Below are 287,711 nucleotides of genomic sequence, written 5' to 3'. Positions count from 1 at the left end.
TGGATATTGAAAGTAACCAATACTTACTTAGTGCTGGCATTTGAGCTCAGTGAATACTCAGAACAACCCGAAGGTGGGTATTCCTATCCCCATTTTTGCAGGTGAGGAATATGAGGCAGACAGACCCAGATCCCACTGCTGGGAAGTGATAGAGCCCAGATTTGGCCTTGGCAGGCTGGCTCCAAAGGCCATGACCTTAACACCTGCACCCGACGTCCTCCCCGGCTCTCAGCCAGCTCTTGTGCTCATTTGGTCTCAGTCCTCTGTGTAGCCACCAGCAGCTTAAGGCTTCCACCAACCCCAACTTTTGAAACAACAACCCTGAAAACTTGTCTAAATGGGCCACCTGGGGTCATATGCTCATCTCTGAGCCACCCTCTGTGGCCCAGGGCATCTTATGCTCTAAAAGTCTAGGGTTGGGTCTCAGGCCCAACCTGGGAGCAGGCCTGGAATCTGAACCCTGGAATCCCGTGGTCTAAGAGTGGGGAGAAGGCTCTTATTTACCCAGATGACAGGGGAACACGTACTGAGCAGGCAAACACAGCAAATAGGTCTGAAACAACACTATTTTCTTCCAATATATTTTAATGGGAGTTGAGGGGATATAATAACTCTATTAAAAATGTTCCAGAAACTCACACACACACACACACACCCTCTATGTCATTCCAAACATGACACTTTTTATTCTTGCTTATCACCTCCAGTTCTTGACCCCATGCAGACATCATTTGAGGCGGTGATCACCCACAGCACAATTCTCCTGTCTGCAAGGAAGACCTTGAGAGACCAGGGTTAGCCTGGGGACAGAGTGGCTGGTTCTTTTCAAATGAGACAGAAAGGAATCTTGTCACTCTGGGCCTTTAACCGCAAGCCTATTGTTTCCAAGGTATTTTTTTCACTTGTTTGTTTTCTGATGTTGGGATTTTGCGCCTGTGGCTCGGTGAGATTTAGGGTGGGTTGTTTCTGGGGTGTTGGAACAGTTAAGAGTAGGAGGTGCTAGGTGGCAGTGCAGGCCCTGACCCCCTCCCTTCTCCCCCGCCCTCCCCACGCTGCACAGTCAGGCCTCACCAGGGTCCTGGGCAGGGGTGGCCCTTACGCTTGCACCTGTCCACATGAATCCTTCACCAGGCACTTCCCTAGGACTGACTTTCAATACCTGGGCCTGCAGCAGATGACCAGGACCATTCTGTAAGTCCAGTGGTCCCAGCAGGAATAGTAAGCACAGCATAGTTTTTGGAGCACATTCTTTCATGGAACCCTGGAAACAGCACTGAGATATCGGTCCTCTTTTTGCCCCTATTTCACGTATGTGGTTTCATAAGCGACCTCGTCAAGGTCACACAGGAGGGAAGGTGGAGCCCTGATTCAAACCCACCAGTCAGGTGCCATGCTCACAACCACTTTGAGAGTGGGAGCGGGAGGTTAAAGGGCACAGATTTTGTTTTGGTCTTGGCTGTGCTGGGTCTTCGTTGCTGCATACAGGCTTTCTCTAGTTGAGGTGCAAGGGCTTCTCAGTGTGGCGGCTTCTCTTGTGGTGGCTTCTCACCAGCTCTAGTGCATGCGGGTTTCAGTAGTCATGCCTGGGCTTAGTGCTCTCGCTCTGCCCCGACATGTGGAATCTTCCTGGACCAGAGGTTGAAGCCATGCCCCCATCATTGGCAGGAGGATTCTTAACCACTGGGCACCAGGGAGGTCTGAGGGCACAGACTCTGGACACAGATTGTCCAGAATTAAATCTGGGCTTTGCCACTTACTGGATGTGTGGCTCTGAGCAGGTTACTCAGCATCTCAGTGCCTTAACGTTCTCACCTGCAAAATGGGGGACTTTTAATGTTTCCTTCATAGGATTGTTAGAGGGTGCAAGCATTAATGCCCATAAAACACTTCAACTTTGGCCAGACACATAGTAAGTGCTCGGTAAATGCTAGCTCTTAGGGTTATACTGATGCAAAATCTTGAAAGAGAGTGAATCTTCACCAAAGGGGCTGAGGGCCAGTTCAAATGGGACATGGCGCCTGGCACTGGGTGGGAGTGCAGAAAGGAAGAACAGACCCAGAGAAAAGTGGATGGAATAACAGACATGTGAACTCTAAAGTACAGCAGACTGTGATTCGTTCTCACATACCTCTCAAAGCAGAGAGGAAAGTGTTTAATACTGGGAGGAAATCTGGAAGAGGTTCAAGGAGGAGGCAGATTTTGACTTGGACCTTGTTAGAAGCCCAGGAGAAGGCCACGGCAACCCACTCCAGTACTCTTGCCTGGAAAATCCCATGGACGGAGGAGCCTGGTAGGCTGCAGTCCGTGGGGTCGCGAAAAGTAGGACATGACTGAACGACTTCCGTTTCACTTTCATGCATTGGAGAAGGCAGTGGCAACCCACTCCAGTGTTCTTGCCTAGAGAATCCCAGGGACGGCGGAGCCTGGTGGGCTGCCGTCTTTGGGGTCGCACAGAGTCGAACACGAATGAAGCGACTTAGCAGCAGCAGCAGCAGAAGCCCAGGACCATGTAGATGGATGAGGAGGAGACATTTTAAACAGAAGTAAGGAGGTAAGGAGTCCTGGCATGTGAGTGGAGAGTCAGTTCTGGAACAAAAGGAGGGAGGGAGGTATGGAAGTGGGGGAGGAACCCAGAGTGCCCGGCAGGGTCACGCGGGAACTTGGAAGTGTTTGCCTGGAGAGGTGGTCTGCCTGGGAGCAGAACAGGGTGTTTATGACAAAATCCTCCAGCCTGGGCCATGCTCCCCACCACCTTGGCTTTGTGTTCAAGACCCATTGGGGGTCACAGCCCCGTCTGCCGCCACCTGGGTGGGCCTCCCTGCTTGGCACAAGATCACTAGCATCCCCCACCCACACAGACCCCAGGAGAAAAAGCAATCACTCTGCTCAGACTTGATGCCTCTCCAGGCCCTTTCCCTGAACAAAGCCAGTCTTTATAGCTCGGGCGCTCTAGGGTAGGGTTACCCAGGCTGTTTATGACTTGAGGTGGAGGATTTTCCTGGAGAGCAGAAGCCCTTGTCTGTCCTGTTTGAAAGCCATCTGGGTTTTTGGAAAGGGGCTGGGTGATGGCATCTGGCCCTTAAAAATACAGTGAAGACCCAAAGCTGGAAAGAATTCTGATGAAGTCGTTCCTCCTTTCAGAGAGCTGCTTAGGCCCTGAGACTCTCAGCTTTCAGTAAAATGGGAAGCCCACAGAGAAAGGCGGTTTTGGTCAGAAACAGCTGTCTTCCAGGACAGGGGAGACCATGGTGCCCCAGCTCCAGGCCAGCCTGCTAGAAGCTTCTTATCTCCCTCTCTACCCACCAGTTTATGAGCTGAAAAAAAAAAAAAAAAAACCACCAAAAACCCTCTCTTTCCATTTTAGGGGAAACAAAATATAAGTATTCCCAGAAAAGTAGAGCTCATTAACTGTGGGAAACAGTTGATTACCTGTCCAGTGGCTAGACAGACAGACGTACACACATGCACATACATGTACTTACATAGCCCTGGTGCCACAGTGGTAAAGAATCCACGTGTGTGCAGGAGACACAAGAAACACAGGTTTGATCCCTGGGTTGGGAAGATCCTGTGGAGAAGGAAACGGCAACCCACTGCAGTATTCTTGCCTGGAAAATCCCATGGCCAGAGGAGCCTGGTGGGCTGCAGTCCATGGGGTCACAAAGAGTCAGACACAACTGAGCACGCACACATATTAGATCTCCCACACCCAATATGGTAGGCACACTGCTCTGTACTGTACAGAGCTGCTGCTGCTGCTGCTGCTAAGTCGCTTCAGTCGTGTCCGACTCTGTGCGACCCCATAGACAACAGCCCACCAGGCTCCACCATCCCTGGGATTCTCCAGGCAAGAACACTGGAGTGGGTCGCCATTTCCTTCTCCAGTGCATGAAAGTGAAAAGTGAAAGTGAAGTCGCTCAGTCGTGTCAGACTCTTAGCGACCCCATGGATTGAAGCCTACCAGGCTCCTCCACCCATGGGATTTTCCAGGCAAGAGTACTGGAGTGGGGTGCCATCGCCTTCTGTACAGAGCAGATACAGAATATTTCCATCTCTGTAGAAAGTTCTACTGGACTGGACTTCTCTACGTTCTTGCCAGAGCCCTGACTGTGCTTAGGTGCTCGCCTTCCCACCTATTCTGGAAGGTGATGTGAGCTCCAGGCCCACCCAGGAGTGGGTACTCATTAGCTTAGGCCAATCTTGGTAACCCCCTGCCCAGTGATGGGTTTAGTCTGGGCCTGAAATACACCCCTTGCCGATGAGGGGGATTCTGCTGGGAGAGAGGGGGTGGCTCCTAAGAAGTCTTCCTCACTAATAAGCAGAGATACTGGCAGAAAGTACCCCTCCTTCCTAGAGCTCCATCCCACCTGCATGAATCCCCTGAAGCGCCACCCATCCACCTTGTCACTTGCTGGCAGTGACACTGAGCCCTGAGTCCGCCAGTACTTGGGTCGCTGGACTATTGGTTGTGTGATATCATACATTTTCCTCATGTTTTAGTTATAAATTGTTACTTGCAATCAAAATAATCCTAAAACATATAACAGTTCTTATTGAAAGAATTCACTAGCTACTGTCTGAATGCCAAGAGGTGTGGATGACTCAGCCACAAGATGGACATTCATATGGGGAGGCAACTACTGGGCTTCTGTCAAGGGAAAGAACACTGAACCTGGAATGAGCAGAGCTAAGATCTAGACCTGACTCTGCTACTAACTCACTGTGTGACCTTGGACAAGTCAGGAAGTGTCTCTGAGTGTTAGTATTCCCATTTGTGAAATGGGGAGAATGAAACACCCTTCAGAGAAAAGGTGTGAGGTCTCAGGCAGTTATTACTATTGCTGATATTAATCATTCCTTTCCTCTATACAGATGATAAATCATTTTTATTGTCTAATCATTAAAACCCTATTGATATAAGAATTACTGCCTTCATTTCAGAGAAGAAAATACTAAGGCCCAGTGTGTCTTAAGCTTTGCCCAAGGCAGTATAGTTACAGAGCTGGGACTTGTCCCTCATATCAAACCCTGGGCTCTGTCCACTCTCACCTGGGAGGGACTGAGAAGCATGCATTCACCCTTTAGAGTGAGTTAGCTTCAGACCATGCAACTGGTGGTCACAGTTGAAACTGAGGCTCTAGGAAACAGGCCATGGTTGGGGAGGGAGGGGACAGAAACATGAGAGGCCTGGAGACCTGGCTGCATGTAAAGAAGGCAGGTGGTGAACCAGCCCAGGTGCTATGGCAGGGTCAGGGTACACGGGCTGAGGGCTGGCACCTTCAGAGGTGACTGGTGCTGGGCAGGGCTCTGACCAAGGCCTCAGGACTTGGGTTCAACTCCCAGCTCTGTTCTTTCTAGCTGTGTGGTCACAGGCAAGTCCCTTAACCTCTCTGAGCGTTAGTCGCTTCAGTCGTGTCTGACTCTTTGTGGCCCTATGGACTGCAGTCTGCCAGGCTCCTCTGTCCATGGGATTCTCCAGACAAGAATCGTGGATTGAGTTGCCTGGTGCCCTCCTCCAGGGGATTTTCCTGACCTGGGATGGAACCCACATCTCCTGAGTCTCCTGCATTGCAGGCAGATTCTTTACCACTGAGCCACCGGGGAAGCCCCTGAGCCTCAGTGAACCCACTTGTTCACAGTGATCCTGGCCCATTTGTGTTGATATTACAGTGAACCTGGCCCATTTGTGTTGAAAACAGTGATCCTGGCCCATTTGTGTTGATATTACATAGATAAACTGAAGTGCTTCATGACCTGTAAAGCACTGGAGACATGAAAACAATTGCTTTAAGGGGAGGAAAGAACTCTAAGAAAGAAGTCCTATATATAATCAGCCCACCATATCCCCATCAGCCTATACCAAATTTTACATGAGGTACTTGAATAGCTGCAGATTTTGTACCCATGGGCATCCTGGAAACAATCCCCAATGCCCCTGGCTGCTGAAGGGCAATGGTATGTCAGCAAAGCACAAGACCCCTTGTATGCTGCAGTCTGGGCCCTGGGGACTGGTCCCAGCACCAGGCGAAACAGTTTGCCTGGAAAACATTGACAAGAAACCAGAGCACAGCTGAAGGGCAGCTTGTTAAAAACCAACCTGGTGAGGCTGGGGGGCGGGGGCGTTAATGAGGTGTGATCCCAAAAGTGCAAGACCTGAGTGGATTCTGCAAAAAGCCTGCTGGCTTTGATCCCCCTTCTCCCATAAAATGTTATTTCTGTTCTTGGCCCCTCAAATTCCTAGACGGACGAATCAGTCTGGGCTGCCCATGGAATTTGAAAAGAATAAGTTTTCAAAAAACCACATTTGGGAACAATGGTTACCAGAAGTGTCTGAGTCGCAGAGAAAAAACAAATACCTTACTCCTGGCTGGCCCCAAATATCCTTCCACCTAATGCCTTCCACTGTGCTCCCTCCTAACAGGGGACATTCCATTTAATGAGGAGCTACTTCACCCTGTGCTCCTGAGCCATGAAAATAAAACACGACCGGGTGCAACAGCTGTGTCCCAGCAGATTCCCCAAAACCCTTCCCTAGGGGTCAGAATGGCGCCAGTGGGTGGGGGCTGCTCTCTCCAACCCTGTTCCACCAGTGTCTGCTCAAGAGGAGCCTGCTGCACAGCAGGAACGGCAGTCGAGCGGTCTCTTACCTACCTTGAGTATTTTGAAATGGTTAGACAAAGCTGTATACGTTCTTAGCTTTGTTTGTTTTTTAATTATTTATTTATTCATTTTTGGTTGCGCTTTGGGTCTTCATTGCTGCGGAGGCTTTCTTTAGCTGCCATGTGTGGGCTTCTCATTGCTGTGGCTTCTCTTGTTGCGGAGCACAAGCTATGGATGTGTGGGCTTCAGCGGTGTGGCACATGGGCTTAGTTGCTCTGTGGCTTGTGGAATCTTCCCGGATCAGAGATCAAACCTGTGTCCCCTGCATTGGCCATGTGGATTCTCAACCATCGGACCACCAAAGAAGTCCATAAACATTATTTTTTTTTCTTTTTCTTTTTTTTGACAGGCCTTTAAGCTTTATTTAGTTCAGAGGGAGTATACATTCCTTTTTATTAAACCATTTATCATTTATTAATTATTATTATTAATTTTTTTTATTTTACAATATTGTATTGGTTTTGCCATACATCAACATGAATCCGCCACGGGTGTACATGTGTTCCCCATCCTGAATTCCCCTCCCACCTCCCTTCCCGTACCATCCCTCTGGGTCATCCCAGTGCACCAGCCCCAAGCATCCTGTATCCTGCATTGAACCTGGACTGGTGATTCGTTTCTTATATGATATTATACATACTTCAATGCCATTCTCCCAAATCATCCCACCCTCTCCCTTTCCCTGTCCCACAGAGTCCAAAAGACTGTTCTATACATCTGTGTCTCTTTTGCTATCTTGCATACAGGGTTATTGTTACTGTCTTTCTAAATTCCATATATATGCGTTAGTATACTGTATTGGTGTTTTTCTTTCTGGCTTACTTCACTCTGTATAATAGGCTCCAGTTTCATCCACCTCATTAAAACTGATTCAAATGTATTCTTTTTAATGGCTGAGTAATACTCCATTGTGTATATGTACCACAGCTTTCTCATCCATTCATCTGCTGATGGACATCTAGGTTGATTCCATGTCCTGGCTATTATAAACAGTGCTGTGATGAACATTGGGGTACACGTGTCTCTTTCAATTCTGGTTTCCTTGGTGTGTATGCCCAGCAGTGGGATTGCTGTGTCGTAAGGCAGTTCTATTTCCAGTTTTTTAAGGAATCTCCACACTGTTCTCCATAGCGGCTGTACTAGTTTGCATTCCCACCAACTGTGTAACAGGGTTCCCTTTTCTCCACACCCTCTCCAGCATTTATTGCTTGTAGACTTTTGGATAACAGCCTTTCTGACTGGCATGAAATGGTACCTCATTGTGGTTTTGATTTGCATTTCTCTGATAATGAGTGATGTTGAGCATCTTTTCATGTGTTTGTTAGCCATCTGTATGTCTTCTTTGAGGAAATATCTATTTAGTTCTTTGGCCCATTTTTTGATTGGGTCGTTTATTTTTCTGGAATTGAGCTGTAGGAGTTGCTTGTATATTTTTGAGATTAGTTGTTTGTCAGTTGCTTCATTTGCTATTATTTTCTCCCATTCTGAAGGCTGTCTTTTCACCTTGCTTATAGTTTCCTTTGTTGTGCAGAAGCTTTTAAGTTTAATTAGGTCCCATTTGTTTATTTTTGCTTTTATTTCTAATATTCTGGGAGGTGGGTCATAGAGGATCCTGCTGTGATGTATGTCGGAGAGTGTTTTGCCTATGTTCTCCTCTAGGAGTTGTATAGTTTCTGGTCTTACATTTAGATCTTTAATCCATTTTGAGTTTATTTTTGTGTATGGTGTTAGAAAGTGTTCTAGTTTCATTCTTTTACAAGTGGTTGACCAGTTTTCCCAGCACCACTTGTTAAAGAGATTGTCTTTTCTCCATTGTATATTCTTGCCTCCTTTGTCAAAGATAAGGTGTCCATAGGTGCGTGGGTTTATCTCTGGGCTTTCTATTTTGTTCCATTGATCTATATTTCTATCTTTGTGCCAGTACCATACTGTCTTGATGACTGTGACTTTGTAGTAGAGCCTGAAGTCAGGCAGGTTGTTTCCTCCAGTTCCCTTCTTCTTTCTCAAGATAGCTTTGGCTATTCGAGGTTTTTTGTATTTCCATACAAATTGTGAAATTATTTGTTCTAGCTCTGTGAAAAACACCATTGGTAGCTTAATAGGGATTGCATTGAATCTATATATTTCTTTGGGGAGTATACTCATTTTCACTATATTGATTCTTCCAATCCATGAACATGGTATATTTCTCCATTTATTAGTGTCCTCTTTGATTTCTTTCACCAGTGTTTTATAATTTTCTATATATAGGTCTTTAGTTTCTTTAGGTGGATATATTCCTAAGTATTTTATTCTTTTCGTTGCAATGGTGAATGGAATTGTTTCCTTAATTTCTCTTTCTATTTTCTCATTATTAGTGTATAGGTATGCAAAGGATTTCTGTGTGTTGATTTTATATCCTGCAACTTTACTATATTCATTGATTAGTCTAGTAATTTTCTGGTGGAGTCTTTAGGGTTTTGTATGTAGAGGATCATGTCATCTGCAAACAATGAGAGTTTTACTTCTTCTTTTCCAATTTGGATTCCTTTTATTTCTTTTTCTGCTCTGATTGCTGTGGCCAAAACTTCCAAAACTATGTTGAATAGCAGTGGTGAGAGTGGGCACCCTTGTCTTGTTCCTGACTTTAGGGGAAACGCTTTCAATTTTTCACCATTGAGGATAATGTTTGCTGTGGGTTTGTCATATATAGCTTTTATTATGTTGAGGTATGTTCCTTCTATTCCTGCTTTCTGGAGAGTTTTTACCATAAATGGATGTTGAATTTTGTCAAAGGCTTTCTCTGCATCTATTGAGATAATCATATGGCTTTTATTTTTCAATTTGTTAATGTGGTGTATTACATTGATTGATTTGCAGATATTGAAGAATCCTTGCATCCCTGGGATAAAGCCTACTTGGTCACGGTGTATGATCTTTTTAATGTGTTGCTAGATGCTGATTGCTAGAATTTTGTTAAGGATTTTTGCATCTATGTTCATCAGTGATATTGGCCTGTAGTTTTCTTTTATTGTGGCATCTTTGTCAGGTTTTGGTATTAGGGTGATGGTGGCCTCATAGAACGAGTTTGGAAGTTTACCTTCCTCTGCAATTTTCTGGAGGAGTTTGAGTAGGATAGGTGTTAGCTTTCTCTAAATTTTTGGTAGAATTCAGCTGTGAAGCCGTCTGGTCCTGGGCTTTTGTTTGCTGGAAGATTTCTGATTACAGTTTCAATTTCTGTGCTTGTGATGGGTCTGTTAAGATATTCTATTTCTTCCTGGTTCAGTTTCAGAAAGTTGTACTTTTCTAAGAATTTGTCCATTTCTTCCACGTTGTCCATTTTATTGGCATATAATTGCTGATAGTAGTCTCTTATGATCCTTTGTATTTGTGTGTTGTCTGTGGTGATCTCTCCATTTTCATTTCTAATTTTATTGATTTGATTTTTCTCCCTTTGTTTCTTGATGAGTCTGGCTAATGGTTTGTCAATTTTATTTATCCTTTCAAAGGGCCAGCTTTTGGCTTTGTTGATTTTTTGCTATGGTCTCTTTTGTTTCTTTTGCATTAATTTCTGCCCCAATTTTTTAAGATTTCTTTCCTTCTACTAACCCTGGAGTTCTTCATTTCTTCCTTTTCTAGTTGCTTTAGGTGTTCAGTTCAGTTCAGTCGCTCAGTCGTGTCCGACTCTTTGCGACCCCATGAATCGCAGCACGCCAGGCCTCCCTGTCCATCACCAACTCCCAGAGTTCGCCCAGACTCACGTCCATCGAGTCAGTGATGCCATCCAGCCATCTCATCCTCTGTCGTCCCCTTCTCCTCCTGCCCCCAATCCCTCCCAGCATCAGAGTCTTTTCCAATGAGTCAACTCTTCGCATGAGGTGGCCAAAGTACTGGAGTTTCAGCTTTAGCATCATTCTTTCCAAAGAAATCCCAGGGCTGATCTCCTTCAGAATGGACTGGTTGGATCTCCTTGCAGTCCAAGGGACTCTCAAGAGTCTTCTCCAACACCACAGTTCAAAAGCATCAATTCTTCGGTGCTCAGCCTTCTTCACAGTCCAATTCTCACATCCATACATGACCACAGAAAAAACCATAGCCTTGACTAGACGGACCTTTGTTGGCAAAGTAATGTCTCTGCTTTTGAATATGCTATCTAGGTTGGTCATAACTTTCCTTCCAAGGAGTAAGTGTCTTTTAATTTCATGGCTGCAATCACCATCTGCAGTGACTTTGGAGCCCCCAAAATAAAGTCTGACACTGTTTCCACTGTTTCCCCATCTATTTCCCATGAAGTGTTGGGACCAGATGTCATGATCTTCCTTTTCTGAATGTTGAGCTTTAAGCCAACTTTTTCACTCTCCACTTTCACCTTCATCAAGAGGCTTTTTAATTCCTCTTCACTTTCTGCCATAAGGGTGGTATCATCTGCATATCTGAGGTTATTGGTATTTCTCCTGGCAATCTTGATTCCAGCTTGTGTTTCTTCCAGTCCAGCGTTTCTCATGATGTACTCTGCATATAAGTTAAATAAACAGGGTGACAATATACAGCCTTGACGTACTCCTTTTCCTATTTGGAACCAGTCTGTTGTTCCATGTCCAGTTCTAACTGTTGCTTCCTGACCTGCATACAGATTTCTCAAGAGGCAGGTCAGGTGGTCTGGTATTCCCATCTCTTTCAGAATTTTCCACAGTTGATTGTGATCCACACAGTCAAAGGCTTTGGCATAGTCAATAAAGCAGAAATAGATGTTTTTCTGGAACTCTCTTGCTTTGTCCATGATCCAGCGGATGTTGGCAATTTGATCTCTGGTTCCTCTGCCTTTTCTAAAACCAGCTTGAACATCAGGAAGTTCATGGTTCACATATTGCTGAAGCCTGGCTTGGAGAATTTTGAGCATTACTTTACTAGCGTGTGAGCTTTAGGTTATTTATTTGACTTTTTTCTTGTTTCTTGAGGTATGCCTGTATTGCTTTGAACTTTCCCCTTAGCACTGCTTTTACAGTGTCCCACAGGTTTTGGGTTGTTGTGTTTTCATTTTCATTCATTTCTATGCATATTTTGATTTCTTTTTTGATTTCTTCTGTGATTTGTTGGTTATTCAGCAGCGTGTTGTTCATCCTCCATATGTTGGAGTTTTTAATAGTTTTCCTCCTGTAATTGAGATCTAATCTTACTGCATTGTGGTCAGAAAAGATGCTTGGAATGATTTCAATTTTTTTTAATTTACCAAGGCTAGCTTTATGGCCCAGGATGTGATCTATCCTGGAGAAGGTTCCAAGTGCACTTGATAAAAAGGTGAAATGCATTGTTTGGGGGTGAAATGCCCTATAGATATCAATTAGGTCTAACTGGTCTATTGTGTCATTTAAAGTTTGTGTTTTCTTGTTAATTTTCTGTTTAGTTGATCTATCCATAGGTGTGAATGGGGTATTAAAGTCTCCCACTATTATTTTATTATTGTTAATTTCCCTTTCATACTTGTTAGCATGTGTCTTAAATATTGCGGTGCTCCTATGTTGGGTGCATATATATTTATAATTGTTATATCTTCTTCATATACATTCTTAGTTTTAAAAAGGCCAATAGTACTGTAAAATTTCTAGGAAAAACAGCTGTGTCCTGATTTTGAAAACAAGACAGCCACTTTCAGCAGTTTTTGGAGTGTGTATATCTGTATGAAAGTGTCAGTGAAGCCGCTCAGTCGTGTCCGACTCTTTGTGACCTGATAGACTGTAGCCTACCAGGCTCTTCTGTCCATGGGATTTTCCAGGCAATAGTACTGAAGTGGATTGCCATTTCCTTCTCCAGGGAATCTTCCCAACCAAGGGCTTGAACCCAGGTCTCCAGCGTTGTAGACAGATGCTTGTATCTGTATACTTTTATATAATAAGCTTATAATTCTGATTCTTGATTTTTCAGCTATAGACATTAGCCATTAATTGCCAAATGACAACTTAACTCTGTAACACTGTCTTAAACCTAATACACGCATGCACATAAACACACACAAGCATACATACTCTATTTTTACTTAATCTCTGTTCAGTATTGACACGATTTTAAGTGTATAAATAATATACAAAACACATATCTTTCTTTCTTTTGAAGAGTTTTTGAGGTTTTTTTTTGGACTCAATAATTACTTTTCCTGGGCTTCCCTGGTGGGCTCATTGGTAAAGAATCCTCCTGCCAATGCAAGAAACATAAGTTTGATCCCTGATCCGGGAAGATCCCACATGCTGCAAAGTGACTAAGCCCATGTGCCACAACTATTGAGCCTGTGCTCTAGAGCCCGGGAGCCACAACTCCTGAAGCCCGCACATTCTAGAGCCCAGGCTCTGCAACAAGAGAAGCACTGCAATGAGAAGCCTGCACAGCCCAGCTTGAGAGTAGCTCCTGCTCATCACAGCTAGCGAAGGCTGATGCACAGCAACAAAGACCCAGAACAGCCAAAAATAAACAAAGTTATTAATTGCTTTTCCTTTTTCAGTTGTTTTCTTTCCATGAATCTACGATCAATTCGGTCCCTAACTTTCCATCAGAACCGTACACATTTCTCCATCACATTCAATACATCCTGTAAGCTTAGTTCTCCCTTGCTGGAGCCAGCCCTGTCCACACCCCTACCCTCTGCTGCAGTCTGGTTACAGCTGAGCCTGGGTGGATCTGCCATCTGAACAATAACCAGAACTAGCCGGGTAAGCAGGTTTGAGAACAATGCCTTGGTGAGAGCATGCTACATGGAGGTGGGCGGGGCGGGGGTGGGGGGTGGCAGCGGGAGTCGGCGGGCAGAGGGTGAGGGCCAGCAGAGAGTAGCCCAAGCAGTGTGCTCTGCAGAAGAAACGGAAGGGGCTGGATGAAAGTAGGGAGATTGTGATGAATATCTGTGAGTCAGGCCGCTGGGAACAGAGAGCAGCAGGCATTCATTCTGACCGTGGAAATCAGAGAAGGCTTCCCAGCCGAGGCGGCCTGTGAGCCCGGCCTCTGGCAGTTAATAAGATTTCAATATGCTGAGGAATGGGAAATCCCCAAGAAGTTTGGGGCAGAGGGAAGAGTATAAGTAAAGGAGAGCAGAGACCTGAAAGTGAATTGTAAGGAGTGGTCGTGTGTTGCCAGGGCATGAAACGTGTGAAAGGATGCACTGGAAATGCGACTGGCGGGGTGAGAACTGGCCAGGATGCAGAGGGTCAGGGCAGCGGTGCACACGCGGGTGCCGAGGAGTGTGTGCCAGCGATGGTCACATGTGATCTCGGCTGTTCCATTCTAACAGCCTTGTAGCTCTGACAAGGAACATGCAGTTTATCCTTTGCTAAAATGCAGCCACTGAATATCAAGGTTTTGAGTAAGAGTGTCCCTCTGCTGTGGGACAGGACGAGTGAGCAGAGACCTGAGGGAAGGATTCAGAGACAGGAGAATGACCAGAGCCAGGAGCTGGAGGAGAGGTGTGTGCAAGAAATGCATTCTTTCCTTTTTAAATATTTATTTATCTATTCGTTTGGCTGTGTCAGGTCTTAGTTGTGGCACGAGGGATCTTCATTTCGCCGAGGGCTTCTCTCTAGTTGGGGCCCACAGACTCCAGAACTCCCGGGCTCGGTAGTTGTGGCACATGGGCTCAGTTGCTCTGTGGCATGTGGGATCTTAGTTCCCCTGACCAAGGATAGAACCCACATCCCCTGCATTGGAAGGTGGATTCTTAACCCCTGGACCACCAGGAAAGCCCCCAGAAATGTGTTATTATTTTCTAAAAGTCTGTCCTTTTAACACGGTATCCTCAGAACCTAGATGGGTGTATGCATGCAGTGGATGTTGGTGAATATTTGATGAGTCTCCCTGGGCCCATAGTTCAGCCACTGCCCTGGGAAGTGGACCTTCCTTGGTCCCTCATAACCACAGATCCCCTGACTTCTGACCATTCCCAAGGGCTGGGACTCTCTGTCATCTGTCGCTCCCTTAACTACCCCACAGGCACAGCTTGTCTTCTTTTCTGGCACCATCTCCTCTGAAAGTTTAGGCTTTCTCAAACCCTGAAAAGGAGCTTGTTTCAAATCCACTCCTCTTTCATCCCTGCAAACATCTCTGAAGAAGGGGAGCCCCAGAGCCCAGCTTTGGTCTCAAACTGGGAGAAACTTGATGTGAAAAATAGAAACCCAGGGAGATGGCATCTTACAAGAGGCTCTTCATACTTTGCCCTCTGCCTGGCATATGGCAGGTCCTCAGACCATTCTGTTGATATCAGTAGTCATTGCTAAATGCTCCCTGGGGTCACCCAAGGGGCTGGCCATGGGCAGGATGCTGTGGGACCCTCCCTCCTCTCCCAGCTGGTGGGCAGCAGAACCCGAGGAACGATGTTGGGTCAAGGTCAGTGCTCCCACCTCATTGGCGAGGTCCCTACTCTGAGTACTCTGTATGTTCACCGCCCCGCCAGGCCCTGGGGAGACAGGCTGTGAGGTCACTTCTGGCACAGGCATTCTCCTCCACATTCTCCTTTTCTTGAGTCAAAGCAACCCGTGATTTGACCTCAAGGGAAAAGGAGTAAAGAGTAACATTGAAAACAGCCTAAAGGGCAGGAGGAAAGAGGTCTGCCTGAGTAACTGATGGGGATGTACGATGGAAGCTTTAGAGACTTCAAATCTCTGCTTTCTGCAACTTACTAGTTTTGTATGACCTTGGGTAGGTTACAAACCTCTTTGAGTCTCAGTTTTCTCATCTGTACATTGAGAATCATGGTCCCTAACTTGGGTAGTTGTGAGGTTGAAAGTGAGCAGTCCTCGTCCATCAACTGTGTTTTTACTGGCCTGCAGCAAGGTGAAAAGAGCAATGGAGACTAAGCCTTCAGAAATGTTTATAGACTTTGAAATTGCCTGACACCCAAGCTCATGATTAGGGGACTTGCCTCACTGAACAGGGTGTGGACCATAATATTGATCTTTATCAGACTGGAAATACATTATAAGACTAAAAACAAAACCCTGGTCCTATCACCACCGATAGTTTGGTAAGCACTGTTGTAAAGAGCGTGGCCTCCCAGTACATGAACTGGGGAAGACCCCAGCAGCACTGGGATGGTATGCTGCCCATGGCCCCAGTTGCCCAGGTTGGACTGTGGCAGCCTCCCCCTTCCTTTCCTGCGGTGTCCTCCATGCCTGGCACTGGGCTTGGGGCTTGATCATCACCTTGACTTGTGCCTCCAGCTCAACCCTCACACTCCAGCAGTCGTGAAGTCCTGTCTCACCTACTGCCTGCGTGTCCCTCGTTTCTGTCCCCTTCCCTTCAGCCACTCTGCCACTAGCAGAGCACAGGTCTTCACTATCACAGATGCTGTGGTCCTCCCCACTCAACTCTGCTGCCTGAAGAGGGAGTTTCTAATTTATTTAAATAAACATATGAAATTTGAGAATAGTTTTAGGTTTACGGGAAAGTTGCAAAGGTAGTAAAAAGAGCTCCATATACCTTTCACTGCCATACGGAAGCTGGCACATAAAAGGCAAACACGAATTGAATTTTATTTAAAAGCTCCCATCACTCTGCCAAGGTTTTTCGCATTTGTAAAGAGGACCCATGGGTCTTCCCAGATGGCTCATGGGTAAAGAATTTGCTTGCCAATGCAGGAGACATGGGTTCAATCCCTGGGTCAGGAAGATCCCCTGGAGAAGGAAATGGTAACCCACTCCAGTATTCTTGCCTGAAGAGCCTGGTGGGCTAGAGCCCATGGGGTGGCAAAGAGTTGGGCACGACTTAATGACAATAACAGCAACAGAGAGGACAAGCCACACGCCACCCTTCCCCGCCAAACGCAGAAGAAACAATGCTGGACTCATGGACTCAATCACAAACGGCGGAATTTCCAGCAGCATCAGGAGAGGTATTTGGGAACAGACATTTCTTGTCTGCGCTTCTAGGGTCACACCTGTCTGACTATTAACACTGGCTGCAGAGTCCTTGAGTCCAGCTCCCTGGAGAATTCCTCACCTGCTCCACATCACACTACTAGATTTGATCCCCATATTCCCATATTGTCTCTGGGGCAAAATTACCCAGCCTAGAAGTCAGCTTTGGAGACACACACAGGCCCCATCTGGGCAGACCCAGCAGGCAGGGTTTCCAACCACAACGGCACACTTCTGTCACATTGGTCATCACATACGAGCCAGGGAGGAGCCCGTAGACAGTATCCCAGTGGACAGATGGGGAAACTGAGCCCCAGAGAACAGACGGGGCTCGCCCACCGTCAGTCATCATTCACCTGTCTATTTATTCACTCAGTCATTAAACACCTGAGGAATAGCTTCTACAAACCAGATCCCACGCTGTTGGAAAGAAAATGATGGCTGTGATTCCACAGTTTAAAAAAAAACAAAAGCAGCCCAGGCCCAGGGGTGCAGGGACATCCCCAGAATCCTTCCAGGCAGTTGTACCGCCATGCTAGAGGCAGAGCGACTTGGCACTGTGGAAGACTCGAGAACAGCTCTGGCCAATCCGTTTGGAGGCTGAATCCCCACAGACACCATGCCTTCCAGTTGAAGCTCTGTCTCCTTATCAGTCAGCGGTCTAATTGTCCTCTCTCCGTTGCCCAGTCCATCTCTGCCTTTGTCGATTCTCTCCCCCAGGTCAATTTCACTCACCCCTGGATCTCTGGCACCTAGAACAGTGCCCAGCACATGAGAGGGGGCTCAGTGAATATTCACCAAACAAATGTAAATACCCCAGAAAGCTGAAAGCACAATACAGACACCAGGACTAGCAGTGTTGTGGTTGGGAAGGGTTCAGTCACTGAAGTTACCGGGGCGGGCTTGGGTTCAAGCCCAGCTTCTGGCTAGACAACAAGCAAGGTGGATTAGAACCAGCCACTTCCCCTCTGTGAGCCTGTTTCCTCCTCTGCCTCACAAGATCCCATAAGCCAGCCCTTCACAGAACGCTGTGTTCTTCCTGTGCCTGCCACACAAAGGCTCATCGAGTCAAGCAACGTGGTTGTGTTTGTCTTCTGTTTAGTTCGTACAAAAATGGGCGACTGGATGTTAGGGAACGAGAACAGGCTCAGGGAGTAGACTCCAACCCGGAGCTCTCTGAAAATTCACTGTTGCCATCAGCCACTGAGATCAGGGGCTCAGTGGTTACCACTGCATCACCTAGTCTATCCTGACGCATACAGAGCCCCTTTGGGAATCTGATGTCCCTGCTATGACTTTAAACCTTGTTTTTGCCGGTTTTGTTATTATAATCACACATAATGGCCTGCCTCAGAGAACCCTGCCCCCTCTGCCTAACCTTCAAACTAAAGTGCCTTTGTTTAGCTCACAGGGGGACAATCTGACCCTGCCCACCTGTGAATGACTGTAAAGAAAAGAGAGTAACACATCCCCCTGAGGCTTGCCACTTTAGGACATATTTGCAAGAATTAAATGGTCTTTATATTTTGTTCCCTCACCTCCCCCCACCTCTGATCCATAAAAGAACCTGACATCCAGGGCCCGACAAGATGATTATTTTCAAACATTAGTTTGCCATCTTCTCCATCCACCAGCTTTCCAAATAAACTCGACACCTCGTCTCTTGGATTCATCGGCCTGTCGTGCAGCAAGCAGAGCGAGCTTGGACCCAGTAACAGTGAAAGCTCGGGCCACAAGAAAACTGCATATTCTTGCAAAATTTAGTATCTTTCAACTTCAATGTCATAAGATTTCATCTAAAAATAAGGGAGATATATCTATATATACAGTGGAGAAGGAAATGGCAACCCACTCCAGTACTCTTGCCTGGAGAATTCCATAGGCAGAGGAGCCTGGTGGCTCGCAAAGCATGGGGTTGCAAAGAGTTGGACATGACTGAAGCAACTGAGCACTCACATATGTACACATGTAGCTGATTCATTTTACTCTACTGTACAAACTAACACAACATTGCAAAGCAGCTGTGTGCTGTGTTAGTATCCCAGTCATGTCCAACTCTTTGCAACCCCAAGGACTCTTGTCCACCAGGCTCCTCAGTCCCTGAAATTCTCCAGGCAATAATACTGGAGTGGGTTGCCATTCCCTTCTCCATTTATCAGTTCAGTTCAGTTCAGTCACACAGTCGTTTCTGACTCTGTGGACTGAAGCACACCAGGCTTCCCTGTCCATCACCAACTCTACTCCAATAAAATTTATTTTTTAAAAAATTTCATCTGTTTCTAAGATCTTTGAAGCCATGTAGCTTTCTCTTCCCAGCCTTGGAATCTGGGGCATCTGGGTGTGAGTGATGCTGGGTCAGGGGTCATGAAGTTTCGAGAGGTTAAGATATGGCAGAAACAGACAGTCCCTGTCACCATGGAGCAAGTCTTGGGTTGCACAAATGAGTCAGGAGCTGGGCAGAGAGCTTGAATCCAAACTTAGTCTTTTTGGATGCTTTCTTGAGTGTGAGCTTGTTTTGCAGATGCTTTCATGAGCCTGAGCTTGTGTTTTGAATGCTTTCTGCTGCCAGCTACATTATAGCCCCTCCTAGTGTGACGAAGTGTTTCTATCAAAGGGCTGCAGAAGAAGGGGTGCTTGTTGCTATTGTGAGCAAACACGGCATAAACAGTCAGCTCACATGTGTGTGTGTCCCAGAGCATGTGACCAATGGCCTGGAGGTGGCTCAGGCTATGAGGTGGAGGGAAAGGCATTTTGAGGTCAATGGAAACTTCACTTGAAGGGCACCTCCATAGGTGGGAATAGGGGAGAGAATGCTTGTCAAGGCCACATACCCAAGCTGAGGGTCACTAGTGCTGGAGGGAGCAGGCAACAGGAGGGGCTTCACACCCCCAAAGAGTCCCCGTCTCAGCTTGACTCACATCTGGAGCCTCTCCTGGATCATACATTCCCCTCTAGCTGAAAGGCCAAACTGTTCCAAGGCCAACTGGTGAGTTCAGACAGCTGCCCAGGGATGTCTTTGGCCACTCAAGGGTGTGACTTGAAAGTGGTCAGTTAGGGGTGAAGGAAGGACCTCAGCCTGGGGTCAGGACTCTTGGTTCAAATCCCTGCCTCACCATCAGCCACCTGGGTGACCCAAGGCTCGGTCACCCCTCTCTGGGCACCTTGTCTGCTGGACACTGAAGGTGCTCTCTGAGCTCTGAAGGGCCTCACACAGAGGCCTCTCCAGCTCAGCGTCAGGGCTGGCTGCTCAGGCACTGGCAAGGAGCTCGATCGCCTCCTTCTGTCAGGCACTCAGTCCCTGGGCAGGGCCACAGGAAGCCTCCGTGCTCCCCAGTATCCCCCACTGGTCATTTTAGTACTCAGTGTAGGAAGAGAAGACCATTCACCTGGAATCACAGCAGCAAAAAAAGACCTGCAGTTCTTCCGTTAGTGCTAAATGCCCCCAGGCAAACCAGTTAAGTACCCTCTCACTGGAACTGATGATAGACCCTTCCCAAGTGCCAGCTGGCAGGGGACAGATTTGGGTAAAAAGGAGGAAAAGAGTTGAGTATATAGAGGATGGGAACAAATTTGTGTGGGAGCCTGATAAGATGAATAATAGCAAACATTTACACATCATGCGTTATGTGCCAGGCACTGTTCTAAGCAGCTGATATGGATGTGAATTTACTCATTTAATTCTGACAATAGTCCTATAGTGAAGGTGTTATCACCACAGTTCTGCAGATGAAGGGGCAGAGGCACAGAAAGGTCATGCATGCTGGCCTTTGTCCCTTCAGGTCCACCCTTCACCTTGCTCCAACTGCTCTGTGCTGTGAGGGGCTGATTTACAGTCAGCTTCACCTGCTCCCTTGTTCCCTGAGACAGGGAAGTTATTTGCCTGGCTCCCTCCCTACCAGCCTGTTCAGTCCTAGAGGCAGAACGATCCTCTCTGGGGGAGGCCCTGGCATTGCCCCATCTTTGTGAGTTCCCCTTCCCCTGTGAACACATCCGTAAACATCCTCTTCTTCAAGCTCTGTGAGTGGCTATTTCCTGTGGGACCTCGCTCAAGATCTCTCATCTAGTAAAAGGCAGAGCCAGGTTCAGACCCTGGCCATCCAGCTGCAGGCTACAAGCAACTTCTTATCAAAAAGGCCAGCGGCCCATGGCCCTGCTGCACACTGGGATCTGTAGAATGGAATCTCCCAGGGTCTCACCAGGTGAGGTTCATAGCCGTGAGACTGACCAAGGGTCCAGAAGAGTCCTGCCACTCGACTTGAGTGAAATGGCAGCCGCAGTCTCCCTGCACTACTTAAATTCTCTCCCACCCCCAGTCATCCAAGCATGTGTACTGTAATCCTTGAAAGTACAAAACCTGTGCTTTATGGAGAAAGGGAGTAGGCAGGTGTAGCAAGATGGTGCAGACCCAGATGCGAGAGGAGGTTACTACTAAACTTGCCTTGAAGTCGTGGATAGATCAGGGAGTTCTATAGAACTCCATTCCCATCTGGTCCATCCCCCTGCAATGTGGGTGCCCTTTCCCAAACCAGCCTGAGCAGCTGGACATCCATCTGATTCTCCAAGCTTGAAACCACCTCAAGAAGCCTCCCTTGTCTGCCCAGCCAAGCCCATAGACAGCCTTCTCTCCCTCCTCCCAAACTCAAAGGTTGGATAGATTTTCCCAACACTTCCACCCAGTCTTCTGAATGGGAGCCTCTGCCAAGGTTCTATTGTCTGTTGACAGTAATAGTCTAAATAATAATCTAAGTGCCAGGGTCATCGCCATGGCCACTCTACTGCTCCTCCCATACCAAAGCACAGCAGTCAGGGTAGAAGCCAACGGGTAGGGCCTTGATGTCATTCAGTCTGGCTGCTCACTTTGAGGGAAAACTGAGACCCAGAGAGGGACGTGACACCCCAGTTCTGGCTTCCAGAGCACTGGTCTTGCCCTGGCACCCAGCTGCCTGCAGGGCCATTGGCTCTGGGTAGGACGGGTGAGGACCCCCATTGGAAAGAGGCAAACGTAAGGTTGCCTGGAGGGCCAGAGCCCTGCAGCCTCACCATCACGACATTCCAAGGCTCCTCCAAAGATGCTTTCTTTGGAGCCTGAAAGCTGGTAATTGGGAGAAGTTGGTGTGACTCATATACCAAACACTGTTTTTGTTTTTCCTTTTTCTTAAAAATCTCAACTATTGGCTGTTTTTATTTCAGGGCCAGATTCGATTTCATCATTTTCTTTCTCCTTTCCGGGGATTCTTTGTCCCGTTGCCATTGGCACCCCGGGCGCCCTCTCTAGCTGTCATGAAGGTGCCTGCGTGTCGGTCAGGGAGCTCACAGAGGGACTCACAGGCCACTGCAGCAGCCAGGACTGAGCTTCCACACTCCAGCCTCATCTGAGGCCAGCCCAGGACGCTTGCCTTGCCTGCCCCATGGCATTCCTGTCCTCAGCTGACCCCTAGGGTCCCTCAACACTTGAATCATCCAGGGGCCCAGACCAGGAGCTCCTCACTCAGGCCCTATCTTCCCCAGAAAGCTTCCTCCATGGGGCCTGTCCTATGACCCTCCCCCCACCTCCCTCCCTCCAGCCTTATCACCTGTATCCATCCTCTGCAAAGCTACCGGAGTCATCTTTCATGTTTTAATTTTATTTTATCAAAGTACTGTACACAAGTTTCTTTAAACTGTTGTAAAAATTGATGAGAAACTGTGGCCCTCTGCCCCCTACCCTAATTTCCTCTCCCTAGTGGCACCAACTTTCAATTCTTTCAGCTCTTTCTTGGTTGTGACTTTAGATTTTTAAAAAGAAACACACACACACACACACACACATATAATTATATATTAACATGATAGTGAAAGCGTTAGTCTCTCAGTCGTGTCTGACTCTGCGACCCCATGGACTGTAGCCTGCTCCTCTGTCCATGGAATTCTCTGGGCAAGAATACTAAAGTGGGTTGCCATTCCCTTCTCCAGGGAATCTTCTGGATACAGGTATTGAACCTGGGTCTCCTGCATTGCTGGTGGATTCTTTACCATCTGAGCCACCGGAGACACAATGCTGGGGGTCATTCAATTCAGGGTGAGTGGGCCCCGTGCCCCTCGAATCATGTCCTGGAGACAACCACCTACTGCAGAAAGCACCAGGTGCCCCTGGCTGGCTGGCGCCCATCTCTCTATCCATTCCTCCACTGGCTCACTCATCACACAGTTGGGAAGCACCAGAGTGTGCAGGTTCTTGTCGGGTGTTTGGAGCAACACCCATCTTGAGGGTCAATAAAGAGACGAGGCACATGCCACAGAAGAGGTGCAGGTCAAGTGTTATGGGAGCTCAAAGGTGGGAGAAATCTCCAGCTGAAAGGTTCAGGAAAAGCTCATTGAAGGCTGGTGGCACTTGGGGAATCAGAAGGAGCCCAGTTGGGGTCCCCAGTCAGTTGGGGCCAAAGCTCTGGCTGGAAAGACATGAGGAATAGCTCACTTTGGCCAGAGCTTGGTGGGGTGGAGGTGGGCAGAGCAATGGCGAAATACACACACACCCCTATAGCTGTCCTGGACTCAGGCCCATCTGGACCACACCAGCTCATATGGGCATCTGTGTCACCTTGGGCCCGTTTCCAGCATTTTCCACCACGTGTGCATTGTGTCCTATCAACTCTAGGGTGAGCACCCCAAGGGCATCACTGTTTCTTTTTTTGTGGTACAATTGCATAAAGGGAACAGTAAAGGCTTGCCATTGAAATTAAAAGATGCTTACTCCTTGAAAGAAAAGCTATGACCAACTTAGACAGCATATTAAAAAGCAGAGACATTACTTTGCCGACAAAAGTCCATCTAGTCAAAGCTATGGTTTTTCCAGTAGTCATGTATGGATGTGAGAGTTGGACTATAAAGAGAGCTGAGTGCCAAAGAACTGATGCTTTGAACTGTGGTGTTGGAGAAGACTCTTGAGAGTCCCTTGGACTGCAAGGAGATCCAACCAGTTCATCCTAAAGGAAATCAGTCCTGAATATTCATTGGAAGGACTGATGCTGAAGCTGAAACTCCAATCCTTTGGCCACCTGAGGCAAAGAACTGACTCATTGGAAAAGACCCTGATGCGGGGAAAGATTGAAGGTTGGAGGAGAAGGGGACGACAGAGGATGAGATGGTTGGATGGCATCACCGACTCAATGGACATGAGTTTGAGTGGACTCCGGGAGTTGGTGATGGACAGGGAAGTCTGGCGTGCTGCAGTCCATGGAGTCACAAAGAACTGGACACAACTGAGTGACTGAACTGAACTGAACTGAAAGGCTTGCTTACTTCAACTAATTCATTCAGTGGATACTTATTGAGTCCCTCCAGGTCCTGTTCCAGGCTCTGGGATTTAGAAATAAATGAAGAGATGATGTCCTGCCCTCATGGCCTGACACTTGAGTGAAAAGCAGCAAGTACAGGCTCTTGCATGGCTGGCTAGAAAGTTGGTCCCCCAATTTCCTGAAGATTGGGAAACACAAAGGCAGGACACCAGGGGGGCCTGGGTTCTCATCTCAGCTTCCTGCTTAGCTGTGAGACTTAGGGAGAGCTAGTCACCTACCCAAGACTGTATCCTCATTGGTAAAGAAGATGCTCACAATTATACCAAAGATGCCACGGTGGAGCCGAAATGAAATGGTCTAAAAGAGTGACCCTGGCCCAGCACTGGCTGCTGCACCGGTATTCATTCCTTTCTCTTCCCCAGTTTGAAGTTTCAGTTTTCTCATCCTTGTAATGGCCAGTTCAGGCCAAGTGATTGACTTGCCCTCCTCACAGAGGTAATGGTTTCTGATCTTAAAAAATTAAAAAAGATAGGGGCAGTGGGAGGGCTTGTGTGTTGTTCTTTGTGGTAAATCAGCCCCTGTATGAAGTCACTCGGCCTCCCTGGCGTCGGTCAGGTTTTCTCTTTGTCTGCCGAGAGGGCTGGGACCTGCCAATCCCCTCTAAGCCACACTGGCTGCTTCTCCATGTGTAAATGGCTTTACCATCCCTGTGCAGCTTAGCCATCCCTCTGCAGTCCCGTAGGGAGGAAAACAGCCCTTCTTATGCAACCCTGTCTGGAGAGACAGACAGCAAATTTGTACAGCTAAAAATATTTCATTTTCGTGTGTGTGGCGGGAGGCAGAGAAGGAGGGGGCTGTGGGAAGGTGGGTCACATTCCCAAATGCTCTGGATTTTTATCTGTGCTCTGCTGGGAATACAAGAAATAACAGGAGAGTCGCAACTCCGGCCGCATGGAATCCATCCCATGGTGCTTTCAGTCCAGGATTATGACTCTTCCCCCTCCTTCCTAGATCATGCACCCAGCCTCCAGGTGCTACCCCAGACCTCAGTCATGGACACTGATACTGTCCCGTCCAGATTCTCAAAGTTCTCATCCGCCAGCTTCTTGGAGCTTTTGCTAACAGCTAGCACCTGTGGCCTTCAGCAGGTTACTCTTGGCGCTGAAACACAAGTGTCCAGGGAAAGCTGCATGGGGTAGGAGTTGATCCTTATCCATCTACCCTATAGCCAATGACTGACTAGAGAGGGAGTACCACAGTGTCATCCATACTTCAGAGCTCCCCTGGGATCAGGCTGAGTGTGGAACTTCACCTGCAAGCCCCCCTGCCTGGCTTCTTCCCCTGCAAGCCCCCCTGCCTGGCTTCTTCCCCTGCACATCCTGCTCCACCCATCTCTTACCAATTTCCACCAGAAGCATACATTTAACCAGTCCGTTGCTCCTGACACCTCAGCTCTGAGTCTGCTTTGGGGACAACCCCTTCCTCTGGGATCCCATCCTGACTCCAGACCAGCTGCCTTTTCTGCATCTTCCTAATGAATGCTTCTCTGACTGTCAGCAGCAAGCATGTAAGAGCTGTTCCTTCCCACAAGCTCTCTTCTTTTTCTTTAGTCACTAATTCAGATTTGAGGGTGACTCCTGGATGACCTTGGTGTCTATAAGAAGGAGGAGATCTGCATTTTGGTCAGTCTGCCCTATTCCTCATGTGTGTGTGTGTGTGTGTGTGTGTTGCTGCACTGGGTCTGCATTCCTGCATACAGGCTTTCTCTAGTTCCTGGGAGCAGGGGTTACTCTCTAGTTGCAGTATGAGGGCTTCTCTGGTTGTGGAGCACAGGCTCTACATACGCAGGTTTCAGCAGTTGTGACTCTCAGGCCCTAGAGCACAGGCTCAGTAGTTATGGTACACAGGGTTAGTTGCCCCCCAACATGTGGAATCTTCCCCAACTAGGGATCAAACCCGTGTCCCCTGCACTGGTAGGCAGATTCTTAGCCATGGAGCACCAGGGAAGTCCTCACATTGTTCTTATACACACTGTATTTTAAGAACCTCTATCTAGAGGATTCTTGGAAAATTTCTTATCTCTATTGCTAGACCACAAGCTCCTTGTAAGATAATAACTATTTTCTTATATTTTGTGCAAAATGCACTGAGATGCATCAAGCCATTTGATCCTCCCAACCACACAACGTGCTTAAAAAAAGTGGTCATTATCCTCACTGTAAACAAGCAAGATTTAAGAATATTAAGATATCTTTATCAATTAAAGATTTGTCTTCAATCTTGTAAAAAAAAAAAAAAGAATATTAAGTGGGAAGGTAAAAAGATTCAAGTGTTGGATTGCTAGTCTGCTGCTGCTGCTGCTAAGTCGCTTCAGTCGTGTCCGACTCTGCGCAACCCCATAGACAGCAGCCCACCAGGCTCCCCGGCCCCTAGGATTCTCCAGGCAAGAACACTGGAGTGGGTTGCCATTTCCTTCTCCAGGATTGCTAGTCTAGATGACTGTTAAGGCCCTTCCAGCTATGACCTTTAGGAACAAAGATGTATGTGCATGATCTATTTAAGTATGACAATCCAGTGAGACTGTTACTATTTTTATATTTACGTGTAATAGCTAAATAGCATGCTTATATAAATAGATAATAAAACAGGCTCAAAATAGCTAAATGAAATAATAATCATGGTACTTTTTAAAGGGCCAGTGATAGAAATCGCACTCAAATTAGCAAAAATAGAAAAGAATATTTATTAAAGTAGCTGGCTTAAGTCCTGGCTGGATCTCAGAATGCTAACAATATTATTATTGCTTCTTCCATGTGTTTGAGAAGAAGATTCCAAGCAGTTCCCATATCATTCTTGAGTCACAGTTCCAAAGGAAAAGAGAGGGTCCTTTCTGATAGCTCTTGGGGAAAAAAAAAGGTGTAAGGAAAATTCTAATTAACCTGGCCTTGATCACAGCCTGACACCAGAACAAATCATTTTGGCTAGGTCGATGAGTCCTTGATGCTCAGACCTCAGCATTGTGCCCACTCCTGGCCAGGAAGACCAGGTCAGCCTCATATGAATCAAGGAGAATGGAAGAGAGAATCAGGGCAGACCAAGGGACTGAGCCACAAATGACTTGCCAAAGGTCAAGGGCTTAGTAAGCAGTAAAGTTAGGATTTGAACCCAGGTCTTTTGTCTCGACATAGAGAGTTGGTTGCTTTATTCCACAGCTGTGATCCACAGTACCTCGGGTCAGCATTAGCATCCATGGCAGCTGTTACATTAGAAGAGGGTGCTGTGCTGGGTCTTTGTTGTGGTGTGGGGGAGGGGGGCATCTCTAGTTACAACACCCATGCTTCTCTAGTGGTGGAGCAGTGCTCTAGATCGTACAGGCTCAGTAGTTGTGATGCGTGGGCTTGTTGCTCCATGGCATATGGGATCTTGGTTCCCTGACTAGGGATTGAACCCACATCCCCTGCATTGGAAGGCAATTCTCAACTACTGCACCACCAGGGAAGACCCAGCTCTTTTTATCTTCAAATTTAAGATAAAGGACACCTTTAGCTTTTCAAATTACTTTGGCCAACACTCTTTTTCCTCATCCTCAGAAAACTGAGATGTAGATTAACCAATGTAGTGAAATCCATGACTCTCGCCCCCAGTTTCCTCCATGGTAACATCTGGTAAAACTATAGCCCCATATCACAGCGCGGATGTTGATTGACACTGACACAGTCGAGAAGACACAGATCATTTCCCGCCACAGGATCCCACATGATGCCCTTTTGCAGCCTCATACACTTCTTTCCTGTTCCCATCTCCTTAATTCCTGGCAACCACTGGAGAGCCACATGTTCTCTATTTCTATAATTTTGTCCTTTAAAGACTGCAGTTTAAATGAAATCATACAGGGTGTAACCTTTTGAGATTGGCTTTCTTCACTCAGCATGACTTTCTGGAGATGAGGCACAGACAATGCATCTATCAATAGCTTATTCCTTTTTATTGCCGAATAGCATTCCACGGTGTGGATGTCCCACCAGCTTGTTTAACCATTCACTGTTCAAGGACACCCGAGTTGGTTCCAGCTTGGGACTATTGCAAATAAGACCGTTCTTAACATTTATGTACATGTTTTTATGTGAACATATGACTTCATTTCTTTGGAATAAGTGCCCAGGGGTGCAATTGCTGGATCATATGGTAGTTACATGTTTAGGTTTTTAAGAAACTGTCAAACTGTTTTTCACGGTAGCTGTACCACCTTACCTTCTCACCAGCAATGTATAAGCGATCTCGCTAGTCTCTGTCATTATTTTTATTTAGCCTATCCCCACAGTAGTGCTGTCTCACTGTAGTTTTAATTTGCATGACCTTAGTGGCTAACAATGACGAACATCTCTTGATGTGCTCATTTGCCATCTGAATGTCCTCTCTGGTGAAATGCCTGTGCCCGTCTTCTGCCCTTTTCCTAATTGGATTGTTTGGGGATTTTACTGTTGAGTTTTGAGAATATTTTAGATATTCTGAATAGTAGTTCTTATTAGTTACATGGCTTGCAAGTATTTTTTCCTTAATCTGTAGCTTGTTTTTCACCCACAGGCTGAAACAAAATATTTTTTAGAGAAAAAGTTTTTAATTTTGACGAGGTCCAGTTTATAATTTTTTCCTTTTATGGAGCATGCTTTCAGTGTCAAGTCTAGGACTCTTTGTTTAGCCCTTGGTCATGAAGATTTTTCCCTATGCTTTTTTTCTCTAAAAGTTTTATAGTTTTATGCTTTATATTAAAGTCTGAATTCATTTTAGATTAATTTTTGTGCAAGGTGTGAGGTTTGGATCAAGTTTTATTTTTCTGCCTGTGGATGTTCAATCACTCCGGCACCACTTGTGGAAAAGGCTATCATTTCCCTATTGAATTGCTTTTGCAGCTTTGTCAAACAACCAGTTGGGTATATTTGTGTGGGTTGATTTTGGAGCTCTCTATTCTGTTCTGTTGATCCATGTGTCTGTTCTGCCACCAATACCATGCAATCTTGATTGCTGTAGCTATTCAGTACGTCTTGAAATTGGGTTGACTGATTTCTCCCAATTTGTTTCTCTTTCTCAAAATTATACTAGCTATTCTAGTTCATCTTTCTATATAAATTCTAGAATAAGCTTACCTATATCTACACAGTATCTTTCTGGGATTTTGATAGAAATTGCTTTAAACCTATGTATTGACATCTTTGCTATTTTAAGTCTTCAATCCATGAGCACAAACATAAATACACAAACAGCACAATACCACTTTTTAAAAGATTTAAAACAATAACACACTAAAACTAAACACACATATTTGGTTAACACACTTTAAAAGTAAGGGAATGATGCATACAAGATTCAGGATAGTGGCTGTCTTAGCAGGTGCGACAAGAAGATGGGGTGGGAGAAATATATATGCTGCCAGTGTTTCATGTCTTGGTATTGGGTGGCAGGTTCATGGGTGCGCAGTCGCTTCAGTTGTGGTCAAGTCTTTGCGATGCTATGGACTGTAGCCTGCCAGGTTCCCCTGTCCATAGGATTTTCCAGGCAAGAATACTAGAGCAAGTTGTATTTCCTACTCCAGGGGATCTTCCCGACCTAGGGATCAAATTCGCATCTCTATGTCTCCTGTGTTGGCAGGTGGATTCTTTACCACAAGTGCCACCTGGTTCTAGGGTGTTTATTAAAATGCCTACACAGGGGAATTTGCTGGTGGTCCAGTGACTAAGACTTTGTGCTCCCAATGCAGGGGGCCTGGGTTTGATCTTTGGTCAGAAAACTAGATCCCACATGCTACAACTAAGAGTTTGCATGCTGAAACCTGGCACAGCTAAATAAATAAATTTTTTAAAATGTTTACATAGAAAAATTGATAATGACTACAGCAATGATGAGGATGTGTTGTGAACCATAGTGATATATCCATATTGTGTAGATCCTGAAATTTATACAATTTGGAGGAGAGATGCTGCAAGAAAAATGTATACAAAATATAAAATCAGATATAAAAGTACTTAGAACTAGAAATCACAAATTGCATATTTTAATACATGTGACAACACAAACATCACAGAATCTGAAAGAATACCATGATATTTTCATTAATAATAATTACACTCTAACATGGCTCAAGGATACTGATACTTTCCCCTATATTTTAACATTTCTGACTGCACCCTGTTTGATCACTTCTTTATATAATAAGGATTTTATAAAATCTTTTATTAAAGAGAGAAAAGAAAGAGAATTCCATTTTCCCTTTGGTTGGTATGTGTTACCAAAATATATTTTGTGTTGATAATCTGGAAATTTTGCCTTCAGGGCTTGTTACCAGTAATATCACACATGAAACTTCCCCTGAAATCTCCTGCTCAGCTGGTGCTTTGTGCCCAGAAATCATTCCCCAGGCATCTGGCCCAGCTCAGTCCAGTCATCACATCATCCCCACCTGCCAGACAGGTACCCACAGAGCAGGGTCACAGTAAAACCTGGATCTTGGTGCCATCTCCTTTAGCACCTTCCCCATGGTCTTTAAAAGCAGGGCCCAATTGCTTAATAATGTCTCCCAGAGGCAGGTATTGGGGAGCTTTATATAATACACAGGGTCATGCTGACACCACCAGGGCATAGTGATCAGACTTCCTGCACTCCCAGCAGGGAACTCCCAGCCTTGGAAGAGCCTGGGCAAGAGAGAGGTCCTGAAGCCTTAGCTTCGTTAGCTCCACTGCCCATCATCTCTAGAACCAAGGCTCTTCAGAGGTCACTAGTAGTGAGATCCTCCACACTGAACCAGCGTGGTTACTGCACCTCTCTGGAGTTCCCTCTGGAGAGGAAACTATAACTTGGTCACATAACCTAGGGCACAAGAGAGCTGCAAGACCGAAGGCTGTATTGACTGACTGTGTTTAGTCACTTAACAAATAAATAATAAGCATCCACTATATACATCACTTTGCCAACAAAGGTCCATATAATCAAAACTATGGCTTTCCCAGTAATCATGTATGGATGTGAGAGCTGGACCACATCCATAAAGGAGGCTGAGTGCCAAATAATTGATTCTTTCGAACTGTGGTGTTGGAGAAGACTCTTGAGAGTCCCTTGGACTGCAAGGAGATCAAACCAGTCAATCCTAAAGGAAATCAACTCTGAATATTCATTGGGAGGACTGATGCTGAAACTCCAACACTTTGGCCACCTGATGTGAATAGTCAACTCATTGGAAAAGACCCTGATGCTGGGAAAGATTGAAGGTGGGAGGAGAAGGGGACACAGGATGAGGTGGTTGGACGGCATCATTGACTCGATGGACGTGAGTTTGAGTGAACTCCAGGAATAGTGAAGAACAGGGAAGCCTGGAGTGCTGCAGTCCATGGGGTTGCAAAGAGTTGGACACAACTGAGCTACTGAACAGCAACAACACTATGCTCCAGGCTCTGTGCTAGGCCCTGGGGTACCATGATGGACCTGCCCTAGCAGACCTTACTTAGAGAGAAGATGGCATCACTCTAAGTCTGGGCACATCTCCCACTCAGAGTTAAGTGTTCCTGACCCTAGGCCTGCTCAGGGCCCCTCTCTTATGCCACCAAAACTTCAGGTGCCCATCCCCAAAACACTGGGCACATGCTTCGTGTTTCTGTGTTCCCTGTGCCCAGCACGCTTGCTCAGCATGCCACAGGAGTTGCTATTGTATAGAGCAGGGTGGCCAGAAAAGCCCCGCGCAGTGGACCTGGAGGTCACGTTCTGAAGGAGCTTGGGGAAGGTAGTAAAGCTGGACTTTAGCACTGACCTTGGATGCACACCCAGACCCATGTGACTTTGGCCTCTGAGGCTCCACAAGAACCTGGCCTCAACCAAAGCAGATCTCTCTCCTCTCCACTCCATCCCCAGCACGATGTGGAATCACAGTGGGCAAGCAGAGAGAACTGTCCTGAGGAATGATGGGGGGTGAGGAAGCAGCATTCTCTGGTCTTTGGGCACAGATAACCCTGAACTCAGGCTACTCCCCTCACCACTCAGCAGCCCCAGGGCCTCCCTGCACTCCGGGAGACGGTATAAGGACAGCAAAGCCTTAAGACCTTCTTCTCTGCAAGTAGTGATGGGTGGCAGCCCAGCCGTGTCCCCTGGTAGGGTGGAGGGAAGCTCCACATCCAGAAAGACCCCAGTGGTCTTGGTATGGACTCCCAGCCCTCTGGTTCCCACCCAGCTGCTCTGCTCCCCAGGCCTGATCTCACACTAGAGCAAAAGCTCCAGAAAGGTCGAGGCTGGTCCTTCTCCCCACCGAACATCTAGGACAGGGCCTCAAACATTATGGAGTGAGACAAATATTTATTGAAGGATGGAAGGAAAGGTTATACGGCAGAACTTAATGAACGTGAAACTGTGCTGTCAAAATGACACATCGCTAGGCTAGCTGCTTTGGTTAAAATGACTTCCCAGCTATAAAACATTTGACCTCAAAAATGTGTTTTCCACTCTTGAGGAGGACAAACGCCAATTTGGGGCTATCTGAAGCACTTTCTCCTTTGTTGATGCTGTTATTACTCACTCATGGTGAAAAAGCTCGGTTGCAGATGGGAAGCTGAGTGGTGCCCTGAATGAGATGGCCCTAGATCTTCAGCACAGATGTCACAAAGCGGCAAATACTCTTCCCTCCTGTCTCCTCCACACTTCACATGTCCCAGCCAACCCCACCAGCAGCTCTGTAGCCCTAATTCCTGCTCCAAACCTAACAAGCTCAGTGTAACAAAAGGAGGGAGACTGTGCGTGCTTGTGTGTGTGAGATGTCTCTTTTCCCTGTCACGTGTCCTGAACACATGTTTCACTTGTGCCTCTGGTGAGCCTTGGAGTCAGGCCCTCCACTCTGTCCCAACCCATTTTTCAGGGGAGGAACCGGTGCACCATATTTAATAGATATGAAGCCACAGAAGGATGAGCCAAACCTATAGATTATCTGCTTGGAGGTTCCCCAGCCTGTCCAAGTTGCCTGGATCCACACTGAAACCTTATCTTCCTGTATACCCAGCTTTATAGCTCATGTTCCTACGTATCAGGCTTATACCTCCTCACCCTGACATTCACTTCTTTCTCTGTCTTCCTACTGCTGCTGCTGCTAAGTCGCTTCAGTCGTGTCTGACTCTGTGCAACCCCATGGACAGCAGCCCACCAGGCTCCTCTGTCCACAGGATTCTCCAAGCAAGAATACTGGAGTGGGTTGCTACAACCCCAGCTATGTCTGCGGCCTATCAGCTGCCAGTCTACTGCATGCGTGTTGGTCCCTGTAGTATGACATAGTCTCCTTGGCACAGTCCCAGTCTCCTCCAAAGTCCCCCACTTCTGCCATCCCTCGTATCCTTGGAAAACTCCTTTATTTCCAAAGACAGCTGATATCACTCACCAGCTACTGTTGTCTCCTTTCTTCTCTGTTCTTTGGTCTTATTTATTTTCCACTAGAAAGTGAGCTCTATGAGGGCAGGATGTGTCTACATTTTCACCAAAGAATCCCCGGTGCCAAGCACAAGGTAGGCACTCAATAAATATTATCAAACACAAAAATGGATAGCTTGGTTGAGCAACTGGCCAGTGGGTTTGGAACTAGCTCAATACATCAGCTTCTGGGGCATTTTTAGAAACCCTAGTAATTCCAGAAATGATGTTACTAAAGCCCAAGAAAGGAACATTCTCTTACATGATAAACAACCTCTGCTCATAAAAGAAAAAGAAAAAAAAAAAAAAAAAAGCACTTCTCTTCTCCCCACCACCAACCCCATCACGAATTCCATCCTTTCAAAGATAAATCCACTTGGGGAATAAGTGCAATAGAATGTGAGAGGGGTCTCAGTTTTATTAGCTGCATCTCCGGTGGCCTTAGAACTGTGGTTTACACTTTTAACTGTGCATCGTCAGTCCTAGGGAATTTGTTTAAAACACTATCCCTGGGCCCTATCCCCAGAGGCTTCGTTTTAGTAGTTCTGGGATAAAGCCCAGAATCTGTGTTTTTAATTATCCCTGTAGACAATTTAGAAGCCAGTTGCTCTCATATCTGATTCTGACAGACTGCATCTTAGAGTTATGAAAATTCAGCCAGTATGGTCAGATGTGACCTGACACAGAGGAGGTTAAGGGGAGCTAATTTATGCCAATATAGTGGCATCAGACACTCTATGAACCACGACTGGAAAAGGACGTATATGAAAACTAAACGGACAAACGGACAAACGCACAGCCAAGGACAAATACAAAAGTGTCATGTGAAAATTTTGACAAGGCTGAAAGGGAATTGATATATTTGGAGACTTGTCCTGCAAGGGAGAGTATGAACATTGGGGGAGCTGGGCCAGGGAGCTGTAGTTACAAGGAGACAGATCTCAGCTCAGCATAAGAACGCTTTATCACAGACTCACCCTGCAGTGGAGTGGGCTTCATGGTTTGCTTAAAAATTAGAGACGTTTTATTTACCACAATTACCTTTCAGAGAAAGCATGCCATAAGACTAAAAAGAAGAGTAATGAGCAGTAGCTGGGCTTAAGCGTAGGGTAAACCTCAAGGGAAAACCTTCATAACCAAACGTGATCACTGGTGTTAAAGCACTGCCGGGGAAGTCAGACCTGGGAAGCTGAGCTTTTATTTCCCTTCACGGTGAATGCAAGCTTGGGCTGGAGCTGAACTGCTAGGCACAGCAGTGAAGAGCTGTATGGAGGAACGGTGGAGGAAAAGTAACTCTGTAGCATGGTGGGTGGAGAACAGACCTGACGAGAAGGACGTCTGGGAACTTTTATTGTTCTGATGTGAAGTAGAACATCGGAGAAGGCAATGGCACCCCACTCTAGTACTCTTGCCTGGAAAATCCCATGGACAGAGGAGCCTGGTAGGCTGCAGTCCATGGGGTCGCTGAGTCAGACACGACTGAGCGACTTCCCTTTCACTTTTCACTTTCATGCGCTGGAGAAGGAAATGGCAACCCACTCCAGTGTTCTTGCCTGGAGAATCCCAGGCACGGGGGAGCCTGGTGGGCTGCTGTCTACGGGGTCGCACAGAGTCGGACACGACTGAAGCGACTTAGCAGCAGCAGCAGAACATACAACCCTGCTTTGAGCTCTCCTCAAAATCTTCCCTGAGCTTAATGGTCTTAACTTATACTTTGGGCAGTGAATTCACTTTTGAGGAACATGGTAACTCTTGATTCCTGAACACAATTGACGTGTTCAGGAATCAAAGTTTGCTCACCAATACGGGTTTTAGTGATGCTGATAGCATAAATGATTAGGCTCCTCCTGTGTGCCCAGCATGCATTAACTACATCAAACGCAGTATCGCATTTAATTTTTACCATAATCCCATAAGGTAGAAGTCATCATTCTGCTTTTCAAGGAAGGAAACTGATACTCCCAAACTCTAAATGGCTTAATCAGTGATGGAAACTGGGATTCCAACCCAGACCTGTCTGACCTCAAGGCCTATGTTTTTAATTCTGCTTTTCCCTGTAACTGGAATGTTCAGTCTAAGGCTGGTGACCCTCTGTCAGGTACCTGACAGATAAAGGAACTTCTGCACCAATAGTAGTTTGGGCCATGAGCTTATGCCTACATAACTGCATACTCTGAGGATGCACATATGTGTCTTTTCATGTTTTTCATATTTACAAAAGGAATAAATTATCCACAGCCCTCGACTCTGCCATGTCATTTTTCTGAGCCCCTGTGGCCTCCATCAGAAACTCCTGGAACGTGGGTGCTTGGCACCAGGGAGATAGAGCATTTGCTTCCCTCCCTCTATATACATTGACTGGATACTTTCCCTGTGCTGAGCCAGGCACTAGGCACTGGGGACACTGGAGTGAGCCAAAGCAGATACGCTCCCTGCACTCATCAAAGAGATAGACATTAACCCAATAATCACAAAGACACACACACACAATTATATCATGATTCTACTGTCGTGGGGGGTGGTTCTGTGATGCTATGAGGGGATCCCATGAAGGAGGTGGGCTTCCCTCATAGTTTAGCCAGTAAAGAATCTGCCTGCAATGCAGGAGACCTGGGTTCGATTCCTAGGTTGGGAAGATCCCCTGGAGAAGAAAATGGCAACCCACTCCACTATTCTTGGCTGGAGAATCCCATGGACAGAGAAGCCTTGCAGGCTACACTCTATGGGGTCGCAAGGGTAGGACACGACTTAGTGACTAAACCACCATGAAGGAGCAGGGCTTGGGGACACAGGGACTGAGGTCTGAGGATAAACGGGTGTTGTCAGGTACCATATGAAGAAGAGCACTCTAGGCAGAAGCAAGAGCATGTGCAAGGGTCCTGTGGCGAGAGGGAGTGTAGACTTGGGGAACCACAGACAGGCTGATGTGAGCTGGGCAGTAATGCAGGTGGAATGAGGCCTGAGAGATGCTGGAGTGTAAGAGGGCTGACCAGGTAGGGCCTTGGAGGTGTGATAGTGACAAACCTCCCCAATGCAATAAGGAGCCATGGATGCGCTTTAAAGAAGGAGCACAGAGAAGTGTGAGATATTCACATTTCAGAAAGGGGCCCTGCCTTCCTCATAGGAAAGACATGGAGAAGAACTAGATGCGATGCTGTTAGCCCTGCTGGGAGGTGACTGTACGATCCAGAGCTTTGTCCACCAGAGATGAAGGTGACAGATGCCAAGATATTTAAGGAATGATTACCAGGCCTTCACTGGCCCAAGTCCCCAGCCTCTTCTGCAGTGATTTGGGGTCCAGGATGTGATGCTCAGCTTGTTGGCCCACCTGATAACAAAATAGACTCCTGGAGGTATTAGGAAGTCTCTGCTTTGTCCTCCTAAGAATCATCTCCTCTTTGGCTGAGCTTAGGCATTTTGCTAAATGGTAGGGAAGTTGGGGGTGGTGAAGAAGGAAGGCAAATTCTCTAATTTCTGGGCCATTTTCCCACTTTTTTGTGGGAAAATGCCCTACAGTTATCTGCACAGATTGTCAGATTGTCTGGCAGGAACCCCAACTGAGGCCCTTTGGGGAGAAGAAATGCATGATTCAGCCAGTGAGATGGAGCCAGGAAGGTTTGTAACTGATGGAGGAGGCTGGAGGGATGCTGGGGGTGAGGGGCAAAGAGTGAGGGGCATGGATTCCTCCAGGCAAGAAAGCACTGGAGAGCAGGGCAGAGACAGTGAGGAGGCCAGGATGCAGCTGGCCAGTGCCCCACACATGCCAAGCAGAAGGCAGACTCCTGTGTGCTACTTCCCGGAGGCAAAGCTGCTTGGCCAAGAAACCAAGAAATAATAAGATAGGACCGATCGAGTGACTGATTCAGCAGTGGGGTTGCTTTTGGACCGGGCCCAGTCTGGAAATTACAGGCCTGGGTTGCAGCTTCCGGGACAGCTACTGGAATCAGGGGCCTGCTAGTGGTTGTGGTTGACAGCCGCATGGGCCTGCCTCGCCTTCCCAGGCCATGGTCGTCGATTGGAGGAGGAGGGTCTCGTTCCTGGTCCAAGCTGGAGAGCTGCTCCCAGGAAGGCCCTGCCAGGGTTGCCCCAGCAGCGCAGACGTCAGAGAACACTGCATCCATGGCCCACTGCTAAGGTTATCTGGCCTCACCTGGGTCCACAGGACAAGGATGGTGAATTCCAAGTCTCCTTCACAGTAATCATGAAAATGCAGGCTGTGGAGGTGCCGTCATGGTCCAAAGGAGACAGGAAGTGGCTCTCTAATCCTAGCTCGGCCCTTGCTGTGTGGCTTTGGAAAATTCACTCCCCCTTTCTGAACCTGTTTTCCAACCTGAAAACAGAAGCAATAGCATCTGTTTAGGCTCACAAAACCGTTGTGATGCCTACAGTTCAACACACGGAAGAAAAACAAGAATGTAATGGCCATGATGACATCCCAACCGCCCTTCACCTTGTGAGAAAAGGACCCTTAACCGTATGTTACAGAAAGCCGAGGCTCACTGAGATTAAGTATCTGACTAAGATAAAGTAGATGGTGAGCGGCTGAGCCAGCGTTCCAACCACATCCACCGACCCCAAGACCAAGATCTCCTCCATCTCCCACCCCCGCAGCTGCCTGTGGGTTAGTCTGGAGCCAATTTGCATTTAAAGAGGCTTTTAAAAAAATATTAGTCCTGAAATTCAGAACCAGAGACAACAGTTGCCTTGTTAATTTTCAGACTTAAAAGTAAGGGAGACTGCTAGCGTCGGCTCATAGCAACCTCTCGTTGAACTCTAACTAAATAAAATATCTGAAGATCTGTACCCCCAAATCTGTGAAACAAGAGTAGCATGGGTAGCAGTGAGTTTTCTGTTGTTGTTGTTGTTGTTTTAGAGATCATCAAGTAGCAGGAACTTTTGAGAGCAGGTATTTCCCCAACCCCATCTTACAGATAAGGAAACTGAAGTCCTGAAAAGGGACAGACCAGCACACTCCAGTTAGAGGCACAGCTGGGATGAGAAGCTGAGTCTTCTTTATTCTCCAGGGATGCTCTTTCCAGAATGGCAGCTACCTCACAAATTCATTGCATGTGACTGGGTGATCTCAGGAAGGGACAGGGGACACTTTCAAGAGCGCTTCAGCAGACCACAGGGGCCCTTGCCTCTGCTAAGGTGTGGAGGGCTCTGTAGATGGAGGTTCAGGGCCCAGGCTCAACTCCTCCAGGTCCCATCAACTATCCTTCAACCCTCAAGACTCCCCAGCTCTGTCTTTGTGCCCTATCCTGTCCACCAGCTACCAGCTTCATTTGCTGCTCCCTGTCCCCTGCCTCAGTTTCCCCCACTGATGCCATCCTTCCCATGTATCCAGTTCTTACTGCTTATCTCAGGTTCTCTAGCCTTCTCACTCTTCTCTGAACCAGGATAGTATTAACAATAGTTATAATTATACTAACAATAATACTAATAATATATATTTAACAATTATATAGTAACTAACTATAAGTAACTAACATTGATTGAGGTTTTGTACATGTCAAATGCCCTGCTCTGAGATCATTTCATGTAAACCCTAGGTGCATGATCACTGCCCAGCGGGTACCATTTTTTATCCCCATTTTGAAGGGGAATACAGGGGAACTAGAGAGTTTAAGTAACTAGCCCGAGGTTACACGGCTTGTCAGGGGCAGGGCTGGTGTGCAAGCCCAGGGCTGGCTGTGTGAGCCAGCGGCCTTGTTCTAGCCATTTGGCTACACTGTCTATGGGGGTGGGACCTGAAGCTCCTTCAGTCTCTACCACCCATCCTGGCAGCTTTTCACACCCTTTCCCATTGGTGTCCATGTCCTTGTCTGACTCTCTAGACTGTGACCTCTCAACTGAAGAATAGGCAAATACCTGCTCTTCTCAGTCTCCCTGGTTCCTAGAGATTTAGGCAGAATTAACTCTCAGTAAAAAACCATCTTCACCTTGCCTTCCAGAGAAGGACTCTGCTTCTGGAAAACAGGCAGACTAAGTCAGCCCTGCCCTTCTACTAGTTGGCTTCGCATTCCCAGAAGACCAAGGTCTCTTTTTTGCAGTAACAGAGCAAGCGGGCTCCTTCCATTCTGTGTTGTAAGTCTCTCTAGTTGGGTTCCTATAGAATTCCCTCCTTTCTTCTTCTCCTTACTTGACTCTCAGGAGTGCCCTTCTACTCTCCCATCACCACTTCCAAGGACCTCGCTCCATCTATCTATGTAGACTGACAGCTCCTTGCTGCCCTGAGGTCCCAGTCCCCTCTTGGCCTGGCAAGTCTGGACAACATCAGGAATAGGCTCATGCCTGCTATGTAGAAGAAGTGACATCTCCCAGTTCTCTGAGCATTTCCCCTGCATGAGAAGTAATCAGCATCTCACCTTCATACTGCTTTAACGACCACCCAAGGCTGCTCTCTGATAGCCAAGTAAGCGCTGTCTGAGCTGGCATTGGTGACCCGCTCCCCAAGAACTTAGACCAGGGCAATAGTAAGTAAAGTCCCCTTCAGAGACAGACTGCTCTCATGTCAGCAAGTCTGAGCTTCATCCTGATGGAAAGGTCTAAAGAGAGCATGTGCAGGTCACAAAGGGAGGGGCTGGCCAATCACAGAAGAGAGAGACTAGTGATGAGCCTGGATCAACTCTGGTGGTGCCGGGAAGTACAGGCAGAGAGAGCCCTGGGCCATGGACTGGAAACATTTCCAGTCACATAACAAATTCATTTCTTTCAATCTCTAGTCATTCATTTATTCTTCAAGTACATATGTGCCAGACACTCCTCCAGGATCTGAGATTCGCTGGTGAGCAGAACAGATGTGTTTCCATTGTATTTATCTCAATTTTTAACTTTATTCTTGGCTGTGTGGTTATTAGAAAATATGTCCCACCTCCACTATTAGGCTGTAAGGTCTCTTCTGCTCCATGCTGTATCCCCAGTACCTACCATGGGACCTGCGTCAGAGTACCACTTGATGAATATTCATTGATAGTATAGGACAGGTCATTCCTGTTGAGATTAGAGAAGTAGGAGATTGCATCAATAGATTGTGAGGATTCCAGCCGCACTGGTAAGACCATCTAGGTGTGAGAGAGATGGTCCCTCTGTCCTCGCTGTGAGTATCCTGAGCCACTTACTGGTGAAATAAGGGCGGTCATTTAGCCCCCTTTCAGGAAGGGAATGTGGACACACCAACATGAGTACTAAATTCTACTTGCAAATTAACAATGCGGTATTTAGGTTTATCCATGAGATTCCTGTGCTTTGTTCGTGAGGACCTGCCCCTCCCCCACCCCTCTGGGTGGAGGATGGGGCTGCCAGCTGCCTGTGTGTCTGATGAGCCTGGCTGAGAGTCAGTGTAATGAGCGCCCCCTTGAGGCCTTCTGGGAGACCACACTGAGGGCCCGCCGGGGAGACCTCATCTCCACTTGAGTGTGCACTCCAAGGACAGCTCATGACAACTCCCCAGTTCTGGAGCACCATCACGTCTGTGTCTAAGAGATCCTCTGTCACATCCTCAGAGCTGGAGGCCATCTGGGCAAAGAGGACCCTCAGAGATCATCTGATCCAACTCCCTCACTTTGTTTTTTTATTTATTGTAGCATGTATCACATATACAGAACTGCACAAGAGATGTGTGTATAGTTTACAGAATCATAAAAGGGAACAGCATGTACACATCATCCGCATTAAGAAATGAAACATTACATTAGAACTGCCCTCCCCATTCCATGTAGCAATAACTCCCTTTCCCCTAAAACACAGACTAGAGACAATCATGTCTTGATTTGGGGTTAATCAGCCTTTAATTTTGAAAACAATTTAACTACCTAATATGTATTATTATTATTGAGATATAATTCACACATCATAAATTTTGCCCTTTCAACATTAACAATTCAGTGGGTTTTAGTATATTTACACAGTTGTACAACCATTATCTAATTGCAGAACATTTTTGTCAGCCATAAAGGAAACCCTGTACCCATTAATGATCACTCCCTACACCTCTCTCCCCATAATCCCTGGAACCATTAATCTACTTTCCATCTGTATAGATTTGACTCTTCTGGACATTTTATATAAACAGATGATACAATATGTGATATTTTATGATTGGTTGACTTCACTAAGCGTAATGTATTATTCAAGGCTCAGCCACACTGTAGCACATATCATTTCTTCATTTCTTTTCAGGGCCCAATAATATTCATTGTGTAGATGTCCCACATTTGGTTTATCTGCCCATCAGGAAGTAACAGGTATCTGTGTTGTTTCCACTCTATAGCTGTTATAATAATGTTGCCATGAATATTCATGTGTAAGGTTTTTAATTTACTTTCGAGGTGACATTGGTTTATAGCACTGTATAAGTTTCACAAGGTCAAAATTATATTTCTACTTCTGCATACACTCTAGCATGCTCACAAAAATTAATTTCCATCATCACCATACAGTTTTAAAATGTACAAACTTTTGTGTGAACATGTTTTCAATTCTCTTGGGTATATACCTAGGAGTGGAATTTGGGGTCATAGGTGACTTTATGTTTAATCATTTGAAAACTGCCAGACACTTTCTCACAATGTCTTCACCATTTTACCACAGTGTGTATGCTCTGATTTCTCTACATCCTCTCTGACAGTTGTTACAGTCTGTCCTTCTGATCATAGCCATGCTAGTGGGTATGAAGGAGTATCTCATTGTGCTTTTGATTTACATCTCCCTAATGACTAATGACGCTGAGCATTTTTTCATGTACTTAATGGCCATTTGCATATTTTCTTTGGAAAAATGTCTATTCAAGTCCTGCACTTATTTTTTAAGTTGAGCAATACATATTTTTAAAGAATAAATTTCCACATTCAAAAGAATGAATTTGGTCTCCTGCATCACACCATATGCAAAAATTAACTCGAAATGCATCAAAGACCTAAATGTAAGAGCTAAAGCTATAAAACTCTCAGAAGAAAATATGTGTATAGATCTCCATAACCTTGGATTAAAAATGGTTTCTTATATATGACACCAAAAGTACAAATGATGAAAGAAAAACAGATAAACTGAACGTAATCAAAATTAAACTTTGTGCTTCATAAGATGCCATCAAGAATGCGGGAAAAAATTGTTGCTAATTGTATAGTTGACAAAGAATTCGTACCTAGAATATATAAATAACTATCACAATTCAGTAATTAAAAAACAACCTAATTTTAAATAGGCAAATAAACTAAACCTTCTATTATTGATAGACACTTGTGCTGTTTCAAATTTGGGGCTATTACAAAGAGTTCTGTTATGAACTTGGAGAAGGAAATGGCAACCCACTCCAGTATTCTTGCCTGGAGAATCCCATGGACGGAGGAGCCTGGTGGGCTACCGTGTGTGCGGTTGCAAAGACTTGGACACAACTGAGCCACTTCACTTTCTTTCTTCCTTTCGTTCTTTCTTTCTTTCTGTTATGAACCATCTTTAAAGTGTTCCCTTGTGCGCATATGAAGTGTCTTTATTGGACTTCCCTGCTGGTACAGTGGATAAGAATCCACCTGCCAGTGCAGGGGACCTGGGTTCAGTCCCTGGTCCTGGAGGATTCCACGTGCTGTGGCGCAACGAAGCCCTTGAGCCGCAGCTACGGAGCACGCGTGCTGCACCTCCTGAAGCTGGCGTGCCTACAGCCTGTGCCCCATAACAAGAGAAGCTACCGCAAAGAGAAGCCCATGCACGACCAAGACGAGTAGCTCCCAACAAAGGCAACTAGAGAAAGCCTGGACAGCGAGGAAGAACCAGCACAGCCATAAATAAATACACTTTACCAAAAGTGTCTTTATCTAAGAGTGAAATTGGAGTTACGGGCTTTGTGTGTGTTCGACTCAACAAGGTAATGCTAAACTGTTTTCCAAATCATTTTGTCAATTCATAGCCACCCTACAGCAGGGAAAGAGAGTTTCATGGCTCCATAACCTTACCAATACTTGATGTTGTCCCACTTTGACTTTTTGTCCATCTCATGAATATGCAATTGTATCTCATTCTAACTTCCATTTCCCTGATGACTTATGAGATTGACCCTCTTTTCCTACACTTTACAAGCCATTTATTTTCCTTTGTCTATGAAATCTTTTTTTTCACAATTTTTTGTTTCCTGGTTACGTTTTTGCCATTTCACCATTTTCTTATTGATTCTAATTACATATTCTGGATGCTATTCAATCCTGTGTTAGTTTTATGTGTTGTAGTTATTCTCCCAGTTTGTGGTTTATGTTTTCATTCTCTTTTGGTGTCTTTTAATGACACCAAGATTGTTAATTTTAATGTAGCTAAGTTTATCAGTCTTTGTCTTTATGATCTGTACTTATTTTATCTTATTTAAGAAACTTTTTCCTTACTTTGAGGTCAAAAAGATATTTTCCGATATTGTCTTTCTAATCTTTTTATAGTTTATGCTTTTATATTTCAGCCTTTATTCCATCTGGAATTGATTTTTTTTGTACTGTGTAAGGTAGGAAACTAATTTCATTTTTTTCCATATGGATAACCAATTGTCCTAGTGCTGCGGCTCTGCACGCCTGGTCTGCCATAAATCAAGCTTGTGCATATGTGAGAGCTGGTTTCTGTGCTCTCTGTTCTATTTCATCTCTATGCTAATATCACACTGTCTTTATCATATTGTTATGATAAATCCTGATATCTGGCATGATGAGTCCACCATCTGGTTTGTTGGGGTTTCTAAAATCAGAGTGTCTTGGTTATTCTTGATTTTTTTTTTTTGCATTTCCATATTAATTTGACAATCAGCTTATTAAAATTTTAAAAAATTCTTTCCAAAAATACTCTGGTGGTTTTCATTGGAATTATATTGAATTTACATACCTACTTCAGGAGAACTGACATCATGATGATATTTGTCTTCCTATCCAAGAACATGGTTTATCTTTCCATTGTTTAAGTCTTCATTAATATTTTTCAGTTAGGTTTTATGATCTATCCATAAAAGGCTAACCCATCTCTCTTAAATTTATTACTAAATTCTTTACATTTTTTGTTGTTTTTGTATTTGGTATTTTTATAACTTTTTTATTGATGTATTGGGCTTCCCTAGTAGCTCAGACAGTAAAGCATCCACTTGCAATGCAGGAGACCCGGGTGTGATCCCTGGGTCAGGAAGATCCCCTGGAGATGGAAATGGCAACCCACTCCAGTGTTCTTGCCTGGAGAAACCCGTGGACAGAGGAGCCTGGTGGGCTACCGTCCATGGGGTGGCAAAGAGTTGGACACGATTGAGCGGCTGACACACACACATACATTAGAAAAATACATATTAATATATCACAAGTTAATAGCCTACTGGATTGTCACATACTGAACACACTCATCTAATCAACACCCAGATCAAGAAACAGAACATTAATAACATCCTCAAATCCCCTTGTGCCCTCTGCCAGTCACTGTCCTTAGGGATAAGCAGTGTCCCAACTCTTTCATCTAGACACCAATGTGTGTGACCTGTTTTTGAACTTCTTTTAAATGAAACCACATAGGGTTTACTCTTTGAGGCCTAGCTTCTTCACTCAGCATTATACTTGTGAGATGTATTCACACTGGTAGGTGTGAACTCACTCTCATTGCACTATTGTGAGACCATACCACAATTCATTTATCCATTCCCCCGTTCATGAGCATACCGTAGTTTCTAGCTTGAGCCTACTGTGAATGGTGTGGTTAAAAACATTCTGGTACACGTCTTTTGGAAATGTATTCTGGAGTGGAATTGCCAAATCACAGAGTAACTGTGTGTTAAACTTTAGGAGATTCTGCCTAACAATTTTCCAATGTGATTATACCAACCTACATTCCCACCAGCAATGTGAGAGGGTTCTGGGTGGTCCCCGCCCTTGCCACTAATTGATATTTTGTCTTTTCTCATTCTAAAATTCTGGTAAGAGTGAATTTGTATCTCATGGTGTGTTTGTTTTGAATGACTTTATTGAGACATAATTTGCATACAATAAAGTTCATCTAGAGGCCGCTCTCCCCTTCTGCCTACGGAATGTGTGTCTCTCTAAATAAACTTGCATTCACTCAAAAAACTAAAGGTCCTCTATTTCAAGCGTACAATTCAATGGTTTTAGCTTATTTTTTAGAATTTTGCAACTATCACCATAATCTCATTTCAGAACATTTTCATCATCCCCCAAAGAAATTTTGTGCCCTTTAATAATCACTCTCTAATCTCCCTCCACTTCCTGTCCCTCCCACCTCAATCCTAGGCGGTAACAGTCTACTTTTTTCCCTAAAAAAATCTGCTTATTCTGAACATTCCATGTAAGTGGAATCATAAAATATGTAGTCGTTTATGATTATCTTATTTTATTTTATTTTGACTGCACCACAGTTTGCAGGCTCTTATTTCCCTAACCAGGGATTGAACCTGGGCCCAGGCAGTCAAAGCACTGAGCCCTAACCATTGAACTGCCAGGGAATTTCCCCTGTGACTAGCTTCTTTCACCTACATAATGTGTTCAGTGTTCATCCATGTCATAGCATATTCCTTTTTGTTGCCGAATAATAGCTCATTGTATGGACACTAAGCTTAACTTATCCATTTATCAACTGAGTAACGTGAGATTTTCCCCTGCTTTTTGGCTGCTATAAATAACTCTGCTATAAACATCCATGTACAAGTTCTGTGTGGATATACATTTTCATTTCTCTTGGATAAATATCTAGGAGTAAAATAGCTGAATCAATATGGTAACTGCGTGGAGAACTGCCAAGTTTTTGCATGGTTGGTATGTCATTTTCATTTACACTCCCACCATCACTGCTGGGGAATCCCAATACTTTTTATTGTCTGCTTTTATTTTTATTCTTTGATTTTTAAAATTATTTTCTCTATTATTATTATTGTGATTTCAATGTTCATTTCTCTAATGACTAATGATGTCGAGCATCTTTTCCTGTGCTTTTTGGCCATTTATATATTTTCTTTGGAAAAATGTCTGTTTAAATCCTTTGCTCACTTTTAACTGGTCTGCCTTAATTATTATGGAGTTGTCAGTTCTTTATATATTCTAGATACGAGTCCTTTATCAGATTTGTGATTTGCAGAAATTTCCCCCCATTCTGAGAATTACCCTTTACCTTCTTGATGGTGTCCTTTGAAACACAGTTTTTCATTTTGGTAAAGGACAACTTAGTCTCTTTTTATCAATCTAAGGAATCATTTTTTGTCATGAAGATTTACACCCATATTTTCTTGTAAGAGTTGTATAGTTTTAACTTACACTTAGACCTATGATCTATCTTGAGTTCATTTTTGTGTACGTGTGAAGTAGGGGTCCAAATTTATTCTCACTGTGGTTTTAATTTGCATTTCTACAATGACGAATAAAGTTGAGCAGCTTTTCATGTATTTATTAGTGATTTGGATATCCTCTTTTGAAATGTCTGCTCATCAAGTATTTTGCCCATTTATTAACTGGATGTTTATCTTTCTCTAATGATTTTTAGAAGTTTTTTCCACATTCTGGGTATGAGTACTTTGTTGGGTAACTCATTTTGTGCATTTCATTTTCACTCTTCTGATGGTATCTTTGGATGAACAGAAATTCTACTCTTAACAGGATTTGACTTAACATTTTTTCTTTTATAGTTAACACTGTCTGTGACCTATGTAACAGACCACTGCTTACTCCAAGAACATGAAAATGTTTTCTAATGTTTTCCTCTTCTTCTCTACTTTTTTGCTCTCACATTTAGATTTATAATCCCTTTGGGTTTTATATTTTTGTGTGTTAGTGGAGCAACTAAAGCCGGCGTGCCACAACCACTGAGCCCGCACACTCCGGAGACTGTGTACTACAACTGGAGAGTTTGCACACCACAACAAAAGACCCCACATGACACAGGAAGACCACACGTGCCACAGCTAAGACCCAACATGGTCAGATAATAAATAAATTAAAAAACAGTGTTAAAGAAAACTAAGCTGGAAGATGGTCACTACTGGATAGCAAGACCTATCAAAAGGCCACAGTGGTATAAAAACAGTGTGGTGATGCTGTCTAACCATCTCATCCTCTGTCATCCCCTTCTCCCCCTGCCTGCAATCTTTCTCACCACCAGGGTCTTTTCCAGTGACTCAGCTCTTCACATAAGGCAGCCAAAGTCTTGGAGCTTCGGCTTCAGCATCAGTCCTTCCAATGAATATTCAGGGTTGATTTCCTTTAGGATGGACTGGTTTGATCTCCTTGCAATCCCAGGGATTAAAAAAAATTTTTATTAGAAATGTTTACTAGAAGAAATAGTTTTAAAATCTTTCACTACAAGGTCTATTTGTCTATTTTTTACTGTAGCTATGAATTTTTCCTTTACATGTTTTGAGGATATGTTGTGAATGAGTGAAAGTCGCTCAGTCATGTCTGACTCTTTTCAACTCCATGGAGTCCATGAGGATGTTATATGCATACAAATGAAGAATTTCCTGTTTACTTTGTAGACTTCTCTATGTATTATTATATACTTTACCTCTTTAACTCTAAAATACTTTTGATCTTAAAGTTCATTTTTGTCTTTTATTAACATAAATTCAGATTTAAGTTGTTAGTATTTGCCAGCATACCTTTTTCCATGCTGAGACTTTTGATCTTTGCTTTTTGTTGTAAATGCACCTGTGGTAAACAGCATGCGATTGCCATTTTCTTTTTTAACCTAGTCTGACCGTGTTTTTAACTTAAGTTTTTTCTACTTACATTTATTGTGCTTACTGAAATATTTAATTTACTCCTAATATCTTATTGTGTACTGTTTATTTTTCCTGCTTTTTTGTCTCTTTTCCCCACTGCTTTCTTGCCTGCTTTCACATTTATGGAGAGGTACTTTATTAGAAGCTGTATGTTCTTTGTCTATTTGCTTAGTGATTGTGGAAGTTATCTTTATATACATGTTGAACTTTAGCATTTGCTAAAGGTATTTAGCAGAGACATTACTTTGCCAACAAAGGTCCGTCTAGTCAGGGCTATGGTTTTTCCAGTAGTCATGTATGTATGTGAGAGTTGGACTGTGAAGAAAGCTGAGCGCTGAAGAATTGATGCTTCTGAACTGTGGTGTTGGAGAAGACTCTTGAGAGTCCCTTGGACTGCAAGGAGATCCAACCAGTCCATTCTGAAGATCAGCCCTGGGATTTCTTTGGAAGGAATGATGCTAAAGCTGAAACTCCAGTACTTTGGCCACCTCATGCGAAGAGTTGACTCATTGGAAAAGACTCTGATGCTGGGAGGGATTGTGGGCAGGAGGAGAAGGGGACGACAGAGGATGAGATGGCTGGATGGCATCACCGACTCCATGGATGTGAGTTCAAGTGAACTCTAGGAGTTGGTGATGGACAGGGAGGCCTGGCGTGCTGCAATTCATGGGGTCACAAAGTGTCAGACACGACTGAGTGACTGAACTGAACTGAAAGGTATTTTCTGCCTTCCTACCAGGTAATACAAATATCTTAGAATTCTTTAACTCCAATGACCTCTTTCCAGTTCCTTTGCTATTATTGTTCAGTGTTCTATTTTTATCTTGATCCTTCTCCATATTATTGATATTTTGGGCAGATAGTTCTTTTCTATTTGCCTACATATTTACTCATTTCTTCTTGAATCTTAAACCTTACATCTAAAACTATTTTTTCCCACCTGAAGTACACACTTTATAGTTTCCTTTAGCAAAGATTTTCATTGGTAAAGTTAGTTTTTGTTTGTTAGCAAATGTCTTACTTTACCCCAATTCTTGAAGGATAGTTTCACTGTGCATAAAATTCTACTACTGTATAGTACAAGGAGCTCTACTCAGTGCTCGGTGGTGACCTAAATGGGAAGGAAATCCAAAAAAGAAGGGATATATATGTATACGTAGAGCTGATTCACTTTGCTGTACAGCAGACATTGTAAAGCAACTTTTATTTTCTTCTAAATAAAAATCAGAAGAAAAAAGAATTCTATATTGGTAGTTATTGTCTCTCAATTTTTTTTTTTCTGTTAAGACATCAGCTGCCAAACTACCTGTCTTTTCTCTCTGGCTGCTTTTGCAATATTCACTATATGTCCAGGAGCAGGGGAGATATCAAGGGAACATTTCATACAAAGATGGGCATGATAATGGACAGAAATGGTAAGGACCTAACAGAAGCAGAAGAGATTAAGAAAAGGTGGCAAGAATACACAGAAAAACTATACAACAAAGTCTTAAGGACCCAGATAATCATAATAGTGTGGTAACTCACCTAGAATCAGACATCCTAGTGTCAAAGTCAAGTGGGCTTTACAAAGCATTTCTATGAACAAAGCTAGTGGAGGTGATGAAATTCCAGCTGAGCTATTTCAAATCCTTAAAGATGATGCCAGTGAAGTGCTACATTCAATATGTCAGCAAGTTTGCAAAACTCAGCAGTGGCCACAGGACTGGAAAATTCAGTTTTCATTCCAATCCCAAAGAAGGGCAATGCCAAAGAATATTCAAACTACCATACAATTGTGCTCATCTCACATGCTAGCAAGGTTATGCTAAAAATTCTTCAAGTTAGGCTTCAGCAGTTTGTGAACTGAGAACTTATCCAGATGTACAAGGTAGATTTAGAAAAAGCAGAGAAACCAGAGATCAAATTGCCAACATCTGCTGGATCATAGAAAAAGCAAGGGAATTAAAAAATAAACCATCTACTTCTGTTTTATTGACCATGCTAAAGCCTTTGACTGTGTGGATCACAACAAACTGTGGAAAATTCTGAAAGAGATGGGAATACCAGACCACTTTACCTGTCTCCTGAGAAACCTACATGCAAGACAAGAAGCAACAGTTAGAACGAGAAGAACTGACTGGGAAAGGAGTTCAAAACTGGGAAAGGAGTATAACAAGGCTGTATACTGTCACCCTGCTTACTTAACTTATATGCAGAGTACATCATACAAAATACTTGGCTGGATGAAACACAAGCTGGAATCAATATTGCCAGGAGGAAATTTTAACAACCTCATGCAGATGATAGCACTCTAAAGGCAGAAATGAAAAGGCACTAAAGAGCCTCTTGATGAAGTTGAAAGAAGAGAGTGAAAAAGCTGACTTGAAACAACATTAAAAAAACTAAAAGTATGGGATCCAGTCCCATCACTTCATGGCAAATAGAATGGGAAAAAGTGGAAGCAGTGACAGAGTTTATTTTCTTGGGCTCCAAAATCACTGCAGACAGTGACTGCAGCCGCGAAATCAAAAGACACTTGCTTCTTGTAAGAAAAGCTATGATAAACTTAGCATATTAAAAAGCAGAGACATCACTTTGCTGATGAAGTCCATATAGTCAAAGCTATTGTTTTTCTAGTAGTCATGTACGGATGTGAGAGTTGGACCATAAAAAAGGCTGAGCGTTAAAGAATTCATGCTTTTAAATTGTGCTGCTGAAGACTCTTGAGAGTCCCTTGAACAGCAAGAAGATCAAGCCAGTCAATCAATCCTAAAGGAAATCAACTCTGAATATTCATTGGAAGGACTGATGCTGAGGTTCCAATACTTTGACCACCTGATGTGAAGAGTCAACCCATTGGAAAAGACTCTGATGCTGGGAAAAACGGAAGGCAAAAGGAGATGGGGAAACAGAAGGTGAGACAGTTAGATAACATCACCGACTCAATGGACGTGAATTTGAGCAAATTTAGAGAGAGAGAGTGCAGGACAGAGGAGCCTGGTGTATTGCGGTCCGCAGGGCTGCAAAGAGCCGGACACGGACTAGTGACTGAACAGCAACGACAACTAGGCATAGCGATGTGTGTATATGTGTGTGTTTATTTTGGAATTCATTAGGTTTTCTGGATATAAAGATTAGAATCTTTCAACAATTCTGTAAAATTAGTATTTATCTCTTCAAACATTATCTCTTCCCCATTTTCTCTTTTACCTTCATCTGTAAGTCAATTCAAAATACGTTAAAACTTCTCACTCTTTTCCATGTCTCTTGACCCTCTCTCTCTCTCATATCTTTTAGCTCTTTGTGTTGCTCAACTACATTTTTGCTGCTCTCTGAAACTATTTTCCAGTTTACAAATTCTCTCTTCAGGGTCTGATCTGCTCATTAATCAATTCACTTGGGCTTTTAGTTTTGGTTCTTAAAATTTTTTTCAGTTCTCAGTCTCCTTGATTCTGTTTCAGACCTGCTTGTTTCTTGTTCATATGTATAACATTTTTATACTATTTATTTAATAAAACCTAATATTTATGTTTTTATTTAATAATATTAAATTTGTTTATTTAATACTATTTAATAAAACATAATATTTTAAAATTTCTTTAAATGCGTTAAACCTAGTTTTTCTGTCTGCTAACTCCAGAATACAAAGTCTTTATAGGTCTGTCCCTATTGTGGGTTTTTCTCATTGATCGGCCTTTTGGTATCTTATTTCTTGTGCATTTTATTTTATTTTGTCTTTATTGAGACAGAAGTTGCTCATTTTCCTTGGAAGTTTATTTGTAGGAATTCTTTGAGGTCTGAGTTTAAGTCTAGTTCCTCCAGAGATTATTTATATTTGCTCCTTCCAGTGTAGGACCACTTAAAATTAAATTCTCCATTTGGGGTTTTTGGACCAAGCTGAGAATGAACTTGGGTGGCAAAGTCATGTAAGTGTGAGCTTATAGTTTTGAATTTCAGAGTTCTTTCCTGTCCATCCACTATCAAGATTCTCTTCAAGGCTAGTTTCCATGCTCAACCCTCTGCAGAGTTCATTTCTTATTTGTTTACACTGATGATAAAGTTTTTTAGGGATGTCCTTGCTTTATGCAAGGAGATCTTTCACTGTATTTTCCATCTTGGCTGACCCCTAGGCTTTCTGTTCTATTCCCTGCTTCTGTAGAACGATGAAACAGAAGATCAACATCCCCGTATTTTGACAGAAACCCACAAAAGAGAACTTTGGCACCAACTTACATCCAAGGATTTTTTATTTTATCTCATTTGGGATTCCTTACTTTTATGACAACATAGTGGTGCGATTAAAAGTATTTTTCTCGTCTTTATACAGCATTATCCATTATTTCACTTGGTAGTGTCATTCATGTTCTCTAGTCTGCCATCATGCAGGAAAAAAATCTTATCACTTCACAAGAGAGGGCTCTATGGACTAGAGAGAGGAAGTCAGCTTCCAGCCACACAGAGGCCAACATGGTCATGGCTTTAAATGAGCGCCCTGAGAGCACTGCTCATGGAAGGCTCTCTGGGGCCGGGCCTGACCTGGCAGGTTGTTTACCGTGGCCACTGGGGAGAGGTCTCTGATCTACGGTCAAGGAGGGGCAAGTGTCCCCAACACCCTTCTATCCTTTGAAGCCTGCTCTTCCCCTCCCAAACTTGTATCCCACTGTGCACACCATCACCATCTAGGTCTCAGGAGGACGGGTTGGGACACACCAGGTGGACAAGGCAAGGCCAGTCTAATTAGAGGCAGAACCTGAGCTTCTTTCCAATTATGAACCCCTCCAGAAAATGCTCTTTGCCCCTTCTCCTCACGTCCATCAGTACTGCTGCCTTTCAGCTGGCCTCTCCTGGCCCCTGGCCTCCCACTTAGCAGCAACTGCCTAATGTCTAGCCTCTGGCCCTCTGGTGGTCAGCCAAATATCAGCCTGGGTGCCTGGGAAGGAAATCCCAGCCTGGGGTAGTGAAGAGCCAGCCGCTGCTGGCTCCTGCCCACTTCATTGCACTCACTTCTGGACCTCTGCCCAAGGAAGAACAATAGAAAGAAGTTGATCTGAATGCTCAGACTCATTACCTTCATTGTCTTGAGAGCTCATAACTTATTTACTGAGTGTTTACTTTATAGTCGGCCTTGTGCCACACTCTTAACATGAAGTAGCTCATCGAATCCTCAAGCCAACCCTGAAGTTAAGGGAGGTTAACTCATTTACCCAAGGTCATCTATTGGTAAGTGGTACAAGGATTCAACCTGGATCTGATTGCAGAGACCATGATCATAACCCACTTATGGTACTTTATAACATGAAGTGATTATTCAAATAAATCCAATATATTAATTAATTGAGTAATTAATATGTTGTTAAGATAAAATATCAATATAACAATAATAATATAATATAATATAATCAATACTGATATAATACTATTATATTGAATAATTTAACACTTTCCTTTGGCAAAGAAGGAAACAGACTCAGAGAGGTAAAGCAATTGGCCCAAGGTCACACAGCTTATCAGTGGCAGTGCCAGGCTTGCCTGGTTTTCCCCTTGATGTCCCAGGAGCAACAGGCAGGTGTGGAAGCCCTCCCGGTACCTTGCAAGGGTCTGGCTCGTGATGAAAATTGTTTGGTCTGGACTGTTTGAAATCTTTTTCAGTTACTCCCTTCTAGGAACTTGAGTCCTTTCATTGATATAAAGAATCTATTTCTCCTTCAGAGAAAGGAGACAGCACAGACGGGAGGAGAATCCCACAACCTTGCCCCTATGAAGTCCTGATGCTGGCCAGGCTCTAGACACACAGGATTAAGGGAGCCCAGCACCTGATCCCTCAACTCATTCCACCCTCCCCTTCCCCCACTGTGTCCACATGTCAGTCCTTTACATCTGTGTCTCTATTTCTGCCCTGCAAGTAAGTTCATCTGTACCATTTTTCTAGATTCCACATATACATGTTAATGTAGGATATTTGTCTTTCTCTTTCTGACTTTCCTCCGTATGTCAGACCCTGGGTCCATCTACATCTCTACAAATGACCTCAGCTCAGTGCTCTGTGAGGACCTAGATGGGTGGGATGGGGGATAGTGGTGGGAAGGAGGTCCAAGAGGGAGGGGATATATGTAAATATATAGCTGATTCACTTTGTTGTACAGTAGAAACTAACATGACATTGTAAAACAATTATACTGCAATTAAAAATATATATATATAAGAGAGCCCAGCATTGGGTGCTCTCTGTCACATCTCCTACACAGCCAGTGAGAAGAGGAGCCGAATTTTCTGCCTCCTTCTCTAGATCCTCCCCCAGCTGCCAGCCCAGCTGCCTGCCTGCCGCCTGCCCACATGGCTGTGGCTGGGCCAGCCTAGGAAGTGTCAGATGCTGCTAGGTTTCCATCTTCCCGTCCAGCCTGGAAAGGCCCCCTCCCAGATTTTTGGGCAACAGCGAATTTGGAGAAAATTGCAAAATTGGCTCTCCTTTCTGAAATCTGTGGAGGACTAAGGACAGAGTAAAAAATAGAGCTGAGCTGCTGGGCCATGGCACAGTCTAATTTAAAGATGAGAGGCCCGTTGTGGGAAAAGTCAAGCTGTCCAAATGAATGAAGCCCGCCAACCTCCAGAGACAAAGGGGCAAGCAACGGCCTCTTGTTTCCACTGGGTTTTGTTGGTGGTGTTGCTGTTGGGTCCTATTACTTTCCTCCTGGAAGCAATTGTCTGAAGAGCTTGGTCCCTGCCCAGAGGAGTGTGCAGTATAGACCAGAAGGATGAGTGTCATGTTTATAAGGGGTGAGGAAGGGCAAAGGGACCAGTTCAGGAAATAGCAGTGGTTTCATGGAGGAGGGACCTCATGAGACATGGTGTTTAAAAATATGTCCTCAGGTCGAGCTGGAGAGATCCTCCCAGACCACCTAGCCCAGTGCCCTTATTCTGCAAGTAGAGAAACTGAGGCCAGCGAGGAGAGGGACCTGCCTGAAACCACATCACCAAAGAGTGACGGCAACAGTGTAGGAGCCAGAAAGAGTCTCCTCCCGCTCAGGGAAAGTCTTGGCTTATTCACAGGCTGACACTTGTCAGCCGGGAACTCCAGTGGGAAACTCCTCTCCAGTGTGACCATAGGGATCATCAGCCACAGCTGTCGATGGGGAAGGAGCTGGAGATATTTCAGAGGTTGCTTTGAGCTTATTCCTAGGGTCTTACCTTTAGGGGTCCTTCCCTTTGTTCATCCCGGGCATTGAGCTCTCTTGGTACAGCTTCCATCGTATTGTATTGCACGCCATTCAGGTCTGTCTCCTCCGTCAGACTGTCTGCTTCCAAAGGCCATCTTCCTGGTGCTGGCACCATGCGACATGGTGACAGGCAATAAATGTTTATTGAATGAGTGAACAATAAGTGAATATATACGTGTGTGTTTAAGATGAATAGGTAAGCAAACCAGTACTTTCTTAATGAACAAAATCTCAGGTCAGTCTTGTAGAAAGTCCCCAGAATCTGGAAACTAAAGGTAGATGTTGAAATCTGAGATCACTGCTTACCAGTCATAGGGCCTTATGCAGGTGTCTCAGCCCATGCCAGCACTTGGTGCTGCCCTCACGACGTGCCAATCCCTGTAATGAAATGTTTCACTCACACTGCCTCATTCAAAACTCACAGATAACCAAACCGATGAGTTAAGTGTCATTGTCCCTATTTTACATGTGAAAAAACAAAGGTGCAATGAGGTTAAGAAACAGTGACCTAAGCCCTACAATTAAGATGCAATATTATGTGCTACCTTGATATCTAGCAGAACTAAGAGCACTCCAGATGTCCAAACAGCAAGCTCTCCTCTCCACTCTGCTCTGGCGGATAATGTTCTATAGCCAAGCAATTCTTCTTATTAGATGTGCAGTTCTGGCTGATCTTCAAAGAGCAGGTTTCAGTTGCCTGCCAGCCTGCAGAATTATTCGCATAAACCAATCACATCTCCTATAGGAACCAAGGGAACCGCACTACAAAGCCTGCCTCCCATAGCCCCCATCTATTCACCCTGCTTCTAAATAAAACCCCCATGTGGCTCGGGGTGGTGTGTTGTCCTCCCCAGGCTGTCAGTAAAGGTGACTAGTAAGTGACTGTTGATCTCATCTGTCTTGTGTTGGGTATTGTGGGTTTAGTTAACCCTGTAACTCTAGTATGATAATCTCTCACCGATGAAAAGGAGGTGATTACAATAGAAACGTGCCCACAATCACACAGCTAGGGAGCCACAAAGCTGGCACTTGAACCCTAGCATCTGATGCCAGAGGCTACAGCTTTTACTTTTGTGCCAAATTGTTCACAGTGGGCATTCGGTCATTACGATGCCACTAGTCTATAAGCGTCACAGGGTCAAGGGACATGTCTCATTCAGAACAGTATCCTTAGAGTCCAGCATAGCACCAGGAGTATTAAAGGACTCAACAAAGTTTTGTTAAGCAACTGAATAAATGAATTTCACATTTCTGAACTTCATTTTCTTCACCTAAAACATCAGAATAATCACCTCCATTTACCTTGCAGGCTTCCCTGAGTGGCTCAGTGGTAAAGAACCTGTGTGCCAATGCAGGAGACACGGATTCCATCCCTGGGTCAGGAAGATTCCCTGGAGAAGGAAATGGCAACCCACTCCAATATATTTGCCTGAGAAATCCCATGGACAGAGGAGCCTGGTGGGCTACAGTCCATGGGGATGGGTCTCAAAAGAATCAGTCATGGCTTAGTGACTAAACAATAACATTTACCTTGCTAGAGACAGGTTTATCAAAGAGGGTAAAATCATTAGTTTGGGAACCAGACATCCTGGGTTTCAATCCAGGTTCCACCAGTCATATAACCTTGGGTAAGGTTCTAAACACTCTGTGACTCCATTGTGTCATTATAAGATAGGATCTACCTTCTGGGGCTGTCGTAAAGTCCAGATGAACTCTTATGTAATATATGAACAGTGAGTAATGTTAGCCATTGATGTTGGTCTATGGGTTAGAATGCATTTATAAAAGACTCCAGTGGAACTGTGGAGTGAGTGGTTGGCCTTTGGTCATCTCCCCCCGCTACTACCAACCCCTCTGGTGGACGCTGGCCATCTCTCCAGTGCCCATTCTGTTCCTTCTTTCTTCCTAACAGACCCCAGTTTTGTTGAACATCTCCCATGCATGCCGAAAGGAAGGTGGCCTCATTCCTAGTCAGGAACAAAGTGTGACTAGTATGGTCCATTGTGGTAATTTCATCCCCTTTGCCAGTAATTAGGTATATGAGAGGGCATGTGACCCAGTTCTGCCCAATGAAAGATGAGGAAAGGTGCTCAAGGAGTTCCTGTTTTTCTTCTGGATGGTTTCATGGCTGGATGAAACAAATGGAGCTCCAGCTGCCACCCTGTACCAGCCTGAGGACAACAAGGGAAGAGGTGGCAGAGCAGCTGAGTTGTCAAGACCTCTGTCTGATGTCCCTCCACTGCTAGGCTTAGTATTCTGTGATGGATGGTTCATTCAGTTATTATTTAAGCCCATTTGGGTCTGGTTTTCCGGTACTTGCAGACAAAAGCATCGCTACTGATATCATTCTTCTTGTACTTGGCACTCTCCTGTTCTTCCTATTTCGATCAATTGTTCTCAATTTTCTTCTCAATCTTTCATCACTTCTGAGAACAGCTGTTTTTTCTCTCTCGCTCTCTCTCCCTCCTCCTGCTCTCTCTTCCTCCCTCTCTTTTTCTAGACCTTTGGCTTTGGGAGAAGAGGGAAGGTGTCTGCTTTACTTACCATTATATCTCCAGGACCTAGATCAGTGTCCAGGAGAGACCACTCAATAGACACTTGTTGAATATATGAATGAACTAATCTCTTGGTCTTCAAGTTGCTATTAGATAACACTGGATAAAATCACTGTTCCACGGGAACTTGCTTTTGAATAGGAAATCATAGGAGGTTCACCAGAAAGTTCTTGTTTTATGAGATATTATCAAAGGGCATCTTGGGGAAATGACATTGTCATATTTTGGATTGCATTTCCAATTTTGGCAGGTTGAATAACATAGACAAATTTTCTCTCTGATGAAAATTCAAAAAACGGACAAAATATTTTCTAAAAATCAGATTAAAAGTATGGGAAAGCTATTAGAGTAGTTAAAAAAAAAAAAAGACTGGACTGAGGTGTGAAACGGGAAGGAATCCCAGAAAGGAGAGCTTGGCATTTGGGGCATTTTCAAATCCAGAAGATGCAGCTGAGAGACTGGGAAACATTTTGACAATGTTTGCGGGTGGTGGAAAACGTTGTAGTTTAGGGTCTGCAAAAGTGGGGACCATAGTAAACGTCTTAACACATTTAGACTCTGAAGGAATATATGGGGGAACTGTCAGTAAACCAGCCCTCATATAGGCTGCAACCCAGCTCCTAGACATCAGGGTACTCTAGAAAGGCTCAATCCTAAAACACCTCCATTACTAACAGTGTTTATGAGATCTGAATGGCCTTGCTGTTGCTAAGTCGCTTCAGTCGTGTCCGACTCTGTGCGACCCCATAGACGGCAGCCCACCAGGCTCTGCCATCCCTGGGATTCTCCAGGCAAGAACACTGGAGCGGGTTGCCATTGCCTTCTCCATTGTGTGAAAGTGAAGAGTGAAAGTGAAGTTGCTCAGTCGCATCCGACTCGTAGCAACCCCATGGACTGCAGCCTACCAGGCTCCTCCATCCATGGGATTTTCCAGGCAAGAGTACTGGAGTGGCTTGCCATTGCCTTCTCCATGAATGGCCTTGGGAGCCTAGCAGAAGCATTTAATCCCTTTGGGAAGACAAAATTTAAGTTCTTGACTTATTTTTACAATTTTCAAGTATAATGACCCATGCCCAATCAAAGACAACCAGTCCCACAAGCAGACAAGACATGTGAGGATCCAGAGAAACAATGTACAGTAGAAACAAACCGTGATAACTCTAGTTGAACAAACTAAGCCTTAATGTTTCTGGTGTTCGAGGAAATAAAAGACAAAGGGATGAACTGAGAAAGTAGCACTGACATATATACACTGCTGCTGCTGCTGCTGCTGCTAAGTCACTTCAGTCGTGTCCGACTCTGTGCGACCCCATAGACGGCAGCCCACCAGGCTCCGCCGTCCCTGGGATTCTCCAGGCAAGAATACTGGAGTGGGTTGCCATTTCCTTCTCCGATGCATGAAAGTGAAAAGTGAAAGTGAAGTCGCTCAGTTGTGTCCGACTCTTGGCGACCCCATGGACTGCAGCCTAGCAGGCTCCTCCGTCCATGGGATTTTCCAGGCAAGAGTACCGCAGTGGGGATATATACACTACCATGTATAAAATAGATAGCTAGTGGGAAGCTACTATATAACACGAAAAGTCCAGTCCCGTGCTCTGTGATGACCTAGAGGAGTGGGTTGAGGGGGTGGGAGCGAAGCTCAAGAGGGAAAGGATATATATATATATATATACTTATGGCTAATTCGTGTCTTTGTACAGAAGAAACCAACACAACATTGTAAAGTGATTATCCTCTAATTAAAAAAAAAATAGATTTAAAATTTTAGCAGATAATTTTAAAGAACCAAATAGAAATTCTCAAAATAAAAAATGAAATAAGCAAAAGTAAGAACTTAAAGAATAGATGTTGAGTCAGCTAGGGAAGGACAATAAATTGGAAGATAAGGCAAAAAAAAAAAAAGTCCAGAATGAACCACAGCAAGAAAAAATAACTGAAAAATGCAAGGAGAGGGTAAGAGATATGAATAGTACTTTCTTAGTCCAATGAGGCTGCTTTAACAAAAATACCATAGATAGAGTGACTTAACATTTATTTCTTGTAGTTCTGGAAGCTGGGAAGTTTGAGATCAAGGTACCAGCAGATCTGGTGTCTGCTGAGGGCTGCTTCCTGCTTCATAGATGGTACATTCTTACTGTGCCCTTAAATGGCAGGGGTGAGAGAACTCTCTGAAGTCTGTTTTATAAAGGCACTATTCCCATTTCTGAGGACTCCACAGTTGACCTTATCACCCCCAAAGGCCGCTCCTCCTAATACCATCACACTGGTGGTTAGGATCGCAAAAAAATTTGAGGGGACACAGCATTCAGTCTGTAAGAGATACAGTGATAAATTGCAATGCATGTTTATTGGAGTTCCCGTTGCAAAGGAGAGAGAAAATGGGATGCACACAATATTTGAAGAGGTAATGTCTTATGTCCCCTCACACTGATAAATGGCTTCAATTCATAGATGAAAGAAGCCAAATTAATCTCAGGGGGATAAATAAAAATAAATCTATGCTGTGCTTAGTCACTCAGTTGCATCTGACTCTTTGTCACCCCATGAACTGTAACCCACCAGGCTCCTCTGTCCATGGAATTCTCCAGGCAAGAATGCTGGAGTGGGTTGCCACACCCTCCTGCAGGGGATCTTCCCAACCCAAGGATTGAACCCAGATTTCCCGAATTGTAGGCAGATTCTTTACTGTCTGAGCCACCAGGGAAGCCCAAGAACACTGGAATGGGAAGTTTATTCCTTCTCCAGGGGAACTTGCCAACCCAGGAGTCTAACCAGGGCCTTCTGCATTACAGATGGGTTCTTTAACAGCTGAGCTACCAGGGAAGCCAATAAATCTGCATTAGAGCAAAACTTCTCAAAGCCAAACTAAAAAGAAAAAATCTTAAAGGCAGGCCACAGGAAAGTTAGACATTTTAACCTTCAAAAAAGCAATGATTAAACTGACAATTGACCTCTCATCAGAAACAACAAGAATCAGGGACTTCTCTGGCAATCTAGTGGTTAAGACTCCACCCTTCGACTGAAGGGGCACAGGTTCAATTCCTGGTTGAGGAAATAAGATCCCACAGACAGCGAGGTGGGGCCAAAAAATAAATAAAATAGATTTTTAAAAAGAAACAAGAATCAGAAGAAAATAGCATCATAATTTCAATGTGATGGGATAAAAAATAATGCCCAGAGAAAACATCTTTTAGGAATAAAAATGGAATAATGTTATTTTTGTACAAACAAGAACGGAGAGAATTTGACACCAGAAAGTCCATTCCTAAAGGAAACACTGAATAGTATTTTTCTAGCAGAGGAAAATGATTCCATATGGAAAGACAAAGATGCAGGAAACGCAACAAAAATGGTAAATATGTGGATAAATCTAAATATTGAATGGCTGTAAGAAAATAATAGTCTCATGATGTTTAAAATATAAAGAGAATTAAAATAAACAAAATCAACTGTATATAAATCAGGAGAAGAACAGCTGTCATGCAAATGCTCTGAGGACTTTGCATTATCTGAGAGGGGATAAAAGCACTTCTTAATGTTTTCATAAATGAAAGATTCATGACTCAGCACAGCCAAATAAGTAAATAAAAATAAATATTTTTTAAAAACTCACAAAAAACTGACTGTTGCAAAGAGGCATATGTAACTACAATATTTGTGGGAGACTATTTTTGCTTTTATTTTTATAAAAGCAAATAACACTTACTATGTGCCACGGATTTTTCCAAACACTTTGCATGTGTTAACCCATTTAATCCTCACAGTAGCTACCTGAAGTAGGTGAGAATTCTGAAACATCACGAGTGTAGCTTACCCAAAGTCACCGAATTATTAAATGTCAGGGCAATCTGAAGCCCAGCATTCTAGCTCTCCTGGAGTCTTACTGAAATGTAGTGGGAGAGACAATATTGCTCATTAGTAACTGATAAAACATGCAGGTGAAACCCAACAAGAGTAGGAGATTTGAATGGAGTCACATGATTCTCCATAACTGTAGCTCTTCTTAGCCCAAGTTTTATGACACAGTTCTGAAGCTGGTGCTGTCTGCTGACGGCTTGTTGGGAGGTTGAAGTGAGATCACACATGTTTATAAACTGGAAAATGCTATGCAAATATTAGTTGCATTATTTGACTCTTGGTCTACTATGTTTACTTTTTGGCAATTTTATGAGTTTGTCATATCTACCTTCACTGTAATCTCTTCAAATTCCTATTACCAAAAAAGTAAAGTATATACAATTAATAATTTTTTTAAATTGGAAGATAATTGCTTTACAATAGTGTGTTGGTTTCTGCCATACATCAACATCAGGTGGGATCTCAGCCAGGGTGGAATATACTTAAAACAATCCACTTTGAGACAGAAGCCATTCCCAGTAGGTGATATCAGTTCATTAAAGTGAAATGTCCGGATTAAGCAAATCTATCGAGACCAAAAGAAAGTAGATTAGTGGTCGCCTAAGGCTGGGGACTTGAGGGAAAAGGGGAAGTGAATGCTAACAGGTTGAGGGTTTCTTTTGGGGATGATGGAAATATTCTAGAATTGACTGTGGTGATGGCTGCCCAGCGCTGCAGATACTAAAACCATTGGACTTTGTACTTTAAATGGTGATTTGTATGGTAGGCGTATCACATCTCAATAAAGCTGTTGTACTTTTAACAAATAAATGAAGTATATTACACTTTTGCAAAAACAAATTGTTATTGCTGTATCACTGTTTATACAGTTTGGTATAAAAATGTTTGAGTAAATAGAATTTGAATTAAACTTACTAAAAGGTCATGTGCTGATGCTTCTTTGGCATTTTTGGCTTTTTTTTTTTTTTTTTTTTTCAGTGCATACATATGTAATTCAGGCTCCAGGATACTACTTCAGGCTTGCTGAAGGATAGTACGACCAGAGAGCTAGTGTGGGACCTTAACAAGTCACTGGCCTTCTTTGGACCTCCATGTTCTCTTTCATCCAATAATCAAGCCATTCTGAATTGCCATACTGCCTTCACAGTGCATCGGGGACAAAGTTGGGAAAGCTCTTTGAGTTATATACAGGGCTAAACAAATGTCAGGCATTGTTAAGAATCTCAAATGGTGCGGATAGCTCAACTAGTCTGTTTTATGCTATCTCATATGTTGTTAATAATAAAAGCTAACATTTATTGAGAGCTGGTCATGTGGCAGGCACAGTGCCAAGCCCTTTATAGGCTGCATTCCATCTGCTCTTCATAACAACCCAAGAGACAGAGTGGTCCAGGGCACTGCAGCCAAATTGCCTGAGGCCATCTCCAAGCTCCACCACTTATCAGCTGAGTATCCTTGAGCACATTTATGACCCTCCTTTGTGCCTCAGTCTCCTCATCCGTAAAATAAGACTAATGAGAGCAAAAACTTCATCGAGCTGTTGTGATGATTCAGTGAGTTAATAAATGTCAAGTACTTAGAAGCACGTTTGGCACTTCATAAGTGGTCTGCAGGAGCTTGTTTTATCATCTGCATTTTATAGGCGGTGAGATGTTTGATGTAGCAAGTCACCCAGCTGATGAAGGACCAGGCTGGAATTCTAACCCAGGTCTCTCTGAGCCCTGAGTTCATGTGTTTAACCATAACACTCCCTGCTCCCTGCAGTCCCATGAACAACTGCAGGGTCAGCAGCCATTTGCAAAGCCTGTTTTGACGCTCTGCAAAGACCAAGAAATCTGCAGTCTCCATTTCCCTGGCAATCAGTTCAGTTCAGTTCAGTCGCTCAGTTGTATCCAACTCTTTGTGACCCCATAAACCGCAGCACGCCAGGCCTCCCTGTCCATCACCAACTCCTGGAGTCCACCTAAACCCATGTGCATTGAGTTGGTGATGCAATCCAACCATCTCATCTTCTGTCGTCCCCTTCTCCTCCTGCCTTCAATCTTTCCCAGCATCGGTCTTTTCCAATGAGTCAGCTGTTTGCATCAGGTGGCCAAAGTATTGGAGTTTCAGCTTGAACATCAGTCCTTCCAATGAACACCCAGGACTGATCTCCTTTAGGATGGACTGGTTGGATCTCTTTGCAGTCCAAGGGACTCTCAAGAGTATTCTCCAACACCACAGTTCAAAAGCATCAATTCTTCTGCGGTCAGGTTTCTTTATAATCCAACTCTCACATCCATACATGAGCACTGGAAAAACCATAGCCTTGACTAGATGGACCTTTGTTGGCAAAGTAATGTCTCTACTTTTTAATATACTGTCTAGGTTGATCATAACTTTCCTTCCAAGGAGTAAGCGTCTTTTAATTTCATGGCTGCAGTCACCATCTGCAGTGATTTTGGAACCCAGAAAAATTAAGTCAGCCACTGTTTCCCCATCTGTTTGTCATGAAGTGATGGGACCAGATGCCATGATCTTCGTTTTCTGAATGTTGAACTTTAAGCCAAAGTTTTCACTCTCCTCTTTCACTTTCATCAAGAGGCTCTTTAGTTCCTCTTCACCTTCTGCCATAATGGTGGTGTCATCTGCATATCTGAGGTTATTGATATTTCTCCCAGCAATCTTGATTCCAGCTTGTGCTTCTTCCAGCCCAGCGTTTCTCATGATGTACTCTGCATATGAGTTAAAAAAGCAGGGTGACAATGTACAGCCTTGACATACTCCTTTTCCTATTTGGAACCAGTCTGTTGTTCCATGTCCAGTTCTAACTGTTGCTTCCTGACCTGCATACAGGTTTCTCAAGAGGCAGGTCAGGTGGTCTGGTATTCCCATCTCTTGAAGAATTTTCCACAGTTTATTGTGATCCACACAGTCAAAGGGTTTGGCATAGTCAATAAAGCAGAAATAGATGTTTTTCTGGAACTCTCTTGCTTTTTTGATGATCCAGTGGATGTTGGCAATTTGATCTCTGGTTCCTCTGCCTTTTCTAAAACCAGCTTGAACATCTGGAAGTTCACAGTTCATGTATTGCTGAAGCCTGGCTTGGAGAATTTTAAGCATCACTTTACTAGCATGTGAGATGAGTGCAGTTGTGCGGTAGTTTGAGCATTCTTTGGCATTGTCTTTCTTTGGGACTTCCCTGGTGGCTCAGACGGTAAAGCGTCTGTCTACAATGTGAGAGACCTGGGTTCGATCCCTGGGTTGGGAAGATTCCCTGGAGAAGGAAATGGCAACCCACTCCAGTACTCTTGCCTTGAAAATCCCATGGACAGAGGAGCTTGGTGCAGGCTACTATCCATGGGGTCGCAAAGAGTCGGGCATGACTGAGCGACTTCACTTTCACTTTCACTTCTTTGGGATTGGAATGAAAACTGACCTTTTCCAGTTTTCCAAGTGACCACTGTGGCCACTGCTGAGTTTTCCAAATTTGCTGGCATATTGAATGCAGCACTTTCATAGCATCATCTTTCAGGATTTGAAATAGCTTAACTGGAATTCCATCACCTCCACTAGCTTTGTTCTTGAGGCTTCCTAAGGCCCACTTGACTTCACATTCCAGGATGTCTGGCTGTAGGTGAGTGACCACACCATCATGATTATCTGGGTCGTGAAGATATTTTTTGTATAGTTCTGTGTATTCTTGCCACCTCTTCTTAATATCTTCTGTTTCTGTTAGGTCCCTACGATTTCTGTCCTTTATTGAACCCATCTTTGCATAAAATCTTCCCTTGGTATCTCTAATTTTCTTGAAGAGATCTCTAGTCTTTCCCATTCTATTGTTTTCCTCTATTTCTTTGCATTAATTGCTGAGGAAGGCTTTCTTATCTCTCCTTGCTATTCTTTGGAACTCTGCATTCAAATGGGTATATCTTTCCTTTTCTCCTTTGCTTTTGCTTCCCTTCTTTCCACAGCATTTGTAAGGCCTCCTCAGACAGCCATTTTGCTTTTTTGCATTTCTTTTTCTTGGGCATGGTCTTGATTCCTGTCTCCTATACAATGTCACGAACCTCCGTCCATAGTTCATCAGTGCACTCTGTCTATCAGATCTAATCCCTTAAATCTATTTCTCACTTCCACTGTATAGTCATAAGGGATTTGATTTAGGTCATACCTGAGTGGTCTAGCAGTTTTCTCCACTTTCTTCAATTTCAGTCTGAATTTGGCAATAAGGAGTTCATGATCTGAGCCACAGTCAGCTCCCAGTCTTGTTTTTGCTGACTGTATAGAACTTCTCCATCTTTGGCTGCAAAGAATATAATCAATATGATTTCGGTATTGACCATCTGATGACGTCCATGTGTAGAGTCTTCTCTTCTGCTGTTGGAAGAGGGTGTTTGCTATGACCAGTGTGTTCTCTTGGCAGAACTCTATTAGCCTTTGCCCTGCTTCATTCCATACTCCAAGGCCAAATTTGCCTGTTACTCCAGGTGTTTCTTGACTTCCTACTTTTGCATTCCAGTCCCCTATAATGAAAAGGACATCTTTTTTGGGTATTAATTCTAGAAGGTCTTGTAGGTCTTCGTAGAACTGTTCAACTTCAGCTTCTTCAGCATTACTGGTTGGGGCATAGGCTTGGATCACCATGATACTGAATGGTTTGCCTTGGAAATGAACAGAAATCATTCTGTCGTTTTTGAGATTGCATCCAAGTACTGCATTTCAGACTCTTTTGTTGACTATGATGGCTACTCCATTTCTTCTAAGGGATTCCTGCCCACAGTAGTAGATATAATGGTCATCTGAGTTACATTCACCCATTTCAGTCCATCTTAGTTCACTGATTACTATAATGTCGATGTTCACTCTTGTCATCTCTTGTTTGACCACTTCCAATTTGCCTTGATTCATGGACCTGACATTCCAGGTTCCTATGCAATATTGCTCTTTACAGCATCGGACCTTGTTTCTATCACCAGTCCCACCCACAAATGGGTTTTGTTTTTGCTTTGGCTCCATCCCTTCCTTCTTTCTGAAGTTATTTCTCCACTGATATCCAGTAGCATATTGGGCACCTACCGACCTGGGGAGTTCATCTTTCAGTGTCCTATCTTTTTGCCTTTTCATACTGTTCATGGGGTTTTCAAGCTATCTAGGTTTCCTTCCAAGGAGTAAGCATCTTTTAATTTCATGGCTGCAATCACCATCTGCAGTCATTTGGGAGCCCCCCAAAATAAAATCAGCCACTCTTTCCACTGTTTCCCAATCTATTTGCCATAATCTTCTGTAAAAAGCTTAATTTTTGACCTTCCCTGAGCGGGAAGTTCTCAAGAGGTCTTAAGCCCAGTACTTGAATCCACATTTTTCTCACTAATGCTCAGCAGAGAAAGAAAATGCTCACAGAAGCATTTGTTACCCAAATATCAGTTAAAATATCCACACTCGTCATCCCCAGCCACCACTACTTGGCCTTTGCTCCCAGCTGCTGAATGCTTGGGAGACGTTTACTTGTGGTACATGCCTGAGGATAAGCAGCAGCAGCAGCTGGAGCAGTCTGGGGAAAACTTCCCGTAGCAAAGCAAGAGGTCAGTCGTCTTTGCAGAAATAAGCAGAGACGAGCACCTGCCGGTGGCTGCCGCAGCCTGGCTGGCATTGGATCACAGGGACAAGAGCAGCTCCTCAGTCTGTGGCAGATGAGGAGGTAGAGAGAGGTAGCATCCTTTTAAAATTCTAGTCACTGGCTTGAGTGCGACTGGTTGGAGACAGAGACTAGGTAGTGGGTTTTGTCAGTGGTCACACTGTCACGAATGTTTTTTATGGTTTGTCTTGGGTTATGTTCTCCTATCTCTCCTCATCGACTTCCAAGATCTGTTATGCAACTTGTGAGGTTCAGAAATCCCTGCATGCTTCCCAGGCTATGGACGTCAGCCCAGAGGGCTAGAACTGGCTGTCCACTGAACGGGGAAACAGGATGTGCTCATTTTTACGACCATCTCAGCCGCCTTTCTGAGGGTCTGCTTTCTCCTCCTGAGCCCTCCAGCACCATGAAAGTTGGTGCTCCTTACCCACATTCCCTACAAAATAGTCCTTTCTCTTTCCTGTCAAAGTTCCTACCCTATTCAGGGACCTTGAGGAAGATAATGATATGGGAAGTTCATATTTTAGGTGAATGGCTATTAGCTAATAGGTTTATTTACTTCCCAAGGGGAATTTTCAACGAGTACACCCTGGAGCCAGAAACTCCAAGGACATAATTTTCAGCACTCCCACAAGTTCCAGATACTTGTACAGATGTGAAAAGTCTGGAGGCAGTATAACTAGGGTGGTTTGGAGGCATTATCTGTATTCCAGCCATGTTCCCTGTGTTCAAATCCTAAGGCTGCCACATTCTAGCTGTGAAACCAGGAGCAAATTGCTCCACCTTTCTAACCATCTGCTTTATGTTGGGAGCTGCTGGAAGTAGACTCTGATACAAGGATTAAAGAGCAGATGTTCAGGGGGTGGGAGAAGGTTGGTGATCCCAGGAAGCGCTGTAAGGGAATGAGGAAGTAAGAGACAAGGGACGGGAAGGATGTCTATACCGGGTGCAATAGTGAGCAAGTGGCCATTGTGGGTAACAGGGGCTCAGTTCCACTGGGCTCCCCTGGGAGGTTGTAGAACATATCTCAGTGTTGTCTTTCAGGCTGAATATCTTAGTTCATGCCAGTTGCTGTAACAGAAAATGTAATAGATTGGGTGGCTTTTTTTTCCCCAAAAATTTTAAAAATTCATTTTATTGAAGTATAGTTGGTTTACAATATTGTGTTAATTTCTGCTGTATGATAGAATGATTCAGATGTGTGTGTGTATGTGCACACACTAAGTCGCTTCAGTCGTGTCCAACTCTTTGTGACACTATGGATTCTAGCCCACCAGGCTCCTTTGTCCATGGGATTCTGCGGGCAAGAATACTGGAGTGGGTTGCCATGCCTTCCTCCATGGGATCTTCCTGACCCAGGGATCGAACCTATGTCTCTTATGTCTCCTGCATTGGCAGGCGGGTTATCACTGGTGCCACCTGGGAAGACTATATACATATATTCTTTTTTAACTTCATTTCCATTACGGTTTATCACAAGATACTGAATATAGTTCCCTGTACTGAGTGGCTTTTAAACAACAGAAATGTATTTCTCACAGTTCTGAAGGTTGGGGAGTCCAAGAACAAGGTTCAGGCTGATTCAGGGTGACAGCCTGCTTTCTGGTCCACCGATGCCAGCTTCTAGTTGTAACCTCCCACGGTGACTAAGGTAAAGGGAGCTCTCTGGGATCACTTCCATAAGGACACCAATCCCATTCATGAGGGCTCTGCCCTCTTGACCTAATCACTTCCAAAAGGCTCTGTCTCCTAATCCTATTAGCTTGGGGGTTAGGATTCAGCATACAAATTTGAGGGGGGTGCAGACTTCAGTGCATAGCAAGAGGCATGGGAACCCAGGTATTCTCCCTCCAGCAAGCATGAGTCATAGGTTGGGCACACCTCATGCTAATTCTCCAGCACGCCTAGCCTGCTGCAAGAGCTGTATGGGCCGGAGGACGCCTTTGGGCCCACAGGTGGAAGCAGTCACAGGGATGGTGTGTGCTAAGCAAACGCGTTAAAGTATTGACAGCGACGGTAACAGCACCCATTCAGTGGGACTAGAAAACCCCACACGCTGAGGTATTGGATGAGATGATGTTGGCACTCTGCAGGGCCTGGTGCATGGTAGCGATGGCTTCTGGTCCTGTTGTGTGTGTGCTGGGCGTGCTGATCACCAGCCACCAGATGGGAGAGCCCCGTTTGTCTGGGAGAGAGGTAGGCAATAAAGTAAGGAGAGCAGGAGGAAGGCTTTGAAGGGCAGGCAGGGCACAGATTTGACACAGTGGGCAGCAGGGCCAGGGTGGTGAGGGGCTCCTTGGTGAGCAGAAGGCCTGTTAACATCAAGGTGGGAAAAAAACAGCATCATCATGGAAGCTCAAGGAACGCAAATGATGACACACGACATCTTGGGGGAAAGTAAGGGAGTGTCTGAAGGATGATCCGTGAGGCAGTGGCACCTCCTCCACAGAACCTTCCTGAACTGGTCAAAGGACCACAGGCTTCTGTCCTCCTGACTAGTTTGGACATAGACCTGCCCTTCCCTTCACCCATCTCACTCAAAAATCTCTGAAGGCTCCTCATGACCTATCAAATGAAAACCAATTAAAAATTCCCCACAATGTGAACCCAAATTAATTTTCCACCCTTGTCTCTTAACTACCCACCCACCCCCACTCCCCAGCAAAAAAAAAACAAAAAAACAAAAACCTAGGACTTACCCCTTGGAATTCGACCAAAGAAAAGAAAGGATGAAAAGGATGAAAATGTAGAAGCTTTATCTGGGTCTTTTTCTAACCCAAGAGTGTCCTTCAGGGGCTCTGTAGCTGGCATTTAAGACATGGATGCAATGACTTATAACCCTGAAGCTTCACTTGAAAGTGGGAGAAAGAGCCGTAAGAACCAACACTGCCCTGAAAATTTAATGGAAAATGTTGTCTCTCAAATGCACTGGGCAATCTGTACATCCGAGGTTTGCTTAGAGATGCTTCTCTTCCTTAATGTGGATTTGGATTGTGCTGGCTGGGAAGAGTGTTATTCACTGTTGGTGTGGATATGCATGCATCTACACAGCTATGTGGGTGTCTGTGTACACATATGTTTGACACAGTCACATCTGCTGGAAGCCTGAAGAGAGGGTGCATATCTGTACATCATTCCCCCTGCTGAAGGACAGACTTGAAGTTGACCAGACTCAGACCAAAGAAGTGGCTTCCACAGGCTAACTCAGGAGCAGAAGTGAGGCAAACTCCCTCTCCCTAAGTTCACCAGAGGGACCTGACCCTTGAAAGGACAGAAATTCCAAACTGGGGCTTCTTTTGCTCTTACACTTGTGTCAACTGCTCACCATTCCCTGGACACCTTGAATTCCCACTCTCTTGCACAGACCTGGGTACCACTTCCTATACTTAGAATGAACTTCCTCACTTCCCTTATGAAAAATTCCTACTTCCAAGGCCAGCTCAGACATTACCCCCCTCTCTGACCCGCCTCTGTGCTCCCCTGTCCCTTGGCCACACTTCTGTAATAACACTGATCACACACAGAGCCGTCTACCATCTAGTGCTAAAAACCAATGAAGCCAAGCATTAGAAGCTCAGAACCTGGGATCTGGTAAGATCGGGTTCCGATCCTAGGTCTGCTTTTTGTTCTGCCTTTTACAAATTCTGGGACTTCACCTCCCTGAGTCTCAAGTTCTATCTCTGTAAAAGGCAGGTAGTATAATTATACCTCTTCGTAGGACTGTCATGAAGATCAAAGAAAGTGACGTACCCCGTGCAGTGAGTGGTCACATATTATTGTTGTACATATTTGCCTCTGCTCCTGGATTAGGAGCTTCGTGGAGAGGCAAGAACCACATCTGGTTTCTTATTTCATCTCCAGAGTGGTGCTCAGTAAAATACTTCTTGAAGAGCTCAGTGTCTGATCTCTTGTCCCTGGACCATGTGCTGTGGTGATTCCTCTCTCTGATGTCTGTCTTGGTTTAATGTCATGACTCTGCTTCCCAAGACCATCTTAATCCTTATGACACTCCATCTAGATCCTGATTTTCATGGCTTCTCCCTGACATCTCAGTTCAGCCAGGGCCAAGGTGAAAGTTCTGACTCAGGCTGTGCTGATGACTAAAGTAAATGATTGAGAAGTTGCATTTAGCCCACATTAAGTGCTTAGTTGAAGGCAGTTATTCATACGGTTGTTTCTGGGATGGTTGTTTCTGATGTGGCCCTTCCTGTCTGGTCCAATGTCAAGGGTTTAGCTCATCAGAAATAGTCTCTCAACTAGCATGCTGTCTGCTACCTCTAGACGTTTAAGATGATTTGTATTTTCGCATGTTGTTGTTGTTCAATCACTAAGTCATGTCCAACTCTTTGAGATCTCATGAACGGCAGCACACCAGGCCTCCCTGTCCTTCACTATCCCTGAGTTTGCTCAGACTCATGTCCATTGAGTCAGTGATGCCATCCAACCATCCCCTTCTCCTCCTGCCCTCAATCTTTACCAGCATTAGGGACTTTCCCAAAGAGTCAGCTCTTTGCATCAGGTGGCCAAAGTAATGTAGATTTGGCATCAGTCCTTCCAATGAATATTCAGGGTTGAATTTCTTTAGGATTGAGTGGTTTGATCTCTTTGCAGTCCAAGGGATTCTCATGAGTCCACTCCAGCACCACAATCCTCCCACACACTTTGACATACTTTTTCTTTTCCTTATCCATTCTGCACGTCTGTTTGTGCTGGCGCCATACTTATTCCCTTTGATATCTTTACTGCAAATGCTGAACATACTTGTGGCTTGAGAAGTGGAGCTCAGAAAATAACGTTCAGGATTTGGTATAGGGCAGATACAGGGCTTGATCCTAGTAGAAATCCCAGTCACGGTACTGCAGTTGGTGCTCAGGAGCAGCATTTGGGAGAAGGCGGCATCCTCCCACTCCAACATTTTGGATCAGACTGCTACTTCAAGTGGAAAGGGCCTGCAGCAAACGTAAGCTATGGTGTAAACACATTTGTTCAAAGCTAACGTCCTTTGCTCTGTTGGCAGGGATGAGACCTGGCGTGACAAACAGAAACCAGGGGAAGACCTCTAAGCCTCTATGTATGTGACAAATGCCGTCACCTCCCCATCATCCACACTATTGGCCCAAAACATTGACATGTGTCATTCAAACAGCAGATACCAAAAGCAATCTTGCAGCTTTCTTTTCTATATCTTTTTATTCTTTCTTTTTGGCTTTGGAATTTATTATATCATTTTTTGGCAGAAGATGTGTCTTCCCAGTACAGTAAGCTCACTTAAGTTTATCTTTAAAAAAAAAAAAGAGTTTGCATTTTCTAAGCACAAGCTGACAGACAAAGCATAGGGAGGAGACCAGATCTGTGTGGGGGACTACTGAGGGCAGAGAGGGGCTGGGGAGCCAGAGCGTGCCTCAGAGTAGACCCCCACACCTCCATGCTGACATGGAAACTGGCTGCCCTGGAGGCACCAGGCAGCAGAGATGCTGGGAAGAAATAACCGGAGAATGGGAGAGAGAGACACCCGAGGGGAGTGTGGTGGAGATAGAAGGGCTGGAGGAAAAAAAAAAAGGTAGAAAATGAGGCAGAGGTACAAGATAGACAGAAATAGGGGGCCAATCTGTCTCAGTTGGCCAGGGATTGCCCTAGTTTTGACTCTGAAAGTCCAGCAACCCCATAAACTCCTCAGTCCCAGACAAACCAGGACAGATGATTACCTTAGATCACAAAGGTGAAAACACGGAGAAAGGGCAAAAAGAGAGAGGCGCCGTCCAAAATGAAAGCAGATCGTGCGGCCTCAAGTCCTTCCCTGGAAGAAGTGTGTGAGTCCGAGCTGAACCAGGCCTTTCATCAGTGCTCAGGAGCTGCTGGGTTTCTTGGGAGGGAAAGGCATCTCCCCACCTTTCCTTTCTGGAGAAGCCAGGGCACCCCCAGAGGAGGGTGCTCAGACTGAGAGTGTGAGGGTCAGAAGACCCGCCCACAGGACTCTCTGGGCTCACACTGCACATGCGCTCCTGGCCTGAAATATCTGCTTGCCCCATCCAGCATGATGCTATGATGAGTTCTGAAGAGGCTACCAGAATGTATTCCAATCCCAGTTCTGCCGTGTGGGTGCCGTGGGATCCTGGGTGACTCCCTTGCTGCTTGGAGCTTAGATTTCTAAAGCAGAGTTAGTAACTACAAATTTTGCCTGTCCAGTACACTTTGTCCTCCCCCCTTTTCTGTTTCCTTTGGGGAACTCCTCTCCTATAATATGTAGTCTTGGTGGGGCTGTCAGTCATAATACCCTTCTTTTTCCAGCTCCTCACGGTTGGGTGTGTGCCCCAGATGGGGCAAATGATAGTACCATAGTCTCCAGACACGGACTGGTTCAAGGATGGGCATGAACTAAAACCCTGAGCTTTTCTGTTGGCTCTAGTAAGGAAGGCTGTCTCCCTTTAGAAACTGCAAAGTGTAAGCTTGGCTGCTGGCTACATCTTTCCTGTAGGCAGAGAAATCCTGGCAGAGTAAAGCAAAACTAAGAGAAGACAGAGAGGGAAAGACAAGAGTCTCATTTGAGACTTGATCCAGCCATACCTGCAGCAGTCACCTTTCTACTTCCTATTTACGTGAGCCTGTACATTCCTTTTTTGCTTCGGTCAGTTTGTGTAGAGTTTCTGTTACTTGCACCCGAATCCTCACCAATACAATTTCTTTATCTGTAAAAGTGAATATAATTCTTTGCAGGACCCTTGTGACATACTTTGTTATTCTTATTGTTACTGTTATTATTAACTGAGATCACAAGTGTGAAAGAGATTTCAAAATTAGTAAAATATCATATACGCCCTAGTGCATTGCTGGTGGGAATGTAAAATAGCACAGCCACTGTGGAAACAGTCTGGCAGTTCCTCAAATGATTAAAAATAGAGTTTCCATATGACCCAGAAATTCTACTCCTAGGGATATATCCAAAAAAAATGAAAACATATGATCACAGAGAACTACACTCGATATCTTATAATAATCTATAAGGGGAAATAATCTGAAAAAGAATAGGTTATATCAATACAGATGTAGCTGAATCACTTTGTTTTAAACCTGAAACTAACACAACATTGTAAACCAACTATACTTCAATTTTTAAAAAAGAAAATATATGTCACACAAAAACTTGTACACAAATGTTCATAGCAGCATAGTTCATAATAGTCAAAAAGTGGAAACAATCAAATATCCCTCCACCTGATAAATGGATAAACAGAATGTGATATAGCCATATAATGGAATGTTATTTGGCAATAAAAAGGAACAAAATGCCGATAATGCTACAGTACGGCTGAACCTTGGGAACATTATGCTAAGTCATAGAAGTCAGACACAGTAGGCCACATATTGTATAATTCCGGCCACATATTGTATAATTCCATTTACACAGTGTCCAGAATAGACAAATCCGCACAGACAGAAAGTAGACAAGGGGCTGACAGGGACTGGGGTGAAGAAATTGAGTGGCCATTAATGCTTAGTTTCTTTTTAGGGTGATGAAAATGTCCTGAAATTAGTAGTAATAGCTGCACAACCTTAGGAATATGTTGGGTTGGCCAGAAAGTTTGGTCAGATTTTTCCATAATAAGGAAAAATCCAAACTCAATGCTGAACTGAATAGCAAGTATTATAGTTGTTAATTACATCTTAATAAAAAAATAAATAAACATGCCAAGGACATATAAAGGATGATTGGTATTATTTTATTTAATTCAAATCCCAGCTTCCATAAAGCCCTTCATCTGATTCTCTGATCTTCTCCAGACTGAATGTGGATCTTGCATTTGTGTGATTTAAATAACGTTCAATAATCATTACAAAATAAATGATTTAAACAAATGATTAAATAAATAATGATTATGTCAATAAATACAAGGTTATGTCTTTTTTGATTTATTATTATAGAAAAATATCCATAGAAAATTAATTTCTTAAACATTTTTATTTTCTATTTTATGTATAGTTGATAAACAATGTTATTTTAATTTCAGGTATACAGCAAAGTGATTCAGTTACACATGTATCTCTTCTTTTTCAAGTTCTTTTCCCATTTAGGTTATTACAAAATATTGAGCAGAGTTTCCTGTGCTGCACAGTAGGTCCTTGTTGGTTACCTATTTTAAATAAAGCAGTGTGTATATGTCAATCCCAAACTCCCAATCTAGCCCTCCTCCCACCCTTCCGCCCACCAGCCCACCCTCAGTAACCACAAATTCATTCTCCAAATCTGTGAATCTGTTTCTGTTTCGTAAATAAGTTCATTTGTATCATTTTTTTTTAAAGATTCCTCATATAAGTGGTATCATATATTTGTCGACTAGGTTATGTTTTGTCTTCTCAACTTCTCTTGTGTGACTTGCAGAGCATGAGGGCAGAGTAGACACTTAAGTCTGTGTTAAATGAGGACACATCCCCCTCCCCCGCCCCCTGCATCATCCCAGATTAACACAAAGGCACTCAACGTGTATTCAGGACCTCCATGCCCCTGATGAAGACAGTGTGAGTTAATGAATGGCAGAATCATTATCCGAAGACCAGCAGCATCACACCCACTGCAGAGAGTCCCTTCAGCAAATCTGGGAGCAAGGTCCTCAGCCCACTTCCACAGCAGAGTGACTTATGCACTCTGATAAGCACCATGGTGCTTATCAGGACTCCCTGATCACAAGAAAAATTCTTTGCAAATGTTCCAGGCAATCCCCATGCTCTTGGAATTTGAGAACACTAAGGAAAGTGTGAATCTGCGGGAGATGGGGAAGTGGTTTACAGCCTGCCGGATAGCTGTTATCAGAATACTCTAGGTTCAAAGCATCCGGACTTAAACCTGCACTAAACAATAAAGAGGACTCATTGGTCAAACAACTGGAAAGTGCTCAGGGCTGTGAACTGAGAGGGTCCCCTGTTGATTCAGGGGACCAACAAGACCCTCCTGGACTTTGATTTCTCCATCTTATCATCCAGCCTCATCCCAAGGCCAGATCTCCTTCCCCACCCAGACCCACCTGCATCCCCATCAACTTCCAGACCCTCCAGCTGGGAGGGGGAGGCAGTGGTAGGAGAAAAAATACTTACTTACTTACCTAGTTAATTCTAGAGGCTCTTTTAGAAGAGCAAGTATGCTTATTTCCCAGAAAAGCTTCTTCCTTTTATCATATTGCCCTTTCTTAAACTATGGCCGGAGATGGCAATACACTGATTCATTTCAGCCTAAACCACATGCCTCCCCCAACACATGTGCAAACACACACACACACACACACACACACACACACACACACGAGAGACAGAGAGAGAGAGAGAGAGAGAGACAGAGAATGAGCTTCTTCCAAAGACTGGCTGAATGGGAGAAGTGAGGATGCCAGAATAAAAACCAGGGTAGCTAGCAAGAGGAGAGGGACATTATGGTGGTGGGCACAATGCCCACTACTATTCTTGTGTGAACCTGGACCTTCTCAAAACCCACTTCGTTCTCCGGAACCTAGCCTAAATGTCACCTCCTCTGGGAAACCTTCCTATCGCTCTCAGTCAGAATCCCCACTCTGTGTACCCACATACCATCTGCCCTCATCCACCCATCCATTCCTCCATCCATCCACCCACTTACTATGTTCCTGGGGTGCTGGGGGCTAAGTGCTCAGTGTGACCTAGAGATTTCCACCCCAAAGGTGTTTTCAGTCTGGGCAAGGAGAGAAGAGTTAATCAAATGATTGCACTAATTAATGTCAAGTTTTTCTACTAAGTACAATGAAAAAAATATTGAGGGGAGAATGAACATGTATCTGGGGACCTGACCTGCTGAGGATGGGGGCTGGGGAGGGGGTTGAGGGAAGGTTTTCCTGAGAAAGTGAGGAGGGACTTCTACTCTAGTTTTCACCACACTGGCCATCCTACCCTCTGCCTCAGCGTCTCCCTTTCTAGAAAGGCCAGCTTCCACACCTACGGATTGTGGTCCAGGGCCTGATTTAAAGCTTGTGCAAAATGTGCATTGAATTTATCTGTCATTGAGTGGTTAGAAGCACTGGGAAGGAAGGTAGCTGGGTTCCAAAGAAGATCCTCGCTGTTATGCTAACAGTAGTCAGAAGTTCCTCCTGGATGCTTTGGAATGTCTCAGGCTTGCAGGGAGGACACTGTGGAGGTAGAGGGGGGATCTGCATTTCTTCCAGGGTCAGGAGGAGAACCTTGGCTTTGCATTCCAAGCCCCAGGGTGCAGGAGAGCAGGGGGCTGTCTCAGAATGGACGTTGTAGGGACATCCACTTCTCTGAGCCAAGAGAGAGCCAGTCGTGGCCCTAGGTCACCTGAGGTACCCTCTGAGCTTTCTGAAGCTCCTTCCTCTGGGACGTGGGACTGTAAGTCACTTTTCCTGAACAGACTCTGAATTCGGTGGCGGTGTTGTGGGAGGCAGGGCACTGACGAGGTGGTTCCCAGGAGCGGTGGTTCTCTGGAATTGTCTCCAACGGCAGGAGTTCGGTGGGGGCAGGAGAAATCTGGAGACGCGTTGAGGCCGCAGCCGGCCGCCTGCCCAGGTGGCAGAGGGGCCGAGACTGGACCGCGGCCAGAGCCCCGCGGTGTCCCGGCGCCCCTCCCCGCCGCTCCAGCCCTCCCACTTCCTCTGAAGGAGCCGCGGCTGTCAGGGAACCGGGCGCCGCGCGCAGTGCAGGCTCGGGGCGCCGCGCAGAGGAGGCTGCCGCTCTGGCTCGCCGCCCCCCGCCGCCGCTCCGCACCGGGCCCCGCCGCCGCGCCGCGCGGGCCATGGACCTGCCCAGGGGCCTCCTGGTGGCCTGGACCCTCAGCCTGTGGCCAGGTACGTCCCCCTCTTAATCCCCAGCTCTGGCCTCCGGCAGCCCCTCCCTGACCCACCGAGGCCTGGGGTCCGGTGGCCAGGAGCCCCTCGCGGTGCGCACCCAGGGTCCGACCTCCGCGGCTTTTGGGGACGTGGGTCCCCCGGGAAGTGGCTGCAGTCAAGCGGCTCGCCAAGTTCTACACAGGAGGGAGGCGCGCCGAGGCGGCCTGGACCCGGGACTTTGGTGTGTTTGGGATGAGTTGAAGAGGCTCGAGTTGAAAAGCGCCGAGGGCCGGTGGCCCCTCGGGGCACCCTGCTTTTCTCCAAGGGCCCCGCCGAGCTTCGCGCACCGCCACGGGGGGCACTCAGGGTCCCGCGAGCGCCGGGGCTCGCGGAGGCAGCATCGCTAAGAGCCGGTAGCTGGGTGCGGCGGTCCGGGGGAAGGAGGGTACTGGGGGAGACCTGGAGCTGAAAGCCGCCCAGAGTCCCTCGGGCCCGGATGGAGCGAAGCCTTGGGGCGGTCGGCGCCCAGGCAGTGGCGAGCCGTCGAGGGCCAAGCCAAAGGCGGCCGGGCGCCGCTCGGCAGGCCAGGGCCCCCCGAAAACGTTACCTGACCCTCGAAGTAGGGACGGGCCATCGTCCGCCAAACCCGCGCTCAGAATTGTGCGCTCATTCAATAAAGCTGGGGACGCCGCGATCGCCGAGACGTGCGCCGCAGCCTAATGCACTCCCGATGTCCGGGCGCGGCAGGGACCCCGGGCCGGTGGGGCGAGCAGCCCGGAGCAAGAGGCCACCCTGGGCTCTCCGCACCGGGGCACCCGGCCGGGGAGTCCCCACACCTGACGTCCTGGTGCGACCCGCCACTCCAGGGCGGCAGACAGAGGCGCTGTTCTACGAATCCGGAAAACTTGCAGGACTTCTCCTTGGCGTGGCCCAGTGCTCTGGCAGGGACCAGCGCCTCGGGGACTGGCCGCTGGGCCTAGCCTCCTCTTCTGCGTTGGCTCCAGATCCGGGATGGGCCAGCAGTGGGAGTCAGATGCGATGGCAGGGGGAGAGGCGCCCTCAAAGAGCACAGGTGGAGAGCCCCCAGCCCAAGGAACTTCACCCCAGTCCTGGGATACCACTGGAAACCCGAACACCCTGTTGCTGTCTGCAGTGGGGCTTCTGTAGTTGAAAGGGCCTCTGCTGGTGGGGTGCAGTTCAGATCCTACAGTCACAGCTGAAAATATAGATGCTTTAAGCTGGGGAGGGGGGAGAGTTGGGGACAGCAGGGGAAGAGCTGGAACCAGGCGAGCATATATCTAGAAACCAGCTGATGGCAGCAGAGGTGAAGCCCTCTCTAGGTCATTTAGGCAAGAGGGGGAACTCTAGAACTGTCTTCAAGTCACTAGCAGATCCCACCACAGGAAAAGGGAATGCACTCCTGTGTGATCCCAGATATGTGGGCCCGTCAGAACTTGAGTTGAAGTAGATGCTTTATGGGGCTGTTCAGGTGCTGCAGTGGCGAAGAATCCACCTGCAATGCAGGAGATGGAGGAAAGGCGGTTTCAATCCCTGGGTTAGGAAAGATCCCCTGGAGTATGAAGTGGTAACCCACTCCTGCATTTTTGCCTGGAGTATCCCATGGACAGAGGAGCCTGGCGGGCTACAGTCCATGGGGTTCCAAAGAGTTGGACATGACTGAGCAGTTGAGCCCACACACAGCTGCTTTATAGGCTAGAATCTTAAGGAAACTAGAGGCAAAGGCTTTGAAATCAATCTTGGCTTCCCATCTGGCTCTGCTGCCCACCTTAGGCAGGTTATACAGTCTCTCCAACAGGTTTCCTCCTCTGTGAATGGAGATAGAAAGTCTGAGTGGTTGGCATGATTAAGTGAAAAGTTGTTAATACAGGACTTGGTCAACAGTAGGGTTGAATCAATGGTTAATAATAGTAAAGTAAGGATGAAGGAGGGGGGGCGGGTAGGGGGGTAGGGGGAAGGACAGGGACAGGATTTGTGACTCAGAACTCCCTTTATATGGAGAAAATCACTCCTGAGTTATATCTGGTCAGTCTGGGTTCTTGAAATATGGGATTCATTAAACGCATCAATCAATGTTGGAACGACATCTGCTTGCAAGGAGCTGGGGGTAGGGCCCAAGCATGTATGCCGTCTGGGCCCTGCCTGTAGCTGAAAACAAGGTGAGGCCAGGGAAAGCTAAATAGATGCACTGGGCAGTGAATGGCACAGAGGAGCTGAGGGCTGCAGTTCAAACAGGGAAGTTCAGTTCTGCTTGAATAAGCAAGGGAGGCTTCCTGGAGGAGGAGATAGCATTTGGACTGGGCCTTGAAGGAATGTGTAGAGTGTGGATAGACCTTCAAGTGGGACTGTTTGTACATTACAGTGTCGTTTCCTGGACCTACGGTAGTTAAAGAAACAAAAGGTGAGTATTTGAAAACCACCAAGATGATTCTAATCCGTGGGGACTCTGAAGATTAGAAGGGTCACAGAGATCACTGGGCCCATCCTCCCAGCTCCAGAACAGGATTGATGTTGATCTCCCATCTGGGCATCACATGGATTCAATGTGAGGGTTACTAGGCAGCTTGCCTACTGGTGATGGCGTAGTGTAGCTGGACAGGAGACTTGTCAAAGGCCAAGTTGGGGTGGGGGATAGGGGGATGGAAGTCCTCACTGAAGCCATTATGAGTTCAGAGCCTTGATCTTTCCAGAGCTTCTGCTGCAGGCTGGGCAGGGTGATGACGTGGGCAAAACTATCAAGAAAGCCAGACAAAAAGTGGACAAGTCCAAAGATGGCTACAGCTGACATTCTGAGAGAGCAGATCCACTGAGCAGAACTTCCCTATCATGACCCATCTGATGATTATGAAAGAGCATATACAAATGAATCATTTCGCTGTACAAGAAATTAGACACAACATTGTAGATCCACTGTACTTTGACAAAATTTTTTAAAATAAAATAAAAATTAATTCCTCCCAGTTTGGAAGCAGAAAAAAAATTAAGACCCTTAGCCATTACTGAGCACTTGTTACCTGACAGATGATACACAGGGAGACCAGACGCAGTGTGGGGCTGAAGGTCCTGGCTTTTCACTGCCTGGGACGGGTCTGACCTCTGATAATTGGGATTCTGTTTCCTTGGCAAGTTACTAACCAGCCCTGTGCCTCAGTTTTCTCATCTGCAAAATGGGGATGATATTATTAATAATAGAACTTAAAGAGTATCCGAAGATGTATAATGTATATTAAGTAATTGAAAAGTTCCAGGCACATATTGAGCATCTAGGAGTTTGTTTTTCTTCTTCAGCATCATCCTCATCATTGCTCAAGGTACCAGCCATTGAATAAGGGATCTGAGGATGCAGAGATGCAACTTTCAAACTCAAATCCATAAGGGAAGTCTAGAGGAAGTGCTAGGATACTGGAAGCTCAGCGGAAACATACATGCCAGGGCCCTAAGTAAACCTGAACTTCCCTAACCCCTTTCCCCAAAGGCCTGGCCTAAAGTCTTGATCATAATGGAAACTTGGGGGAGAGGGGTTGCCATTGAGGCTGTTTTGAAGTCAATGTGATCCTGCCAGGAAGGTTTTGTGTTGTTGGAGAGAAGAACCATCCCACACAGATGGCCCTTGTGGGTGGGGTTCTTATTCAGCAGAAAAATCTTGTATGGAAAATGCACAGTGCTGGGCACCACGGGTGTGCAGAGATTAAAAAGATCCAAGCCCTTGGGAAGAGGAAAAGGAGATAAGGTTTGTCCCTTTGCCTCTCCAATGCCCACCCTACTGGGAGCTTGCCAGCCAAGCCTCTCAGCTACCATCAGCCGAGGAGCTTCAGCACCCTTCCACAGGCAGACCCTGGGGTCCCTAAGGAGATGAAAGTGGAATACGACCCTCTTTCTTCTTATTCACCCTTTAGTGCTCCCCCCACAGATGGGAAGCCTGTCTCCTCACCATCCTCATTGTTCCTAGCCCACCCACACAGGGCAATGGGCCCCTGAGGAACTCAGACAGCAACTCACTTTCGTTTTGCCCTCTGTGACCCTCTTCCTCTCCCTCCTGTAGTTATCACTTCCTCCAGCAACAGGGAACTTCCCTTCCATCCTCTCCATTCACTGCTTAGGACAGAACTATGCTCTGGGCTGGGCTGTCCTGGCTCTTGATATAAAGAAGGGACTTTTGAAAATTCCAAAAGCCCTCTTTGCTCTTCTTAATGCCTGACTTTGGAGATCACTGTCTCACTCTAGCTTCCAGACCCTCCATACAGTGTTCTATCACAGCTACAAAGAGAAAGGATCCATCAGAGTCCTCCCCAGGCAGTGACAGCCTTTGGCTGACTCAGGGAGGGTCAGCTATGAAGCAAGCTTGAAACGTGCACCAACCCATCTCCAAAACGGTGTCTCTGCTGCCCTCATAGCTTAATGACGCTGCCTGACCACCACCAAACTGTGGGCTACCATCAGGAATCCACACCCATTTGAAACTACTTTCCCTGAAATAATTGTGAGCTCCAAAGTCACCCACATGCCCTCAGTGTGAAGTGCTTGCTCTGCAGACCTGTGGTCTAGGCAGGACTGTCTCCACCCCACCAGGTGAAAGTCCAAAATGTTACCTGCAAGGGGAGAAGGGAAGAAGACTGCAGCTGGTCACCTTGTAAACCAAAAATAAATAAGCTCCCCGCAAAATTTCATGAAGCGTCTTCATAGTATGTACTTAAAGCCTTCACAAGATGAATAAAATCCCACCTGGAGGAAAAAGCCCGTGTGGTCAAACATGCCCCCCTCCCACCCCACCCCCACCTCTGCCCCTCATTTCCTTTGTCACCTGCGCTGAGCAGGAGTGATGATTAGCATATGTGTGACCTGGGAACCCAACTGAGTTCAAATCCTTTCTGCTTGGGTGACCCTGGATAAGCCCCTCTGAGACTCAATCCTCATGTGTAAAATGCGTAGAATAACAACTTCACAGGCTGATGTGTCCTTTAGATGATCTACAGTTCATTCGTATCAAGTGTTTGGTACAGCATCTGGCACCCGGTACTGCCTCAGCAAACAGTAGCAGTTCGTGGATCGCCCTTCCCATCGTTCATTTGATCGATACCAGGGACTGTGTCAAACACTTTCTCACATCTCAGCTAGACCTCGCTGTGGGCACAACCACCAGGTTACACACGAGACATTAAATAGCTCATCTGGAGTCAGGCTGATTGAGTGAGAGGTGGTGTTTGGTGTTTGCCTTTAATCCATGCATAATGTCTCTTCCCTGGTGGCTTAGATGGTAAAGAATCCACCTGCAAGGCAGGAGACCTGGGTTCAGTCCCTGGGTTAGGAAAATCCCCTGGAGAAGGAAATGGCAACCTACTGCCAGTATTCTTGCCTGAAAAATTCCATGGGCTGAGGAACCTGGTGAGCTACAGTCCATGGGGTTGCAAAGAGTCAGACACAACTGAGCTACTAACACTAACTAATGTCTCTTCAGGAAGTGGGCCTGGAGAGCACAGAAAGATGAATAAGATGCTCTTCCTGGAAGATGCTGTCCTCAGGGAAAATGAGGTCTGTATACAGTGGCCACCCTCACAGGGCCACTGGCCCAGGGAGGCCGCTCCTTCCTTCAGACTCAGCTAGACAGTGATTTCTCAGTCAGGACGTTGGTTTGGTGAGAAGTGGTCCTCATGCCGTGTCTTGTAATATGAGAGCTTCTCTCCCTCACTTGCCTTCCTACTCAGGCCCAAGGTGGGCTCTCCCATCTGCCCCCAAGACCCAATACTCTGGGCCACTCTGACTCCCTCTCCAGCCCATCCTCAGGGTCCAGGCTGGGCATTCCTCTCCTCCCTTCCCTGCTTCTGCTTCCCCTAATCAAAACCTGCTCTGAGCTCCCGGCCCAGTGAGTTAATTCATGCTGAACAGCACTAATGAATGGTGACAACTTCATGGATCCTACCCAAAGGGATTTGCATTTTAACTGGTTTGTGTTTGAGCCAAAGGAACAAGGGGCTAATGATGGAATTTCAGGTACCAGGATCTGAAATAGGTGAGACCAAATGGTTGAGGCAAGGGACCTTCCTGGCACAGTCCAACCCCTTAGCTCACTTCTCAATCACTGGTCAGATGCCTCCTACCTAGACCCTTGTGTATGATGGGAGCCCTCATCCTGTAACACAGGAGAAGCCAGTCTGTGGTTTGGTAATGCTGCTCTAAAGCAGGCAGAGGTTTTTCCACGTGGCATGTGGGGCGAGTTAGGCAAGTTGCTATAGCAATGTGCTCTAGGATTCCAAACAGGATGACACAGAGAGAAGGGGCTCCTGCCTCCGCAGCTGGGGTTGACAGCTTTCTTCCCCAAGCCGCATCACCCAGCTGGGTCAGGCTACCAGGAATCCTGACCCTGCAGATTTCCAGAACTCGATTCTTTGTAGACTGGGCCTCAGGAAGGCCATGGAAAAATCATGAAATGAGCAAGTAGATGTAACTCCCAACAGTCTGCAAAGAGCATGCCCGTATATTTTTTTCTATCAGTCAGAATAGACTAGCTGAGGCCAGAGGTATGTCCATTAGATAGAGAGGGGAGAGAGAGGCTTTTCAAAGTTAAGTGATTTTCTGGGACTTCCCTGGTGGTCCAGTGGCTAAGACTCCGTGCTCCCAAATGCAACCCGGCCTGGGTTTGATCCCTGGTCCAGAAACTAGATCCCGCATGTCTCAGCTAAGAGTTCACACAGCACACCTGAGTTCACACACTGCAACTAAAGATTCTGCATGCCACAACTAAGACCCAGTGCTGATAAATAAATTATTTTCTTTAAATTAAGTGATTTCCCCAAGATCACATAGAAACTCCAGGGCAGATCTTCTGGTCAAAGATGAGATTAGGAACCTAATTTGCTACACTCATCAGAGAAACTTAAGGAGAAAGCATTGCTTCAGCCAAAGAAATGAAGTTCTAATAGTAGATTTTCTACATCTGTGGCAGGCAGGTAGGACAAGATCCTTGAAATCATTCTCCATAGACTGCTGAGGGTGTCTCCAGTCTCCATCATTCGCCCTGTCTTGCCCATCCCCAAGCCCTCAGACTGCTGCTTTCTCCTGCTGCCAGGAAGAAGACCACAAAGCTATGTCTATCTCCTCTCCATCCACTGGAACTGCTCTTTTCCTGGATCCCTTAGCCCCTTATATTCAGTGGTTGCTGGCAATCATTAAGTCCCATAAATAGTATGTAGACAGAGCTCTTCTCTGAGTTTATTCCCACCACTCACCACATACACAGGACCAGCTACATAATCTGTGGGGCCTAGTGCAAAATGAAAATACAGGGCTCCTTGTTTAAAGACTATTAAGAATTTCAAGATGGCCACAGCAGAGCATCAGACCAAGAGGGCTCCTTCTGAGTGTGGGGCCTGAGCCACTTCTCACAGAGTTCTCTCCTCTCAGGCTTGTGATTTGGCAAGGAAGGCACAGGAAACCTCTTGACACATGAAGAAACTGATTGGTTTGTCCATTTGGCCAGTATGCACTGAGCACCCACGAAACCCCAGGCATCTCCAGGTTCTGGAAATTCCAAATCGGATAAGGCCCAGCCTTTGCCTCAGGGAACACAGTGAGGGCAGAAAGGTACAGATCACACATAGGCTGCTGGTGCAAAGTGCTGGTATCCGTAGATGCAGAGGATCCCTGGAGCAGCTCTGTAGGCACATAGCCAGGACCGTGGGATGATTTTTAAGTCATGGAATTCAGAAGATGCTTCTGTTTCCAGTTACCAAGCCAAGACCACTTTGAGAGCCTTTCTGGGGGACCTTCAAGCATCTGATGCTGGACTCTGGAGTAGCCCCCTTGGTGAACACGAGAAACCAAAACTCGAAATACTGACCTTTCCACATGCATGCATGCTAAGTCGCTTCAGTCATGTCCGACCCTATGGACTGTAGCCTGCCAGGCTCCTCTGTCCATGGAATTCTCCAGGCAAGAATACTGGAGTGGGTTGCCATGCCCTCCTCTGGGGGATCGTCCCAGCCCAGGGCTCAAACCCTTGTCTCTTATGTCTCCTGCACTGGGCGGTGGATCCTTTACCACTGGTGCCACCTAGCCTTCCCACCAGCCGAGGGTATTGGTACTGCTGCGGTCCTGCTGGGCTAACACTTGTAAATGAGGAATTACTTCTTGGGTTTTTTTACCTGCCCACTTCAGACCCCACTCTTGGTCTGCAGACAATCAGCAAATCCAGTGGTCCTCGTTCCTGGGTGAAGAAGGGAATGATGGTGTAAAACAAAACCTTTGCCTGGGCCCCACCAGAACACACGACCACTCTCTATAGTAGAGCCCAGCATTGGCATTTTTTAAAGCTCCACAGGAGTTCTAACAGGCAGCTGGGCCTGAGAACCACCCGTGTCATCTAAACCCAATCCCCAGTCAAGCAGAAGAGAAAACACTGTCCAGGGAAGGGCAATGACTTGCTCAGGGTCACACGACAATCAGTGGTGCAGCCTAGATGTAACCAGATCTCCTGTCCCCCAGTTTTCCAGCCCACCTCCCCCGCCTGCAGTTTCACAGGATTCATGGCCAAGCTGGGCTGGAGACACAATGTGGAAGCAGAGTGTGGGGGGCTGAGGCACGAAGTGGAATTTGGGCTGGGGGTTGGTAGTTGGAGGGTTATTCATTAGCGACCCTGTCTGTGTCCCGCACAGGGCCATACGCTACTGATCACTGTGTGGTCCCACCTGGGCCAAAGAAAAGCCCAAGAGGGGCCATAGGGTCACCAATTTGGCCAAGGATCCTGGTCAGAACTGTCCCATGCAGATGGACTGGCATGGCAGGAGGTGTCCAGCAGAGGGTTAGACAAAGTCCATTAGGGTCACTCCGACCCTGTGATTCTGGGCCCCACTGAAGCTGTTCTGAGCGTTCAGGTAAAGGAAGCACCTGACTCAGGATTGGAACTGGCGAAGAGAAGCCCAAGTGGGGTGGGGAAGGGATGCTCTATCAGGAAAAAGTGAGGAGGCTTGCCAAGAGGGCAGAGGAGGAAGCCCCTGGGACCAGCCTGAGGCCCCAGCACAAACTCAGGTGTCATCTTCCCTCCTGCCCCCATCCACCCAGACCTTCCTCAATAGCAGATGAAGTGAAGCGAAAGCACAAACCGAGTGTGTAGTCACTTCCTCTGCTTAAGGCCCTCCACGGCTCCCTGCTGCTTTTATGTCGAGTCCAGCCTCTGTGATAGAACTCACCAGACCCCGAGTTGCCTGCACTCAGAACCCCTCGCTCACAGCGCCATGCGGCACCTCCACGAAACTGAGCTTCTTAGTTTCTCAAACACACCAGCTGTCTCTGTCCTTCACTCAGGTTGTTCCCTGCATCTCATCTGATCCCCTCTTTCTCTTGTCTCCCACTTAGTCTTCAGGTCTTCCTCACTCACACCTTGGATCAGTCACTGGTGTGAATCTTGAGATGCTTGTTCTTCCCGTGATGTTATACCCCCAGACACCACACAGTATTACAATAGCCTGGACAGTGTCCCCCGCTGGACTAGAGCAGGGACCACACCTCTTATCAGTCTCTGTGTCCTCAGCTCGCCCATAATGCCAGACATAGAGTGTGCGTGCTCAGCAGCTTCAGTTGTGTCTGACTCTTTGTGACCCCATGGACTGAAGCCCACCAGTTCCTCTGTCCATGGAATTTCCCAGGCAAGAATACTGAGTGGGTTGCCATTTCCTTCTCTGGGATCTTCCTGACCCGGGTATCGAACCTGAGTCTTCTGCATCTCCTTCTTTGGCGGGCGAGTTCTTTACCACTGAGCCACCTGAGAAGACCGCCAGACATTGTACTGCTCACAGAATGTGTGCTGAATGAAAGAACTGTCTATCCAAGTCAACGGAAAGATATTTAAGGGCAAGATAGACGTCTTAACATTTCTTTGTAGCTGCACCCACAAGAGGTCCTAACACAGTGGCTTGTATTAGGTTCTCTGCCAGGCTCTTTGGAGGATAAAAGATAAGAGATAAGTCCTGTCCTTCAAGCAGTTTATGGCCTAATAGGAGAGAGATCTTTGGAAAAATAACTAAGACAAAGGAGGAAGTACTAAAAGCTGGAGGAGAGCTACAAAGACTCTGGGATTTGAGAATTGAAAAAGAAATGATTTGTAAATGTAGGAAGAGCAGAGAATGTATCTGAAAAATGGCCTGATGTTGGTCAGCAGGATGCTGGAGTGTGTGCTGTAGGGAACTGCAAGAATGGAACATGGGCTGAGGCCACTGAGAGAGGACTCAATGCCAACTAAGGCATTTGGATGTAGCATGGGAGCCATTGGAGGTTTTGGGGGGAGGTTAAAGGCACGTTCTGGGCTTCCCTAGGGGCTCAGATGGTAAAGAATCTGCCTGCAAAGCAGGAGACCCAGGTTCGACTTCTGAATTGGGAGGATGCCCAGGGGAAGAAGGGAATGTCTACCCACTTTCAGTATTTTTGCCTAGAGAATTCCATGAACAGAGGAGTCTGGCGGGCTACAGTCCATGGGGTCGTAGAGAATCAGACACAGCTGAGTGACTACCACACACACAGAGGCATGTTCTAATCTGTTTTGAGAGGCTCCTTTGTGGGGCAGATATGGGGTGGGGGCGGGGAATTTGATGAGACAGGACAACAACCAGGAGCAAGGAGGTTGCTAAGATGGCTCCAACCCAGGCAGGAGGACGCCAGAGCCTGATGTACAGGTGGTGAGAGGAGAAGGGAGAGGAGCCTGTTGGGGGTGGACTGAGTGTCCTTGGTCCCCAGGGAAGGAAGAGGAGAGAATACGGGGCCGGGGCATTTAAGGAACAGGAAGTCGAATGGATTCTGGATGTGTTGAACCTATGGGGCTTTGGGGCAGGTGGACATGTTGGCTGGGTGCTTGGAAGGGAGTCTGACTCGGCGTGTCTTGACTGGAAGCCTGTCACATATGTGTATGTGTGCCTTGGTGTCACTCGGGCCTGAGAGAGACAGAGAGCACTCCTGGCGTGGGGCCTCCTGTCCCTCCATCTCCTTTCCAGACCCAGAAGCAGTGATTCATGCCCCAAACTTAAAGAGAACCCAGACTCTGATTTTAAAAGCCTTTCAGAGCAGAAGAAACCAACCAGAAGGCCAGGCCAGACCACAAGCCAAACATCAGCTGTGGAATGTGCTTGCTGTTGATGGTGAGGCCAGCCAGGGGCAGACATGCTGGCAGGCTCGGCAAGAGGCCCCTCTGGTCGTCCCGAATGGGTCAGAGTGGTCACCAAGATGGTCCCTGCTCTTTCCTCTCTTTTCCCTGTGGATCTGCCTGCCTTTGAGCTCATCTTCAAACTCGCCCCCTCCCCCACCCCCAGCCTGTAAGCTGGGATGATTCCATCATCCTTGGTGTGAAAGCTCTGGTCTGCCATCTGTCTTTCCACCTCTACTCAGCCCGGAGGACTAGGACCAGGGGACAGACAGAGGTCTGGGGGCTGCCGAGGAGGCACTCAGAAAGGCTCCCATGGCTTGTGGCCGCAGCCAACCCACTGGTCTCCCTGCCTCTGCCCTGTCCCTTCAGCGCTTGCTCCCAGTGGCCAGAGGGATGCTGCTGGGATATAGATCAGATCACATCCTATCTCTTTGCCCCAAACCCGCTGGGGCTCTCCTTCTCTGGATGAGACACCTGTGGGATCCAGCTCCCCTGCCTTTCTGACCTCATCCTCTACTCCTCCCCAACTTGCTCCTTCTGCTCCACTCACGCAGTTTCTGGAATGTTCTTGAAACATATCTGGTGCCTTGGGCTTCACCGTCTGCCTGGGATGCTCACCACCAAAGAGCCTCTCTCACTTCCTTCAGGTCTTTTCTCTAACACCTCCTCTCATAGAGGCCTTTCCTGCTCCCCTAACTAAAATGTCAGCCTCCCCTGTGTGCACCCCCTTACATAAACCCCTGCCCCTGCTTTAGTCCCCCTGGGGTATTCCTCACTCTCGAGCATTAATACCAATTTTTTAAATTCACTAATCAGGAGAGCAAGAATTCTTTTCGTTGTTGTTGTTGGAATATAATTGCTTTGTGTGTGTGCTCAGTCTCTCAATCATGTTCGACTCTTTGTGACTCTATGGACTGTAGCCTGCCAGACTCCTCTGTCCATGGGGTTTCCCAGACAAGGATACTGGAGTGAGTTGCCATTTCCTCCTCCAGGGGATCTTCCCGACCCAGGGATCGAACCCTTGATTCTTGCATCTTGTGCATTGGCAGGCGGGTTCTTTACCACTGAGCTACTGAGGAAGCTCATGATTGCTTTACACTCTTGCATTAGTTTATGCTGTACAACAAAGTGAATCGACCATAAGTATAAATATGTCCCCTCCCTCTGGAAACTCCGTCCCACCGAACCAAATCCCACCCCTCTAGGTCATCGCAGAGCTCCAGGCTGGGCTCCCTGTGCTGTGCGGCAGCTCTCCGCAGCTGCCTCTTTTACACGTCACGGTGTATATACGGCAGTGCTGCTCTCCCAGTTTGCACCACCCTCCTTTCCCCCTTCTGTCAGGACAGCAATAGAAATGCAGATGTATAGAGCGTGCACTCTTGAGTGTTGTTTTACATGTGTACCCCAAGGTTCAGAGAAGTGCCCAGCCAAAGTAGTCAAGTGATAAGTGGTTGTGGAATGAATGAATTAATCAATGAAAACCTCCCCCCACCCTGCAACAGCCTGAAATCCTAGTAGTTACCCCTTCTTGAGATAAGTATCGCCCAAGCTCTAGGCACCTTTCTTAGGACACCAGTCCCCTAGGTATTCCCTCCTGACACTTCCAAGGCCATTTGTTATTAAAGACTTTCTTTCCAGACAAGAAGAGGGTGGTGGTGGTTATAAGTGGGCAGGTCTTGCAGGAGGGATTCTTGATGGGAGAAGGGCCTTGAAAGGGGAAAATCATTCACAGCGTGCAGCCCAAGCCAGTCCAGCTGGCCCCATGCTGTTCAATGTTATTTACTGTGACTCAGAGAGGACACAGGGAGACATGGGATGGGACATGTTTTTACGCAATGAAAACCTAGGTATGTGACAGGATTTCCCAGAGAACATGGGGGTGGAACAGAAGTTTAAAATGCCTCTTTTCCCACAAAAGTGTAGTGATTCAGACATCATCCATGGACCACAGAATGTGGACATGTCCTCTGGTACCCCAGAAGGAGCTGGGAGTGCCCAGAGAAGATGGCAGGGGCTGAACCATAGACCCCAGTAGTAGACCAAGCTGTGGTCCAATTCCTGGGAACCAGCAGACCAGAATCTGCCTTGGTGACTGGGGAGATGATGTGAAACCCATTGAACAGGTGGGGAGGCTGAGCCTGTGCCCAGGGTTCATATTAGGGGCATGTACCATTGACTTGGGGTTTGAATAATGGCCCTGGTATTTAAGAAGTGTGTGACTTTGGGTAGGTCACAACCTCTCTTTAGAATGTATGTGAAAGTGTTAGTCACTCAGTCATGTCTGACTCTCTGCGACCCCTAGACTGTAGGCCACCAGGCTCCTCTGTCCATGGAATTCTCCAGGCAAGAATACTGGATCGGGTTGCCATTTCCTTCTCCAGGGGATCTCCCGAGCCAGGGCTTGAACATGGGTCTCCCACATGGCAGACAGATTCTTTACCATCTGAGCCACCTGGGAAGCCCCTTGGAATGTATAATGGAAATGGTAATGCCTACCTTGTAGAATTAGTATAAACCATTGGAAATAATACGGATTACCAAATGACATGTCTAGCGAGGATGAGGTGCTCTACTAAATATGTGCTACTTGCTGGCAGTCACTGAGAGCTCCCATGAATCAGGCTTTGTCTGAGCACTCATGTTCTCGATAATCCTATAAGAGGGGTGCTGTTATTCCCCCCACTTCAGAGCTGAGGGAACTGAGACATGTCATTAAGTAATTTACCCAAGATCACCAGGGTCATAAAGTCACAGCCTGGGATTTGAATCCAGGGAGGTCTGAGTCCAGAAACTGCAGTTCCTAGAGGTCATGTGACTTGCCTGAGGTCTTGCAGCTGCTGATAAAGATGAGTTCCAGACTCCAAATCCAGGTTTGATCATCTCCAAAGACCACCTTCTTTCCTGCTTTTCCTGTACCGCTCACATAACTCTGGCCGTATTTGTGTAACATCTGGAGTATTTTCACTTAATAATTTTCATTCAATTGACTTTAAATCAACTCAGTCTTTTCACATACCCTCATCCTAAGCAATAATTGCTATGAAATCTAAGTTTTGATTTGCTTGTAGTTTTTTAATATCCATTAAATGTGAGTTGTCAAGTCTTCCCAGATGGCTCAGTGGGTGAAGAATCTGCCTGTAATGCAGGAGACACAGGAGACAGACGGGGGTTTGATTCCTGGATTGGGAAGGTCCCCTGGAGAAGGAAATGGCAACCCACTGTAGTATTTCTTGCCTGAACGATCCATGGACAGAGGAACCTAGTGGGCTACAGTCCATTGGGTCAGAAAGAGTGGGACACGACTAAGTGACCAAGTGCACCAGTGCGTTGTTTTAATGTTCACCTTTGTCCCACCTAAAGTCTTTGCACCCGCTGTGCCACAGGGGACACTAGGTCCCCCTATGCAGCCCTCGGGAAGGACAGCTGTCCCCTCGTCCTTATTCATCCAGAACTGAAGTGGCTGGGTCTTGGTTGCAGCATGCAGGATCTAGTTCCCTGACCAGGGATTGAACCCGGGCCCCCAGCCTTGGCCGTGCAAAGTTTTAACCACTGGACCACCAGGCAAGTCTTTCCTTGGAGGTTTTGTCAATGACCCTGCCAGGGCTAGCAACTCCTTGGCACATGCCAGGAAGAGTCCCGAGAAGTTAGCAGGCTTGGCCATGTTCTCTCATGCTCAGCCCTCCCCAGGGTGAGGCCCAGGAGGGCACTTTCCCACCACCTAGGAGCCAGGTCCCTCACTGTTTCTGCGGTGCTGTTAGGCTTGGCAGTGGCTCCCCTGGACTGGTGCCCCCTGCTGATGGAGACAGGCTGGGGAAGAAGGGTCTGCCCAGGGTGCCCCTCTCTCAAGGGCAGAGGGAGCTTTTATGCAGAACCAGAGGCCAAGAGCCCCAGATCAAAGCTTTGCTGAGCATGGGGCTGGCCTGGAGTTGGGAAAGGGGTGGGGAAGCAGTAGGGGTGGTGTAGGAACCACTGGGGAGGGCAGTCTGAATAAGTCTATTGTCTCCATGAAAGAAGAGGAAACCCCAATCCTCTCCATGACAAATGTCCTTAGAGGATGTAGGTTAAAGTGGAAAGGATATTGCTGCTTTCTCTAGGTCCTAACAGATCCAGAAAGGCCTCCTCTTCCAAGAAGCCTTCCCAGACTTCTGCCAAAGAGATTATCATAGTTCTGTGAACTTCCGAGTCACGCAGCTGCATCTCCTCACCTGTCGTCTTATCAGCTGTACTCCACTGTCCACGAGGCTGCCTGTCCCTTGGGCAGTGGGCACTGTTTACCTCCTCCCCTCTTACTCTCTCCTCCTCTGTGTAGCGTCACACCATCTGCCCTTCCTGTAACTATTAGGGTCTTGACATTTCCCCAGGCAGGTCCCACCAGGCAACACTTCTCTCCTTTAAACCGTGACCCCTCACAGCCTGCTGGACAGTAAGACAACTGGAAACTAAGTCACACAGAGGCGTTCACAGCTAACAGAATGTTAGCTCCGCCCTGCCTCGTCCTGATTTTATAGGAAAGGCTGTTTGAAACCAGCCAGGACTTACTCCAAATGGGTCAGTCTGGGCCAACCCTGAGTGTTACAGAAGTGGAAACCAAACCCTGGGACTGGATTGTATCTCTCACTAACTGGACCTTCCAAGCCCAGGGTCATGAAAAAGCCCTGGACTGTGGATAACGACTTCTGGGTCAAGTTCAGGCTCCCATTCTAAACTTAAATTAGCCACATGTCCTCTTAAGACTTCCATTCAATCACTTCTAAAATAAATGTTTGGCCTTCATGTTTATGAAAGCTCTTTGGGGGCTGTGCTTCCACGCTTCTGTGAACATTTCCTGAGCCAGAGTTTTCCCTCTGGTTGTAAAGCTACATGTTGCATGAGAAAGAAGTTGACAACAGAAGTTCTTTTTAATTTTATTTTATTTTAAACGTATTTTTATTGAAGTTGACTTACAATGTTGTGTTAATTTCTGCTGTATAGCAGAGTGATTCAGTTATACATATACATTCTCTTTCATATTCTTTCCCATTATGGTTTGTAACAGGATATTGAAAATAGTTCCCTGTGCCACACAGTAGGACTTTGCTTATCCATGCTATATATTAGTCTGCATCTGCTAATCCCAAAGTCCCAGTCCACCACTCTCCCGCCCCTTCTTCCCCCGACAACCACAAGTCTGCTCTCCGTCTGTGAGTCTGTTTCTTTCTCATAGATAAGTTCATTTGTGTCATATTTTAGATTCCACATATGAGAGGTATCGTATGATCTTTGTCTCTCTGTGTTTTACTGACTTAGAATGGTAAGTTCTAGGTCCATCCGTGTTGCTGCAAATGGCATCGTTGCATTCTTTTTCATGGCTGAGCAGTATTCCACTGTGTATATGTGGCACGTGTTCTTTACCCATTCATCTGCTGATGGACATTTAGGTTGCGTCCGCATCTTGGCTATTGTGAAGAGTGCTGATGTGACCTAGGCTGCATGCATCTTCTTGAATTCGAGTTTTGTCTAGATATACACCCAGGAGTGGGATTGCTGGGTCATGTGGAAGCTCTGTTTTTGGTTTTTTGAGAAAACTCCATACTGCTTTCCATAGTGCCTGGACCAGTTTACACTGGAATTCTATTTTAAAACAACTCCATCTAGAACATAGATGGACCCACTGTATGACTGGCCCTTCCTCATCCACAAGTTCATAAGGAGTCCTGTGCTTCAGAGGAGTCCTGGGTTTCAGAGTCCTGGGTTTCCAAGAGGGAACTTGGAACCTGAACATCCCATATAAGTGGCTATCCTTGGCTTGTATTCCTCCAGTGACAGGGGACTCACCACCTCACAAGACAGGGCTTTGTTTTCTAGCAAAGGCAGATGGAGTCATGAGCCCTTAATTCTTCTAAGGTCGTAAAAGTGGCATTAGATATTGGGATAGTTTTGGAATCATAAGTAACTGACGTGTACCAAAAACCAAAGGGCTTCTGCATATCGCTCGGAACCAAAGCCTCAGCGTCCTCTATCCCCACCAAGCCTAGCCAATAGCATCCAGCTTAGTTTGGGTTCTGGTGCGTTTATGTTGAGCTCTATGCAGACAGAGAACTTTTCAAATGGGTTGGGTGTATCCGTTGTAGGGCGGGCCCGGCAGGCTTGAAAGGGACGGGCCCCCACAATTCCTTTTTTTAGTTCGCATTCAAAGACCAGGGGCAGACAGGCCCACAGTTCGCTGGGTCCTCACTGCCCTACTTCCTCTCTTCCAAGGGAAAGCCTTGCCACAAATTGCATATCCTGAGCCTTGTCTTGTTCTTACTTTGTCCAAACACCCCCTGGACTGGCACTGACCTCAGATGCCCAGAGCTCTTGATCTGCACACTCCATAACAAGCAGGAGACGATCTTAGGAGTTGGAAAACCAAAACCAAACTGTCTGAGCTCTTTGAGCTGGTTAGTATGTTAGGAAAGGGAGGAACTCGCTGTCCAATTCGTCTCCCCTTGAAATGACCGGTGGCCAGGATCAAAAGTGGGCGGAGCCGCCACGTACAGCTCTGCAGGTCGCGTACTGCATAACTCAGTCTGCTATTAGGTTGGCCAAAAAGTTCGTTCAGATTCTTCTTTAGCCTACAGAAAGTCCCCAAAACCAAAAAGCCAACTCCATACAATGTAAACAGCCCCCTTTGCAGTTGTGAAGTGTAGTGCCGTGACCCAGGGAGTGACAGATAAATTGGTAACAGTACATGAACGGGCTTCATTAAAGCCGACACAGGGACTTAGAGATACAATATCTAGTCCAGCGTGTAGTTACAGATAAAGAAATTGAGGGCCGGGAAGAGGAAGAAATTGGTCCAGAGTCATAAAAACAAGTTAGAAGCTAGAACTAGGGCTTCTGAAGCCAAATTCAATGCTCTGATTTCCCTCCCTTCCCGAGGCTCTGACTGTCAAGTTCGCCTTCTATTACTTGTTGGCAGGTTAGTGTGTGGGGTTAGTGAGGTTCTCAGAGGCCTGAATATTTCTAGGCTCTCTCTCTCTTTTTGGTCTCATATTGTCTGATAAGTCCACAGGTGCATATTGAGCCTCTGCTGTGTGCTAGACGTTGTTCTAGATCCTGAGGAATAAGTGGGGAGAGAGACAGATACAGTCCCTTCAGTGGACTGCTGGGAAATGTGTAATAACTGACTCTGGCTCTTGGGATGGCATGGAGAGTCCTTCTTTGTAGCATTTGCCAATGACTGTGGTGTAATCACATCTTTAAATCGACTTTAAGCTACCAACAGTCATCACTGAGAGGGAAGATTGTACACAATTGTCTCTTGTGACAAGAGTCCAGCACAGCACTCGCCCCTTCCCTTGTGGAACTTAAACTCCAGTGGGAGAATAAACAAATAGCTCTCGTAGCCAGCTGTAATTACCTTTAACTATAAAAGAAATAAAGAATATGCTTTGAGGGAGAGTAATGGATTCTCCATAGCATGGTCAGGGAAGATTTGTCCCAGGCTATGACATTAAAACTGAAGGTTGAGGGACTTCCTTGGTAGCTCAGTGGTTAAGACTACACACTTCCAATGTAGGGGACACAGGTTCAATCTTCGGTCAGGGAACCAAGATCCCATATAATGCGTGGAGCAGCCAGAAAAAAAAAAAAAAAAAAGAAAAGAAAATTGGAGATTGAGAAGGAGCTGCCTGAGCAAAGATTTGGGAAAGACCTTGAGATGGAAAGAGCTTGGTTTGAGGAGCAGGAAGGAAGGCAGTGTGTCTAGAAGCTGCAAGTGATGAAGTTTGTGGCACAGGAGCAGACAGATCCTGCAGGGCCTGGTGGGTCCTGGGAAAGGGTCTGGAATCCACCCTACATGCAATGGGAGGACCCTGGAGGGTTTGAAGCAAGAAAGTGCCAGGATCTGGTTGGCATTTTTAAAAGATCACCCTGGAATCAAGTCACCAGTTAGAAGACTGGTGTTTATTAAGTCCAGGCAGAAAAGGATGAGAATAACTCGGACCGGGTGATGTCAGAGAAAATCGAGAAGAATGGGCTTGTGAGGGCTGGAGCAGGTAGAATCTGCAGGGTTTGCTGATGGGAAGTGGAGGAAAATCCCGAGGAAGGACCTCCAAGTTTCTGACTGGAGCAGCGGGGTGGGTGGTAACGCCAAGTGCATTGATGGGGACATTCAGGGAAAAGCCAGTTTGGAAGAGAAAACCTCAGGTACGTCTTCGGTCTTGTGAAGTGAGGGATGCTATAAGACAACCAAGTGAAAATGTTCTAGGGGCAGCTGGATGTTGGTCGTGGGACTCAGAAGGCAGGGCTGGGCTGGGGTGTGGTCTGGGGTTCTCAGGAGCCCAGGCCACTTTGGGGTGACTGGAAGAAGGCAGCAGCCCAAGGCACACCACACTCAGCCAGATACTACGGTGGATATTTGGGGTCACATCTGATTCCAGTTTTCCACACAGCTTGGGGTATGTGTGTGTGTTTTAGTTAATCAAGACTTCATTGTACTTTTTTTTTTTGCTTTTTATTTCTGACTTTTTATTCAGTTTGCCATATACACACAAGATCTGTGTCTATGCAATACTTTTTCATTTGTTTTTTTAAATTTTTTGTTTTTTAGTTTTTACAATGTGGTGTTGGTCTCTGCTGTACAACAATGCAAATCGGCCATAATTATACATATATCCCCTCCATCTCGAACCTTCCTCCCATCCCACATCCCACCCCTCTAGGTCATCACAACAGGAATTCATCATGTCACTGCTGGTGTGTTTTAAAATCCTTCAGGGCAGCTCTTGAAAGCTTAAAGAAAGAGCTCCATTTTGATCAATGTCTCTACCTAGAGAGAAAGATAAATGATGTAAGGCAGAAAACTCCACTGGCTTTCATAAAACTGTGAGTCTTATTCCTGACAAAGGTGATCTGTGTGTTCTCTGAAGGCATGGGATGGCTGTCCAAAGCTGGGAGTGAAAACAATGTTAATTACAGCAAATTTAAGTGTGGTGTTTCTGTTTCCAATTTTTAGGCCTGTTTTCCATGAGCTTGACATCTGCTTAACCAACACATTGGCAGACTCCTGGTTTTAAAAAAAAAAATCAAAAGGGCAGATTATTGCTCTCACCAGCACTTGCTCCGATTTTCCATCTCCACCCTCTGGATGCTGATGCGAGGGTTTCTATTCAACCGCATCCACCTGCCCCCAGCAAGCATTTGGTCTCCTCTGCAGACCCTTAGTAACAGAGCTCCCACTGAAAAAGACTGCCCAGCCAATGTCTGTTGGTTTCTGATTTAGAGAATTCTTCCTTCTATAAGGCTGTGAATGCTTTGGAGAGTTGAGGGGATGTTTTGATAAGTCACACATTAGCGAGCATGTGTTTGTATAGCACAAAATATGACACTTTAAACCATTTAAAAAAGAACCATTTAAAAAATTTTATTTATTTATTTCATTTTATTTTCTTGGCTATGCTGGGTTTTTGTTGCTGTACACAGGCTTTCTCGAATCTTCCCTGGTGGCTCAGAGGGTAATGCATCTGCACACAATGCAGGAGACCCAGGTTCAATCCCTGGGTCAGGAAGATCCCCTGCAGAAGGAATGGCAACCCACTCCCGTACTCTTGCCTGGAAAATCCCATGGACGGAGGAGCCTGGTAGGCTGCAGTCCATGCGGTTGCAAAGAGTCGGACACGGCTGAGCGGCTTCACTTCACTCACAGGCTTTCTCCAGCTGTGGCTAGCAGGGGCTACTTTTCATTGTGGTGTGCGGGCTTCTCAGTGCAGTGGTTTCTCTTGTTGCAGAGCACGGGCTCTGGGTGCTCGGGCTTCCTAGCTGTGGCACACAGCCTTAGTTGCCCTGTGGTATGTGGGATCTTCCTGGACCAGGGCTCCATCCCGTGTCCCCTGCATTGGCTGGTGAATTCCTAACCAGCGGGCTACCAGGGAAGGCCCAGAACCATTTTCTGATGAAAGAAGGGTACTGAGTAGGGGAGAGAGGTCGGCGGGTCAGGCGCCCAGCATATATCATGGGGACCCTCAGAGCCTGGCTGGAGAGCAGAGGCTGAGTGGACAGAGGGGCTGTGGGCAAAGGGAAGGCTGTCTTGTGTCCCATCTGCTCACGTCCTTCTTAGATATGCAGTGCATTCTCAGTTGCTCAGTTGTGTCTGACCCTGTGCGACCCCATGGACTATAGCCCACCAGGCTCCTCTGTCCATGGAATTCTCCAGGCAAGAATACAGGAGTGGGTACCCATTTCTGATGAGCTCATCCATAGCCATTCATTCACTTGTTCATTCTTTTTTTTTTTCTGTTTTTTTAATTAATTTATTTTTTATTGAAGGATAACTGCTTTACAGGATAATTGTTTTCTGTCAACCCTCAACATGAATCAGCCATAGATATACATATATCCACTCCCTTTTAAACCTTCCTCCCGTCTCCCTCCCCATCCCACCCCTCTAGGTTGATACAGAGCCCCTGTTTGAGTTTCCTGAGCCATACAGCAAATTTCCGTTGGCTATGTATTTTACATATGGTAATATAAGTTTCCATGTTACTCTTTCCATATATCTCACCCTCTCCTCCCCTCTCCCCATGTCCATAGGTCTATTCTCTATGTCTGTTTCTCCACTGCTGCCCTGTAAATAAATTCTTTGGTACCATTTTTCTAGATTCCATATATATGTGTTAGAATACAATATTTATTTTTCTCTTTCTGACTTACTCTACTCTGTATAATAGGTTCTAGGTTCATCCAGCTCATTAGAACCTTGACTCAAATGCATTCCTTATTATGGCTGAGTAATATTCCTTTGTGTATATGTACCACAGCTTCTTTATCCATTCATCTGTTGATGGACATCTAGGTTGCTTCAATGTTCTGGCTATTGTAAATAGTGCTGCAATGAACAATGGGATACATGTGTCTTTTTCAGTTTTGGTTTCCTTAGGGTATATGCCTAGTAGTGGGATTGCTTGGTCATATGGTGGTTTTATTCCTAGTTTTTTGAGGAATCTCCATACCTTCTTCCACAGTGGCTGTATCAATTTACATTCCCACCAACAGTGCAAGCGCATTTCCTTTTCTCCACACCCTCTCCTGCATTTATTGTTTGTAGACTTTTTGATGATGACCATTCTGACTGGTGTGAGGTGATATCTCATTGTAGTTTTGATTTGCATTTCTTTAATAATGAGCTATGTTGAGCATCTTTTCATGTGTTTGTTAGCCATCTGTATGTCTTCTTTGGAGAAATGTCTGTTTAGGTCTTTTCCCCACTTTGATTGGGTTGTTTGTTTTTCTGGTATTGAGTTGTATGAGCTGCTTGTATATTTTGGAAATTAATCCTTTGTCAGTTGTTTCATTTGCTATTATTTTCTCCCGTTCTGAGGGTTGTCTTTTCACCTTGCTTATAGTTTCCTTTGCTGTGCAAAAGCTTTTAAGTTTAACCAGGTCCCACTTGTTTACTTTTGTTTTTATTCCTGTTACTGTAGGAGGTGGGTCATAGAGGATCTTGCTTTATGTCATCGAGTGTTCTGCCTACATTTTCCTCTAAAAGTTCTATAGTTTCTGGTCTTACATGTAGGTCTTTAATCCATTTTGAGTTTATCTTTGTGTATGGTGTTAAGAAGTGTTCTAATTTCATTCTTTTACATGTAGCTGTCCAGTTTTCCAAGCACCATTTATTGAAGAGACTGCCTTTGCCCCATTGTATATTCTTGCCTCCTTTGTCAAAAATAAGGTACCCATAGGCCCATGGGTTTATTTCTGGGCTTTCTATCTTGTTCCATTGGTCTATATTTCTGTTTTTGTGCCAATACCATACTGTCTTGGTGACTGTAGCTTTGTAGTATAATCCAAAGTCAGGAAGGTTGATTCCTCCAGCTCGATTCTTCTTTCTCAAGACTGCTTTGGCTATTTGGGGTCTTTTGTATTTCCATATGAACTATGAAATTTTTTGTTGTAGTTCTGTGAAAAATGCCATTGGTAATTTGATAGGGATCACACTGAATCTGTAGATTGCATTTGGTAGTATAGTCATTTTCACAATACTGATTCTTTCTGCCCAGGAACATGGAATATCTCTCCATCTGTTTATGTCATCTTTGATTTCTTTCATTAGTGTCTTAAAATTTTCTGTGTACAGTTCTTTTGTCTCCTTAGGTAAATTTACTCCTAGATATTTAATTCTTTTTGTTGCAGTGGTGAAGGGGATTGATTCCTTAATTTCTCTTTCTGATTTTTCATTGTTAGTGTTTAGAAATACAAGTGATTTCTGTGTATGGATTTTGTGTCCTCCAACCTTGATAAATTCACTGGTTAGCTTTATTAACTTTTTCTGATACCACCTTTAGGGCTTTCTATGTACACTATCATGTCATCTGCAAACAGTGAGAGCTTTACTTCTTCTTTTCCAATCTGGATTCCTTGTATTTCTTTTTCTTTTCTCATTGCTGTAGCTAGGACTTCCAGAACTATGTTGAATAATGGTGGTGAAAGTGGACACCCTTGTCTAGTTCCTGATCTTAGAGGGAATGCTTTCAGTGTTTCACCACTGAAAATAATGTTTGCTGTAGGCTTCTCATGTCACTTGTTCATTCTTCAGTCTGTTCTGTCCACTTTGTTGTGAGCCTGTTGTGTCCCAGACACTGTGCAGGGCTCAGGGGTGAGGAGGGACAGAACCCTCTCAGTTCATTTAAAGTCACCTCCCTTATGGCACCAAAAGCAAGGTTACCATAGGGTCCTCAAAGCTTCAACTCAAATGAAAGCTTCCCAAAGAAAGCTATTGCTGGTCCAGCTGGAAGGGTGTCATTTTAGGGTGTGAGCAAAGGGTCTCACCCAATCCCACTAACAAGAGCTCTCCACTGCCCTGCCTGCCCTCTCAGAGACACAGCCAGCCTTGATGAAGATGCTCAAAAGCAGTAAAGGATGTAGAGCCTTGGAAGCAGACAGGAAGCAGACCTCAGCACCAGTACATGGGCCCGGGGCAAGTCGGTCTCGGACCTTTAGCTTCCTCACCTGTTTAATGAGGATAAAAACCTCTAATCACTTGTTAGAATTAAATGAAATACTGTTCTAAGGCACCTGGCCCATCCTGGCACTTGGTGAGTGCTCTGAGTGTGGCAGGAGATCTTCACCAGGAGATTCAGAGAAGGAATGGCACATGAGCCCTGCCCAGGTACTGGGGAGGGCTAGATCCCCCTCCACATGTGTCCCTCCAGCAGAAGACCTGGGTCCCAGCAGGTGACCTTCCTGAGCCTCCATTTCCCATTGGTGGAAGGAGCCCCTGATCTACCCTGTGTGTGTGTTGACTTAATATTTGTCGAGCAGCTCCTGTTTGTAACTCTAGGCCCCAGGGGGATGCAGGGACAGCCTATGGCATGGTTCCATCCCTTGGACTCTCTACCGCAGTGGGGAGGGCTGGGTTGAGAGGACAGGGAGGGGAGGCGCAGGCTGGGCAGGTGGGAGGTGGGTAGGTGGGCAGGGTGAGTGGGACTCGCACTGGGTCCCTTGATGGACGCAGGATGGGGCTGACAGCATGAGCAGGTGTGCAGGGGCAGGAAACTGAGGGCAGAGCCTTGGAGGGGGAGGGGCAGCCAGAGTGCCTGCTGTGTAGACAGTGTTAGGGGCCGCCCGCAGGGGTCTGATGAGGTGTGAATATGTGAGTTCTCTCCCTGTGGCCATCTCTGCACACACGTGAGGGCTTCCTCCAGACTCTGCCCTAATGGGACCTTGAACTCTCCAGCCACAGTGGTCCACCCCCTCATCGCACACAGGAGGAAGCTTTCTGACTCTGACATGTACTTTTTCACATGTTTAACATTCAGGAGACATCAAAGTACATATTGATTTGGGCTCTTCCTCCTGGGAAGGTGGACATGTGGCCACAGCCACCCACAGCAAAGCTGCTGGCAAGCTCAGAGCTGCTCACAGCCAGAAACAGCAGTGGGTGTGGACTGGGGATGCACTGGTTCCTGGATGAGATCACTTCCCTGAGATTCCTCTAAGAAACAAGTGCTTTGCTTATTCCACAGGGAGGGATGACGCCTTTCCACAGAAGTCTCTCTCATATCCTCTTCCTGCCGTCCCTGTCCGCTCTGGGGATAGAGCTGATCCTTCAGACAGAAGGCACCTCCCTCCTGTAAGCTCATCCCTCTCTCTGGACTCCAATGGGGAGAAACCATTGCCTCCTGTCATTACCACCCCCCAGTCAGCCCTCTCTGACTGATCCTTTGGCTACACGTGTGTGTGTACACAAACACTCACACTAGGCATTCCTGGTGAGCTGTGTTCTGACCAGCACGGGGCCAGGGTAGCCAAGGATAGGAGACGCCATTCAGAGATAAGGGTCTCGCCTGCTTCTTCAACAGAGGGAAGAAGGAAGGATTGGCTGGTGATGTTAGCGATTGGAAAAGTATGAAGCAGAATGGACTCCACAGTGTTTCCTTCTGAGAAAAAGGCGGTGTGATAATGACCAATTAGCAGAGAGCCATGAAGCCACATCCAGAAGGCAGTCATTTGTAAAGAAGTCAGATGCTGAAGAGCTGATTAGAGACCCTAGGAACCCGGAGGACGGGTCTTTGCCAAGAGCAGAGAGGAGGTTATTTGTCACTTGGGGAGACCCAAGTGTGAGCAAGTTTGCTCTAAAGCAGGGGCCTCCAAATGTTTTGGCACCAGGGACTGTTTCGTGGAAGACAATTTTTTCACAGGGGTTGAGGGGGTAGGGAGGATGGTTTTAGGATGATTCAAACATATTATGTTTATTGAGCACTGTATTTCTATTGTTATTACATCAGCCCCACCTCAAATCATCAGGCATTAGATCCCGGAGGTTGGAGAGCCCTTCTTTAAAGCACCAGGGGGTGCTCTAAAGCAACAGGGCCTGGTGTTAAAACTGGCTTGGTGTCACCAGACCCGCCCCACCTGATCCCGACCTCCAGCCCTAGCAGCAGAGCAGTGCCAATTCAGGGCTGAGCCACTAGGGGGCACAAGAGGGTGTCACAGCTCACTTTCATAAGTGGTTTGAAGCTGAGGGGCACTTGTATTGGACCCAAGTACTAGCGAGGAGGGAAGGCATGCCTTCCTGTTGACCCCAGTCCTGGCAGGCAACCTGATACAGACCCACAGGCGTGATGGCCATCTGCTTGCTCCTTGAAGTGCCCCTGTATCATCCGCCTACTCCTCCCCGCCAGAAGGGAGATGACTTTGGAAATGAATCCAGAGGAAAAGGTCACACAGACTCAGAATATCCTGTCTGTATAGGTTTTTAGACCACCTGGTCCAGCTTCCTCGTTTTCTATAATGGAGATCGGGGCCTGGGGAGAAGTAGCTTGTTCAACGTTCAGCCAGTCAGTGGCAGAACCCAGGAGGGGACCCAGGTCTTCTGGTGCCCAGCCTACTTCCGCTCATCACAGCAGCCCTAATTCTCAGGAGTTGGGTATTATATTCCCATGCCCCCTTCTCTGAGTTCTAGAACCAGCTGTCCTAAACTCAGGAATCCATCCTCTGGCCTTTGACCCTGACAGTGATGCTCCAGCCATGTCTCCCTTCTAAAGGATCATGGCTTCCATGACTAGAAGATCCAAGGGAGAGAAAAGTTTTGGTCCAAGGTCAAGTAACCAGGTAATCAAGGATTTAATACATACCACTGGCATCCTCAAGTTTTGAAATAAGAGGAGTCTGAAGGGAACTATGTTCCCTACCCGTTTGCTCTAAATTTCCTCACTGATGGACTTCCCTGGTGGTCCAATGGCTAAGACTCCGTGCTCACAATGTAGGGGGACTGGGTTCAAACCCTGGTCAGGTAACTGGATCCCACATGCTGCAACTAAGACTCAGCATAACCAAAAATAAATATTTTAATAAATAAATAAATTTTCTCACTGAGGTTTTAGCACCACAGTCCAACTCCAGGGCACAGCTGGGCTTTCTTGAAAAGATGACCACATTGTCTGGACCCATACTAAGGCCTCCGTGCCTTTGATATCCGGGTGTGCCCAGAAGCCACAGCCAGGAAAGTAGGGCCCTGGGGCCAGGTCTCCATGGTTCAAGCAAGGAGAATGAGACGTGGGCCTGGATAATGTAGAGCGTTAGATGACAGTTTTCTTCAGTTCTCCCCCTTTGGCTTGGGAATGCAAAATATAATCAGTTTTGCCTGGAGAGTTCCCTTCCTAAGTGTGTTTGGCTTCAGCCAACATTAAGATGAGCTTGCATTCCTCCACACAGCCTGGCCTCCAGTTCTGCTTGCAGAGACTCAAGACAGATGCTTGCGTGTCGACAACTGGAAGCTGGTTGTGTGTTTGCTCTAGAGAATCTCTCTGACGTGTGCTGGGGTTAGGCCTTAGGTAGAAGGGAGCAGGACCCTCTTATTTGACAGAGGGGGACACGGAAGCCCAGAAAGGCATAGTGACTCTCTGTGGCTACTAGGCAAATGTAGCAACCAAGCTGAGATTTGAATGTAGATCATCCTGTGCCCTGGTCCAACCTTTGCAGGGCTTCACTTTAGGCTCTGGTGACATGCAGGCATGGCTGTTGGCTCCCCCACGTGGCTGCAGACTCTGAAGACCACAGGTCATGTCTTACTTGACTTGGTGTCCCCGATTCCCAGCATGAAACCTGGAGCTTCGTAGCCCCAAATAGACATTTGTGGAATTGAAAGATTGTAGAGGAGGGTTATATGGAGGGAATGGTGGTGAATAAAGACGGGCATGAAAAAAGAAAAGCTCATGACCTTAGGTAGATCCCCACCCCTTTTCTAGCCTGAGTTCTCTCACTGGTATCAGCAAGGGTCTTAAATACAATTAGGTGGTTCTCAAACTATGTTCCAGGATACCCTAGGGTTCAAAGAACTGTCTTAGGACTGTTCCTGCAGGTGGGAGCTACTCCTTGTCCACTGTCCCTAGGTCCAGCCTTAGCTTCCTGGGTCTGCTTCTTATGTATAGATTTTGTTCTCAAAAGGTGGGATTCACTGCCCCCCCAAAAAAAACACACAAAGTTTTGAGACCTCTAGGCTATTTGATCTTTAAGATCCCTGCTTGTTCTTAAGAATAAAATCCTAATAAGTGACCCTTCCCTGATAACACATTTGTTGCACACCATTTTTGGCCCTGTGGTAAATTGTCTGAGTTGGGGGGTGGGTTTCATGTCCCATGGCCATGAGACAGAGAAAAAACGAGGTACAGAAGGGCCCTGAGCCCTAGAATTGATGCTAGGGATCTATGTGTCTGCTGTTCCTGTGTCGGCCATTCCTGTGTCCCGATGAAGCAGGACAGCCCAGCTGCAAGGCTTGGTGCGTGACTCAGGAAGGAGAGATCATGACACGCTTGCTAGGCCACCCTGCTTCCTGACCGGCTCGGTCCAGGCCTCCCCATGAGCTCTTGAGAAGGGAATGACTGAGTTACTACCCCAAACACCATGAGTCCTCATGTTCCACCTCCTCCCTGACTGTCCACCATTTAAGAGCCAGACTGAGTCAGTTACCAGTTGCTACAATAATGCTATGTAACAAATAACCCCCCCACCCCACCCCCACCAAATCTGAGTGACACACATCATTATTTAGTTCACTTGTCTGGGTCAGCTGGACATCCAGCTGACCTAAGCTAAGCTCAACTGGGAGGCCAGCTGGCCTCACAGGGCTTGCTCGTACGTGTGAGTGGATAGCTGACCCCAGCCAGGTGTGGTTATGGAGTTCAGCTCCAAGTGTTTCTCCTCCTTTTGCTGGGATATGTGGGCCAGCCTGAGCGAATACTTCTCACATTGATGGCTGAAGTGCAAGTGAGCAAGCAGAAACAGACAAGATGTTGGCGTCCTAAGATTTCGGGTGGAAACTGGCAAGCTTTCATTTCTGCCTCATATGGCTCAGCCCAGAGTTAAGTGGGGAGGTGTCACAGGCTTTGTTTATTGTTGTTAGGTGGAGCTGAACCTTCTACTTTAGTTCAACACATTTTACTGAGGATCTCTGTGTCCCAACCCCTGCAGTGGGAATAAAGAGATGAACAAAACCCCATCCTTGTCTTCACATGGCTTGGAGTCTTGGAATGGGGAGAAGTATGGAACTCATGACACTCAGGTTTACTTTTATTTTTTTATGTACTTATTTATTGGCTTCCCTGGGTCTTCATCGCTGTGCGAGAACTCTCTCTAGTGGTACACGGACTTCCCATTGTGGTGGCTTCTGTTGTTGCGGAGCACAGGCGTGTAGGCTCAGTAGTCGTGGCACCCAGGCTTTAGTTGCTCTGGAGCAGGTGGGATGCTCCCAAAGCAGGGATTAAACTATGTCCCTTGCTTTGGCAGGTGGACTCTTAACCACTGAATCACCAGGGAAGTCCCATTGCTCAGCACTGAGTTTGTTTGTTTGTTTTAATATAAATTTATTTATTTTAATTGGAGGCTAATTACTTTACAATATTGTATTGGTTTTGCCATACATCAACATGAATCCACCATGGGTGTACACATGTTCCTCATCCTGAACCCCCCTCCCACCTCCCTCCCCATACCATCCCTCTAGGGCATCCCAGTGCACCAGCCCCAAGCATCCTGTATCATGCATCGAACCTGGACTGGCGATTTGTTTCACATATGATATTATACATGTTTCAATGCCATTCTCCCAAATCATCCCACCCTCGCCCTCTCCCAAAGAGTCCATAAGACTGTTCTATATATCTGTGTCTCTTTTGCTGTCTCTCATACAGGGTTATCGTTACCATCTTTCTAAATTCCATATATACGCATTTAGTTCAGTTCAGTTCAGTCGCTCAGTTGTGTCTGACTCTTTGCGACCCCATGAATTGCAGCACGCCAGGCCTCCCTGTCCGTCACCAACTCCCGGAGTTCACTCAAATTCATATCCATCGAGTCAGTGATGCCATCCAGCCATCTCATCCTCTGTCGTCCCCTTCTCCTCCTGCCCCCAATCCCTCCCAGCATCAGAGTCTTTTCCAATGAGTCAACTCTTTGCATGAGGTGACCAAAGTACTGGAGTTTCAGCTTTAGCATCATTCCTTCCAAAGAACACAGGACTGATCTCCTTTAGAATGGACTGGTTGGATCTCCTTGCAGTCCAAGGGACTCTCAAGAGTCTTCTCCAACACCACAGTTCAAAAGCATCAATTCTTCGGTTCTCAGCTTTCTTCACAGTCCAACTCTCACATCCATACATGACTACTGGAAAAACCACAGCCTTGACTAGACGGACCTTTGTTGGCAAAGTAATGTCTCTGCTTTTGAATATACTATCTAGGTTGGTCATAACTTTCCTTCCAAGGAGTAAGTGTCTTTTAATTTCATGGCTGCAGTCACCATCTGTAGTGATTTTGCGTTAGTATACTGTATTGGTGTTTTTCTTTCTGTCTTACTTCACTCTGTATAACAGGCTCCAGTTTCATCCACCTCATTAGAACTGATTCAAATGTATTCTTTTTAATGACTGAATAATACTCCATTGTGTATATGTACCACTGCTTTCTTATCCATTCATCTGCTGATGGACATCTAGGTTGCTTCCATGTCCTGGCTATTATAAACAGTGCTATGATGAACATTGGGGTACACGTGTCTCTTTCAATTCTGGTTTCCTTGGTGTGTATGCCCAGCAGTGGGATTTCTGGGTTATATGGCAGTTCTATTTCCAGTTTTTTAAGGAATCTCCACACTGTTCTCCATAGTGGCTGTACTAGTTTGCATTCCCACCAATGGTGTAAGAGGGTTCCCTTTTCTCCACACCCTCTCTAGCATTTATTGCTTGTAGACTTTTGGATAGCAGCCATTCTGACTGATGTGAAATGGTACCTCATTGAGGTTTTGATTTGCATTTCTCTGATAATGAGTGATGTTGAGCATCTTTTCATGTGTTTGTTAGCCATCTGTATGTCTTCTTTGGAGAAATGTCTATTCTTTGGCCCATTTTTTGATTGGGTCATTTATTTTTCTGGAATTGAGCTGCAGGAGTTACTTGTATATTTTTTTAGATTAATTCTTTGTCATTTGCTTCATTTGTTATTATTTTCTCCCATTCTGAAGGCTGTCTTTTCACCTTGCTTATAGTTTCCTTTGTTGTGCAGAAGTTTTTAAGTTTAATTAGGTCCCATTTGTTTATTTTTGCTTTTATTTCCAATATTCTGGGAGGTGGGTCATAGAGGATCCTGCTGTGATTTATGTTGGAGAGTGTTTTGCCTATGTTCTCCTCTAGGAGTTTTATAGTTTCTGGTCTTACATTTAGATCTTTAATCCATTTTGAGTTTATTTTTGTGTATGGTGTTAGAAAGTGTTCTAGTTTCATTCTTTTACAAGTGGTTGACCAGTTTTCCCAGGATCACTTGTTAAAGAGATTGTCTTTTCTCCATTGTATATTCTTGCCTCCTTTGTCAAAGATAAGGTGTCCATATGTGTGTGGCTTTATATTTTGTTCCATTGATCTATATTTCTGTCTTTGTGCCAGTACCATACTGTCTTGATGACTGGAGCTTTGTAGTAGAGCCTGAAGTCAGGCAAGTTGATTCCTCCAGTTCCATTCTTCTTTCTCAAGATTTCAGCATTGAGTTTTAACTTCAACATTTAACTATTCTCTAAACCCCTCCATGAATGGAGGTGTAGGCAGAAGGAGACTCACAGTCCAGTGTCATTCCTCTGATGCCCCAGCAGTTCTTAAGGGCAGGGTCCAGATTTCCATCCACTGGAAGCTTCCAGAGGGAAGGCATAGTTACTAGGTCTCCTGTGAGGGCTGCAGGCCCCCAAGGGCAGGATCCCCGGAGTCAGAGGGCTCCCTTACCTGCAGCCGCCTCCTCTCCAGTGGAGGCCTTTCTCCTCCTGGTCAGAAGCCTCTCTGATGAGGGGATCACATTCTCCCCACCCCCCATCTCTTCTCTCATATCTCGCCTGTGCCTTCTACAGAGGCCTAGAGATGGGGAGGTGACTCAGGCCTTGCCAGCAATGCTCCCAAACCTAGCACTGCCTTCTTAGATTCCTGTCTTTGAAACAATGGCCCCAAAGAAGAAGGAAAAGACAGCTGGGATGATGACGGAGCCAGAACCATCACATTTTTGGCATTTGCTGCAGCAATGCAGAGGATGAAAATCAGTCAGGCATCTAGAGCTCATTCGACTCAGGCTGGAATGTGTGATTGTGTTTTCCATAGCAGAAGGAGGTCCACGTTACCATTTCTTCTTACTTGGCCAGAGTCAGGGTCTTTTCTCCTGCCATGCTACGCCCCCTCCATTCCCTATCTGTGATTTGCTTTTAGACCTGAAGATTCCTGGGCCCCACGTAGAACTGGGAAGGGCGTCCTGATAACATTTCATCCTCCGTCACCCCCATCCCAGCTCCCACCATCCAAGGCAAACAAAAACTCTTGCTTACACAGGTGTGTCTGCAACCCAGAGCAGGACCCAGAGAATGAGCAGAGGCTTGGCAGATAGATGGTGCCTGAAAGATGGTCACTCTTGGGTTCCCCAGGGTAGCTTCCTCCTGTGGTCAGTTCTGGTGCTTCATCCAGACTTTCAAGGCCCTTGGGACTCTGGCTGCATCCATCTAGTGCACCTGGTCCTGTGTGTTCCACCTACTGTGATCAGGGATGCACTGTCAGCTCTCTAGTGGGCAGAATCAGGATGTGGGACCCAGGATGAGTGAGTTTTTAAGAAGGGGCAGGTGGGAGGAGGACCAACCTGGATGAGACCACCACAGTGAGGAGCTCAAGTGACCACAGTGGGGAGGAAGGCTTGATGGTGGCAGGTAGGCTGGGGAGGACTCATGAGGCCTCCAAGTGCATCCTTCCACTTGTAGCTACCTACCTTCTTTGTGCATCAGCTTCCTCACCTGTAGAGTGAAAATAATGATATACTTACTTCAAAAGGTTGATTTGGGGCTTCCCTGGTGGTCCAGTGGGTAAGAATCTGCCTGCCAACGTAGGGGACATCGTTTCGATCCCTGGTCCGGGAAGATCCCACATACTGAGAGGCAACTAAGTACGTGTGCCACGGCAACTGAAGCCTACGTACCCTAGATCTTGTGCTCCACAACAAAGAGAAGCCACCGCAATGAGAAGCCCTCACCACAACCAGAGAAAGCCCACATGCAGCCACGAAGACCCGGCACAGCCAAAAAGAAATACATAAATTTAAAAGTTGTTGTGAGGATTAAATACATTTAGCATTTAGCATAGTATCTGGTGCCTAGTGAATTCTTTGTGCATGTACACTGGAATTTTTCTTATTATTATCTAAATGGTAAGGAACTGTCTGTACCAGTCAGAGAGCTAGGAAGTAAACTAAGGAGAAAAAGGCCAACAGGCCCTGATTCTGGGAACAGGTTCTCAGAAGGTGAGAAATCCATCAGACAAGTCTCTCTGCATATTCCTAGTATAGGGCCAGGGTAAAAAGATAAAAAGTCATTCCTGGATGTTGCCCTGAATAGTGTATAGCTGGAGAAGAGAGCAGGGAAGCTGTGGAAACTCCTGTCATTCACGATAGAAGGCGATAGGCTGTGAGCCACCCAGAGGGATGTTGCTCTGAATGTTGTAGAGAGGGGACATCAGAGCTGAGCCTCGATGCTTGAGAAGAAGGGAAGAAAGGCCTTCAGGCAGGGTGGACAGCGTGGGCAAAGGCACTGGGGCAGCTCAGACAGCAGGGAAACGATTCAGTTCCAAGATCTGCTGAGTACTTTCCATGGACCAAGCACTGCCACGGGTTAGTTACTGCATTCAGTCTTGTCACCCACACAGTGAGGTTGGCATAATTATTCCCATTTTATAGATGACTAAATGGAGGACCAGAAAGGAGTAGCTCCTGGCCCAGGATTAGCCACTAATGAATGAATGTTGGAGCCAGGCTTCTAACAAGCCCCCCACCCCGAACTCAAGACCATGCTTTTCTAGGCCTGTCTTCGCCCTCAGAGAGTCTGGCAGGAGGGCAGGAGGAACCAGGCCATTCCCGACACTTTGGGCCAGAAAGGCTGTTCTCTTCTCCTTTGATGGCCCCTCATTCACACCAGGAACTCCTGCTTCTGGGCCACCTTGCTGATTCCTGCACATCACCTTTCAAGGCCAGGTCATATCTCCAGAGGCTTCCTGACCCCCTGGCCCACAGCTGTCTCTCCCAACCTGGCACTCAGGCGGCCACCTTGTACTTTATCTCTTTGAAGTTTCCTCAGGTGGCTCAGCACTGTTTGAGGCCAGCCCCCACTCGGTGCTGGGTCCAGCAATCACTACACAGACCCCATCTTGCCTTCATGGCGCCACTGTCCTGGTGGGGAGATTGGACTAATCAAATGATCATACCTGCTCTATATAATTACTAACCAGGTAATTCTAAAGGAGGGGTCATGGGTCACCTGTTAGTGAATTCAAGGGGTGTTGAGATCATTAGACAAGATCTGATGTAATGGTGGAGTGAGGGTGGTCAGAGGAGCTCCCTGGGGAGGTGGAAGAATGGGACATGTGTGCTGAGATCTGAAGAAGAGCAGATCAGATCAGAAGATCAGAACTTCTCTGAGGAGAGTTCATCAGAGAGGCTCCGGCAGAAGAAATAGCATGTGCGAAGGCCCCAAGACAGGAGGAAGCCAAACGGGAGCAGAAAGACAGCCCTGGGGCCTGGGCCACAGGCACCCGGAAGAAGACTTGACAAGAGGCCAGGGAGGCTCAGAGGGCGCTGGGGCCAGGTGGCGACTGTGGATTTTCTCCCAAGACCCTTGGGAAGCTAGTGGCAGCAGTGGGGGATGGTCCTGGGAGAGGGTGGAGTGGCCCAGCATTGCTGCTCAGCCGAGCCTCCCTAAGCTCTAGCGTGCACTCCCCGGGGAGCACAGGAGGTCTGGACATGTGTCCGCCGGCATGCCTCAGCAGCTGGGACGGGGCCGCCCCGCCTGGGGACGGGTCAGTGGCCTCCGCCCCGGCCTAGATAGTGGGTTTGAGACCCAGTGGTGCTCGCACGCCATGCTGTGGATTCAGTGCCCTCTTGAGACTGGCTGATGCTTCTTCAAAAGAAAGATAAGCTTCTGAGAAAGGGAGCAGCAGCTGATGTAATTCTGGCCACAGTCCACAGGAGAGCAAGCCCAGGAATTGTGGCATTTTTCCCCCTCTGTCATCAATATCAAGGGCAGTGAAGTGGCCAGCTGCCCAGCCAGGCTCCTGGAGTCTCTGCAATCGGCCTGCTGATTCCCATCAGAAACAATTTTGTTTTGTTTTGCTGGTGCTTGGGGTTCATAAGTCTCTGAGAAGAGTACATTCCCTGAGAATGAAAGCCATCCGCCATCAGGGGAGCAGTCCAGAGATCTTGTCAGGAGACAAGGTCAGGGTGTCAGACTTGACATCACTTTTAGGAAATCCATACTCTGGTTGGTTCGTTTGGTCAGAAGCAAATGCCAACTTGAGGAAGAAATTGGCACTTTGTAACTTAATGCCCCAGCCTTGAGAGTGTTTGTCCTCTCCCTGTGGCCAGATTTCGCTAATCTTGTCCCAGGGGGTTGGGGGTGTGGGTATTGGGGGAGATAGGACCTGTCCTCAACAGAGCCTCCTCAGAGTGAATGGAGGAGCACAGGGCCGCTGGCTCCTCTCCCATCTGCTGACCCCAACCAAACCCAAAGACATAGGAGGTGGGACCTGAGGGCAAGAAAGGAGACCCCTTTCCCTGAAAAGAATGTTCCTGCGCCCTCTCCCAGGGGTAACACAGAGCCTAGTGCCCCAAGCAATCTGATCATGGAAGTGCTCTAACCTCCTCCCAGCCGAGCGATTCGGGGCAAATTAACCTCCCAGAGATATGATAATATCTATTTCACGGGGTTGGTGTGTGATTTAAATAAGTAATATAAAATTACTGGTTAGATACCTAGAATAGTGCCAGGAATATATTAGTGCTCAGTAAATATTTTTCCTCCTGTTCCTCATTGAGGGGAGACAGCATCCCAGACAAATGCAGGTCCTGGTCTCTAAGCATTCCATCAATATCTATTGACCACTGACCATGACCTAGATCTTGATTCAAGGCACTAAGTATATGACACTGGGCAGTGTCTCTCGGCACTTAGAGGACATACGAATATTATGAAATATCAGCTGTGTGACAATCAGATAACTCTGTAACATGTTAGGGATAAGTGCTATGAAGACAAATGAAGACGGGAAATGAGAGTGACAGGGCGTCCTAGTGATGGACAAGATGACATTGAAACAGGGACCCTAATGATGTGGGGGAGTGAGCCCTGCTAGTAACTCAGGGAGGAGCATCCAGGCAGAAGGAAAGGCAGCCAGGGCAAAGACGCTGAGCAGGGACAGGTCTGACACATTCTAATAACAGGAAAGGGGACAGTGTGGCTACAGCAGAAGGAAGGGGGGCAAGAGTAAATGAGGGGCTGAGGGAACCAGCTGGGGTTCCTTTGGGGAATCACAGGGCCTGGCAGGTAAGGAGTTTGGCTTTGACTGCGGGTTAGTGGGAACCCAATGGAGGGTATGGAGCTGGAGTCACGGGATCCAGCAGGTCTTGGAAGGATCCTTCCGGCCATGTTCACCCAAGATGCACTGATAGTAGAGAAGACCTTGAAGACACAATGTACACTTTTGACTTCACTGGTCCTCACCTCCCTGCCGGCCTGAGAGTGGTGGGGTGGGTCTGGATTTCCTGACTGCCAGGCACAGCTGCGTCTTGCTCAGGGTCCCCTCACTCTGCTGGGCTTGGGTACAGGAATGGGAGGACCACGGACCACCAAGGGACATTTCCAGGGGGCCCCGGGGAGCCAGATAAAGTATTTCCCCTGCAGTCAGGGAATGTGTATAGCCTGTGCATATATGTGTGTGTGCACGTCCATGTGTGGGCATGTGTGCGTGCACATATGTGCCTCTCTGAATGTGCATACATGCGTGTGCATGCACCATTTCTGGGGCAGAGTTGGAGAGTTCCACAGGTGACACCAGGGTCTCTCTCTGCTCTGTGACGTGCCCACATTGGCCAAGGACCAGTGATCCTTCATCCCCCCTGTGCTCACCTGATCGGGCCCCTCTTCCCCAGGGCTGCCTGCTGCTGACCAGGCTGATAAGTTCATTCGTGGCTGGGTTTTGTAAATAAGGCAATAATGGTCAACACATGAGAGGAATGGCAATGATATTCTGTCTGCTGTGCTCTATTTATTGTTATTGTTGTTCAGTTACTAATTCGTGTCCAATTACCCCAAGGCTTTCCACTAAACAGAATCAGTTAATTGACCAACTAGGGGCCAAGGTGAAAGGGTTTTACGGGACTTTGCCTGCTGTGCCTTGGCTGCTGCAGCTGAGCAGTGGCCCCGGCTGAAGCCAGGTGGAGCTTTGCAGGTGGATTCAGAAGGAGAGGGTCAGCCAGCAGCACTGGAGCCATGGCCACTAGGACCCCAGGCCTGGCTGGGGCAAAGGGGATGGCAAGAGAGGTGGGAAGTCAGCTCCCTGACTATTTAGCAGTTGGAGGTGAAAGAAGGGAGAAGGAGTAGAGAGAGGAGGAGGAGAGGGGAGGGAAAAGACAGGAAAAAAAAAAAAAAAAACACGCAAGAGGAGACCAGCAGAAGTTAGAAGCAGAGTTAAAGGAAGGAAAGATGGAGGCACTGTCCCTTCCTTGTGAGACCAGGGGATTCTTTCGGGGAAGGACAAGGTCTTACCCTTCAGACCTGCCTGGTCTCTGCTGCTGCTGCTGCTGCTAAGTCGCTTCAGTCGTGTCCGACTCTGTGCAACCCCATGAACTGCAGCCCACCAGGTCTCTAAGAGGAGGCTTTAGACCTGTACCTCCTCTATCAGATTGGCTCCCCCCAGGGCAGGGGCTGGGCCTTTCCCAGCAGATTGTTGGCTTCCCAAACAGAGACTGTGTTAACCAACACTGGGGGCTCCCCAAGGATAGGGGTACTTACTCCATCCACAGCCAAGACCTTCCAAGGTAGGTGATCTGCCGGGGGTTGCCAGTCACAGCCCTGGGACCAGGATATCCGCCTGCCTGACCTCTCTCCTCCCCTCTCAGGGTTCACGGCCACCTTCAACATGGACACCAAGAAGCCCCGAGTCATCCCTGGCTCCAGGGCCGCCTTCTTTGGCTACACGGTGCAGCAGCATGACATCAGCGGCCGGAAGTGGTGAGTGAGAGCTGCCACCCCTCCCCCGCCCCCCTTCACAGCCCTGCACCTCCCCCACCCAGGCCCCCCATGGGCTGAAAGCACAGGCCCTCGCATGCAAACGCCTCCCTTCCCAGGGCCTTGACTTCTTGTCCTGGCAGGTCAGGAGCTGCCTAGGATCTGCCCTGTCTTTGAAACCATGAGCATCCCCTTCATAGGCCTCCATCTTCTCATCTGAGAAATGGGAATGAACGCCCTCTTTCTTCTGGTTATGGGACAGCACAGGCAGCAGGCCCCAAGAACCAGTAATCACCCCCTCTCATCCCCTCTCAGGGCCCCAGGCTCTCATCAGCGGGGGCAGCGCTTCTGGTTGTGGCTATTGGGAGAGCTGTGGAAGGTGGGGTGTCTCTGCAAGGACGGATGTGTGTGCTCAAAGCTGAAACAGAGGCCGCAGTGGGGCAAAGGGAAGCGAGAGAAGGCTAAGTGTGGGGAGAGGACCTCCCTGGGGCAGGGGCAGTCAGGAGGCAGGAAGAGTCAGCTGCCTATGTCTAATATAGCTGTTGGATTATATTGTACATGTTATATAATTTACTCATTTCAAGTGTCAGTTCAGTGATTGCTTCTGAAATTTACGAAGTTGTGTAGCATCACTTTAAATCAGCTGTAGGACATTTTCACACACACCCCATTCATTTATTTCAATATCAAACAGCAAGGTTCAACAATGTAAAAACCACAGTTACTTTTGTACCAACCCAGTAGTATCTCATGGTGGGTTTAACTGGCATTTCTCTAATGACTAACAATGTCGAGTAACTTTTTGTGAATGTATTGGCCATTTGGGTATCCTATTTTATGATGTGTCTGATTCAGTCTTTTGCCCATTTTTAAAATTGTGTTGTGTGTGTTTTTCTTAATAATTTATAAAACTTTAAAAATATGTATATTCTATATACAAATTCTTTGTCAGAGAAAAGCATTGCGAAGAACTCCCCCTGTCTGTAGCTTGCTTTTTCATTTCCTTAGTGGTGTCTTTTTATGAACAGAAGTTCTTTAATAAAGTCTAATTTATCACTCTTTTTATAGTGAGTCTTGTGTATCCCATTTAAGAAATGTTTGCTTCTCTCAAGATCATGAAGATACTTTCCTCTTTTTCCTTCCAGAAGTTTGATGTTTTTGTTTTCTCATTTAAGTCAGTGGTTCATCTCAAATAAATTTTTGTGTGAGATGTGAGATAAAGGTCAAAGGTGTTTTTTTTTAATTTAAAATATGGATATCCAGTTGATCTAGCACCATTTCTTAAAAGACTCTTTTCCCACTGAATTGTAGTGTCGTCTTTGTTGAAAATCAGGTGACCCCTATACGTATGGGTCTATTTCTAGCCTCTATTTTAATCTATAAAATAGAAAGCTGCCTTGGTTACTGTAGCTTCAGAGAAAGTCTTGAAGGTAGGTAATGTGAATTCTTCACATTTGTTCCTCTTTGACAAGATTGTTTTGGTTATATTAGGTCTTCTGTGTTTTCCTATGAATTTTAGAATCAGCTTGTCAATTTCCCCTCATCAAACTTGCTGACAATTTGATTGGGATTATGTTGAATTTATAGATCAATTTGTGGAGAAATGAAGTCTTACCAATACTGAATCTTCCAATCTATGAACATGTATATACCTTCACTTACTTAGTTTTTAAAATTTCTCCTCTTAATAGGGCTTTGAAATTTTCAGTGTAAAATTCTTGTGTATCTTTTATTACTTTGGTTCCTAGGTACTTGGTATTTTATGCTAATTAAAAGGGACTGTTCTTTTTTAAAATTGGAATGCTTTTTATTTCATTTTCCAATCTTTTGCTAGTATAGTAAAATACAACTGATTTTTGTGTATTTACATTATATCCAGCAATTTTACTAAACTCATTTATTTCTATCGTGTGTAGATTCTTACGTAGTTTTATGTATACAAGCAGATCATCTGAATTAATTGTAGTTTTATTTCTTCTTTTCTAATCTTCATAGCTTTTATTTCTGTTTCTTGCCTAATTGCAGTAGCTAGGATGTGCAGTTATAGGTTGAATAGAAGTTGTGATTCAGAACATGTTTTTCTTATTTCCCTTGTTAAAGGGAAGACTATATTTCATAATTAAATAAGATGTTAACTATAGTTTATTCATTTGTTTGTTGTAGATATCATCAGATTAAGGAGGTTTTCTTCTATTCCTAGTTTTCTGAGGTTTATTTGTGTATGTGTGTATAAATAGTTATGGAATTTTATCAGATTTTTTTCTGCAAAGATTGAGATGTTATGTGGTTCTTCTTTATTCTGTTAATAATGTTAATTGTATCTATAGATTGATTTTTTAAATATTAAGCCCATTTTTATTCCTGGGATAAACTTTACTTGGACACCATGTATTCATGTGTGTGTGTGTGTTTGTGTGTGTGTGTAATTCTATTCATTGACATATTCTCAGGAACTTTGTTTCTATGTATATTGTATACCTCATATATTCATGAGGTACATTGTGCAGCTAAATGCACCCAATGTATTCTTTAAAAAAAATTTTTTTTACATCCAATGTATTCTTAATTACATGTTTTATTTTGTAATTCCTGAATCTCTGTTTGATTTTTTATAGACTCTAATTCTATTAAAATAATCTTTCTCCCATTTGTCCATCTTTTACTCTATTTTTTAAAGCATATTAATAACAGTTATTTTGAAAACCCTGGCTAACGCCAATATCTGGATCATCTCTGGCTCTGTTTCTAGTGACTGTTCTACCTTATGGTTACCAGTCACTTTTTCCTGATTCTTTGCCTGTTTAGTGTATATTTTTTAATTCTGTGCAGAATATTGTGACTAGTACACAGTAGAAGCTATAGATTGTGCTACCCTCCTTTAGATAATGCTACATTTTGCTCTGATAGGCAATTCAAACACTGGTGAAACCACCTAAAATTCACCGCAGCTGGGTTTGGGCCTTGGTTAGGGCAGGTATCATCTAGTTTTGCCCTTACTCCTAGGGTGCTTCCCTGATGGTTCAGACGGTAAACAGTCTGACAGCAAAGCAGGAAACCCAGGTTCAGCTTCTGGGTCAGGAAGATCCCCTGGGGAAGGGAATGGCTACCTACTCCAGAAATTTTGCCTGGAGAAATCTATGAACAGAGGGGACTGGCAGGCTACAGTCCTTGGGGTCACAAAGAGCTGGACATGACTGAGCGATTAACACTTTCTTTCACTTACTCCTAAGCGCAGTCTTTACTCCTAAGGCACAAATTTGGGGGGATCTCAACTGAAAGCCCACAGCATTCATTAAAATTTATTTTTGACTAGGCATGAAGCCCAACATCTCCCAAGTTCTGGGAAGCCTCTAAAATCTCTGCCCCACTTCTCTGATAAAATTTCCAGAGTCTCACACCATACATGCACAGCTTAGGGATCATCCAAGGACCCTGAGGGAAAATGTTAGCTGAGTTTGGGGGCCTTTTTCTCTGTGACTGTCTCCTTTCTACCTGCTCGCACCAAATCCTGGTCATTTTTTCAGTCCCCATTCCAATCCCTGTTTCCTCCACCCAGCGAGTCTGCTGTTCTCTGTCTGGACTCCTGTTCCCCATGCTGCAGCAGGAAACGTCCCCTCATCGAGAAAGCTGAGTGGATGTGGGTTTAGAGCCTGTGCTTCCCTTTATTCAAGTACTGAGCTCTGTATTGACTGCTGGCTGGTACCTGAATATAATTGTTTCATATATTTTATCTAGCTTTCGTAGTTGTTAATGGCTGGAATTCAAAGTCCTCTTTCACATTCTTTAATCAACTTAAATATCACTTTCCCTGAGATACCTTCTCTGACCATCCCTTCCCATCACTAGATTAGTTGTACCCATAGAAATATATATTTTCTTTTTATAACATTTATCAGATGGATAGTAACTGTCTACTTTATTGTCTTACAGAAATCAGGGGTATGAAGTTCAAAAGAACATACTTGGAAAGATTGAATGAATGGTTTGAACCTCAAGCCATTCAAGCCAGCCCAGACATAAAAGGCACATCATCTATATTCTTTTTTTAACATTTATTTTTTTGAAGTATGGTTGATTTACAACATACTGTTAATTTCTACTGTACAGGAAAGTACAGCATCCATATCCTTTACATGGTATGAAGAGTTAAAGATTAATTGGAACTGGCTTTTCTAAGACAGAATTTGTTTTGACCAATATTTGTTTATTAAGCTTCTGTTAATATGTTTTACTAGACTCTGCAAAATATTGGTATGAGTAAGACTTGGTTTTACTCTCAAATAACTCACAGGCTAGTTGAAGAATTCACACTAAAATCCTTGAAACAATTAAAAAACAATGCAAGACAAAATACAGCCTGGTGTTAATTATGTTCATCTTTGTAAGACCACTTTCTCCATGAAGGCTTTCTGGATCCTTCTCCTAGCCTAAAATGCCCTTACCCTGCCCAAGTCCTCTCTCTCTGATGGCCCGAGTCCCTTTCTACCTTGTGTTGGAGTCACTTAGGCCCATGGCTCCCCTCACTTATCGAATGCTAGTCTCATCTTCCTGTGCCTGTGAGCAGCCAGCCAGATATCTTGCTCACAGCAGAAATTCAGCCAGAGATTGCAAAGAGAAATCTCTGTGGCTGAAATCTTTGGGAGGGCTTCATAGAAGAGGAACACTGAATGAGGTCTTGGAAGTGGGGCTCAGATGAGCAGAATGGCACGACAGATTTGACACGCGGTCGCTCTTGCTGGTTTGAGTGCAGCCGGAAGCACCCTGGGAGAGAGCTGCACTGCAGCCACTGGCCCCGAGCGTGCTTTCTGCCACAACTGAACTGAGAGATACAGAGAGGCCTTGGAGACCCAGGGAGCTGCACCTCCTGCAGAACAGACAGGAGCACACAGACCCTTTCAGGAGTCCCTGTTCTCACTTGCATGGACCCCACTTCATATCCTACTTGGGTGCTTCCCCTCTCTTTCTCCCCTGACCCCCATTTTTCTCACCCTGTAGGCAGCATTCCAAGAGTTTTATCCAGATGTAAGGCCCTGTTAATAATGGGAAAAGAGAGGTCAATGTTGGTGTCATTTGTGGGACACTGGCTGGCAGATATGCACAGGGACGACTTCAGTGGTGCCTGTTGTTTGACGTTCATGCCAGGAGGCACCTCAAAGGAAGGACAGAAGCAGGGGTCTGAAGGCCAAAGATTGCCACTTGGACGGAGACCTTGGGAGAAGCTCTCTTAGCCTCCTCCTCTCAGCAAACACCTCTGTTTACTCTCACACAAAGTACATATGAAAGAACCTATCTCAGGGTGCTGCTGCTGCTGCTGCTAAGTCACTTCAGTTGTGTCCGACTCTGTGCGACCCCATAGATGGCAGCCTATCAGGCTCCCCCGTCCCTGGGATTCCCCAGGCAAGAACACTGGAGTGGGTTGCCATTGCCTTCTCCCTCAGGGTGCTAGGAAAGATCAAAAAATACCAACCAAAGAATGCATTTTGTGATCAGCAAAGCAGGAAGTGGAGGATGGGGTTGCTTGCACCCAGAAAACAGCCAGATCTAAAATCAGGCCCCTGGTAACTTGGTCAAGAGACTCTCTCTGACCCAGGCTCTTCTGTCTCCCGGGTGTGGACCCAGCTTCTGGCCCTTAAAGTGGAGCTGGCAGACCTCAGTCTGCATCTCCTGAGCCTGCAGTGGGGCCAGAGAATCTGTGTTTTAAAGAACTCCCTGGGAGACTGAAGATCACCATCTCCACTGAGCACAGGGAGATGCCGCTGGGAAATGACATCACCCTCCAGCCCCTGCCCAGAAATCCAGGTCCCACACTACCAGCCCCAGAGATGGACTCACTAGTTGCCTCTGACCACAGGTACCAATGAGGTCTGGCTGCATGTATCAGGCTGTGAGCCTCCTTGAATGTCAAGGGCACCAGACCCTGATGTAAATGTTAAGAAGACAAAGGGACAGATCTAGTGGGGCTGCCACTTTACCCTCTTAACCTTTCATTTCCTGCCCCTACATTCCCATCGCAAACCCAAACTCGGCAGAACTAACTGTAAACCAGTGCCTCACACATCTTGAACAGTTTTCCACATGCCTCGGTTTTAGCAACAATAACAACACTCACAGGCACACAAAAAGAAAAAGAGAAAACAAATTCCTCTCGGGCTGAGTATTCTCTGCCCCTGCTCTTTAAGCCCTTGTGTATTTTCAGAGAAATTTAATCCACATGACTCTAATATATGTACATTGAAATCATTAAGCCGGTTGGTTTTCAAGACCATTTGATGTCCCAGAAACTCCGGTGTGGGGTTTGCAGAGGGCCTCTCCGAGCCTTTGGTCCACTGGAGCAGGAAGCCTCCTGGTGCTGAGAATAAACAGAGCTGGGCCCCATGGATTTCCAGTTTGTCACTGAAGCTTTTAACCCGAAGAGCAAAGTCTCAGCTCTCAGTGAGGGAGCGTATTTCACCTCCTCCCCTTGAGGGCATTAGGAAGCAGGAACCTGATAGCCTAGTAGGTTCTAAAAGGGGACCCCTTTTGAACTCAGTGGGCTTTAAAAACACGAGGGCATGTGAGTTCCCTGGGCTACAGGTTCAGGGACATGAGCAGCTTGTAAGAGAAATGGGCTTGTTCCCATTTTACAGATGAGGCAACTGAGACTGCGAGAGAGATAGCACAATAAATGTCTGAGTTATATCTGAAACCTAGATCTCGTCAGGCCCAAAGCAGCACAGAGCAGCAGCAGCCCCAGCCCAGATACTGACAGGGAAGCTACAATCATCCATAGCGGTGTCCTTTCCAACCAGCTACACTGCTGGCCCCTTAAGAGCCAAGACTGTGATGTCCCAAGACCCAGAACTGGCAGATTCACATAAAAATGCTGAGCCCAGTCAGAAAGAGAGGCTGTATGGTTGCAGAATGCCAATCCTGGATGATAAATCCCAAGAGAGGACACACACAGAAAGGATCGCAGGAGTCCATGGGAGGGAGAGTGAATGTCTAATTCAGCAGGACCAGGTGGGGGAGGGGATCGGGAGAGGGTTGTGGAGGAGGGTCCTTCCAGATGGGTAGGATTTCTGTGTATAGAATAGACAGGGATGAGCAGAGTATAACAGATGGAGGGAACCATGGGGGTAAGAGGACAGGGGTGAAAAAGAAGAGGTCATGTTTAGAGAAAGGACACTGCTCCTCGTGGCTGGAGGAGGAAGTGTGGACAGCAGAGCAGTAGAGCAGAGGCTGGGAGAGCGAGGAGAGTACCACAGGGGTGCTTCGTTTTCTTCCATTTTTTTAAATTGCTTTACAATGTTGGGTTAGCCTCTGCTTTACGGCAACGTGAATCAGATATACACCTGTGTATATCCCCTCTTTCTTGAGCCTCCCTCCTACCTCCCCCTATGTCTCCCCTCTAGGTCGTCACAGAGCACAGAGTTGAGCTCCCTGTGCTGTATAGCAGCTTCCCACTAGCTATTTCACACATGGCAGTCAGTATATGTCAGGGCTGCTTTCCCAATTTGCCCCACCCTCCTCTTCCTCCCCGTTCTCTTCCTGTGTCTACATGTCCGTTCTCTACGTCTGCATCTCTATTCCTGCCCAGCAGATAGGTTCATCAGTACCATTTTTCTAGGTTCCCCATACATGCATTTTGTTGTTCTTCAGTCATGTTCAACTCTTTGCGACCCCATGAAATGCAGCACGCCAGGCTTCCTTATCCTTCACTATCTCCTGGAGTTTGCTCAGACTCAAGTGCATTGAGCGGGTGATGCCATCCAACCATCTCATCCCCTGTCACCCCTCTCCTCCTCAATCCATCAGTCTTTCCCAGTATCAGGGTCCTTTCCAATGAGTCAGCTCTTCGAGTCAGGTGGCCAAAGTACTGGAGCTTTAGCTTCAGCATCAGTCCTTCCGATAAATATTCAGGATTGATTTCCTTTAGGATTGACTGGTAGAGGGGAAAGAGAGAAGGAAGCCAGACACACTGAGTCCTGTAGAATGACACTGCAGCCTTGGATATCTCACCGTCACTCAGGTCTCCAGCAGACCCTAGTTCTCAGAGGCAGAGGTGGGTTGGGAAGGACAGGGTGACTGGGAGCAGGCCCAGGAGGTGCAGGTGGCCACTCAGTGAACATGGGGGTGGGGCTTGACCTTCAGGACTGCTCCCCTGGCTAGAAAAGTCTTAGAAAATATTTAGCCGCAATCCCTCATTGGGCTTCCCTGGTGGCTCAGAAAGTAAAGAATCCGCCTGCAATGCAGAAGTCCTGGGTTCAATCCCTGGGTTGGGAAGATCCCCTGGAGAAGGAAATAGCAACCCACTCCAGTATTCTTGCCTGGAAATTCCCATGGACAGAGGAGCCTGGCAGGCTACAGTCCATGGAGTTGCAAAGAGTCGGACACGACTGAGCGACTGAGCACAGCACAATCCCTTATTTTATAAGCAAGGAAATAGGCCCAGAGATAGAAAGGCCTCCACCAAGGTCACCCTTGGAACTCAGCTCTCCCAACACCCAGTCCACATTGCTTCTACTCCCTGTTGTAGTTCCACCTGGTGTGCAGGTGAAAAGTGCCAAAGTGGCAGTGGACCCACCATCTTTATCCCCTGTCTCAAGCTCATGGGCGTGCATGTTAAGTCACTTCAGTCGTGTCCAACTCTGTGAGACCCCATGGACTGCAGCCCGCCAGGCTCCTCTGTCCATGAGATTCTCCAGGCAAGAATACTTGAGTGGGTTGCCATGCCCTCCTCCCAGGGATCTTCCCAACCCTGGGATCGAAACTTCATCTCTTATGTCTCCTGCGTTGGCAGGCAGATTCTTTACCACTAGCGCCTGGAAAGCCCCAGGTAACAGCTACATAAACCAAATTCTAATACGGGTAGGGCATTAATTCTTCTACCAAGCTGTATGGACTGACCTTCCCAGATAACACGTTTGCGTTTTCACTAAGATCTTTCATGTCTCAAACCCATGGAATTCGGGCTTGACTGTAAAGGAAATCCATGAGGAATAAATCCACAAATGTTGGGCAACAAGGTTTGGGGCAGAATGGATACATGTATATGTATAACTGAATCCCTTTGCTGGTCACTTGCAACTACCACTGCATTGTTAATCGGCTATACCCCAATACAGAATAAAAAGTTTAAAGTTAAAAAAAAAATTGACCGGCAAGCCTAGGCCTGACGGGGATGCCCTTGTATCATTCCCTCCTCTTCAACCCCCAGATTTCCCAGCCTCTCATCTGTGGCCCTTTTCCGCAGGGTTCATAGCAACATCCCAAAAGGGGCTGAGATCTTCTGCCTCCGCGGGTATGTGAATGCACATTAGGGTGTCCCCTGCTGTTTAGCACTAAGTTGTGTCCAACTCTTTTGAGACTCCATAGACTGTAGCCGGCCAGGCTCCTCCGTCCATGCGATTTCCCAAGTAAGAATACTGGAGTGAGCTGCCATTTCCTTCTCCAAGGGATCTTCCTGACCTAGGGATTGAGCCCGAGTCTCCTGAACTGGCAGGCGGATCCTTTACCACTGAGCCACCTGGGAAGCCCAAGGCGGCGCCTAACTGCAAGAAAAGTCTAGGCTTCAGAACGACCCAAACCTGGGCTCATCCACTTTTCAATCTGTGGGAACTTGAGGATGTTACATCCACCTACTGGACACAGTTTCTTCATCTGTAAAATGGACACGATGCTGCACACCCCTAAGATTTCTTTGAGGATAACATAGGAGATGGTGTGTGACGTGTCTGCCATGGGCAGATGCTGGATAAGTTAGTTCCCTTTGCTAGCCTATTTCCCAAGAAAGAATATGGTGTCCAGAAGAGATTTCCAGGAAAAGGGCCCCCGAGGCTGCTTTTGGTGCAGAATGATAGATTTTATCCAAGTCGTCCCTCCTCCCTGACAAGGCCAATTGTCAGCCTGGGGCAGCCTCAGCTGTTGTTGCTGTGGAAATCGCACTAAGGAACATCCTAAGCTCTTTTCCTGGCTCAGGCCCCCAGAGCGGGTTCCCAACACCGCAGCGCATACATGGCCTCTGCTATTTTCTCTTGGAACAAATAAAACCAGGCACCGTGACTCATGCTGGTTAACAATAAATCACTACAGAAGCAAAGCCCACGATACGATGAAACTACCTAACACACGAGAGAGAGGAGAAAGAGAGAGAGAGAAACTGTAGTCATTGGGGACATGTTGGCCAGGGGCCCAGGGCCAAGCCACCCAGCAGACCCTGGCAGTTGGGCGGCACATGGGCAAGCAGCGAGTGAGCCACAGAGGGCTGGACAGTCATACAGACGTTTATCCTCACGGAGCTGTGGGCTCCTTCAAGTGCTCAGAAATACAAAGCAGCATTGAGAGCGGCCAAGGGAAGCCTGTCAGCCCCGGAACGCAGCGAGCCTGTAAGATGCAGCCTGCAAGTGGTCCTGCATCTCCAGATTTTTCTCTTCTATGTTAGCTTCCTCTCTAACTCTCTCTTAAAAAAAAAAATTACCAAAACAACACAGGAAAGTTACATACTTGAAGAGTATGTCAGCAAGAGCCTAGGTCACCTCTGACACACTCACAACCTGGTCAGCCAGAGACAGAGCCAAGGCCGGTCCTCAGGGCCATGGAATGACCACAGTGCTGATCCTGGTGAGGCAGGGAGCCAACTTCTATGTGCTCTGGGGGTAAGAGGCACAATCTCAATAGTGGAAACATTGAAAGGAAAGTCTCCTGGTTTCTAACCTCTAAGAAAGAAAATAAATCTAATTTGGGCAGTTCAAGGAAGCCAGAGGGATTTGCCAGCTCAGCATCTTTTCCAGCCTCCACCCCCACCCCGGCCCCCACCAGCAGCCTGTGGGCTCCGGCACCTCCCTCCCTTCTCTGACGCCAGTGCTGTCCGTTTTGTGATTCTAAAGTCCTTCCTAATACCAGCACAGGAAAGGAAAAGCGTGCCCCTCACTTGAGCTGAAGAGACACTAATGTTGAGATTCACTCCATCTTGAGAATGGCTCTCTATAATTTCATAAGCTTGAATTTTCGTGACTGGTATTCCATCACTCCATGGCGCTGTGTCTGCACTCACCATAGCCGACGCCAGGGGGAGCAAGGCCTCCTCGCCAATCGTTTGTTTCCCTTGGATGTCACCAAGGCCTGCATCTGCTTCCATTTGGCTAAGCTATAAAATGGGAGACACTAAATTCCTTACTGAAAACCACAAAGTGGAATAAACATGACTTAAAGTTATGTGCAATTAGAAAAACAAATCAACATGCTCTGTGTGCTTTTCCCTCACTAATCTTACCTGTGATCCGTCACTAACCTAACCCTTGTTTTCTCCAGGCGTGGATAGAATACCTTCTTCTAACTTCCCCTGACTGTTTCACGAAGAATCAAGGGCTCTTCAGGATTTCAGCCTCTTGCAGGTGTTTATTCTTTTCTTTCAACAGCTTCCTGTCTACATAGCAGCAACACTCAGACTCACAGCCAATGGCAAAAGCTTCTTATTGATATAAGACCATCTTGACAAGGTTCCTGTCATTCTCTGCGGCATTCATAAATCCACCCCACTTTCTCTCTCGAAGTATTTCTTCCTAGTTTAGCTGTGAGGAATCATCCTGAGCCAATAATGCAGAGAGACAAAGAGAAAGAGAATGTATTGGGTTGGCCAGAAAGTTTTGTTTGGGTTTTTCCCCACTTGGACAAATCCACATCAACTTCTTGACCAACCCAATATAAAAAGCCAGTTAAGAGAAATGGAAAATGAAATGGAGTATAGGGAAGAAGAGAGAAGATGGGATGGAGAGTGAGGAGCTAAGAGAGTAAGGAGAGAAAAGGGGGCTACAAGCCCCCAAGGGTAGGGCTTGCCTTTTATCTGTCTTTGCATCTCTGGTGCTTGGCACAGGCCAACAGGAGGAGAAGAGAGTGGTTCTAGAACTGGTTCCTAAATCTCAGGGAAGCCCAAAGCTGAATGTTCTTGTTATAAAGAATCTGGGGAAAATGGCCACCCCCATGGGAGAGGTTGGCATTTTCTGTCTTTTTCTTTCCCCTGCAAACCTTGGAGGGGCCCAGCAGAAGTGAAGTCAGGCAGAGGGCAGTGGGTAGTGGGTAGCAGAGGGCATCTTGCCCTTGCCCCCAGCCGCCTTCCCACTCCCCAGAATGGCTTTCCTGCAACAGCAGCCCCCCTCTAAGCTGTCCCCTGCCTGTCCCCAACAGCTGAGCCAAGGATTTTGTAACCCAAGGAGAATGACGTTTCCAAAAATGTCAAGACAGGCTTTTGCCTTCCAGTGGCTTAAGTGAGTCCACGGCCTTTGTTCCTTCACGGCTTCTCAAAATAAGAGGAATACTGTTGGAGCAGCCATTACTCACAGCCCGGAAGGAGGAGGAGGGAACACAATCTGAGCTTTAACCAGATGGAAGAAAGCACTTCGAAGGATTTTGCAGAGCCAGTGATTCCTCCAGGCAGCCGGGAGCTCCCTAACGGAGCACAGGCTGGCTTCTGTGTCCTCTGCTTTCCGACACCCCATCCATCCCCCAGAGATGGGGAGAGGACCAGGTGGGAGAGAGGCCGAGGAGCTGCCCCTTAGCCAGCTGGGTGACCTGGGTGAGCGACCTAGCTTCTCTGGGCTGCAGTTTCCATGGCTTCAACATGGGGCTGCTTCTCTCTTTCACAGGGCTATGGCGAAGATTAACCAAATTAATGTCAGAGGAAGTGCCTAGCACAATTTCCGAGACAACCCTCCCCACAAACATTCGTTCTTGGGTGAATTCATTTATTTACTTGTTCATATAAAGTGTTTTGAAAGTAGATGAATACATGACCCAGTTTTGCCAAGTGTTTCCCACTGGGGCACGCCGTCCCCAATTCCATTATTTCAAAGCCTGATAATCACCTGACAATATAATCTAGGGATTCCCAAGGCTGGCAGAACAGAACTGCCTGTGAAAGTTTAAAAAAGAATACAGATTCCTCAACCCAGCCTAAGACTTAACAAAAGTCAGACTATCTAGAGGTAGGAATCCCCAGGCGAGGCTAATGCCCAAACAGGTTCTAAACCACTGAATCCTTTTTTAAGAGTCTGTGAGTTCTCATGGATTCTGAGGCTAGGTCCTTCCCAGGCTTATGCGGAGAGTGACCCTCATTGCCTGAACCCAGTAGCGGGAATACAGAGACCAGAAAGCAGGTGGGGGTTACCTGATGCAAGGGATGAGGCAGTGCTCCCAAACATGTGGGCATCGATCTGTCTACACTTCATGCCGCTTTAGATAGAGTTCTCTGGGCGTGTGAAGGGAGACGAGAGCAGACTCGGAATGTCAGGGAGGTGTGGGTGGGTGGTGAGACAGATGAGGGATGAAAGATGCGAGCCCGGGTTGAGGATGACTTCACCACCAGCTCTGTGAAGACGGGAACTTGTCTGACCCTCTGGGCCCTTCCCAGGCCCAGCCTTCACCACGGAAAGCACGTTAGATAACGCACCTAAGTGCTTTGATCATCAGGACCCAGCTGTCAGTTCTCTCTGAAGGGAGCCCTGGCCCCTTCTTCACCTGAGTGACTTCTCTCTGCCTGCAAGCCTCCATCCAAGAGTTGCCTGCTCCAGGAAGCCTTTCCAGATAGCCGAGCAAAGGCGCCTGCACTGGGCCTCACTCACCAGCCCCCCCACACAGTGCTGTCCTCCACCCCGAGGTCATCAGCTTTGGTCTCTCAGCCCCACCAGGCGAAGGGTATGAACTCTGCCTCAATCCGCAGTGTCTGGCACACAGCCAGTTCTCAACTATTTCTTCGGACTGAACTTGTCCAAGCCTCTCCTTTTACAGATGAGGAAACTGAGGCCCTAAAGGAGCAGGTGGATCACCCTGGGTCACGTAGCCCATCTGGGAATAGATCAGAGCTCTCCCTAGACAGGTCAACAGGCCTGTGACCAAAAAATAGCATCTGTCCTTTTGCCTCCGGGCCCTCTTCTCTTTTCTACCTCAGCTGAGCCCATGTGACTAGTGGAAAGAGCTGTGGACACAATCAGAATATTGTGTCCCAGTTATGTCTGGACATTCTCTGGGCCTTGCCTCCTTCTCCAGTCTGACGGGACCACCTCTGCTTGTCCAGCCGTCTCCCCTAGCCATGGGCAGGATGAGATGAGGTGTTCGATGTGTACACTGGTCACATAGAAAGTATCACCGTCCTAATTATGAGCTAAAGGACGCATGCCAGCCCCCAATTCCAAGGCCTCTTTCCTTGCTACCGTCAAGTACAACCGAGGAACCATCAGACCAGCACATACCAAGAACTTAAATGTGTACATTCCACTGAGAAACATCTGCCCTCGCTATCACTGTGTTTATATTTCCTTTTCAGAGGAAAGAGTTGTGATAAACCTGGGTGATGGGGGAGATGGAAAAGACTCAGCATGCCTTGGAAAATCAAGCAAGGGTTTATCAGACATTTTGAAAAGAGAAAGGGGGATTTTTACACTGTGGCTGCAGCCTTTCTTGCGGGGGATGGGGGGCAACATCAGACCACAGCCACTTTCCTGGGGAGCTGGGCCAAGGGCATCCCAACACTGGTGGTCCATCTGCAGATGGTACCCAGAAGAGCTCAACACAGCTCTGCTCCCAGCTACATCCCAAGAAACAGAATGAAGATTAAGCTTGTCTTTGCAAAATGAGCAGCTGCCTGCATCTGTCCATCTGTTATTCACTCAACAAACAGTTACTGAGACTTGACTGTGTTCAAAGTACTTTGAGTAGCACTAAGGGGGACATTTAAAGTTGCCTCTGCTAACTAGGGGCAAATTATCTAAAGGAGGGAAAAAATAGCCAAGAAGGGTACAAAGCATCATGAGAACTGAGAGAGATCTTTCAGCTAAAAGATCAAGGAGGGCTTCCTGGAGGAAGAGGCACTGAAGAGTGGATAAAAGGGAGGCAGTTCAATGGTTTGTGATGAGGGGACTCCATGCACAGAGGCAGGAATGAGAATGCCAAGTGTGGTGATAAAAGGACCAGCAGCCCTGTGAGACTTGGCATCGGGACATGAGGAGGCAAGGGGCATCCAGCTAGATAGCACAAGCTGGCCACTCTCTTCTTCACAGTCAGTGGGTCAGGCCCTCATTTTCCCTTCAAATGGGTTGAAAGTGTGCTTTGCAGTCACCTTCTCCCCTCTCCTTTGGTCTTCTGTTCTAAGTTCTTCTGCACATTAGGAAAAAATGCTGTTTGGCTGTAAGCTGAGGAGGACCCAGAAATTCCCAGGAACAAAGCAGAGCATCCAGCTTGCGAGATCAACAGCTGTGAGGATGCCTGTCAGCGGGCTCTGTGCCCAGGATGACAGGGCAGCTCCAGGGCCAGCCTGCACAATGACAGGCAAGCGCTCTGTGCCCACTCCTGGCATTGCTGTACATCACCACTGGGCACTGAGGGCTTTTTTGGCATCAGTATTGATAAAGACCTTATGTGCTGTGAAAAGTTTTATTTTCATTTATTTATTTTTTACTGCGCTGGGTCTTCGTTGCTGTGCGAGGGCTTTTGCTAATTGCAGTGAGCTGAGGCTACTCTTCATTGCGGTGCGTGGACTTCTCATTGGGGTGGCTTTTCTTGTTGCAGAGCATGGGCTCTGGGGCTCACAGGCTCAGTATTGCTGCACACAGGCTCTAGAGCACAGGTTCAGTATTTGTAGCACACAGGCTTAGTTGCCCCAAGGCATCTGTGGATCCAACCTATGTCCCCTGCATTGGCAGGCAGATTCTTAACCACTGGTTCACCAGGGACGTCCCAGGGAAAAATGTTTAAGCACCTTAACAGTTTCCAATAGGAAAAGGGATGAAACAATTTAAATATTCATCAATAGGAGCATGGTTAAAAAGAAAAAAACACCAGGCAACCCTCTGGTGATTCCAATGGTAAAGACTCTGCCTGTGATGCAGGAGACCCCGGTTTGATCCTGCATCAGGTAGATCACCTGGAGAAGGGGATGGCAACCCACTCCAGTATTTTTGCCTGGAGAATTCCATGGACTTAGGAGCCTGGTGGACTACAGTCCTTGGAATCAAAAAGAGTCAGACATGACTGAACGACTAACACAACTGCTGTTACATTACTAACCAGTATAAAGGATGAGACAGAGTTATTCTATCATCTCTACCAGGGCCGCCCGTTACAGTGAGGCTCCTGGGTTGAGAAAGCAAATGGGGGCTCCGGCCCATGGCCCATCATCATTTCGTCCCACCTATAGTTCCCTCTTGGTGTTAAAGGGACCTCACACATGTGGGCACCCCACCCTATATATATCTCCAAGCTCTGTCCACACCCCTAGCAAGCAGTGGTGTGGTCCACCTTCAGAAAGGCAGATCCAGGGAAGAAACCTGTCCTGAGCTGTTGGAGCTGGCAATTCTGGTGTCCCAGTGACCCAAAGTGGGGGGATGTGGACTCTGGATTCCTCTCCCCTTGACCCCTAGGACTCCTCACCCCATAGAAAGGGGCACAGCCAGAGAAGGGTCAGTGCAGGACTCAGGCAGGGGCCCTAGTGACCAGGTCTAAGTGTGGCATTGATATATACTGACATGAAAAGTATAAAATAATTAAGTGAAAACAGCCCACTGCAGAACCACGTGTGTAGAGTGATCTCATTTTTTTAATTTCCTACATAAATGCCTGGAAGTTTTTCTGCATCCCTGCTGCGAATAGTAGTTTTATCTCTAGAGAGCTGGGTTGAGAAGGGAAGTGAAAGGTTTTGCACGTTATACTTTCCACAGTTCTGTGCTGTGAATGTTATATAGGCATGTATTATTTTTATAATCTAAATTCTTAATAGTTTTTGTGTCATACTTTTTTTGCATCAATTAAAGCAGATATTTCTGTGTTTCCTTATGACCAAAAGAAACAAAATTTTTTAAGAATCCAATCCTGGATCATTCCTGGATGGTCAAGGAGGTTGTTATGGTCGTGATCCCCATATTGTAGTAAAAATTCCTCAGACATATGTTTTTTCACTTGTCCAGAGGGCCTCCTCTCTGCTTCTTCAGCAGGTCTTTCATACAAAGGCTTCCCATTCTGCCTGCACATCTGGGAGCTTCTAAAATTAGATTTTCAGGCCCCAGGCCCCAGCTGACTGAATTAGAGTCTTCTGGACATTGTGCCCAGGAATCTGCATTTGTAACTCCCCAGGTGATTCTGATGACCAAAAAGGCCTGGGTCCCCCCACCCTTGAAACCCTGGGTGATCAGTAGCCCAGACAGTGGTTCAGTCCCATTCGGCAGATGAGAACACTGAGGCCCAAGGCAGCTAACAGCCTTGTCTTAGACCAGGATGTGCAGTCTGTGGTTCCTCTTCTAGAGCTGGTTCTCCTCTCCCAGCTGAGTTAACAGGTGTTGGAATACAAAAGAAAGCCTGCTGTCAGTGGTCCCAGTTGCAGGCGATCAGATTACAATGCTCCCACTAAACCAGGCATTTAGCTAATTTGTTCAACAACTATATTTGAAGGACCTAATCTGTGTCAGGCACTGTGTGGCAGGTGGAGTGTTTAGAGCTGCCAACCTGATTGACAAGGTCCTAGTTCCCTAGCAGTTCAAAGCCTACTGAGAGATAAAGATGATTAAAAGACAGCATCTGAGAGTGCAAAGTGCTATGAGAAATATAAGGCCAGGTGGGGAGGTGGGGAGTGACAGGTAATCAGGAAAAGCATCTTTGGGAAAGTGACATTGGAGCTGAATCCTAAATGATGACCCATCTGTGCACAGCATTCATAGCAGCCTTGGTAAAAGTGGGGACAGACTGGTGAGCAGCAATGAGAAAATATAGCGCCTCGGAAGACCTGGTGAAGAGGGTGGATTTTACTAGAATGGATGTGAGACTTGAGCCAACAAGGGTTGTGGTTGCCATGCCTCTGTTTCCCCTACATGGTGCTTCTCAAACATGAAGTACCGCATCCCCTGGAGGGCTTGTTAACACACAGATGCCGGAACCCACCTATGGTTTCTATTCTCCTCCTTGTTGGTCTCAGGTAGGGCCCAAGATGATGCATTTCTAATAAGCTCCTGGGGAGGCAGACGCTGCTGGGATGGGAACCATCTTGAGAACCACTGCTGCGTTGTAACGGCCTGTTGGCTGCCGTCTCCTCCACTAGGCTGGAGGCCTCCTGAAGGCAGAGACCGCATCGTGTTCACCGTCCTGCCCTCAGTGCCTGGTGCATTCATAGGAGTTCAATAAGTGTGTAAGATTCAGTGAATGAATGAGGGTGTGGGTCATCAGCCACATGAAATAGTATCTGTAAAGGCCTTAGAACATACACACACTATGTAACTGTATTAGTCAGGGCTCCTCAGAGAAACAGAACAGATAGGTGGAGAAAGGGAGAAAGAGATTATAAGGAGGTGGCTCATAAGGTTATGGAGGCTGGCAGTTCCCCAGATCTGCAGTGTGAGTCAGCACTTTGAACACCCAGGAGAGCTGACAGTGTAGTTCCAGTCTGAAAGCCAACAGGCTGGAGACCTAGGAAGAGCCGACATTTGAGTCCAAGGCAAGAAAAAGTCAATGTCTCAGCTCAGAGGCAGTCAGTCAGGACAGAGTCTCTCTTATTCAGGGGAGGGTCAGCCTTTTTGTTCTATTCGGGCCTTCAACTGATTGGACAAGGCCCGCCCATATTGGGGAGGACAATCTGCTTTACTCAGTCTACAGATTTAAATAGTAACCTCACCAAAAACACCCTCACAGACACACCCAGAATACTGTTTGACCAAATATCTGGGTACCACCTGGGCCCAGACAGGTTGACACATGAACTGAACCATCACAGTGTACATGGTTGTTTAAAATACACCCAGTGGATCCTCATGTCTGAGGAGGGCTTTATGGAGGAAGGAAGAGTGAGAAATGTGCTGGCAGACAGAGGGGTTCTCATTCTCCTGGCCTCCAGGAGTCCAGGCCTACCAGGCATCTCGGCCACAGTGAGCCGCAAGCCCCTCCCACCAGCCCAGGGAGCCCTGGAGGTGCCAATTGCCCTCGGCAGTTCCTGGGGGTGGGGAGAGCTCTCCCTTCACACCCCACCCCCAGCCAGGCCGGGGTTTGCTGTGCTTAGCACTTCCCCGGCCCCATCTTGAACACATTAGCCCCCATACTCAGCTGGCTGGAGGAGGTTGCATTTTCCATGGAGAGAGAGGGAGAGAAACAGCCTTGCTAGAGAAATAGTCTCTCTTTGTTCCCTTAAGCTCTCTGCTCCTCAAGTGGAAGCCCCTCCCTGATGCCTCGATCTGATTTCAGTGAAGGAAATGAAGCCAGAGAGAAATGGAACAGAGGGCCTGGAGTGAGTGTGAGTGGAGGAGGGTGCTGGAGAGAGGAACAGGCAAGGAAGAGAAGAGTCTCCCGGGGGCAGGCCCAGCTGGCTGGGTGGGGGAGGGCAGCCCTCTCCACATGCTAGCTGCTGCCCTGCGCTCGGAGCCGGGCTTTCTGAACTTGCCTGTCCTTCACAATGGTGGACAGAGCCCCAGACTTGCAGTCCCAGCTCTGAAACTGACCAGTGTCTCCCCACAGGCCTGTCACATCCACCTTCTGAGCCTCAGATACAGTCTGTCCTTTCAGCTCCAAAACTGTTCTGGTGATCAAAATCAAATACAATTCAACTCCATCAATTATCCTTCGATTAAAAATATATTTAAAAATTTAAAAATGATTCATTAAAGTAAATGGTTGATGATAATTGGATTTCCTGGGATGTGAGGTCCAGGTCTCACAGTGAGGGGCAAAGAAGCTGACCAGGGAGGGGATGAAGCCCACATCTTACCCACTCTACAAGCCAGTCCAGGCTGGTCTCTGACTCAGGACCTCCTCCAGGAGCAAGCCCATCCTTTGAAGATGTCCTCTTTCCTTCCCCAACAGCTGGTGGCCTTTTTGTTCCTGTGGCTTCTGCTGGTTCCATCTACTGGGGAGCTAAACTGCTCACAACTCCCTCCCCAGACACAGCCAGTAAAGGCCAAGCTGAGCCTAGACACTCAGCCTCTTCCACCCTCCAAGGCTTGGAAAGGGGGGCACTGCCCTGGGAGTCAGGATACCCTGCACCCATACTGCTCTGCCACCATCTCCTCTGAGTTGTCAGACACAATACTTCCGATGCCTCATTGGGGTATGACAAACCTAGCCCAAGGAACCTCCACATTTCCTCCCAACTCTGATGGTCTGCAAGGCCAGTTACCAGGTAACCAGAAACATCTGGGGTACAGGGCTTCCTCTCCAAGGGGCTGTTGTAACTGGGATGCACACAGAACAAAAGGATTTCTGTTTTCACAAGGCTGAACCTGAGGGCAGTTATGCATTCAGTTAAACAACCAGAGAGAAATAATATACATGGTGTCAGCAAGTCTGCCCACCACTCACACATTAAGTATATGCCCCAGATGGATCATGAGCTGGAGGATATGAGTCTGCTCCTCTCTCATTGATCCTGGATGCTGTGTTCCTCTTTTAGCATGGTATTATATGGAATTTCTAAGGGTAATTTTAACTATGTGCTTTTGAGTTTTGGGGTTTAAGTTTGTTGTTTTGTGTGTGTGTGTGGTTTTTTTCTTTCTTTTTCTTTTTTTTTTTTTTTTTTTGCCTTACACACTCTATTTAGGATATTTTCAGTTATAAATACCTAAAAACTTAATTTAGACTTATATAGTAAAAAGTAGTTATTGCTTACATATCTGAAAAGTCCAGCAGCAGCATGTTTCAGGTACAGTTTGATCCAGGGGTTCACAGTATCATTGGAATTTCAGCCCTTTCTCTTGATGCTTCTCTCAGTCCTTCCTGTCTCAGTACATCAGCTCATGCCCCTCATCAGTAAGGTGGCTGCTAGCACTTCCAGTTCTGCGTCTGTACACTGTGTCATCCGGAGAATAGGGACGACTTTGGTCCCTAAGGCCCAAGAGGAGGTACTGAGTGAGATTGGGTTGACTTACATCACTGACCCGCCCTGACTCAACCACTGCAGTCCAAGGATAACACTGGCCTGGCTGGCAGTATCTGCTCAGTCCCTACAACTAGAAATGGAGCCAGCTTTCCTGGATCCACAAACAGAAATGAGGGCTGTTGGGAAAATGGAAATGGAAAACTAGGGAAGCAAGCAATCTTGACTTTAAATGGGACCTGGGTCACATGATTGAACCTCTGTGCACAGAAAACATTTAATTTCTCAGCAGCCTTTTTCCCAGGCACTGAATCCTGAGGCTCCTCTTAGGCATGTTGTTGTTTAGTCTGACACTGTTACGGCTCCATGGACTGTGACCCTCCCCCCAGGCTCCTCTGTCCTTGGGATTTCCCAGGCAAGAATACTGGGCAGGGGTGGCAGGAGGGAGGGGGGTTGCCATTTCCTTCTCCAGGGGATCTTCCCAACCCAAGGATCAAACCCACATCTCCTGTATTGGCAGGCAAATTGTTTATCTATGAGCCACCAGGGAAGTCCCCTCTTAGGCCTGAGGCAAAACCAAAAACTCCGGAAGTTGCTGCTGCTGTAGACTGTCAGACAGAAGGTCAGATCAGTCCCTAGGGACCTTTTACCCTGGGCTTCAAGACCACCCTAGCAGGATGGTCTGCTAGGGTAGATGAGGGCATCTCAGCCCTCAAGGAACTGTGATGCTAAAACACTGGCCACAGCCGGCAGCAGGGATTGCATGCTGGTTTTTATGGGAAAGCCTGGGCTAACCAGCGAAGGTCTCCTGGAGCAGATGGGACTTTGTGCTAGGTCTTAAGGGGAGGTCTCCAGGGTGGGGTCTGCACCCCACAGGGGCTGCACAGGACAGCATACTGGAGTCTACAAATAAAATGAATATTTTTATTTAGGTTTATCTTTGATCTGAAAAAAATAGGATTACTGATGTTCAGTACACAGATTCACAGCTGTGCACTGGTGTAATCAGCATGTAAATTTACACACCCTGGGGATACGTGTTACCTTTTTCCCCTATCAGTTCAGTCAGTTCGGTTGCTCAGTTGTGTCCGACTCTTTGTGACCCCATGGACTGTAGCACACCAGGCCTCCCTGTCCATCACCAACTCCAGGAGTTTACTCAAACTCGTGTCCATTTAAAAGGTCCAGAGATTAAATTGCCTTGAAGGATGGAGGGCTGAGGTCCCCGTCAGGCTTTGTTGGAGGGTGTAAGGTAGGGATCCAGGGGCCCCTTCTCCTAGGCTGTGTCCTGCTGGGATCCCAGGGGCCTGGCATGCAGCGAGGCCGAGGCCGCATTCTGCCTTCCTCAGGTGGCCATCTCCATAGTAAGCCCCTCCCTTTACAAGGCCCTGCTTAGAGAGCAACCACCAGGGACTTTCCTGGTGGCCCTGTAGTTAAGAATCTGCCTGCCAATGTAGGGGACACAGGTTCGATCCCTAGTCCAAGAACTAAGATCCTACATGCCATGGGGCAACTAAGGCCAGGCACCACAATGACTGAACCTGCATGTTGCAACTCCTGAAGCCCTCGCACTCATGCTCTGCAACAAAAGAAGTCACCGTGATGGGAAGCGGCGGTGGAGGCGGGGCGGCAGGCAGGACACAGCACCTAGAAGAAAGACCACATGCAGCACCTCAAGGAAGACCAGGGCAACCAGATAAGAATAATGAATAAAAAGAAAGCGACCACCAGGGAGGGGCCCTTCAGGTCTGCTCCCATCAGAGCAGCCCAGCTCCCCGCCTCCATGGGAGGAAGGCTGGGAGCCCACAGCCCGTGAGTCACGCTATGTGGCCCATGGCAAGGGCCTGATGCTTGCCACGACCTTTGGAGTTTGCCGTCTGGTGCCCACGCCAGAGGGTATAGGGTGTCCAGCCCCTGGGAAGCACAACAGGCCTTGAGGCTACAGATGGCTATATAAGGCTGAAGCTGCCCGAGTGGCGGGGGTGCCAGACCCCAGGAGCAATTTGGCTGGTCTTGGGGGTGACGCAAACATTTCCTCTGCGCTTCGGCAGTTATCCCGCCAGTGAGACTGAATCATATTCTCAAAACCTCAAGCCTGACGGGCACACGTAATGTCGAGACTCAAGAATGGCAAAGAGGGCTGACCCAGCACCGCCCCCTCCTTCATGACAAAGAAATATTTGGGGCAACACAGAGAAAACTGCCCCGGAACTAGTCCCAGCTCTGCCATTAACAGACCATGGGACCCACGTCAGCTCAGCTCTCTGGGCCTCAGTTTCTGCATCTGTACTATGGGGACAGTAAGCCCTGTCCTGCTGCTTCACGCAGTGCCAAGGACCCGAGAGGAATCATGTTTGGGAGAATGGGGCTGGGAGGTAGGGGTGGCCCTTGTTCTTTGAAAAGAACACAGTCCATCTTCAGGCAAATTTGGGGTCACGACAACTTGGTTCATTTACCAAGATAGTTGCGTGTTGGCCATTTCCAGGACAGATGACTTCTAGGAAGGCTCCAGTCTTCGTGTGGAAGTAACTAGTTATACCCACTCTTGGTCATTAATGCCATGTGGCATCTGTGAGTCCCCACGGTGATCCTGGGAGGTAAGCAGTGCTGGAGTTGTTAACACATTTCACAGCCAAGAAAACCAAGGTCAGTGAACTTCTTCCAGGCCACACAGCAACCCCTAGACTCTCGGCCCAAAGATCTTCCCTGTAGTGGGGGCCCACCAAGCTGTCCATGGGGCTTCAGCATTTCACTCTGTAAAATGGGGAGAGTTGTGAGGAGTCCGCCTTCTCAGGCAGGAGAGGGATCGCTTTTCTAGAAGATGGCCAGGTTTTGTTTTTTCTAATCTAGAACCTGCTCTGCTTGATTGTGTTCCTCAAAGGCATGCTTTCCAGAAAAGCATGTTCCCAGAGGGAACATCCCTCTGGGACACTTGGTTACAGACCAGGTTGACCTTGAATATGGGAGCAGCCAGAAAAGCAAGCTTGGAGCCCAAACTTTCAAACTTTGTTTACTGACCTCTCTCTCTTTGGCTGGAAAAACATTCAGCAGCCTTGACCACACAGTCACGTGCAGAATTAAGTGGCCAAGTATCACGTCGTCTAGACAAGTAGATTTTACGAGTCCAATTAAGTCCTGCCAATCAAAAATAGTCATGCTTAATAAGTGGATATATTTAGAATCTGTTATTATCTGGTCCTCAGGGGGAAACCTCAGCTCTTATTTCATAGACTTAATTTCAAACAGAGCTCTGTTAACTCCTACTTCAGACCTTAGTTCTCTCCTGATGGCTCAGAGCGGAGGGTGGGAAGCGGGCAGGAGAATAACTGACAATAAGAAGCCATGTAAGCCTTGTGTCGCCTGAACCTCCAGGTCCATCCCTCTCAACAATCTTAAGCCAGAAAATAAGCAATGATCTTCTTTGGCTCACGTTGCCAAGGGTGGGAAGCTGCTGGGAGAGCAGGGCTCCAGAAAGGTCTCTTCACTCCCAATGTGTCATGTGTCCCTGTGCCCCTCGGGGTCTGGAAGACACCAGGGATGTGTGAGCCATGGCACCTCCTGCCAGGACAGCACAGCTGTGCCTGGGAGCTTCTGGGTCACTGTCAGCACCAGGACCTGAGCAGAGCAGGCAGGTGGTGGCTGAGTGAGGGGCTGGCACCTAAAGCCTAAGGGGTCCAGACATGCCAGAGGCAGGTGGTGCTGAAGGGAAACAATGCCCACTTTAAGGATTTTGCTTCCTGTCTGCACTAAGGCTCTGGCTGTCTACTGGTGGGCCAGGGATAAGGGATAGAGGGGATTTGGGGGCACTCTAAGGGGAGGGCTGGGGCCATCCAGACTGCAGTGGGATTCTCCCTGGACTCGAGGGATGATGGCACTCCTGGGGCTTGGCCAGGCCAGGAGGAAGTAGTTGCTCTTTCTCTAGAAATCCGTGTGCATGTAAGCAACATGCATTAATTCCCAATGGGTGCATCACAAGTCAGCACAAAGTAGATGGCTTCCCAAAACAGAAGTTTACCCTCTCACAGTTCTGGAGGCCAGACCTCCAGAATCGGGGTGTCGGTGGGCTCTGGTCCATCTAAAGGATCTAGGAGAAATCGTCCTTACTTATTCCAGCTTCTGGTGGCCCCAGGCATTCTTTGGCTGGTGGCAGCTTCACTCCTAGCACTGTCTCCATTTCACATGGCTTCTTCTCCCAGGGTCTCTCCTCTGTGTGTCTCCTGTAAGGACACATCACTGAATTGAGGGCCCACCTGGGTAATTCAAGATGACCTCCTCTTGAGATCTTTACCTACAATTGCAAAAACCCTTTTCCCAAATAAGGTCACAAAGACAGAGGCTCAAGGGCCAGTTGGGTGGCCGCCCTTGGCTACTCTTTAGCCCATCTGGCTGCCTCTCCCCACCAACCCCCAAGCAAAGACTTGGAACCTCAGGGGACAGCCATGAACACTGTACAATGTGCCCCAGCCCCTGGGTCCCCAGCTGAAAGACTGTCACATGAGGTGAAGAATGAGGCCCCCCAGAGGTAATGGCAGTCGGCCAAGACCCCAAATCATCCTTCCTCTGCCCAAATGATCCTTATTATCACCCTCCGACCATCTGGCAAGCTCATATTCATCCATTAAGATCCAGCTGAAGCACACCTCCTCCAGGACGTCTGCCCTGCCCTCTCCTTGCAGGGACAGCTTCCATCCCATTTGCTGCTGGACCCATATGGTCTTCATCTCTGTGTCTCCTGGCCAGGCCTGGCCAGGCCACAGCGTCCCTCTCCCTCTCCCAGGGGAACGAAGGTCTGAGCCTGAGGAAGATCTGCAGGGGCTACCCCTCCAGGATTCCCTCCACCCTCCCTACCCCAACCTCCCCTCAACACAGCCCTGCAGATTCCATCCTTTGCCAGGAAGGAGAACCTCCTCTAGCATCTTCACTTGTCTTCTTCTCCTTCCCAGGTTGGTTGTTGGCGCCCCACTGGAAACCAACGGCCACCAGAAGACAGGAGACGTGTACAAGTGTCCAGCAACTCAAGGGAACTGCACCAAGCTCAACCTGGGTAATGTGGGCTGTCCACAAGGAGGCCAACCGTCGTCCAGAGCGAGGCAGGCCCTGAAGCACGTCCCTGCCCCCAGTCATACTGGTTTCTCGCAGCTGCCCTAGGAGCTGACCCAGCTGGTATTGCTGCCCCCATTTTACAGATGAGGAAGCTGAGGCCAGAGAGAGAAAGCAACTTTCTCACAGTCACACAGCTTGTCAGGAGCTCACCAGCATTCACACCCAGGTCTTCAGTGTCCCAGGCCATGGCTCTTTCTACCTCATCCATGGCCCTTCAACTCAGGGGAGCAGGAACACCTCCTTTTTTTTTTCCTGACTTTGAAATAACAATGGCCAACATTCATATGTCTTCCAAAAAGTTTGTTTGAATTTTTCTGTAACATCTTATGGAAAACCCCAAGCGAACTTTTTGGCCACCCCAATATGTGTTCACCTAATGCCAGGCACTGGTTTAAGCACTTTTGGGTATTTTTGACTCATTAAATCCCCACAACAACAATATGAGATTTAATCATCAACAACAGCCGGTGGAAGTGAGGGGACCTGCCTGGGGTCAGCTAATAAGCAGCAAGTCCAGGACTATGACCCAGGCAGTCTGCAGCCACCCTTTAACCTTTAATTGCGCAGCACTGCTCTTCTGAAATGATGACTCTGTTCCTCCCTGCAGAGCCCGGGGGCTCAGGGCAGAGGCTGTGCACAGCCTCAAGGGCTCCCAGTCTATGCGTCCACACCCCATGTGTGCATGCAGGTCACTAAGGCACACACACCACTTCTCTAAAGCATTTCTGCTTTGTCCTAAAGATCTGACAGTGGCCAGGCCTTGGGCTGAGGTCCCACGTGGGATAAGCCATGATTCTAGGACTGACCTCCCCCGGGGTAGGGCTCTTGGCCTCCAGCTCTTCCAGGAGGGGAGCCTCCATCCTAGAGGACGGGACTGGGGCCCTCTGGGGAGGCTGTGGGGGGAGCCGGGCCTGGTGGGGAAATGGCAGAGCTTCAGGAGATAAGCAGATGGATGAAAAGGCTACATCAAAGAGAAAGCCCCAGAATCCAGATCCCTCGGGCAGCCAGCTGTCCCAGCACACAGCACTCAATGTCATGCTGGCCTCATCTATGACAGCATGGTAGGTGGGAAGTTCAGACCCCAGCACAGCCGTGACCCAGGCTTCATGAGGAAACGGTCCAGGGCGGGCAAGAGTCAGGCTGGCAGCTCATGGATCCCGGTCATCATCACCCTGAGAGCCCAGGCTCCTTAAGAGGCCAAGCTGGAGTCTCCTAGCTGTACAGTTTCCTCACTGTGTCTAGGGGGGGCCCATATGCTCTTTCTGAGCCAACGTTCACTCATGTGTGATCCTAGGATCCACTTCTGGTCTAATATGTCCCCCAGCCTCTCATGAGCACCTAGTGTATGCCAACCATGATGCCAGTTAATGGGGATACAGCAGGAATAAGGGGCCAAGGGCTCTGCTGGAAAGGCATGGTAAGTGAGGAGACAAACTAGAAAGCAGGGCCATCCCAGGTGAGGAGAGATATTGTGTGATGAGCCAGGGCTTGTGATAAGAGAGGCTGGGTGGGGAGGAGGTAGGAAGCGGGTTCTCCTTGGCAAGAGCACTGGGGTGGGGTGGTCGAAGAAGCCTTCCCTGAGAAGGTAAATTTTGAGCAGACATCCGATGATGAGTCAGTCCAGCAGGACCAGAGCATTCCAGGCAGAGGAGAAGCAAGTGCAAAGGTCCTAGAACAAATGAACTTGCTCTGTTGGAGAATGGAAAGAAGTACTGTGTGGCTCATGCAGAGGGAGCGTTGGGAGGCCTGTGCACAAGCCTGGAGTCTGGGCCACCGAGAAAACCCCCCTGGTCCAGGTGGGAACCAGACACGTGAATCCATCATTTAATAGTTTTCTCTACTGCTGTGGTTTCCAGCGTGGACCTGATTTTCCTCCAAAGAAGGAGGAGCCTGAACTGGCAAAGGCAGACATGAAGCCATCAGACCCTGGAACTGGGGCTTAACGTGGGAGGCAGAGGGCAGCGAACAGTGTGGAGGCCAAGGGAAAATACTAGTCCGGGAGTACCTCACTTGAGTTTTTTTTCCTCCCAATGAGGAGGCAGGAGGACCATCTGCTGGTTTGTCCTTATCCACACAGTGGAAAACGCAAAGCAAGAAACCTGAGTTCTGGGTTTTCCTTTGGCAGCTCCAAGCTGCGATCCCCACTGAGCCAGGAATGTTCTCTCCTTTTTCTCCAGGGAAGCGAATGTCAGTCACTCACACCTCAGTGTTGCAGAGTCTACTTACCTCCGGCACTTTCTTCCCAAAGCCTGGATGAAGTCAGGGTTTTCATGAGGGGCAGTTGCTCAGGGAGGGAATGTGATTCTGGAAGGCAGGCCCTATCTGAGGAGGAACTTGTGCCCCAGCCCCTCACACAGACCCCCTGAGAAAGAGGTTAGTCTCCCTTGATCACAGAGAGGGAGTTAGCGACTGCGTCAAATCCACGATTAGCAGAAGCTGGGCTCCAATCCGAGGCTCTTACTCCAACACGAGGGTCTTCCCCACCATGGCATCTGCATCTGGGCCCACAGTTTCATGAAGGACTTTAGTCATTGAGGCAAGGAAGGGAGAGAGGCGGCGGGGTCAGGACGGGGCACCCCTTAAATAAATGAAGAGCAGAATTCTCTAAGTCCCTGAGGGGAGAAAGTGGCCCAGCTGGGGCCTGGAGCTTCCTCTCCAGATTCCTCACTCCCTACCTCTGCCACCACGGCCCTGCAGGCAGATGGGGAGACTCAGGATGTGTAACATTGGCTATCCTGGATTCAAGTCCCTGTGCTATCGTTTACCAGTGATTGACATTATATTAATGGAAGTCACCACCCCTTGCGTGGGCTTCTCAGGTGGCTCAGTGGTAAAGAATCCACCTGCCAATCCAGGATACACTCAGGGTTCAGTTCCTGAGTCAAGAAGATGCCCTGGAGAAGGGAATGGCTACCCACTCCAGTATTCTTGCCTGAAGAATTCCATGGACAGTGGGGCCTGGTGGACTACAATCCAAGGGGTCGCAAAGAGTCAGATGCAACTCAGCAACTAAACAACAACAAAACCCCTCTGCACACCTTGACTTTCCCTCTATGAAATGGAAATGGTGGCCCCTGGAACACCCAGGATCAAGAGGGGGTCCTGGGAGGGTGGGGGCGGGCGGCACTTTGTAAGTGATAAAGCATCAGAGAAGCACCAGGGTTATTAGTATGATTTTTCTCTCTAGTTTGTTTGGACAGAAAAAACAGAAAACAATCCCAGGCACTGGTAGCACAGCCAAGAGGGGCTGGATTTCAAAAGGAACCTTACTACAAACTGCAGGAAACCAAGGGTAAAAACAACAAGCACAGCTGCCCTGTCCCCAGCCCCCAGAGCCGTCGGCCGTCTGAAGTTCTGGCCTCTGCCCGTGCCTGGGCCCAGGTCCTGCTGGCCTGGGCCCCAGAGGTTTGGCCAACTCTTCACACTTCCAATCGCCAGCAGAGCTAAATGTTCTTAGAGATCACACCCCTCCCCTCAAGCACAGAAAACATCTAGGCTCTGTTCACAGCACATAAGGACTGCTTGCTAGGGCTTAGCAAAATGCCCAACTCACTTTCCCCTAAACTCTACCCAACTCCCAGGTGCCTGCACACACACACACACACAGAGGGGAATTCAAACACATCTTTCCCTTCAGTGGCCTGAGATAATGATCTGGTAAAACCTTCCCCAATGTAATTGACTCAGTAATATTAATCTGCCACGACCCTCTCCCTCCACCCAGTCAGCTGATAATCCTTCGCCTGAATATTCCTCTGGGGACCAGCCACAGAAGGACATTCTTGGGCAAGACCTTGGACCTCTAGAAGGCTCTTGTTAAGTTGGCTATTTGTTCCCTGTGAGAAAGAATTGGTTATCTTGTGTCAGTTTATCAGCTGAGCAGAGGGCTGGACCCTGAGGTAGCTGGACAGGGACTGGTCAGTGTTGATGGCAGGTTGGCGTGAAGAAAAATGTGGAAGAGATGCTGCATAGAGGAGCCAGAGGAGCCAGCCTCGGTGGGGTGCCCGGGTATGTTTGGGGTGGGACACAGAGAAATGGCTGGAGGAGGGAACGCTCTGGATTAGGAGATGGAAAGCCCTGTCATGTTCTTCCTGTGTGACTCTGGGCAGCTTGCTTGGCCTCTCTGTGCTTCATATTCCTCATTTCACACCGAGTTGAGAGGAAGTAATCAGACGACCTTCAGGCAAGGCCTTGGTAAACCGTGAAGGGCTCACTGATCTGCAGACAAGTGAGGGGTCCAGAGGGGCAGGCGGAATGGGAGAGGATCCTGCTTGCCTCTGCCTTGGGCCCCTCTGGCGGCCAGCGGCAGCAGCAGATGCTGGGCGGACGGCGGGCGGGAGGGACTGCAGGCTGAGCCTCTCCATTCCACCCCAGGAAGGGTCACCCTGTCCAACGTGTCCGAGAGGAAAGACAACATGCGTCTCGGCCTGAGCCTGGCCACCAACCCCAAGGACAACAGCTTCCTGGTAAGAGCCGCCCCCCGGCCCTCTTTCTAATCCCCAGCCCTTCCGGCCCACACAGGCCCTCTGCTCGGGGCCGCAAGGGACACGGGGTGGCTGAACATGCCTGCCCCCCAGACCACCTGTCCCTGCACACCCCAGGAGCAGCCCCTCCTCCAGCTTCCTGCCTGTGCCATTCTGCCGACTGCACCCTAAACTTTTTCAGGGGACAATTCAGACAAGAAAAAGGATTGAGACCTTTTGTGTACATTCCCTTTGGAGGTCGGGGGGACCATGGAGCAGACAGCCTAAAAAGGAACAGGGATATTAACAGATTATTAACAGTCCAATAGGGTGTGGGGGGCTATCTTGTTCTTTGGGGAGCCCAATGTCCAAGGCAGAGGCCAAATCACCGCTCCAGAATTGATGAGTTAGGACACACCACACACCCTGAGAAGACTTGGAGTGGAAGTCATAAATGAGTGAATGCAGAGTTTCTACAACAGAGGGGCAGGCCACCTGAACTGCACGGGGGATCAGACGGGAAGGTTTCCTGGAGAATGTTTCTGTTTTGTTTTTAAAGAAGAAACTAGTCTTAGCAAGGCAGAAAAAGGAAGGAGTACTTGGGCTGAGGAGGTAGAGATATTCATTCATTTAAACTATTTTTTGAGTTCTTACAATGAACTGAGCCTGATGCTGGGTACTGGGGATTCAGCAGTCTGCAGAACTCCCTGCCCTCCTGAAGCTTCCATTCTGTTTGGGGGCATGATGATAACAAATGAGTAATATGAGCATGCTGTTGGGACAGAAAGTCGGCAGCGCTAGGTGCTGGGAGCTCTCTGCACCCACCCAGGCACGCATATGCCAGCTTTGCACACGGTGGGCGGGTGTGGGTGGCCTGATTGATTGACACTGCCCGCCCCTTGCCCCCACATTCGAGTAAACCACCATGAATGTGGGTGATGCTGGGACTGATGGCTCCTAGAAACAGCTGCAAGAGAAGATTTCAGAGAAAAATTACCCCGAAAAGCCCAATAAAATGCACCACTCATTTTAAGATAGGAAAGCTAGTATCACTCTCTGCTCTCACCCATCAGTCCGTTTCTGTTGACAAATGAGACACCAGGGCAGTCAGATGACTGAGATGCTCAGAGATTTGACAGGAGCATAGTGGCTCTACCAGGGAAAGTCCCGAGGTGCCTCGGTATATGGTCAGCCCACAGCCCTCATCATCGCCAACCAAAGGCAACAGGACCCCTGGTCCTGTCCACACATACTTGTCAGGGGCTTTGGTCTGACACCCTTCTCCATCTGAGACTCCTTGTCATACCCTATCAGCTTGATTTCACTGACTTCACAAGATGGAATGAAGGTCCAAGAGGGAAGGTGTGACACAACCCCTGGGGCCTCTCTGGGGAGGTTAAGACCCTAGTTTGTAAATACCAACCTTTGTTAACTCATTCACTCATCCATTCATCCATTTACTCATCAGCCCATCCCCCAACCAAATGTCCGTCCCTCTATTCATTTATCCATCCATCCATTCATTCAGCTACCCATCTGTCTGCACATCAGTCTACCCCCTCATCCTCCCATCTAACCATACATCCCTTCCCACATCCATCCACCATCCATCCATGCACCCATCCATCCATCCTCCACTCATTTATCCATCATCTATCCATCCATCCATCATGCTTCTAATCCCTCCAGCCATTATCCATTACCTACTCTCCCATTATTCATTCTCCCCCACTTCCAGAAATAACTTGCAGAAGCTTCAACAAAAGACACAGATAAAACAAAACCTTTAAAATCTGAGTTAAAAAAGAAAGCTAATTAAATAAAGGCATTGGAAGTGGAACAATTATTCTTCCACATCAAAAGAAATAACAGCATGAAATTTAGTCTTGAGTTCCCCAGCAGCAGGACAAAAATGAAGACAGAAGCTGGGCTTTGGTTTTCAATATCTCGCAGAGGGACTCATCATTCAGTCTTTAAACGAGAGGCTGACATCGATGTTTTGGTAACAAATTTCAGAGAAAGAGCAGAAACACACTTTTTCTTTTCCCTAGTAAGAGCCAGGGGCATGTTGTCGGACTCTGTCCTGGAAGTTTGCCCAGTAATGACCTTCAGGTGACCTCTTCAGGAAGACCTTTGAAAGGTTCCCTCCCATGGATGACAAGGTTTTCCTGCCTCCTGTGTGGTGGGAGGGGTGGACAAGCAGGGGAAAGAGAGTCACACCCTGGATGATGGGGTGGAGAAGGGGACCCTTGAAAATACAACAACAGCAGACTCCAAGGTTAGTTAGTCTCCTTTCCACCTGAAACCAAGGGAACTGGTACATGTTACCGCAAGAGAGATTAGGATACCAGCACTCGGAGGATTCTGTCTTGTGTCTTGGAGGGTGGGGCTGGACCAAAGGCTGTTGGGCCCAGACCCTCCCTGCGGCCCCCACTGACTGGGGGTCCATACTGTGCTCCACAGGCCTGCAGCCCACTCTGGTCGCACGAGTGTGGGAGTTCCTACTACACCACAGGGATGTGTTCACGGGTCAACTCCAACTTCAGGTTCTCCAAGACCGTGGCCCCCGCTCTCCAAAGTAAGTGGCTTCCAATCTGTAGACTCAGGCTGAGCAACCGGCAGTCCCTGGGAGGCCCCGGGCTCTGACCTCCATCCCATGGCTACAAAGCAGAACTTGGGCTCTAGCCCCGCCCAGCTCCGGCTCTCTGGGTAACGTCTGGGGTCACAATCCTGGCCCAGCCTCCCCTACATAGTGATGGTGGGGGAGTTAAGGTTATGAAGACCATCCTGACAGCCAGAGAGGCTCTTTGCAAACCCGAGTGAGGAAGAGATGGCCCGGTTGCCATGCACAGCAGGCAGGCTGTGCAGTGCACAAATCTGGGGACGTGTACTAACTGCAGTGTGAACGGTGCCCTCTGATGTTACGCAGTGAAGCTGCCCTGTAGGTGCAGGGCCAAGGAGAACAGAAGTGTTCCTGGTAATAGTCCCATCTAATCCGTGTTCCTGGACGTGAGGAAGCGCTGCCCAGCTTTCCCGGGGCCTCATGGAACACAAACCTCCCACTCTCTCCACACCTGCCAGGAAAGTCTGGGACGTCAAGTGCAGACCTTGCCTCTGGCTTGGCTCCGAGCCTCACTATTTCCTGTGGGCTAAATACCATTGCCCAACAGCTGCGGCCTGCTTTATTGAGGGTGAGGGGATCAGCTCCTCTGGCTAAAGGCAGCCTCCCTCCGAACAACAGCGCCCAGTCAGAGACAGAAGGTGGTGCGTGGAGGAGGGGGGAGGAAGGGTCAGTCCCACTGGGGCTGCAAAGTGATCCTCTTGCGGTTGATGAGGTGGCTTCAATTCTGTTCTCACACAACATCAGTGGGAGAGCAGAGGCAGCGGCTGGGCTGGGAGGAGGGCTGCAGCAGATCACGTGAGGTGTGCCTCCCACCCTGGAGCTACTTTTCCCTCTGGGTTCAGCCTCCCAGAACCTCCTCCTCCTCACCCCGCTGACCATCAGATCAGATCCCAGAACATTACCCCTTGCCCCCGCCACCTCTGCCGACACCACGGAGGATCTAACTCAGCAGGTCTAGGATGAGGACCCAGGTACGTGTACACACATGCGTGCACTTCTGTTCAGAAGCGTGTTCAGCATGTTTAAAAACCACACATCTAAAGCAAGGCTCTTCCCAAGGTGTCTTGAAAAAAATTTTGTAATCTTAAGAAAAAAATCATTACTAATAAATGCATTCTAATAAAAAAAACTGGCTTTAAAAGAAACCTGGTCCCTACCAGTAGATTAGAAACCCCCCCCAATCAAGGCGTTTCTGTCTCGCATCCTTGCGGCTGCCGGCACCACGCAGCACCCCAGCACATGCTGGATCCACAGGTGTGGGGCCGCGGAGCACTGGAGAAGACAAAGTTATCGGCACCATCAGCCTGGAGGCGTTGGGCCGTCACAGGCTACATGTAGCATGCAGACGAGACGAGAGCCATCCGCACAGCTTCTCCTAAAGCAGAGGCAACCCTGAGCATCCGAGCCACCCAGAGCCTCTAAAGTGCTCTCCCAATCACAGAGCCTGAGACAGGCTCCTGGGCCCAAACCCACCACCTTGCCCTCCTGGAGCACTGCGGTCAACGTGCTGCACCTCCACGATGCAGGAGTTACTGGAGTGGCTGACTCACAAAGCCCCCCCTCCCCCCGCTGTATTGCTATAAAGTAGATTTATTTGAAAATAGTGTGAAAATCCTCCAGTGAAAATAAGCAGGTGCCCAGTATTTCAATGTGGTATAGTTTAGTATATATCATACCAGATTCATGATATCTTATTTCAGAGTAACTCCAGCTGTTTCACAAACAGAAATCAATTCCTTAGATGTTAAAAGACGCTTTTTCCATTTGTTATGGTACCAAGGTTTCATTATTCATTCTGTTGCTATTATTCATTTTAATTTGGTATTCATATTACAAGAATATAGAGAAACTTTCAGACTCAAAGCAGGGACCAAGGCACAAGAGCTTGACCTGATGATGTCATTACCACATTAACAAACTGGTTTGGTTAAAAAAATAACACAAGGATCAGCTAAGATTCTTGAGTTCAGCTGGGGAAGCATCACCTTGTTAATTCCTCGTAGCAATCCTCTGCTATCATTATGCCTCTTTTACAGAAGTGAAACCGATGCCAAGTTGTTAAGTAACTTGCCCAAGGTCAAAGCCAGAGGTCAAACAGTCTGATGCCAGATTCCACATTACTAGCCATTACACCATGCCTCCCTCCTAAGAAGTGAAGCCCATTCATTCGAGCTGAAAGTGGTAAATGCCAGCCTGCCCATTACTGTAAAATACACAATAATGAATTACTGATTTGGGCAGTGTTGGCTGCCTCCCAAACAAGGACTAGCAGATGGTGGTCAGTTCCTGATGAGGAGCAGAGGCATTCTGGCTTAACTGATGCTGTTTAGACAGCCAGCTCAGAGCCGTGGAGCAGCGTCAGGAATTCCTGGGCTCCTCTCTCACGTGGCCCAAATAAGTGTTCAGCCTGAAGACGGCTCCCAGACCAGGCTTCCTTGGACAATCATTCAGGGAACCCAAGATTTTCAGACACTGGCTCCTGGGGTAGCTGTGACCATGTCCTCACTTCCCAGGGTGCCAGACCTACATGGACATCGTCATTGTCCTGGACGGCTCCAACAGCATCTACCCCTGGGTGGAGGTTCAGCACTTCCTCATCAACATCCTGAAGAAGTTTTACATTGGCCCCGGGCAGATCCAGGTGAGCAGGGCTGGGACTCTTTCCTCCTCCAAACAGGGCCCCCCATACCCATGGCAGATGCTGCCCTGAGGTGTGGGGGAGTGTCTTTGCATGCACTAGAAAGATGTAGGCGAAAGGGCCAGCCACAGGGCCCTGCAGCCCAAGACACCCATCTCCACTGGGCACATCAAGGGACAGTCTGGGACATCATTGGGTGGGTCAACCACTGTCCTCTGGGATGGACACCATCTATTAACAAAAACTTTGATCAGCCAGAGAGTGAGAAGGCAGCAGAATCCTGCTGGGTGAGGCAGGGGGAGAATTAGACACTTTGATCTTGGAGAAGAGACTGGGGAAGTAGTCCAAGCTGCCAGCACATATTTGAAATGCTGCCTAGCCAGTGAGGGGAGAGGTTTATTCAGTATTGTCTTGGCAGGCCAAATGAGGACCAGTGACTAGAATGACAAGGTGGCAGATTTCAAGTCATCTAAGAAATTATTTCTCTAATAGTTTTATTTATTTATTTTTGGCTGTGCTGGGTCTTCGTTGCCATGCAGGCTTCTCTCTAGCTGCAGCAAGTGGGGGGCTACTCTAGTAAGAGTACGCAGGCTCCGTGGCCTGTGGATCTTCCCAGAGCAGGGATCAAACCCATGTCTTCTGCATTGACAGGCAGACTCTCTACAACTGAGCCATTAGGAAGGCCCTAAGAAATTGTTTTGTAGCAAGCAAAGCTGTTAAAAAGGGAGTGGGCTTTCTCATGAAGTGATGAGTTCCCTACCCCGGGAGATCATCTTTTAGAGTGTGCCAGGTGAAAATTCAGCATTCGGAAATGCACCTTTACCAAATAAACTCTATGGGCTCATCCAACGATAATATTTGTTCATTCTAGTCCTGCTGCAGGTAGGTTTATGTTTATTCTTTTAAGATTTTGTTTCTTTTAAGGATATTAATATTTGAGGCTAATTAATATTTCAGACTTCTCTTCCAAAATATAATGAATCTTAGCTCCAGATTTTGGTGAACAATGCCATAGCCCATCCTCCCACACTGTTTCTAAGATTTTAGATTTCAATTCTATGCTCAACTTTTGTCTTTTTAAGTAAGAAACTTAATCTGCTGGATCTTTTAGATCAGTCTCCTCTTGCCATAGGCACCTCCCACTTGTCTCACCAAGCCAGCCATTTGTTCCCAGGACTTTGCAGAACCTGCTTCCCTTTGGCTTAATCCCTCTCCCTTTGGAAGGTCCCCAGGCCTCCTCACTCCTGAGCAGTCCCAGAGAGATGACTCCAGGAGGCCTCATCACCAAAGGGCCAGCCTTCGGGGTCAAGACATTCTGCTGCCCCTCCTTTTCCTCGCAGGTTGGAGTTGTGCAGTACGGAGAAGACGTGGTACACGAATTTCACCTCAATGACTACAGGTCCGTGAAGGACGTGGTGGAAGCTGCCAGCCACATTGAGCAGAGAGGGGGAACGGAAACCCGGACAGCGTTCGGAATTGAATTTGCTCGGTAAAAAAAAAAAAAAAATTATTTTTCTAGATCTTATATACTGTTTTAGTTATCTATTACTGCCCCTCAAAATTTAGTATCTGAAGAGACAATAATTAATCCCTCAAAGTACTGGGCATCGGCTGGGCTCAGCCGTCAGTTCTCCTTGGGTTCTCTCATGTGGTTGAAGTCTGGTGTTAGCTGGGGCTGTTGTCATCTGAAGGTTCAACTGGACTGGTCATCCAGAATGGCACACTCACGAGGCTGGCAGTGGAGACTGGCCGTGGGCTGGGAGTTCAGCTGAGGCTGGCAATCTGAGCCCCTGTGCGTGGGCATGCGGCTTGACACTCTCACTTTATGGCAGTCAGCCTTTGAGAGGAAGCTTTCCAAGGGACCCAGGCAGGAACTCCAAGACTGCCTGTGACCTAGCTGCAGAAGCCCCAGAATATAACGTCTGCCATAGTTTTCTTTTGGCTATACCACACAGAATGTGAGATCTTAGTTCCTTGGCTGGGGATTGAACCCCTGCCTCCTGCAGTGGAAGCATGGAGTCTTAACCACTGGACTACCAGGGAATTCCCTGCCATAGTCTACAATTGAGCAAGTCCCTAAGGCCAGCTCAGGTTCAAGGAGCAGAGAATTTAATTTCCCTCCTTGATGGAGGAATGGCAAGGTCACATCACAGAAGAGCCTTTGGGGGACAGGGGATATTTTTGCAGCCAACTTAGGGAAATATCTTCTACCGCTGAGACCCTTTCAAAAGTGTGTGGGTCACATGAGGACAGAATCTTCTTGTGGGGTATTTTTCATCAGTGGAATGTGAGTAACAGAGTCAAATCTAACATCTGAGATACAGAGCCATGAGGCTGGTTCTTTAAACGTGACACAAGAACTCACGGTGATAATGAATGTTATTTATAGCCATCCAGATAGCTACGTGCTTATTCCAGTGACCCTGCCATTGCTCAGAACACTGTACTCACCCGCACTGGAACCAGTGAATGATTTTAAAGTCAGTTTCCCCAGATCTTTCCAGCTGTAGCCTAAACTCCCAAGATGACTGTGTCCAAGGCATTGAGATTTAAATGTATAAATTTTACATGAGCTCGGCTGTGTTCATTGAGACCACAGTCCTATTACCTTATAATCCCCCCTCAACCACGGTTAGTCAATGTGTTTAGCAGAATTCCACAATGTGGGAGCTATTTAGTAGTGACATGATTTCGTGTGGTCAAAGAGTAAGTTTTTTCCAACCTCACGACTCTTTATGATTATACGCTCTACCAGCGTATTTCTGTTTGCTGATAAAACTTGCTCACGCTTTTTCCCTAAATGAGCATCTCTGTTTGTAAAGATGGCTCTTACTCACCCTCCTGAGAAACTGGTCCTTGTTGCTGTTTTGTCTTCATGGGGGTGAGCCCCTGAGACCCCTGAGTAGGCCCTTGTGAAGTGGCCAGGGGAGAACTGAGGAAGCCCACACCCACTGAGCTATCAGTGAGAAGCTGACTGCCTGCCCGTGGGGTGGAGCCCACTGTTTCCATCTCATTTCGCAGCCCATCTCCCCCAGGTTAAGTGTAAGTGTGCGACTCACCTAGTGACTTGAAGCATCGTGACTCACAAGCACCGCTGGGGTGTGCAACCTGCATCTCAAGTGAACTTTCAAATCTGCTCTGCCTGGCCAAGTCTGCGGCCCAAATTACAGCTGGCCCCTTTTAAAGTCAAAGGTTTTCTTTCCTCACTCAGCTATTCATAGTGCATTTTTTTCTGTGCACCTACTAAACTAAAAGATCCAGGCCATGGACTTGAGGGTTTATAAAAATGGTAACTCGTGAGCCCAGGCTTGATAGGGAAGCTCTGATAAGTGTCAGCCTAACTCAGTGAGGGTGAGAAAGGGAAGGCTCCAGGGGAGGGTCTTGGGAGGACTGCCAGGATTGGGGGACATCTGACCTGTACCAGGAAGATGCCAGGATGCCAGCAGGGAGAGGTAGAGAAGACATTCTGCCCCAGTAAGAACAGAGGAGAAGGAAAGTGAAGGAACATTTATGTTCAGAGCTTTGCTCTGAGCAGTTTGTGTTGGGGGGATAGTAAGCCCTGAAGGTGCAAAGAAGGTTTGGAACTAGATTATGAGAGTGGTACTGTTGTAGCCAAAGCAAGTGTGAGTGGCCAGTGAAGGTTCTTAAGGACAAGAATGTCCTCATCAGGCGTCCACATGAAGGTGGCTCTGGCCACGTGTGGCTTTAGGGGAGGGGGCGGGACAGCACTGTGATGCCACCTCTGTTCATGCAACACTTTTGTTGAGCATCTACTATATGCCTCATGCAGTTTTAGGTACTCAGGATGAATCAGTGAACAAAACAGATAAATGTCCTGCTTTCGTGAAGCTGAGGGTGAGGCGAACAATAAGCAAAAAAAAAAAAAAAAAAAATAGTACGCTAGAAAACACAAGATATGGCGGAAGAATGTTCTTGTTTAGTCGCTAAGTTATGTTCGACCCTTTGCAACCCCATCAACTGTAGATCATCAGGCTCCTCTGTCCATGGGATTATCCCAGCAAGAATACTAGAATGGGTTGCCATTTTCTTCTCCAGGGTATCTTCCTGACCCAGGGATTGAATCTGTGTCTCCTGCATCATCAGCATGTGAATTCTTTATCACTGAGCCACTGGCAAGCTGGGGTGGGGATGAGGGGTGGGAAATACAGCCTGGTGAAGGCAGCCAAGCAAGTTGGAGATGGCAGGTATTCAATCAGCATTAACAGGGAAGTCAGGGAAGGCTTCACTGAGAACTAACATTTGAGTGGAGACTTGAAGGAGGTGAGCAAGTTGGCCAGCGGGGTGCCGAGTGGAGGAAGTTCCAAGAGGGAGAAGCTCCAATAAAGGCCCTAAGACAAGAATGTGCCTGGTGGTCCTGGGATCAGGGAAGATTCCAGCAGGAGGAGGGGTCAGAAGGGTCACTGAGGGTTTGGCGAGCCACTGTCAGGACCTGGGAGAAATGGGAGCCAGGACAGGATTTGAGCAGAAAGGAGACATGCTACGACCTGCTTTCTCCACCTGGTCACCCTGGCTTCCAGGTTCACGGAACCTATCATGAGCATAAAGCTCTCACTGCTGTCCAGGAAGTTACAGTCTCATTTACAAAGCAACGAACCCACTTTTACACAGTACAAATTCACAATGTTAAATCCGATGACTCATGCCAATATTTACGCAATTACAGATTCATACAGATATTCACACCATTCCACTCTATGGAAATATAATCCTGAAATGTCCTTGGCTCTATATGTAATAGAATCTGTGTTTCCCTGCATATTTTTTTCTCCTGAAGTGTTGTTCCTGGACCTGGCCCTCCAAGAAGGTCTGGGAGCATATTGAGTCTCCTCTGAGGGGCTCGCAGACTCCGTCCACTGAGTTGGGCTTAAGCCCAAAATATTCTCTATATTTTGTCCTGTCAAGTGTGCTTCAGTCCACGCCTCATACTAAAATTAGAGGGTTTTTTTTTTTTAAGCCGGCATATCCAGAATATCATAGAATTTCTCAGAGAGTGGCAGATGCTCCATTTCTCTTAACTGGTAGCTTGAAAATTGCTCTGAACTAATTTATTCTAACTTTTGTGAATTTCTCAGCATCTAAATCATGCATGTCAGCTCATCAGCTTGCCATGTAACAAAAGATACCTCTGGTAACTAACACCCTGAAGCCTGGAGGTGGAATTTAACCTGGCATCATGGTGCTTAAATCTGTGGGTCAGACCCGTGAGGATTTACTGCAGTGCCTAAGGATAACATTTGTTTTTAGTTCCTTATTGGAAAATTCAGAACCTCACGGTCTGAAGGAGAGTTGGCCATACAGGCACCAAAAGCTAGTGATGGTTCAGGAGCCAATTTTTTCTGCTTCATAGATGGGTCGCCAGCTTCGAGAGTCTGTCCACAGCATGCCAGCCCCCAGGGCCCTGGCTGCACTGCCCAGCAGGCAGGCCAAGCACCTGCTCTGGCCACTGAAAACAAAATTAAAAGCAAGAAAGAAGAATATTTGTCATAGAATTTGATATTTAATAGTCCCCAAAATAGAATCAAAGTGGTTCTCCTGGGGAAAATCTTTGTCACGCTTCATCACACACTTTTGCTTGGATGTTGAATTGCTCTGGCTCATCACCTTTTCAGATCTTAGGGAAGTGGTTCTCAAACCCCCGTGTTCATTAGAACTGTTGGAAAATTCCGGTACCCTGGCTACACTCCGGAGATTCTGATTCCATGAGTCTAGGTGGGGCCTGGCATCGTTTTTATTTTAATTCCCCAGGTGATTCTAATGTGCGCTGGGGTTTTTGAACCATGAAATTAGGGCCTCTAAAGGTCTCCACCTGACCCTGAACTCCCCTCCCAGAACCACCCCCTCCCTTCTGCTTGCCCAAAGCAGCATGATCAGGACTTGAGAGGGGTTTTTTAAAGTCACTTTTTAAAGACAAGCAGATTTGAATGTTGCTCAATTTCATAAAAAGAAATGAAATCGTGCCATTATTTGCAGAGACGTGGATGGACCTAGAGTCTGTCATACAGAATGAAGTAAGTCAGAAAGAGAAAAACAAATACATATTAATGCATATATGTATGTGGAATCTAGGAAAAATGGCATAGATTAACTTATTTGCAAAGCAGAAATAGACACACAGACGTAGAGAACAAATGTATGGATAACGGGGGAAGAGGAGGCGGGATGGATTAGGAGATGAGGATTAATAGATACACACTATTGATACTATGTCTAAAATAGATAACTAATGAGAACCTACTGTATGGCACAAGGGATGTTCTGTGGTGACCTAAACAGAAAGGAAACCCAAAAGAGAGGGGATATATGTATACCTATGTGTATATGTATACATACATGTATATGTGTATATATATGTATACCAAAGGACCAAACCCTGATCTCTCACATTGCAGGCGGATTTTTTTTACCAGCTGAGCCACAAGGGAAGCCCACAGAATGTATACATATAGCTGATTCAATTTGCTGTATAGCAGCAACTAAACAACATTGTAAAGAAACTATACTCCAATAAAATTAAAAAAAAATTTTTAATAAATATAAAGACAAGCAGATTTAAGACCCATCTGAGCAGCCAGCAGACAAGTAGTCTGGGTGTCTCAATCCAGCTTCTTCTTTGATTTGAGGTTCCAACAGCTGTAGAGTTGCCCAGGGAGCTTAGCCCTGGCTCCTGTGGCCACGCCTCTGCAGGAGTTTGGGGGGTTGCCCCATCCCCACTTCCCTCTGTGACCCTCCTCTGTGCTCGGGTTCCAGCTCAGAGGCTTTCCAGAAGGGCGGAAGGAAAGGGGCCAAGAAGGTGATGATTGTCATCACAGATGGAGAGTCCCACGACAGCCCAGACCTAGAGAAGGTGATCCAACAAAGCGAAAGGGACAATGTGACCAGATACGCCGTGGCTGTGAGTCCTGTCCCACCCATCCTGCCCCTGCCTACTTTCTAGAGGCTTTGCCATCAACCCCCCTGGGGACTCTGTTGGGTGGGGGAGTGTCTTCTGGCCAGTGAACTACACATCCGGGCCCTCAAATGGGCCTGTCCTTGTTACGTCTTCACAACAGCTGTGGGTTTTTTCTTCCCTCCATTGCTGGGCAGGCTCTGAAGCCTCAGAAACTGGAAAACACCTCCAAGCCTCCCAACCCCCAGCACCCTACCTTAGAGCAGTTGCTCCAGCCTGCCCTGGGTGTTGGGGGGAAGTCTGTGCCATGTCCTGTCTGTTGCCCCTGCCCCCCGTTCCCTGGCAGGTCCTGGGCTACTACAACCGCAGGGGGATCAACCCAGAAGCTTTTCTGAACGAAATCAAATACATCGCCAGTGACCCCGATGACAAACACTTCTTCAACGTCACGGATGAGGCAGCCCTGAAGGACATTGTTGACGCCCTGGGGGACAGGATCTTCAGCTTGGAAGGTGAGCACTGCTTCCTGAGAGGCGCTCATGTTCCTGGGCTCCTGGCAGGCGAAGCCCACGTGAGCAAAATCCAGCCCCACAGGGACTTCCCTGATGGTCCAGTGGTAAAGACTTCACCTTCCAATGCAGGGTTCCATCCCTGATCCGGGAGCTAAGTCCTGGCCAAAAAACCAGAATGTAAACAACAGAAGTAACAAATTCAATAAAGACTTTTTTAAATGGTCCACATTAAAAAAAAAAAAAAAATCCAGCCCCACAGGATGAGAGGGTTTAGAAGTCCTCCCTTCCTGATAAACCCCAGCGCTCCCATGCTGGATGTGAGGCTCCACACTTTCCAAACAGCCTTGAAGTCTGGTTTTGCTGATAAGCTCCTCCTTTTACCATGGAGGTAACTGCAGTTCGGAGGAACTAAATGACTTGCCAGAGCTCCCACCACTTGGGAAGGAATTGGGGTTTGAATGAGGTTTGCCAGATATAGCAAATATAAAATACAACATTTGTGGCAGACATACTAAAAAACCATTCACTGTTTGTCTGAAATTCAAACTTAACTGAGCATCCCGTATTTTATCTGGCAGCCCGAGTTGAGCCCAGCTGAGCCCGACTCCACAGCCTGAAACACTTACTCCCCGAGTCCTGCCACCTCCCACCGCACCGTTTTGCAAGGTTTCCTCAGACTGTCTCGCTCCTTTTGATTCAAACTCCAGTTTTGATTTGTGCAGGGCTCCTTTGCACCATATATTGCTGTAGGGGGGACCTTGCCATACTGGGTTTTCTTTACCATACGGGAGGAGCGTCAAAAGAAAGAGAAGGCAGCATAGCATCCCAGAGCCCGAGCAGCCTGCTCTGCATGGGAAATGATGAGCTACAGACATGGGAAAAGAGAAAAACTAGCCCTCAAAAACGATGATAAAGGAACAGAGAGTAGGGACCTGAGTTTGACCCTTACCCTAGAATTAAACATAGATCAGTGAATTTATTCTCAAAATGGTTGCTTTGTGTGATGAGAACATTGTCTACATCGACACGTTGGAGCCCCTCTGCGGGGAGGAGCTTTTGACACACATGGGATTCCTTGTGCAAATCTGCAGGGGTGACAATTCTTCCTCCTAAGGGTCGATTTACAATTTGGGAACCATCCAGAGGCATCTGGAACCGAATCTGGCGAATAGTAGGAATGAACAAAGTGGGAAATTCCATTTCTTGCCAACAATGTAGATGATTTCTTTCCATGCACTTTTCTGGATCTTTCCCCTATGTTGACACTCTCATAGTAGGCGTGCGCTGTAATATAAGGTGTTCCAATCCCTTTTCAGCAGGGTTGCTAATAATAAACCCACATGGCCACCTGGAAGGGGCCTGCTGTTGGGGTGGATGAGCTGGACTCAGACCTGGGGCCCTGTCTCACCTCACTAAAAGTGCTTCCAGGTCACAGATGCTGGGGACTGAGCTGCAGACATGTCTGGCGCTAAGAAGTCATGCATGCAGCTGACATCTTTCGGTCCCTCTGTTTTAGGCACGAACAAGAACGAAACCTCCTTCGGGCTGGAGATGTCACAGACGGGCTTTTCCTCTCATGTGGTGGAGGTAAGGATGGGTTTAGAGCTGCCCTCCCACCCTCTTACTCCTCTTAGCTCCCTAGGCCATTATCCTGCCATTCCTGGGCTGTCTCTCATCCCCCTTGCTCTCTTTCTTGGGGTCTCTCTGCCTCTCGTCTCTGTGGCTAGAAGAGGGACATCAAGACCATCAATTTACAATTAGCTGTCTCAAGCCCTCTCTGTGCAGGGTGCTGGTGGGGACATGTCCCCCAGGACCAAAGGTCCAGTTCGGTCCACAGAGCCTTGTGCAAAAACTAGGCCAGAGTGGCAAAACCCATTGCCTGGGCTCTAACTGTGCCCTGCATGCCTGAGGCAGCCTGTGTGTGAGGGCCCAGCCCTGTGTCCCTGTGGGCAGAAGTCCCAGATGTGCTCCAGCAGGTGGCCCACAGGGGCCTCTCCGCGTGCGGGCTCGGCGTCACGTTGCAGGGGTCCCAAGCAGACCCGTGGTGTCACCAGCGTCGGGCTAGGTCTGGGGCACATGCTTCACCTGGTTCTGATTCTCAGGATGGGGCTGAAACCTCACAGGATTGCCAGAGGGACATATGCATGCATGCTCAGTCGCCCAGTCGTGTCCTGCCAGGCTCCTCTGTCCGTGGAATTTTCCAGGCAAGGATACTGGAGTGGGTTGCAATTTCCTATGCTAGTGGATCTTCCCAACCCAGGGACTGAACCCACGTCTCCTGAGTCTCCCACATTGGCAGGCGAATTCTTTGCCACTCAGCCACCTGGGAAGCCTGCTAGCAGGGCAGAGGAGTCCATAGCTGTGAGCACGCTTTACTTCTAAAGCCGTTTGGAGGCAGAGCCCTGCCTGAGAGTACCTGTGGGGAAAGCCCGTGTTGCTGGTATCAGCACACGCCCCTGTGAGCACACTCCGGGCTGACAGGTGCCCTGGGTTTGTGCGTGTGCTCTGCCCAGCTGGGCCCATGGGAAGGGGCCACACCTCCCAATCTGCCAGAAAAGGCCCATCCGTCCATTCCACTTCCACATCACTTTCATTAACCCCCTGAATTCTCCCCACTCCTCTGTGAGGTGAACGTGCCAGGGTTCCTTATTCCCAGTTTCCAGGTAAAGAAGCCACGTCCCGGGAAGGCCGAGTGATCTGCTGCAGTGACACAAGTGAGAGAAATATTAGCCTCATGCTTTCCCCCAACACGGAGCAGCTGTTCCATGAGAGTGGGTGGAATCTGAGGGGGCGCTGAGTCAGAGATCCCAGATCGGAGGGGAGAGGGATGGATGCCCAGCACACAGCGGGCAGATGGACGGAAATGCAGCTCACGCTCAGCGTTTCCTGAGCTGCATCTGGACTATCTCGTGCCCATTGAATACAGCAAGATATAAATATTACTGCTCTATATTGACAGTAGTCGTGCAAAATATGTACCGAGCACTTTAATTTTTTTTCAGAAAATTTCTGTGCCTCATTCATGCTCAAAAACAGCCCTGCAGAGTCGGCAAATGGTAATAGTTGTCCCATTTTAGGTGGTCACATTAGCAAATCTTTTCAATGCCTTTTCTGTGCTGGGCCCTGTGCTCTATCCCAGGAGGAACAGAGGCAAGAGCCCTGACCTCAGGAAGCTCCCAGTCTGAGGGTAAGGGGCTGCATATCAGGAGGGTCAAGGGCATCATTCATTCACACAGGTCAGGCATCAAGTTCTGTGTTCCAGCTGGACTAGCCCTGGACTCCTGACTCTGGGGTCAGGGCTAGTTAGAAAATGCAACAAAGAAAATCAATTTCATTAAATCCAACAAGCATTTGTCAAATGCAACTAAGATATCAAAGTGAAAGTGAAAGTGAAGTCACTCAGTCGTATCTGATTCTTTGCAACCCCATGGACTGTAGCCTTGTAGCCTATCAGGCTCCTCCATCCATGGGATTTTCCAGGCAAGAGTGCTAGAGTGGATTGCCATTGCCTTCTCCAGGGGATCTTCCCGACCCAGGGATCGAACCCAGGTCTCCCAGATTGCAGGCAGACGCTTTACTGTCTGAGCCACCAGGGAAGCCCCAAGATATCAAAAGGAAGCAGAATTTATTCTTGCCAAATAGGAGTCAGCCTGAAAACAGCGCAGAACAGCAGTCCTGAACTTAGAGAATAAGACAACAAACTACAGACTTCTGAGTACAGGTGTATAACTTCAGGAGGCCCGCCCATCCATGGAGCCCCTGTAGAGACTCCCTGCTCAATGGGGAACCACGTGGACCCATCTAACACTTATCAAGGCAGCATGAGGGACCTCCCTGGTGGTCCAGTGGTTAAGACTCTACACTTCCTCTACAGGGGGCACAAGTTTGATCCCTGATCAGGGAATTAAGATCTGCATGGTTTAGCAAAAACAAAAACAGTCCTTGCCAAGGCTGTGTGTGATCAGGGTTTTACAGAAGGAAAGGCCCAGGCTAAGGGAAAGGAGATTCAGGGGAGGATCAGGGGAGTCTGGGGCTTGGACAGGCCCCTGAGGACAAGGATTTCAGCAGCCATGGGTGGCAGCAAGCAAGAAAAGAGAGGAAGTTATACCCACAGGACTGGAGAAAGGCTGAGCACACACGGGGGCCCAGCCCTGATGGCGGGGACACAAGAGAGAGAGAATGTCCCATGTCTCCATCTTCCATTCCAAGGTCAGTTTTTGAGCATCTCCCCTTGGGCCTGGCTGTGAGGCACTGGGATATATAGAGATGAAGATACCATTTCAACTGACAGCAGTTCACAGTCTAGTTGGGGAGAAAGACTCCTAAATGATAAGTTCAGTCTCCTGCTTCTCATACTGTGATCTGTGTGTGCCCAGGAATCAGGGAATCTAGAGAGAAGGACAGTTAAGACAAGCTTCAGGGATTCGGGGAAGTTTAGCTGAACCTTGACAATGGCCCAAGCAGCAGAGTATGTCAAACAAAATGAGTTCTTGCAGGATCAATAGAGTTCCCTTGCTGCAAAGGGGAGACCAGCAGCTCAGGACCTCAACTTGTTGTTGAGATCAAGGCCATCAGCTGCCTCCTGTAGCTTCCTCCACATGCTCAACTCTTGTTCTCGTCCCCTAACTGGAGAAACCCAGGGGGCATCTCCCCGCTCTGTAGGTGGAAACCCCAGTTCTTCTGTCACCTGTGTCTTGTTTTCAAATGACAGATATCTGGAAGCTTTCATCTGATGAGACACAGAAAAAGACAATGATTACATTTGAACTTGAGACTCTTTAAGACTTTCTAAATAATTGTTTAAATAAATAAAGTCCTTCCAAATCCAAAGGATTGGTGAGAGTGATGGTGGCCTGTCTGGCACTGTGACTGGCCATTGGGTTGCTATTTTAGGGTACAGAGGCTTTCCAGTGCTAGGCTGGTCATGCCATGATAATTGGCCACAGCCGTCCTGTCCTTGGGAGTCCAACCCCACAGCTCTCAGGATCAGTCAGACCTCTCTGGGGATTGGGGACAAGAAGGTCCAGCCTCTCAACTTTGCCCAGAACAGGTCCTGAGCCCAAGTGAGTACATCTCTTGGGTGAACTTTGGGGCTCCATCTCCTCTGGAAACGCCCCCTAGACAGCCTCAGGCAGCTGCTTCCTGCAAATGTGCTGAGTCCTCAGTTGCCCTGGGCCTGTTGAGCTCTGTCAGAAGGAAGGCTCCCTAGTCCCAAGGGAAGGACCCATAGAATGTTCACAAAGGGCAGAGGAAAGGTCATGTCTGATCACCTGGTCTGCTGCCGTCTTACCTAGCAAGGAAAGCAGGCTTCAGGTTAGGAAGGGAAAAGTAACAAGAGATAGAAAGGACCAGAGTCCAGATTAGGAGAGGAGACCCCCATATATCCCCGAGCCCCTGGATGAACCAAAGCTCCAGGCCACAGCCATTATTATATTCCGGCATGAGGGCCAGAAGTCAGAGCTGCTGGGAAAACCAGGGACCCAGAGCCCCAGGAAGCTCGAGTCCTGATTAGCCAAAAGGAGAAAGAATATTCTGGAAATTACCATCAGCAAAATGAGCTATGGATTCCTGGCCAAATTTTAGAATGGATTTGTAAGCCAATGGTTCCATTAGCATTTGGAAATGAACGTGAAGGTCGCTGAGAGCTGGAGTGGCTTCTATTGGTGCTGGCTGCTTGCTGAGGTGATGAACTCTCTGTCAAGCCGGGTAACCAAGGAAAAGCTGCCTGAATCTGCCAGAAAGCTTGCAGAAGAGATCCACAGCTCTCAGCCTATAATCCCCATGGGCCACAAGGGGAAGGCGTGGTAGAAGGAAGAGGACCATAAATAATTGATGCCCGTGGTGATGGCTCTCCTGCATTGCACTCCGTAAATCTCCCCAACACCAAAAGTTTACAGAAGGAAGCAGTTTTATTAGGGTGGACCTTATCTACACCAAAGACTTGGCCACTCACCCAAGATAAGAACAGAGTGTTTTTTTTTTTAAATTACACATGATGGTCTAGGAGAACCAGCCTTAGTCACGTTACAAACAGGCTGAGGCAGTGCGGGGTGGGGGGTGGGGTGGGGGTTACCCCCCAGACCAACAGCCCCAGCCACCCCCTGCCTCTTCAGCCTGTGCCCTTTTCACCACCCTCCTGGGCTCATGGACAGGATAGCTAAGGTTAGAGGTGATTATGTAAGGTTCTCAGCTGCTAAAGCCTTAAAGTTGTCTTCTTTCTTAAGGGTTTTGCATTTGAACTCATTTTGCATGTATTGTTTAATCAAAAGTAGAAGAAACTCATCCATAATGATGAAATGAGAGGTTGACAGCTAAAGGCTGTCAACTCCTTTTGAGTCCCCTTAGCTCTAGATTGGGGATTCTTCCCCCGCCAGCTCTGGGGCAGGCCGCCAGGGCTGCCCCCTGAGGCCAAGGCCTGCTGCCATGCTGTTCTGGATTTTTTGCAAGTTGACCCCTGGTGGCAGGAAACATTTCTGGTTCTTTGCGGTCCTCAGAAGCCCAGCCCCAAGTCCTAAGGCTGTGCCCTGGTGCCCGACGCCCCACTCCTGGCCATTGTTCCAGGACTTCTGAGTAGAAATAACCGTCTCTCTGATCTGGGATGAATAGTCAAGTAAGAGCATGCCCTTTGACCCCCGGCCCCTCCTCACTGCCCCAGCCTACGGCTTTCAGCCCCACGAATGGTGCAGGGCCCCTCTCCACAGAAAGACTGCAGGCCCATTTCTGGGTCTTTCCTGCCCAACTCCATCTCAACCTCCAGGCACTGATCCCTTCCTCAGCCTCCACTAGGCTTGTTGAAAACATCTTCTACCGAGACAATCTGAGCAACTAGGTAAAGCATCATTCACCCTCTTAACAAGGTACTTGCCTTAGAAGGTGCTCTTGGGGACAGAGTCCTGACCTCCCTGCGGCCACTCTGGTAATGGACACGTGGGTGAGGAAGCCACAGGGGAGCCTGAGGGGGAGACCAGCACTCGTGCCTTCTAGGTGGTCTCCCTGTGAACAGAACCACCATGGGTCACCTCCATCGGCCCCCACAGCCCTGCCTCTCCAACACCAAGAACTGGTATCATCTGGTGTCCTCATTCCATTGCTACCAGGCCAGAGGAGAACTCTGTCTGGCGGTGTAGCCTCAGATAAATCGTTTTGCCTCTCTGAACTTCAACCTTTGAGCAGATGTCTGAAAAACATGTGTGGAATTGAATCTTGAGGCTTGGAACTAGAAGTGTGCATTTTGAGACTTCCTAATAAGTCAAGGAGGGCTTCTCAGGTGGCTCAGTGGTAAAGAATTTGCCTGCCAAAGCAGGAGACTTAGGTTCCATCCCTGGATCTGGAAGATCCCCTGGAGAAGGAAATGGCAACCCACTCCAGTATTCTTGCCTGGGAAATTCTATGGACAGAAGATCCTGGTGGGCGATAGTCTATCGGGTCACAAGAGTCAGGCACGACTTAATGACTAACCAACCAAGAAGTCAAGGAAGGTTTTCTTAAAATCCTTCCCTAACTCTGCCATGTACCCACAAACCCCCTCAGCAGGCCACCCCCTCCTGTGGGCCCTCAAAATAGGCTGTCCTGGCCTCTATCAGATCACTCCTCACAGACTCATCTGTAGGTCCAACTTGACTGTGAGATCTGAGGACCCCTGTCTCCCTGGAAGTACTTTATAGCTGAATTAATGAATGAGAGGAACTAATATGTATGCAGTCCTTATTGGCTGCCAAGCACCCTGCTAAGGATTCAAAATGCTAGTTCTCACAACTATTTACAGAACTGCAGAATAGTCTCAGAACTATTTACAACTGAGGACCCTTAGGCTTGGTGAGAGAGAGGAACTTTCCCAAGGTCACACAGCTGGAGGCTTTGGAGATAGAAGTAGAACTTGAATGTCTAACACCAGAGATCATGGTCTAATCCCAGGCCTGGGATTACTCAGCCTACTGACCATCTGGGCTGGGTACTTCTTTGCTGCGAGGCTGTCCTGTGCGTCGTAGGTAGTCAGCAGCATCCCCGGTCTTCTACTCACCATAGCAACCCCAACACCACCCTGGGCTGTAACCACCAAAGCTGACTTCAGGCATTACTAAATATTGCCTGGGGGCTAAGCCACCCCGAGTTGGGAACCACTGTTCTAGACTATGCGGCTTCCCGTGCTGGGCATGTGGCCTGACCCTGGCTGGGGACAGGGACGAGCAGGAACACGGAGTTTGGGGAGATCTGGTCACACACCAGGGAGCACTCAGCTGAGGTGGGAAGGTAATTCTGCTGCAGGACCGGCCAGAGGACAGCTGAGAGCTGAGCTGGCGGGATCCGATGGTGAGGGCTCAGGCAAGTACAGGTACAGGTCCTCCTCAAGGAGGGCACACACTTGGCCTTAGATCTTCTGGGGGCCACCAAGCCCGTGTCCTCATTTCTGCACTGAGAGCCAGGAAGGTCAGCTGCCACCCAGGCCCACCCTGGTCATATCTGGTGGAAGCCCCGGAAACCTCGCAGGGAAGGAGGCCATAAGTGAAGGAGCCAGTGCCAGGCCTGGAGCGGGGAACACGGAGCTTCCCCACGAAGCCCTTCTGTTTGTTTTCCAGCTGGGCTTGAATGCCTGGCTTCTTTTATCAAATCGTTGGCCCTTTCTTCAGCCCCATGCTTCCAGATTTTTTCCAAACTCAAAAGGTCTGGGTTTTCCTAACTGGGAAAAGATGGTGACCACCTGAGGTTTGCCTTGGTAGCCTGGGCTTGCCCTCTCAGCCAGCCCACTCCTCACAGGGCACCCTGTCCGCAGCAGGGCCCCAGGAGACCCTGCTCGGGAAAGGGCTTCCCACTGGGAGCACAAGCCTGCCTGCAGCCACTGCCGGGGTGGACTGGCAGAAGGTGAGGGCGCAGAAGCCCTCGGCCCCCCAATGCTGCCAAATGCAGAAATTCCGATGGAACTGCCAAGCCCCACTGTGGTGAGTCAGCCTCAGGTCTCCCCCAGCTGAATCCCAGGCACCCAGTGAAGCCAGGCCTTCTCAATACATCAGAGGTTTCCAGTCATCTGCAAAGCCAAACAGTCATCTTCAAAGGCCTCCCCAGGAAGCAGACTGGCCTGCTGTCGTATTGAAAGCAGAATCTAGGGGCTTCTGGGGAAGCCAATGAGCATTTTTTTTCCTCTGACCAGCTCCATCCCAGCCCTGCCACTGACTTGCTGTGTGACCTCAGGCAACCCCCTTTCCCTCTCTGAATCTTGGGTGCTCCTTAGTCTAGTGCAGATAATGACTGTCCTGCTGGCCTCCCACAAATGGGTGACTGGATGAGAAAGGATCTTGCCAAGAATGGAGCACACCCCAAGAACAAGGAATGTTGGCAGGAGTCTCTGAGGCCCTGGCCCAGATCCTGGCCCCAACAGATTGTCAGACTCTCTCCCAGGCTGAAGCACCCAGAGTAGGAGAGAGAAAGCTGATGAGAAAATGCGACATCAAACACAACCAGGCACATCAGACTCGCCCAAGAGCGGCTTATTTATAGCTGTAAAAACATCCTGTCTGAACAGTCAGCTCAGCCTTTAGGATATTAGGACTTTAATCCTTATATATGATCAACTTTAGTCTTGAAAATGGAACCTTGGGAATGAGAAAAGGATGCATAGCTTATTATAGTTCCCAATCTTGCCTCCTCCACCACCAGTAATGAAATTAGTGCTGAGGCCTCTGCCTGTATGTTTAGTTATGACTCTGTTGTCCCCAGGCCAGAGTCACATTTTTCTATTGATGCCCTGTCTTTGGTGGTGGTGGTTTAGTCATTTGGTCGTGTCTTTCTCTTTGCGACCCCATGGACTATAGCCCACCAGGCTCCTCTGTCCATGGGATTTTCCAGGCAAAAATACTGGAGTTGGTAGCCATCTCCTTCTCCAGGGGATATTCCCCACCGAGGGACTGAACCTGGGTCTCCAGCCTTGCAGGCAGATTCTTTACCAACTGAGCCACCAGGAAAGGAGAAATTCAGTACTCTGGGCACCAATGGTGGGGAAACCTCAAATTCCACCCACCAGCTGGGTTGAAGGAGGGCTTAGTGGGAGAGAGAGGACTTCACCAGCTTGTGCTTTAACATTCCAAAGCTGGGAGGCAAAACTAGGTGCCCCTGACTCGTGATCACCAAGGTGACCCAGGAAGGTGGCCCCTCCTGCTTCCACCCCCCCCCCACCAGCCCCTCATTGTCCCTAGTCACTGCTCTCCCTCTTCTGAGTGCTTGTTGTTCATCTTCCTGTGTCCGCTAGTTATGTGGATGGTTGAGGGTGGAGATAGAGTTCAGGGGCAGCCCAGAGAGTGAATAGACCCAGTCCAGTCCCCCTCAATGACCCTGGAAGCTTCCCCTCAGGGAACTAGAGCTCCCCATCTTCCTGCCCAGGCATCGGAGCATCTGCTTACCCTGTAATTAAAGACAACCTCCTGTCCTTGAGGTTCGGGCTGCCACAAATGTGGCCCTGGCTTACCTGGCTAGCCTCATGTTGAACCACCCTGCTCCTCTCACTCGGGGCTCCAGCCCAGTCGAACAGCTTTCAGTTCCTTGAAGCCAAAGGCTCTGAACTGTCTCCAGCCTCAGGGCCTTTGCACAAATTATTTCATCTCTCCAGGTGTCTGGGTAAGTAAGCATCACTTGCTCAAAACGCTTTTCCTGAGCCCCATCTTGATCTAAATTCAGTCTCACGCCAGGATTTATCACAACCCTCATTGTGTGGCAGTTATCATGGTTTGCAAGTATTATGTTTATCCGTGTATGTATTTTAGTGCCTGTGAGCTCTGTGGGGGCAGGGATAGTATCCCCAGCGCTAAGCAAGTGTCTGACATAAGACAGACACACAGTGAATTTGTACTGAAGAAATGAAGAAGTAGCGTTTACACAGGAAAGCAACTCAGACGCTGCGAAGGAAGGAGGAAAAGTACAGGTTGTGCGCATGCTAAGTCGCTTCAGTCGTGTCAGACTCTGTGCGCCGCTGTGGACTGTAGCATGCCAGGCTCCTCTAGCCATGGGATTCTCCAGGCAAGAATACTGGAGTGGACTTTCCATTTCTTCCTCCAGTGGATCTTCTCAACCCAGGGATCAAACCCACGTCTCTTACCATTTCCTGCATTGGCAGGTGTATCCTTTACCACCAGCGCCACCTGGGAAGCCCCAGAAAGTATACGTGCAGCACTTGAAGGGGGCTTCCCTGGCGGCTCAGCTGGTAAAGACCTGCCTGCAATGTGGGAGATCTAGGTTTGATCCCTGGGTTGGGATGATCCCCTGGAGAAGGGAAAGGCTACCCACACCAGTGTTCTGGCCTGGAGAATTCCATGGACTATATAGTCCATGGGGTCACAAAGAGTTGGACACGACTGAGCGACTTTCATCACTTAAAGGAGTGTCAGAAAGAAGGGATGGCAACAAGGGATTTGCTAGAGAGGTTCTGAAGCCTAAAATGGAATGCAACTTTGGTCCTGGATTTGGAGCCTGTTTCTAGAACATTCCTTGTTTCCTAAGATCCTATCCTTGGGATCAGCTTGACCCACTTTATCCTAAGAATGGAGTGGGGCAAGAAAGCCCTCAGCTCCTGTTAAAGTCAAGAATCCTGGTTGGAAGTTGGGCTATTAATGAACTGGGCAGGAGGTGCCAGATGGGGGCAGGAGGATGCTTCACGATGTGGATGTAGGGCAGATTCCTGGCCAGGGGCACCCCGGGGGACATGAGCTGATGTGCACCACCTCCCCGATGTCAGGACGGGATTCTGCTGGGAGCCGTGGGCGCTTATGACTGGAATGGAGCTGTGCTAAAGGAGACCAGCAGCGGGAAGGTCATTCCTCTCCGTGAGTCTTACCTGAAGGAATTCCCCGAGGAGCTCAAGAACCATGGCGCCTACCTGGGTAAGAGGCAGGGCTGAGGGGTGGCTAGTGGGCGGTGGGCCAGGAGAGGACTTGGGGGTCCAGAACATGCTCAAACACGAGACGAGGGGCTTGCCCGTGCGTCGTCTGTGCTGATTCAAGCACAGTCAGGAGTCACTGCCTCTCCAGGCTGGCATCCAGCATGCCCAGCACCATGCCTGGCTCATCACGGGCTCTCCATTAGTAGCTAGAATAAATCAGGGTCCCCAAGCCAGGCCGTGGACCGGGCCATGCAGCAGGAGGTGAGAAAGCGAGCGAAGCTTCATCTGCCATTCCCCGTCTCCCCCACCGCCCCCATCTGTGGAAAAATTGTCTTTCACAAAACTGGTGCCTGGTGCCAAAAAGATTGCAGACTGCCAGAATAAATGACAAGCAGTCTGACCTGAAATTGTTTCCACTGATGCCTCTAGACTCTCCGGCAGCTGTTGGTATGCTTTCAGAATGGAGTGCCGGAAGTCTGCCTCCCCAAGGAAAAAATGAAAGCTGAGGATATGTTCAGTTCAGTTCAGTCGCTCAGTCATGTCCGAATCTTTGTGTTACGATCAAGGTAGGAGTCATCTCCCATTAAGCACCTTAGTGTGAGTGAAAGTGGCTCAGTCGTGTCCAACTCTTTGCGAGGCCAGAATACTGGAATGGGTAGCCTTTCCCTTCTCCAGGGGATCTTCCCAACCCAGGGATCAAACCCAGGTCTCCTGCATTGCAGGCAGATTCGTTACCAGCTGAGCCACAAGGGAAGCTCACCTTAAGCGCCTTAAGGTGGTCGTAAAAAGAAAAGTGTGAGTCATTGACCTGGTGGTGACAGGTCCCAGCTGTGAGACCTTAACCATAGCCCAGTCACCTCCAGCTTTGTAGGAGCAAGCCTCTGCCATTCATGCAGAAAGGGCTGAACCAGAGGAAAGGAGAAGCGCTCCCATTGTCTGTAAGTCTTCCTGAGTTTCTGAACCGAGTCTACCAGCTGTGACGTTATCATCAATGCAGCCTCAGACCCCACTTCTCTGTGAACTAAGTTGGCAGTGGGCCTCTCTGTGGTGGGAAGGTTGTTCCTCCTCCCAGAAGACCCTTCATGAGGCCCAACCATGGTCCCTCCTTGGGTGGGAGTCTGGAGGGAGCGCCTTTCTGCTCCTCCTCTCTCTGGGGGTTCATCCAGCGAGGGCACTGTGGGGGATCTCTGGAAGATTCCTCCCTCTGTGCCCCAAGGGAGACGGGGGGTTTGGGGAAGGAGACCGGGAGGCCAGGCTCTCCGCCTCCACACTGGGGAAGCTGATGGACTTCCGGCCCCGGGCCTTCAGGGAGGCTCTCTAGCTTTCAGGGTGGCCTTGCCTGCTGGTCAGAGCCACATGGGAACTGCAACCGCAGCCAGCAGACAGCAGGGAAGCAGGAAGCTCTCAGCACTGCTTAGAGCTTTGAGAGTCGGCCTTTGCCTGCCCCCAGGACATTCAGCCCCCAGGACCCTCCCATTACCACTGTCCCTCCTTCCGGGAACCCCAAACGCCTGGGGTCAATGAGAATACTCTCAGTAATGCTGCTGAGGGCTCAGCTTAGAAGAAACCCTTGCTCTACCGCACACGGCTAAGCCTGCTCTACCCTCGTCTTTTTGTGATTGCTCTGAATTCACAGCCGTTAGCCACCCTCCATGCGATATCCTGCTCTCACCTACCCCACGTCCCAGAATACCTTTCCAAGAGTCAAAGATGTTGTATCTAGAACCAGTTTCCCACCCTACTGCACCCACACTCCCGGCCACTGTGAGTTGGCTTCTGTGCATCCCTCAGCCACTCTGAAAGCAACTGGTGGGACCCGAGAGACAGTTACCCACATATACACAGGCGTGCACACAGGCATGCACACACAGCAGAAGGAGCCGCTCATTCCCCAGAAAGCACCCAAGAATTGCCAGCAAGGCCCGGCACCCATCTAAAAATGGGGATCCACTCTCCAAATCAACTGGCAGGAAGTAGAACTCTCGGCTTTGCACACCAGCAAGGGTCCCACTTTCAGGAGGGTTGTCTGAGGACGCTGCACCCAGAGTTGGGTGCTAGACTGGAAATTCACAGGGACCAGGCACTGATCCCGAGAACATGGATTGGAGGCCTTTCCCAAAGAGCCCCTGGGTTTCCGTCTTGTTCTCTTCTGAGTGGCATACAAGTGTGGATGCAGAGAAGCCTGGGCACTCCCCACTTTGGGGCTGCAGGAATCTCTGAGACCCCCCAACCTGCATGCCCTGAGCAGAGCAGTTCCTTGCCTCTGCACAGCCAACCCTTCAGTTTTTGGTGGACCACTTAGCAGGGCATTCTGGTAAAGAAGAGCACATTGCCTGGTCCCCAGAGAGACTACTGGTGGGGATCAGAAACAAAGCCGGCCCAATATAAAAAGAGTATGGCTAGGGTTTGTTCTCTCGCCTCCCTGCTCCCTCACGTGCTCACCTGTGGGGCGAGTGAAGCAGGCGATGTGCATGTTCCAGGTCAGCAATGCCTTTTAGTGACCCCACCTGGCTCCTTTTGATGCCCTCCAGCAGAGGGTGGGCACAGTGAGTTCCCTGCACTGTCCACCAGCCCCTTCCGAGCCCTGCCTCTTCCAGGCCTCCTCCTCAGCTGAGCCTGGGAACTATCGTCTAGAACTACCATCTGCTCAGCCTGCTCTGAATGGCCTCCTTTCAGCGGCCCACCCATGCCGCCAGGCCCTGGCGAGGTCTGCCAGGCCACGGGGCCAGAGACCAGCCTGTTTCCTCCCACTGCAGGGTACACAGTCACGTCGGTCGTGTCCTCTGGGCAGGGGCGGGTGTACGTGGCTGGAGCCCCCCGGTTCAACCACACAGGCAAAGTCATCCTGTTCACCATGCACAGCAACCGGAGTCTCACCATCCACCAGGCCCTGCGGGGCGAGCAGGTAACGCAGAGGGGGCTGGGGGCGGGGCCGACAGGCGGGACAGCCGGGGTGGCGAGGCTGGGAGGGACTGCAACTCAGCTCGTCCCTCACAGGACTGCCCCCAGACCCAGAAACATCCTTCCTGGCTAGGAGGGTATGCCTTCTTTATACCCACCTTGGAGCTCCCTCCCCAGACAGCCAGATCTCAGACCCTGCTGCAGCAACGAGAACCTGGGAGAACCCACAGAGCCCTTGTCTCTGGTGCACTAGCCAGACCTTTGCCCCCGACCACCAGCATCTCTCTGGTCGTGTCTAGAGTTCAGGGCTCTGGCAGAGGCAACATCCGGGCTATGACTTCCCAGCTTGGGCTGACAAGGCCCCTAGGCATCTGAAGGGGCACTCATGTTCCTCATGCCACCTCAGTGCTACCAGAAGTGGGAGGAGTCATGCCTCTGCCCACAACAAGGCCCCAGGGGTGCACCAAGATGCCAACTTCTTTCCTTCCCTGGAACGGGCATGATGCAGAACGGTACAACTGCCAATATCACAACACCCCCCAAGACGTGGTGGGCAGTCTCATGTTAGAAGGTCTGAATGCACGGGGGAAAGCTATGATTAAAGTCAGGGATAGTGAAAAGATCAGGAAACAGGGTTCTGATACAGGTTTTCAATAGCCCAGGAAAACTGTGGTCCTGAGAAGCAACACAGCTTTTCCAAGGTTATTGGGTAGATTCACTGGGTAAAGCTCAGAATCCTGGACTCTTGGTGGGGCTGCCTACATCGTGCTACCTCCTGACCCCAACGACCCCCACACAAGGCCTTGGCCCCTCCTGCCTGGCAGCATCCAGTGTCCATAGCACCCTGCGCTGAGCTGAGCCCTGTCCAGCTCCTTCCTGTTATTCTTGGCTTGCCCCTGGTGCTCCAGAGCCTGGGAACAGCCCTGCTTCCTGCCTCTTCTACTGCCCTTGGCCATGAGGACACGCTCTCGGCCAGGTCTAACCTCAATCCCTCTAGCTGCAGGGAGCCATCCTTTCACCATCCCTCTTCCCATCCCAAGGGCAAGGGAGACCCGGGCGCTGCTCTGGTCCCAGCCTCCACACTGCCTGCCCATACCCCACCCAAGGCCGGCCCTCAGGAATCCAAGGTTAGACCTTGAGAGCCAGAGGGAATTTGCCGAAGAATATATGACATTTTTACTGCCTGGATCTGCCTCCAACATCCAAACGAGAAACCGCAGCACTGAAAGCAGCTAAGTTAAGTGGATTCCAAATCACCGTGACCCATATAGCTGAGGCCACATGTTTAGACAGTCTCTCTCCGCCTCCCTCTTTGCTCTCTGTCTGCCTCTTAATCACTCTGTGTAGGCACATCTCTCCCCTCCCCACACCGTGCTTATAATTTCCTTTTTCCCCTTTTCTATATATATATTTTTTTATCATTCTCCTCAGTTAAAAGCTTTTAATGCTTGAGGATAAATTTCTTCTGAAAACACCCCAAGCCAGGAAGGGAGAATCATGGGCTTGGGTGTCAGATGGATCAGAGTTCCAACCCAATTTGGCTGTAACCGGCCTTCTGACCTTGGGCTAGTGACTCAAATTCTCTGAGCTTCAGTTCCTTCCCTGTGAAATAAGGACAATGATTTCTCCCAAGACAGCGTGAGGCTGTAAAGTGCCTCACGCAGGGCCTGTCCTTGGGAAGGGCTCCTTTTCTTTCCTGAGCAACCCCTTGCTCCTATAAACATTTATAGAGCACCTCCTGTGTGCCAGACACAGTGCCCAGGCCTGGACGGAATGAGACAGGAGCAGCGCCCACTGTTGGGGGGCGTCTGTGGAGGGAACCAGTGCTTCGGGGAGAAGGACGGGGCTGGGGGAGAGCATGGAGAAGGGGGCCCCACGGCAGGGGATGGAGTGGGAAAGGCCAGGGGTGTCTTTGAACAGGAAGTGACCTGTAGGACGATAGACATGACCTGGAGAGAGGGGAGGAGAAAAGGGTAGAAGCTAAAGAGAAGTATGTGCAAGGGAAGCTGGGAAGCCCGCCAGAGCAGGGGGCTTTTGAAGAAGAGAAATCACTTCAGTGATTTCTGAAAAAACTCTGACAGTGAGAGAAAAAATTTCTGACAGTGAGAGAAATCACTGTCAGGGGGAATGTGGGAGCCAGAGGGTGGGAGCCAGAGGCTGGGGAGGCGGGGAGGCCAGTCCAGGAGGGTCACACTGCAGTTTGGACATTCCCCCCCAAAGCAAGGAAGGGGCATGGTCAGCTTCTGGAAGCCACTCTAGCTCCCCACAGGGGTGGGCTGGAGGGCCAGTCTGGAGATGGGCGGGGAGGGGGTCCTTCCTTTGGAAGGTGCCTCTCCTGAGGAAGAAGCATCAGAAGAGGAGGGAAGTAGATGGATTTGGGACATGTTTGGCATCCACCAAGTGGACTTGTGGGGAGACTGCAGGTGGGAGAGATGGGAGTGGAGCCAGGAGGACCCTTAGGTTTCTAGCTGAGTTGGAGGCATGGCACCCAAGGCGAGAGAGGAACACAGTAAGTGCTCAAATACTGAGAAGAAATCACAAGTCACCACCCAAGGTGCTAAGCCCAGAGTTATTTGGAAAATAAAATATTGAAAATGAGTTAAATGTCCAACAGAGGACTGATTAAACACGTTTGGCACATGCATAATTTGGAATGTTATACCATATAGTCAAACCTATGGCTTTTCCAGTAGTCATGTATGGATGGGACAGTTGGAGCATAAAGAAGCCTGAGTGCCAAAGAATTGATGCTTTCGAACTATGGTGCCAGAGAAGACTCTTGAGAGTCCCTTGGACAGCAAGGAGATCAAACCTGAATATTCATTGGAAGGACTGATGCTTTGGCTACCTGATGCAAAGAGCCGACTCATTGAAAAAGATTCTGATGCTGGGAAAGATTGAGGGCAAGAGGAGAAAGGTGTGACAGAGGAAGATATGGTTGGATGGCATCCCTTACTCAATGGACATGAGTTTGAGCAAACTCCAGGAGACAGTGAAGGACGGGGAAGCCTGATGTACTGCAGTCCATGGGGGTCACAAAGAGTCAGACAGGACTTAGCAACTGAACAACAAAAGTTAAATAATGGAAAGTCAAGTGGTGGCAGAATGGTTAAGGAGAAAAGGGTTGGCGGGGGTGGGGGCCCTCATTCTTTCAGCAGAGAGTCTGAGTCAAAGGCTGCCCACTGGTAAGGGGAGGCCTCTCAGCAGCCCAGCCCCATGCCCCTCCCCCATCCCTGTGCCGCAGATAGGCTCTTACTACGGGAGCGAGATCACCTCAGTGGACGTGGACGAAGATGGTGTGACTGACGTCCTGCTGGTGGGCGCGCCCATGTACTTCAGCGAGGGCGGAGAGCGGGGCAGGGTGTACGTCTATAACCTGAGACAGGTACGGAGCGCGGATGCTGGCCAGCTTTCCAGGGGCACCTGACGCATGCCTTGATCAGGTGTCCATGAGGGAAGCTGGGAAGCGGAGACCAGCGCATGCCTGCAGACTGGAGAGGAGAGGAACCTCCTCTGCCCTTGGGTTTATGTAGCGGGAAAGAAACCGGGAAACAGAGGGGGATGGTGCAGGCCAGAGTGGGTCATGACCCTGAGAGCCCTTGCCAAGCCCCCCTGAGCCTTTTCCTGCCCCTGATTTTGCAGGACCGGTTTGTTTACAATGGAACGTTGAAGGATTCCCACGGTTACCAGAACGCCCGATTCGGCTCCTCCATCGCCTCCGTTAGGGACCTCAATCAAGATTCCTACAACGATGTGGTGGTGGGAGCCCCTCTGGAAGACAACCACGGGGGCGTCATCTACGTCTACCACGGCTTCCAAGGCAGCATCCTGAAGACGCCGAAGCAGGTGCCGCCCCCCACCCGAACCCCCAGAATGAATGGAGCTAGAACTTGGAGTCCTAGTATCTCATTCCCTGTCCTCACCCAGGAAAGGATTGCCCTCTGTCCTAGCTCTACCTGCCTCAAGCTGAAATTAGTCTCAAGACCTTCCTGTCACCCCTGTGGATACCCTCTCCCTGCTTAACTTCATCTCCCAACAACAGCAATAACAAAATTCCCCAAGGACCTGAATCCCGCTGGCCCTCACACGCTTTCATGCAACTGACTACATGTTGAGAAGACCTGGGGCTTCCCTAATGACTCAGGGGTAGAGAATCTGCCTCCCAACACAGGAGACGCTGGCTGGTTCCCTGGTCCAGGAAGATCCCCTGGAGAAGGAAATGGCAACCCACTCCAGTATTCTTGCCTGGGAAGTCCCATGGACAGAGGAGTCTGGAGGGCTACAGTCCGTGGGGTTGCAGAGTCGAACACAGCTGAACAAATGAATGGAGAAGGCCTATTTGGGCTCCTCTTCTCTGGAAATGCCTCAGGCTAGAAACAGTGCTGTATCCAAAAGTGAGCCATCCCAAGCGCCTTCCCCTCAGGGTCAACACTTTTGCCTATTTTATTAGTAAGCTAGCCTAATATACCACACTTAGAGATAGTGATGGGTTACCTGCCATGTAATGTGTGTTTACATCCTGTGGGGAATTCTTTTCTTAAATAGTTGATGTACAATATTATATGTTGCAGATGTACATCAGAGTGGTTCACAATTTTTAAAGGTTATATTCCATGTATAGTTATTATAAAATATTGGCTATATCCCCTGTGTTGTATAATATATCTTCATAGCTTATTTACTTTACACATAATAGTTTGTATCTTTTATCTCCTACCCCATCTTTCCTCCTTCTCCCTCTTCAGTTGAGAACCCTTTTATGACACATTATTTTATTAATCCAAAAGAATGACTTAATGGTAGAAATTTCAGGTTCCAAAACAGACCAGGAGAGGAGATAGCTTTGGGCTGAGGAAGTTTCCTGATAGTTTCAGACAGGCTGTCTCCAGGGCTCCCAGTTGTGTTTTCTCCTTAGGGTGCCCACACCCAGCTCTTTCCTTCTGCTTCCTGCAGAGAATCCCCGCCTCAGAGCTGGCTCCTGGCCTCCAGTATTTTGGCTGCAGCATTCACGGGCAGCTGGACCTCGATGAAGACGGGCTCGTGGACTTGGCAGTGGGCGCGCTTGGCAATGCCGTGATTTTGTGGTTGGTTCCCCCATTTTTCACAATTCTTGGGCTCTCTTGAGGGTCCTGATGGATACAGGCTTTAAAAGACACACTTTAGACTCTTTGTCTCTTGTCTTTAATCACTGTCAGCCAAATTCACCCTGTTCTTATCCCGTTATGACTATGAATTTCCTTTTTATGGATTCACTGTAAGTTATTTTGAAGTCCAAATCCCTCTTCTCAGTGGGGTTCAGAGATTTTAGAGCTATTTAGTGGCTAAAGGGAGAAGGCGATGGCACCCCACTCCAGTACTCTTGCCTGGAAAATCCCATGGACAGAGGAGCCTGGTAGGCTGTAGTCCATGGGGTCGCTAAGAGTCAGACACAACTGAGCAACTTCACTTTCACTTTTCACTTTCATGCATTGGAGAAGGAAATGGCAACCCACTCCAGTGTTCTTGCCTGGAGAATCCCAGGGACAGAGGAGCCTAGTGGGCTGCCGTCTATGGGGTCGCACAGAGTCGGACACAACTGAAGCGACTTAGCAGCAGCAGCAGCAGTGGCCAAAAACCCCCTTAGACTTTTTCCTAAAAGTTCTGATTACTGGGGCATTTCTCCCACTTGGCTTCTCTTAAAGGGACAGGCTGAGGATATTCTCCTCAGCTGGGAGGATTTCCTTCTCCCCTAGTGTGAAAGATTTCTTTCCTCCAAACCCCTTCTGACCCCTGGTTTCCTTTCTCAGGATCTCATTTCTATACCAGTCCATAGATATTTGCCATGCATTTGTACTTGGGGTCTGTGTTAAGCAATGGTCTGCAACTTTAAAAAAAAAAAGGTTTTCTAAAAGTCCATCTATTCTACTGAGTGATGTGTCAGCTACTTTTTGAGCCAAAAAAACACTTTAATTTGAGCTAATTTTCTATATGTTGATACTTTTATTATAAATACAATAACTTAAAGAAAATTTGTGAAATAAATCACTCATAGTTTCATCACCTTAACATTACCACTATTAATATTTTGGCATTTCCCTACCATTCTTTTACCATCTGCATATAATTTTATATAAATGCAATCACATTTTTCATACAACTTAAGAAAGATGTTAAACAGAGATAACTGATGACTTCACGGGGAGAATCTTTAGGTTCTTGGTCCTCAAGAATATTACATTCCACTCAGGAAATGTCTTAGTCCAGGTTCCCTGGAAAACAGAGCCTGAGGCGAAAGCTTGTGCATCTGCGCTGCTGTGGGAGGGACTTCAGTCTCCGAAGCAGAAGTGAGGGTCCAGGGGAACTGAAGCAGGAGAGGAGGAGAGGGATTCGAGAGGAAAGTACCTAATGAGCTGCAGACTCACACTCTGGGCAGCTCCCTGCTCCAGCATCTCCAGACAGGCAGAAAGAATACAGCCTCTGCTTTCTGCAACAGCCCCTTAGGGGAGCAACGGGGAGCAGTGTATCTGCGAGTTCCTAGTGTCCCCCCGGTGCCAGGGCCCAAGTGTCAGCTGCCCTACACCTCTGGGCAGCACTGAGGAAGCGGGGTCTCTGCAGGTCCCGCCCGGAAGTTGCACTGGCGCCACAGCCTGTCAGGTGGGGATCTTAGGTCTTTGGCAGCGACAGCAGCTTGGGCTAAATGTATTCACTGCTTTGGTTCTAGCCAGGAAGCAAGACAGGTGAACAAGGCCCAGGTTAGGGGGTAGATGTTGTCTCCCAAGTCTGTGGGGCAATACATAAACTACCTTCTTTACAGGAAACAAGATAAACATACAACCAGAAGAATCGGTCCCACACACTGGATTCAATCAAGCCCTAGCTTGTGATGTCTAAACCTGAGTGCTACCTGAGTGCTGCTGAAACTGTGGGCTGGAGCCCTCTAGGGAAAATTTAGAGTCAAACTCCCTGGATCTCAAACATGACTGCCATTAGCATCACCTGGGAGCTTTTAAACCTCTCATTACCCAGGCTTTACCCTGACCACTTAAAGTAGAATTTCTAGGTCAAGAACTCAGGCATTTAAAGAATCTCCAGGTGTTCGCTTCCAGTAGGCGCCTAAGTCTGAGAACCACTGATAAAACCATTATATTTACACAGCATTTTGCAATGTCAAAGGGCATTCTCACTTATGTACTTTGATTTGCACAGTTCCCCGTCAGAGAGATCATGTGGTCTGTCCAGTAGGAGCCAAGACTCAAACCTACCCTTCTCACTCCACAGCACAGAGGCGGCGCCATCCCCCTTTCACTAAGAAGAGCAGGGTATTAGCACAGATAATCATGCTACAACTCTGAAGCATGCAAAACTCACTATACTTGTTTCTTTTTATATAAATGCATGGTTTGGAGAGGCAATAGTTTCCTTCCCTAACTCTATTTGACTTAGTCAATACGAGAGTAAATTCGTATTTCCTTGACTGCCTGGATGGGGCAGTGTTGGGATGGGTGGATGAGTAGGGAGTCTTAGAACTGTGAGTTGTTTTCTCCTTTGGCTGCACATTGGAGTCACCCAGGGTGCTTTAACACGCACGTTCTCCAAAGTGTGGTCCAGGTACCAAAGGCACTAACATCACCTGAGAGCTTGCTAGAAATACCAGGCCTGCTTTTTAACAAGATCCCCAGGAAGTGTGCAAATATACTAAAGTCTGAGAAGCATTGCTTTATGACATGTTGATGCTGATTCTGGTTTGATTTGACAAGGAGAGCAATTTGGGGATCAGGATTTTTTAATTTTTGTTTTATAGTAGAGTGTAGTTGATTTACAATGTTGTGTTTCAGGTGTACAGCAAAGTGATTCAGTTATGCCTATACATATGTCCATTTTTTTCAGAGATTTTTCCCATAGAGGTTATTACAGAATATTGAGTAGAGTTTCCTGTGCTATACAGTAGGGCCTTGTTGATTATTTTATATATAGTACTGCTGCTGCTGCTAAATCACTTCAGTCGTGTCCGACTCTCTGCGACCCCATAGACAGCAGCCCACTAGGCTCCTCTGTCCCTGGGATTCACCAGGCAAGAGCACTGGAGTGGGTTGCCATTTCCTTCTCCAATGCATGAAAGTGAATAGTGAAAGTGAAGTCACTCAGTCGTGCCCGACTCTTAGCGACCCCATGGACTGCAGCCTACCAGGCTCCTGCATCTAATGGGATTTTCCAGGCAAAAGTACTGGAGTGGGGTGCCATTGCCTTCTCCGATATATATAGTACTATATATATGTTAATCCCAAATATTTCCAGTTTATCTCTCCCCTCCATCTTTAACGTTTGGTAACTGTAAGTTTGTTTTTAAAGTCTGTGAATCTGTTTCTGTTGTGTAAATAAGTTCGTTTGTATCTTTTTTTAGATTCCACATATGAGTGATATCTTATGATATTTGTTTTTCTCTGACTTCACTTAATATGGTAATCTCTAGGTCCATCCATATTGCTGTAAATATCATTATTTCGTTATTTTTTATGGATGAGTAATATTCCGTGTTATATTCCATATGTATATGTATGTATGTACACCACATATTCCTTATCCTTTCCTCTGTTGATGGACACTTCACTTGTCTCCTTGTCTTGGCTGTTGTAAACAGTGCTGCAGGGAACACTGGGGTGCGTGTATCTTTTTGAATTATGGTTTTCTTTGGATATATGCCCAGGAGTGGGACTGCTGGATCATGTAGTAGTTCTATTTTTAGTTTTTTAAGGAACCTTCATACTGGTGTACCAATTTATATTACCACCAACAGTGAAGGAGGGTTCCATTTTCTCCCCACCTTCACTGGCATTTACTGTCTGCAGATTTTTTTGATGATGCCATCCTGACCAGTGTGAGGTGAGCCCTCCTGGTAGTTTTGGTTTGCATTTCTCTAGTAATTAGGAATGTTAGACATCTCTTATTGTACTTTTTGGGCATCTGTATGTCTTCTTTGAAGAAATGTCTATTTAGATCTTCTGTTCATGTCTTGATTGTGTTGTTTTCTTTTTTGATATTGAACTGCATGAGCTATTTGTATATTTTGGAGATTAATCCTTTGTCAGTCACTTCATTTGCAAATATTTTCTCCCATTCTGTGGGTTGTCTTTTTGTTTTGTTTATGATTTCCTTTGCTAGGCAAAAGCTTTTAAGTTTAGTCTCATTTGTTTGTTTTTGTGTTTATTTTCATTACTCTAGGAAGTGGATCCAAAAAGATATTACCGCAATTCATGTCAACAAGTGTCTTGGCTATGCTGTCCTCTAACATAGGAAAACATCTTGAAATGTTTTCACAGGAAAACACAAATCTTAAATTTGCATCTTTAATCCATTTTGAGTTTATTTTTCTATATGGTGTTAGAGAATATTCTAGTTTCATTTTGTTTGCATGTAGCTGTCCAGTTTTCCTGGCACCATTTATTGAAGAGACTGTCTTTTCTCCAACTGTATATTCCTGCCTCTTTTGTAATAGATTAATTGACCATAGGGATTCCCTGGTAGCTCAGCTGGTAAAGAACTGACCATAGGTGTGTGGATTTATTTCTGGGCTTTTTTTCATGTTCCATTGATCTATATTTCTGTTTTTGTGCTAGTACCAAGCTGTTTTGATTACTGTAGCTTTGTATTGTAGTCTGAAGTGAGGGAGCCCGATTCCTCCAGCTGTTTTTCTTTCTCAGAATTGCTTTGGCTATTTGGAGTCTTTTGTATTTCCATACAAATTTTAAAATGTTTTGTTCTAGTTCAAACATCAGAAGTTTTTAAAGCTCTCCAGGTTACTGTAATGGACATGCAGGGTTGATGTGATGAGGCAAAAGGATGTCAGTATGGTCTGTAGCAAGCATACCACTAGGAAAATGACAAAGGGTTGCCTTGAGGGGCTATGAGATTACTTAGCCTGCCCTTCACTACTTGTGCACATTTTTGCCCAATCCTGTGACACCAGAGCCCCTCTCTGCAGGCCCCACCACCTCCTCACCCTCCAGTGGTGGTTTTAGAGACCCCATTCCATCTGGCTCTCCACCTTCCCCCAGGTCCCAGCAGGGCAGCCTTGCACCCTGCCCACCCCTGCTTCTCTCCCTCCTCCTGCAGGTCCCGCCCTGTGGTTCAGATCAATGCCAGCCTCCACTTTGAGCCATCCAAGATCAACATCTTTCACAGGGATTGCAAACGCAGCGGCAGAGATGCCACCTGCCTGGCTGCCTTCCTCTGCTTCACACCCGTCTTCCTGGCACCCCATTACCAAACTGCAACAGTCGGTAAATCCGGCCCCTCCCCACTCCCCCAGCTCCAGTCTCTCCCCGGAGGACTTTGTGTTTCCTGTTTCTAAATCTGGGCTTTTGCTGAAATGGGTTTTGAGTGCCAGGGTCACACCTAGAGCCACGTTTGATGACTTCTAGATGCCCATTCAGTGCTCTCATTCCAAAGGGCAGAGAGGGGGTCTCATGCCAGGGAGAGGATGGCAGTGAGCAGCAGTGACCAATGTGGGAGAGGCTGGGGAAGGTGGAAACAGTCAGAGATAGGGTTTGAATCCTAACAGGGGACGAGAAGCAGTCTAATAGCTTAGGGTGTAGAAGCTGTGAAGTCAGATTCCGAGAAAGAGTCAGACCCATGAGGAATCTGAAACAGGGCATCAGGTGGATAAAGACCCAAGTAGCAGTGATTTCTGCTCAAAGTGAGCTTGAGTCCACAGCAGGACAGTTTCCTTCTGAGGGTCCTTCACTCTCAGCCAAGGCTGGGATCAGACAATGGCTTGTGACAGCCCTGGGCCCAGTCATCCCCAGCAAGTGGCAGCTGCAGGTTCCAGCACCAGACTGGGCCAGTGCAAGAAACTGGGACCACAGAGAGCTGCTCAGCCAAGGAGCAGGACCAATCAGATGACTTAAAAACGGGTGTTCCAGAAGGAAGATGAGAACAAAGGCAAGCCTGGGTGGTGGTGTCCTTTCAGCTTCTATGAAAGGAGAATAATACCAAGGACCTGGCACACCCAGAGTGCTGCTGGGGTACCAGAGAAGGGGCTGGGCTTTTCTTACATTTAGCAAAAGATCAACCCAGTTGAAAGGGAGGGGAATGCAGTCTTTAACCTCAGAACAGTCTTAGGTTTGAGGAGCTGGTGGGCAGGGCCTGGCCAGTCCTCCCTAGTGTGATGGCAGCTGCCACCTGCAGACACTCAGATCCAGGCCCGACAGGATCCCAGAGCGGAGGGCGAGACCTGGGAAGGTGACAGGAGAGGGCAGAGCTGTGTTGACTCCAGAAGGGGCTCAAGTGGGGACATCACCATGACGCCCATACTGTCTCCTCGCCTCTTCCACTGCGTTCACTCTCCCCTCCATCTCCTCCTCTTTCTTTATCCCTTCACTGCCAATTCTATCTCCCTTTCTCCTTCTTCTGCCTCCCTCTTCTCTTTAGTTCCTTCCTTTGGCTTTTCTCACTGTACTGCTTCTATCTATGTGGGAGTTTCCTGCCTACATTGAGCCTTATGAGGGGAGAGGAGTAGCTCTTCCTTGGCCAGCCTGGAGGGCTTCCTGGAGGAGGCTGACTTTCCGAAGGCTATTTGTAAAGGGAAGTAAACAGTCTTTGGTGGAGATGTGGCTCCACCTCCATGGTCTTCCCCTCTCCTTCCTCCAGGCATCAGGTATAATGCCACCATGGATGAGAGGCGGTACACACCGCGGGCCCACCTGGACGAGGGCGGTGACCGGTACACCAACAGGGCCGCCCTGCTCTCCTCCGGCCAGGAGCACTGTGAGCGGATCAGCTTCCACGTGCTGGTGAGCCGGATGCCCTGCAGCCCCAGAAGCAGAGCCCAGGCTCCGCCAGGAAGAGAACAGAGCTGGAGGAGGTGCTGCCATGGAGAGGCAGAGAGCTCAGCTGCTGCCAGGCTCATGCTGAGCCCCCAGCAGACCTCAGGAGGCCAGCAGGGAGCAGTGTCCTAGACCTTGGGCACCCACACTCATACCCCAGAGCAGAGGCCACTGGGTCACACTGCTTCCCCACCTCACTGGACCCTCCTCTGATATCCCCTTTGCCATCTCCCAGATGCCCACCATTGCTTAAGCAGGGCGTGAAATCTAAGGAGGGAGGTGGGCTCAGTGATATCTTGCAGAGAAAATGGGGGTCAGGGGCCATGGCTCAGAAGGAAGGGATAAGCAAAGCATCAGCTAAAAAGGAAGACCAAGGAAGGTGGACCAGTGGCATGTAGAGGCTGGGGGGAGGAACAGAGGCCAGCCTGGCAGAGAGGGGAGCCAGTGGGGGTCAATTCCTCCACCCAGAAACTCCAGACACCCAGGCACAACTCCAGCCTTGGAGACACGGACAGGGAACACTGAGAGCCCACCTGGCCTCAGTATCCAAAGGGCAAAGATCAGAAAAATAAGGAGTCCTAGTGTATGTAAATGTGTCGCCCCTATGACGTGTCTGTGTTCTCAAAGTGGGGCCCCCAGACCAGCAGCATCGTCATCTGGGAACTTATTAGATATGCCTTAATACAAGGAAGCCACTCATGTCAAGATTTGCACTCCATGAGAGAGATTCAGGGATTTTTCATTCAGCTCTAAGCATCCCCTGAATGCCCCTATTCATCTGTCTTCTTTCGTTGATTTGACACATTTATTAAGCCTTGTCACAGTGCTAGGACAGTGCTAAGAGGCTTCTGAGGGGCTAGGACTAACACAGAATCACATAGTTAGGATGCAGTGCAAGAGTGTCAGTAACAGTCTGAACAGAGTGTGGGCACGTGTTGCTGGCTGGCTTCCTAGAGGCTGGGGGTTGAAGATACAGGTTCCCAGCCTTGAAGGATGAGCCAGAGTTGGTGGAACATGCAGGCAGTGGGGCTGGCGTACACGGACCCAAGGGCCCTTTCCAGGAGCACACACGCCAGCTGCAGACCCATCTAGGAACCTCTGTCTACCCACAGGTGCTAAGGCTCCATGGACTCATGCTCAGAGCTGACAGGTTGCTGCCCTCCCAGCTTAGGGAGATGACAGTTCTCTCTCAGCGGTCCTGGCCCAGACATGAATGTTCCCTCTGCCTTCACCCCATCCTCATCTCCTCCCACACAGGACACCGCTGACTACGTGAAGCCAGTGACCTTCTCAATCGAGTATTCCCTGGAGGACCCCGACTACGGCCCCATGCTGGATGACGGCTGGCCCACGACCCTCAGGGTCTCGGTATGTCCTGGCACCCGGGGGAAGCAGTTCTGGCACATACCCCACCCCAGCCCTCGCCACTTCCCAGAAGCCCAGGCTTTGTGAGGGCACAAATGAGTTCTTCCCCTACTGCATCTTCCCATCTCCTGCCCCACAGACCCCCAGCATGTCCTTCCCTCCTTCCTCGTGACCTGTGCTGAGCAGTTTCTTAAGGGTAAGAACCAGCCTTTGAGGTTTCCTGTATCCCCAGCAGAGAGTGAGCCTGGCATGGATCCTGAGAGTCAGAGGACCAGAGGGACTTTAGTTCTTAATCACCACCTCCCTCATTTACAGATAAGGACACTGGAGGCCAGACAGAGTGATTCAACCACAGAGCCTGGTCTGCACTGGTTGAATGATCGACTTATTGACAGTCCTCCCAGCTCCAAGTATTCCAAAAATAAGTTGTTTTAGCCTCATCAATGGCTCTGCACACCCCTCAATCCACACTTTTCAATCCCTGGCTCTAGGAGTTATTGGAATTGTCTGGTACCTAATATTCAGATGCTCCCTATGTCTGCAACTCCATATAAATCCCACACAAAGAAAACGTCAGACAGTTATCAGTTCTATCTAATCTGTTCTAGGAGAGCAGGCAAAATAAACCCTGAGGATCTAGGAAACAACTTTCAAATATCCCACAGTGGTCTTAAGACCAGGACCCGTGAGTTCCAGCCTCTACGCTGTCTCTGAGAATTATATAGAACCCAGCCAGCAAACAACAGTCTCAGAATTACTCACATGCTTGCTTGTGTTTCTCCGACGTACAAGCACAAGGTTTCTGAAGATCTCTGTCCTCATTCCCCCCAGCAGCCTCCCCCAGCTCCTTCCTCTTCCCAGAGCTGCCACATCTCACCACCTACCACCCACCTGCACACCTCCCCTCTTCTTCTGATTCTGAGTCACAAATGTGTAAGTGAGAGTGTCTGAAAATGCAGTTCAGGAGAGGGGGGTGATACTGGCCTGGCAAGGCTGGAATCCTCCTTAGTGAGCAGGGGAAAGCTGGATACACTGAATCTTAGTATTTTCCCCATCACAGTCATTACAAAGCCACTACAGCTCATGAGTGGACACGAGTCACTCATTCTGTAAGCTTGCTGAAGCCCATGGCAGATGAATGGGAAAGGTATTCTCTGATGCTGATGATACGGATGCAAGGTGGTGATCAAGGTCATAGGCCAAGTCAGAGTAGGAATCAGCTCATAGGTAGTGTCAGCATGCAATGAGATGGGGGGGGGGGGGGGGCGGATCCCGGAGGAGGTGGCCTTCCCGTGGTCCTTTAACAGACATGAGATGGGGACAACAGGCTTTTATTCCAGGAAAGCTGACAGCATAGCCAAGGTGTGGATGTGGAAACAAGCAGGATGAAGGGATGTGTAAAGAAAAGATGAGAAATACAGCTGAAACAGTCAGTCTGGGCATATTACCAAGGGCTTTGGATAGCAGCTAGATGTTTCAAAATCTTGTCAATATAGATTTCTAGCCTCCAGCAAATTAGAAGCATTCTTCCCATCTCTCTGCTATAAGTTCTTATTTAGCTTCTCCTCAATGCCCAGCACTGTTCCAGTACCATAAAATCTTGCCTCTGGGGAGAATGAGCCATTCCATACAATTGAGTATAACAGATGCTTATCGTGTTAAATTATCCCTTTTAATCAAGTGGATAGAAATTTTTCTGAGGGTTATTCTATAGTTTTCACACTTAAACAGAATGCTGAGCAGGGGTGGGGCGTGTTTCATTGGAGACTTGAAATCACCAAGGTGAACTCGGAAGCTAGAATACAGTGAAGCCCCCGAGGGCTTCCGAAGTGTCTGGAGTTATGTCCTGTCATTGAAAGCCTTGCTTTGCCCTCCTTTGTATAGCTCTGCTTTGTATTCCTTGCTGGCTGCTTCAAGCTACAAATCCACCACGGATGGGGAAGCTAAGGAGCAGGCTTGATAGAAACGTGTCTAAAGCAAGAACACTTGGATCTGAGAAAGGGCTTCCCTGGTGGCTCAGACAGTAAAGAGTCTCCCTGCAATGCAGGAAACCTGGGTTCGATCCCTGGATGGGGAAGATCCCCTGGAGAAGGGAATGGCAACTCACTCCGTTATTCTTGCCTTGAGAATCCCATGGACAGAGGAGCCTGGTGGGCTACAGTCCATGGGATCACAAACAGTCAGACATGACTGAGCGATTAACACTTTCAGGGAGCTCCCCTCTTCTCACTTACAGAGAAGTCAGTGACTGTAAGATACACCTGGCCTCTGTGACACCAGCTTCCCCTCCCTTGATCTAGGCCGTGCTCCTATTTCACCACTCAGCTCCAGACTTGAACACCCACCCACCCACTGAGCACTTCTCCCTGGGTGGGTCACAGGCACTTCAAACTCAGTGTGCCCCGAACTGATCCCCTCCAGATAACCCCTCCATTTATAAATAAATGGTGTAGCCATCCTTTCAGACACTCTAAACTTAGCCAACATCCAGGACCCTTTTCTCCTTTAGTCTGATGAACTCCAGGTCCTGCTGCTCTGCCTCTGAGGTCCCTAATCTGTTTCCCTCTCTGCACACCCACAACCACACCAACACCATCATCATCTCTTATGTGAACAGTGCAGCAGCCTCCTCAGTAGGGTCTTCAACATGCATGTCTAGGAGGACAGTCCCAGCCGAAAGCGGTCAGTGACTCCTATCATCTGCAAGATACCACCCCCACAACGCTGTAGAACATGACTCTAGCCATCTCTCCATCTCCTGCACCCCTTACTACAGCAACACGAAATAACCATTATTCCCCAAACTTACCATGCTGCCTCATGCCTCAGGCCCTTTGCACAGACTCGTCCTTCTTCCCAGACTACCCTCTCCCTGGTCCACCCAGTTAACTCAGTCCTCCTTTGGAACTCTGACCGACTGTCACTTCTGTGAAGCCTTCTCAACCATCATGGGCTAAGATTACCCTTTCCTCCCTCTGCCTCTTCTATTTCTCACACAAATTTTGCATATTTCACACTGTAATTATTTGTTCACACACCCATCTTTCCCATGAGTTGAGAGCAGAGGCTGTATATTCTTCATCCTTTACCCCCAGTACCAGAGAGCTTCCTCCCCACAGTAAACACTCAATCAGTGTTGACTGGTGCCAGGTAAGTGGGTATTGTGTGCTGGTACCTTGATTAGAGGATTGAAAGGGACCCAGGATGAGTTGAGTTTTGAGCCATGTTCTAAAGAAAGGACTATCTATGCAAAGCCATGATCAAAAGCAGCATGGTATCTGTGAAAAGGGCAGAAAAAAACAAAGCCCATGTCTAGTGCCACAGAGAGAGGAGCTGGTGTGCTATGAGGGTAAGGGATGAGCCACAGGGAAGACCGGGACTGGAGGCTGTGGGTGCCCTTTCCAGCCACCATACCTGCCTCTCCCTGGCCCAGGTGCCCTTCTGGAACGGCTGCAATGAGGATGAGCACTGCGTCCCTGACCTCCTGCTAGATGCCCGCAGTGACCTGCCCACAGCCATGTGAGTTGGTTCCTCCCCTCTCCACCCTGACTCCTTTCGCTCCCCTGCCGGTGGATCTGGGCTTCCAGGGCTCTGGATGACAATCTTGTACGCGCTTCTCCCAGGCAGCAAGGACCAAATACCGAACTTGGAGCATGGGCCTAGCTTAGGCTCTGCCTCTAACTCCTGTGTGACCTCAAGGAAATGCCTAGCCCTCTCTGGGCCTAAGTGACCGCCTCTCTAAAATGGATAGTTAGTCTAATCCAACCTTCTCAAATTTTGTTTAGAAAAAGAATCCTTTCTATACTATAAAGCTGAGAAAAGGTGGAGACTGAGGATCTAGCATTCTCAGTACTCATTGTGCAACTCCCAGACTAGATGACTTGTGAGGTCCTTGGACTGACCACTTGGGCTCAATGCTAAGGAGTTAGCGAGAGATGAGCAGGGTGATCACAATCCCCTGGAAGAAATAAACTAGCAGACAAGGAAAAATAATGATCCTATTTTAAATTTATGTAATGTGTTTTCAAAAAATTTATGCTTAACTTTTATTCAACTAGAGATGATTAGATAATAAACGTATACTGTAAATGGAAATAGTATAACATGATTGCTGCTGCTGCTAAGTCGCTTCAGTCGTGTCCGACTCTGTGTGACCCCATAGACAGCAGCGCACCAGGCTCCCCGGTCCCTGGGATTCTCCAGGCAAAAACACTGGAGTGGGTTGCCATTTCCTTCTCCAATGCGTGAAAGTGAAAAGTGAAAGTGAAGTCGCTCAGTCGTGTCCGACTCTTAGCGACCCCATGGACTGCAGCCTACCAGGCTCCTCTGTCCATGGGATTTTCCAGGCAAGAGTACTGAAGTGGGGTGCCATTGCCTTCTCTGATAACATGATTTTATATATATATATATATATATATATAAATAAACAAGTATCTACTGTATACCACAGGAAACTGTATTCAGCATCTTGTAATAAGGACTTGCCTGGCAGTCCAGTGGTTAAGACTCTGAGCTCCCAATGCAGGGGGTACCGGTATGATCCCTGGTCAGGGAACTAACATCCCACATGCTGCTTGGCACAGCCAAAAAAAAAAGTGTGTGTGTGTGTGTGTATAAAACTTATAAAGGAAAAGAATCTGAAAGAGAATAAATATATATAGATATATTAATATATATAACTGAATCGTTTGACCATACACCTAAAACTAATACAACATTGTACATCAGCCATACTTCAATTAAAAATACAAATAATAAACAAAAAATAACATAAATAGTACAGCCAAACCTTGTGAAAAGGAGTAGAAGCAAAGATTCTAACCAGCTGGGCTAATAATCAGGATTGTCTCTGTATTGAGCTCTGAGCTGCCTGGCAGCCAAAGCCAAAAGGGAAACGTGCTGACGGAGGGGTGATGCACGCACAGTGAGGCCTACCCGTGCCTTCCCCACCGCATGTGCCTGATCCCCGCCCGTCCCTTTCCCTCAGGGAGTACTGCCAGCGGGTGCTGAGGAAGCCTGTCCAGGACTGCTCTGCCTACACGCTGTCCTTTGACGCCGCGGTTTTCGTCATAGAGAGCATGCGGCGGCGGGTGGCAGTGGAGGCCGTGCTGGAGAACAAGGGTGAGAACGCCTACAGCACCGTCCTGAACATCTCCCAGTCCGCAAACCTGCAGTTTGCCAGCTTGATCCAGAAGGTAAGATCTTGGGGGCCTGCCTGAGGGGAAGCGCAGAGGCAGGAGAGGAGGGCTCCAAGTAGGGGCCTAACTGCCCTTCAGAATCACCTGGCAGCTTAGAGATCCCTGTGTCCGGACTTGTGCCGGACGTTCTCACTGATGTGGTCTGGGCGGGGCCTGGGTCAGCCTGCTATTAAAGCTTCCGGGTGATGTCAGCGTGCAGCCAGGGTTGAGAACCACGGGGAAGGGCAGTCTGAGCCTTTCAGAACCAAGGAGAGGAATATCCTTCAGCCTGCACCCTTGGCCCTTGTTAGGGACACACACACATTCACACACATATGTGTGCACAACAGCACGTACACACCCTCGGCCTACAGCTCCCCCTCCAGACTTTCTCAGAAAAGACCTTCTAACAAGAATCAGAACTGACTTCTCCCCCACTTTAAAGCTTCCCATGGTTCCCAGCTGCTTTCACAACAAATCTCAAACTCCTTTTTCTGGCATTCAAGCCCCTTCCTCCTTCCCCATCCACCCCTGCCACTTCTGCCCTCGCCTGCAGCCCCACTGGCCCCCAGTGTTGCCCAGTACACCTGCCCTTTCACACCAAGGCCCCCTCCCTCCTTTCCCGACAAGCTCCTGCTCCCTCTTGGTAACCCCTTACAACGCCTGCTTACATGTCACCCTCTCAACAGCCCCAGGAGGTGATGGTGGTGGTCGTGTCCCCCTTTACACAGGAGGAGACAGAGGCTCAGAGAGGGTTTAAGTGGACTGAACAGGGTCAGGCAGCCAGCAAGTGGAGGAGCAGGATTCCCACCCAGCAGCTGGCCCCTGCTCGCAATTCACGAGAGAGCATGGTCCCTGTGCCGCACTCCCTGGGGTGGCTTCCTGAAGCCCCAGAAGGTCACACAGGGCCCCCCAGCCTGCGCAGCTCCCTGGCACAGCCTTGTGCGTGCTCCATGGGCATCATCAGTGTCTGAGCACTGCCCTGCTATAACCCTGAGCTCCCAGAGGGCACGTGCCCTTTCTCAGTCACGTCTGTCCCCAGGGCTGGGCATGCAGAAGGCCCTCAAGACAAGTCTGTTGAACAAGCCTAGGACATAATTGTCATGTGTGGGTGCTCGGGGGTCCCAGGCTCCATCAGACACAGTCTCTGTCCTCACAGATCTCACAGCGTCCACATGGGGCCTGGGGGCTGCAGAATAGAACAGCCAGCCCTGTGTTCTCACCTCGACCACCCCTTCCATTGGCCTGGAGAGAGACAGGACGACCCCTCCCCAGCCATACACACACACACACACACACACACACACACGAGCATGCACTCTTCCTATAGAGCAGGAAGAGAAGCCCAGTGGAGTGAGGCCCACTAGAAAAGCGGGGGGCTGCCTGCCCTTGATGGGTCCCCAGTGTCCTCAAATAGACCCCAGGTCAGTGCACAGAATGCAAGGAGAGGTTGTTAGTGCAAAATCACTTCCTCTGCCAGGCCCAGGTCCTGCCCCGCAGCCCAGAGTAAAAGCACCCGGCTCACCTGATAGTCTTTAGGCCTCTTCTTCCAGAGATTGTTTATCTCAATCTGGACTTAGGTTATTTAGGGGAAATAGAGCCCCAAACCTGCATCCATCTTTTCCTGCTGCCGTAGCCCATACTGTCCAAGGCCAATCCCATGCCTGTTCATAACCCTCATGGGAAGGAATCATGGTGCTTTGTTTCTTCGACACAAAGGGAGTTTGGAAATGTGTCCTGTGAAGGGCCATGTCCACAGGCACACGTACACGCACACACACATGTACACATACACATGGCATATAGTATGTGAGTAGGGCTGGCCTGCAGCCTCGCTCCTTCACCAGCACCACCGTCCATCCCCAGCCCAGGAGGTGCTCACAGCAGAAACACCCCCTCCTTCCTCTCCCCAACCCCTACTACCCAACAAGGGGACCTCAAGTGGAAGAAGCCACTTTCTGGTGGACTGAGCAGGTTACCTCCCATCTCTGGGCCTCACGGACCCCACCTGTAAGCTGGATGATAAGTCCTGCCTCCAGGCTTGATCCAAAGGGAGTGACACAGCACGTCCATGAGTGCCTGCCCATTTTCTTCACAACCGGGCACCGCTGGAGCCAGGCCCTACTGTCCTGCACCGGCTCCTGCCATGCTCTCTGCACCCAGAACCATGCCACACCCGCGCCTCCAGGGGCTCTGTGCCTGCAGCCTCTGCTGCCTGTGTTGCAGCCTCAGCCTGGGCAGGTGGGGGCTGGGGGCAGGGGTGGCCCCCAGACCTGGGTCTGAGACCCCACCTAACTACTGCCCATGACGCCCCCACCTTCCCCCAGGATGACTCAGATGGCAGCATCGAGTGTGTGAACGAGGAGAGGAGGCTCCACAAGAAAGTCTGCAACATCAGCTATCCTTTCTTCCGGGCCAAGGCCAAGGTGGCAGCTGGGGCGTGGTGTGCGGGGGGCCTGGGGCGGGTCAGGCTGGGGCGGTGTGCCCAGGGCGGGTCAGGGAGGCACGGGGGGGGGAGCAAGAGAAGTAGAAGCCAACAGAGGGGCAGACTGGGGAGGGACGGAGAGGCCTGGGGGTGGCTTTAAATTAAGGTTGTTTTATTCTCCCAAGAACCAACATTTGAATGACCTAATCAGCCAGCCACCCCCAGGGCTGACAGCACACGCCCTGAGAGCATGGGCCCTCACCTCGGGGAATCCTGCCGCTTCCGCCCCCCACCCCCCACCTCCTCTTGGCCAGTTAGCCCTCTGTACCATACCCTAGCATGTTTTTACTTTTTAAAAAAAATTTTTGGCCTCACCATGAGGTATGTGGGATCTTAGTTCCCTGATCGGGGATTGAACCCACGGCCCCTGCATTGGAAGTGTGGAGCCTCAACTGCTGAACCACCAGGGACGTCCCCCTAACATGTTTTTAAAATGTCCAGCCTCTGTCTCCCCAGCTCTGTCTGGGGAGAGGTGGGGAGGAAAATGAATGTTTTTTGAGCAGGTACCATGTGCTTAAAAGTACATGTGAAAAGAGTGTAGAGTTGGGAGAAGCAACTTCCTGGGAAAGGGAGGTAGACTCCAGATTGTGGGAGCATTTTCCCATCCCCTGGGCAGCAGGCAGCCACTGAAGATTCCAGAGTAAGGGAACACCTAACTGAGGCCAAGCTGCTTGTAAAGTGAGCATCAGACTGAGGGGAGCCTGAGGCAAGGTTAGCTGGAGAGCCGAGTGTGTTCCCACAGCAGAGTCTGCAAGGCTGGGGGATGGAGCGAGGGATTAGGGCTCCTTAGAAAAGAACTTGTCAAGATTGCAGTGTTTGAGATGAGGCACTGACACACTCAGGAGCTCTTGGGTGAAGACCCAGGGGGTGCAGCACCCAGCCCAAGCTTCCCCACCCCACCCGTGGCCACTTGGGGAGAAAGGTCCCCGCCACCAAGGTCTCCTTGAGAAAACCAATGAGGGTCAGACCTAGGAAGAGCACCAGGGTTCCATGCAAAGCCCCAGTATAACCACCAGGCGGGACAGAAGGTAACAAAAGGCTCACAGGGCACCATCAGGGGACCCAGGCCCTACTCCTGGGGGAAGGCCAAAGGCAGAACGGGGACCGGGGCCATCGGAGCGGCGGGAGGGCCTCTGGACAAGGAGACAGATGTGTGACTAGCCTGCTGAGTAGCCTGGGACAGCCTCCACGCTTCCCCACCTGTTCACACGCAAGAACAGGGAGTGCACGTGGGCGGTCTTACCACTCACTTCTGGCCGCACCTCCCATGGTACATGGTGATGGCCGGCTCCCCTTCCTGCCATCAACTCACCCCCCCAGAAATTCCTGCAGGAAGAGTCTGAAATTGGACTTGCTGCCTTCTGGTGGCCTTCTAGTTAAAAAGGGAGGTGGCGAAGGGCTGGCTCCACAGCCAAGAAGCCCCATCTCAGGAGCTGTTGACCTTGGCTGCGTCCCCTCCACAGCCCCCAAGCGCAGCTCACATTACTCCAGCACTTGGTCCTCCCTCCCCCAGTCCATTCCCTGCCAGCAGGGTCCACTGAGAGGGCAGGGGCTGGGAGGGGGGGCCAGGGCTGCTGCGGGCAAGCAGTTCCCAGCCATTCCAGCTCCAGCGACTCTTTCTTTGCAGGTGGCTTTCCGTCTGGATTTCGAGTTCAGCAAATCCATCTTCCTGCACCACCTGGAGATCCAGCTCGCAGCGGGCAGGTCAGGGCTGGCCCACTCCTTTTCCCTCCCCACTTGCAACTCCCAGGCCCTGTTCTGCCACTAGGAACTGCCCCTCCCCACATCCCTCGCTGCCCCAGCCTGGGAGGGCCCCAGGTTAGTCCCCAAGTGCTGGCGAGCTGCACTGCCACTGTTATTCAGCTTGGATAGAAATAATAATACCCTTACCTTTATATAGCAGTTGCTTAAAAGCTTACAGTTGTGAAGCACTGGGCACATATTATCTCAGTCAGTCTTTACAGCAGCCTCTTAAGCAAAGCAGGACTTATTCCCATCCCACCTCCCAGGTAAGAAAAAGCTCAGAGAGTTTGAGTGAATTTCCCATCAACACACAGCATGTAAATAGCACAACTCGAAGGTAAACACTAGATTTCCTACTCCTCCCATCCAAGCACTAACCAGGCTCAACCCCGCTTAGCTTCTGAGAAGGGATGAGATAGGGTGCATGCAGGGTGGTATGGCCATAGACAGATTTCCTCCTCTTTATCCAGCGCTAGATGAGATGGGGTGCATGCAGGGTGGTGTGGTTACCCTGCACAGATTTCCTCCTCCTTATCCAGTGCTCTTTCTGCGCTGGCCCCTTCTCTCCCCTTGCAAAGTTCCAGTTTTTAAAGACTTTCTCTTAACTCTCTGTGGATCTGTCTATCTGTCTGTCTCGCAGGTTTCCCCGAGGCAGTTCACTTTAGGTTAACACCATGAATCACCCATGTCAGTAATAAACACACAAAGGCAGGAAGGGATTCTAGCTTTAGAAGGCTTTATAAACCCTCCTGAGAACTTCTCCACACTGGAAATAAATCTGGCAGCACCAACGTTCGAGCACACACACAAGTCAGCAGTCACGAAGTGCTGGTGATCCACACGCCAGTGTGTGCTTAGTGCAGTTAGCCAGTCTGTGCACTTGGGTGGAATGCTCACCTGCCATAAGGCGAAGATGTGTTGATATCTTGAGGCCTCCCTCTAAGAAAAGAGCCCCTTCTCACAGGTAATGAACACCCTTGCCTGCAGAGTTCTTGGCAGCGTGGCTGCTGGCGGGCACTTGTGAGTTGGGCGTGTGTGTGTGTCAGACTCCCTTTTCTAACTAAGCACCTCTCTGGGTTAAAGCTTCCAAAGGAAATCCAGCTTCATGTACATAATGAGCAGAAATTGTATCTCTTTGTGTCTAAAATGATCTGCCCTGGTGGTGTGGTTCGTGGTGCTCAGAAGTAAAGGGAAGCATATTTGACAAAACTCTAATGCCTCCCTGGTCTTTTAAAGGCAGCACACAGCCCCTCAGCCACTGCATGGGAGCTGCCCGACCTGTACCTCAGAAAGGTCAATTCAAGAGTCAGTAAACGCTCTCAGTTCAGTTCAGTTACTCTGTCATGTCCGACTTTTTGCAACCCCATGAACCACAGCACGCCAGGCCTCCCTGTCCATCACCAACTCCCCGAGTCCACCCAAACCCATGTCCATTGAGTTGGTGATGCCATCCAACCATCTCATCCTCTGTCGTCCCCTTCTCTTCCTGCCCTCAATATTTCCCAGCATCAGGGTCTTTTCCAATGAGTCAGCTCTTCGCATCAGGTGGCCAAAGGATTGGAGTTTCAGTTTCAGCATCAGTCCTTCCAATGAACACCCAAGACTGATCTCCTTTAGGATGGACTGGTTGGATCTCCTTGCAGTCCAAGGGACTCTCAAGAGTCTTGAATCAATTCTTCATGCTCCTCTCCTCCCCTGGGCAGAGCCTTGCCCTGCAAGCATAATCCCCACCCCTGGGGCCCCCAGCACAGGACTTGCCGGGCTGACAGATGAGAGGGGGCACAGGCTGCTGTGAGCAAGCTGGCATGGTCCTCCCAGCCTCCAGCCCAGATGTGCTGTACCCAGAGAGAGGGCAGGGAAAGCTGAAGTCCAGGTCCCCTGCCTCCCCGGCCTTTCCCCTCCTGGGAGACACCTCCAATGGCTGCCCGGCACCGCGCCCCCAGCTGGCCTCTCTGGAGCCGCAGCCCTAGACCAGCCGGGAGGCTCCTTCTCAGCCCGGCTTGGATCCCTCCAGCCACCCTGAGCCAGTCGGGGTGTGGGGCTGAGTGGAGGGAGGGCTGCCCCTTCGTGACCGCAGGCGCGGCCGGCTCTCCTTACAGTGACAGCGATGAGGAGGAGAGCACCAAGGAAGACAACACGGCCCTTCTGCACTTCCACCTCAAGTACGAGGCCGACGTCCTCTTCACCAGGTGGGCCGGGGCCCCGGGGCCCCTGTGCTCAGAGATGCAGCCAAGTGTTATCCCTAAGAGTGCAGCGCCCCGTCCATGAAAGGGAGGCGGTGTCCACTAGAGGAGGAGGAGGCACAGACCTGGTCCCCAGGGAGCTCCCTGCAGGGGGCACCCCGAGGGCTGGGGGCACAGGCAGCGTCCACCCAGGAGAGGCTGCAAGTGGGGCCCTGCTCTTCAGAGAAGTCAAAACAGTATCCGAAGTTGCTAAAAAGTCCATCTGCATTTCATTACCACCTCACACTGGCAATTCTAAACAGTATCAGTGAGCAAATGCTCCTGCCCCCAGGGCAGACTGCTCCCACCACCCCCCTCCCTCAGTCTGCTCCTGGCCCCCAGTCTGCAACCCCCCCACCTCCCAGAGCGCCCAGGTAGGTGGAGAAGTCAGGAAGTAACAGCAAACAGAAAGCTCTGGCCCTCCTTCAGCCAACACTAGAGGCTGGAACGGTGCACAGTGGGCAAGTTGGTGATCGAAAGAGGCCATGCGCCTGGGCACGAGGCAAGGACTGGGATGGCAGAGAACTGGCCTCTGATTCATGCCCATCCCACACCCCAGCAGACATTGCTAATTGATCTCAGTGCTCATTCCTGCTGGGAAGAAGCCTTCCCAACACAGCCCTCCCAGTGGACACAAGAGGAAACCTGTTTGCTGTGATCCAGGGAGATGGGAACATGCCCACACCTTCTTTCGTTCGTTTATCCATCCAGCCAACGCCGACTGAGCTCACGGCGTCCCTGTCCTCTGTCCCTGTAGGAGCAGCAGCCTGAGCCACTACGAGGTCAAGTCCAACAGCTCCCTGGAGAGATACCATGGCATTGGGCCTCCCTTCCACTGCGTTTTCAAGGTTAGGCTGGAGGGCAGCCAGGCAGACAGCGAAAGATGGGAGCTGAGAACCCCCGTTTGGGAGGGAAGGAATCTGAAAGTGTTGCCAGTGCCCAGATTCCAGCCTCAACCCTGCCACCCCTTCACTATGAGACTTTAGGCAAGTCCCTCCCGTCTCTGAGCCTCTCAATCCTCATCTGGACAAGTATGGGGCTGGACTGGGAGGATGTGTCAGTGAAGATTAGGTGTATCTGCTTATGATTTTTAAATATGAAAAAACAGTGATATATATAATGCTCTGGGGTTTATTCTCTCCCATAAAAAAGAAGTCCAGAGTTGACAACTTTACAAAGTCCTCTGGGACTGGGTCTCCTTGTGTCCACTCCACCATCCTCAACATGTGATCATCAACCTCTCAAGTTCACCTCATAGTCCAAGGTGGCTGCAGCTCCAGTCATCACATCCTCATTCCAGGAAGAAGGAAGGGGAGAAGAGTGTGCAAGACCCCTCCCTGAGGAACCTCTTTGGCACTGCCTCACACCTCCAGTTACTTCTCATTGTCCAGAACAGTGTGGTTCAGCTATATGGGAGGCTAGGAAATGTGCCTTTTTGCCTTGGTTTCTGTCACTAAGGAAGAAGGGAGAAGGAAAATTAGGAGGCATTTAAGAGTCTCTGCCCCATGATCTCCCCAGCCCTGAATTGTTGGGCAAGAGTCAGGAGCAGGCAGACAGCTAGAAACACACAGATGCCTCGATGGCTTGTCCAAGAGAGGTTTAATAATCTGCCCAAGGCCACACAGCTCAACTGTGGCAGCAGCCATGGGTTATGTGTTCAGCCTTTCTGATTCCAAAACCCTGCTTGTATTCACTGCGGCTCTGACATTGAATAGATGATGAGATGGTTGGATGGCATCACCGACTCAATGGACATGCTGCTGCTGCTACTGCTGCTTAAGTCACTTCAGTCGTGTCCGACTCTGTGCGACCCCATAGACGGCAGCCCACCAGGCTCTGCCGTCCCTGGGATTCTCCAGGCAAGAACACTGGAGTGGGGTGCCATTGCCTTCTCCGTCAATGGACATGAGTTTGAGTAAACTCCGGGAATTGGTGATGGACAGGGAGGCCTGGCGTGCTACAGTCCATGGGGTCACAAAAAGTCAGACACGACGAGCGACTGAACTGAACTGAACTGAACTGATGCTGAATGCATCGCAGCTAGAATGTGCACCAATGCACACTATTTACATCGTGCATCAGAATGTAATCATTACATCCGTTAATGATTCTCTCTCATAATAAAGGAGTTGCTGTCACCGTCTCCACCCAGACCTCTGTCCAGGGCGACACCCAGCACCATAGCCAAACGAGGGTGAAAGGGGGAAGTAACCCTTGCTTTCAGCCTCATGGCCCCCAGTGGCCGTCCTCAGCCTCCAGGAGCCCATCCCTTTCAGCTGCCGTGCAGTTTCCTTCCTGCAGCCCCCAGCCAAGATCTGGAAGAGCTTTAGAGCATCCACAGTGAAAGGGCCAGGGAGCTTGAAGGAACTTGTTTCTCAGTCCTGGCTGGGGTTGGGGGGCTCAACCCCATGGACCTTGTCCCCCACCACCCAACCACTGCTGGATGTACTGACACCTCCCCCTCTCGGGCCATAGATCCAAAACTTGGGCTTGTTTCCCATCCACGGGGTGACGATGAAGATCACCGTTCCCATAGCCACCAGGGGAGGCAACCAGCTACTGCTGCTGAGGGACTTCCTCACTGACCAGGTACCCACGCCCCGGGGGCTGGTGTGGGGAGGGGACAAGCAGACCGCTAGGTGTGCCCTCGAGTCCCCGGACCCCAGCTCCTTCCCTGGGCCCAGGGCCGGCTGGGCCTTCCCTGGGCAGAGGGGAGAGAGGACTGTTCGGGCTGCCGAGTCTGCCAGGGCTGGTGTGAGGCTGGTTGCCTGTTTCCTCATGCAGGTGAACACGTCCTGTAACATCTGGGGGAACAGCACGGAGTACCGGCGTGCCCCGACGGAGGAGGACTTGAGTCGCACCCCACAGCTGGTGAGCGTCCCCATGCCAGGAGCCCCGGGACGAGGAGAGGGGCTGCCTGAGCTCCTCGACCAGTAGTTTGTCCACAGGAGCTTATCGAAGCCTCTCTATGTCCCAGCCTCAAACCAAGAGGAAACAGAAAAGATACTTCATATCCTTAGTGGGCTCACATCTCAGGGGAGACAGGGGGTTGAGTGTAAAGAAGCCAGGGGTGGAGGCTGGGAGACGTGTTGAGTGAGGGGCAGAGGAACGGACAACCTTGAATAAGAGGAGCAGGGGGGCTTCCCTGGTGGTCCAGTGGCTACGACTCTGCATTCCGAATGCAGGGGGCCCAGATTCGACCCCTGGTCAGGGAACTAGTTCGCACATGCCACAGCTGAAAAGCTCCAACCAAATTAAAAAAAAAAGTGGAACAGAGATCATGGACTTGCCCTGTGCCTAAAAGGGTTAGTAGGATGCGGACTAGCAGAGGGAGGAGGAAGGAGCCGAGACGGAACAGCGAAACAGAGGCCAGACCCCACGAGGCTTGTACTGGAAGCACTGATCATATCAGCCGGGGCCTCCCTGTCCCCAGAGATAGAAGGCTGTGCTTAGTAGCTCAGTCGTGTACGACTCTTTGTGACCCCGTGAACTGTAGCCCGCCAGGCTCCTCTGTCCACGGAATTTTCCAGGCAAGGGATCTTCCTGACCCAGGGATCAAACACTCTTTGATCCTCTTGACCCTTGTGCGTTGGCAGGCGGATTCTTTACCTTCAGTGCTATCTGGGAAGCCTGAAATGGAGGCCAATGTCAACGCCCAAGGTCCTCCCAGGACACCTGCTAGGGTCCAGGTTTCTGTTCCCGGGGCTACCTCTGCCCCACGCACCAATTTCTGAGCATGCTTTCATGACTCCTTACCCAAATAAAAATCTTCTCGGTTTTCATTTGATTTCCCCAAACAAAGCATTTTTGGAGTGTAGTGCACGGTACTGAAGACAGACGTGGGTGAGGTGAGGTGGCTGCAAGAGAGCCACACAAATGAGTTTAACCTAATAAATCCTAATTATTTGATGATTTGTTTGGGTTTTCTATTAGGATAGTGTCATCTGCAAGTAATAATAGATTTAGTTTTACCATTCAATCCTTTTAAATTGTTTTTCTTATTCCTCTGTCTAGGAGCTCCAGGGCAATGCTAAACAGAAATGATGACCATCTTGTCTTGATTCTGCATTTAAAGGAATTATTTTAGTTTTTCATTGTGAAATGTAATACTTGATGTAGTTTTTTTTGTTGTTTTTTAATAAGCACCCTTATTCAGATTCAGGAAGTTCCCTGGTAGTTGTTTTTTTTATCACAAACAGAAGTTGGATTTCATAAAATGCTTAAAGTTAAAGCATCTTAAAGTTTAAGCGTAAGTGCTTAAAGTTACTGCATCTGTTAAAGTAATGTGTCACTTTCCCTTTAATGTGTTTGTAGGGGGATGACATTTATAGGCTCTCTAGTGCTGACCTAAAGTTCTGTTCCTGGATTACATCCAATAATGCACAACTTCAAATGGAGCATCCGATACATTAATACTGTCCTTACCTTGTCCTCCAGCCAGCCTCGGCAGCCCCAGCCCCTGTGACCTCCACCCCTCACCTCCTTCCTTGTCCCCTGTCCTCTGTCACCCTTCCCCAGGAGCAAAACCCCACTTGGTCAAGCTGGGCAGCTGAGCCATCTCTCTGGTGGCCAAGCCCCTGCTCACCCAGAGACCCTCCTCTTTCAGAATCACAGCAACTCTGATGTAGTCTCCATCAACTGCAACGTGAGGCTGGCCCCCAACCAGGAAATCAATTTCCATCTGCTGGGGAACCTGTGGTTGAGGTCCTTAAAAGCAGTAAGTAGAGCTCCAGGGCCAGGCTGGAGGAGACGGGTGCTAGGGAGTCTCTCCAAGGGAAGGGCCAGCTCCTGACAAGGCCTCTGATTACACAGCTCAAGTACAAGCTGATGAGAATCACGGTCCACGCGGCCTTGCAGAGGCAATTCCACAGCCCATTCATCTTCCGCGAGGAGGATCCCAGCCGCCAGGTGAGCACTCGGAACCCTACAGACCTGGGCTCGTGCCAGGCCAGCTTGGAGAAGGGTCATCCCTTCGCTTAAAGTTTCCGTACTCCCCCTGCAGGAGCGAGATGGACAGGCCTCCCGCAGTTGGTGCAACATCAGAGGAGAGGGGAAATAAAGACAAACAGGCCGTTGGGACAAAAGGAAGAGGGGACCAGAAATAGGCATTCATCACCCTGTACGTGGGGCGTGGGGGGCACCAAGCTCTATACCTCCACAGCTCCCCGGAGGCAGAGGAAGGAGGAACACCTGCGTGTTTTACACTAGAGGAAGCAGAAGCACTGTCCAGGCTGCCTGCCTCCTGCCTTGGGGCAGCGAGGCTGGGTCTTGGCAAACTGGCAGCCTAGAATGGCCAGCGAGTCCTCCCCTCCTCATCCATCCTCACCTCAGATCTAATTAATGAAGGTGGCTGCAAACCGAAATTGTGAAGATCAAGGGATGGGAGAAGTCTCTGTATTGGGACTCTTTTTTAATTGAGTAAAGCCAGATTGTTACAGATCAGACTGGCTTGAATCAGGGTCCAGGAAAGGAGCGAAGATCCAGGCGGTGCTCCTGGGAAAATGAGAAATTGGGTCTTGAAATGAAGGTGGGTGTGTTCTTGCCTGGAGAATCCCAGGGACAGGGGAGCCTGGTGGGCTGCCGTCTATGGGGTCACACAGAGTCGGACACGACTGAAGCGACTTAGCAGCAGCAGCAGCAGCTCTAGAAGGAGCTGGGCATCTCAGGCATGGGACTCTGCTGCCCTCCACTGGCCACATCCCTGAACTGTGGTCTGGGCTCTGGGTGAGCCTCCTATCCCAGGTGTCCAGTGAATCCCCAGCCCCATCCCAGGAGATGCTGGAGAGCAAAATACGCTGGGTCAGGAAGCCAGACCTTAACAAGTCACCAACGTCGATCCCAAACAGTGTGGAGGTGTGCCAGGCCGAGAGGGAGCCCAGGCAGAAGCCCAGGAGCAACAGTCAGGCAAACACCCCGGGAGCAGTTTTACTTGTTCCTTCTGCAGCGTTGTCGGGTTTTCCTGCTGTTTCTCAGCCTCCACCACAGATAAATGAGGCCAACAAAGTGTGGGTGCAGTCTGAGGGTGAGCCCAGGTCAGAGCAGGGCATGTCCAGGAGGTCTTTCTGGAGACAGTCCACTTGATCCGAATCTCGGGAGACAAGCTGGAATTTCCCAGGCAATCAAGTGAGAAGTGTGGTGCAGACACCACACACATAACGACCTCACTCTCCACACCAGTTCATTTGTCATTTACTAGTTTATGACTTCTCCTTCCACTCCCACCCCTCACCCTCTGAAACCCCTCTTATACTCTCTGGATGCCTCGCTTCTCTTAGAAACCCAGTCACCCCTGACTTAAGCCCCTGGTGGCTTGGCTCTGAGCAAGGTGCCAGCCTTCAAGGATGGAAAAAGCTAGACAGGACCTGCTGTCGGTGGAGTATGCCGTGTTCACTGATCACCCCTCATGGCTCTGAGGGGCGTCTCCATGGCCACTTTCCAGATATGGAAACGGAGGCTGTGTAAGGTAGGGCAGAAGGGGAGCAGGCTTTCCTGTTGAACAGTCAGGGGCCAAGCCAGGCTCTGCTGCCATGCTGTCGAGGGGTGCATTCATTCAGGCTTTCAGCGAGGTGACTGAGCTCCTGCTCTGGGCAGGCCCTGTTCCACACACTGAGGATAGAGCAGCAAGCAAAACAGACAAGCCCCTGCTCTCCCTGGAGCTGACCCTCTGGACTGGGGTGGGGGAAGAGGCAGTGAACGTAAGTTCGATGTCAGTGGTGATAAGCTCTGCCCAGAAAAACGCAGACGCGTAACGGTGGAGAGGAGGTGGTGCTGTTTTATACAGTAAGCCCGGGGGAGCCACTGCATAAAGGGACAGAGACCCGGAGCAGCACAGTGGTGCCTCGTGGCGGAGCCCTGCCAGCAGAAGGAGCGGAGGTGAGAGTCCCAGCAGCAGGCGCAGTGCTGGGCGTGCTGGCGGCCAGGTGGCGGAGTCGAGAGCAAGAGACAGAGCAGGAGATGAGGCTGCAGAGATTCAAAGGGCCAGAGGGCGCAGGGCCTTGCAGGCCAGGACGAGGATTATAATTTTCTCTCTGAGTGAGATGGGAAGCCTGGGGAACCAGCAGAACAGAGCATACACCCTCTGCCTCTGGCTGCCAGGAACAGGCTGAGGAATGAGATCAGGAGTTTGTGTGAGGACCGCATGGACCGACGGATGTGAGTCAGGAGCGCAGTGGAAGGTCTTCCCTGCTGGCCCAGTAGTTAAGAACCCAAGCTCCTAATGCAGGGGGCCCAGGTTTGATCCCTGATCAGGGAACTAAGATCCCATAGGCTGTGTGGTGGTGGTGGTTTAGTCACTAAGTCATGTCCAACTCTTGCGATCCCTGGACTATAGCCTGTGTGGCGTGGCCTAAAAACAAACACAAACAAAAATAGTTTAAAAAAAAAAAAAAAGAGTGCAGTGGAGAGTCCAGGTAGAAGGTAGAAACATGAATGCATCAACTGGCCTGAAGATGGTTATGGCCTTCCCCAGAACTGTGTTAGGGCTTTCATAGCCCTGGGCACTTTTGCTTTCAGGACTTTTCTCCAAAAACAGGGGAAAAAAAATTATTATTTTATGACTTGGTCTGTATAAAGACAAATAAAATCCAGACAAGATTATAATCGTCTTTTGATTCTAACTTTAAAGGAAATTAGAACATTTTTGTGGGCCCCTAAAAGCACTGTGAGTTAGTCACTCAGTCGTGTCCAACTCTTTGTGACCCCATGGACTGTAGCTCGCCAGGCTCCTCCATGGAATTCTCCAGGCAAGAATTCTGGAGTGGTTGCCATCCCCTTCTCAAGGGGATCTTCCTGACCCAGGGACTGAACTTTGGTCTCCTGCACCCCAGGCAGATTCTTTACTGTCTGAGCCTTCAGAAGCACTGTGGGCCCTTACCACTGTGCCCACTGCACCTACCTCATAAGGCAGCTCTGAGGGAGAGTCCCGGAGTGACTGGAGATAAAGAAGAGGTCCACGGAGAGGGAGACGGGATGAACTGGGAGATTGGAATTGACATATATATACTGTTGATACTATGTATAAAATAGATAACTGACAAGAATCTGTGCTATAGCCCAAGAAGTGCTACTCAATGCTCTGTGCTGAAGGAAATCCAAAGCAGAGGGGATATATGTACACATAGAGCTGACTCACTCTGCTGTAGATCAGAAACTAACACAAGACTGTAAAGCAACTACACTCCAATAAAAATTAATTTAAAAAAGATGTCCAAGGACAGAGCCATAGGACACACCAACATTTAGGAAGCGGCAGCAAACAAAGCAAGAAACAGTAGCCCATGTAGAAGAAGGAGGATCCAGGCAGAGAGAAGTGGCCCAAAAGCAAAAGCGGAACATGTCTCGGAGAGAAGGTGGGATCGCCTGGTCACTTAAGTCAGGGGCCCACCGTGCTGGGGCAGGGGGCTCTGAGGCCGCTCAGCAGGCTGTGTGCCGCCCACCCCTGCAGTGTCTTCCTGGGGAAGGGGACGCAGCTCTCCCACCAGCTGCCAGCTGCCTCCTGCCCTCCTGCCCTGCCCCAGGCTGCCGCCTGCCCGGGGCCCCAGGACAGTAGTCTGTTGACACGGCCCCACCCCTCCCCTTGCAGATCACGTTTGAGATCTCCAAGCAAGAAGACTCGCAGGTCCCCATCTGGATCATCGTGGGCAGCACCCTGGGGGGCCTCCTGCTGCTGGCCCTGCTGGTCCTTGCGCTCTGGAAGGTGAGGGCCCCGCAGAGGGGTGGGGCAGCACCCTGGGTGTCCCGGCCTGGGGCCCCAGCCTCTGAGCTGTGTGGCCAGTGCCCACATGCTCCTCCACATGGGAGCTGGGGCCCGCCCAGCCGCCTCCGCAGAACTCGCGGGCTCCTCACCACAGCAGGCAGATGGGCCACCAGAGGGCACTCAACCTGTGGCTCCAGCCCTTTTGTGGGTCCCGTTCTGGGTCCCTGATGAAAGCTAGCCTTCCTCTGATCAGAAAAAAAGCAAGCACACACAACCACAGAATTTCTCCAATTTAATGTCAGGCTGTTAAGAAATCCCTTAGAAGCCTTTCTCTGTCCCTGAGCCTCGGGTTAAGAAGCCCCAGTCTCAACCTCCTCCTATTCGAGATAAGGTGAGAGGGGGCCCAGAGAGCGGTAGTGACTCGGGCAGCGTCAAACAGCACGACTGCTTGCCTCTGGACATAGGCTCCATCCGCTTGGTTCCAGCCTCCATGTCACCAATGAAGAGGCCCCTTGGCCAGCCTGGCAGTTGGTGGGGGGTACTCAGCGTGAGCAGCGGAGGCATTCAGGGAACACTTCTGGGGAAAACAGCCTCAGGAGGGTGAATGGAGGGAGGGGAGACAGGCCTTGCCCACCTGCCCACCCCTGACATTTCTCCCTTGGTCTCCCCACAGCTCGGCTTCTTTAAAAGTGCCAAGCGCAGGAGGGAGCCCGGCCTGGACCCCATGCCCAAAGTGCTGGAGTGAGGCTCCTGAGGATGCTGTGAGTGGATGGGGGCCGGCATGCGGGCCCAGGCAGTGTGCAGGCCCGGAGCCCACCGAGCTGGGGCGGAGAAGACACCGGCTCACTTTGCACTTGACCTCATCTCCTGAAAGACTGAGTCTGGTCCCTCTGAAAGGAACTCGAGTCAGTTTTCAGAGGCACTATCCTACTGGGAGCCGCAGCACCTCCAACACAGGTCCCTAGGGACTTAGAGGGGACCCCCCCAAGGTACACCCCAAAGTCACCCCCAGGCTGTGCAGAGGCATTGCCACCCCCACCACTAAGGTGCTAGGAAGTCGTCATCACCCCATCCTCAGAAGAAACTGGAGAGCAGACTACAAATGCAAACGCACTCTGCCTTCTCCAGACCTGTAGTTGCAGGGGAACCCAGTGGGACAGCGGATCTGTATCCTGCGCTGTCCCCTCATCCCTGCGCTGCCCACAGCCCCCAAGTCACCTCACCCCTTCCTAGCCAGAGATAGGTCCCTGGAGTGCCCCCTGAGCGAGGGCCCCAGTGCTGACAGTTGCTGGCCAGGATGAAGACAGACTCTGGAGGCAGAGACTGGTGGACAGGCAGCTGGGACCTAGGAGAACCGGGTGGGGGGTGCGGGGGGCTCTTCCCCAGCCCCCACCTGCGTTCACCTGACTGACACCCACACCCCGCCCCCCATGGTGCTCACAGCAGCCCCGGGCCTGCAGCTGCCGCCCCTCCCGCTGCCTTTGTTCCTGGGTGCCTGGCGGAAGCCTGTGGATGATGCAGTCCCCAGGGCTCCACGTTCTCACTTCACCTTCCCCACAGCCTGTCCTGATGCAATGGCTGCAGGCTGGGGGCAGGGGTGGGGGGCCCTCCCTGCATCACCCCCTCCCTATACACATACACACACATACACAACCTCCCACCCCTCCTTGTCTCTCACACACACACACTCTGCATCACCCCCTCCCTACACACACACACACACACACACCCCCTCCCTGCATCACCCCCTCCCTCTACACACACACACACACACATACACATATACCCTCCCTGCATCACCCCTTCCCTATACACATACACACACACACAGCCTCCCATCCCTCCTTGTCTCTCACACACACACACTCTGTCTGCATCATGCCCTCCCTACACACACACGCGCGCGCACACACACACACCCTCCCGGCATCACCCCGTCCCTACACACACACACACATACCCCGCCACCAACCCCACCTCCAATTCCTCCCTTCTGCTCACCCATCACCCATGCCCGGGAGAAGGGCTGGACCAGTGCTGAGGGGTTCTCCACGGAACATACTGGATAACGCCAGTGCAGGGACCTCCGGAGCCTGTGCAACCTTGGTGGCAAATATCTGATCGGCCAGCCCCTGGGATAACTGGACCCACCAGTGATGGGGCCCCGAGGACAAGAGGCACGCCTGGTGCCCAGCCGAATAATTTATGCCTTGACCTGGTTTTGAGGTAGGAATGAAAGGGGATCCATCAAAGGCATCTGTCCCCTGACACACAGTACGACCTTTACTGTCGTAAATATTTTTAAGAAAATTTTAAAAATACAGTGTTTAAAAACAACCAAGAGGCTGCCATCCTTTTGTGGGCAGAACATGTCCTAGTGAGCCGTGCTCTGACAATGGGAGGCGGATGAGGGGCTCCCGTCAGGAAGGGGCGTGTCCACCCCTTGCTCCCCACAGCATGCCCTGCCAGGGCCTCCTGGTCTGGGGTGGGCAGCTCAGTGATGGGGTCCTCCCTCCCTCCCACGTCCACTGTTCCTTCTTTAGCCAGTGTAGATGGTTGAAACCATGTATCCCTGTAGCTTCTACCCCTTCGTTCCCTCTCTTTTCTCCCAGATTTCTCTAGGCTGACATCTCAGTGCCGATTTTCAGACCCTGACTTCCAGTTTCTTCACCTTTCTATTCTCATGCCGCTGGAATCCCAAGAAACAAGGAGAACCTCAGAAATTATTTGGTCCCTTTCCCCCATAGAGGAGGACACTCAGAACCAGAGAAATTAAGAGCGAGCCCCTGGTTCCACAGCAAATTCCAGACTAATTTCAGGATTGGTGTCCCTCAAGCCACACTGTCACTCTCACCCAGCCTTAGAAGGGTTTGATCTGAAGAAGTAGAAGGAACTGATATGCAGTCACTTCTGATTTGTCATGGGAATATTTTGTCCTCAAATGGTGAAACCAAAATCGGAAGGTAGCATTTAAAAATCATATTTCATTTGAGTCATCACCCGCATAAGTGGAGTATGACCCCACACCCAAAAGTGCATTGTTTGATCTGGTAGCAAGTCTTCTGTAGAACACCATCAACTGAGAATGCTTTCATATGAAACCTTTTGGAAACTGGCATTCACATTTAAAAATCTGCCTTGTGCTGTCATGCCACAGGCCACACAATCTATCTATAGGTCAGATGCAGCCCAGAAGTCACTGAATTGCAACCCCTGGGCTCAGAGGCCAGGTTTATCTCTGGGATGTCACAGTCCCTCCATGCCCTCCGCTACCTGAGGCAAAGAACAGCTAAAGGGTCAAAAGGTAGAAAAAGTGGAAGACTTGTCTGAATCTTCAGGGCCTTCAACCCTCACACTGTGCTGCTCTTGTCTTCTCTATCTTAGCAGTTCAGTCTTTCTGAAATCATTTGCTGTGGGGTGTAAGTATCTTAAGGCACGACTGCCCTTAAGAGTGCTGGTGGGACAAGCAGGGAAGATATACTTTACAGGGACAAAGCCTCACGCTAGAGCAGTGCTTCTCAAGCCCGACTGCACAGTAGAATCACCTGAGAGCTTTACACGCTGCCTGTGCAAAGGGCCCACCCATGGGGGTCAGATTTAGTCAGCTGGGAGAGGGGCCAGGGCATCGTTTGTGTCTGAGTTCCCCTAGCGACTCTAATGTGCCCGTGAATATATAGGCTAGAAAACAAGAAATAAGGGGTTAAGAGGTACAAGTGACCTTCCATGCTGCGTACAGGGAACTCTGCCGTTATGGTAATGCTGTTCAACTTTACTTGGCTCCAGCCTGCAGTTTGAAAGACTTTCTCATTCCAGCAAGTCTCCAGAGTGTAATTTCCTACAAGAGATCACCAGGGTCCTCAGAGACCCAAAAGGCCTCTTGGAGGAGTTGGGGGCACATTTGCCAATGTCTGGGGGTGGGGAGATGAATAGCAGTCTCTGAAGCATTTTTGGCATGGTGGCAAGCAGTCCAAAATGCAACTGGAAATCAACATGAAAATTCATATTATGGTTCATTTGGGGAGTTATTAGCAATGCTCTATCTGGTAGTTAAGAGTAATTATTTATGGTGAAACTAAGGGTTGAACTCAAGAGTGTTAACATGATGCATAACCAGCTTTAAAAGGGTTCAGTCTTTTAAAAGCATTATCGGCCCATCTGGCCTCGTGGTACTAAAGCCATTCTATAGCACGCAAGTGCGCAGGCGGAAAACACGCCTGGGGCCAGGTCTGACTGCACACCCAATTACCAACTACAGGTGGTTTTAGAATTCGCTCTTCACATTGTCGGGGCTTCTTCAATTCTAGACTCACCTCTAGTAGAAGGAAAGGACCTCCAACCAAGTTATGAACTTGAGATGTGCACGATGTCCTGGGGGGCCTCCCTGTTGGTTCTGACATGGTCAGACCCCATGCAGGAGGGCAAGAAAATCCAGGAGCTCAGGGGCAGCCCTTGGGTAGCTCTGAGAGCGGCCTCAGGCCCTCATGCCTTCACTGGTGTTCTGCGGGGGCATGGACCTCAAGTATGCTGTCCCTCAGTTTTGGCCGGCCAAGAGAGGAGAAATCCAGGTAAGAATGGCTTCTTTCTGGCATCAGATGGTATGGGCATGCAAGCTCAGAGGGCAAGGTATGCCTCTTAAAGGTATCAATCCAGAGCTGAGCTTCTCCAAGTGGGGTCCCAGAGCCACTTGCATCAGAACTACAGCCAACTACCCCAGATCTCAAGATCCAATTCTTGTGAGGTCATTTTAAGCACATTAAACTTATAGAACCATAAGATACTGGTCTTCTCCAGACTTTAATGTCAGTTTCTGGCATCAGGGCCTTTTTTACCTGCCCTTGAGCCTATCAAAGTGGCAGTAGTCATTGGTAAAAACCCTCAAGGAGCATCCTTCCAGTTAACCAGTGGAGTTTCTGGATTTTCCTTTTGTTAAGGAAGTTGGTATTTCTTAACAAGATGGGTATCAGGGTGAAGGGGGCAAGGTGCTAGCATAAACACAAAAGACAGGGAGGAGAATTAACTTTTCTGGGAAATATGGGAGCACTTCCAGGAGACCTAAGGTCTTCAAGTCTTCTAAAGACCAACTGCTCTCTCCACCAACATTCAAGAGCTCTTAGCATCTGTATTCTCCCAAAATAAGACATTAGACTTTTGGCTTTAAGCCCCAAGATGCCAGGCAGCCTGTAATTGAAACAGCTGGCTTAATCATGCTTCTTTTCTGGCAGAATGACTCGCTGCAACCACGCCTCACCCCAAACATGAAGTGGCTGGTTTCTCCACCGCACTCGCCTGGGTGGTTGACTTAAGCAGCCATTAGCAGTGAGTGGCCCTGTCTTCAGCACAGTGGCCTTTGTTTCATCTTCAACTAGTGTCACATTGCCCTTTATTCTGCACTACTTCTTACCGTTAAAAAAAAACAAACCCAAGTTATCCCTATATTACGATTATTGTCAACTAGATCCCTCTCAAAGGACAGTCAAGCTGAATCGACCACATTAAATCTGCAGAGTGCTTTTGTGTCACTGTCTCTTCCACTAGCTTTGACATCGCGCTAAAGTAGGGCAGCATATTCCACACAGAAACTGAAACCGGAACAGAGGAGCTTCGCTGGTGTAGGGAGGGTGAGAAGCCTGGCACCTGGCCTCTGAAACTGTTCAAGAACATACAGGCTAAAATGTACCTAGCAAACACACGAGGCTCAAAGCAGGGTATGAGCAGAAAAATGTTTTTAAAGAAGCCGGGGGCACCATTGCTTAAGGACTCATCCTTTCTCGTCAGCTGCGCATGTTCTTCGTCCCTATCTCCTCGGCACCATACTAAAAATGATGATGGTAAAGTTTTCTGAAACATTTTCAGAAGGTGGCCCAAGCCAGAGTTCCAAAGTAACATCGTAAACTTTTAAAATTAAAATTTGTTGCCAGATTAAAAAAACATTAAAATTTGAGGAAAAATAGAAAATCGGATTTCAAATAGGGGCATCTAGCTGGACAAAAAGATGATCACGGGCAGAGACCATAGTCCTTATTGTCCATAAGGTCCATATGGCCCATTTAAGGACCATAGTCCTTGTACGTGGTATAGAACATCCCTATACGTCCTGTGCCTGTAACGCCCCTGACACGGTGCTGAGACACGGTAGATGCTGGATAAGCCCCAATGCCTGAGTTTTTTCCGTTGGTTAGGGCCAGAGCAAACCCCAGTCCTGCTCTCCGGATGAACTGAGGACAGCAGATTTACCAAGCACAGGCAAATTAGAACAAATAATTTTGCCTAAGCTTGCCAAAAAGCCAAGATTTTGTGAGCCACCTGAAGTTTGTATCTCATACTGAAGTTTTCTAGATCAAGTACCTGATGAAATATATTCCTGCCAGCATTTTCTTTTATCTGGGCATCTCTTACTTTAATACAGCAGATATTACTTGAAACACAGAGGAAAAAAAAAAAGAGAGAGAGAGATGCTTTAGAATTTGTCTGATTTCTGCAGTCCAGTCAATACTGCTGCCCAGCAAAGATCCGGCAGAAATCCTAAGGTGAGCTTCTCTGGCACTGGTGTGTCGGTCTTACAGTGAAAGAGCACGGGTCAGTGGGTCAAGAAGCTCCAAGCCTGCCCCAGGCTCTGACACTTGGGCCTTGCGAGACCTCGGATGAACAACTCACTTCTTTGTGAGCCTGTCTTCAACTGTAAAGTGAGAGAGTTGCCCTAAATGATTTTTCAGACCACTATAAAGGGACTCCCTAAATCAAAATGTGAAAGCAAACAGTTGCAGAAAATGTGCTCTCATGTCACCCTTTAATATTCTTCTGGTAATCCCAACGACTGTATTAGGTAAAACACAGAAATATGAGGTATGAATACTGGAAATGAGAAGGCAAAATTATCATTACTTGTAAATTATGATTAGTATACCCGGGACATCCAAGTGAAGCAAAATCCATTAAAATGCCTATATCGAAACATTAACATTTAGAAGTATATACAATGGAAGAAAGGCTCCTATCTACATTATCAACAAAAAAACTAATAATAATATATTTTCAAGACCTTCTAAAAATAAACTTCTAAAAAAATTTCTGGCTTGGGGACTTCCCTAGTGGTTCACTGGTCAAGAACCCACCTTGCAATGCAAGGGACATGGGTTCAATCTCTGGTGGGTGATCTAGGATCCCATATGCCACAGAGCAACTAGGCTGGTGTGTGAAAACTAGCATTTGAGTGCCCTGACTTCTGAAGCCCACACGCTCTGGAGCACGCACACAACTAGAGAATCCTTGTGCCACAGAGAAAAATCCCGCATGCCACAACAAAGATCGCTCATGGTGCAACTGAGAGCTGACACAGCCAAATTAATTTAAAAAACCTTTTCTGGTTAGAGAAAAAAAAAGACAAATGAAGAAACATCAGCCCCACGAAGATTAGTCCTTAACATTTACCAGGCACCTCGGTTTTAGGCATTACATTAAGAATATTAATTCTCCAATTTGCTCACTACAACTTAGATATTACTGTCCCAATGTAGAGAAACTGAGGCCAACATCGAAAAGCAACTTGCCTGAGGCCACAGAGCCCAGTCAATACTCCTCAGGGTCCCACCACACTGCCAGGTCAACAGAGTAGAACAGAGAAGCCAGAAACAGATCCAATTACTTTACGGGATTTGAACTTATGATTCCAATCAGTGGAAAATAAAAGAGTTCTTGGCTAGCTGGATACTTAATCAAAATAAATTCCAGGTAGATGAAAAGATTTAAACTGAAGAACAAGAGGAGAGGAGGAAGAGGAAGAGGGGGGAAAAAAAGAGGACTGAAGAGAGACGTGGGAGGGAAAAGCCATAAAAGCACTAGAAAAGAACATGGGTAAAAAAAGATGCATGAACTTGAAGTGGAGACAACTTTACAAGCAAGATACAAAATTCAGTAGATATAAAAACTACTGTACTTAAACTACAAACTGTGACATATGAGAGAAAATTTCCTTACATTTCCAAGGAATTTCTAACACACAGCAAGAAAAAGACAACAGTGCCCAAAAGCAAACAAATTTAAAAGGCCAGCAAATATATGTCAACCTCATTCATAATAAAGGAACTCAAATCAAAACCATGAAGTAATATTTCCCATCATCATAGCAAAAGCTGAATGATGAGACAACATCTGATGTCAATAAGGATGTAAGGAGATGGAAGGCAACTGGTTCGCCTCTGTCAGGATTTTTAACACTCAGTTACTAAACCAGAAGTTCCAGGGCTAGAAATGAGTTTGTTCTATGAAAAACACAGGACACAAGGATGTTCCCTGACTGAAATAGTATTTAGAATATCGTTGAGCTGAAAACCTAAAAATCCAACAGGAAGGCCTGGTTAAATAAATTTTAAGTTCATCCATAGAATTAAATGCTGTAAATTTGTTCTTTAGAAAAAAAATCTATACATACCAAAATGAAACATGTCTAAGATATACTCAATGAAAATGACAAGATGCAGAATAGTGTAGGAAAGTTAAGAGTCCATTTGCATTTTTAAAAGCAGGAGAAAAAATACATATATACACACAGAAAAATTCTGAGAAGCTACTCAAAAAACTAATGAGTATCTTCTGAAGAGTCCAAATGGGAGGCAGAGAAAGATGAAAATTTTTTTTACTATTTGAATTTTTCTTATCTGAACTTTCCCCCCATGTACATGTACAACTTTCACAACTTTTAAAAAATGAATTCGACAAAATATCATCTCAACACTGAACAATAAAGACACACACTTCAAGGCAGTTTTTTTCAAACATTTACTGAACACAAACACCATTTTTTCCTTTTACACAGCAATATTGTTAGTTTCAAATTAGCTGGGCTATTAGGACTATCGATTACTACGAAATTAAAAATGATTCTACATGTCAAACTCAAATAGAAAATGTCATGCAATATATAAATCACTAGCAGACCTCTGGTGCAGTCAGCAAGTTTACCACGTTTATTAAAGTCACGTAAATGGTTTGACAAAAGTGCACAATAGGATGACATCACTGGTTTGTTATAAATCACAGTGAATTACTAGAATACAACAACGTGCTTCTTCTATGTGGAGGACTGCAGGATGAGGTGAGTGTTATAAACGATAGGCTCTGTCACTGTGTTAAGCCAGTCAGATTTTACTCCTCAGCTATGTACGTCTGAAAAGACTGGTTAGCAAAGCTAGGATTTTTCTCCCTCATCTTTTCTTCTCTACCAATTAACTAAGCAACAACAAAAAAGGCCATGCACAAATTTTACAACACCTGATAAAAAACAGATACAAAACCTTGTTCATTTCATCACTTGGCAAAGCTTGTATCTTCGCTCCTTCATTTTTTTGATTAGGCCACTCAACACGTGACTTACCCCTAAATGAAAAGCTGTTAACAATTGAGCGAGTCTCACCCCTGCACACACATCAAGATACACTCCCCATAACCATTAAGTCAGTGTTCCTTCCCTACACAGTAACACAAATGAACACACCACAAACCTAGGACTAGAGACATTTACTTTACAGTTTTAAAAATTAATATATCTATCGCCACTATCCATGTAGTATTTATTTCAGATCCCACATTTGGAGAAGATACTGTACTACCCAGCCCATCTGAAGATTTGGGCAAATCTGCCAGGAATGTACGAGAAAGCCCGGCAATGTGCCATACACATTAGGAGCTCTCTACCTTCCAGAGAGGGTATCCAGAGCAGGGCTGTGCATTTTCAGAGCAGGAGTAAACGCACAGCTTAAAATCTTATGGACTAATAACTTTTCACAGAGCAAAAGGCAGTTTTGTTTTAACCCACTTTAATGTTACAGTATAGTCAGTGAGGAAAACGGAACAGTCATCTGTATATTGACACATCTGGCTAGCCTGAAAGGAATACTCAAGGTTTTTACAGAAAATCTACCATAAAAGCAAGTCCTTTATACTTTAATCCATCTCCTCTCTAGTTCAATCACTGGCTGCTTCTAAAGCCAGCAAAGCAATCCAAGGTCCAGTAACTCACTCCTCACCCTGCCCCTTGCCCCAAGAAAGAACTGTTTCTGCTCGAATAATCCAAAGCAACCTTATTCCTAAAGTAGCTGCTTCAGCTGAGGTGGTGACTAGTGACAGGGTATTGTTCCCTTGGGATCTAATTTTCAAAAACACTTGCCACATGCAGAGTTGATACTTCTGCAGCTGCTGGTCCCATATCACATTTTACTTCAAACAGTGCTAGCAGAACTAAGTTTCTCATAATTACCAAGTTACTAATCAACTATCAGAGTAATGAAATAAAACCCTTCCCAGAAATAAACAAGACCAAAGCTTGCTTTTTCATTGGCTTGTTGGCTGGTTGAAGTTTACACAGCAATAAACCTTAAGATAGTTGGACTGTGGCCTACGAGAAAGCAATCCAGGGTAGACTGAAAACAATGTTGTTTCAGAGTTCTTAGGTCAAAAATTTCCCCTTTATCAGTCTAAGGATGGATTTCTTGCCCATTCCTTGAACTATCAGTTACCTAAACTCAAGAGATCAATTTTACCAACTCTTAAGTGCAAAACCCACCCAGGTTTCACATGGTTTGCCCAGGCATTCATCCACCTGGCTCTCTAATTCAAATTTATATGACAATTATTAAGCAAGAAGTTTTGATTGAATTTGTAATGTTATCAAGGAAGATTTATAATCTAAAACACAATTCTACCAATAATAAACACAAAAGGACAAAAGTGGCTAAAAAACAGCAATAGCCCAGAGTTCTCAGAGAAGCTGAGATACAGAACTATCACCTTACCTATTTATTTCCCTTTAAAAAAAAAGAAACTTAAGTGTGGGAAGGGTTTGGCTAAACACATTTTAAAATAATTCTATCAAAAACAAATTAAAAAAAAAAAACAGGCGTGTAGATCACTTGTTTCAAGAATGGTTTTATACAGGTGTTTCACAATACATATTTGGATTTGTTTTACAAGACAGAATTAGATCCTTAGCAATATAGTGAACAATGTACTGCTATAGTATAGTTTAAAAAAAAAAATCTCAGTTACCATTAGCAAAATTCATAATCTATCCCACTGTCTTCAAATTCAACTTTGTCAGCATTTCAATCAGCAGTTTTACTCTTTCCAGCATTCGGTCCTCCCTTCTCAAAAACACTGAGTACCATTAAATTTCTTTGTCTGAATATGTACAGATAATCATTATTCTCATTTAATAAGTATGTAATACCTAAAATAGTTCTCATCCTGGGTAGCCAAAGGGATGAAATGTTTTATAAAACATGCAACATTATCTGATATTTTAAGTTCTGATGTTTAAAAATCATATGCATTAATAATGGAACCAAGTAAATACCAAGTATCACAGCTATTCCTCAGACTGTCAAATAAGCAGGCCTTGAAGTCTGAAAAATACAGGGTCTGATCAGAGCTGCGAAAAAGGTGTGATTCACCCACCTGGAGGATGAGCATTTTCTCTTTCAGGCCACGAGAGTTGCCAAGAGCAAGGTACACTAGTTCCTTGATTCACACCAGGAAGATCAAGGCCAGTAATTTTCAAATTAGGGATCAAACACCTCCCTTTAGATCATCCTAAAAACCTTTCTTGTAAAAATCCCAGGTTAGGAAAACAGAAGTAGATTACTGTGGCAGAATTCACCATCAAAACATTCCTAACTGAAGCAAGAAGACACGCAAAGTATAACTACAGCAAGAGTAAAAGTATCCTGCATTCTTGGGGGAATAGGTTTTTAAAGTCCCCCATCCATTCCCTCCCATCCTTCAGAGTATCTCATTTCATGGGGTATCTCTATATTATTTAAGGCCCTAGGTGCTGATTTTGGCTTGGTCACTCTCTTTTATACTGATTCAGCTGCAACCTTTTTCTTAGACTTCACAAAGCAATATCTATACATAAAATGTTAACTGAAATCTTGTTTTTTAAGTTTATATCTGATGTTGCTACACCATTATAATGCTTTTCATTAAAGAAAAAAAGCTGCAGGTCTTCACTTACAGTACCATGCACTATGAGTAGCTAAGGCATTCATTTGGCACTAGAGAAAAAAATACAGATACAGCTAATTTTACTTATCATTTTTAACATTGAAAGAAATAGGTATGTACCCTTGAATTTCTGTGATGCTTAAAGATAATCACAGAATATTCTTTTAGTCTGACAGTCAAAATGTTGCCATTAAAACAAAATCAAAACCATAAAGAACTCTGTACAGCCTGTCGGAATAAGTGACATTTTCTGGTTCCAAAATTTGCTGCCCTCAGACAGAAATAACTTTCAAAATGGCAATGACAATTATTTTCATCATCAAAAACATTGAATCTATACCACTCTAGTGATTTCTCTACTTCTTATCACAGACTAAATGAAGAAAGTGAAAAAAATATCCCAGTTCCTTTTCACCTATCATAAAAACCTTAGGGAGGCACAAATAATGCCCTCTGGAAAAGTAGTTTTCAATTTGAAAAGATACCACACAAGAAGAGAGGAAGAAGGGGACAAAAACAGAATGTATAACTGTAATGTGACAACTTGTTTCACAGGAGAAAAACACAGCAATCATAATTTTTACATGTCTGTGAGCTGAGTCAAATGTTGACTGCTGGAATTTAGATTAACCACATCAAAATGTCTATGCATTTTAGAAGCCAAGCCCAAAGGCAAATAGTCCATCAATATTCTCTGAAAAGTTGCTTAAGATTACTATTTTGTATGTATCACTGAGCATAATTCAACAATTTCAATGGATTTAACTTTATGCATTTTTAACTATTATTAAGTTAGCACATTTTTCAGATTAATCTGCAGCTATACTTTTTAAAAATCCTCCCGATGTCATAATGTGTTGTATCATTTCACATAAATAATGGAAGAGTGGAAACCACCTATCGCAGTTTGGCATGTGCAGAACATCTGGATATTCCATTACTTTTAATGCTTCTTTTAGTTGTTTTCCTTCATGAAATCCTCAAAACTGCTGCAAAGGGTAACACGCTGACACAGGCTTAACAGAAATGCTTTTCTAGGCAATTTTGGTAAAACATTTATCAACTTTAAATCATAAATGTCCCTTGTTACATAAACAAAATATTTTATATTCCTTAAAAAAAAGAAAAAAAAATAGCTAAGTGACCAATATCCAAACACCTTAAGATTATAGTTACACCTAAACAATGTGGCTTTGTTTAAAGTGTATTTGAAATCAATAACCATATGAGGCAAGAAGACCAAATACAAAACTAAGGAAGGATAAGTAGGGAGGAAGGGTAGTGGAAAGAAAAGTAGAATTTATGAACACATAATTCTATTGTCTGTGATTAAAGTCCTTTACTTTTTAGCACCACATTAAACGATTTTACATATCCAGTCACTTAATGAAATCCAACAAACTCTTCAAGAGTTCTGGGGATCTGGTCTTGGTAGTTAATGTCATTAGCCCGAACTGCCCGGGCAGCCAGGCACTTAAGACTCATCTTCATTTGAGTTTTAAGTAGTATTTCTGATACCCCAGTTGTACTTTTGTCTAGCGGAGTTTTATTCTGTTTATTTGTCATGTCAGTGTGAGCGCCAGCTTCAACTAGACTAATGATGATAGAGTGCAAGGTCAAAAAATCACTGATGGGCCTGTTGTACTGAACGATAATGTGAAGGGCGCTGTTCCCTTCATTGTCCACAGCATTGACCTCAGCACCACAGTCCAGCAGGAGCTTTGTGACAAGCGCGTTCGGAAAGCTGCAAACGTCATTGGTGTGGAAATCATCAACTGGGGTATTTGAGTTGACGGCTAGATGCAGCAGGGTGAAACCTTCACGAGTTCTGGGATCAAGGTGAATCAGGTTGTAGATCTGCTTGTTAATCTTGCACTGATCTTCTTCACTGCACTGTGTTTTGGTGGAGATGCACACTAAATACAGAAAGGTATAGAGGTTACATTCATAATTGTCCATCGCACTGTGGACATCAGCATCTGGAATATTTTTCACTCTGTTCATACTCTGTTCTATTTCCAAAACACTGCATCTCAAAACACATTCTATGTCTGGGGCCTTCACAGTTTCATTTAAATGTATCATCTGTGAGAAAACTTGGGCAAATCGAAGAAGATCCTTATGGGTATTTCTGTTACCTTTCTGTCTGAGGTGCAGGGCATGAAGCCACAACTTGATACACTGTTCGAATTCCATGTTATCTGCATAAACAGCTCCCCTGTAAATGATGGGATGGGAAACATCAATGTTGTCGGCACCTAAAATCCGTTCCCGAACGATAAGGCCTTCCATATGAAGAGCATCTCTGTCTTGCCGGATGGATTCCAGTTCCTGAGGATTTCTACATTCAGTTCTATTCCCATAAGCATGGATTGGTGGGAGAACCTCTTTCTCAAGAATGTTATCACCATCTTGAAACCTCTCCAACATAGCTAAATACAAATAGTGATATGTCTTCATGATGTCGTAGTTCTCACGATCATTTGCAAAGGAGGCACCCAAGAGCTCCAAAGCTTCAATCCGACTTCTCCGGTCACAGTCAGCATGAGAGAGCAACAGTTCGACAACGTCAGCTTTGCAGCTTTCAGCAGCTACTTTCAATGGCGTCATCCCGTGGCCGTTCACTACGATAGCAGCACGCCATTTTATCAGCTCCTTCACGATGTCTATGTGTCCAGCTTCAGCTGCAAAATGCAATGCTGTGGCTCCACAATGCGCTTTAGCATTCGGATCAGCACGTTGTTCTAAAAGATACCTGACCACGTCGGTGTGTCCCTTGTAGGCCGCAATCATTAGGCAAGTGTTGTCATACTTGTTGGCAATGCTGATGTTGGCATTATTTTCGACCAAGTATTTCACAATGTCCAATCTGCCATCAAAGCATGCTGCCCGCAGCGGGGTTGAGTTAGTTACTGTGGTGTGGTTCACGTTGGCTCCATGACTGACTAGAAGCTTAACAACTTCAAAGTGTCCCGCTCCTGCTGCGCACCAAAGAGCAGTAGCACCATCAATGACATACCTATTCATGACAAGAACAAACAGTTAGAAAATGGGGTCACCTGCCCTAACACAGATTTAAAGGGTGTAATCATTTACACTGACCCCAAACCTCAGTCTACAGAGCATTAGGTAAACATTAGTTTTGGTGAAAATAAAATAGTACTTGTATCTAGTATGAGCTCATTAAATGTGAGCGATTATTAGTATTTCCACAGTATAAAGACTTAAAGAAAAAATAAAAAGAGTCACCGACTTCCTACTAGCAGAAGTACATAAATTTCAGAAAACAGGGAAAATGTACGAAGTTTTGTAATTTCTTTACCACCAAGCTGATTCCCTGGCTCTTAGACGAGCACAGAACGTTCCTCCCTCCCAGCACCCTCAGGTACCACAGTTTCTCTCGGTACTTCAGTAGGAAAGCCACCACAATCTCTGTGTTAATGCTGTTAGACACTGCGTTAAGAAGAAAAGTATTTGAGCAGATAATTTTACCTAGGATTATCTAAACTAGTAACTATGTACATACTCTACTAAAGCAATGAGAATGAAATAATTACTGCTAATTACAACATGAATGATACAACACAGGTCAAATTATATATTATATGAAGTAAAAAAAGTACAATCCACTTGGTATAAAAAATATCATAGTTCAACCAACTATCAATACTGTCGATCACTTCTGCTGAAAATAAAAGCCACACTTTTAAACATCCAAGCATCCAATAATCCAAGCAATTACTTCTTCAGTTTAAATAATGAAGCAAAATTTCTATAAGTAAAAGCATTCTCAGTAACGGCTACGTATACGGTTATCTATGGGGGAGAGTGTAGGATTGATTCGGAAGGGGCTTAAAGCTACTAGCAATGTCCTGTATTTTGAACTGGGTAGTGGCTACATGGGTGGATATTTAGGGGAAAAAATTCATCAAATTGCATAAGAAAGATCTGTACATTTTACTGTATGGAAAACAGTCCTCAAAATAAATTTGAATACTTCTGAAGTTTCTTTTTAAAATTTCATTTTTTAAATGTCATTTAATTGTTAATTAATTTGGTAAACTAAAGAATGAATCAAGAGGGGGTTCCCTGGTCATCTAGTGGTCAAGAATCCACCTTGCAATGCAGGGGACACTGGTTAGATCCCACAAGGGATCCAGGAAGATTCCACAAGCTGCAGAGCAACAAAGCCCGTGCACCACAACTACTGAGCCTATGCTCTAGAGCCCAAGAGTCGCGACTACTGAGCCCCCGGACCACAGCGACTGAAGCCTGGGAAGCCTACCTAGAGCCCACACTCCCCAACAAGAGAAGCCACCGCAATGAAAGGCCCACCCACCACAACTAGAGAAAGCCCACATACAGCCACGAAGACCCATCAGAGCCAAAAGAATAAAAATAAACAAACAAATCTTAGAAAGAATGAATCAAGAAAATAAGACACACATCAGTTGAAATGTTTCGGTGGTTGCCAACTGTAGCTTTTGCAGACAATTTAGTTTAATTAAAATTCACTTATTACATCTTTACTGTCATGATTATAATCACAAAATTCAAAAGTTTTCTTAAAAAAAAAAAAGTTTTCTTTCAGTCAAAAAAAATACAATTTACAAAAGCACCAGAAAATACCAATGTCTAATAGTATATCTGATAAAAAATGTACAAGACCTCTACTCTATACTGAAAACTATAAAACATTCCTGAGATAAATCAAGGACCTAAAGAAACGGAGAAATAGTCCATGTTTATTGTTTTGGAGATTCAAGAATGTTAAGATGTCAATATTCCACCAAAATAATCTACAGATTCAATGCTATCCAAATCAAAATCCCAGTAGGCATATGTGTGTGCGCATGCATCCACATGTGTGTAGAAATTGAAAAGCCAACTCTAAAATGTATAGAGAAATACAAAGGAAGGACCCAGAACAACCAAGATAATCTTGAAAGAAAAATCAAGTTGGAGGACAAAATACAGCAAGATGATGTGTCACTGGCACAAGGATAGATAAATACTAATCAAAAGAAAACAACCAAAAACCCCACCCTAGGAATAGATTCACATACACAGGAATACAGATTAATGACAAAAGGTCCACTGAAATTCAGGTATAAAGTATGGTCTTTTTAATAAATAGTGAAGAAGCAGCCACTAGACATCTGTTTGGAAAATAATTAACTTTGACCCTACTCACAAAAATTTCAAAGTGGCAAAGACCTATAATATGCAAAACAAACAATAAAAGCTTCTTAAAAAAAAAAAAAAAAGACTATCTTTATGACCTTGGGGTTGATGATTTCTTAAACATAATGCAAAAAAAAAAACCATAAAAGAAAAAAACTGATTAGACTTCAAAAAATTAAAAAAATTTTTTCAAGAAAGTGACCAGCAATCCACTCACTGGAGATACCTACAATCGATTATCTGACAAATCACTAAAAAAGCAAACAACTCCATTTGTTAAAAAAATGTGAAAAGACTGAACAAACACACTTCAAAAGTATATATTCAAACAACCAATAAACATATGAAAAGATAATTACTCAGCAAGGAAATGCAAATTAAAACCAGGAATTACCAATACACACTCACCAGAACTGATGAAATTAATAATACTGACATGACAATACTAAGTATTGGCCAGGACGTGAAGTAACTGAAACCCCTCCTGTTGATGGAAATCTTCAGTGGGAATATAATCTGGTTCAACCACTTTGGTGGTTGACTGCTTGATAAAGTATTAAACATACATCAACCCTACAAGCCAACAGTCCCACCCCTTGGTATATACTTAAGAGAAATGAACGCAAATTCTACCAGAAGACATATACAAACATGTTCATACCAAAGTAATTTATAATAGTCAAATACTAAAAACAACAAAATACCTGTCAATAAGATAAATAAACTGCCATACATTCATATAATGTAATATTATAAGACATTTTAAAAATACTTATACATGCAACTCAGTAGATGACTCTCATAGATACCGTGTTAAACAAAAAGAAGCCAGACAGAAAAAAAAACACAGTATACTGTATGATTCCATGTATAGGAAGTTCAAGTATAGGCAGAACTCATCTATAGACAGAAGTCAGAATAATCATTGCCTCGGGGAGGGGAAGGGAGAGGAAATGACTGAGAAAGGGCACAAGGGAAACTTTTAAAGTGACATCAATGTTCTGCCTCTTGATGTAGAAAGTGATTACATGGATGTAAGCAAATTAAAATTTGATAACATTTATACACTTAAGATTTATGCACCTTACTTGATATTTTACCTTAACTAAAAATAGATATAATTTAAAAACAAAAGAGGCACAAGTCAATTTAAAGAAAAAGTTTAAACACAGAGAGTTAATAATTTCAATGTGCCAAGCACTGTAGTAAGTAATAGAGCACGTTTAATTCTCATAATAACCTTCTCCCAATAATCCTATAAGGTAGATAACCATTATTAAGCCCATTTTAAAGACACATAACTATAAAGGCTTATATGAGATTAAAAACACAAAAATCTCTGGAAACTATATAGTGCGTCAAATGTGAGGAAACATAGCAGGGACACTGTTCACATGTTTCCATTTAAAAGCTTTCCCCATCTCCTTATTAACCTGAGCTACCCAAAAATCGATACATAGTTAAAATAGTTATATTTACATGGTTACAAAAGTTTCCTTGCACGCCTTAAATATAAAAAATTGTTACATGCCAGGAATATGAACCTAACTAAATAAAACTCAAGAACTGTTGCACTAAAATAAGCCTTCACATATATTATCTTTAACTTTTGCAATAACCATATAAGATAAAAAGGACCCCCCCATTTTAAAATGAAAAAAAAAAAGACAAAAAGTGATTAAAATTTTTTTTCTGGCCTCAAATTCCCCACTACTAATGACACAAGGGAGAAGGAAATGGCAAACCACTCCAGTACTCTTGCCTGGAAAATTCCATGGATGGAGGAGCCTGGTAGGCTACCTACCATCCATGAGGTCGCAAACAGTCAGACACAACTGAGCGACTTCACTCTTTCTTTCTATAGTTCCTTTCGGAGAAGGAAATGCCAACCCACTCCAGTGTTCTTGCCTGGAGAATCCCATGAACGGAGGGGCCTGGTGGGCTACAGTCTATAGGATTGCAAAGCGTCGCAAACGACTAAGCAACTAACACGCACACACACACACACACAATGACATAAGATTAAAAGTTAAACTACAAGTATATACTTCACTTGGGCTTCCCAGGTGGTTCAGTGGTAAAGAATCTGCCTGCAATGCAGGAGATGCAGTTTCCATCCTTGGGTCAGGAAGATCCCCTGGAGAAGGAAATGGCAACCCACTCCGGTATTCTTGCTTGGGAAATCCCATGAACAGAGGAGCCTGGTGGGCTACAGCCCATGGAGTCACAAAAGAGTTGGACATGACTTAGCAACTAAACAACAATGTCACTTGGTTTTTATAATCATTTAATACTTTTTCCAATGTAATCTAATAATTTCCATTTTCCCTATGGTAATATGACAGAAGCCTAGAAAAAGTTTCAATTATCTATTTTTATTGAGGCAATAAAAATTTTGAAATACTTAATGACAAAAATATTCACTGCAGAATGTCCTTCAGGAACATTACCCTTAGTAATTTTTAAATTTCTACATCTTAATCAGCATTAAACAGATTAAAGGGACTAATAATGCTAACACTTATATGACACTTCTTGTCCATAAAACACAGCTAAAGTTATAGCTGCATACAGCCTCAAAACAAAATACCAAAAATATTTACTTTCTATAAATATTTCTAGAAAGTAAAAAATATATATAATCAAATAAATGCAATATTTACTTAATGAGTATGGGAGAAGCACTGTAAAACACTGATCTTTCTGGTCTAAAATTGCAAATTTTAGGGGGTCCCTCATAGCTTAGTTGGTAAAGAATATGCCTGCAATGCAGGAGGCCCAGGTTCAATTCCTGGGTGGGGATGATCCCCTGGAGAAGGAAATGGCAACCCACTGCAGTATTCTTGTCTGGAGAATCCTATGGACAGAGGAGCCTGGCAGGCTATGGTCTATGGGGTCGCAATAGTCAGACACGACTGAGTGACTAAGCACACACACACACATGTATTTCATCTGAAAAATCAAGAAACTTTAATCTGGCATTCGCCTTTTAAAATAAAATGTATAAAAATAACATTTCTGAGCACAAACCTAAACTCATCTATTGTCTGGTTCAAACATTTGAAATGAAAATAAAAATTCATTCAGTGTAAATGATCAACACTTTATTTTAACCAAAGTCCTAAAATCATTTATTAGATCATATGTACTTCCTTGAAATATACACTGGAAATGACTTTCTAAATGAAGTTAAGTGACACTGTGCCCCCTACGCCTTTCCTCTACCTGAACATTTAAGGATTTGTACTAGCACCGACTTTAAAAGAGCGCTCAACAAAATTCCCAGAGGTCCTGTTCTCCTTCCTATCCATGTCAGCAGACTTCTTCTAGGACAAGAGTTCCCCATAAACTCTGGCACTGCGCAGTCGGGCCCTCAGAACGCAAACCGGCACAATATTCCAAGATCACGTGACGCCTCTCCTTTGTTCTGGTCCATTTCTGTAACACTCTTAACAGCTTCCCATTCTACAACTAAAAGTTCTTCTTTTCATTCCTATTCATGTAACTTTTCTTCTTATCCCCTCATCTATGTCAACTTTAATCTTAACAGAGTAAGCCATAAGTAAAATAATCTCAAATGTTACCTAAGTGGGTGGCTCCTTCCCACTTGAGGCTCTATTATGAATTCACTTTAGTCTTCCAAGGTTTTATAGATGTTTTTAGACAGAATATAGACTTTTTAAAAGAAGTTATTATAATATCTGTGTATGTCTCTCTCACACACACAAAGGATTGTATCAAACCCATTATCACACAGATGCTGTTGCTTAAGATGAAGCTAAGAAGTGAGTTTTTTTTTTAATATTAGGCAAACAATGGGATAGGTGATGAACAGTCTGGCAAAAAATTGTGAAGATGATACATAAATTACTAAAAATTAGGAAACACTAACAAGCTGGAATCAAGATTGCCGGGAGAAATATCAATAACCTCAGATATGCAGATGACACCACTCTTATGGCAGAAAGTGAAGAGGAACTAAAAAGTCTCTTGATGAAAGTGAAAGAGGAGAGTGAAAAAGTTGGCTTAAAGCTCAACATTCAGAAAATGAAGATCATGGCATCTGGTCCCATCACTTCATGGGAAATAGTTGGGGAAACAGTGGAAACAGACTCAGACTTTATTTTGGGGGGCTCCAAAATCACTGCAGATGGTGACTGCAGCCATGAAATTAAAAGACACTTACTCCCTGGAAGAAAAGTTATGACCAACCTAGATAGCATATTCAAAAGCAGAGACATTACTTTGCCAACAAAGGTCCGTCTAGTCAAGGCTATGGTTTTTCCAGTGGTCATGTATGGATGTGAGAGTTGGACTGTGAAGAAGGCTGAGAACCAAAGAATTGATGCTTTTGAACTGTGGTGTTGGAGAAGACTCTTGAGAGTCCCTTGGACTGCAAGGAGATCCAACCAGTCCATTCTGAAGATCAGCCCTGGGATTTCTTTGGAAGGAATGATGCTAAAGCTGAAACTCCAGTGCTTTGGCCACCTCATGCGAAGAGTTGACTCATTGGAAAAAGACTCTGATGCTGGGAGGGATTGGGGGCAGGAGGAGAAGGGGACAACAGAGGATGAGATGGCTGGATGGCATCACTGACTCGATGGACGTGAGTCTGAGTGAACTCCAGGAGTTGGTGATGGACAGGGAGGCCTGGCGTGCTGCGATTCATGGGGTCACAAAGAGTCAGACACAACTGAGCGATTGAACTGAACTGAACTGAAGCTATTTTAGCCCACAGAGAACCTGTCTGTCCCTATCTGGCCATGGGTCTCAATTAAAGGGTTGGCTAAGTACCTCTTAAAAGCCAGTCCCTGAGGGGTGAGTGAGCTTCATATTAACACCTCATTCAGACTAACATTTTCAGAATGTCTGGAATGAGTGTAAAGTGAAATCATGACATTTGCAAATAACACTTTCTTCCTCTACTTCTGAAATGCCTAAATGACTAGAACAAACTGCAAAATAATCTCAGAATGGTGTGAGTGGGCAGAAAGGTGGCCACTAATTTCAGTTCTTCTCTTTTGTTAATTAATTTGTAAGCTCCTCAAAAGCAGAAACTTCGTATTTTTTTCTGTATCTTCCACGGTATGTGTGGGGCACAGTGCCAGGCCCACCACAGTCATTTGGCAAGTTTTAAAAAACTAAACTACTTTGACAGAGCAGCTAATGAATCCATAATTGTAATAACACATAAACAAAAAAAGACAGACTGAAGAAGGCTCAGACAAAATGTCGAATGATAGGAATGTTTGCAATTCCAGTCTCACCAGTCTCTCGATATTTTACATGACAATCACCAAAACCTGGCCTCCACCTCACCAGTCTGGCAGTCCCTTTCTTAATGTCCCAGGCCTGAGCTGCTCCCTGCAGCGGCACTGAAACACGTGTCACTGCAAGTGCGCCATGTCGCTGCTCCTCCTCTTCACCTTCTACTTTCTATCCTCTAAGACTGAGCTCAAACATCACCTCAGCTGTGAAAACTTCCCTGCTTCTCCCAGGCAAAGCTGAGCACTTCCTCTTCCTGCATTCCCTCAGTAGTCCAAAAGATTCCTGTAACCCTAAATGGCATGGCATCTATTACTCATTTTCGCCAATCTTTCCCCTCCTCACTGCATCTTAATCCCTCCCACCCAGAGCCACCTCACTGTCTTCCTGGGAACCGTATGTTACTCATCTCTGCATACCCAATCCCTACTATATAGAGCCTGGTACACAGTAGGTGTTCAAAATATGTTTGCTTACTAAACTTAATTTCACTGGTCAGTGCAAAATATGGGGCAAGATAAGCCACTATGAAGGCTCAACGCTACATTCCTTATCATTTCAGGTTCTCTTAATTGCCACCTCAAAATACCTCTCTCTGTGACTTAAGAAAGATAAGCAAAGCTTTTTCAAATGCTTTAGAAAAAACTATTTTTTCTTGCCACTATTCTCTCCTCATCAAAACAGGCCTCAGCAATCTCCTTAGCAGCAGTGGATCCAGCAGCTGTTACTGCAGAGATTCATAGCTCAGTGGATGCTTGTGCTTATACAACTGGAATGGTGCTCGAAGTTCAGAGGTCATTCTACTTCACTCCTCCTCCGTGTATAAGAAAGGCTGTGGGAATGCAGACAGTTACAAAAAGGACACAGAAGCCAGTAAAGAAAAACAAACAAGAATCAGGTTGCCAATGTCCAGAGAGGTGGTACTAGAGATTAACCACCACTCATGGGATATCATTTCAGTAAAATGTAATACTCTGGAATATTTTCCTCTCATCTGAAACAGAAGAAAAAGCTCTTCTTATTTCAACTTAAAAAAAAAAAATCAATCAAAATTCAACAATGCCCTCGTCAACTCAAAGAAGAATTGTTTTTTTCAATCAGGTTTTATCCAAGCCGTATTCAATTATCAAAACTAAAGATACGTATCTTTACGCTTGGATCACATCTACCTCAAAAGAAGAAAACGCTAGAAGAGCTTACCTACTGACACAAGTCAACAAAAACAAATGCAATCAATGAAGTAAAATCTCCATGAAGTTGTAATCTGTGAAACAAGTTATAACCATCCACACAGAAAAGATAATGTCAAACCTGACAATTCTGCATTCAACAACATGACACCTCAAAATATGTACCATTCAACCTAAATGGCAAATTTTAACTATGACAATATGCATTTTTGAACTCCCCACGTGGAATAACAGTAAATTATCAAGCTTCCCCAGAAGATGATGGGATAACAGTAATTTTAAAATGGCATCATGTTCTCCTACACCAGGTCCTATGCTATTTTCGCAGCCAACATCTCTCTTCCCAGCAATGTGTAAGTCAGAATCATGGCTGGGGATGTCTGGCTGCGTGACAATCCCCCAAGAGGCTGAAGCTGCTGCTGGTTCTAGGGGCTTATTTTGACATTAAGGTCCCATAACCAACTAAGGGCTTTATCAGACACTCGAAGAGCTAAAAATTGGGCGGTCAAATAATTCATCAATCAGAGGTTTCCAATGTCAGTTGCTGACCTTGTTAATTTCTGATCTCGGTTACAACCCCAGTCCTGACAGAGGGAAAACCTGAAACCCCGCTACGTCCTCCATACTGCTTGTTCATACACTATCTAGCAGAGCACTGGTTTTTGCCTGCGTGCTCAGTCGTGTCCAACTATTTGCGACCCCATTCACTGGAGCCCGCCAGGCTCCTCTGTCCATGGGATTTCCCAAGCAAGAATACTGGAGAATACCTATTAGATATTAAGACAGAGGGTGTGGCTATTTACCTATAGAGGGAATAAGGGGTAGCGGCGATAAGGATGGACAGCAAAACATGGAATGGAGTATCCGCCCTAGAAGATGAAGTGGTTATTAATACGGCACGGCAGGAGATGCAAAAATGGGAGAAGTGATACCTCCATGAAGTGAAAGAGTGGGACGGGAAGATCCATGAGGTGGTAGGTTCGCACGCGTTAGACAGGAGGCAGGAGCTGGGATGTACCTACCCGTCGAAGCGGACGGTGCCAGTCTGCTGAGTCTGCACCCGGTAATGTTCTAACAGCAAGCGCACCACCTTAGCGTGCCCATTGCGAGCTGCGATGATGAGGGGCGTGGACCGCTGCCCTCCCTGCTGGCTGACATAGCCAAGCAAATAGCGAATGTCGCTTTCAGACCGGTTGAGAAGCAAGGCGGCCAGAGTCAGAACCTTGCCCTCGCTGGCCGCCTTGTAAACATAGCCAGCCAGGCCCTCCATGGCCGCCGCCAACTCCAACACCCGTTTGGTCGCCACTGCTGCTGCTGCCTTGCGCCCCCGGAGGCCGCGCTCGCCAGCGCTTGAAAACTGGGCCCTCACAGCCCATTCAACAGGGCGCCGCCGCCGCCGCCGCCGCGCCCAGGCAGCAGCGCGGCCCGGGGAGGGCTGAGACGCAGAGGTGGCCGAATGCCGCACGGGGCAGGTCTGCGACCCAGCCCGGGCAGGGAGGAGGGCGGTCAGGGCCGCCCCCAAGGCCCCAGGCACCGGCCCTGGGCCGAGGGGATCTCCATGGCGGCCGCTGCCCCGGGCCTCAGGCCTGACCCCTCCTTCCTGCGGGCTGCGACAGGCGCGTGCCCGAGCTACGGGTCGCCGGTGAAATCCCAAGAGAGCCGCGCGCGCCCCGGATAGCGAAGGACCGCCGCGTTTCACCCGACCCGGCCCGTCAGGCCTAAGGCCTGAAACTGCCTAGTCCTCCGCCTCCGCTCTCCGCCCTCCCCAGGAAACCCGCAGGCCCTAGCCCACTGGAGCTCAGAAACGCCAGACGCAGTCGAAGGTTTCAGAGGTCCACGCCTGGGAACGCCATCCGAGCGAGAGGGAACGCTGCGGCGCCAGCAGCCCCTGGGCTCGGGACAGGGAGGAAGGCGGGCCTCTGCAGACTGGGCCGAGAGGGGGAGGGTGCGACCAGGGGACGGTTAAGTGGGGTGTCTCTTCTAAAGCCTACCGGCTGGCAAACAAAGCCCAGTGAAGAAAGGTTCTGCTACGCGAAGGCGGCCCGTACCCAGCTCGGCCCTGAAGTCCTCATTGCCCTTGCTGCTCGGAGCTTCCAACTCGTCCCCATTAGGCCCTACGGGTCCCTAGCCAGGGAGTGGTACAGAGTGAGACCACTGAACTGTTAATACTGGGGGGTGAGGGGGTGCGACTCGGGGGCCCTTCCCTTTTGGCCATAGACCTTTTGGGACCCTTCACCCAATTGGGGCCCGGGGAGGCGGGTACGCGGACCTGGCAGGGTCCACTTTGAGACCAGGGCGGTGTCTCTGAGCCCTAGAAATAAGGGAGGACTTTGGGCGTAGGCACGAGGCTTTGAGAAGGGACTGGAAGTCCGGCCTGTCCTCCCTGGAGAGGAGGATGAAGTGTGTGAGAAGGGAACAAAAAAAGGGCTCACCCTAGGACGGAGGGCAAGGCCTGTGTTCGCACAGACCAGGACTCTAATCCTGAGCCTGATGAAGCCTTCAGTTTTCTCCCATATCTCACAAGATTGTTAGGATTTGAAAAGATCATTCATCCAACGAATTTTAGAGGTCTGCTGTGTGCCAGGCTCTGCTTGGCTCTAGGGATTCAGTGATAGACCAGATGAACACAGTGCCTCTTCAGGGACTGTGTTGTTGTGGAGAAAACAGACAACAAAGTAAACAAATAATAGACAAGACTGGTTGAGTTTATATCACTATGATTTTGCTGTGAAGCAAGTGAAATAGAGTGATGGTGGGGTGGTACTAATTTAGTGTGTGTGGTCAGGTAAGACCTCCATGACAGGTAAGGAGAACAGGGGGTATTTTAGGCAGAGGGAAAGCTAGTACAAAAGCCACGAGAGGGAGCAGTCTTGGGGAGTTCAGAAGCAAAGGTAAGAGTGGCTTCAGCAGAGTAAGCCATAGGAGAGCGATAGGAGATGAAAGCTGGGTGCAGGTCTAGCCCAATTACCCATGGTAAGTTTAAATTCTTCTCAAATCTGATGGGGGCATTTGATTAGTTTTAAACAGAAATGTAACAAGATATGGTTTATATTCTTTAAAAGATCAGTCTCTAGTAGGCAAGAGGCAAGGCAGGAAGGCCACTTAAGAGAAAAGGTTTGGGATTAGGACGGTAGGAGTGGAGGTGATGAAGCTGGTGGGGCAGTCACAAAAAGTCCAAGTTCAATATGGAGGTCACTCCCTCTATGCACACACAAAGGATAGTATCTACACCACCAACCCTAAAACACAAAGGACAATATCTAACATAGAGGAAGAGAAAATACATTTATTTCATCCCAAGGGACCAGGCTGGGCTCAGTTCACGTAAATTATTGCATGTGAACCCCACTATTCCAATCCTGGTTTGAAGGCCTCATCTTTGGGGATTTGGTCCACTGCTCAAATTTTCTCTTCCACTCTACAGCACAGCTTTACCTATTTTCAGATCGCTATACTTTTTTTTTCCCATATTAGACAAAATCAACATTGGAAATCAGAGCTGAAGATAGGGTTCTACTAGTGAAGTCTCGGAAGTAGCTGGTGGAAAAGAAGAGGAAGCTGGTTGTTCTCATTCCGGGGCTTCAAGATTGGAAAAAATTCCAGTTCTTGCCAGGCTGACCCAGGCTTTTTGGCCTCTGGGCCAAATGTGGGGTGTGGGACCTGGGGGCTCCCTTCCAACTGATTTCATTCCCAGGCTCTGTACAGAAATACCAGGCTCCTCCTATTCACGCCTTCTCTCTGTGTTTCCCTCTCTTCTTCCCTCTCTGTGTAGCCCTTTTCCCTGCATCATTCTTTTTAAACTCAACTTTTTGAAGGTGATTTAGAGGCAAGGCCCTTCTTCCCTTTGGTTTCATTTTCTGAAGGAGACATGATTCATCCAACTGTTTATTCGTTGCTGAATCAGAAACTTTCTTCTTCCTCCTCTTGCCTTTTTGAGATGAAGTAGGGTTCTTCCTGGTGCTAACACCTCACTTTGGTGGTATAACTGGATGAGTGCTAGGAGGGGTGACTAAACCAAGAGTCATGAGAAGGGCTCAGAACTTGCACTTCGGGGCCTCCACCCCCGATGGGAATATCCTTCTGCTCCAGCAGCCCAAGGTCAGGAGCCTTTGTTGTTTATCACCATTGCCTAGTATAAAGTTCTGGGCTCCCGGGGTTGTCCAATAGCCATTAACTGACTGGAGACTATTTGGTTGCCTATATTTACCTGGGCTTGGAGGATGATGTTTCTGTGGTCAGGTTGTGCAAATTGGAGAGAAGATGTATAAACACAACAAGGCTGCTTTTCCAAAGGCCAGTGCCCAGAAATAGCTCCTTGTTTTTCTGACCTATTCCCTTCCACTTTGACAGAAAACCACTGAGCAAATGATCGGTAATAAAATATAACTGAAAATAGTTGTATCCAGATGGAGATTGATTTGCTGATGACAGCAAATTGCAGCCTTCTACCTGGACAAAAGACAGGCCCAACCTCCAGCGCTTTGCTTTCTGGGGATTGGAGGTGACCTGTGAGCAGAATTAGCTGTACTTTCCATAGGAACATTCATTTTTCCAAGCCAGGTTGGCCCATCCTACAGCTCCAAGTCAGTGGTGTTTCTCAGGTTTTGTTTAAAGCACATTCAAAATGTCATTTTTCAAGCACCAGTAAAGATACTTGTTTTAGTCCTATAAGTCTCCCACATACTCTAATGGAAGAGGATAACTTTGGGTATTGAATAGATCTGGGTTGGACTCCCTTCTCTGTACATTAGCCATGGCCTTGGGCAAGTTTCTTCACTGTACAATGGAGGTAATACTTTCTTTGTAGGGCTAGTGTGATGCTGATAAGCAAGCTCCTTCACCCATCCTCATCCTGTGAAGTAGCACCTGTCAGTACACATGTTTCTCTTCTCCCTAGCTCCCACCCTGGTCATACTTCTATTGTGCCATTAACTTGTTCAAGAAAGGACTTCTGGGACTTCCCTGGAAGTCTAGTGGTTTAGACTCTGCACTCCCATGACAGCAGGGGGCACAGGTTCCATTCCTGGTCAGGGAGCTAAGATCCTGCATGCTGTGTGGCACGGCCAAAAAAAGAAAAAGAAAGGAATTTCCAGCCCATCTGCATTTTTCCTACAGGCATGTGTCTGTGTCTGGACACATGGAGAGCCCATATGCAAGGGACTAGGAAGAGTAATTGACAAGAGGTTGGAAAGTCCAACAGAACCACCTAAGAAAGATGTCAGAAATCAATGGCAAGCAAGAAACCACTGATGACCAGTCTCTATTAGCCCATTTTCAGAGGAAAATGTTGACCCACTGGCCTTTGTCTCCTCGTCCTCTCTCTCCCAGCCTTCCCCAAAAAGCAGATACAATAATTGTCAAAGACCTAATGTGGAGGAGAGAGGGCAGCTGATCTGTGTCATTTCCCAACCCAGTTCACCCCTGCTGGTGTAAGTTTACCAGGAGAGTAGACTGAAATAGGGGCTTCCTTGGTGGCTCAGATGATAAAGAATCTGCCTGCAATGTGAGAGACCCAGGTTCAACCCCCGAGTAAGGAAGATTCCCTGGAAAAGGCAATGGCAACCCACTCTAGTATTCTGCCTAGAAAATTCCACTGGCAGAGTGAGCTTGGCAGGCTACAGTCCGTGGGGTCGCAAAGATTAACACAGGACTAAGAGACTTTACATTACACTGCAGACTGAAATAGACACAAGTCTTTCTTCTAACCTCATTCCTCCCTGAATAGTGGTACCTCCCAGTCAGGTACCCTGGGAGTATAATAACAGAAATAACAATGGTGAGCTCATGCTGCGTGCTTACTGTGTGCCAGGTATCAGAGTAAATGCCGTGTGCAGATTAGCATGTTCAAGTTGTGCAAGCCTCTGAGGGCCAGGCCACTGTTACCATCCTCATTCTTCAGGTGAAGAAACTTGAGATCGCGGTGTTGTGTAACTTGCTCACGGCCTCGTAACTAGAGTGTGGCAGAATGTCAGGATTTGGATGTCAGCTGTTTGATCCCCACCCCCTGACCCTACTACCAGCCTTCTGTTCCCTCTTGATCCCCACTCTGAGTGGCTCTCATCCAGCCTGTTCTCTGCAGCTAGGATCTCAGCTAGAGGTCCCCAAGGTTTTCTATGGTCCTGATCACTTTGCCTGAGCCTAGGTGCCAATGAGTTAATCTGATCATCCATTCGTTGCTAATGGGGGAATGCTGGCGGAAACTCTTCCCCACCTGGCCACCCCCCACATACCTTGGACATTCCTCACTCCTGCCAAGAACACAGGTCCATTTCCAAAGCAAGTGCTGTCTCATCCTAGAGATCATCTTTGTTTGCCCTGAGCTCTGTACCACTTTATACCTTTCCTGGGACCCTTATCTCTTGCTAATGATAACTCATGTCTGTCTAGCACTTAATGGTCTACAACACGTTCCAATTTGCCTAACCCAGCCCCCACTTCCTAGGTTTCTTAACCATTTTCTATAACCCAGGTGACAAGAGAGCATGCAGTTTAACATCCAAGGTCCACCGCTTGCTAAACAAGTTACTGACTTCTTCACTCCATTTTCTTATTGTGAAATGGGAGAATAATAGTGCTTGTTTCTCGTTGTTGTGAGGGTTGAATGAAATAAACACACAGAGACACATAGAAAAACACACACATACACACACAGCAAGTAATTCATTAAGTGTTGGCTATTGTTATCACTATCCCGTTGCATCCCCAAACCCTATGGGAAAAAAAAAGCAAATCAGTTCTTGTCACCAGTTTAACTCAGCTCTCTAAGCTCTCTGCTAGCTCTGTCAAGCTCTGATTCTACAGTTATTTATGGACACAACTTAGTTCTATGACGTAGCTACCCCGAAGGCCAAGCCCTTACCAGAGGGCCTTGTATATAGTAGGCTGTCCTGCCAGGTTGGGGGTTAGCATGTAACAATAGCCCCTACCTCATCCAGGCTGTGGGAGGAACTAATGAGAAATTTCTGTAATATACTCTTTAGTACAGTGCCTGGCGCCAAGTAAGCTCCTAATAAACCAGAGTCATTATTGTTCCATCTTACAGTGAGACTCCCAAATATGTTCCTTAAAAACATAGACTCTGCAACCATACTGTCTGGGTTCAACTTAGTGCTAATTCTATTAGCCTTGAAGTTAATTAACCACCTGGGCCTCAGTTTCCTCATCTGTAAGATGGACATGATAACAGCATGTACCTAAATGAGGTTGTTCCATAGATCAAATGAGTTAATACAATAAACACACTTAGATGTGTGCCTGTCACATGTTGGCATATGTAAGAGCTTTTTGTCACCACTTATAGATGGGGAGACCCAGGCTCAGAGACATCAAGCAGTAATGGAGCTTGGATCCAAATCTAACTGAGGCTGCCTCACTCTTACTATCAGGATATGTTGCTGCCCCAGATGATCCATGTATATTTTACCAGGAGCCTTCTCCTGTGGTGGAGATGTCAAGAGTAGAGGAGAGTAAGCTGGCACCAGAGATCTCTGGGGTAAGGGAGACCACAGGATGCCCTCAAGTCAAGCCATAGAGGTGGCTTTTTCCTCACCTGTGTCTGGCCATATGATTTTAGCATTCTATCAAGTCTCAGACTCAGAAGGCCTAAAAATGGCACCACCCATGCAGATCTCTAACCCGGAATCTGCAGCAAAACTCTCATTATTGCACATTGATGTCATACTCAAAGATGGGCCCCTGATTTTTAACACAAAGAGGCCCTGGCCTTGAGGCATTTTCCATTTCTGAGGCATGATTCAGCCTAGGAGACAAGACCAGACAGACTTGTTCCAGAGGAAGGAGGCCTGGGTGGCGTATGGAGAGGGAGAAGAAAAACAAACAGGGCTTAGAGCTGAGCAAGTCTCACAGCTGCTGGGCTGCAGGGGGAGGGAGCAGAAGCGAACAGAGGGAGCCTGCCTGCACAGAACGGGGCGCCCACTGACCCATTTATCTTTCCTGAAGTCAAATGTATTGATTTAAACAGGAATCCATCCCATGCTTCTAAAGCCCCAGAAAAACACTAGTAACATTTCACAACTGTGAAGCACAATATGATTGCCAAAGCGTTCCACGTAAGTGAGCTCAATTTTAGCTGCTTTTTAAAATAATTTGCGTCTCTTATTACAAAGCATCAAGTGCTTATTGAGGAATACTAGGAAATGTTTTTAAATGTAAATCTTAAAATGTCAAGTATGTATATATTACACCACAAGTAATAACATTTTCAGTCAATTTCTAACTATTTTTTTCTGAGCCTGTGTACATACAGAGGTCATTTAAACAAAATTGAGAAGTACTACAGAGTTATTGTTTTTTTTTTTTAATTTATTCAATCATGCCATGTGGCATGTGGGATCTTACCAGATCCCACAGACCAGAGATCAAACCCATGCCCCTTGCACTGGAAACACAGAGTCTTAACCCCTGGACTGTCAGGGAAATCCCCAGAAAGTTTTAGATCTTTTCTTTTTCATGTAACATAAGATCACGGGGATTTTCTAATGATGCCAAACGTTTAGCTGTAACAATTCATAATGACTGCATGTATCAGTACAGATGTGCCACATTTGCTATAGCCACACCCTAATTGTTGGACATTCCAGATATTTACAAAAGTTTAACTCTTTAAATAATACTGCTGTGAACATGTTTTTACTTACATTTTTGTTTATATATCTGATTATGTCCTAATAGTAAATTTCTAGTAATGAAATTACTAACTCCAAGGATTTTAATATTTTTGAGTACATATAGCCAAATTACTCTAGAGAAAAATGTATTCAGTTTACCTTCTGACCAGCACCGTGTGACAATTACCTCTCACTCTCTGATTGAGCCAGTGAGTTAGGTAACAAGCATCTCACTTTACAAATGTGGAAGATTGGGATTCATACAACTGAAAGTCAAACTCTAGTGCCCTGGATTTGGTGCCAGGGATCCTCCCACTCTGCCTTCTAGACAAGATGAGCTCCAAAAAGATTTTCCTGAGTAATGGAGTTGTAGAAAAATTTATTTTTATATCCTCACTTATTGGTGAAAATATTTTTTTAAATCTTTAGTTTCTTGACCTTATTTGTGCCATGGGCCCCTTTGGCAGCCTAGTTAAGCCTGCCAACCCCTGGGACTTCCCTGGCCATTCAGTGCTTAGGACTCTGCACTTCTAATGCAGCAGGCATGGGTCTGATCCCTGGTCAAGGAACCAAGATTTCACATGCTGCAGGGCACAGCCAAAGAAAAACAAAGGAAAAAGCCTACCAGCCCCTTCTCAGAATAATGTATTTATATGCATTTAACCCAATTATAGGGATTCCCTGGTGGCTCAGAGGATAAAACATCTGCCTGCAATGCAGAAGACCCAGGTTCGATCCCTGGGTTGGGAAGATCCTCTGGAGAAGGAAAGGGCAACCCACTCCAGTATTCTTGCCTGGAGAATTCCCCAGACAGAGGAACCTGGTGCGCTAAAGTCCATGGGGTTGCAAAGAGTCGGACATGACTGAGCGACTTCACACACACACACACACACACACACACACACACACACACCCCAATTATATTAAATATAAAAGTAAAATGATGATGGAGTAATGCTCCTCTATGACAAGGAGCATTAATGACAGGATCTAGAACTACATGGAAGGAGAGGAAGTCATCAGGGGTCCTGAGGGTTCCTGTACATTCTAGCTGAGTTTGCTCTTGTGATATCAGCAGTTTCAGTAGCCAGACACTTAGACAACAGAGTAGCTTATTTGCTGCTTTCTCAAGAACTGCTGGGCCTTGGTTCTAAATTCTTCTTATGTAACATAATCTACTACATGTGCTCCAGTCATCTGGCCCTCTACATTGCCTCATGGGAATTAGAGCTGAGGGAAACTGCACAGACATGCTGACACCCTCCCTACCCCTTTAAATATGAATAATGAAGTCTTACATCTGGGATCTAGAAGTTTTTTGTCTTTGGTCCTTATCCAGGAAACTGTAGCAAGCTGACTTAGCTTGCAGGGAAGGTAAAGTCTGAACGCCTTCACAATTCTGACCCTACCATTCATTTCAAAGCAGAGTGGAGTGTAAATGATGTTTTGAGATGTATGCAACAGCTATAATGCAGACCAAGAATATATGTAGTTTTTACTGGTACAAAAGTCACTGTAGTTTATTGTATACATTCAGCTAAAGGTTTCTGAAAATGTCAGGTTTTTTTTTTTTCCTCATTCAAGTTCATAGATTTTTAGGAGAACTCTTGGCTGCTGCTAACACCTCAAAAGAAGGCCAGAAAATCCTGTTGATCAAGCAAAGCAAGTCTAAGTTAATTTGATATTTACTGCAATAAGGGAGAATAACACCTTGAAAGAGACTTGGTGTAGTTACTAAAAGGATTTCAAGAAAGGGTGTTTACAGGATTTGGAGGCCTGGGCTTGAGTGGTTTAAGGTGGTTTTTCAAAGCAAGAAACTGATGGGCATTGGGCACAGTTTATGACATTTAAGATAGCTCGGGATTCGTAGACACAGAGAAGCAGAGGTCTTGAAGCAAGTCTCCTTAAATAAACTTGGTCATATATGTGAGCTCTTGGCCTGTGTGAGCGGTCTGTGGTCCTGACAGTCATCTGTCCTGTCCCAGATGAGGAAACTATTTGCCCAGATAATTTATTTCTTGAAGCAAACAATTAATCTACTTATCCTCCTAGATAAGAATTTCCCTGGGATTTCCCTGGTGGTCCAGTGGACTTCCCTGGTGGCTCAGTTGGTAAAGCATCTGCCTACAATGTGGGAGACCCGGGTTCGATCCCTGGGTCGGGAAGATCCTCTGGAGAAGGAAATGGCAACACACTCCAGTACTCTTGCCTGGAAAATCCCATGGACGGAGGAGCCTGGTAGGCTACAGTCTATGGGGTTGCAAAGAGTCGGACACAACTGAGCGACTTCACTTCACTTCACTTCACTTCCAGTGGTTAAGCCTCAGTCCTTCCATAGCAGGAGGCACAGGATCAATCCCTGGTCAGGTAAACTAAGATTCTTCATGCAGTGCAGCACAGCAAACAAAACAAACAAACAAACAAAAACCACAAGAATTTCCTGATTTTTTAATTCAGTGATTTTGTAAATCCTTCATACTGTCTTAGAACTGGAAGAAATATTCCAGTTGGAATTAGAATTGGAAGAGGATCATCTAATGGAGAAATCTTGGGCTTTGGAATCAGAAAAGCTTGGCTTTTAATCCCTGATCGATCGATCACTCCCGGCATTGGCATTCTTTCCATCATTTCTGGAACCTCAGTTTCCTCATCAGTAAAATAAAGATTTAAGTATAAAAATAAAAATAAAAAAGAATTTCCTGGAGCAGTTGAGCCATGTTGACATGGGTAGTCTCAGTTCTTGATAAATCGAGTCCAACTCTTTGCAATCCCATGGATCATACAGTCCACAGAATTCTCCAGGCCAGAATACTGGAGTGGGTAGCCTTTCCCTTCTCCAGGGAATCTTCCCAACCCAGGGATAGAACCCAGGTCTCCCGCATTGCAGGGGGATTCTTTATCAACTGAGCCACAAGGGAAACCCTACTTGATAAGACCAGCTTCTTAACTGAAATCCCCGTTCTCATTGAAGTGGAGGCCTATTTTTGCCTGTTTTTGCTGTCTGTCCTTTCCATACTGTGAGTTCACTGTGGGTGGGGGCTAAGTTTTAAACTCCTAGATGTAGGATTCATTTGTTTTCTATATGTTTACCAAAAAAAAAAAAAAAAAACAACCCCACTCAAATACCTTTTTTAATACACGGGGGGATTTACTTAGTGAGGAGTCCTTGTGCTGTACACTTTTCCATATATGTAAGAATTGAATAATTAAGAAGGGGTTTTTTTTTGGTAATACCCTTCTGTTGACCCTTATAGTTGTTGACTTTTTACATCAAAATTCAAAAAAAGAGCTATTTGTACTCATTGTTTCTGATTCAGTTCAGTTCAGTCGATCAGTTGTGTCCGACACTTTGCAACCCCATTGACTTTTTTTTTAATGAACTTTTTTATTTGGAAAATTTCAAACATAAAAGAGAGAATTGTAGAATATGAATCATTCAGCGATCGTAAGCTCATAATCAATCATGGTTCATCCATACCCCATCCCACACACATTCCCATTGTATTATCTTGAACCAAATCTCAGACATTGTTATCATTTCATCAACAATTATTTTAGTATATGGCTTTAAAATATAAGACTTCTTTTACCTAACCATAATACCATAAATCTTAAAAAATTGTCCCATATTATCTAATATCTAAAATATCTAAAATATCATATTCTAAAATAACATCATAGCATAATATCTTAAAATCAACAATTATTTCCTTAACATCATTAAATATCCAATCAGGGTTCACATTCCCAACTGCCTCGTAAATGATAGCACTTTTTTTTTGTTTGAAACAGTATCTGAATAGGACCCATATGTTGCATTTTGTTGCTATCTACCTTAAATTTAATTTAGAGATTTCCTATCCCTCCCCTCCTTTTTTCCTTTTTCTTTGTTTAATTTATCCATTGAAGAAATTATCACTGTTTCTGTAGAGTTTCCTACAGTCTGAATTTTGCCGGTTGCATCTCCTTGATATGCTAACATATTCTTCCTATCCCTGTATTTTCTGTAACTTGTTGGCAATTAGATCTGATGACCTGATCAGATTCAGCTTTGAATGTTTAGGCAAGAACAGTTGAGAGGCAGCATGGTGGTCTCTTGTTATAAAGCATAGATGGATATCTAGTCGTCTCTTTCTCATTTATCTCCATCTCTGCAACAATTGATGATTGTTGCCTACTTTTATCATTTCCTTAGTGCTTGCATGAGAATACTTTTTATAAACAGACACTTCCTCTTGTTAACTAGTTAGCTATCCTGGCATACAGTTTACATAGACAAGGCAGGTCATTCTTCATTCTTTCTTTTTGTTTTCATTTGTTGGTTTCAAAATAATGAATTGTTTCCCTAGCATCCTCCAAAAGTAAACATTTTGGGTTTCAGGGGAAGTTTATTGTATTACTACAAACTCATGGGTTTAAACATATTTCACATGTTTCTGTTCATTCTTATTAATGGAAATATTTTCAATCTAGCACATTGTGAAAGATCAAAAATTCAGAAAACATACCGAGTTGGTGAGGCTGTGAAAAATGGTTCAACATCTGTGGACAGCAATTTGACAATATTTAACAAATCATAAAAGGCACATTTCCTTTGATACAACGATTTTACTTTCAGGAACTTATCCTACAAATGCACTCACAAGCATGCAAAGTGATGTATGTACCGAGTCTAAATAAACAAAAGCAGTCTTGTTTATTTTAGCGAAAACAAAGGTAAAAAGATACTTAGGCAGAAAAATTAATAGCAACATTATTTACAACAGCAAAAAGTGGAAGCAACCCAAATGCCTATTGCTGGATGAGTGGATAAATAAAATTTGGTATACACATACAATGGAATATTATTTAGTCTTAACAAGGAAGCAAATTTCTGACACACACTGCAATATGGATGTGTTGGTTGCACGGCAATGTACATTCTTGAAGCTACTGAGCTGATTAAAATGATTAAGATGGTAAATTCTGTGTTGAGTATTTTGCCACAATTGAAGTTTTTACTTTAAAAATATAAAGTAAATTAAAATTTAAAATTATAATTATTAACATGGGTTTTACCTTTCACCTTTCTACTTTTAAATGCCAGTTTAAAAGTAGATGTAAATGCCATTCTATATTTAAAATGCCAGTTTTAAATACAAATATCATAGTATTCACACACGGAATTACACAGTACAGAAATCACACAATGTGTGAGTTATGATTTGCCCCGGGGGTGTCTTGAACTGTCCAGAAGAGGCAAACGCTAGAGAGACAGAGGAAGATTATAAAGAGGAAAGGAGCCCTCCCAATCCACCCCCAAGCTCAGAGCCAGAGTACGAGGCGCTCCAGGGGCCAGCGGACACTCTCTCCAGGACGGCCCCGCAGGGCGCATCCCTCCCGCAGGCAGGCAGCGAAGAAGGCCGGTGCCCGGCTGCTGGGTCCAGCTCCTGCCAGCTGCTGACCGCGGCGCCGCGCCCTCGCCGGGCGAAGTCTAGCGACTTCAGGCCAGGTGTCTCTCCTTCCCCAGGGCCCGCCGCCCACACCGGGGCAGAAAAGCGACTCCCAACGGTATGGAGACCTTCGCATCGGTCCAGCTCTCGCCCCTGGACCCGGGTAAGTGGGTGACCCTGAGCAGCCAGGCAGGGGAAGGGATGGCCACAGTTAGAGCCGCGCCCCGTCTCACCGCGCGCCCAGGACCCAGCCGCGGTCGGAAGGGGCAGCAGGGCCAGAGACACGGAGGCCGCGGAAGGCAGGATGGCGCAGGAACCAGGGCTTCTAGCCCCTGGCGCAGGCTCCATTGTTCTAGAAGACTTCCTTCTGAAATGTAAATTCTAAGATACAGTTAGAGGAGGGCATGGCAACCCAGTCCAGTATTCTTGTCTAGAGAATCCCAAGGACCGAGAGCTGGCAGGCTACAGGGTCACAAAGGGTCAGAAACGACTGAAGTGACAGCAGTGAGGTACAATTAAGGTTATCAAGGCAATGACAGCAGAGCATTAAGAGAAATGCAAGGCACTTCCCAACATGGGACGCCCCTATTCCAGTGCACTGGCCACACACCCATGAAGCTGGCCCTAGTAAGTAGGGAGCACAAGTTTTGTAACGTTTGGAGCAGTGTTGTCCAATCGAAATAAAACGTGAGCCGCACATGCGAGCCGCATTGTGTAATTTTAAATGTTCTAGTGTCCAATAAAAAAGGTAAAAAGAAACAGATGAGAGTAATTTTAATAATATATTTTATTTTCCCTAACATCCAAAATAATACTGAGCAGGGCTCTGTGTGTCTCCTGGGCACAGCACTTTGTGTCCCCCATTTCTTTGATTTTAGGAAATAGCCTTCATTCAGCCTCCATGACCTCCCCTGAGTTCCAGTCAGATTCAAGCAGCTGTTATTTAGGGAAGAGAAGGGATGCGAGACGAGGAGAAACAGTCAAGAGAGCCCTTTGGACAAGGTCCTAGTTTTCAATCAACGAATACATACAAACAATTGATATAAAACTTCTCACTGTCTTCCCCAAGTGAGGACACATGGTTTGAGGGCTTTAGCCTACTGTGTCCCCCCTTTGCCTGGCAAAGCAATAGAGTTATCCTTTTCTGCTTCACCCGAAACTGTCTACAAGATTTGATTTGGCACCAGTGTACAGAGAAGCTGAGCTTTTGGCATCAAAAAGTATTATCATCTCAACAAGTAATCATTATTAAAATTACTGATTTTTTTTTTTCATATTAAGTCCTCAAAATTCAGTATATATTTTATACTTAGGGCACATCTCGTTACAAAACCTCAATTGCCACATGTGGCTGGTGGCTGATAGAGTGCAAGGGGCAGGTCTAGAGCATGAAAAAGGAAGTGGGTGGCTGAAGGCTGTGTAGTTGCCTCTGGGTGGCATAACATTGGCTGCTAAAACAAATACCTGCCAACTTTTGTCAATCACTTCCTGTGACTGGTGGAATTTGACAGCAGAATTCCTGTGAGTGATTTTGATGAGTGTCATGAATATTGAGTCTCTATTTTAACACTGTTACTGATTTTAAAATATTCCTGTATATAACAGTGTCACCCAGACGTTCATTAAAACAGTGGTTCTAATGCTAATGCTACAAAACAACTCCTATTCAATAAATATTAGAAGGGGAAGTTAGATGTGTCAGTTACCAGGTTGTCGTTTTTCTTTTGCGACCCCATGGACTGTAGCCCACCAGGCTCCTCTGTCCATGGGATTGCCCAGGCAAGAATAGTGGAGTGTTGCCATTTTCTTCTCCAGAGGTTCTTCCTAACCCAGGGATTGAATTGCATCTCCTATATTAGCAAGCAGATTCCTTACCACTCAGCCACCAGGGAAGCCCCATTGCCAAGAGGGAAGCCAAATAACCAACCTTATGCTCCATTTGTTAATTCAGAAATGAACACCTTGAGAAATATTGGAAAGTTCTGAGAAATAAAAATTAACATTTAAGAAGGTACACTTTTAAGTTTGCAAAAATGGCTACACAGGCAAAAAGGAAGGAAAAACAAAACCTGGCCACATAGCTGCAAGCTCCAGGTCAAAGTAATGTGCGCCTGAGCTGCTCTGGTTGTGCATGTGAACACTCAGAACAAAAAACCCCGTTTGACATTTTGCATGTGTTTCTATAGAGGAAATTGCGTGCTGCGAAAACTGTGTCATTAAGTAGGGTTTTATTTTCACTAGCCTTTCCCATTCAGGTAAAGAATTTCCCTGCAATGCAGGAGACCCGCAAAGAGTCAGGACACCACTGAGTGACAAACACTTTCACTTTCCCATTCAGAAGTTACAAAAGTTTACTGGCAGACTAGCCTGCCACATAGTGGTAAGAATAGGAAACTACAGGCCATGTTACAAATATTTAATACAAAGTATTTGATACAATGATATATCAAAATAATAAGTGCAACAGAAAATAAACACCTGGAAATGCACCATCCAACTTAAGAACTAGAACATTAGCTATAACGCATCCATCCATCTGTATGCCTTTTTCCTATCTTATCCTGCCTCACCAGAGATAATACCGGCTTGAATTTTATGTTGACCATTTTCTTGGTTTCTTAAAAAGGTTGTTTTATCATTTCTCTATGCATCTCTAAATGAAATATTGTCTAATTTGCTCATTTGAGCTTTATAAAAGTGGCATCATGATTTTATGTAGTTTTCTGCAACTTGCCTTTTTAATACATTTGCTTGACCATGTTACGTGTATAGCTGGAGTTGATTCACTGTGGGAAGAGACAGCTATTTATTTATCCATTTACCCATTCTCCTGTCAATGGACATTTCGTAGCCTCCAATGTTTTGCCATCTTAACAATACAGCAATAAATATTGTTATGCATATTTAAGAATTTCTTTGTAATATATCTAGTTCAGTTTTACAAATAACATATAACCAAAGTGTTTTTCAGAGTTGTACCAATTTACACTCCATTTGTTGTATATAAAAGGTTCCACTGATTTTCATCTTCACCAGTACTTGGTGTTACTAAATTTCTTAATTGTTGGCAATGGAGTTATCGGCTGTGCTGGATCTTTGTTGCTGCACAGACTTTCCTTTAGTTGCAACGAGTGGGGGCTACTCTCTAGTCATGGTTGGGCTTCTCTTGTTGTAGGGCACAGGATCTAGGACACATGGCTTCACTAGTTGTAGCTCCCGGGTTCTAGAGAACAGGCTCAGTCATGTGGCCCACAGGCTTAGTTGCTCTGTGGCCTGTGGGATCTTCCCAGGTCAGGGATCAAACACACGTCTTCTGCATTGGCAGGCGGGCTCTTCACCACTGAGCTATCAGGGAAGCCTGGAAAATCAGTTCTTATCATGGCGTTGACTTGTATTTTCCTGGCTGTCAGTGAGGTCAAGCATATTTTAATTTAAATGGGTGACTTATGTTTCCTTTTTCATAAAGTGCCTATTCACATCTTGCCCATTTTTAACTGGTTTGTCTTTTTCTTATTTTAAGCTTAAGATCTTAATCTGGAAATATATATGTGTGTGTGTGTATCAGTTTCTATATTTAGCAACTTTAGTGAATTGTATTTAGCAAGTTTGGTTTGGTAAACTCTCTGATCAATTGTAGTAATTTATCCACAGATTCTTTGAGGGTTTTCTACGTATACAATTATGTTAGCTGCAAATAATGACAGTGTTGTTTCCTTCTTTCTCCTTTCTGTCTTGCCCCTGCCTTGTGGAGCAGAAGAGGTGATAGCAGACACTTCTGTTTCATTCTCCTCTTAAAGGAATGATGCTTTCAATGATTCACCGTTATAAATGATGACTATTGTCTTCTTTTTCTTCTTCTTCCTTTTTTTTTTTTTTTTCGCTTTTTGGCCATATTATGTGGTATGTGGGATCTTAATTCCCTGACCAGCGATCAAACCTGTGTCCCCTGCAGTGGTAGCTTGGAGTCCTAACCACTGGACTGTCAGGAAAGTCCCTCCTGTAGGCTTTTTTTTAAAAGATTACATTTTAATGTTAGGAAATTTTGTTTTATTCCTGCTTTTCTAAGAGGTTTTTTTTTTTTTTAACAAGAATGGATGTTAACTTTTACTGACTGCCTTTACTACATCTATTTAGATAATCATACAACTTCTCCTTTAACCAATTAATGTGATGAATTAAAGTTATAGGCTTTAATGTTAAATGATCCAAATATTCTTGGGATAAATCCAGCTTAGTTATGATGAATTGCCCTTAACATAAGCTGTTGGACTTGATTTGCTAGTAGTTTGTTTATAATATTTCCATCTATGTTTGTGAGGGATTCTGGTCTGAATTTTCTCTTTCATACAGTTCTTGATTGATTTTATCTCAAGGTTATACTAACCTCATATGAGTTGAGGAGCAGTGCTTTTATTTGATATTCTTTGTGTGAAATTAGAATCATTTATTCTGTGAAAATCTGCTAGGAATTGCCTGAAAAATGGCAAGGCTTGTTTTTTTTGTTTGTTTATTATTTTTTTAAGACATTGAAACTGATTTAATTTCCTTAATACTGTTGGAAACTCGAGCTTTCTTGTAACAGCTTTGATAAGTTGTATTTTTCTAGAAATGTTTCCCTTTTTAATAAGTTTTTAAATTCACTGATGTAATGTCCTTTATAGTATGCTCACTTTATCTGTTTAATCTCTTCTGTATTTGCAGCTTTCTTCAGTTCTCTGTTCCTATTACTACTTGTTTATGCATGCTACTTACAACCCTCTTTTGAAATGAATCTTACCAAAAGTTTGCCTATTTTATCTGGCCATGGCTTGTTGATCATCTCTATTGTCCATTTGTTTCATTTCATAAATTTTTGCTCTTATCTTTATATCTACTCTTAAACTTTCTTTGTGTTTATTCTATTGGGTTTTTTATTTTTTTCCTCTTAGAGTGAAAGCTAGCTCATTAATTTTCAGCCTTTTTTAAAGTACATATCTAAAGCAATAAATTTCCCTGTAATTACCATTTTTGCTACACCCACCAGTTTTGATATTTACAATTTTCATCATGTATCATATAGTTGTTTCTATACAACTTTTAATTTCTATTATATCTTACTTGACTCATAAATCATATAGAAATGTACTTTCTAATTTTCAAAACTTAGAGGATGCTGTCATTTATCTTTCTGTTAAAGACTTTTAATTTAATTGCATAAGCTCTATCCATGATCATAGGTCATAAAATGTGATTTATGTGAATCAAATTCTTTGAAATTTGTTGAGACCGGCTTTATGGCCTTTTATATAGTCAATTTTTGGAAATGTTCCATGTGCACTGGAAAAGAATGTCTATTCCTTGATTGTTGGATGTAGAGTGATTTATAAATATCCACTAAATCAAGCTGGTTGATTGTGTTATTCCAATCTTTTTTGACCCATTAATAATTGAGAGCTCTGTATTGAAATCTCCCATTATGTTAGTGGATTAGTCAATTTCTATCCATAGTTCTGTACATTTTAGTAGGCACCCACAACTTTAGAACCATTATATTTTCCTGATGGATTAAACCTTTTATCATTAAACTGATAAATACATTTTTGCTTTATAGTCTATTTTATCTAATATCAATATTAATCACACCAGCTTTCTTTTAATTAGCTTTTGCTTTTGTTCATCATTTTCCGTTCATCCTTTCTCTGTCTTTTAACTTTAGGTGTGTCTAGATTTTTAAAAAATCTAGATCTGAGCTCTTTTAATTGTTTGTCCCTTTTATACTTGTGGTTACTCTTTTTTTTTTCTTTTTAATTGGCTGCGCTGGCTCTTCGTTGCTGTGCGAGGGCTTTCTCTAGTTGTGGAGAGCAGGGGCTATTCTCTAGTTGCAGTGGGTGGGCTTCTCCGTGGCTTCTTTTGTTGCGGAGCACAGGCAGGCTCTAGAGCACGTGGGCTTCAGTAGTTTCGGCTTAAGGGCTCCAGAGCTGGGGGCCAGTAGCTGTGGGGCACAGGCTTAGTTGCTTTGGGGGCATGTGGAATCTTCTCTGAGCGGGGATGGAACATTGTGTCCCCTGAGTTAGCAGGCAGATTCCCAACCACTGGACCACCAGGGGAGTGCCGTACTTGTCATTACAGAAAATATTTCTACCATCTTAACATTTATTTTTCATTTGTTCTCCTTTTCTAAATTTCTCCATTTTTTCCCCCCTAAACTGACTTTGTTTTCTTACTCTGTTTTCTCCTCTACTGGTGTTGCGGTTATACTATCTCTGTTTTTAGTAATTACTCTTGAAATTTTACCAGGTACGTTTAACAAAGTCTTAAGTGATCAATACCTGAACCTTTCCAAGAAGAACTCCCAGCACTCTTCCTCCTCTTACCAGCCTTACCTCTCCTTCCCCACCTATAAATTATTATTGGCCAGTATTTGTGCCTGTCCTTTTCAACCCCACACATTACATGTCATCACCATCTTTCATTAGCAGTGTTTTGCAGTTATTTTAACTGCTGTTTAACTGTTTACTTAAATAAATAGTTTATTTGACTGTTTTCTGGGTTAGCAGTTATTTTCTCTGTGTACTTCGAAGTTATCTTTCTGCCTTTTAGATTCACTGTTACTGTCTGATTTGTTGTTTCTTTGTAGGCAGTTTTTCTTTTCCTTCTAGCTGCTTTTAACATTGTTGCCTTTAATGCTCTGTGGTTTCTCTGCAATATGTCCATGTGTGTGTCTTTTTTTAACCTGCTGGATGCATATTCTTTTTCTCCTGTCCATGTGTTGATGTCTTTTATCAGATCTGGAAATTCTTAGCCATTAGCTTTTCAAACATTGCTTCTTTATTCTCTCTATTCTCTCCTTCTGGGATTCTGGTTGGATATATTTTAGACCTTCTCATTCCATCTGTTCTTCCCTTAACCTCTCACTGATATTTCTCATCTCCTTGACTCTCTGCACTGCTGCTGCTGCTGCTAAACCGCTTCCGACTCTGTGCGACCCCATTGACGGCAGCCCACCAGGCTTCCTTGTCCCTGGGATTCTCTAGGCGAGAACACTGCTCTGCCTTCTGGTAATTTTCTCAGATCTATCTTCCAGTTCATTAATTCATTGTCCAGCTATGTATAATCTGTTATTTAGTCTGTCTATTGAGTTTTTAATCTCAACAACTAATTTGTTAAGTTCTATTTGCTCTCTTTTCAGATGTGTCTCGTCATTTTCAGTAGTCTCTTTGCCTTGCTCATTTAAAAAAATAACAGCTCTACTGAGATATAATTTGCAAATAGTAAGATTCACCCTTTAAAAGTGTACAATTCACATTCACAGAAGTTGTGAAATAATTACCATGAATTCTTGAAAAATTCTATCACCCTGAAAAGAAACTCTATACTCATTAGCAATAACTGCCAGTTTCCTTCTACCCTTGTCTCCCAAAAATCACTAATCTATTTTCTTTCTCTTTGGATTTGCCTATTTGAGACAATTCATATGAATGGAATCATACTATATATATATACATATATATAAAAAACCTTCTATAACTGTTTTTTTTATCTAGCAAAATGTTTCCAATTTTCATCCATATTTTAGCAAATATCATTACTTTGTTCCTTCTTGTGGCTGAATAATATTCCATTATATGGGTCTACCATATTGTGTTTATTCATTTACCAGTTGATGGACATTTGGGTTGTTACTACTTTGGGAGTATTATGAATAATGCTGCCATGAACATTTATATACTTGTTTTTGTGTGAATATATGTTTTCTTTTCTCTTGGTTATATACCTATATATCTAAGTTATGTAGTAGCTCTATTTAACAGTGTGAGAAATTGCCAGAAGGTTTTCCCATGAGGAAAGCAATGGGATTGTCTATTTTTGGCTGTGCTGGGTCTTTGTTGCTCACGTGGGCTCCCTCTAGTTGCGGTGAGCAGGGGCTGCTCTCACCTGTGGTACGCCAGCTCCTCATTGTTGTGGAGCACAGGCTCTCGAGCTCACAGGCTTCAGTAGTTGGTGGTACGTGGGCTTAGTTGCCCTGCAGCATGTGGAATCTTCCTGAACCAGGGATCAAACCCATGTCCCCTACATTGGCAGGTGGATTCTTAACCACCGGAACACCAAGGAAGTCCCCATCTTTTATTTCTTTAAACATTTCCCTTCTAGTTATTTATATCTTCTTCTATCTGAAAATTGCAATATCTAAAAACCATAGAGATCTATTGATAAATGTGTTCTATTTTGTCTTCTATTCATGGTAGCATATTTCCTTCTATATTTGATGATATATTTCTGTGAAAATATAACATAGGGTTTTTCTTCTGTTCACTAGTATATCCCCATCATCTGGAACAATGACTGATACATAACAGGTGCTCAACAAATCTGTTACATGAATAGGTGAGTCTTAAGGACCTAAGCAGGAAAGTAAACCACAGAGAAGAATGCATCTGCTTCTGCTCGGTGCCAAGATGCCTACAGACCCAGGGCTATGGTTAGCCTCTATCAGTCAGGCTCTCCTTGGGAAAACAGAAGCCAAACACTCTATGTATTCCGAGTGTATCCACCTTTGTCCAGTCAGAAAGTGGAAACCACACAGTGATTTAAACAGAGTATGTTTAATATCAAGAATTACTAAGCTAAGCTAAAAGAGTAACTATAAGATATAAAAATAACTATAATGCAGAGACTCCCCTGGTGGTCCAGTGGCTAGGACTCCACACTCCCAATGCACAGAGCCCAGGTTCCATCCCTGGTCAGGGAACTAAATCCCATAAACCGCAACTAAGAGTTGGCATGTCACAACTAAAGATCCTGTTGCTGGCCAAAATTTTGGCCTTCTCTGGCCACCAAAGCTGAATAAAAAAATACGGAGAGTTTGGAGGAAATAGAAAGGTGGCTTTAGTTCTCAGCAGGTGGAGAGGGGAACAGCGTAGGCTCAGGCCTCAAGAACTGACCCCTCCATGAGGAGTCTAGGGGCTTACATAAGGCAAGGGCTGGCTGTCAGGAGTCAGTGACAAGGAACAAAGATGATAGCATCTTGATTTCTTCCTCTTGCATTATTTCAAAGACAGTCATAGGCTGGTGTCAGTAACACAGTAATTGAGTCTGGCAGTTCCGTGTCTGTGGCCTTCTTTCTGATGTGTAACTACAAGGGGAAGGGTGTTGTAAGGGTAAACACCAGATAGGGAATGTATTTAGCATAGAGTCAAAGGAAAAATTCTTAAAGAGTTGGGAATACCAGAACACCTTACCTGCCTCCTGAGAAACCTGTGTTTAGGTCAAGAAGCAACGGTTAGAATCGACCATGGAACAACAGACTGGTTCAAAATTGGAAAAGGAGTATGTCAAGGCTGTATATTGTCACCCTGCTTATTTAACTTATGTGAAGAGTACATCATGCAAACTTTTGGGCTGGATAAAGCACAAGCTGGAACCAAGATTGCTGGGAAAAATATCAGCAACCTCAGATATGCAGATGGCACCACCCTTATGGCAGAAAGCAAAGAGGAACTAAAGAGCCTCTTGATGAATGTGAAAGAGGAGAGTGAAAAAGCTGGTTAAAACTCAACATTCAAAAAACTAAGATCATGGCATCTGGTTCCATCACTTCGTGGCAGATTGATGGGAAAACAGTGACAGATTTTATTTTCTTGGGCTCTAAAACCACTGTCGACGGTGACTGCAGTCATGAAATTAAAAGACGCTTACTCGTTGGAAGAAAAGCTATGACAAACACAGACGCTATATTAAAAAGCAGAGACATTGCTTTTCTGACAAAGGTCCATATAGTCAACGCTATGGTTTTTCCAGTAGTCATGTATGGATGTAAGAGTTGGACTGTAAAGAAGTCTGAGTGTCAAAGAACTGATGCTTTCAAACTGTAGTGTTGGGGAAGACTCTTGAGATATCAAACCAGTCAATCCTAAAGGAAATCAACCCTGAATATTGATTGGAAGGACTGATGCTAAAGCTGAAGCTCCAATATTTTGGCTATCTGATGTGAAGAACTGACTCATTTGAAAAGACCCTGATGCTGGGAAAGATTGAAGGCAGGAGGAAAAGGGGACGACAGAGGACGAGATGGTCGGATGGCATCACTCACTCAATGGACATGAGTTTGAACAAACTCCAGGAGATGGTGAAGGACAGAGAAGCCTGACGTGCTGCAATCCATGGGGTCGCAAAGTCAGACATGACTGAGCGACTGAACAGCAACAAAGGAAAAAATGTGAATTGTAGCTCCTGCAGAGTTAGAGGGCAGAAAAGCAAACTTAGTTATAGACATTCAGAGTTAGGAGCAGTTAAGTGAAAAAAAAAACTGGGAATGTTCAGGCCTGCTCACTGTTCTCTTTATCTTCTTTGCTCTCAGGAAAGGGAAAGAGAAAAACTCATTCCTCTGTTTTCCTTTTTGCTGCAACAATCCCACATGCCATTAACGAAAATCAAATATCCTGCGTGCCATAACTAAGACCTGGCACAGCCAAATAAATATATAAAATATTAAAAATATATAAGCAAAATAAAATATGACCATTATTAAAATATATATATATATATAGTGCTGAGAGAAAGTACCTAAGGAAGGACAAACTATGAAGGGGAGCTCCATTCCCAAAGCTGGGGTTCAGACCGCACTGGAGAAGATGTGGTTGCAGACCACTGTATGGCAGAGAAGTTTGAAAGGTAGCCTGGGCCAGAGCCTGTCCTCAATGTCTGGAAAGCCAAGAAGCAACCCAGTGAAGCACAGGTGAGCAGTGCCCAGGGCGCAGGTGGTCAGGCATGCAGGTGTGCAGAGGGAATTTAGCTCCACTGTAGGAGGGAGGCCTGCAATCCACTGTTTGTCTGAGCGCAGTGGGAGGTGATCACCAGACCAAGCAGGAGCTGGGAAGTCACTGAGAGATTGTGTGTTCTGGGTGTGTGTGTGGGCAGCGCACCACCCGAATCGCTCCCATCCATACTACCCTCCAACGTACAGCACCAGTACCAGCAGGAGAACCTTTCCTCCTCCAGTGACTTTACAGTGCCATCTACTGAAAACCTTAACATCAGGCTCGTCCATGATCACAGAACAGGTATTGAAAAGTGAATTTGGAACAAGAGAGAATAAAGTGATAGTTGGCATGCCAAGCATCTCAGTTTTGGATACAGGAAATCAGAGGTTTATATAACCCTTGGAAGCCTTGGGGAAGCAAAGGTAAGGGAACCTTCAACTGCAACTTCACTCTGTAGCACCCACGAGGGTGGTTCTCAGGCTTGCCTGAAGGCCACTCTAATTTCAAGAGCCTCTGGGAAAGAACCACCCTAGTCTCAAGAGCCTCTGGGAAGCGCCCCTCACCCCCACCCCGACCCTCACCCTCTCAGGCTGCAGCATGCTGCAGGTGAGCCTCAAGAAGCACATCCTGAAGCTACCATGAACTCATGTCCGCTCACGAGTCTGCAACTCCGCTGGAGAACTGTGCCCTCTCCCTCGCACCTGCCTTCGGAATCTCTATCAATGGCCTCTTACGTGCAGCCTCTATTGGATCCCCACAGGGCAGAGGATTCTGGGAAGCAGAGGGTTCTGGGAAATGTAGTTTCCGCTTCTCCTCAGTGAGGCAGAGGAAATCTCCGAGGTGGAAAGTGGAAGTGAAGTCGCTCAGTCGTGTCCGACTCCTTTCGACCCCATGAGCTGGGGGCTACCACGCTCCTCCGTCCATGGGATTTTCCCCAAGAGTAGTGAAGTGGACATTTCCTTCGCCAGGGCATCTTCCCGACCCAGGGATCGAACGCGGGTCTCCCGCTTTGTAGGCAGAGGCTTTACCGTCTGAGCCACCAGGGAAATCTATAGAGGTGGAGCCAGTAACAAAAGACGATCCCTTAAACTAAGCTAAGGTGGAATCCTGAGGCAGATCCCTTGTGTTGCCACTGGCCCAAGGGCAAGCTTCCCAGAAGCAGCTAAAATGGGCATTTGCCCTTAGGGCTGCCCAATCTTTGCTTTCTAATCAGTGCTCCTTCCTCCAGTCTCAGGTCCATGATTTTTGTTTGTTTAATTTTAGTGGTGAGGAAACAATGATTTCCTTCACTATCTGCATACCCAGCAATGCATTAAAAAAAAATGTTTTTTCAGGATCCAGTTGTTTTATAGGGAGGGAGCCCTTCTAGGAATCAAGCCCATCACACCACCAAGAGGATCCAGGCTACTTTTTATTTTTAAATATTTATTTATTTGACTGCCTCAGGTTTTTGTTGCAGCAAGCAGGATCTTTCATTGTGGCACGTGGGCTCTCTACTTGTGGCATGTGGGTGTTAAGTCACTTCAGTCATGTTCGATTCTTTGCAACCCCATGGACTGTAGCCTGCCAAGGTCCTCTGTTCATGGGATTTTCCTGGCAAGAATACAGGAGTGGGTTGCCATGCCATTCTCCAGAGGATCTTCCCGACCCAGGGGTCGAACCCACATCCCCTGTATTGGAAGGTGGTTTCTTAACCACTGAACTACCAGGGAAGTTCCCAGGCTGCTTTTTAAAAGAATGATTCCAACTCAGTAAGGTTCTAAAGTCAGTGGAATACTTTTAATGCCACTGCTTACAATAGAAAAAACGCTAAGAAATGAGTGATTTAAATTTGTGGCTCTATCACAGAGGCTTGTGAGGATCTGATGAAAGCTAGAGGCTCCACAATGTATATGTATCCTCAAAACATGTTGCATAAATTTCAGGTGGTGCAAAGTCCCCTGATGCCCATCTGTGGACCCTGTCCATGGAGAGTAAGAACTTGACAAAAGAGAAATAAGATCCATACAAAATGTTAGTCCAGCTTTTATAAAGAGGGCAAAGCAGTTGGCATTTTTCTCCCAGTGCTGTTCTAAACATTAATAAAAGCATTTCTAACTATATGTTCACTGCTCACCATTTCTAGCATATTAGTTTTAAATCATATTAAAGACATAAAGTTTTTCTTGTTACACAAGAAAATTTGCAGTGGAAGAGGGCTCCTTGTGTAATTAAGGTCTACAATGGCTCTGTGCCTGTTTCATAAGGACTGAGCAGGGTTTTACTAACAAGTTATTATAAAGATTTGTTTGTAATAACTTTACTTATTTTCATTTTACATTTTCATCATTTAATTTATGTCAGAGCCTTAATCAGGAACAAATTCCCAACTCAAACTGCGTTTTATGGGGAAAAGATACTTTTATGCAGTGGTCAATTTTTTTTAGGAATGCCCTGGGGAAAAAATTGGATTGTCTTGTTTCGAGCATTTTAGCCTCGTCTCCCCACCCCGACCCCAAACCCAACTACCTTACGGGTTACCCAGGGAAGGGATGGCAAAGCAGGAAGACCTGGAATTCATCCTGGCTTCTGCTGGGTAACCTCGCATCACATCTTCAAGTTTCTGTTGGATCATCTGTCAAAAAGTAATGGCAGTATCCAGGGTGGGTGGGCAAGAACTGTAAGGTTGCGAGAAATATCAGTTCCATGTGCACTATTCCGGTACAGTTCAGCAAATGCTTATTGACTGATTGGGTAACTGAGAATTGGCTCTGGTTAGACATCCAGCTAGGAAAAGGGATCCCGCTTTGTCTGCTGGGTCTATTCAGCCTTATGACTTGCCCATTGTTTGATGGAGGATACTGTAGCCAAACTAATGAATAGTTAATTTAAAGTCAGGCAGCTAGGGCTTTTTGCTTTGGGTGGAAACTTAATTCCCAGACAATATATACATTATGGATAGACGGCCTGTACCTACCTCAGCATGTGGCACTCAGGCCAGAGCCCCGCACAGGAAGATGATGGAAAGGCAGGGGAAGATGAGACATAGGCTGGGGGTGAATGGCCCAGTTTAGAACTTCGCTCTCACATCGCAGGGGTGAGCAAACTCCAGGCCATGGGAGTGAAACGTACAACTTGATTTGTCATCAGGGTGATACTGTCATGATTGCCTCTGCTGTTGTCCAGAAGGTGGTCTTTTTTGAGTCCTACTGCTAGGCACAGTGGGTTTCCCAGGTGGCCAGGTGGTGTAGTGGTGAAGAATCTGCCTGTCAGTGTGGGGGCACAAGAGACACGGGTTTGATCTCTGGGTCGGGAAGATCCCCTGGAGTAGCAAATGGCAATCCTTTCTAGTATTCTTGCCTGGAGAATTCCATGGACAGAGCCTGCAGGGTTACAGTCCATGGATTCAAAAAGAGTAGAACATGACTTAGCGACTGAGGGTGCATACGTGCTAAGCTAAGCATCTGAAGTTTTTTAAGATTAAAGATCATTTGAAATGGTATTTCTGTTTCCAGTTTGCAGTTTTTCTTTTTAAGATTTTTGTTTTTAATGTGGAATATTTTCAAAGTCTTTATTGAATTTGCTACAGTATTGCTTCTGTTTTATGTCTTGGTTTCCTAGCTGCGAGGCATGTGGGATCCTAGCCCCCTGACCAGGGATTGAACCCACACCCCCTGCACTGGAAGGCTAAGCCAATGCTGGACTGCCAGGGAAGACTCTGCTGTTTCTTATAAAGCTAAAGGTACAATTACCATTGGAGCCAGCAATCCCATTCCTAGGTGTTTACCTAAGAGAAATAAGATATCGGTCCACACAAAGACTTGTATGTGAATGTTCTTAGCAGCTGTATCACAGTAGCCCCAAAGTGGAAACAACTCAAATGCCCCTCAAATGGATTAACAAACCATGGTACCTCCAGACAATAGCATTCTACGTTGTAATAAAAAGGACTGAACTCTTGAAATGTACCAAAATACTGAATCTCAAAAGCATCATACTAAGTGGAAAAATCCGGATAGAAAAAGCTAGTTGGTTTCATCTATGTGAAATTTAAGAAAATACAAAACTGAGGTGACATAAAGATGATCACTGCTTGTCGGGGTTGGTGATGGTAGAAGTGAGGCACCAGGGCCTAGCCCATACCAGTTGTACAATAGATGTTATCAGTAGTTGATAACAGTGAAAGAAAAGGACCTGAGTTCCTTTCTGGCATTGAACCCATGGACTCCCAAAGCAGGAAGCACCACATAAATTCTGGTTTTAGAAGCTCACATCAGCCTTTTCCACCATAGGCTCAGGAGCATGTCCTTAGAAATTCTTTTGAAGGAAGATTTTTGAGCCCACTGACCTGTTTTATAAAATAAGTCTAAGATGAAACTTAAGTAAACTTTACTAATGTTCACATAAGAGCCAGGATGTGGACAGTGGCAGGTCCTGGAACCCTCTCAGTGGGGGTACCCACTCTGAGCTTCTCCCAGCTTTCAGTGGCAGATGCGGGGTCGGGGGGTGTGCGGCAGTGGGGAGGCTGAGAATAATTCAGCTCTGGGCTCCAACGGGGAGGCAGACTTCCAGACAAGGTTTGAGTTTACAACAAATGTAGAAAAGAACGCTCTCTTTCATTAAGGCATGGAGGAGCACAGACTCTGTTATTTTAGGGCTTTTGTTGAAGCCCAAGGTAATGAACCACCCGCTTCTTCCCTGGCCTGCCTGGCCAGAGAGGGAGCAGCTGTGACTCTAGAGCATCTACCCTCACTGATGGGCCCAGGGGAGGCACCTGCCTCAAGCTGGTCCAACCAGAACCTGCACGAGAGCTCAGCATTGGGCCCAGAAGAGTCCAGGCTGACTCTGCTTGCCTCCTGGATGGAAGCAAGGTGAACTTGGAAGTTGCTGGCTGAGGCCATTTGATGCTGATGCTCCCTAGGACACAGGGAGAGCCAGTTTCAGAGAGAGAGAAGGATGGAACAGAAGCAGAGTTGGAGGGAGGTGGCTTCTGGGATTCTCTGAGTCCAGGTCCTGGTCTCATCTGTTCCCCAAGGCCCAGATGCACCCTGGCACCTAGATTCCTTAAGATGCCCATGCCCCTGTAATATAGAATCGCTTTTCGCCTTTGACCTGGCCCCAGGTGTTTCTAGCGGTCACAGCTATACGAATCTTAATGAGATGGCCCTAGCGTCCGTCACATGCGTGCAGTCTCGCCCCCATGGACTGTAGCCCACCCAGCTCTTCAGTCAGTGGGATTCTCCAGGCAAAAATACTGGAATGGGTAGCCATTTCCACCCCAGGGGATCTTCCCAACCCAGGAATTGAACCTGCGGATTCTTTACCACTGAGCCACCTGGGAAGCCCATAGAGTTAGTCATACAGAGTGAAGTCAGTCAGAAAGAGAAAAACAGATATTGTATTATTAACACATATATGTGGAATCTAGAAAAATGGTACAGGTGAAACTATTTGCAGGGCAGGGATAGAGATGCAGACATAGGGAGGACATGTGGACACAGTGAGGGAAGGAGAGAGTGGGACGAAGTGGGAGATTAGGATGGACATACATACATTCCCATGTGTAAAATAGGTAACTCGGAATCTGCTATAAAGCACAGGAAGCCCAGCTCAGTGACCTGTGATGATCTACAGGGATCCAATGAGGGGGTGGGAGAGAGGTCAAAGAGGCGGGGGATATATATGTACATATAGCTGATTCACTTCACTGTACAGCAGAAACTAACACAAAATTATAAAGCAATTATATTAAAAAAATTTTAATGAAAATAATTGGAGGTAACAACCTCCTTCTGTCTCTTCCCCCAGTGTGGTCACCCTTCAAGCTTCCTTGAGGATGACTTCTGCCTGGGGGAGCGTGTCCGACAGGTGACACCAGCTGGTAGAGAAAGCCAGTCTCCATCTCCTGCGGTCCCTCTTCCCCAGGAGTCTGTCCTTTGCTGTAACCCCTGTTTCCCACAGCAGATGACCCTGAATCAGGCCTTTCCCGACTGCCTTTCCCCCAGCATCACTGCGCCTTCCCTGCCCCATTTCCTCTCTGTCTGCCCTCCTGTGTCCCAGCTTCTGAGTTTCAAACTCCGTGTGTCATGCCTCCCAGGTGGTGGCTACAGTCTAACAGGGGACTTCAACGTCTTCCTGAGAGATGATGAATATTAGCTGAACCTGTTGTAATCATATTTCATAATATGCTTAAATCAAGCCATCATGCTGTGTGCCTGAACGTATGCAGTGATGTATGTCAGTTATTTCTCAATAAAACTGAGTGGGGGAAGCCTTCGGGGGAGGCAGAGTAGTGTGGGAAGATGTTTTGGGAAAAGAAATATTTTCAGAAGTCCTTATGTAATCTTGATAGAAAGATGAGGATCTGTCTCACCAGATTTGGAGTGAGAAACCTAGAGTCTAGTCCCATCTTTGCTTCTAACTCTCTGTGCAACTTCAGGCTTCGTGTCCTCAGTAGCAGGATGGCAGAAATGAATGAGATCAAAGGCTTTGGGGAGCCTTGTGAGGGAGCCTTGATCATTGCCTTGGAGCTGGCAGGGGGAAGAAAAACAGATGACACCTGGGGCCCTGTTTCTCTTCACTGAGAGTGGCCTCACTTCTGTTTTATACACTGAACATCCTTCTCAAGTGTTATCTCCGGTTTCCAAAGAAGCAGATCTTGAGGCAGAAGTGTATGTGCCAACACTTTATGGGGGAATACGATGCTGAAGAAGCAGACCTGAGGGAAAAGCTGGGTGAGAAAGAGACGTGGGAGAGGGCGGAGGGCTTGGCTGGCCCCCACACATCTCCCCTGATGCTCAATCTTGTGGGACCTTCTTCAAAGAAACTGTGAGGCTTAGGATAGTCCACTCAGAAAGAGGAAGAGAAAGAAATTCACCAGCCAACCCTGCCCCTTACTGGGCAAAGGTTCACCCCATGGAGTGTCTGACACTCCTGTACTCTGAGGCCAGAAGTTTGGGGGCGCGGTGGGGGTTGCCATTGGCTTGTGCTAGAGTGAAACAAGTGGCAAGACCGGGAAGACAGGTGTGGCCCAGAGGGTCTTAGGTGAGGCATTAACAAGGAGCTCATGGGACTTCGCTGGTGGACTGGTGATTAAGACTTTGTGCTCTCAGTGCAGGGGGCACAGGTCCTATCACTGGTTGGGGGAACTGAGATCCCATATGCTGCGCAGCACAGCCCCAAAATAAAAATAAATAAAAATTAGAAGGAGCTCATACAGCTCTTGTTGGAAAAGAGTGAAAACATTTGCTAAAATAAAAGTTGAAACCACAGGACCATTCCAAAGGACCGCCCCAGCTGCAAAATTCCTTAATGCTGTTCACTGAAATTGCAGCTGAGACCATTTGCCCCTCGGTGGGCAGGAACCATAGCTCCAGAGAGTTGCAAGCAAGATCCCTGGAAATGTGTGCCCCTCAGTGCCCAAGAACTGGAGCCAGCTTTGCTCTATCCCCCGCCCCAGCCCTGCTCCCCCAGTTTCCATGCAATTTGAGAGCTAATGCAGATGGTGTTTTCAAAGAGTCCTGATGGGACAGGAAAGCGGGAGGGGGCTGATAATCCCACCAGACTAGGGAGTGTTCATTATGTTCATTCAGAAAGTCCTGGCCTCTCTGCCAGCTTGGACTCCCCTCCACTTAGGGGCAGCTGTCGGCCCCAGCCAGGAGGCAGATTTGTTGGTATTTAAGGGATTGGAGGATTAAGTGATCCAGAGAGGCCCCCACTGCACAACCTCATCCTCTGATGACTGGCCGCCCACCTCTGGGTATTATTAAATGATAATTACATCACAGGGCACTGTATGTCCCTTCCTTCGGAGCCCAGCAGGCTCACAAAGGCAGCAGAGAATAAGATTGGGGTCAGAGTGGGAAGCCTCAATCCTTCTTCTCTCGTGTAGGCATAGAACAATCTGTAGATGGAAGATCAAACTCAAAATTAAATCTAGGATCCAGTCTGAGTGTTGTTGTTGGCTGACCTCAGATATACTGGCTTTCCCTGGTGCAAAGCAAGGACATCCTCTGCTTGTTGATGCCATGGTGAGGAGGAAATGAGAGAAAGGGAGCTATAAAGCAAGTGTGCCCTTTAGTGAGGCTGGGGTGGGTGTTGGGGTGTGGCCTGTGGGCTGCTGGAGCCCAGGATGGAGTTGAAGTTGATGGGAAGTGGCCCAGATGCACGTGCCAGCCATTGCCAAGATGGGATATTTGGGCTCTGATCAAAAGGATAAGGAATAAACCCAACAAAAGTCTCTTAAGAGAAGAGACAGAAAAGAAAATAGGACAGAAGAAGATCCATCATGGAGGCACACCTCAGGTCCAAAGACAGACTGTTGTACATAACAGACCCACCAGTTCCAGGCTCTATGTCAAGCGCTTCATGTGCCTTATTTCATTGAATCATCCATGCAGTGGATGCAACAGGCTCGTTACAGATGAGCAAACTGAGGCTGAGAGAGATTGAGCAGTTTACCCAAGGGTCATAGCTAGTTAGTGACGATACCAGGATTGAAATCCAGGAAGTCTGCCTTGTAAATTATTCTCCAACTTTTTTTTTTTAATTGAAGTATATGATGATTTACAATGTTGTGTTAGTTTCTGGTGTACAGCAAAGTGATTCAGTTACGTATATATATGTGTGTGTGTGTGTGTGTGTGTGTATCTGCAAGCATGTTCAGTCGTGTCCGACTCTTTGCCACCATGTTAAACTGTAGGCCTGCCAGGCTCCTTTGTCCATGGAATTTTCCAGGCAAGAATACTGGAGTGGGTTGCTATCTCCTTTTCTAGGGGATCTTCCCGACCCAGGGATTGAACCTGTGTCTCTTGTGCCTCATGCATTGCAGATGGATTCTTTATTGCTAAGCCATTGGGAATTTCTCGTGTGTGTGTGTGTATACATATACATATATTCTTTTTCATATTCTTTTCCATTATGATTTTTTACAAGATGGTTATTCTTTTATATTCTGTACTCTTTTCTATTTTCTACTATGGTTAATATGTTCCCTGTGCTGTACAGTAGGCCCTTGTTGTCTCTTCTCAGGCTTTGCCCTCTGCTCTCTTTTCTCACAGGGAAACTGTCTCCCCAAGCAGCCTCTAAGGCTCTAACTGTCATCTGTATTCCTGTGACTCACAAGTCCGTCTGCCCAGCTCCCAGGTCTGACCTAAGTTTCAGATCCACGGGTCCATCAGCCTTCCTAACCAACCTCAAGTTTAACGTGTCCAAGGATCAGTTCTCATTTAGCCTAAACCTGCTCTAACCCACTTCCCGAGGGGCACCTCCACCATCCACCCCGCTGCAGAACCTGGCCACTGCCTGAGCTCTTCTCCCCTCACCCCTGACATCCAAGTCACGGCTGTGGTCCCTCCCACACAACTCTGTGTGTGTGTGTCTGCAGCAGGCATTAGTTGCAGGATCTTCAGTCTTCACTGTAGCGTGCTAGGTCTTGAGTTGCAGCATGGGGATCTAGTTCCCTGACCAGGGCTTGAACCCCAGCCCCCTGCATTGAGGGCACAGAGTCTTAGCTGCTGGACAACCAGGGAAGTTCCCTCCCACACAACTCTTGACGTTATCAATTTTCTCCTTCCACTATGTAACCAGTCCAGGACCCTCACTAGAACAACTGTGCCCCACATGCTCCACCTCCTGGTCTCTAGTCCTGCCTCCTCGTATCCATCTGCCCTGCATGCTCGGAGGTCTAAAACACAAATATGATGGTGCTCCCCTGCCTCATAGCTTTGAACTGCTGCCCATTGTTCCCAGGATAAAGGCTCTCCTCCTCAATTCTGTTGCCTTTCCCAGGTCAGCTCCTCTTGCTCTTCCTCCCTGCCCTCTGCTGTTTTCACTAAACTACTTTCTGTTAGTCCAAACATTAGGGTCTCTCTGAATGCCAGGCCTCCTGGTGGGCTCTTCCCTCTGCCTGGAACACGCTTCCCTTATGTGTTTGGTAGACTTCTGTTTGGACTTCATTGTTCGTTCAGAAGTTCCAAGTCACAACTAGATGTCCACCTGAAACCAAGTCCCTCTAAACCGAGTTCATGATTAATATCTCTGTCCAGAATTAATTCCCTTTCTCATCATCTCTGACCGCTGTCCTGTGCTAACTGAACACTAGTAAGCCAAAGTCAGATGATTGAAATTGCTGTTGATAACATTGTTAATGTACTAAAGTTGCTATTAGAGATATCATCATTAACATACAAGCTCATGTTGTTTCTCCAGGGCAAGTTGAACTAACAGACGTCCCTCCCCCTCTCCACAACTATGGGACCATCTGGTTGAAGAATCATAATCGGAGATATTTTGGCTCCTGAAACAATTAACGAATGTCGCAAGACAATGATTAATCCCAGCCTCTTCATTCTTCCTCTTTAAAAACCCTAACTCAGAGACTAAGGTGAAGTAAATCTGAGGCTTGTCTCCCACTCCCTTGCTTAGAACCTGCAATAAACTTAGAACCTGCTTAGAACCTGCTGTATTTTCCTTCACCAAGTGAACAACAAAAAAAATTCTTGCCCACCATCAAGCCATCAGCCACTGCAGCTGCCCTCCATGTGCACCCTGAGGGGCATTCAGGACGGAGAGAAACAAGATACTGGCCCTAGATAATTAAGATGCATATCAAAGGTCAATGAGCCCAGACTCTTGCATCTTCCCACACACTAAAATCATTAACTTGAAATATCTGTTTTTTGTGACTAGCAGTTATCTTCTGATGTTTGACTACATTTTTTTGCAGCAAAAACTCCTATGTATCCTGGCTCCTAATGGCAGAAAATGAAGAGGAACTAAAGAGCCTCTTGATGAGGGTGAAAGAGGAGAGTGAAAAAGCTGGCTTTAAAACTCAACATTTAGAAAACTAAGATCATGGCATCTGGTCCCATCATTTCATGGCAAACAGATGGGGAAAGAATGGAAACGGTGGCAGATTTTATTTTCCTGGGCTCCCAAATCACTGCAGCAGTGATGCTTGCCTTTGGGAAAAGCTATGACAAATCTAGACAGCATTCTAAAAAGCAGAGACATAACTTGGTTGACAAAACTCTGTATAGTCAAAACTATGGTTTTTCTAGAAGTCATGTATGGATGTGAGAGTTGTGATGTAGGAGATAGATAGGCTCCAGGTTAGATATTTACAGCTGGCCTCCTGTTTGCATTTCATGGGACACCAAGAAGTAGACTTCAGGCTGGGTACTTAGAACTGTTAGCATTTTCTGAGACAAGAGATGGGTGGGCTCCAGTTAAGACATTTTCAATCAGACTTCTGTTTGCCCTCTGAAACGCAAATAACAGCATAAACAGGGTAAATAAGCCAGTGTTTCTCTCTTGTAAGCACCTGAAGGCAATAGTCATGGCAAGGACAAAGAGGAGCAAAACCCTGTTTCAGTAAAGGATTAAGGGTAGGTCAGGTGAGGAAAAAGAAATCACATAATTGGCCTGAATGGAAACAAAGACCCAGAACTGAGCTATATAACCTCTTTACTGCATTCCTCCTCACGAGGGAGGACACCCACACCCTTTCTCTCTGGGTGTGCGTCTCTGCCTGTCTTCAAACAAAACAAACCATTTCTCTGTGTGCTCTCCCACTTGCTGTTATGCTATACCTCTAATAATAAACTTTGTATCTGCATTTACAGTTCTTGCCTCTGTGATAATGCATTTTTTCACTGGGGGCAAAGATCCAGGGAAAAGTAGCTTCTAGGCTCTAGCCCTTGCTGGTCTGGTGGCTAGGATTCCTGGTTCTCATCCAGGCCACTCATGTTCAATTCCTGGGCGGAGAATTAAGATCTCACTTCACACCACACTCACTGCTGTCTCGCCAAGATCAGCTGGACCCTAAAGAAGGCTGAGCACTGAAAAATTGATGCTTTTGAATTGTGGTGCTGCAGAAGACTGTTGAGACTCCCCTGGACAGCAAGAAGACCAAACCAGTCAGTCCTAAAGGAAATCAACCCTGAATATTTATTGTAAGGACTGGTGCTGAAGCTGAAGCTCCAATACTTTGGCCACCTGATGTGAAAAGCTGACTCATTGGAAAAGACCCTGATGCTGGGAATGATTGAAGGCAAAAGGAGAAGGGGGCAGCAGAAGATAAGATGGCTAGATAGCATTACCAACTCACTGGACATGAATTGGAGCAAACTTATGGATTGCTGCAGTCCATGGGGTTGCAAAGAGTTGGACACAACTTAGCAACTAACAGAACATCCTGGCTTTACCCTTATCTCTTTGGAACAATTCCTCAGAGCTCTCTGAGAGGTTGTATCCTGGTCTACAGCTCTCAGTAATGTCCCCAAATAAAACATAATTCTCAACTTTTAGGTTGTGGTTTTTTTCAGCAACCACAAGTCCTCATTAAATTGGCTGTGCTCCACCTCAGCAAATGGAGTTCAGCTCCCTAAGCTCTCCTCCAGAAGCCTTGTCTGACACCACCTCCTCCAAGTCTCCAACCTCACAGTATTCAGTATCTTCCCCATCTCCAGCCCCCCACTTACCAGTCCCCCTATTACTGAAAGGTATGTGTGTGGGGTCTGGTTTCTTGCCAGTCAGAAGCCAATAAACAGGCCAGGTTGGTGGAAAGGAAAGTTTCTTTATTTCAGATGCCGGCAAATGGGGCGGGGAGGGGACAGGACATTCATCCAAAGGCCAACTCCCCCCAGCCCCCACCATAAGCAGGAAGTCAGAGCTTTTATAGACAGAGTGAGGAGGGACCCTGCACTTTTGCCGACAAAGGTCCGTGTAGCCAAGGCTATGGTTTTTCCACTGGTCGTGTATGGATGTGAGAGTTGGACCATAAAGAAAGCTGAGCACTGAAGAACTGATGCTTTTGAACTGTGGTGTTGGAGAAGATTCTTGAGAGTCCCTTGGACTGCAGGGGGATCCAACCAGTCAATCCTAAAGAAGATCAGTCCTGAATATTCATTGGAAGGACTGATGCTGAAGCTGAAGCTCCATTACTTTAGCCACCTGATGCAAAGAACTGACTCACTGGAAAAGACCCTGATGCTGGGAAAGACCAAAGGCAGGAGAAGGGGACGACAGAGGATGAGACGGACATGAGTTTGAGCAAGCTACAGGAGTTTTTGATGGACAGGGAAGCCTGGCCTGCTGCAGTTCATGGGGTCACAAACAGTTGGACATGACTGAGTGACTGAACTGACTGACTGAGGAGCGGGGGGCTACATGCAGAAACAGCAAAGTCATCTCTGACAGTCATCTTCAAACTGGTCATCAGTGGTCTGACCAGTGTCATCTTGATTGTTTTAGGTACAATTAATCTTCAGTGCCAGGGTCCATTTGTTACCATTTCTTTGTGGTCAATTCTCGGAATTGCGGCAGCTCATGTCCTGGGTTCAGTCTGGTCATCACGTAGTTAACTTCTCTACCTGGTGTTTTAGTATCTATAAGATGGCTCACAGAATATGGCTCCAAATATTATCTATAGCCCTGTAGGAGAAATTAAAGGTCCTTGACTATGCTTAATGAGTACATTATCTGGTCTCTTTTGACTGTTTTCCTTTGTTTCAGCATTTCTCACTTCTGTGATTAAACTCATTTTAGACTACAGTTTTCCACAGATCAAAGGCAGGCATAAGATATGGTGTGGGGGGGTGGGGGGGGTGGGGGCGGGGAGGACCATAAGAGTCCTGCTCCCTTTCATCCCCACTTAAGCCTTCCTGGGGTATTGGTCATCCAGTCTTGAAGATGAGGAACTGCTCAGGAGTTAGTACATGTTTGAATGGAAGAGAAGGGAAGTAGCTTTTATGAAGCCAGAGAGTCCAAGAGAGTGACAAAGCCAGAATGGGAATCTGCATCCACCCCAACTTGAAAAGAATTCGCTCTTTCATGCGTCCTACCCTTATCCCACTGATTTTTAATTCCCAGCGTCAAAGGCCACAGAGCTGACATTTTAAGGAGTGCTAGCCACTCCAGTGTTCTTGCCTGGAGAATCCCAGGGACAGGGGAGCCTGGTGGGCTTCCGTCTATGGGGTCGCACCGAGTCGGACACGACTGAAGCGACTTAGCAGCAGCAGCTTCCATCTGAGGAAGGTGGCTAGCACAGCCGGAAGGGACATGAGCCCCTCCCCCAAAGCCTTCAAGTCCGCAAGGACAAGGGAAATCCAGTCTCGGCTCCTTCCCAAGGGAGTATTTAGGTCGAACTGGCCTTTCCCCACCTCCCTAGCCCACCCTTGACTACTATACAGGTTTCGGGTAGCCTAGGCAGATTCCTGCCCCCGGCCACACACGGGACCCCAGGCAGATCCCAGCCGGGGTAGGCCCCACGCCGTGCGCCCCTCCCTCCGCCCCTACTCCTCGCCGGGCCCCGGCCGTGGGCCCCTCCTCCCCGAGCTCGCCCCGCCTCCCTCGCTCCGCGGCGCGTCTCCTGGTCCCGGGCCCCGCCGGCTCCACCCCCGGCCCGCGCCTCGGGGCCGGCGCTCTCCCTCTTGCCCGCCCCAGCCCGCCCCCGCGCTGAATGTTCGCTTTCGCAGCCTTCGGCCAGCGGAACCTGTTTGCAGCTACCGGCAGCGGGGCGAAGGGCCTGGCCAGAAGGTTAGCCATGGAGGCGGCGGCGCGGAGGAGGCACCCAGGAGCCGCGGGCGGCCCCGGCGCGCAGCCGGGCGCCTCCTTCCTGCAGGCCAGGTGGGCACGCGCCGGCGGGCGGAGCGGAACCGCGGCCCCGCCACGTGATCCGGCGGGCGGGCGGGGTGTCCGGGCCGCGGACCCCGGGTGGGTCTTCCCCGCGCTACGCCTGCAGCTGTTCCCTCGCCCACTCGCCTGAGCCACGCCTCCGCGGCTTCCTGGGGGAGCCCCGGGACCCAGGGAGTTTCAGCCACGGCGATCAGCGGCCCCCATGGCCCGGTTGGCTCCGGGACGATGGCTCATCTGGGATCCAAGAAACTCGGAATGGGGGCGGTGGCGGCGAGCCCAGAGGACGTTGCTACTCACTAGGGCCCCCAAAGCGCCTGCAAGTCCCGGGCACCAACCCAAGTTCTCGGAGTCCTTCTAACCAGGACTAGAATTTGGATTCTGGTGTTAACGGGAGGCTCACTCCTTGCCCCGAGGAACCCAGAATGTTGGGAATGCTAATGGAAGAGAGAGCGAAGTGTGGAAACTCCCCTCCAGAGAAAGAACGAGGAAGGGCTTTACCGACACGGTTGCTGTTCCCTTCTCTCAGCAAGGGGAAGTTACTGGTTTATGTATTGATAGTTGAGGCCAGGCGCTTGGGGCGGAGGAAAAGGTACAGAAGCCACCTTTTAATCTTCCACTTCACTCTATGTTCATCCCGTTTTACAGGCCACAGACATTTATTGCATAGAGCAGGCATTCATTAAGCATCTCTGGTGTGCCCCAGCGCTGTGCGAGGGGTGGGTAAAGTGAAGCCCGGAGGGCCCCACAGTCCAGTAGGACCTAGGAGGAACAGACGCCTGGAGTTGAGAGATCGACTTGGAGGGCTTCCTGGAGGAAGGGGCGCTTAAGCTGCATGTCAAAGTACTCAGTAGGTGACAGGGGAATGATGGCTATTTCAGCTCCGGGAACGCTTGGGAAAGGCAAGCAGTGCAGTTGTGCTGGCGCTTGCTGTGTGTACAGTGGCAAGAGGAACATAGACTATGAAGAGCCTTTAATGGCAGCAGAACTGGGACCAGAGTGAGAGCGTAGAGTGCAAAATTTAAGGAGAAGCTCACTCTTGGGACACTAGTACTCAAAAATCGTCTATGGCCCGCCTGTGCCTCCTTAAGTGTTGAGTCCTACGTGTCTCACTGACGCTGGTTCCTGTCCTAAATGGCAGGTTAAGGGTGCAGCTTTTGTTCTGTAGGGCACAGGGGAGCCATGGAAGACTTTCGAGCACTAGTGTGCTCGGAGTCAGTATTAGGAAGTTTGTGGTATGATTTGGGATAAGGGAGGAAATCCGAGAGACTCGGCCGAGAGTGGCTCTTCCTCCTGCTGAAGCACATCTGTGTTCTGGATCCCCTACAAGCTGGGAGTCTTCGCCTTGAACTGCGGCAGAGTCCAGTTAGAACCGTCTGTGAGCATCGGATATGGTTGCCACTTTACTTGCGCAGCGTTTCCACATGCAGTGTCTCACTCAGGCTTTTCATATTTTGTTATGTGGAAACCGAGACCTAGAGAGGTTACGTCATTTGCTGGCAAGAAGCAGGGCTTAAACCTAGGGCTTCTGGTTTCTGTTCTTCTGGCTCCACTGGCAGCTAGGGGTGATGTCCCTCTCTACTCCTGCATGAGCTCCCCACCGACCAGGATGCTCCTGGGCATTGCATAAGGGGCTGGCTCTCTTCCAGGCTGTCTCTGCCCACCTCCCCCCTTATTGCCCCCTATTCTCAGTCTCATTGCTGTACAACAGTAGGCAGAATCACCCTGTCCAACTCCTAGGATGCTTGGATTTCCTCTGCTCCATCCACGCTTTGCTTACACACCTCTCGTGACAAAGTGCTCACTCCCTATTCCAGTTTTCACGTGCTCTGGTAACAGTTTTTTGTATTATAATCAAAGTAGTATGTGCCCATGATTAAATAAAATTGCACAGACAGGCTTAGGGTAAAAAGCAGTGGTTCTTTTTCCACCTCTCCCTAGTACCAGAGACAACCATCTTAGCTTCTTTTAGCTGTTTCTATCAGAATTAAATTCATATTTCTAAATAATAGTAACAAATACTACATACATGCCACTTTCTGTGGACCAGGCCCTACTCTTAAGTTTTTGCATTGAAAAAGGTTTTTGCATAATTTAATTCGACCACAACTTTTTTTTCCCCAACCACAACTCTTGAAGTAGGATTATACTATTATCCCCCATTTTACAGATGAGAACACTGAGGCCCAGGAGGTAATTTGCTCATGATTTGGTTAGTGATAGAGCTGGGATATGAACCCAGGCAGGCTTCAGAGTCCACATACAAAAGCTACGCTCAACTGCTATTTCTTGGTTTATCAATTTTTAGCCTCTGAAGCTAATGTTGACCTACTCATTATCCTGTTATGATTTGGTTTACTTATACCTCGTCCATCTTCACAAGATAGTTCTTTTTATGACCATTTTTAGTTTTGCTCTTTGTTACCTCTGTAGCCTTAGGAAATATGTAATACCATTATTTCTGTTTTGGCCAACTATAAAGCAGTATCTTTTTAAATAAAGTTTATTTATTTATTGAAGCATAGTTAATTTAAAATAAGGGCAGTATCTCTTGATTCCTTCTTGAAAGGATGCTGTTAGTCTCCTGCCCTCCTGCTTTAGCCCTTTTAGCTTTCTTTACTCTTTCCCTAGCTCCTGTCGTCTATAGTTTTACTTCCAAGTTGTCAAGGTTGACAGAATTTACGTGCTCTTTTTTAACCATAATTTCCTTCCATGTTTTGTTTGTGAATTGATTCTAAACTTTGAAAATCAGTATACAATGTTTTTATTTGTTAAGCCATGTAAATATTGTTCCCTACAGAGTCCAGTAAGTTTAAAAGTTACATTTGCTTTCTTATACTGCTTTTGTTTTTCCTGGAGTTTCGAATTGCCTTTCCTTTTTGCCTCTTTTTTTTTTTTGCTTTTGTTTTCTCATTTTTTGTTTAAAATTCTCACCATGTCAGGTATTTCACCATTGTGCATATAGAACCCAAATCAGTCCCTCTATAGTCCCCATTCATAGGTCCCTGCTTGACTCCGCGGTGGCTGGGACACCTTCCTTTTCTGCCAGGCAGTCCTGCAGATACTAGTGACTGCTTTGAATATTTCATTTGTATGTTACGCGCTGTATGGTATGTGCTTTCCAACTGTCGTGGTATCCGTTTTCCTAGATGGTAGGCTTGTAAAGCTGTGGAGGAGAGAAAAGGCCCTCTGTGTCTTGGGTTACCTGCCCTTGTGCTTCCATCATTCTCAGCAGGAGTTTCTGATGACTGGGGCCTAGAGCTGGCAGTCTGGGGGCTCCGTGTCTGAGGAGTCAGGTACTTGGGTTAGCATGAGGATGCTCATCCCCAGGACAGGGCTGGGGGAGAGGATGCCTTCCCTCTCTGTGATCTGCCTCCTGTGCTCAGAGTCCCAGCAGAAGAAAACAGGTGCTCACCAGTCTTGATTCCCAAGTTGGGTGTGAGCGTTGCACCTGCCCTTTTTCTTTCTGCTCAGCCAGGCTGGACTCCTGGCAGGAATCCCTGTTGACTGAGGTGCCTCCTGAGGTGGAGGAGGAAACAGTCATTGAGTCCTGACTACGTGTTTGGTATCCACAGCTTCCAGAGACTCACACTAAGTGCTTCCTGGGCTTGCAAAACACCTTTTATTTTCTCTACCGAACATCCTGCTCTGAAGGTTTCCAGAACAGACACTGAGGACCTTTTTTTTTAATGTTTATCTATTTATTTATTTGGCTGCACCAGGTCTTCATTGAGGCACACTGGATCTTCATCATGGCCTGTGGGCTCTTTAGTTGTGGCATATGGGATCTCATTCTCTGACCAGGGATCGAACCTGGGCCCCTGGCATTGGGAGCTCAGAGGCTTAGCCACTGGACCACCGGGGAAGTCCCAACAGTGAAGACTATTTCCTTCTTCCTCATCTAAGCTCTTCAGGCCTGGAGGTTGTCCCTGCCTGCTTTTCGAGGCTTTGCCTTGATGGTCATGATGGGGAAGGGCATAGTGGGACTTCTGTACCAGTCACTCATTTCGTACTCATTCAGACTGTCCTCACGGTTAGTCGTCTCTGAGTTTCTGCCCAGTCTGAAGGCCCAGCAGCCCCTCCTTCTCTTCCTTCCACTAGAAAGTCAGGCATCTCAGCTCCCTGCAGCGCCTTTCTCACTCCCACCTCCAGGCCTCTGATGCTGCACTCTTGCTGCTTTTCTGCCAACAGGAATCCACCCATCCATGTTTCCATGCTCCATTCCTTCCTGCAGGCTTTGCATGCTGCTCCAGGCCACACCCGTCCTTCTGTATCTTGATCTCCTGATATATTCTATAGCTGATAGTAATCAGCAGCAGAATAGCAAACAACTTAGAGCACAGGTCTCAAATCCATATAGACCCTGGTTTGAATTCTGTGCACTTCAGGACTCCTGGGTTGCGGAGTGACAGAAAGCCAATGTGAACAGCAGCACCCTTAGCAAAAGGGAATGTCTTGGTTCTTGTGGCCAAACTGTAGCCTTGGGGATGCCTGGAACTGGGAATGTGAACCTTCTCAGGCCTTTTTCTCCTCTTTTCGCCTGCTCTTCTCTGCAGGGCTGCTTCATTCTTATCTGACTGTCCCTTGAGGCTGGTACCTTGGCCACAGGCAACCCTGGGCCCTCGGGCTCTCATCTTTAGCACCACAGCACAGAAAGGAGGGTTCTGTTTTCAACTGTAGTTAGAAAAGTCCCACTGGGCCAACCTGGGTTTTTGGCCTTCCCTCTGTCTCAGGGAACATCATCTTTCACCAGAAGGAGAGGGGAATGGGAAATAGTCTGACAGAAAGAATAGTTGATGCAGCTTCTTATTAGGGCAGGTATCGGACACGACTGAGCAACTGAACTGAACTGAACCAAACCTTGGTTAAGCCTCAGTTTCCTCGTTTGTGAAATGGGAGGGTAACAGTCTCCTGGTATTGCTGTGGGGCTTCGGTGAGATGGTGCTGGGGACGCTCCTGGCATGGCACACAGTAAGTGGGCACTGAGCAGAGAGGGTGGACAGGAAGACTTGGCTGACCTGGAAAACCCACTCCACCCATCCATTCCGCCACCAGAGGATAATGAGATCCCCGACAGCTTGCCTTCCTGGCTCTGAGTTGCTCTAGCAACCCAGTGCGGACCATTCTTGGAATTGGCTGAAAAGGTTCCCAGAAAATTACCGAAGCAATGGCAGTGCTGACAGAGGGAAACCTTCATGGCGCCTCTAAGCTAATGTTTGATTAGCCTCTGAAATGAACGGGCAGGTGCCTGCTAAGTCACTTCAGTCATGTCTGACTCTCTGCAACCTCATGGACTGTATAGTCCACCAGGCTCCACTGTCCATGGGATTCTCCAGAATACTGGAGTGGGCTGCCATTTCCTTCTCCAGGGGATCTTCCTGACCCAGGGATTGAACCAGGTCTCCTGAGTGTCCTGCATTTGCAGGGGTTTCTTTACCACCAGTGCTCCCTGGGAAGCCCTTGGTAGTACTATAAGTAACTGGTAACTGGGATTGTTTTATATCAGCCAGTAGTCACTGAGCATAAATCAGGTACTGAGCTGAAAACTCTGGAGAATACAGGCACTTGTCACACAGCTTCTGGTCTGGGCACTAACGGGGCAGTATAACTCATACCTGAGTCATCTTAGGAGGAGGGGACTGCTTGTCAGTGGAGGTATGCAAGTAGTGGCAGGGACGCTATAAAGAGGATTTGTACTCTGATGGGGAAATTGGTGAGTTGCAGGAACCTTAAAATCACCCTTCTTCTTGAGGGTCTCAGTAAAAGCAAAACTCAGCTCTGTGATGTCATGGCCTGGGTGGGCGTTAGAGGTGAAGTACTCTCTGTAGTGGGTTTTGGGGAAAGCTTCATCAGGGAGGCCTTCTTGGAGAAGGTGGCATGTTTCCTGCCCTTGAACTTCAGCTCACCTGTGAAGAGCAGATGGCTGACTGCTTTGCAGAAGGGATGGGCATCCATAGATGGTGCTCTGCTTCTTGCCACGTCCCCCACATCACCTTATTCCTGCTGGCTTCCTCCTTATTCCTGCTGGGTTCCTCCTTAGGTTTTACTGTGCATTGGTGACAGGAAGGACACCAGCAGCCCCATTCCTACTTCCTTGTGGTTCAGAAACCAAGGGAAAGGGAGGCCCCCTGTTCATCTCAGTCTACCATCTATAGATCACATCTCACTAAGGGGCTCCCATTGGTCCATCTCAGGTCACACGCCCATCCCGTAAACAAATCACTGTGAATACAATGATGTTGTTTAGTCACTAAGTTGCAACTCTTTTATCATCCCATGGACTGGAGTGTACCAGTCTCCTCTGTGGGATTTCCCAGGCAAGAACACTGGAGTGGGTTGCCATGTCCTTCTGCAGGGGATCTTCCTCACCCAGGGATCAAATTCACATCTCGTCTCCTGTATTGGCAGGCAGATTCTTTACCACTGAGCCACCAGGGAGACCTGTGACTATAAGACTAGAGGTTAACAACAGAAGCTCTGAAATGTAAGCATTTGAGGCAGCCCACTCCTGTATTCTTGCCTGGAGAATCCTCATGGACAGAGCAGCCTGGCGGGCTACAGTCCATGGGGTCACACAGAGTCAGACACAACTGAGTGACTAAGCACAGCACAACAGCACTTAACGTCTTGGGCTCAGTGTTTTCACTTGTAAAATGAGGTTAATAGTGTAACCTCAGAGGGTTTCTGTGAGGATTAAGAGAGTTAAATGAGATGGTACATGTAAACAAAGCCGGAGGAGTGCCTGGAATGTAGAAAGTGTTCAGTAAAGCCTGCTGCTAAGTCGCTTCAGTCGTGTCTGACTCTGTGCGACCCCATAGACGGCAGCCCACCAGGCCCCGCCGTCCCTGGGATTCTCCAGGCAAGAACACTGGAGTGGGTTGCCATTTCCTCCTCCATTTCCTCCTGCCAGTGCATGAAAGTGAAAAGTGAAAGGGAAGTCGCTCAGTCGTGTCCGACTCTTAGTGACCCCATGGACTGCAGCCTACCAGGCTCCTCCATCCATGGGATTTTCCAGGCAAGAGTACGAGCCATCATCATCCATCGCCGTGTTTCATGCCTTTCAGCCACATTTGCAACCTCTGCCCCATCCTATCTCCCCGTCAGTCTATAGGTGAGAGAGCCCAACGTGATTGTATCTGTTGAGTATTTTCCTTCTTGAATCCTAGAGAAGCAACTGTCAGGGCAGACAGAGTCCATCTCTGGATCCCTTCCCCCAGGCCCCAGTACTTTGAGCAAAGCCTTTTCCTAGAACTTAATCATGTGTGTTTCCTCCTGCCCACAAATTCCTGTGGCTTGTCCTGGTGGGGAGTCTTCCCATGGAGTAGAGAAGGGCTGACTGCTTTCGTTTACTTCTTTCCCAGGCACAGCTCCGTCAAGGCTGACGAGGCTGCTGGCACGGCCCCCTTCCACCTTGACCTCTGGTTCTACTTCACGCTGCAGAACTGGGTTCTGGACTTTGGCCGCCCCATAGCCATGGTGAGCGTGAAGCTGCGGATGGAACCCCCGACCGGCAGTGTGGAGACAGTGTGATCTGAATGATCAGAGTGACCTCAGACAAGTCCTTGCCCGGACTGGTACACTGTGAGAATGCGGTCCCTTACTTCTATGGCTGTGACCAGTGTGGCAGCTGCCAGGGAGTGGGGGATCTCAACAGTCATACTGTGCCCCCCACCGCTTGCCCCAATATCTCACATTCAGGTTTAACCAAAGCACCGATTCAGACAGTGGACTATGGGAAAGGATCCCGCCAGCCTTCCCCGCAGCCTTGGGATAGAATTGTGTTTTCTGGAGGTGAAGAGTATGGGCTGAGTGTGCATGTCATATATGACTTGAGCCTTGGGTAATTTTTAGTGTCGTCTGGTGAAACCGTCCCCTTCTCTCCAAGGCTACTCCATGCCTCAGTGTACAGTGGTGGCCTCTATGGAGATTAACACCGGAAGAGCACTGAAGCCCCTCACTTGACGAGCAGCTAGACAGCTAGATGGATAGACAGATAGGTAACAGAAGGCGGAAAAAAATTGAGTGCGGTACCACCATGGACTGAGGTGTTAATTTTTGCATGTGGATGCTAAAAACAATGACATCCAGCACCGAAGCTGACACCTCGTACATGCTAGTGATACTGCAAAGTAGCAGAGTCCTCTGGGGAAGCAGTTGGTCAAGGTGACAACTGGTACTTAGATAGTGCCTAGCAAGATATATTCTTGTACTAAATGGATAATAATTACAGTAAGCTAGAAATAGCAGTTAAGATTTTTATGTGTTTAAACTTCTTTAGTTCTCCCATCAATGCTATTGTTAATCTGTTTTATAGATGAGAAGACTTTTGACAGAGAGGGTAAATAACTGGCTCGGGGTCACCCAATCAGCAAGTGGAGGAGCCAGCATCTGCCACCCCTACCCCCACCCGGGCACTCTGGCCCCGGAGCCCACCCCCCACTTCCATCATGATTATATCCAGAACCCTAATATGTTCATCCCGCCGGCTCAGTACGACCCTTTCCTAGAATCAGCCCTGAGGATGTAATCACTGAGACAACAGCCTCTGTGCCAAAGGTGTTCACTGCAGTGTTGCTTACAATAGGCAAAACCTGGAAGGGATTGAGTGTCCAGCAGTAGGGACTGGGTAAATCAGCTTTGCTCTGTGCAGGATAGAGGATGCTGCCTGGGCAGTGAACAGGAATCGTGGGTACTGTAGAGCATCCTGGAATGTTTAAGGAGAAAACAGATGCCTGGGTGGTGTGCATATGAACTGCCTGCCAGTCAGTAACGGCCCTAATGATCTTATATACATGGGATCCAAGACTTCAAGGGGATGAAGGAAAGCTTCTGGCAGTGGTTTCAGGGAGGAGGTATGGTGGATGTTGAGTCTCCTCTCTGCAGCCTTTTGGTAAGGTTTACAAGTTGTTTTTTAAATGGAGGTGAAAGAAAAGGGACTGACCCAGGAGTCAGGGCACCCAGTCAGGTTTGTAGGTGATTTGGGGCAAGTCAATGTCATCTGGGCTTTGGTTCTCTCATCTGTAAGAAGACTGGTTGGACCAGCTGACCTGAGCCCCCTTGCAGCACGAAGGTTCCACTTACCAGGGGACAAAGGAGCTGCCCATCAAACTGGTGCTCCAGGGAGAGGGGCAATGAGGCCAGGGTGGCTCGTGGCTCTCCTCACTCACTAGGACTCAGCCTCATGTGGCCTAGTAGGGCTCCCCAGTGGGGAAATTACCTCCCGATACTGTTCAGAGTCGGGGTGGCCACTGTAACCCTAAGTGGGCTCAGTAGGAGCATACATCTGAAAAGGTCCAGTGCATACATGAGCTTTTCAGATGTATACATGGTAGTCTCAAATTTTTAATAACTACAAAATAAAACCATTTACAAGTTATAAAAGTAGTATGTCATGGTTATATAACAAGTGAGCCCATACCCAGTAATATAAAGAAGTATGAGACTCTCCCTTTGCAGTCCCACCTCTGACTGTTTGGGGTGCATCCTTCCACTTCTTTCTCTGTAACACATATGTGCACATCCTTTTTTTTTTCCCCTCTAACCAAAATAAGATTTTACTTTATACCTTAGTATACAACTGGTTTGTTTTACTTTAGACTGTTTCATGGCTAGCTCTCCATGTCAGCACATATGAGGTGTCATCTCTGTTCGTGGTTGCTTAGCCTTCTGTAATAAAGATGTGCTGTAGTGTATTTAAGTAGTCCTGTTTGGTTGAAGAGTTGGCCTATTTCTGATTCTTTGCTATCACCGACTGTGATATATCAGCCAGCTATATATCTTGCTGTAGATAAAGCTATAGAGATGCCCACACAGCAAATAAGAAAGAGATTGAGATTCCTGTCTCCTGGGAGATTTATTTCTGCAGGTTGGTTTTATCCAGCACAGCATTTTTTAATTAAAAGAGATAAGCATTTAAAGTTTTGATTGAAATTTATGATCATTACAGGTGTTCCCCATCAGTAGATTCTAGAAGTACAGTTTGGCAGGGCGGGGATTGGAAGTGTTGTGATCTTGTATAGGTGTTGCCCCACTAACCCCCACAAGGCTGGGACTCACGGGGTAGACCAGTAGGAGGAACAAGGGAATTCCAGACAGAGGAATGGCCCTGGCCTGTCTCAGGGAAGGTAGGCAAGGAAGAACTGAAGCTACTTTTAGAACTCACTTATTTTCTCCTTTGTTTCAGAAGGTATAGTTCTGACCTGGTTTGGAAGTGGTCCATCTGCTCAGTGGACAGAGCGTTTTTCACACCTGGGTGGTCAGGATTTCTTGTCATCATTCTAATGAGCCAGATCACTAAGGGTCCGTGTAGACCATCTGGGCCACATTTAGTGTTGCAGATGGGGAAACTGAGACACGAATAAGGGAAGAACTTGCCCCGGGGTCACCCAGAAAGTTTTTGGCATGCTTGAGTCCCAAAGGATCTTCCAACCCCCAGGCTGGTGGGTACCCGGGGACCTTTATTTGGTATCCACAGGCTCCCAGGCTGGTGGGTACCTGGGGACCTTTATTTGGTATCCACAGGAAGAGGGACACAGGATCACACTCTGGGGTTGCACCTGCTTTGTGACTGGGGACACGTCTACCTTCTCTGGGACTCAGTCTGTCTGGAAACACCTTCACCCCAGTGCTCCCAGGAGGACTCCAGGAGATCATAGAAAGAGTGTAGTGTGTGCAGAGGTGGTTCTGAGGGCTGCGTGGGTCAGGCCTTGTAAACTGCATTCTCCACTTGCTCCCCAGCTGGTGTTCCCTCTGGAGTGGTTTCCGCTCAACAAGCCCAGCGTGGGGGACTACTTCCACATGGCCTACAACATCATCACGCCCTTCCTCCTGCTCCAGGTACTATCCCAGGCCCCCTCCTCTCCCTCCCTGCCCTTGTTCCTTTCTCTGCCCTGCCGCCTAGCCCTGGGAGTGGCCTGAATCAGGCTGTTCCGCTGCCTGACTCTGGGGGCCGAAGGCTATGACGGGCCTGAGGGCCCCAGGGGAGGCAGGGCTGCCTCTGCCTGGGAGGGATGGAGCAGGCTTCCCCAGGGAGGGGATTTGGGCCTCCACCTGGTGTGCCTGGGGGTAAACTGGGAGAGACCTTCAGGCGGGAGTATCTGAAAACAAGGCCGGGCTTGAGGAGCCATGTTTGGGGAGGCTGAGGCGGAAGGAGTGGCTGGGTTGCTCAGGGAGAGGTCAGGGACCAGTTGGGCAGGCAGGTGGGGGCTGGAGGCAGGAAGGGCAGCAATGAAGGGTCAACTCTGTCCTCCGGACCAAGAGCCCTGACTTTGAGACACCACTGGGAACACAGAGATGTCTCCTAGAGAGCTCTCTGCTCTGCTCGCTTTGCATTTTGCCAAGTAAAGGCTCTTAAAACTACTGCCATTTACTATCCCTGTCCTTTTGTTTTTAGAGAGACATTTCCGAACTTCTCTGGTGGCTCAGATGGTAAAGTGTCTGCCTACAATGTGGGATACCCGGGTTCAATCCCTGGGTCAGGAAGATCTCCTGGAGAAGGAAATGGCAACCCACTCCAGTATTCTTGCCTGGAAAATCCCATGGATGGAAGAGCCTGGTAGGCTAGAGTCCATGGGGTCGTAAAGAGTCAGACACGACTGAGTGACTTCGTTTTCTTTCTTTCAAAGTAGGGAAGGTGTAATCTCTGAATTCGAAGGGGTCTTTAGTTAAATAACTTAGTTTCAGAAACACCTGCCCCACATTTTTGTTTGCATGGCTCAGTTGCTCAGAAATGGGAGCAGCCCAGCCTCAACAGTCCAGCCCAGTCAGCCGGAAGCAGAACTAGGGGTGGTGGGAGGTCAGGGCCTGGCTTGCCTCTGTGGAAGGCCTGGCTGTCATCTCCAGCACAGTATATGAGTGTGTTTGACCTTGGGCAATGAGCTGGCCCCGCGGAGTGTGTTTCCTCTTGGGCCAAAGAGGGTGCTCTTCCCCAGCACCTACTGGGTTCACAGGGATCATGTGAAATGATGGAGGTTAGACTGACTCCCCTAAAGGGAACCCGTGTGAGAGGGGCTTTCCAGCTGGTGGCATCCATCCCACTCTGGGTGTGAGGGGGGCAAGCAGAGGGTGTCTCCTGTGGTGATGGCGTCGGGGGACATGCTGTGGGGCCTCCCTCTGACCTCAGCTCATCGAGCGGTGCCCCCGCACCTTGCCACGCTCCCTGATCTACGTTAGCATCATCACCTTCATCATGGGGGCCAGCATCCACCTGGTGGGTGACTCAGTGAACCACCGCCTGATCTTCAGCGGCTACCAGAACCATCTGTCGGTCCGTGAGAACCCCATCATCAAGAATCTCAAACCAGAGACGCTGGTGAGCCCCCACCGCCACTGTATGGTCTGTCCTAGAGGCCAAAAACATTGCCGACCCGTCACGGGTGCCCTGGATACAGCAGGTCGCCCCCCTACACCCCCCACCCCCAAGCTAGGATGCCCCCACCCAGATCGCCTCCTCCCCATAGGGAGGGACTGGGGGCAGTTGACGGAGGCATGGGCAGTCAGGGGGAGGGTGGCCTGGGGGCCCGACACCCTTCCTGAAGCTCCACCCTCTCTGCCCCCCGCCTGGCGTCTGCTGCCCCCCAGATCGACTCCTTTGAGCTGCTCTACTACTACGATGAGTACCTGGGCCACTCCATGTGGTGAGTGATGGGGCCCATGGCCCCGGCCAGCTCTGCCGCTGGCCGTGGTGACGCTGAACAAGGGGCCCCGGGGTCTCCACCTGTCCAGCCCGGCCGCTGGAATGGCGTGCTCTTCCCCAGAGGGGGGCGTTGTCGCTCCTCTGGCTCCCGCCTCGCCGCCTTCTGTGCCCACCGGCCCGCAGTGTCCGCGGCGGCCACTAGAGGGCAGCGAGCGCCTGTCCTCCCTGGGCCGAGGCTGCAGCGCTGGTAAACAACTCCCCCCACCCTGGGGATGAGGATGGGGACCCAGAGGCAGGGAGGGAGCTGAGGAGGGCCGGCTGAGCCAGGCTGGGGGCGAGGTGGGAGTAGGGGTGCTCTTAGTGCCACCTCCTCCTCCGAACTCCCCTGGGAGCTCCTTCCTCCCACCCGGAAAGCTCAAGTGTGGGCTCAGCCACAGGAGATGCGGCCCGAGCTGGGGGCAGTCGTCAGTTCCAGACCCCACTTTATCCCAGGATGAGCTGGGGCCGGTGGGAGGGGCTTTGCCCATGGGCTGACAGCTGGTGCCAGAGCCAACCCTGGACGTGGGTGGCCCCACTCGTGTCACACGGGCCCGACATTGTATTTCTGGGTTCTCTTTTGGGGCCTAGAAGGTCAGGGTGTCCTTGCACAGACAGGCCTCTTGCCACTTCTCCCAGGCCTGTGCTAGGAGACCCTTCCCATGGAAGGCTGGGGAAGGGAGGAGGAGAGATGAACAGGGGCCTGGAGAAATGAAAGGGTGTGGGGGCCACGTGAGGGGAAGGTGGGGAAGGAGATGAGGGGGTGGGAACAGAAAGGGGGTGTTGTGCAAGCTGGCACAGGCGTGTGGGGAGCAGCGTGTGTGTGTGGAGAGGAGAGAGGGCGGTACTTGGGTGAGCTGTGCGTGGAAGGGGGTGAGGCTGGGGGCTGAGTGTGAGTGAAGGAGCTTCACAGAGTTCCTGGGAGGCCCCCAGCAGGTGCTGTTCCTCCCCCCACCCCCTTTTTCCCCCCAGACTGGGACCTCAGGCCTCTCCCTCCTCAACCCTGCTGGGTGTACCCTTTTCCAGGGTAGTGAGGGGCTGGGGCTGCTGGTCTTGCGGTGAGTGCGTGGGGCAGAGAGAGTGAGAGAGACATGCGCACACACAGGGAGTGAGTGAGGTGGCTGGGACCGTGTGGGAGGAGGCTGCCCCCACCCCCGCCCATGGCTCTGATCTGCAGGCCTCATCTTCCTTCCTAGACCCCCTGCCCGGGAGAGGCTGAGAGTGCCCTCACCCAAACAAGTGAGACCGCACAGCTGGTGCAGGCAGCCAGTCCTAGGACTGTGGGGCGGGTGGGCCGGGCGGCCGAGCAGCTGAGCACCGGCTTCCCTGTTGCAGGTACATCCCCTTCTTCCTCATCCTCTTCATGTACTTCAGCGGCTGCTTTACTCCCACCAAAGCTGAGAGCTCAATGCCAGGGGCAGCTCTGCTCCTGGTGGTGCCCAGCGGCCTGTACTACTGGTGAGTGGACGGCAGACCTGGGGTGGCAGGGAGGGGGCCCCTTAGTGATCCAGTCAGTGAAAATGTGCTTCCGACCACAGAGCTGCCGTGTGAGCCCCGTGAGACTCCCTGTTGGGGTCCCTGCTCTCTCCTCTTCAGTGGGGACTGGGACAGCGCCTTTAAGGCGGGCCTGAGCATGGCCTCTCTACACTCAGAGTGTAACCTCAGGGCCTGTAGAATCCATGTCGAGGCATAATTTCTGTGTGTGCTTAGTCACTCAGTCGTTCCAACTCTTTGTGAGCCCGTGGACTGCAGCCCACCAGGCTGCTCTTTCCATAGGATTCTCCCAGGCAGGAATACTGGGGTGTGTTGCCATGTCCTTCTCCAGGGGATTTTCCCAACCTGGGGATTGAACCTGCATCTCCTGTGTCTTCTGCGTTGCAGGCGGATTCTTTACCCGCTGAGCCATCGGGGAAGCCCCAGGGAGGGCTGTAGAGCAGAAGCCTGTAGAGCCTGGCAGGGTGGGAGGGGCGGGGGGCTGAATTTCCCCCTCTGTGAAATGAGGATGATACCAGGCTGTCTCCCTTTTGGGACATGCTGAGAACCCAGAGAGAGAGGGGCTTGTAAACCATGAAGCATCATGGAGACGACAAGGATACTTACGGGGGACTTCCATGGCCTCAGGGCTTCCCACCTGGTTTCCTCTTCCCATTCCAGAGGACCAGGCCTCAGCCAGGCTCTTCCCTCTCCTCTGTCACTTCTGCTCTGGAGACAGGCTCCCCGGGGATTGTGGGTGTCTTAGAAAGGGTGGGTGTCCTAGCCCTTCTCTGGGGGGAAGCCTCCAGCCAAATGAAAAAGGCCTCCTATCCTGGGGCCAGCTCCCCCACCTCCAGGGGCTGCCCCTGGCCAGCAGTGGGGGTCCATGAGGGTGAATCCATATGCCCACTGAGGACAGGATTAGAAGGAATGGGTGACGACCACAGCTGGAGAGAAAGAGGAGAGAAGTGAGAAGCTCGGCCCATTCTTACCCATGGTGTGTCAGTTCAGTGACAGCTACAGGGGGCCATTCATCCTTTCCAAGTACACAGTTCTCATCAGTAACCTCGAGAGCTAGGGCCATTTATGCCCCCTTTATGAGTAAGAAAACAAAGGCTCCGAGATGTCATGTAAATTCCCCAAGGTGACCCAGCCACTCAGTTGCAGAGCTATGCAGTTGCTTGAGTGGGATGGGTCAGCATAGAGGCAGGGGAGTGGATAAGATAACCTCTGTGAAGCCCTCCAGCAAGCGTTACTGCCTTCCTGGCCATGTGCTAGGTACTGCCATGAGAGCTGGAGGGAACCCTGGGGAATGAGACTGTGTCCCAGCCTTCAAGGAGACAGTCATGACAACCCCATAAACTGAAACTGTGTCCGCAAACTCAGATGCCTTTAGGAACTAAGCTGGTGATAGAAATGCATCAAGTGGGCATCAAGTGAGGCAGAAGGGAGTGGTGGGGGCTGTGGCAAGCTGCAGGACCATGCTGTCTCTGAGCAGCTGCTTTCTCCTCGTCAGTTATAGTCATGTGGGAATACAAACCTAACGTTAGCAGGGAAATCAGAACTCCATGTGGGCAGGTAATCTGTTATTTAAATATTGGCAACAAACTCGACCTTTTGAAAAATAGTAATTCTAGAAGCCAAATCCAAATGCTGTGTACTGGCCGTGGCTCACAGTGGAGCCCCTCACTCGACGCACTGTTCTGACCGGCTGGGAGGGCAGCCTGGTGCTTGGGTAGAGGGCACACTGGGCAGGAGGGGCTGTCATGGCGCCCCCCACCCCTCACTGCCCACCTGCCTCCTCAGGTACCTGGTCACCGAGGGCCAAATCTTCATCCTCTTCATCTTCACCTCCTTCGCCATGCTGGCCCTCGTCCTGCACCAGAAGCGGAAGCGCCTCTTCCTCGACAGCAATGGCCTCTTCCTCTTCTACTCCTTCGCCCTCACCCTCCTGCTTGTGGCGCTCTGGGTCGCCTGGCTGTGGAATGACCCCGTCCTCAGGAAGAAGTACCCGGGCGTCATCTATGTCCCCGAGCCCTGGGCCTTCTACACCCTCCATGTCAGCAGCCAACACTGAGTCCTGGGCACAGGCCCCTGGTGCTCTGTGGGTGGGAGATGGATGGTTGAGAGTGAGTGTCGGGAGTGTGTGCGTGTGTGCACCCACAGGAGATGGACGGCCGAAGGTGAGTGTGTGGAGCATGTGCATGTGTGTGCACCCACTGGGGATGGACGGCCGAAGGTGTATGAGTGTGCAGTGTGTGCACCCACTGCAGATGGACGGCTGAAGGTGTCTGAGTGTGCGGAGTGTGTGCCTGTGTCCACCCACTGGGGATGGACAGCCGAAGGTGTCTGAGTGTGCGGAGTGTGTGCATGTGTGCACCCACTGGAGATGGATGGCCGAAGGTGTCTAAGTGTGCAGTGTGTGCACCCACTGGGGATGGACGGCCGAAGGTGTCTGAGTGTGTGGAGTGTGTGTGTGTGCACCCACATGTGTGTAGCCCACAGCTGAGAGCGTGGGTGAGAGTATGCCTGGTGCCTGTGGATACGGGGGGGGGTGTGTGTGTGTGTGTGTGTATGTGTATGTATGTATGTGTATAGGGGTGTGTGTGTGTGTGCGCACGCACACGCCCGGAGAGCATCACTGTGAGACTGAATTGTTTTGGTTAAGTTTCCATTTGGTTTAGCTCTTTTTCGTGATGGGATATAGTCTGAGGCAGTGTGTCCAGACCAGGAGCTGGGCCCGGCCTCCCATGCACACTGGAGTCGGGCCTTCTCACTCACTGCTCAGGGCTGTCTCTTCCTCCTGGGTGTGTCCTGGTAGCCGTAGGGGAGAGGCCTGGGTGGGCAGAGGTCGGGAGGGAACTTAGCCTGTCACCTACCACCTGGCTTACTCCTCAGACCACCTGACCCTGAGGCCAGGTCGCAGGGGTTCCGTGAACTTGCTGTGTGCTCATTTGCAGTGCACCCCCTTCCCTGGGCCACGTTTGCAGCAGACGGGCTGACGGGTCCCAAGTTGGCTGAGGGCTGGTTGCCGTCTCCTCTCAGGGCAGCCTTGGGAG

The 287,711-nt window shown here is 47.3% G+C and overlaps 3 protein-coding genes, 1 long non-coding RNA gene and 1 other non-coding gene across 6 annotated transcripts; 4 read left to right on the top strand and 1 right to left on the bottom strand.

Moving 5' to 3' along the window:
• Positions 1-77,661: 77,661 nt before the first annotated feature.
• ITGA11 (integrin subunit alpha 11) lies at positions 77,662-209,797 on the top strand. Its single transcript, XM_055536822.1, has 30 exons — positions 77,662-78,006; positions 116,044-116,155; positions 141,908-142,008; positions 146,442-146,533; positions 148,994-149,108; positions 151,667-151,794; positions 153,132-153,280; positions 158,560-158,704; positions 159,045-159,210; positions 160,727-160,797; positions 170,930-171,074; positions 173,830-173,978; positions 177,219-177,359; positions 177,617-177,820; positions 178,928-179,058; positions 184,064-184,230; positions 185,600-185,742; positions 187,033-187,143; positions 190,574-190,659; positions 192,128-192,335; positions 194,645-194,743; positions 196,430-196,506; positions 198,645-198,734; positions 199,525-199,615; positions 201,243-201,356; positions 201,552-201,638; positions 203,374-203,484; positions 203,580-203,675; positions 207,349-207,462; positions 208,136-209,797. Exons 1-30 carry the CDS (start codon positions 77,955-77,957, stop codon positions 208,205-208,207), a joined length of 3,567 nt encoding a protein of 1,188 aa, XP_055392797.1. The 5' UTR covers positions 77,662-77,954; the 3' UTR covers positions 208,208-209,797.
• Positions 201,910-201,982, top strand: TRNAR-CCG (transfer RNA arginine (anticodon CCG)). The gene has a single exon. It is a non-coding gene; the product is annotated as a tRNA-Arg (tRNA).
• Positions 209,798-216,402: 6,605 nt separating the features above from the next.
• Positions 216,403-233,038, bottom strand: FEM1B (fem-1 homolog B). The gene is made up of 2 exons (XM_055536821.1): positions 232,121-233,038; positions 216,403-222,478 (listed from the first exon to the last, which is right to left on the bottom strand). The coding sequence occupies exons 1-2, from the start codon at positions 232,366-232,368 to the stop codon at positions 220,843-220,845; spliced, it is 1,884 nt and encodes a 627-aa protein (XP_055392796.1). The 5' UTR covers positions 232,369-233,038; the 3' UTR covers positions 216,403-220,842.
• A 12,006-nt stretch (positions 233,039-245,044) lies between these two features.
• Positions 245,045-268,578, top strand: LOC129620956 (uncharacterized). Of its 2 annotated transcripts, none has more exons than XR_008698951.1 (3): positions 245,045-245,320; positions 259,497-259,617; positions 266,085-268,578. It is a non-coding gene; the product is annotated as an uncharacterized LOC129620956 (long non-coding RNA). The 2 variants fall into 2 exon arrangements; XR_008698950.1 differs by lacking the exon at positions 245,045-245,320 and adding an exon at positions 255,971-256,318.
• A 1,699-nt stretch (positions 268,579-270,277) lies between these two features.
• CLN6 (CLN6 transmembrane ER protein) lies at positions 270,278-287,306 on the top strand. Its single transcript, XM_055536819.1, has 7 exons — positions 270,278-270,503; positions 277,871-277,985; positions 281,247-281,345; positions 282,631-282,819; positions 283,089-283,144; positions 284,515-284,637; positions 286,459-287,306. The coding sequence occupies exons 1-7, from the start codon at positions 270,337-270,339 to the stop codon at positions 286,727-286,729; spliced, it is 1,020 nt and encodes a 339-aa protein (XP_055392794.1). The 5' UTR covers positions 270,278-270,336; the 3' UTR covers positions 286,730-287,306.
• Positions 287,307-287,711: the final 405 nt, after the last annotated feature.

This window comes from Bubalus kerabau, chromosome 10 (genome assembly GCF_029407905.1).
Source record: "Bubalus kerabau isolate K-KA32 ecotype Philippines breed swamp buffalo chromosome 10, PCC_UOA_SB_1v2, whole genome shotgun sequence".
Classification (NCBI taxonomy): Eukaryota; Metazoa; Chordata; class Mammalia; order Artiodactyla; family Bovidae; genus Bubalus; species Bubalus kerabau.
Note: the sequence above shows the minus strand (reverse complement) of the source record. Positions and strands in the feature narration are given on the sequence as shown.

What these genes read in the sequence shown, in the direction of transcription:
- ITGA11 (XM_055536822.1), top strand. Translation starts at nt 77,955, where the DNA reads ATGGACCTGCCCAGGGGCCTCCTGGTGGCCTGGACCCTCAGCCTGTGG. An exon ending in CCTTCCACTGCGTTTTCAAG is followed by an intron (nt 199,616 to 201,242) that starts GTTAGGCTGGAG and finishes CTCGGGCCATAG; the next exon opens with ATCCAAAACTTGGGCTTGTT. An exon ending in TGAGTCGCACCCCACAGCTG is followed by an intron (nt 201,639 to 203,373) that starts GTGAGCGTCCCC and finishes CTCCTCTTTCAG; the next exon opens with AATCACAGCAACTCTGATGT.
- CLN6 (XM_055536819.1), top strand. Translation starts at nt 270,337, where the DNA reads ATGTTCGCTTTCGCAGCCTTCGGCCAGCGGAACCTGTTTGCAGCTACC. An exon ending in CGCCCTTCCTCCTGCTCCAG is followed by an intron (nt 281,346 to 282,630) that starts GTACTATCCCAG and finishes CTCTGACCTCAG; the next exon opens with CTCATCGAGCGGTGCCCCCG. An exon ending in CCCAGCGGCCTGTACTACTG is followed by an intron (nt 284,638 to 286,458) that starts GTGAGTGGACGG and finishes CTGCCTCCTCAG; the next exon opens with GTACCTGGTCACCGAGGGCC.
- FEM1B (XM_055536821.1), bottom strand. Translation starts at nt 232,368, where the DNA reads ATGGAGGGCCTGGCTGGCTATGTTTACAAGGCGGCCAGCGAGGGCAAG. An exon ending in GGCACCGTCCGCTTCGACGG is followed by an intron (nt 222,479 to 232,120) that starts GTAGGTACATCC and finishes TGTCATGAATAG; the next exon opens with GTATGTCATTGATGGTGCTA.